Source organism: Canis lupus, chromosome 17 (assembly GCF_003254725.2).
Source record: "Canis lupus dingo isolate Sandy chromosome 17, ASM325472v2, whole genome shotgun sequence".
In the NCBI taxonomy this organism is placed as follows: Eukaryota; Metazoa; Chordata; class Mammalia; order Carnivora; family Canidae; genus Canis; species Canis lupus.
The window spans coordinates 4912948-5201305 of record NC_064259.1 but is presented as its reverse complement, the minus strand read 5'-3'; the positions used below and the strand labels follow the sequence as shown (position 1 = coordinate 5201305).

Genomic DNA, 288358 nt, shown 5'->3' with positions numbered 1-288358 from the left:
ATCACTAGTTCCTTTCCTGTCCTGTCTCACCTCCCACCAGTGTTCAGACATGCTCAAATCGTAAGTTGAACAGTAACCCAGTGGATATTTTGTATATGTTGCTCTGAAGTGCACAAACCTACAGTTTCTTCACTGTTCATTCTTGGGGTTTCGTTTCTGGGCGGTCTCCTCAGACCCTCAGGATCCTTTGATTTGGTCTCCTTTAAGCTCTCATGACTCCATGTATGACTCACTGTACCCTCTCTTCTACTGAACTATCTGACACATCTTTCCTCACTTGGGAAGAAGCTTGAGGCAACCGGCTCATCATTGCTGCACGCCATGTCCTCACAGTGTGGAACCCACAGGAGATGCCTGTTAGTACTTGTTGAACCAGTAAACCTGGCTTCCTTCTTGACCTCACGAGCTTAATAACCGCAATGCATGTTTAGTGCCTACTATGTGCCATGTGCTGTTCTAAATGCTTGGGGTATGTGAGGGAGCAAAAAAAAGGGCAAGACACCCCAACCTCTGGAGCTTACATTCCAGCAGAATTGTGACTAGGCTCCTTCCACTTCTCTTTCTGTCAAAAGAGATTTTATTCACATATTCCTTCCCCTCCCCCTTCCTTCTTTCATCTTTCCTTCACACACATATCAGAAATGAACATGCCTTTACCATGCATCAGGTGTTTTAAGGGAGGATTCCTGGTGTGCAATGTAATGTGGTTTTTACAAAATAATTTACAAAAATTCTATGAGGCAGCCATCATTTTGTTTCTCCTTATGGAAAAACTGAGACTCAAGTTAGTTAACTACTCTGCTAGGATCCTTTTGACTGTGGGCAATAAAACACTGGCTTATCATGGATTAAACAACAGGCAATTTTTAAAATCTCAAATAACTAACTTCGGAGAGAGGAGAAACTTCAGGGTTGGTTGTTGGTGTTTTCAGCTTACAGATAAGGCTCGAGTTCTTTCTAGGTCTCTGCTCTTCTGTCCATGTTACTGACTTTTGTCTTCCCCTCACCAACCTTTCTTATTCTAAACACAGCTGCCAGAAACCAGGGCCCTGCTGCCTCGTTCAGATCCAGTGGAAGAGGGAGAGTGATACACACACACACACACACACACACACACACACACACACACAAGCACACACAGTGTGAAAGAGAGACTGTAGACTTTCTTAAGAACCCTCTCAATTTTTTCCTTGCAATTTGCCTGAAATTTGTCACATGCCCATTATGCATCAGCTAATTGGCAAAAGAGATGGCACTACTCTTAACACTAATTATTCCCACAGCTCGATCTGAGCTCAGTTCTCCAACTTGCATTGTGTCCAGGAAACACAAGAATAGATGTCGGGGAGTCAACCACAGTATCCCCCCCGCCCCCACAGACGGCAGCAGGAGTGGGAAGAACCAGAATGTTGCTACATGTCTGAGGGGCACCACGAGTCAAAGCTGGCGAGGTGGATCTTGTCATCGCTGGAAGAAACAAAACAGCTCAGATGTGAGTGAAGAAGCCAAATTTTCAGGATCTGGAAAGAGGAAATAATGTGGAAGAGCAAGGAGCACGGAAAAGCCCAAGAGCTGAGGATGACTGGTAGGGCACAGACAGAAGAGCCGCCGAGCCTCTTGCTTAGAGACCTGGAGGGACCCGGAGTGGGGATGCGGTCAGACTGCTGGAGGGAAGGGAGCTGTGCCACAAATGTCCAGTTTTTATCATAGGCTAAATTTTTGACGGGGAGCGGAATGTTTTTGCTAGGCTCACTCGTGCTGGGGATAGGGCACACAGGCATTTGGACGTAGAAACTATAAATGGTATTTTTTCACTTTGAAAATAGAATATGCTAAAAAAATAGAAAGATATTTTTTGATTCTCTTCTTTTATTCACTTTCAAAATTTTGGTTCTCAACTGAATATGCATATTTTTCAAACATTTTAAGCCACTAAAATACTATGGTGAAAAGGTTGATACATTAGGCTTCAGTGGGAGCATAACAGGTACAATTTTTTAGGCGTTTTATGATATTGACAATTAAAGCTGAACACTTGCAGCCCTGTCACCAAGTATACACCTAGCATAGCCAACAGGAAGGTATGCAACCGTTTACAGATGACATGTGCAAGGATGGTTGCAAAAGCCCTATTTCATAACAGTGCCAAACCTGAAATTACCCAAATATCCACCAATAATAGAGGAGAGAAGGTGAGACTTCCAGAATGACCAGGCAAGGAGCTCGGAGCTCAGCAGGACATCTCTCCAGCAATGTAACAACTAACTGGCTAAAATCATGTCAGAAAATAATCATGTGAACTTTCTGGAAGTTGTCCTAAGCACACACACATACAGCAAATAGGGAAAAATTAATTCAAGAAAATCTACTAAATCTCTATGTAAACAGTGAGAGCCTGTGGCATTTAAGCCACTACCTACTTCACTAACCTCCTTCCCCCAGCTCTGTGCTACAGAAGCTCTCCTGTGGGCCAGTGTGAGAAGGGGGTTCCCTCTCCCCCAGCTCCTAGTCTGGGCTATGGTTTCCTTCCAAGAGGGGCAGGCAGCAGTGTTTCTCATCATCCCCAACCCCTGTGTTGCAGAAGCTCTGTTCCAGACAAACGGGGCAAAGATGACCCATCTGTCTTCCCCTACTCACTGAGGTAGATGAGACTACTGGAACTTCTTTGGCCCTTGCCCCAGCCTCCTCATAGGGAAAGGGCTTCACATCTGGAAGGGCAAGCCAAGAAAACCAGAGCTTGCCCTTCCCAAGTGCCCAATGTAGAGAGAGCCTTCACTCTGAGAGAAGTGAATTCCTGTGCAGAATGTTGGTTCAGTGATGCAGGGGCTCTGCCTTTGGGGAAAGGCAGGTTGTAAGGAAGAAGAGCTGTGTAGCTCTACCTCAGGAAGCTAATTAGAACAGGATGAGATAAATCCATTCCTTTTTTTTTTTTTTTTTTTTTTTGAGAAATCCATTCCTAAGGGTATTGTTGTTGAAAAGAATGGAGATCCTGGTGGAGAGTAATGAAAAGTAGGCTAGTAGTTCCAAGATACATGGAAAATGGCAGAACAGTCAGTTTAGTAGGAAGAACCAGGAAATGAGATGGTTAAGAAGAGCTCTCTCAGTATCAGAGGCAACGCTGAGGTCAGGAAAGCTTGGGAGCATGTGCTAGATTACCTCCAGTCAGAAGCGATCAAAGTAGGACATGGTGTAGACTTGCAGGCATCCCCCTCAAGGCATTAGAGACCCTTCAACAAACAGCAGAGAAGCCTCATTGGCAAAGTGGCTTAAACACAAGCTCTGCCCAAATACTGATGGAACTAGAGTCTGACCAGGGACTACAGCTAGAAAGCCAGGCTTAAAATTAAAATCTCAGTCCTGGCAGCCTACAAGGTTATGCATAAGTCCAAAGCTGCATTATCTCAGGGATTATCATAGAAGGAATCTCCAAGCGACCAGCCCTCGGAAGAGCATAGGGCAAAAAATCCAAACTCCCTAAATTCATAGTCACCTCAAAGCATACACTTATCCAATGATCAAGGGTGAAAATATAACTGGCTGGGGGACTTAAACCAACCTTTGACCAATAAGGAGTTTATGCAGACCTAGAAGTGAAGTTGCTAGATAGCAAGGCTAAAGGAATTTTAAAAATGGGGGAAAAAAATCTGAGTAGGAACAAGAGAAACTGCTTTGCAAAGGAAGTGGATGTAATAGATTTAGTTTCAACCAAGTCCATAAAGAAATAAACAAATGACCAGGCAAAGAGCATCCACCCCTGAGAGGGAAGATTAGTATTGAGAATGACTGCAATATGTTACATAGAATAATCAGTTCCCAACCAAAATTATAAGACATACAAATAAATAGGAATGTGTGATCCACACACAGATCCACACACAGGAGAAAAGGCAGGCATTTCAAAACTGCCTTTGAAGGTGAACTTGACAGAGAAAGACTTCAAAGCAGCTATTATAAATATCTTCAGGAATCTATGCTTTAAAAATTAAAGGGGGATCCCTGGGTGGCGCAGCGGTTTGGCGCCTGCCTTTGGCCCAGGGCGCGGTCCTGGAGACCCGGGATCGAATCCCACATCGGGCTCCCGGTGCATGGAGCCTGCTTCTCCCTCTGCCTGTGTCTCTGCCTCTCTCTCTCTCTCTCTCTCTCTCTCTGTGACTATCATAAATAAATAAAAAAAAATTTAAAAATTAAAGGAAAGTAAGATGACACTGATATTGGATATCAATAAAAAGAAATTATAGAAAGACCAAGAGTTGAAAAGTATAATGAAATAAATAAAAAATTTCACTAATGATCAAGAATAAGACAAGGCTGCCCACTCTTGCAATTTCTATTTTACATTTTACTGGAGGTTCTAGTCAGGGCAATTAGACAATTAAAAAAAAAAGACACCCTGATTGGAAAAGAAAAAGTCAAACTCTTTCTTGTCTCAGATGACATGATATTGTAAATAGAAAATCCTAAAGAATCCACTAAAAATCTATTAATAAACTAATAAAAATTCAGCAATACTGCAGGATACAAAATCAATATGCAAAACTCAGTTTCACTTCTGTACACTAGCAATGAATGTTCCTAAAATAAAATTAAGATAATGATACCATTTATGATAGCATCAATAGGAATAAAATAAAACTTAACAAAAGGAGTGTAAGTCCTGTATACTAGCACTATAAAACAGTAAGGGACTAAATTAAAGATCCAATAAGAGGAAAACATCCACATTAGAAAACTTAATATTGTCAATATGGCAAGACTCCCAAAATAGATCTACAGATTCAATGGAACCTTTCAAAATCCCAGCTGCCATATTTGCAAAAATTGACAAGCTTTTCCTAAAATTTATATGGAAATGTGCAGGACCCAGAATAGCCAAAACAATCTTGAAAAAGAACAAAGTTGGAAGACTCAAAATTACTGATTTCAAAACTCAGAACAAAAACAGAGTAGTCAAGATAGTGTGGTACTGGCATAAGGACAGACACGTAATCAAGGAGACAGAACTGAGAATCAAGAAATAAACCTCTATTTCTATGGTCAAGTGATTTAGCATAAGGATTCTCAGACCATTTATTTGGGAAAAATCATCTCTTCAACAAATAAAATCAGGAAAACTGGGTATCTACACATAAAGAATGACTTTGGACTCTCACCTCACATCATTCGAAAAATTATGAACTTAAAATAGATCACAAATGTAAAAACTAAAACTATAAAATTCTTATAAAATATAACTAAACACTAGTGACCTTGGATTACATAATGATTTCTTAAGTGTGACACCAAGGCAAGAGTGATGAAAGTGAAAATAGTTAAATTAGGTTACATAAAAACTAAAAGTTTTTGTGATCGAGATAATCCATCAAGAAGATGAGAAAACAACCCATAAAATGGGAGAAAATATTTGAAAATCATTTAACTGCTAAGGGATTTGTAAACAGAATACATAAAGGACTCACAGTAACAAGTGAATTTTTAAAAGACAACCCAGTCTTTACAATGAGTAAAGGATTTGAATAGATGTCTCTCCAAAGAGTGTATACAAATGGCCAATGAATATATTAAAGATATTCCACACCATTAGTTATTGTAGGAAAAGGCGAATCAGTAGCACAAAGAAAGACCCCTTCACACCCACCAGAAGGGCTATAATTCAAAGGAAAGAGAATAACAGGTGTTGGTTGGGAGATGGACAAATCAAAAACCCACGTACATCACCGGCGGTTTGGAAGATTGTTCAGCCACTTTGGAAAACAGTTTAGCAGTTCCTCAGAGTTTGTCACAGGGTCACCACTTCTCATTAGTTCTACTTCGAGATATATCCTTGAGAGATGAAAATACACATCCATACATGTCTGCACATGCCTATTACAGCATCCTTCATAATAGCCAAGACGTGGAAACAACCCAAATGTTCATCAACTGATGAACAAATCAATAAGAAATGGCCCATCTGTATAATGGAATATATTCAGTGATTAAAATAAATGAAGCACTGATCCATGCTACAGTAGACTGAAATCATCATGTTATGTGAGAAAAGCCGCTCACAAAACACCACATGTTGTACAATTCTATTTACACATAATCCAGAATAGGTGAGTATATGGCTTATAGAAAGCAGGTAAGTGGTTGCTTAGGGCTAAAGGGGAGAAGAGTGCATGGGGAAATGGACATCAAGTCTCTGGGTTTCTTTTAGGGAGAACAAAAACAGTTCCAAAATGATTATTAGATTATGGTGATGGTGGCACACAGCCTGTTAATACACTAAAAATCATCGAATTGTACGCTTTAAATGGGTGAATCATATGCTATGTGATTTCTCAGTAACATCATTTTTAAAGGACTAAAACAGATAAATTGTGATTGATTTGTATGTTAATTACAGAAATGAGGACGAACAAATTTATACACGAAACACAGGTGTATCTTACAAAGATAGTTGAGCAAAAGAAGCCAGACACAAAAGAGCACGGGCTGTTTGATTCTGTCTCCATAAAAGCACTAATGTGTGCAATGGAATGAGAGATGGGGTTGCCTTTGGGAAGGGGGAGCGGATGGGGGAGGGTGCTGGACAAGGTGGGCCTCTGACCCACTACTAGTAATTCACATTTCCTCCATCTGGGTGCTGGTTTCGTGGTTGCATTCCCTTTGTGAAGTTCATGGAGCTGAGCCCTGTTAGTTTTGTGTGGCTTTTCTACATGCATGTTCTATTTCAGTGAAAAAAAAAAAAAAAAAAGATTTTTAAACACTCTATACATCTTGTCTTTTTTTTTTTTTTTGTACACCCAAGTTCAGAGTTCTGGTGAAGAAGCAGCCAAGTGCACAAGATTCTCAGTTTGGCAACCGGTTCTCTGTTGGTTCAGCGTGATATCTAAGAACCACACGCAGAGCCTTTGAAAAGGGCCTAGGTTTCTGGATCACGAAAGTGGACTGAACATTGCAACTGCTTTCTTGTTCCCCAGGTTCCCATGGAATTATCAGAAAACACGTTGCTTTGCTTAAAAATAAGAAGAGGAGCCAGCAGTGGGCCAGATATTTTGAGATATCTTGGGAAACAAAACACAGATTAGATTGAATCAATGGAAAAGAAGAAAGGAACCATAGAGGTAGGGTGTGGATGTCATCCAAGGCCACCCCAGAAGAGTCTCAGATTTATAGCCACATAGAGCTGAGTGATCACAGACTGACTTTGATGTGGAAAAGAATGGAGAGGTGCATTCGGCGCAGCTGGGCTAAGGAAACACAGGACAGCGAGCTCCTGCTACCGTGGCCCTCCACACCACGTGCTGAGGGCCTGCAAGGAAGGCAGCTCCCCCGCAGCGAGAGCAACACTACGGATTCTTCATCCTTGTCCCTCCATTGGCCTTGAGAGATACTCTAAGAGCTCACTACTCAAGCTGTGGGCTGAGGAGCAGCAGGGGCAGGGGGGTGGGCGGGTGTTGGGTGGGGGGAAGGCGCTGGTTGGAAATGCAGAGCCTCAGCCCTGCCCAGCACCTACCAGATGAGTCTTCATTTTAATCACCTTGGGCTGGGGAAGAGGGGTTAAATGCACATGAAACATTGAGAAACTTACCTGCTGATACTTTCGAATCTACTATAACAGCATCGTTAGCATACATTTCAGTAATTACTGTGTGTTCTAGACTCGCTAGAGAAATTTCCCTCAAACCTCAGTGCTAAAAAGCGAATTCACTCATTGTGTCAGTGGCTGTTCCCCAGAGATGCAGAACTGATAGGATGCACATGTATCTACACATAGAGAGAGATTTATTATAAGGAATTTGCTCATAGGGTTTACGAAGGAGAGTCCTGAGTTCTGCAGGGTGAGACTTCACTGGGTATTTATTGAGTTATGTGTCAAGGACTGTGAAAAGTGTTGGGAGGTGAGGGGACAGCAGTGAGCAGAGTAAATCCTCAAAGAGTCTGTAGTTGATCCCATAAATAATCCAAACCTTGTAAGGGGCATATCTTCCCATTGCTTTAGTTGTGAGGGACTTAGAATGATGGAGGCTACTATCCGTAATTATGTAAAATCCCTCAGCGTTACTTTTTCTGTACTACAGTCATTCATTTCACAGTCTTATTTTACTATTTTCCTTTCTTTTCACTTCACTCAGATTTTTAAAAATATTTTATTTATTTATTCATGAGAGACACAGAGAGAGAGAGAGGAGAGAGAGAGAGAGAGAGAGAGAGAGAGAGAGAGAGGCAGAGACACAGGCAGAGGTAGAGGGAGAGGGAGAAGAAGGCTCCATGCAGGGAGATCAATCCCGGGTCTCCAGGATCAGCCCTGGGCTGAAGGTGGCACTAAACTGCTGAGCCACCCAGGCTGCCCTTCACTCAGATTTTTCATACTTCTTTTTGGTTGTTCCATATATATATGTTTTTGTTATCTTCTTGCTCTCTCCCCAGTACAGTGTGGCACAGTTGCCCAATGAGGATGTGCGAACGCCTCCTGCTGACCACGGGGACTTGGGATGCCTCTGCCAGCACTCAGGCTAGCCCTGAGAGGAGGGATTTAGGGTACAGTGCCTGAGTGGACTAGGACTCCCCTCCTATCCCATCTCACCTCATGTGGTGCTTTGTTAGCTAGTGCCTTTTCAGGGCGTCTGCCATTTACTCACTGACATCGCCTTCTGGTTTGGAAAGAATTATGTCTCCCCCCACCCCCCACCGACTGCAAAGGTCATGTATTGAAGCCCTAACCCCTAAGGTAACAATATTTGGAGATAGGGTTTTTAAGGAGGTAATTAAGGTTGAATGAGGTCCCGAGGGTAGAATGGATCTGGTTCTGTATACAACAGATTTCTTATTTTAACTCCGATTAATTAAAAAAAAAATTAAGAACCAGATCTTAATCCAAGATAGCCAATGTCCCTCTAAGAAGAGGAAGAGATACCTGTTAGGTACGTACGCAGAGTAAAGGCCATGTCAGAACACAGGGAGAAGGCAGCACTGCTGGTACCTTGATCTTGGATGTCCAGCCTCCAGAACTGTGAGCGATAAATTACATTTATTACACCACACAGTCTGGTATTTTATATAACAATGCTCTAGATCAATATACCTTTGTTTGGCTTGGGCCAGATGGATGCCTAATCTCTTCCCTGCAGCCCAGGACTAAAGCGCATCCTCCAGCGCCCTTCAGCTGCTCACCTCTTGGTCTGGCTGAGCTTATCTATTTTCCTTGAGTAGCAGAGAGAGGCATTGCTCATGCACTAATTCAAGGGCAAAAGAAGAGGGGGCAGAGAGGATTGAGGGATGATGTCTGTTGTCCATTCTGAATTTCCTTGAGGCCTAACAACATGGTCCACCCAACTTCTAGCTATCATGTATTTCTTCTCACATCCCCACATCATCGGCATGATGATGAGTACAGAAGTTGGGGAAGTTCCCTTGGAATTAGCTGGGGAAGGTAAAGTCTTCTGCAAAGTCCTCCCTGCCTTTCTCACCACAGAATATACAGGATGAGCTCTGGATCCCGTGGGTCCACATATTATTGATGGACCAATATCCTATATGTATACTATACCTGTCAAGTGCCACTGTTATGCATAGTTGAGACAAGACTGGGACAGAACCAGACAACAGGAACATCAATCTCTTTTCCTCCACATGAACCTGCCCGGTGATGTCTCATGAGTCATGCTAGTTCATTTTGTTTGGCTCTTTTGTCCAATTTCCTTTTTCCTATTGCAGTGGTTTTCAAGCCCAACGAGCTTCAGATTCCCCTATAGCACTTGTTAAAGGACAGCTCCTGAATCTTTCTGGGATCCCAACCCCAGAGTTTCTGGTTCAGCAGGTCTAGGATGGGAGCTGGGAACTTGCATGTCTGACAGATTCCTGAGTGATGCTCCTGCAGCTGGTCAGGGGGACCTCTTTGAGAACCACTGCTATACTGTGACCCAGAGGGGAGGAGAGGGGCTTCTGGGTGATTACTGACTTTGGATCTGAAACATCCACACCTTGAGAGGATGGCAGGCTGCAGACCCAATGGTTAGAGGAAGCTACTGCCAAGTGAAACTTCAGAGCCAGCCACACCTCTGCCAACTATTTAGGCTCTGAGTCAAAGTTCAGGACAGCCATGGGAAATGTGGTTTTTAGCAGCATCGCTGAAACCTAAAACTGCCCAATTTTAAATGTCAAAAGCCTACATCAAGCACTGGCTCTGCTTCTTTTCTTCTGGAGGAGTCTCTGCTATTCTGTATGTGAAAGTTTCAGCTGCTATAGTACATGGGGCTTGGCAGGGAGGGACATTCCACAATAATGAGATGACTGTGTCCTAGAGGGCTTGACAATGCTGAATCTGTGTATGTGGTGATTCCTTCCATCAGCCAAGCTCCATGGAGTCTCCCTCCCCGAGACTGACATGCCTCCCTTCCGAGGTTCTGAGTCAGGAAGCCCCTTATAGAAGCATCTTAAATGATGTCATGCCCTCATATGGCCACATCTAGCCAAGATATGCCACTGAATCCATCAAAAGAAAGTCTTATGGGAAACATATTACTGTCACAAAGCTCATGCATTTTACTGTATTAGTGTAAGAGAATCTTTTTTTTTTAAGATTTTATGTATTTATTCATGAGAGAGAGGCAGAAACACAGGCAGAGGGAGAAGCAGGCTCCATGCAGGGAGCCTGATGTGCGACTCGATCTCGGGACTCCAGGATCACACCCTGAGCCAAAGGCAGGCACTAAACTGCTGAGCCACCCAGGGATCCCCAGTGTAAGAGAATCTTGCAGGGGGATACATAGCCAGATAATTATTATAATATAAAGTCATGAATAGTGTCTATTAATATATTAATAGCCATCGTTAGTGACCGAAGGTAGCAGAAGGAGTACATAGAAGAGCTGTACAAATATGAAAGAACTCCATGAGAACAACAGTCCGGGCCAGATGAGGTGAAATTTATTCCTTTCAGTTTACTATCTCTGAGGGCACTAGAGGGCACGACCTAGTGGATGTAACATTCTAAGCTCACCTAGATGGCTGAGAACTATATGAAGCCTCAGCCAGGTTCAATGTTCTCAATTTAGGAAGGTTAAGATGTGTATACCGTATGTTATTAAGATTTCCACAGAATGATAGAGGGACCATCAAGCAGTGTTCAAAAGTCCAGACTTTGGGCTGAATTTGAATACTGAATCCTCCACTTATAAGTGGTGCAATCTTAGATAATTTACTGGATGTCTCTGGGCTTCAGTGTCCTCATCAGTAGAATAAGAATAATGATAGTAACTATATGATGTGGTTATTAAAATTCAATGTATGTAATGTGCTTGGAATAGTCCATAGCAGAATATATTGCTTATGACATAAGTAATCTTCATAAGTTCATGAAGTGATTGGTATTGTTTATTAAATGAAAATGGGATTTTAGACATGTTGTGCTTGTAATCATAAAGTTTGGTCACGAACAGAATTTCTATGGTGGAGAAGCTCCTTATTTTCTGATTCTGGTGGGTAAGTGAGATGCCTTGGCTATCCAAGTCTTAGAAAAAGGCATTCTGGAAGTGGAGAAAGGCTGGACTTCAGAGTACAACAGATTTAGGTACAAATCCTGGATGTGTCAGTTCTCATCGATGACCTTGGGCAAGACCATCAACCTCTCTGAATTCCAGTCTCTTCTTCTATGAATAAATGTCCATGACTTATCCAAAGCACCTCATAAAAGCTGAACCACTGAGTAGGCCCTCCTTCAAAGGTGGAAGCCCGTGATTGTGGGTGCGTGCGGCAGGGAGAACATGGCACAGCAACACACTCCAACAGAACTTGGGAGTGCATGGGCTACAAAGGCAGATGACAGCAAGTTAGCCACGCTGCCACTGCCCCCCTACCTCATCCACCTGGCAGCCTGTTACCATGTCTTCATGGTGTTCCATGAAATCAGGAGCAGAGAAAACACTCGTGAGAAGTACCAAGACACTCTTGTCCCATCTCTTTTATTAACTGAATACAAACTCGAGTCCCTCTCCCTTTCCGAGACTCAGGTCTTCTGTCTGTAAAATACAGAGCCTGAAGCACCTCATTGCTCCGAATCCATTGCAATCAACAGTGACATTCTGCAGGGTCCTGACTGAGCCCAAACGATGATGCGGTCAGCTGTCCTGTTCTTACTGTTTGTTCTGTTTGCTGGCTCACGGATCTTCACCCGCAGCCTGTTGGTTCTCTAGCCATGCTGTCTTCATAAGCCCTTGCCTTCAGAGACCGGCACCCGACGATATTGTCCTCTCTCTATGCCAACCGCAACTCCTCTTGCCAGTTTCCAGAATGTTTATATCAACGGGGAGTTGAAAAACTGCAAATACTTGAGAGAACAAAGGAAAATTCGGGTATGGCAAATCGTATCTGACAAACATACTTCAAAAGGACATGTCAAAAGGCAGCCACGTGGTAGATAGAGAACGCCTGGGCTTCGGACCTTTAGGCATGACTTCACCCATTCCCTGCACCTCACCCTCACCATCAGTGAAACGGAGACAAGTGAGAGCCAGGCTGCAGAAGCCATGTGAAGCTGAAGGTACCAAGTTTCTAGTGCAATGCTTGGCACCAGAGTTAACAAATGTTATTATCTGCTCTCTATAAGTTTTTGCTTTGCTTAAATATCAGTATAAATTAAAAGATGAAATCGAGTGTGGAAGAGGAACTCATAAAGCGCTTCATAGTGAGGAGGCTGTGCCGTGGTAGGACACCAGGGACAGGTCTTTATGTGCCTGTAGTGGGGACCAGCTGGGCCGGTCCCTCCCCTCCCCAGGGAAGGTTCTGGGGCCTGGGGAGAGCACTGGGCCTGGGCTGGGGAGAGGTGGCTGGAGTCCTGGTCCCGCACTTGTCACCTGTGGGGCCTCCACCAGCTCTCCTGACACTGGGGAAGCCGTCTCTGAGGAAGGCTGGCCCCTCACGGGTGCTCATTCACCCCCTCCTGGGTGACAATGAACAGGTCACCGCGAGCGCCCTGCCATGTGATTCCCACACAGAGTATGGGTTTTCCTTGGCATGTTGAGGTGTCTGCTCTTTCCATTATTTTCAGTATTTGGGAGAAAAAGCACAAGTCCTTAGGGGAGTTGTCAGTGCTTCTGGCAGTCTTTGCCATAGCTCTTATTTTTGCGTTTAAAATGTGTTGCTGACATAATTTAATTTTCCCTCACCAGCAGAGTTCAAGCAACGCCTAGGTGCAAAATGTTTAAGTGCAGTCCCCCTCACTGGCAACTGCAGAGCTGCGGCTAGTGAAGGGAAAGGACGACCTCACCTGAGGTTTTTTTTTTTAATTATTATTATTTTTTTTTTATGATAGTCACAGAGAGAGAGAGAGGCAGAGACACAGGCAGAGGGAGAAGCAGGCTCCATGCACCGGGAGCCCGATGTGGGATTCGATCCCGGGTCTCCAGGATCGCGCCCTGGGCCAAAGACAGGCGCTAAACCGCTGCGCCACCCAGGGATCCCTCACCTGAGGTTTTAACTCTTTGTCATCTCGTGAATTTTTTTTCAGGACTTCACAATGGGTCTTCTATTTCTCCATCTTTGAGCAAACAGAACAGTTGGCAGATGTGAGGCTCCACCTCACTGAGTCACAGCCAAGTTCCCTTTTCATCCGTTTCTGCCCAAGTGTCTTAGCTTTGGCCTTGAACATTGACACATCACGGGTGATGTGCTTTTCGGGGAATTAATTCGAGGTCTCCATGTCTCCTGCATAGGATAGTTTGCAGGGTTATGCAGCTCTCTGCTTGGACCAAATAAAAACAGTGACATGCAGGCCGATCGAAGCTCTGTGTTCCCCTTAGCTCTCTGCCCTGTGAAGTAGGAATTCAGTCATTTGCTCATCCGGGTATCGGTTGATCCTTCCAGTTAATAACCCCAAGTGATGGCCATATATGCAAGGCGCAGTGCGGAGCAGTGCATCAGGTGCAGAGTTAGCAGGGAAGGTCGCAGCGGGGCTACGTGCAGTTATGTGTGTGTCAGAATTAACCAAGCACTTTGGCTGCTTGGGCTCCCCTTGACCGAGGGATAATGTAGGTGAGGTGCACTCCTTCCTCCGGCTTTGGACTCGGCACTTGTCATAGACCAGTTCTCAGCCCTTGGCAGGCCCAGGCGGGGTGAGCGACAGATGAAGATGCAGCCACACATGCTTCTGTGCGTGTGTGTAGCAGGAGTGTGTGTATGGTCTGTGTGCAGCATGAGCATGGGTGTGGAGTGCATGTGTGGTATGGTGGGCATATGGGGATATATGTGAATATGTGTCTGTGATGTGTGTGTGGTGTGCGTGTGGTATGTATGTGTGTGTAGTCTCTGCATCCGTACTGTGACTGCGGTGTGCCCATATATGGCATGAATGTGGGGCATGTGTTACATGTATCTGTGTGTATGTATGTGCCCATGGACACATGAGCTGTGTATGCATGTATGTGGTGTGTGTGGTATATATATGTATATGTGTGTGGCATGTGTGTGGTGTATGTATGTTTATGTAGTGTGTGTGGCACTGTGTGTATGTATGTGGTGTGTGTAGGCATGTGGTATGTGTGTGCCTGTGGTGTGTGGCAGTATGTGGCGTGTATATGTGTGCGGCCTGCACGTGTATACACGTGGTGTGCATGTGACGTGTGCAGTGGAGGGGAGCGCATGTTCTTGGTTTGGTCACCGTGGACGACTGCCGTACACCCCGAGCAGAGAGGGCTCCCCGACTGCGGATCCGGGAGGACGAGGGGTGAACCCCGGGGCGCCGGGGAGCTGCCCCCAGGCGGGGGTGAGGGCGGCAGGTGCAGCGGCCCCGGGGGCTGCCACGTGAGTCCTGCGCTGGGGTCCCGAGGCCTGGGTAGGACTGGCCGCACGCACCCCTCGCACGCACCCCCGCCCACCCCTCGCCGGCACCCCCCCTGCATCACGCCGCACCCCGCCCACCCCAGCCCGCACCCATGCACCCTCGCCCACCCCCCCACCGCATGCCGCCCGCACCCCCGCACTCCTGCTCCCACCCCCCGCCCGCACCCCCCTGCACCTCCCCCCCCTCACCCCGCCCCCGCACCCCGGCGCCCACGGCCCAGGCGCCCCGCACGCAGCGGACCCGAGGCCTGTCGCCAGCGGCCTTATTTGGTGGCGAGCGCGGCTTGGCGGGGCGAATCCCGGGTCCGCGTCCTCAGAAGCCCCCGCCGCGCTGCTCCCCGTCCCGGCTCCGCGGCCCCGAGGGCGAGGGACCGCCCCGCGCAGCCGCCGACCCCGAGGCTAACTCGGTCCTGGGGCCCCGCGGGGGGACATTCACCGGATCGCCCCGGAGCTGACCCAGCGCAGCCTGCGGACCCGGGGAGGGGGCTGCGGACCCGGGGAGGGGGCTGGGGACCGGGGGAGGGGGCCTGGGGATCCGGGGACGGGGCTGGGGACCCGGAGAGGGGTTTTGGGGACCCGGGGAGAGGCCTGGGGACCCAGGGAGGGGGATGGGGATCCGGGGAGGGGGCTGGGGACCCGGGGAGGGGGCTGGGGACCCGGAGAGGGGTTTTGGGGACCCGGGGACGGGGCTGGGGACCCGGGGAGGGGGGCTGCGGACCCGGGGAGGGGGCCTGGGTACCCGGGGAGGGGGGCTGGGGACCCGGGGAGGGGGCTGGGGATCCGGGGAGGGGCCTGGGGACCCGGAGAGGGGGGCTGCGAACCCGGGGAGGGGGCCTGGGTACCCAGGGAGGGGGCTGGGGACCCGGGGAGGGGGCTGGGGATCCGGGGAGGGGGCCTGGGGACCCGGGGAGGGGGCTGCGGACCCGGAGAGGGGTTTTGGGGACCCAGGGAGGGGGGCTGCGGACCCGGGGAGGGGCCTGGGGACCCGGGGAGGGGACCTGGGGAGGGGGAGCAAAAGGGGCCCGTTCCTTGGGGGAGCAGGAGACCTGCCTGGCCCTGGAAGCTTCTCCATCTCGGGGTGTCTGGGATTTCCCCCCCTTCCCCTGTCCTCCCTCGGTCCCTGGTCACCAGGCAGCAGCCCACGGAGACGCGGTGCTGTTTGCGAGGCAACATGGAGAAAAGTGACGGGGCCCTTGACCTGAGCAGGGAAGCTGCGCATCCTTGGGGGAAAGAAAGCAGGTCCTGCCACCTCTGATTACATCGGAAGCTAAACACATAATTTTCCCAGATTGCGACTAAATTTGATGCCAATGGCCTGTTAGGCAGAAAAATCTCGTTTTCAGACGTCTGTCCTTCAGTGGGCTTTTTCTGTCCATGGAGAGAGAGTCCCTGTTTTAGGTTTCGGAGCCACAGGATTTCTGAAGCTGTCATCGACTTCGCCCAGCAGTGAAAGGCAACCACAGAAAATGTGCAAGGCAGTGGGAGAAGCGGGGTTCCCCTAAGACTTCATTTACAAAATGAGGTCTCCTCGCTGGATTTAGCTTGTGACTCTAATTTGTCCACTTTTGCTTTAATTCATCACCAGATATTGAGTCAATGCCTACATTTTCTAGGCCCTGCAGAGACAGCAAAGACCTCAAACACGGAATCATTGCCCCAGTCGTGTGCATATTTATGGGGAGAGAAACCAAAACTCCTAAATAATTATGCAATAAATGGCGGGTTGTGAGGTGGGCTATACAGAAAAGCAAAGCTGGGTAAGTGACAGTCTTAACATTTATTCAGACTCTTTATGTTCCAATCCTGCATTCAACCCTGTGAGGACAGGGACCTAGAACTGGTTTATTTTTATTTTTTTCCTGTACCCTACATCTCACTTCTTGAAACTGGCCAGTCCATCTAAATAAGAGAAAGAAACCAATGACATAACACTTTGAAAACAAGCAATGCAAGTGACTATTTGTGGATGATGTGATTATATTTCTGTATGAAAAATAGTAGCAACAGTAAGAAAATTTAGTTAATGTAGGGAGTATATGCAATATATAATTAAAGGGGGTTTGGTATGGCTTCCATTTGTGAATATATCTATTTACATGTATATATGTATATTTACACACACACACACAGTGGAAGAAATAAAGTGCATGAACAAAAACAACAAAACAAACCACTTAAGAATAAACTTAGGATATATGTGACCTACAACAGGAACATTTAAAAATATTTCTAAGCATCAGAAAAATGCAAGAATGTGACAAATGGAAATGAATATTATATTTTTTATTAAGAAGGCTCATCTTTATAAAGATATTAAAATTCCCAAGGACAAATGGTATATGTAATATAAATCCCTTTTTATTTGTATTTTTTTAAGGAAGGTAATTCTTGTTTGGAGAGGGACTTCTGTTTTGTGTTTTTCATTAGAGCTGGCTGATAATAAAACGGTTTCCTAACAAAGATACAGAACCTACTTTCACTCAGTACTGTCAATTTGATAGAAAAGTAGGAGAACAGAGAAGTTCCTAGCTCTGTCTGTGATTGATTAGGTTAGTTTTATTATTATTGTTGTTGTTGTTGTTATTGTTGTTTTCATTAGTAAAGAATGTAACTAGCTTCATCTATGGAGAATGGTATAGAAATTCTAAATAAAATTTCATTAAATTCAATCTGCACTTCATTAAAATGATCAAGTAGGGTGTATCTGAGTAACACATTGATGGCTTAATATCAAAATATCTACCAGCATGATATGACATGGATTTGAAGGGAAAAATATCATTTTAATAGATGAAGAAATGATTTAGAAAATTTACTAAGCATTCTAGACTTTAAATTCTTTAGATATTGGATACAAAATGCAAGTGTCTTGTTTTTGTTTTTACTACAGAATGGCATCTATCACAAATCTGTAGTAAACATCATACTTACTGGTAAAGATAGAAAAATTTGCATTAAATTTAGGAAAAGGTAAAAATTCTCATTATCACCAAAGTTTATTTTTCAACATTTTCTTCAGGTACCAGAAAATGCACTACAATGACAACAACAAAAAGAAATAAAATATCATATAAGAATTAGTAATATGGTAAGAAAAAAAATTTTAAGATTTTTAAAAGATTTTATTTATTTTAGAGAGAGAGCAGAGGGAGAGGCTAAGGGAGAAGGAAAGAGAATCTCAAGCAGGCTCCAGACTCAACACGGAGCCCAATGTGGGGCTCAGTCTCAGGACTCTGACATCATGACCTGAACCCAAATCAAGAGTCAGATGCCCAAGTGACTAAGCCATCAAGGTGTCCCATAACAAAATCCTTATTTGCGGATAAAGTTGTCTACATACAAAATTTACGAAACTCTAAAAACAAACAAACTATCACTTAGTGATAATTTAGCAAAGTTACTAGGTAAGTTAGTATCATATGAAAAATGATATGGTTTTCTTGCCCTCAAAGACAAATAAGATATAAAACAAATACACTAATTATAATAGTGACAAAACCATAAGATACATGGGACTCAGTCTATTTGATTCATTCTTTCTTTCTTTCTTTCTTCCTTCCTTCCTTCCTTCCTTCCTTCCTTCCTTCCTTCCTTCCTTCCTAAATTCATTCCTTCCTTCCTTCCTTCCTTCCTTTCTTTCTTTCTTTCTTTCTTTCTTTCTTTCTTTCTTTCTTTCTTTCTTTCTTTTCTTTTCTTTTTTTGAAATTTTTTTTAAGCGAAACTCCACACTGGTGTGGAGCCCAACATAGAGCTTGAACTCATGATCCTGAGATCAAGACCTGAGCTGAAATCAAGAGCCAACACTTAAAGGATTGAGCCCCCCAGGCTCAATACTTTTCTTATGAAAAGTATTTTTATAAAAATTATGGATAAAGAGACTTTCAGTTCTAGAAATGGCAAGTTAGGGAATTAAATCCTTTCACAGAGGACAGCAGTCACAAAAATGCTGGATTAAATGTAAGAAAATTCTGAACACATCAAAGAGCTAGTAACATAATAAGAAATAACTGAGCTAAAAGCTAAGGGTAGACGATACTCTGACGAGGTAAGCCTTATACTCACATAGGCTTTTTCGTGTGGGCAACAGCTAATCAAGAAGGAACATCTGCAATAGCAACATTATGGGATGGAAAAATTAATGCTAAGTGTCTACCCAATGCCCAGCCATGCTTGAAGCTGGTATTCAGAGGGCTTCAACCACAAATTAAGTAGGAATCTGAAGTTAATCAGCCCTCGTGTGAGTGCCAGCCTGTGCTTGCAACTCTTGGGTCTTCAGGAAATCTCAAACCTTGAATTTGGGATTAACGCATTCCTAGCAATATGGAATATGAAATACGGCTATTTCTCCCATAGCCATAGAAAGGAAAGGAAGATCTTCAGTTAAGAAATATTTGATTTTCATATACCTCAACTTTTTCTTAGAAATAGTCTTAAATATTACAATCAGCACACAAAAGTAAACAGGCACCCCACAAAACAAGGTGTGAGGAACGAGACTGTGATAAATCAACAGACAACAGAAATGCAGTTACACGGATAGGTAATGGACACAGCTTGAAGTAGTTATGTGTCCTATACTTAAAGGTCTAAGAGCAAAGGGAATGGTGACAATAGACTGATAAATTAGAGAACATCTTATAGGTTGCAAACTGTTAAAGAGGCAAGAAAAAAAAGTGGAACGATAAAAATAAAAATTCTCCATCAAACCAAAGAAGGCAAGAAAGGAGACAGAGGAGCAGAGAACAATTAGGTCACATAGCAAGGACAAAATAAAATGGTTAAGTTGACCCAAAATACAAAAGCAGAAAGAAGGTACTAAATTCTTCAATTAAAACAACAAAGATGATCTGAATGGATTTGAAAAAGAGGAAGTGACGAGCTTATACCTAAGGGCATTAGTTATTTGTGGCTGCAGAAAAATTACCCCAAACTCAGGAACTTAAAGCCACACGCTTTTGTCTTCTCATAGTTTCTGTGGATCCAGACATGGTTCTGCTGGGTCCTTTGCCTAGGATCTCGAAAGTGTGCCAACAAGATATTAACAGAGGCTGCACACTCTCTCTTCTGAAGGCCTGGCTGAGGAGGGGTCTGCGCCCAAGCTCACGTATGTGGTGACTGCTGCTATTCAGCTCCTTGGGGGAAATTTATCTGATGGCCTCTGTCCCTCGACGGCCGCCCTCAGGTTCTCGCCTAACCATAGGGCAACTCAGACGTGACAGCTTGCTCCGTCAGAGCAAACACATGCAAAGGGCCCGAGAGAGTTTGAGTAAGGGAGAAGTCAGATTCTTTTATAAACTCATAACAGAAGCGATGTTCTATCACTTTTGCCCTATGTAATTTCTAACAATGAGTGACTAGTCAACACTCAAGGACTGAGGACTACATGGGATGTGAATTCCAGGGGCCAAGGACCTCAGAGGCCACACTGGAAGGCTGCCAGGCAAAGCTTGCTCTCTCTATCACAGCTCTGCAATTTTACCTCCCCACGTAACACTCAATGGGTTGCTTGTGTGTCTATCTGTTCGTTATGTGCGTCCACCCCCTTGAATAATATGCCCATGGGAGCAGACGCTGCACTTGTTACACACTAGGTGATCAATAATGCTTGTTGAATATGGGAATAAACACAATGCCTGACCTGAAAATACTTGAGAAGTTGGCTGACCTTCGTGGAGAACAGGAGGGCTGTTCTCCCTGGAGGAGATTCCAGAAACCAGGGCTCCTGGTGGATGCAGGAGGGGTGGACCAGGGTGTCTCTGATTTATTTTCTAGCAGACGTTCTTTCTGTTCTCTGACCTCTGTCTTGGGGACAGCAGTTTAGAAAATGAAAGGGTGGCAGCACATGATTATGCCACACACACATATTTAATTGAAGTGATCTCATTTGTAGCGGACGTTGTAAACTGAGCGAGAGCCCTGAGAGGAAGCCCCTGCTGTCCTCCATGGGCTGTTCACCTGGACCCTGGGTTTCCCGGATCATCCTCTGTAAATCTCTCCCCTGCCTCCCTGGCTTTTCCTCTCATCATTTTCCCCCTGTGCCTTCAAGATGACTTGTCTCCCTCCTCCAGCAGTTGAAATTTGATCATCCCTTGTTTCAGGATCTCATGGTATTCCATTTCTTCAACTTACACAAATTCTGGTTAAGGCTCTGATTTCAGTCATCCTCTGAAAAGACCGTGGAAGGATGGCCTATGCCCCTACCTCAGAGTCTACTTCTCCCCCTTGCTCACTTATATTCTTTAGCTCTAGATGGTCACGAAACTTGTACTGACATGCCTGTGCCCTGCAGTGGGTTCTCCTCAGCCTGGACACACAACAAACAAATTGGTAAAGGTAAAGATAATGCTCACTACCCTTTCTAGAATTTCTGTTTTCCGGACCCTGTGCTACTCTTTCATTAGCTATTTCTTATCCCTCTCCCCAAAGCATCCCTTGGACTATCAGCTAATCCAGGAAAAAAAAAAAAAAGAAGAAGAACTCATAACTTCGATAGTGGTTGTGAATTTCAATCACAGACACACAGAGATAATAAGTTTTTCTTTTAATGTAGTCAAAGATGTGCAAAGCACATCATTTTAGAATCCAGTAGCACAATGATGTTTGTAACAGATATGGGAGACCGGGTTCCACCACTGTCATTTCTATTCCTACCTCAAAGAGGTGGCCGTTTCAGCCCTTTTAGGTGATTTTTCCTGTGGGAGTGACCCACAGAGTTCTATAAAGCAACCATATGCTTCTATGTCTTGATTTTTTTTCCATCTTAGCTGTTACCTATTGACTTCCTATTATGGGGAATAGGCCACTGATAACTACCCTGACCAGTGTAGACATGTACAGTCATAGATATGTCCACAACCTCCTTCCCCCCAAAATGATGACTTATGTGCATTATGATGATCATTCTCCTTCTTGTACATTTTGATTCATTTTGTTTTAATACTTTATTTCTTTACTCATTCATATTTCTAAGTATCCATAAATAATGCATTCTACACCTCCTTAACCAGAAGGTAAATCTTAGCACATTGAATTTTTCTTTTTTTCCAGGAAGACATTCATTAGGAGTCTTCTGTTGTTCCCTAACAAGCTAGATCTATGCCTAGCTATACCCATGAGAATTCCCCTTATAATTATCCTGGGAATTTGCCTATTTACTCTTTTTCCCCCCTTTGGGATTAAGTTTTTCTCTCTTAAAATCCATCTTTCCTCTTTCATGGTTTAATTCTTCATTTATTTGAGTTCATCTTCCAACAAAAAGCACATGGAAAGTAAAATGTTGATTTATCATAAGACATTCTATACTTTTGCTTAATGGATGGTTTGAATACAAATAGGATCCTAGGTGAAAAATAACCTTTTCCATGATAATTTTAAACATATTGCTCATTTTCTTCTAGCTTCTTCTCTTGCTGTTGAAAAGTTCTATTTCAGGGATGTCTTGCTGAGTAGGAAACTGTCCCAGATCTCAGTGCTTATAATAATCATTTATCATTTATCATGATTCTCTGGTTTGGCTAGTGTTTCTCTTGCTGGACTTACATGGGCTACCTCATATGACAGCATCCAGCTGGGTCATAGCTTAGGACTGAGCTTAACTGGGATTTCCTCTCTTTGCAGTGTTTCATCTTTAAGGGGGCTGGGCTGTACTGGGCTGGGCTTCCTCACACGTGGCAGCAGTATTCCAGAAAAGCAAGACCCCCAACAAAGTGGCAACTTATTAAGCATTTGATTGCAACATATTCACTAATGCCTACCCATTGGAGGGAGTAAGTTTCATGGTCAAGTCCAGAGTGATTATACAAGGGTGTAGGTTTTGGGAGGTTTAACTCATTGGGCACCATTGGTGTATCAGCCTACAGCAGTCCATCCTCTTGCTCCAATGATTCACTTCTCTCCATATGCAAAACACACTCATTCCCTAATAAGACCTTCACCCAAACATTATCAGGTCACAACAATGAGTTGGAAGCTCATGATCTCATGATCTACATCCAGATGTGGAGTAGGCTGTGTGGATTCTTTTGTCTTTCACTCAGAGATTTGTGAATTAAAAATATATAATCTGCCTTTCACACATCTACACACAATGGTGATATGGGGACAAGATCACTGCAACAAAACTCTGAAGAGGAAGAGTAGGGATAGGAAGCATATAGAGGTCACTGGCCCATAGCAATTCTGAAATCCAGCCGATCATGTCAGAGCCTGTGTCTGGCAGCAGGCTCCTTAATTGGGGCCAATTCTGCCTCTCAGAAGTAGTTCCCTCATTCATGATTTTTCACAGGATTCCATGGAAAATCCTCTGGGATTTCTTTCCTAGAAGAAATAGCCCATGGGTTGAAGTTTCTTAGCCTCCTTCTTGCCTGTGAAAAGGTGAGAATCCCAGAGGTGTCTTTCTTTTTTCTTTTAATACAAACTTGTACAACCCTTGAAAAATTTTGATTCAAAATTTTACTGAATCTGGTTGTGATTCACTTCATGTCCCAGAAGACATGCCCTTAATTCTGTTTGAGTGAACACTCTCTACTTTGGTCTAAGTGTATGGCTGCAGTGAAGCAACACTTTTAAGATTCTTACAAGTGCTTAATCCTACTTTAAGATGCCCTACTACACTAGGGTCTTAAAAAGGGTCTTGTGATCACATCCTTGATTTACTCTTTACCCCAAGGCCATTTCTTATTTTGAGAGTTTGTGTGAGCTGGTGAGCCTGAAAATGTGAAACAATTTTATTTTTCAACCTACTAAGTCTAGATTGGAAATTCTATTTGCATTGAATAGTTCTCTCTAGCTCATCTTCATCATTCTGTATCTTTTTTTTCTTAAGATTTTATTTATTTATTCATGAGAGACACACAGAGAGAGGCACAGACACAGGCAGAGGGAGAAACAGACTCCTTGCGGGTAACCCAAGGCAGGACTCAATCCCAGGACCCGAAGATCACGACCTGAGCCAAAGTCAGATGCTCAACCACTGAGCCACCCAGGCATCTCCATCATTCTGTATCTTATCATATACAACAGAAGCCATTTGGCACTTTTGTTATTCTACCTAGGCATTGTATCTGCATGCGTAGGTTAATTTGGTACATTTTTTTTTAATTTTTCGAATTACTGGGAATGGTAGTTTTGCCACTTATTTCATTATAGTAAAGCATGGTTTATCATCTTTTAAGCCTGTACTATCTATACTATCCATTTATCACTGCATGTCCAGTTTCTGCTATACCCCCAGCATCTCCAGCAACTACCCCATGACAAAGTGAACACTCCATGTTGTCTTTCTTACAGCAGGGCTCTGTTTCCAGACCACTTCCATTTTAGTTATCTATTGCTGCAAAACTAAGCATCCTAAAATGAGATGATGTAGTCTTTATGTCAGGCACCATATACACTTGGGAAATAATATTTTCATTATTATGTAAGAAGATATTCAACCTAAAGATATAACAGCTTCTGTGTTCTATGTGAATGGTAGAAAAGAGAGTGAACACCAAACCGATAACATTATTCACTGATTTTTAGAAATGTGACACCTGAAGTTCCAATAAGGGGCTTTCCATGTCTTTCATCTCAACAAAAGGTATGCTACACCAGAACTGAGGGGAAGAAAAAAACAACAGAGCATTTTATTTTAAGATGTGTTTTTAATTAGAGAGCCAACTGAAAATGCATTTATCTGGAACTTGGGAAAGGTGGCTTGGTTTGCCTTTGCTCCTATGAGTGGATTTCAATAACAAATAACAAGCAGAGATTTAGAAGAACAGGTTCCCAGTGTCATCTCTCAGACCAAGTGTGTGACCTTGGGCAGGCTACCTCATTGCTCTAGCCTGTGTTCTCATTTGCAATGTGGCAAGGTTAGGCCATCTGCTCTTCATCTTCTCCCCTAAACTTAACAGTCAATGACAGAATAATTTGAGCCTTTAAACAAATCTTCCCCATCTGGAAATTGGACTTAACATAAAAAGAAGACAGTGTTGGTATTTCGGAAAACTCCTAAAGCAATTTTCATTAAAAAATCTTGAGTTATTATTTTTGTGTGTGTGAGGTACCAATAACAATTTCAAGCTTTTATTTACTAAGAAGCTTGATCCCAAGGTAAACTAATGGTGGTAAATCACTTCTTTAAAACATGGTGATTGCCCCCCAGAGATTAATGTCATTCAGGTGATTAATCCAGCTTCTATTTAATTGCAGGAAGGAGAAAGTATTAAAGGATGAGGAAACCATTCACCTGAGGAGGGTGGGCACAGTTTGCACAAGACAGTCTGTGTCTTGATCTCTAACAATTTTATTTTCTTCTTGGAGCAGTTGTGTGTGGACAAACTAAAAGACATTCTCAAGAGCTTGTCCTGTAGGGATTAATTGAAAATCTCTCCAAAGATGTGAAAGTGCAAAGAATCTTTTCTGCCATAAAATGAATTCAACTTTCCAAATTGACAGCGTAATTTCTTTTTTAGATTAATTATTTACCAGGTAATTATAATTTATCACACAGAAGACTCAAATTCAGAAATGGAAAGACTCACACCACCTCTGAGACCTTATTAAACTTATTATCAGTTTAAACAAAAACAAATACATCAGTTAAAGTCTCTTTTGGGCTACTCTACTTGAAAAATGTGTAATTTTGGCCAAATAACTTAGTTCCACTGAGCTTTATCTATATAAGAAGAAATAATAAATGTGAAGGTACTTTGTAAAGTATAAATTGCTATTAACATTTGAGGACTTATTTCATGGTATTATTTTAAATTCTTTTATTGAAGTCTTCTTAAATTGGCAATTTAAAAGTTAGAAACAAACAAATAAATAAATAATAAAATAATAAAGAAAATAAAAGAATCAATGTTAACCAATGACATTAACAATGTCAATGTTTTATTGTACCATATACTCTAAGTTGTTTTAAAAAGAAACTGATAGTTACATATATTTGTTTAATTTGTGGGATAGAGAAAGAGGAGTTGCAAGGGGGAAGACAGGGACAGGGGATTGTATCTTTTTATAAAATATGCTCTAATTGTAAATGTTTTGCTGTTTAATGATTCATGCCCCTAGACTTGACTTAATGTGCATGTGAAATAGTTAATCTTCTCCAAGTACCCACATTTCCCTTGGTTGCTCATTTATTCATAATTATTCCCATTGCTTGTATTTCAACTATAAAAGAGTTATAAATTATAAGATACTAATAATTTTCATATGCAAACTAGCATCAGTATCTCTGACTACTTTAGTAGGATTGATTCCTAGAATCTTCTGAAGTCACTTGGCCCCTGGGCCAAAGTTATGAATTTGATACAAATTGACAAATTATTTTAAGAAAACTTTGCACCGACTTGTGTTCTAATAGATAGATTGAGAGAATTATTTTCATAGCCCATGCTCCCCATCATTACCATGTTTCTTTTTGTTTAAAGATGTTATTTATTTATTAGTGAAAGACACACACACACAGAGGCAGAAACGCAGGCAGAGGGAGAAGCAGGGTCCATGTAGGGAGCTCGATGCAGGACTCGATCCCAGGACCCTGGGAACACACCCTGAGCTGAAGGCAGATGCTCAACCACTGAGCCACCCAGGCATTCCTATTACCATGTTTCCAAATGTATTTCTCATTTGTAATAAGAAAACAGTCTTTTATTGTTTTAATTCACATAAGTTTTGTCACTTTAGAGCTGCACTATCCAAAAGAGAAGTCGCTAGCCACAGATAAATTAAGATGGACGAACATTAAATACAAAAAAGATCAGCTCTTTAGCTGCATTATTTCAAGGGTTCAGTAGCCACATCATACTGGACCTTGTAGACCCATAGCCAACATTTCTGCTGCTCAAGAGGCTAGACTTTATTTTCATATATTAAATAGTTATTATTCAGATTCTCAATTGCAAATGACAAAGAGAGACCACTCAAGCCTGCTTAAAAAAATACAGATAAATTCAAGAATGTCTTAGTACATGATTTTTAACAAATATTTCCCTCTCTCTGTGTCCTGTGCAGACCAGTCACTTCTGTTGTGAATCTCTCCCTCACTTTCTGCCATTCCCTATGTTTGGTGGCAGCACTGACAGCTTGTGGTGTACCCTGTCCTCACAGCTAGTCCTCCCATTAGAGATTTGGCTTGAGTCATTTTACCCTGTGAATTAATTGTGGATCAATTTTTAAAGATTGATTTGTTTAAATGTAGTAGTACTCAATTTTCTCACCTGGAACATAATAACACACCGATATTCACTTCTCTTTCATAGATTGCTAAAAAACTTTTATGTTTATTAGTTTTCAGGCAGTTTACACAGAAATCTTGCAAAGCCTACATGTAGATACTTCATATTTCTACTCTTAGTCTCAATGTGGCCCCCTTTTTTAAAAAAATTTATTTCCAAAAGCTTCTTGCTAATTTCTAAGACAATTTCTGAATTTTCGGTATCTATTTTTCATCTGGCTATTTTGCTTAGCTAGCATTTTGAGTCTAATAGTTTTTTCAATTGCTTTTCTTGCGATATTTAAAGTATAATCTAAGCATACTAGTTGAATTGCATTTTAGTATAATTGGGTATATCCTAATCATTTGGTATATCTAAGTATACTTCTTTAAATTATAAATGTACTGTTTTTCTTTTATATTTCAAATAGTTCTTAGTATCATTGTTCTTGCCTTTACTCATTCTCTAGAACATTCTAAGCCATTTAAAAATTTTTTTATTTAAAATTCTTATTAATAGTTCTGACAGTGTTTTACTTTGAAAAAAAATCACATTGAAAAGATTTCATACAAATTTTAAATGCATTTTGAGAAATCTTGGTCACATATGAGACATTTTAAAAATAGCGAAGGTGTTTTTTAAATAAACAGTATTTTTAAAGCATTTTTGATTACCAAAAATGTTCTTTAGAAGGGAAAATTGCCAATAAAAACACATAAGACAAATCATTTATCATAGCAAATGATGATTTTAGTGATCTGGTGAGAAGGGACAAAATAGAAGGATGGAAGGTCTTCAGCGCCATTTATAAAATTTCTTATTGCCACATTTGCACCTTTTACCTTCTGGTTGGATGACTACACAAAGGGGGCCGAGTTGGTGTGCGGTTACTCATCAGCATCTGGTGGTGATGATGCTGGAGCATCATCGGTGGCAGGAGCACAGGTGAGCTTGGTGGGGACCAGCTGCCATGTCCCTGGGCCTTCTCTTGAGTGTGGGTTTTCCTGACTCTGGAGCTACAGCACTGAGGAGACAGCTGCCCCCGCTGATTGTCTTTGTCACCCTTGTCATGCTGGAGGTGTCCCGCTGCCTGAGTGGGGAGAGGCCGTGAAGGTGCACCCCATGTCCATTGCACAGAGGGGTTGAGTGCTTTGGGGGCCTCCACCTGAGCCCTGAGCTTGAGTTGGAATTGTCAAATGGGTCAGCTTCTCTGGCCATGGTAGAAAGAAGCAATCAGCAATTTTGGGGGTGGGCTGAGTTTTATAGAAAAGGCAACACAAGCTACAAGAGCTCTTCCTGCCTCTACCTAGTTACTTAAATTAATAAAAAACAATTGTGTTGTTGTTGTTGCTGTTGTTGTCTTAAAGGGCCAGCCTCCTAAGATATAAAGCTGTTGCTCCACGTTTGCTCTTTTGCTTTGTACCATTCTGTGGGCCCGGAGTCCCTGAGCTGGAACAGAAGTGAACAGGAATGAAATGCTGCAGATATTTATCATGTTCCAGGCCATGTACAGGTGAAACAAGTGCATAATTCCCGGTTTCTCAGCTAGTGTATCTACTGAGTAAGAGGATTAGGGTCTCTGTTTCTCACAATTTGTGCATTTATTTTCATTTTCTTGATTATCTCTTGGCTTATTTTTTAGCCTGCAGAAGTCCTGGGATCTCTGAGAATCCAGGGCAATGTAAATGCTCAGAAGTCTTTTTCCACCATTTTTGAAACCATCTGAACTTGTTTTAATACACAACGTAGAAAGTTAAATAGTTAAGCATGTAGTTCTCAATTGAATGTAGAGTTAGGAGAAATGTTGTCTCTTTTTGGATCTACTGTCCATTGTTATCTTTAATGTATCATGCTGGTAGATTCTGCATTAATATTATACTTAATATATTTACTTAATATATATATATTATATATTACACTTAATATATTTTATTGAAGTGGGAGAAACATTTAGCCATGTTAAATAAAAGTCTTCTTTAATTTGCTATGTGACATGAAGCCTTGGTAGAAACTTCTGTTAGACAGAACGTAAAGACTGCTAACTCTGGGAAACGAACTAGGGGTGGTAGAAGGGGAGGAGGGCGGGGGGTGGGAGTGAATGGGTGACGGGCACTGGGTGTTATTCTGTATGTTAGTAAATTGAACACCAATAAAAAAAAAAAAAAAAAAAAGAAACTTCTGTTGATTTTAAGTATCTGCTTTGTCAGTATGTGACTCACTTCAGTCTTACAGATAACCTCTAAATCCAAGATGGGGAGCAAGGAGGAAGAGAAAAGGAAATCATAATCTTTTTTTGTAGCACCTAAATTCAATGCATTTCCAAGTTTTAAAACTGTAGCAAACTGTACTTTGATTGGCACAGATGGTAACACTGGAGCAACCCCTTGGCCTTAGGCCATGCTCCTAGGTTTCATTTCTTCAACAAATATTTATTGTGTCCCCAGGCATGTACTCATCATTGAGGATAAAATCATGAAAAACAGATGTAGCTTCTGCCCTTTTAGGGTATATGTCCTGGTAAAGAGAGGAAGGAAACTGTTTAGTGCAATAACAACATTAGTAAAGAATAGCCCATTGAATAAAAGCATTGGCAAGTTGCACTAACTACAGTGAATTTTTAAAAGTAGCTAAGTTTTGGAGTCTTTTAAAAAATATACTTATTTATTCATGAGAGAGAGAGAGGAAGAGAGGCAGAGACATAGGCAGAGGGAGAAGTAGGCTCCCTATGAGGAACTCAGTACAGGACTTCATCCCAGGACCCCAGGATCACAACCTGAGCCAAAAGCAGTTGCTCAACCACTGAGCCCCCCACCCCCCCAGGTGCCCCATATGTAAGTTTTAAAAGAGTAATGAACAGGGACCTATTTTAGGTAAGCTGGTTGGGAAAATCTCCCTCAAGAAAGCAATATTTAAGCTGAGAGCCAAACTATGAGAAGTAAAGGTAATTTAATGAAAGGTAGACAGAAACCATTAAACATGTACATAACAGCATTTATAAAGGCCCAAAGGAAGGCAATTTAAAAAACAATAGCTTAATTATAGTTGAGCATCAGAAAGATAAGCAGTGTAGCTGGAGAGTTGTGACCAGATAAGAGTATGGCAGGAGATGGGGCAGCGAAATGGGTGGAGGTCAGGTGATGCCAAGCATTGTCAGGCCATGATAAGGAGGGCAGTGAGAAGGGCATTGTCAGAAGGGCAAAGAAACATTGGAGGGATGTAATCAGAACTGTGCATGAAAGAAAAAAAAAAGAACTGTTCATGATCTTATTTATAATTTAAGAACATTACTTGTACTGCTGTCTGAAGAACATTAGAGAAAAAGTATGTTAGGACCCCTGTAGGGGTCTGTTAACAATAATCCAAGGGAGGACTAATGATAGCTTGAATTACAATGGTAGAAATTGGGATAGAGAACACAGAACAGATTCAGAATGTATTATGGACACATGACTGAGGAACCTGTGATTGTATTGGTTAAGAAAATACAAGAGGTGATGCAGGAAAGATGTAAGGAAAGAAGAGAAGATGGTTTGAGATTAGAGAAGCTCCAATCCCCAGGGGCTTGGTAGAATGAAAGTATCTGGCAAAGAGGATGTAAAAGAATGTCCAGAAGACATGAAGTTCACTGGTGGCTGAAAAGAGAAGACTGAAAAGAACAATTGAGCAACAAGTCCAATATTGGATTCAAAATTCATGGAAGTAGAAGAAATGAATACTGCATCAAGAAACATACAACAAGAGTAGAGAAATGATCCATTAGCTAAGAAATACTATAAGGTCCAAGGATGATTCTTTTTTTTTTTTTTTTAAGATGGGAAATTCTAAGACAGTGTCTCTCTACCAATAAGTGTGATGCCATAGAGATTAATGAGGTATGAAAGAGAAGGAAGCCACTGGAGGCTGAAGACTTTGGGATGGGGAATGGAGACAGAATTCAAGGGCAGGTACAACCATGAACATGACTTCCTTTTTAATCGTTGGGCAGAGAGAAAAAAACTGGAGCATGTATAGATGGGTCATTGGTTTAGAGGTGGAAATATAATGGTTTATGAGCCTGATAATTTCTATTTTTAGTGAGTGTGAGGCTGCATGTGGGAAGAATGTGGAGATTTCAGTAACAAGAAAACGTGAAACTATAATACTGGGAAAACATAATTTTATTGCCAGGATTTCATATCAACTGAGGTTTGTGATTATGAATTTGAAGTGATTCTACTCCTGTTGTTTGAATCCTGCTGGTTTGGATTAAAAATCAAACTAACCAATTGTGATGAGGAAAGCAAACCTAGTAATTAGTGATCCTTACCATATGTTGACACGAGGCTCGTTTGGTTGCCATGCCCACTGCCAAGCCTCTTGAGTTAGTTATTACTTTTCTGGCACTCCTTTCATGCCCTGGGAAACCTCGGTTTGGCTACTTGGCATGCTGCTTTTGGAAGCATGCCAATCCTTACTTTAAAAGTTCCCCAATAAATTTTCATCTAAAAAACATAATCCTACTTCTCCAAGAAATCTTCAAAAATCCTGAAATCTTAATATTTTCACCCCCTACCAATAATAGTCTTGTATGTTTCTATTAGAGCACTTATGACATTGGCCCATGGCAACAAACCCCTATCTCATTCTCATCTCATTCTATGTTGGCTTTCTCTTTGAGGCTGGCCATATTTCTGGCATAGAGCAAATGCTAACACCGACTTGGTTTTCTGATGGAAATAGTATATCCATGAAAAGGTCTTCCTGAGCCCTCCCTACTGGTTTTTCCCCTTCTATGTTTAAAAACATCTGTATCTATAACTTTCCCCTAGAGAGCACTGTCTTCCTTTACCCCATTGGTATCTCATGGCTCTGTCATGGGACTTGTTTTGAGCAATGACATGTGAGTGGAAGAAACACTTGTCACTTCCAAGTAGGAGCCTCAGGAGCTGGCACTTTAGTCACCATACCCTCTTTTCCACCTTGAGATCTTGAAAACATGTGCCAAAGGTGGAAGACCTATCAGTCCGGGCACCTGATTGAGTGTGATGAGCAAAACATTCGACCCTGGCTACTGACCTGGCCAGTGAGTAGTAAGAAAACTCTCAGCATGGTTTGTAAGTGTGTGATCCCCACTAGGTTGCTGTGAAACACTTAGTGAAAACACTTAGTGAAACCACCACCCACAGTAATTTAGAAGGCAAATATATTCCTAATAAGATCAAACATAGAATTGGTCAAGTAAGTGGGAATTCAGTCTTGGGCTGGCGTAAGTCTGTTGTGAATGATTACATTTGATGAAAGTTGATGAGAAAGAGATGGATTCAGGGAAAAATTGTCCAGTTTACAAGTAGGAAAAAAAAATAAAAGAAAGAAATAGAAGGTCCATAAATCAACAATTCAAAGGGTTGGAAGATGCAGCTGGTTCTTAGTCTTTCAACTTTAAACAGCGCAGACTGATTAAAACTCAGCCTTGTGACAAGGACCAAATCCAGGGGGGTCTTTGTACTCTTTGTTAAACCATGTACAATTTTACTGAATTACTTTCGGTTGTATAAAACAGTTCATGTAGAGAGAAGAATTGTTTTTTCTCTCCCATGGAAATCTACCAGACTCAAAGCAAAAGCAGCTAGATCTAGAAGGGGAAAACAACAACAACAACAAAAAACCCATGTTTAAAAAAGCAATTTTGAATATGGCTATTGAAATAAAGTAGCTAAGAGACTGACATTTTTGAGAGAGTTGACTCCAAAAGAACCACTAGTCTAAACTAAAGCAGAGGGATCCTTAAGACATAGATGGAAGCTTGGGCCTACCACACTGCAGGAAGCATGCTAAGACATTGCTGAATCCCGAAGAGAAATATCAGCTACTGACCTCTTCAAGTGTGGCCCAGTAAGATCATCAAAAGAAGGATAGGACCAAGAAACAATTTGTTGAGTGGATTAAGGAGCCGAGTAGGGTCTTGTAAAGGAGTGGCTGTCAGGGGTTTTGGAGTTTCTGTTGAAACTAGGCAATCCCTCTTCCATAGTGGTTGTATGGGTTTTAGGGAGGGAAGATTCTTTTCCTCCCCTCCCCTCCCCTCGCCTCCCCTCCTCTCCCCTCCCCTCACCTCTCTTCCCTTCCCTTTATTCAATATATAGATCTTCAGAGCAAAGGGAGTTTTGCCATGAGTGGAGTGTTGGCAAGCAAAAAAGGGAGTAAAAGTCATATTTGTGAAAAGAATGGCAGACTGTAGGAAACTGTATTGTCATTTATAGCTACCCGCTGTCCCTCCCAAGTGTAGGACACTTCCTTCCACTTTGACAAAAGTCCTGGCCAAGTGAAAATGAGCATTGTCTTGGTCCATGGTAACGATCAGAAATGACTTTAAGAACCAGTGTATGGTCAGCCATGCTCTCCTCTGTATCCCAGCTCTTAAGATGATAGGTTGAGATATAGCCTCATCCACCAGCTGGATCCTAGTAAGAGCAGCCCCCTCCAGCACCAGCAATGAATTGTGAAGCAAAGGAGAGATAAACTCCTATTTTGAGCCGGGTTACTGAGTCTATTTGCATGTTTTCCCTGTAAACTTTGCCTCTTCTAACTCATTCCTCCTGGTATAGCTCTCATAGCTTCCTGCTCCTTTTCTATCACCATCCAACATATCATTAGTCATGTAACTTTTTATGAATTGAAGTAACAAATAGTATTACTTCTTCAGCTAGATATGCTTAATGAAGGATACTTTTTGTTGAGGAATTTTGATCAGATGCCCAGGAATCCCAGGTAGTACACTAAGCACATGAGTTAGAGGGACAAGAAAGAGATAATTTGGACTCTCATAAATCATGAACTGGAATTTGAGGCTAGATAGGAGAGCAGAGAAAGAGAGAGGAGCAGAATTCCTGAGTACTTTATGGGACCAAGCTGGAGATGACAAACAACGAAGAATATTCCAGCTGCGGGGAAGTCTAATGCTAAAGCCGGATGACTCTGTTCTCCTGGGAGCCTTGCATGCCTGCTTGTAGGGCAGCCCCAGGAGAGTTCTGGAAGAGACACTGTTCTTCTGCAAGGGATCAAGCCTGTGTTGTATGCTCCTGTTTGCTTTTCAGGACACATAAAAGAATAAGCCCTTAAATGAAAAATAGAAGCCAAAGTTGATTAGAATTATGAATTCCCAGGGATTTATAGAGATCTTGGGAAGAACAGAGTGATTTGGGCAGCATCTCTGGAAATTAAGGGCCCTGTTGACTCTAGTTGACATCTGCCTTATGTTTGTTTAATATAGATCTCTACCTTTTCACAAATTCCTTGGGTGCTGGGACTGGCCCTGACTCCTACAACGTGCTTATTTCAGTGCTTGCCTTAGTCCCAGGCATAGAAATAAGTGATGCATGCATGCATGAATGAATGAATGAACACTGATTAAATGAATTGAGTGGAGTTATTTATGTATATATTGGTTTTCTCCACCTGAGTGGGAGTTTCAAAAGCCATATTGCATGTCTCTCAACATTCTTACTAAATAACTAACATAACAATGTTTGGGGAGGTTAGGTATTAAAGTAAATTATTATTTTTTGGTTATTTATTTGTTGTAGTCATCATTGTTGTTGTTTTAATTAACTCCATCTTCTGATTGACACCCCTGAGTCCTTGGAGTTAACCATCTTTGTCTGGAAATGTGGGCTGCTATCTCTGAGCCTGCAGGAAAAAAAAATCAAGTGGAAAATTATGACTTTTGAGGCCAAAGGTATATAGGACCAAATCCTAGCTCACTCAGATAAAATCTTGGGCAAGTTCCCTAGCTCTCTGAGCCTCTGCTCCTCCTTCTTTAAAAAAAAAATTAATGAGGTGCTTGGGTGGCTCAGTTGATTGGGGGTTCAACTCTTGATTCTGCCTCAGGTCATGGTCTCAGGGTCATGAAATCCAGCCCTGCATTGGGCTCCACATTCAGTGGGAAATCTTCCGGACAGTCTCTCTCCCTCTCCCTCTGTCCCTCACCCTGCTTTTTCTCTCAAAAAAAAGAGAGGGAGGCATTAATGCCCATGCTATAGTTTTTATGATAGCTAAATTAGAAATCATGCTTAATGCCCCCTGCATTAATGCCCCTTAATGCCCCTGAACTGATGGTAGAGGTTCAGTCTGTCTTGGCTCCCTGGTACAGGTCTAATGCTACAGCAGCAAGGAAGAAAGCCCATCCTATTTCCACACAACAGATCAACATAGCAAGTTCTGGCATTTTCACATCCTACTTGAAGCTGTATGGTTTTCATTGCCCCTGGGAGATCATTTCTAACTTTTTACTATTGCCAGTTAGTGCTTGGTATAAGTAGTTGAGGTTACCTGATTTTAATATCCTCCTTTATGTAAATCATGGTTTCTCCAAACAAGCAGATAGACACAAAATGAATGGACAGAAAATTAATTGTACCAAATTACTGGGATTTCTTTTCTTTGAAACTTGGGCTCTTCACAGATTAAAATAAAGAAAAATGTCCTATCCGTTCAAATTTTTCTTTCTTTCCCTGAGTTCTGGAATGAGGGAGGTGACATGGAGGGAGAATGTAAATGGGATGACATTTTCATTCTGAAATGTTTTTCAGACTTCACAATAGTTTAAAGTATACGTTTATGACATTTCAGTTAAAAGTAAGTTAGACACTAGACATAATAGTTAGCATGTGGAGGTCATCACCATCCTGGACTAGGATAGAGCCACAAGATGTGCAGTCACAGGGTCAGTAACATTAATCCCCCAGAGACTCAGTGTTCTAAGAACATATGCAGCATGATGCTATGGAAATGTTGAGGGCCTTCCCAGAGGAAGTCTGGTTGTGGGTCTGATATCACTAACTACAGGCTGCAAAGATTCGTCTGTGTCTGGGATCTGGGAACCAAGTCAAAGTCAAGATGACACCACCCAGGTTGTGGGGAAAGCACAGAGAAGTAGGGAATTGGCTGTAGCCTGTGAAGGTTGGATGCATCACCGATGCAGGTGGGAGGCCATTACCCCTGACACCTGTGGTATGAGCAGGAAATGACTGGTTCTTAAGAAGAGACAGAATTATATTCCTCATGGCTATTAGCATAGGTCAACAATGGGGCTTTGTGCCAATTAAAGAAATTGTGCCCCTCTTTCCTTGTCAGATCTCCCAAGATCTAAAAAGTCAGATCCCTAATAAAATGGGTTCCATTTTCTTTTTCTTTTTTTAGTTCTCTTTTCTGTAGTTTTTGACCTAACTCAGAGATACTGAAATGGTAAATGAATTTTAATTTTTAAAAATGAGTTTGAGTTTAAGAAAGAGCACCACTGGTGCTCGTATGACACGTTTGGTTTTGTTTCATCAGCACTGATCACAATCTTGCCCCCCTAAAACCTTTCACTGGCTCTTCATTGTCTGCAAAATGAGTCAATTTCATTTCAGCAAATACTCTAGATCCTCCATGAACTGACATCTGGCACCTTCTCAGACTATTTCTCTCTGTGCTGTCAGATTCCACACACAGGTCATGCTGAACTACGCGTGCCATGGGTCAGGCTGTTTTTCCACAGACTGGTACGTTTTCATTTTCATCACTTACAACTGAACTCAGGATTTTCCTTCTCTATGCACCCTCCCTGACTTGTGCACGTAGAACCCATCCCTCCCTCTTATGTACTAAAATTATATCTGGTACTATGCCCATAACTAAACATTTGTGTTGTATCATAGTTAATATGTCAACTTCCTTCATACCTTGTAATTTGTTTGAGGAGAGAGAATCAGTCCAACTGATGACTAATCCTAAGGTTGGCACATAGAAGGCACAAAGTTTTGATGAATTGAGATACAAAGTTCCTCTTAAGTAAAATATGTTTAATCGTTAACAAAAGTTGGAGTTTTAAACAAACAAACAAAAAACAATGAAGCCAGAAAATAGCAAAAGGACCAAGGAGGAGATCATTTTGGCTGATTTACCTCATGTAACCTTCCAATTCTTTATTCCTGTTATCAAACACCGTGCATATCTCATAAAGAAGCATGATTTCAAAAGTCATTAATTATTTTCTCTTTACGTCACAAAATAGAGAACAAAATCAGCACATCAAGGGGAAGTGTGAGGCTTGACACACTCTTGGATAGGCCACGGCCTGTCTCTAGCCACCAAGGAGAATAAGAACCAGGAGGGCTAAAACCCTAAACTATAGCCACTGTGACTCAGGTCTCAAGTACAAGGGATGGAGGAGGCTCTGGTTACGTTAGAGTCATGATGGATATTTGGGACACAAGTGACAGACAACAGTCTGACAAAAGGCTGTTTCCTTCCATCTGGGTGCAAAGCTGAAGTCCATCCTCGAAGACAGGAAATTCAGCCGTTGTACAGCTTCATAGAGCTCTTCCAGACCATTCCTAAGCAAAAGCTAGATTGTTTTCCTTTTTTTGTTTGTTTTCTTCTTTGCTTTTAAAATATGTTGAGGGATCCCTGGGTGGCGCAGTGGTTTAGCGCCTGCCTTTGGCCCAGGGCCCAACCCAGGATCGAATCCCACGTGGGGCTCCCGGTGCATGGAGCCTGCTTCTCCCTCTGCCTATGTCTCTGCCTCTCTCTCTCTCTCTCTCTCTCTCTGTGTGACTATTATAAATAAATAAAAATTTAAAAAAATATATGTTGAATTGATCATGTGAACATAATTCTCCACGATGGCCCCAGCAGCTCAGATCCGCACAATATCGTCATTGTGCACCCATTCTACTTCCTCTCCTTGGGTTCTGAACTGAGAGGAAGCTCTCTCAGCTTTATTGCATGCCTGTCTCCCCCTCTCTCTCCTGAGGAAGTTTCCAGATGAGTCCTTGCTCAATGATGGCAAACTCGCTTTTTCATTTATCAAATATCTATTCTGTGTCAGGCATGAGGCATATGTGGTCCTTCATTGTTTTATTTAATCCTCATGACAAAGGGAATGGTAGTCACTGTTGTCCCCATTTTAAGGATAAAGGAATGCAAGAGCAGAGGGGTATACAAATACGACTTCACTCACAGAGCTAGCTTATGGGAAAGCAGAGATTCCCTGGTTTGGGGCTCTAGAGCCCTTTCTCCTTAGAGATGATACCTCCTCGCCCTCTTCCCTCTGCCAGAGCATTGCCATTATTCCCTTGCTTTCACAGGTTATAGCCACTGAAGTGGGGCCAGCCAAGGTCATTTGTGATTTTTCTTAGGAAATGCACAGCCCCAAATGTACCCAAGTACCACTTTTATTTATTTATTTTTTTATAAATTTGTTTTTTATTGGTGTTCAATTTACCAACATATAGAATAACACCTAGTGCTCATCCCGTCAAGCACCCACCTCAGTGCCCGTCACCCACTCACCCCCACCCTCCTCTCACCTCCCCTTCCACCACCCCTAGTTCGTTTCCCAGAGTTAGGAGTCTCTCATATTCTGTCTCCCTGTCTGATATTTCCCAAGTACCACTTTTAAAAAATACGTAATATCTCACAAATCTCACTGGCTTACCTCCTTAAAACCATACTGCACTCTTAATATGGCAACATAACCACTTTACCATTAACCAAGACCTACTCTATTTTTGCCAAAATTAATGATTACCCAAATTCGAGGGGGAAAAAATGAAAATGCATAAAAGTAGAAAAAAGTCATCTCTAGTACCCCAGTGCAAGGATACCAGTATTCAGAATGGATGGCTTGTTGTCCTAGTCCCAACAGACTCAGGTCCCTGCTACATGGTGGATCCAGCCTGGTGGCCCATGTGACACCAAAGGCTCCAACCCCCCAGAAGCAGCCACCAGTTCACTGAGAACATTGTGTCTCACTCCCCTTTTGGCCTTTCTTAGGCCAAGTGTGCATCTAGAGCACACACATAGTTTGAAAGATCACTTGAATATTGCAACTTCCTTCTACTGAAAGCATGTTTCCTCTGTCCTCCTCAGGAAAGGCTTGTTATTCCTGTTACCCCCACGTCAAGAATAGGGGTCAGGCCACAGACTGGAGGTGGGACTTTATTTGGAGGGTCTCTGAGAATGAGCAAAATATGTAAACTTATTTATTTATTTTTTTTGTAAACTTATTTTTAATGCCTACCCCCTGCTGAGTACTTTGACGAGAGATTTTTAAGCTCTGTGAGAAGCAGGATTTGATCTTATTCTCTGTCTTTTCCCTGAGACATAGGACTGCTTCAAACATAGCACAGCATTTAAAAGTACTGCAATTTGTTATATATTTACAACAACAGAGTTGTAAGGTAAACATTCCTCCAAGCAGGGAAGGACCCTAAAAGCAAGGCTTAGCCAAATCCAGGGAGGTGTGCAAGGCCGGCAGTGGATAACACAGCCGCCCTGGGAGGAGCTGCTCCCTTGCAAAGCCCATCTTTTTTGTTCAGGGCTGTTTGGCCTTTTCCCTGAAGGTGCATTTGATACCCTGCTGAGGGCTTCCCACAGTCCCGGTTTCAGTCCTGACAAGAAAAATGTATCATCGACAAAGGCCTTATTTTAATGGATCCACCCCTTCCCATTTGAGCCCAGTCTTCTCACACACTGGATCTCCTAACCAAAGCATTTTGTGTAGGTAGACTCTGTTGTGCAAGAATCTCAAACTACAATGAACCAGAGGATATAAAATGGAAAATCTCACCCAACGTGCCCTCAAGAAAATAAAACTGAAGGACCGAGAGAGACTGATTTCCCATAAATGCCGGAATTACAAAAAGACTGATAATGTTGGAATTTTCTTAAATGATAGGGAATTCATCCAGGGTTGCCTCATATCAGCTTTGGGAAGTTTTGCTTTTGGTTTCTAGAGATGTGGAACAAAAAAAAAACAAAAACAAAAACAAAAACAAAAAACAAAAAACAAAAAACAAACAAACAAACAAACAAACAAAAAAACCCCAGGTCAGGTTGATCTCATAAAATCAGCGGAATTGAGATTTGTTTGTGTGGCTGGATAGGTTTTTGTCAGCTCAGGGAATTTTTAAAGATGGTCTTCATTTGTTTTGATTTTAACAGACTAAATGAACTCTGCTCTTTACATCCCTGCTCATTTTTTTAATTTTTTTTTTTTTTTTTAATGATAGTCACAGAGAGAGAGAGAGGGGCAGAGACATAGGCAGAGGGAGAAGCAGGCTCCATGCACCAGGAGCCCGACGTGGGATTCAATCCCGGGTCTCCAGGATCACGCCCTGGGCCAAAGGCAGGCGCCAAACCGCTGCGCCACCCAGGGATCCCCCATCCCTGCTCATTAATACAGCCCACCCCAAACCCTCAACAGATTTGCCTATAACTTGCCACAGTTTGCTTGTCCTGAATTGCAACTCCTCAGCTATTCCCCAAAATACTCTTTTTGACAATTATGAGCTTGCCTTGCTTTACCTCTTTTTATTTAGGTTGACACTGGGTGCTAGAATGTTCAAGATAATGCTCTTTACTTAACAGTAGATACAGTATCAAGTAGTTTCTAATTCCTTCATCTTAATCAGGTACACTGACTTCTCTCCTCTCTCCCTTAAGCCCTTTGGCTACATTCAGGAGTTTGAACTTTATTCTAAGAATATTGAGGAATCCCTCAGCAAACAGGTGAGCCGCCTAATCACATTTGCCCTTTAGAATTACCGATGTATCAAATGAAGAATGGATGGGAGAGAGGCAAGCCTGTAGTCAAGGAAACTGGTTCAAGAATAGTACAGGAGTCTAAGTGAGATATGAAGCTGATGTGCAGTAAGGAACTGAACCCTTCCCAAAGAGAATTCTGGCATCTGCCCTTTGAATCCTGGGAGGTGACCCCTGAACCCTGGAATGTCATGTCTGAGGAGTGGCTTTTTGTGCCTGCAGGCCTTGACTCACACCCAGAATGATATAGGGTGGAGACTTTGGATCATGTTATGTCAGCTCAACCTCTGAAGGGACTACAGACCAAGGTCATCCATGTGGGCAGCCAACCAGATTTCCATGATTTCCAATACATTGGACAAGTGAGCTTCTCTGGCTGGCAGTGCTCTGTGCATATTATCACACATCGTTGCTGAAACTATAATGCTGCCCACAACCGCACCAGGCCAGGAAAACTGGAACTGCCATGTTTGGAACCCGTCTAGACACTGGCCTATCCACCCTTCTTTCCTTGGCCAATGTTAATATGTGTCCTCTAGCTGCACTAACCTATAACCATAAGCATAACCACTTTGAGTTCCATGAGTCCTTCTCATGGATTTTATAAATTAAAGTCCTAATTTACAACTGGTGTTGGAAGTGAGGATGGTCTTGGGATTGTTCCCTCAAGAACAATCTGTGTCCGGACCAAAGAGTAGAGGTGGGAATGGAAGTGAGCAGAGGCTTACAAGAGACATTTAGGAAACAGCACTGGTGAGGCTTGTTGACTAGACATGGTGAGGGGAAGATGAGAAGGATTCATCAGGGTGGCTTTCAAATTTCTGACTTGGCCACTAGTGAAGTGCTTTGTGGTACTTACCCAAATGTGATTCTGACTTCCAAGATATCTTATTTTTAATCCCTAGGATAGAAACATTTTAGATACAAAATAGATGTCGAATGAAGAACGGTCTGGTATGGTGGGTAAGTTCTGATTAATTTATTAACCAGAATAGGAAATGATCATTAATTTATAATGGAATGTTCATTGGAAGATAAACTCCACTTTAGTTTTTAAATCAATCTAGGAGGCCAGATTTTGGGTTGAATGGATGCTTGCAGTTAAAGGTATCTTATTTATTTATTTATTTATTTATTTATTTATTTATCTATCTATCTATCTATCTATTTATTTTTTATTTATTTTTATTTATTTATTTTTTTTAAAGGTAACTTATTTATTTGTTGCTTGCTTATAAAAAGAGTTTAAGACAGGGGTACCTGGGTGGCTCAATCAGTGAAGTGTCTACCTTCTGCTCAGGTCATGATATCAGTGTCCTGGGATGGAGCCCCCCCATCTGGCTCCCTACCTAGTGAGGGGTCTGCTTCTCCCTCTTCCTCTGCAACTCCCTCTACTCAAGTGTGTGCTCTCTTTCTCAAATAAATAAAGTATTTTTTTAAATAAAGTAATTTTTTTAAAAATTTAAAAAGAGTTTAAGACAGCTTTTAATGAAGAAGTTAAATATTCTGAAAGATTAATTCCATCAAGCTAGGTTAATGTACATTGTCTCATTTCAATTCAGGTTATTTCTGCCCAAATAATAGGTATTGCTCCTATAGTGTCTGAACATCTGGAACCCCTGAGAGTCATGAACAAAGCCTGCTTATGAGATCTCTTTTTGTTATGTTCTGTATAGACCACTGACTTTTTTTTTTTTTAAATCCATACTTGGGTATGGATGCTTGGTAACCCAAGTAACCACAAAATTGAGTTTACAAAATCGTCTTTCTCTTTATGACACTGCTGTCTTATGGTTAAGGATAGATGCTAGTCATGGCTTTCTTGCTGCCTTATATTTTTCTCACTTTTGTACTCTCTTTTCTTTAGTAGATTTAGGTTTCTTAAAAAGTTTTATTAGCTTTATTTCTGTAACCTTATTTAAATCATACCTTACAATTTAGATTTTGTCACAACTGGATTTAGTAGAAGCAGAGGAAGCAAGTTCACTCTTTTCTGAAACATTGACACACAAAACAGAAGGGAACAATGAATTAGCAAAGGTTATTCATAGAAGACCATCAGAATGGTCATTTAACCAGAACCATCCCTGGTTAAGCTTTTAGAATCACTCTTGTCTCATTAGTATCACATGTATGTAAAGTTATTACATTGAAAGAAATCAGAAGACTAGGTAACATTTCCTCCCACTCACTGCCCAAGGCGTGATACATGATAGTCACCATGTAATCAAGAGCAAGAATCCTTATAACAACCATAATACATAGGCTGCTTAATTTTTAGGATTTTTTGGAAGAATAGATGTGCCACCGTAAGTCAAACTACTGAGTCAAATATAAAGTTCTACGCAACTGTTAGCTATATATGTTTTAATTAGCTGAATTCTTAGTGAATGACTAAGATCTATTTTTGTGTGTGTGTGTGTGAATTCTGTGAAGTCCAATTTTAAGGACTCTTTTCTTTACAAAATAACTTCACAACTTTTATCCTAGTTATTCATAACAAGAATCTTGTAAGGTGGCTGTTATGACAAGTTCTGTAAATAGGAACCTGAACTGTGGTGACAGACCAAGTGACTTGCATAAGACTGCACAGTGAGTTAAGATAGTCCCACTCGCCTCTACAACCATGCCACTCCCCCTTGCTATGCCATATTTCCTTCCAGGTGGGACACATCCATAAAGCAGGAAAATCACATTTAGTTCTTTTCTGAAGCACTCTGCCTTCCTTAAAATAGGGGTATGTCTTGATCATTCATGTGACAAGAAGAATCCAGAAGAATCAAGAAATCTCAATCCCAGAATAATATCTTGGTGGAAAATTGAAATGTTTGCAACCAGAAGTCCGGAGTGAAAATGGCTTCCTAACTTAAGAGAGAGGCTGCTGTTATCATGATGTTAATGATTTAAAAACAAACAACAGGAGACAAAAAGCTCATACTAAGTTTGCGTTCATGCGTGGCACAGAAACGGAGGGGGTCCCCATGCACAAAGCAGCCAGCTGTCTACTCTGGTCACAGCCAGCTGACAGAAGGGTCTGGGACAGTGTGGGGCAGACACCGGTAGACTGCCTGGGCTTGGGGTTCTCTTTCCAGCAGTTGCTAACTGTAGACCTTTAGCTTCTCCAGACCTCAACATGCTCATCCAGGGATTCAGCAGTGGCCATACCGCGCATTCTTGCACAGGGGCCAGCTGTGCTGCAGCTTTGCTGGTTCTCTTTGGAGGCGAAGCCCCTGCACTGACAGTTACTGAGAAAAAGAGCTTGGGCTGTTTCTTGATGTTCCTGGTGAAATGCTGCGTGGTGGCCATCCCATTTATGTAAGGCACATGAAATCATTTGTCTTCTTTGTCTCTTAGAAGCAAAAAGTTCTAAAGACCTGGTTGCATTTAGTGATAAACAAGGAATACAGGCAAGCAGTGAGAAATGTTTGAATCCAAGCAAAACTAGCACACTCATTTCTGGCTTTTATTTCCTGAAGTATTCCCAAAAGTCATGGACATTATTCCATCTAATTTGGAGATACTTAAAACCATTCATTGAGCAAATAGTAAAACCCATCTTCAGTGGGTTCATTATGTTTACACCAATCCTATTTAGCTAATGTTGCATTTTCTTAACTTGTACTTTCCATGAAGTAATTGTGAGTCAAAGAGAAAAAAGAAAAACACGTAAATTAATCAGCTCTTAAATAGTAAACAATATACCTAAATAGACAATTAGCAGGAGGAACATTGGCAAAGGCAGGGTGCTTTAACATGTATACTTCTGAGTAAACGTAACTTTCGATGACTGATCCTTTCTTTCTTTCTTTCTTTCTTTCTTTCTTTCTTTCTTTCTTTCTTTCTTTCAAGATTTTATTTATTTATTCATGAGAGACACAGGCAGAAAGAGAAGCAGGCTCCATGCAGGGAGCGATGCGGGACTCGATCCCAGGACTCCAGGATCATGCCCTGGGCCAAAGGCAGGCACTAAACCACTGAGCCACCCAGGGATCCCCTAACTGTTCCTTCCTTATTGTCATCTCAGTTTGCTGGATGGATGTTAGAAAAATACTGATGCATTTATCCATCTTGGGTCTGTATCCTTGGCAGGGCTGTAGATTGATGCAATGTGCATTTCTGAGAGACAGCAGCAGCTCCTCATCCTCTTCATTCGTTACCAGTGGGGGCTCAGCTGTGGGGACTTAGTGGTCTGGAACAGCTAGGCTCCTCTTGCCTCTGGAGGGTCACACGGTGCACTCACACATAAGCCACTCTCAGTCATTTTAATGGGAGCTGTGTGTGGTTCTGGAGTGATTTAGCCTTTACACGATTCCACTTTGGGGACCCAAAACTTTTACACTGCCCTCCTGATTGGCAGTTTCTTGGATTCGGGCCACTAGGGCATCACCCATTTCTCAAAGTCATACACGAAACCGGGTTACTCACATTGGCCAAACGGTATTCTCTAATGGTGTTTTCCAAATACAGAAGGAATGCCCAGTGGCTGCCTTTTTCTGCCTGCCAAGCACTGCTGGTTGCCTGACATGTAGTACCTGCGGTCCTTGATAGCACCCTGTAGAGCAGGTGCTGTTGTGCCGTGGAGGTTAAGAGAGTAAGACCCAGCCAAGTGTCTAGCAGCAAATCACAAGGCTGCATCTCCCCTCTGTGCCCCTGGACAAGTCAGGCAATTTCTCTGAGCCTCAATGTTCTCATCTGTAAAAGGAGAATATTATTGTCTACTTCTTAGGTTGTTAAAGAGACAGCCACATAGAACACATCACCAGGCAAGAGGAAAGAACCCCTCATTGTGCAAATCAGGTTGGGTTCAAAAGGTAAAAACAGTCATATCACTTACAGCATCCACAGCTTTCCTAGACAAGAATAAAATTGTGTAACTCTTCAATCTGAAGGGCAAAATACGCTTCTCTCAGGACCCCATTTTAATAGAAATTAGATGAAGTCCTTCATCAGCCCCCTCAGAGCAAGTCTCATGGGTGGCACCTACCTAGTGGTTAAAAAATTCCTTTTTAAAGCCCATCTTCACAACGGACTTTGACTCTCTTCTACTTATAAAGGTCCATGGTGAACCCTCAACCCCATCCTCATCATGTCTGTCTTTGTTTTGTCCTTGGGGAAACCTGTCAAAACCAAAGACTAATAATCTTTAAAGCAGTTATGCTGAAGTCCCCCCATCCTTGTTCTTCAGATAAAGCTGAGAGAAATGGACATGAGGACTCCAGAGTGGAAAGTGTCTAGTGGGCTAGTCATCACTGGAAGAAATGAGTATTGTACTAAATCATAATAAACATATTTATAGTTTTACTGATCCCCTGTATGTGACTGCCACCCTATAGGACAAAGTCCTATCTCTGCCTCGGAATGCACCAGCGCTTTTGCTGGAAAAAAATTCTGTCTCCATATAGGGCATGCAGAGTCCTCAGACTGGGATCTCATCTCCAATGGCTATGTCTCTAGTTGTAAGCACACATATTTCAGAAACAATGAGTGCAGAGGGACTGAATCTCTGTTACTCCCTGTTGAAGTTGGGTTCCGGGGAAACTGAGTCTGATAATTTAGCATGAAGAGAGTTTATCAAGGAGTGTCTTGGGATCCACACCTGTGGAGGGAAGAGAAAGGGAGCAGAGGGAGGACCAAGCTTCAGTGAAGACCCGGGGCAGCCTCACGTCTCTTATGGGAACCTTGCGAGCCAAAACGGCCCTTCTGAAGACTCTCTGACTTGGGTTGAGATGGCTAATGTCTTACTACTCATCCCCATCCCCAGCTCCTACTAGGGACAAGTCAGGCATGTGGATCTTACCAGAGGAGGCACCATCTGGGGCCAGCTATCTGAAGCCAAGGCAATCTCTGAAAGGCTGCCCGCCAATGCCTCTTCCCCCAGGGTCAACCAGTCCTTCAGTGAAAGACAGTCTTGCTGGTGCATCATAATGTCCATGAGTGTCCCCCCGATACACACACATTCTGCATGAGCTTCAGTGACCCAGTCTCTTCCCCTGTGACCACTCCCATATTCAGACCCACGGTGGAGAACACAGTGAGGATAGTTTCTCCAGGTCTTTGGCTTTGGATGTTCCAGGATTATGAGAGGACGGAGGGGAGGGAAATTGGATAGAAGGAAAAGGTAAGAGGAGAATGGAGGGTGAGAAGGAAGGCAACATTTAGGAAGCAGCAGGTTGTGTAGGGCACTGAAGTAGGTGGTTTATATCCTCCATTCAATGCAATTTCCAGCACTTTCTCTTAGAAAGCACCATGTGGCTAACTGCCATCTTGTAGATAAAGAATCTGGGGCTCAGTGAGTAAGTAGCAAGTACAAGTGTTTTGTCTCAAGTTTCTTTTGCTTTAAAATCCGTGTCTGGAGCGGTGGTGTTCCTGGTTCTGAATACAACCATGTGATGGCAGCGCCACAGCCATATGCACCTGACATCAGCTTCCGGGGTCTCCACACGCCCACCTCCTCCCTGTCCTCCAAGCCACTGTATCTGCTCCCATATCTGGAGCTAGACTTACCTCTTCTACCTTTCTTATCACCTCTTGCCTACAAGCATGTCATTCTCTAGCTTCAATAAATACATGTGCAAAGGATCTTGGGGGGTAGCTCAAGACTCACAGCTGTACAGTAGCCATCACCTCATTTCCTCCCCACTCCAGTTCACCCCACCTGTATTGACCAAACTCCCTGCTATAAGAATGTTAGAGAAGGACTCTTGAGAGATCACAAGGGACAGCCAGATGGCTGACGAATTCAAGACAATGTACATTGGAAAGTACTTTCCCCAAAGTACATTTACATCACACGGTGCACGCTTACACGCCTGTGGGAACGGCTCTACCATTTTATACATAGGATCTCAATCCACACAGAAAAACTTCAAGAGGCAGATTTTCCCCTTGTTTCAGCTCTGAGGAAACTGAGTACCCAAGGGCGCCCGAGTTGGGAGGTGGTGCAGCCCTGCTTCAGATCTGACTCTCTCAGATTCTAAGTCTTAACTTTGAACTTGCCCCAGTGAGACACAGACATCGACTATCACACCCCATCCTACCACCTTAGCTGGGAGACCAGCCTTGCAGGGGAGGTCCCTGTGAAGTGAGGTGCAGGTTCTATTTTATTCTCTGCTCTAGGACCCATGAGAGATGTAATCCTGTAGTTCATGTATGTGTACGCATAATTACAAACACATTTCAGGGTGTGTGTTCCTATAAAATGGTCAATATGTGTTGAATGTATTGGGGAGCATCTATCTTGATTTAGATACCTATGAACAATCAATTAGTATATCCTATTCACATCACCCACAAATAAGCACACACTCACACTCTCACACACACAGACACACACAGTCATGATGATCTTCCCTCTTGGGGATGTTTGTTCAGAGGCTGGCTCTCGCCTGCCTCCTTAGGGCGGGGGCGGGGGGGGGGCTTGCACAGGTGTGAGTGTGGGTGGAATTTATTTTCTAAACAAGTGAGAAAATGACAAAATGAACAGAAAAACCACAAAGGCAGCTATGGCTGTTGATCTTGATTTTTTTATTTTATTATTTTTAATGCGGACAGAAGATGGAGAGAGGGAGGGAGGGAGGTGATAGGGTGGTTTAAGGAGTGGGTGGGGAGAGAGGGACAGAATGGAGGACAAAAGAGAAAATGGGATAAAAGTAACTTGGCCACACGCCCCTCTTAGAACAAATGAGCCTAGCTGCTGCTGCATGCTGTTGAGCCCATCTTATGAATTACCACCCATTAGCAGATGGGAGATACACCGCAGGGAGGTGTGAGGAGGCTGGTTTTCATATCGTCAAAGTACTGATGACTTTGCTCAAACCAGGTCCAAAGGCTATAACCACAGAGCTTGTGTGTGAGCACCTAGTCTCTTAGTTGCTTTAAATTGCATGACTCAGAGTGTAATGGCAATTCTTTTGGTTTTTGTGCTTCCATTTCTGTGAGACGCATGATTAAAAATCCGATTTGCTTTTTTGCTCGTCAAGCCTTAATCAGCTACCCTGCTGGGCTGGAGTGAGAGCCTCAGTAATCAGCCTGCTTTATAGGGAAGGCAGGGGTAGCGATGGGACGTGGGAACACTGCCTTCTTAGGGTTTTCCTTAAACTCTGAAAGCATCCCCTTCCTGCAACATTTCAGTCACAATCTGTGATCAATTAGCTAACTAGCTCCCCCTCTTGAAACTTTTCTTTCAGATAAAAACTGCTTAATGCTATCAAGAGAAGATTTAGCATCAGACTAATTTTTGTTTATGGCCATCCTTGGAATCGATCATGTCGGGGGGTGGGGGTGGGGGATGTGGTTGTGTTAAAAATCTGTCCAAAGCAAAAGCAGCAACTGTGCCGTTATTTTAATTACGTCTAACAGCTTTCAAGTCATCTTTTTGACTTAAAGGTGTTTCGACACAGCCTGAAAAGGATAGGAATCAGAAACACTTACCTGCAGAGTTAGCTGAAAGCTGTCACGGGCTTAAGGAGTTAAGACAGTGAAAATGTTTGTCACCCAAAAATACGAGTTTGTGCTACTGTCTGGAATTTGGACTCTTGACAAAATGCCGTGTCATGCCTTATTTACTTTGTACTGTTAATTATTTTATTTTTGTTTTGATCTAGACATTTTCTCTTTTCACCTTGTCATTGAAAGCGAGAAAAAGTCTTGACTATCTTTATAATCCAAGCAACGAATTTATTATGTGATATATAAGTTTCGGAGCAAGGTAACGGGGCCGCAGTGTGATATACAGGTTTCAGAAGGTAAGACCAATAGCAGAGAGATACATTGAGCAATAATCGGTGCTCAGGTACTGTAACAAACTTCTATCTCTTTAAACCAGCTATTCTCAGACACAGCTGCGTATGTATTCGAATCCTGTGGAGAACTAACTCATTATTTATGCCTGGCTCTCAACCTCCAGAGATTCTGATTTCTTTGGTCTGGAAGGTAACCTGGGTGTCAGGCATGTAAAAAGTTCTCCAGGTGATTCAAATGTGTAGGTATGGCCGGGGCCCCTGTTTTAAGCAAACCATACCACCCACACGCAATTTTATTGAGGAAAAATTGGCAAATATAATTGTATTTATGCGCTTGTGATATAAGGGCAGCCAGACACCCAGGATCTTCTCATTCGTCCCTGTCCTGGTTTTGCTCCAATGTGTCCTTCCAGGGCCCCAGACGGCATCGCCAGAGGTGGCTCTGGTGCTGCTTCTGGGGCTACCAACCCAAGCCAGCCCCTGGACATGCCAGTTTGAAAGAGCTTCCCTCAACAACATGCCACAGATTTTGTGGGTTGAACATCAGAAGTGTATTTCCTCAATTCTAGAGGCTAAAGTCTGAGGTCAACTATCGGCAAGGTTGTTTTCTCTGAGGCCTCTGTCCTTGGTGTGCAGACAGCCACCTTCTCCCTGTGTCCTCATGTGGCGCCCCCTCTATGTCCTAATCTCTTCTTATAAGGACATCTATCATATTGGATTACAGCCTATCCTCATGACCTCATTTGACCTTAATTACCTCTGCAAAGGACCCATCTCCAACTATGCTCACACTCTGAGATACTGGAGGTCTGGGCTTCAGTTTAGGAACTGAGTTGGTGAGTGGGGAGGGGATTCATCTCATAACAGCTAACCAAGAGGGGTGTTTGCACTGCCGACATGAACGCCTTTGTCATCGCTCTTCAGTACCTGTGACTAGGAAAAAATAGTGTCAGAGAAATTAGGATGCACCAACATTTCTGAACAGTCCTCCTGAGCTCATTTTATCAGTAAAATTAAGAGTCAAGGTACCAGCCAGGGGGACTCTGTGGCCATATCAAAGGGCAGAATTAGCCTGAGGAATGGACTGGGAAATCTATCTTCCACTCCAAGGACCATCCAAAGGGCCTGAGAGCCTTTCCCAGGGTCCTGGGAAGTAGGGAGCCCCCACCCTCACACCCCTGGTAGGTTGAAGGAGGGTGGGCTGTTTCCTCTGATGCTGCTGGTTCACGGCACCTGGACACTCTAGTCCCAAACACAAGCACCTGGCCATCACCGTGACCATGATGACTTGGACACTAGAGGCCATGAGGCGGCTGGAAAGGCCGCGTTGGTTTTCCTCATTAACGGCAGAGCGGTACTTATAGTCTTTCAGTGATTGGATCTTTGGACATTTAGCTTGTTGTTGGTTTTTCTTAAGCTTGAGCCTCACACACCCCTTCGCATTTCTGGATTGGAGTTATTCTTTCTTTCTGTTCCCTACCTCTTGAGGTTGGATATATGTCCCCTTTCATTCCTGTAAGAGAAGGTTCAGTGGGCTCTGTTCTCAGATTTCTTCAAGTTCTCTGACTCTTTCCACCCCCTTTGAGTCTCCCTTCTCCCACAGCCAGTCAGCCATAGCCTCGGTGTGAAACTCAGGGTTTACTTCACAGGATTGCACTGTGTTCTAGAGATTTCTATACGTAGTGATTGGGTCCTCTGTTTAGTGCTTTGGCATATCTGCATTATTTCAGGTCCTCTTCTTTGGCTTCATGGATGCTTTTGAAAACAACTCAGGGTCAAGACTAAATAGTAAAATTAATTGAATAAAGTGTTATTTTGAGCTCCCTGAGAACATGGGCCACCTACCCGTGAGTTTCTGACACTGTGTAGATACATATTTGAAATATAGTGAATTGAATAGAATCGGACTTAATTTAATTAGACAAATCCATTTCTGTGAAAGCTGGGAGGGACCTATGACTCTGTCTCCAGAGATGAGCAAACTCCAGGCAGGGGCGCCAGTCTCAGGCCATGCAGGGAGTCAGATCAGACCTGGGTTTAGCTCTCCATTGATCAATGCCTACATTAATTAATAGATCACATGCCTCAAGATTCATGAGCACTTTGCTTTAGGAAGATGTCAAAACAGGATATTATTCACGGTTTCCCATTTAGCACATTTCCAAATGGCACATGAGTTTTAAAAATGAACCGAGGTGTGGATGTTAGAAATTGAAAAACACCCATTACATTCAAAACACACAGTCCCTTAGACAAGACCATGTGGCTTGCAGGCCACAGGGAGAAGGTCGCCCGTAATAAAGGAGCTGGATTGAGTTTGCTGATGGCCAGCCCCGCTCAGCTACTAACAGCCATCTGGATTGTCGATGTGGAGGCCAGATTGCTTGTTATGTCCACCAAGTGAGTTGTCTTGCCCTGGAAAAACAAAATACAAAACATCAACAAAAGAAACCTGTCATCTCCCTGTCTTCCTCCATGGAAATGAGCTTTCTTCCAACTTGTGCTGGTGGCACAGCCACTGAGCTCATCTCTGCAAATCTGGAGGGTGACAGCTGCCAGCGGGGCGTTTGGACAAGAATCCGATGGGCAGACAGAGGGTTCCAGATGAGGAAGCCACAAGAAGGCATTTGGTGTATTGTTCCCTCATGCAGTCAGCAGGAGTTCAAGAACACAATACCTATTTATTAGCTGAATGACAATCTTTTCCCTCGCTCACTTTGCTATATAGAAAATGAAGTTTGGGGCTGTTTGTCTGCAGAGCCCTCACACTCTGCAGCTCCCTTTCCTTTGTTTCTAAGAATACGCAAATCACCGAAAGGCTGAAAATCTCTCCTAAAAAAAAAAAAAAAAAAAAAAAAGAAGCTGGTCTGATTTGGTATTTAATTAAGGCTTTTGTCTCTGTTTTGGATTAGTGAATCTTCTGCTTAGAAGGTGGTTGTTCTGACTTTCCTTTCAAGTTTCTTCTTAAGTTGTATTAATTTTGCTGTAAATTGTTTTGAGATGCTGACCCAGAGGAGCAGAGCTCGTGGCTTTCTTGAAGAGTGTTCTCCTATCAGTGGAGTACAGCAACGCCAATATTTTCCCAAGTAAAATGGCAGCCATTTATCAAATCAATTGCAGCAATTTTACACTGCAGTCCTGCGAATTTTGTACCTATTCATAAAATGTCTGTCTCGAAAAGCACAATACATTTTGCAAACTGTTGCACAGGGGAAGCATCTACCAAATCACTTTATTTGGTGCAAAAAAAATTATTAATTTGTAATTGTGATAACACATCTTACACTGACCACTGCACCAAAGACGGCGGGTGGGGGGTAGGGGGCAGGGGGAGGCAAGGCATATAATCAAGGGCTCAGATAAAACAGCGTTCAGAAATCCTGAACCACCTTTAGGATTTACCTTGAGATTTGCAGGTAGAGTATGGTGATGCCATGCTGTTTCATTGAAACAGAAAAACATTTATGGATAGTTTGGATAAAATTTTCTTTCTCACGAGAAGCAGAATTTATCAACTTTAGTTTCCTCAAGCAAAGATTTCAGAGGTGTGCTCAAGGTGTCTGCATGAAGAGAACAAAAGCTCATTTACAAAATGTAAGTTCAGGTCACCTGGATGGCTCAGTTGGTTGAGCATCCTACCCTTAGTTTCGGCTCAGGTCATGATCTCAGGGTCGTAATATCGAGCCCCACGTCAGGCTCGGCCCTGAGCAGGGAGTCTGCATGAGATTCTTTCTTCATCTCCCTCTGCCTGTCAGGTCGTGCTCTCTCACTCTCTTGCTCTCTCTTTATAAAATAAAGAAATCTTTTTAAAAAAAGGATGCTAAGTTCCCAAACCTGTGCATATGGAGCAAGAGGCAGGGCTGAGGGAGGTATGGAAATAAAAGCAGGAAGACCCAGGCTTTTATTGAGCAGGTGCTAAGCAGCCGTCACCATGCCAGGACACATACACACACATACATGTTACGCATATGCACATATACAGGTGCATGTAACAAACCCAAGCGACATGTAGTTGCCTACATACTTGCTTCTGCTTTGTGCTTTAGCAAAAGACTGCTTTCTCCACCTGCAGTGACTTCTCATACAGACAGCCTACCCTCACCTCTGTTTTTTTTTTTTTTTTTTTTTGGCAAATTCCTTTTCTGTCTTCAAAATGTTGCCCAGGTAACACTTCTTCTAGGAAGTCTTCCCAGGTTGTGCTCTGCCTCTACCAGCCTGTTGGCTATTCATTCATTTGTGCCCCATAAATCCCCAAGGCATTCCCTCCTAGATGTTTGTTTGTTGTGATACACTGTGATGACACTTGGGTTAATCTCCAAAGGTAGACCTGCAAGGAGTCTTATGAAACCTAGTCTGAACCTTCATCTAATTCAGTTTCCATCATCAATGCTCCTCTTGGCACCCTGGGCTCCACCAGCATCAAAGATGTATGATACTCAGAGGACCAAAATGGAAGGGGGGCCTCCAACCTGCAATCATCAATGTCACTGCCAAGGAATGAGCAACCCTTCAAAGACTGGTAGCTCTGTCTCTGGGTGGCAGCTGGCTTTGGGAAGTTTTTGATAGCGCTAGGAAACGTGGTACACAGGGCCCAGATGGCCAAGGTGTTGAATAGAAACAGGGGACATTACAGAAAGCAAAAGCCAGATGGACAAGTTCATGGAGCTGGAAAGACTTGTCTGGGGAGCAGTGGGTTTTCTACTTAGCCAGAGATGCAGAATCATGGGAAATGAGGTTTGCAAAGTTGCACACAGTCAAATGGTGGTGGTACTTGAATATGAAAGCTAGGGATTTATTTTTAAAGATTTTTTTATTTATTTGAGAGAGAGAGAGATAGGTACTTCTCCCCTGAGAGAGCACAAGAAAGGGGGAGAGGCAGAGGGAGAGAGAGAAGCAGACTTCCTGCAGAGCTGGGAGCCCAACACAGGGCTTGATCCCAGGATCCAGGGATCATGACCTGCATCAAAGGCAGACGCTTAACCCACTGAGCTACCCAGGTACCCCCGAGAACTAGGGATTTTTTTTTTTATTGGGCAATCTAGCATAGTTATTAGAAGTGTAAATTCTAGAGCAACATTGTGTTAGGGACTCCAAACTTATTTTTTCCGTGGTTGTATGAACCTAAGATACATTTCCCAACCCTCAATTTCCTTCTCTACAAAATGGGACTAAATTATTATCAACTTCATAGGGCTGCTGTAAGGATAAACAGTTAAAATATATAAAGCATATAGAACAGTGCTTGGGATGTAACGAACACTATATAAGCATTGTTGTCGTTATGTACTCTTCAGTTCTGAAGGAAACGGGAAGCAAATGATATTTGGGGGAGCATTGTGATGAAAAGTTCAATGCATTTCCCAAAGTATTTATCTACTTACTATTTTATTAGACCTTCAGGCTCCAGAGACTATGCACATGCATAAAACAAATAAAGGAAAGTGCTGGATTCCTTTACCTCGGCGGCACCTTTATTCTGGCAGAAGCATGTGGTGTGTCAAAACCTGGGTCTACCTGTGATAGAAACAGACACGATTTGTTTTTTAAGAGAAGTAAATTTGATGTTTAACTAACATTTATTTGGATTAGTAATAGGTACCTAAAATGTGTGGGAGAATGGCTAGTCCTGAATGTTACTAACATAGATTTACTATGCAAAAGCCACAAAAGGATTACTTAGCATGTGGAAAACCCATGATATCATTGGCTATAGATTCTTACTGCTAAAATAACAGCAAGGTACATATTCGATACAGATGTGAAAGTGAAAAACAAGTTTTATTCTGATAAAGCCCACAAAAATAAAATAACCCCATTAACAGCTAAAAGGATGGTGAGCTATTGACATTCATTTTGCCTGCTAGCACCGCAAACACCACAGCTGAGGAATAAGTAGGGCAGTCGTTGTAATAACTGAGTCTTGTTCAGGATAAGCATGTGGCTTCATTTCCGTGAGCAGGACCCAGATTTGGGAGATAAAGTTTGAAACCTAAAAATGATGATTTATCAAGTATTTCAACAAGGTTCTCTACCATCCCTTGCAATATTATGGCAGAGAAGACAAGCTTACAGAGTCAGGTGGATGAAATGGGTTGGCTTTTGACAGATTTCTACAGAACTTTCATATTCTTTCTTAATATGTAGCAAGAAACCGGTCAAAGCAGATTCTTTCCTAAGGGAAATATGTTTTTAAGCTATATTTTCTTTTAACATGACTTAAATAGCATTGAAATTGTATTTAAATATGTTATTTATTTATTCATGAGAGACACAAAGAGAGAGGCAGAGACACAGGCAGAGGGAGAAGCAGGTTCCCTGCAGGGGCTCTGATGTGGGACTCGATCCCAGGACCCTGGGATCACGACCTGAGTCAAAGACTGATGCTAAATCACTGAGCCACCCAGGTGCCCGAAACTGTATTTAAATATTGTGGAAAATATAGTATAAAACATTCAAGTATAGTTTTAAAGGGAGGAAAGGCCACAACCCCAGCATTATAACAAAACCAGGGTCATTTTCTCCAGTCTTCTACATGAAGAAACAACTTGAGATTGCAGCATTTACATCTTGAATATTATTTTTTAGTGCTTTATTTTGAAATAATTATGACACAATTTAAAATAATCTGAAATATTTATAAAATCGGTACAGAGAGATCTCCTCTACCTTTTTCCCTGCTCTTCCCGGTGGAAACACCTGACATAACTATAGCACAATATCGAACCCAGGGGATCAATACTGATATAATCTACAGACTTTATTCAGATATCACCAGATTTCACAGACACTTATGTGTGTTTGTGTGTGTGTGTGTGTGTGTGTGTGTGTGTATCATTTAAATCGGTTTATATTTTCTCTTACTCAAGAGTCTTTAATGCTCTATGGGTCAGCATATGATCCATAATTACCAAGCTTTTCAATATAAAAACTATATAATCACCTTACAGAAGAAAATAGATAATATTTTTTAAAACCCCTCCAGCTTTGATTTCACTACTTTGAAGTCATCAAGTTGTGAGTTTCCATACAGCTAAAGGCAGAATTTGTATTTATTCTTACTTCTAAAGTTCGGTCGTTAACCCATAGTTAGTTACTTCTTTAATGTCTGCTCTTCCAGAGGACAGTACATTTCATGAGAGGAGGGGATGCTTCTCTTTATTTGCCACTTTATCCTCACTCTTTCTGATATTTTTAGCTGGCACTTTAATTAGTATCCCTACTCTATCTTTTTATAGATACTTTTGAGTTAAATAATCAGTGAGTAAACAAAATATGTACCATCAAATTTTTAACATGGCAACAATTCCAGATTTACTGTTTAGAATATGTGAAGTCAACAACAACAACAAGAATGGCTCATAACCCCCCCCAGGTAGACTTGAGAGGTGAGGGAAAATAAAGCCCTCTGTTTGGCTATGAAAATCCCATGTCTTGTCTAATATTTCAATATCTCAGTGGTTCTCAGTAGAGTGTGATTAAGTGGGGGTTAGATACCACCTTGGAAATTTAAGAAAGGCCTAGAAATAAATTCTTGCTTTTTGCCAGAGTGTTGACTGGTCATTCATTGAAACAATGATTAGGTAAGCATCTACAGACAGACTTGAATGTGTCGGGAATTTGACAGGCTAAAAGACATGGATTTTATGATTTACTCAGAAATAAACAGGAAAAGCCATGATTACAGTGAGAAGGATAATTGGTAGAGAGACATAAACCCAAGGAATCTCAGGAAGCCTTCTGATATTGGAGGGTAATGCTGAGTAGATTCTTTAGAAATATCTAATATTCCAAACTTGCACATGAGTGGCTCTATTTCACTTGTCATTTCTACTGGAGCTCATGCCCCTGCCACAAGAGGGTGGACATTTAGAGCCTTTAAGAACTTTTGTGTACTACTGAAGATAGGGAAACATAAACCTCAAAGCACCTATCTGAGACTTCTCCTTGGTGAATTTGGTTTGTCTACAAAACTAATTACATGTCCCAAATACCTCCACTCTTCCAAAAATAAAAATATGTTTATTTTACAGAGAAAGCTGGTATCTTGTTAAATGTTAGGTCAATACTAGTCTCTTTAAGATGAAAATGGTTGGAAGTAAGATTAAGGACTTCTACTCACTCGTTTTTGTTTTTGTTTTTGTTTTTGTTTTTTTTCTTAGTGAACTACTATACTTATTTTTCTCTTACTGGTTAGCAGAATGAAGTGGGGCTAAAGGAATGATCTTTGAAAATTTTTAATGGGGAATGAGTTGAGATAGTGATTTCATTACCTAGAACTTCTTGGGAAGTGAGGCCTATTTAAACAGCAATGAGTGGACCATGGGACCATGGAGGAGGGGGTTCATAGGAGGATACCATACTCAGCAACATTTGGGGAAACTCCTTTGTTGTTCCCTCTCTCCCTTGCTTCTCAAATCTTATACCAACAAGTTCATCGTGGATTAGTAGGATTTAGAGGACTGGCCTGAGAACCTAAGAATCCTTTATAACCCTGACTTGACAAACAAATGTGGCCTAGCTTCTCAGTCACCAAATTTCAATTTGTTTTTTGGGCCACGGTCAGTATAGAAAGAGAGACTCTTTACCATACTCACAGCTTCTTTTAGAACATCCTGGGATATAAGGGCCCTAAGTAACCCCCTGGTCATGTCATCACTAACCTTTAATGAAAGAAAAAAAAAAAAAGAACAGAGAAGGTAAGTGACTTATAAGGCATACTGCTAGTTAGTGTAAGGAACCTAGACTTGACCAGTGTCTTTCACTTTTGTCTCCTTTAACTAACATCACTCATTGTCTATAATAGCCAGTGCTCTCCAGAAAAGAGCCAACAGGAGAGAGGAAGAGAGAGAGAAGTTAGTCATCAGGAATTGGCTCATGTGAAAATGGAGACTGACAAGTCCCAGGACCTGCAGTCAGCAACCTGGAGACCCAGGAGAGCCAGTGGAGTAGTCACAGTTCTAGTCTAGAGGTCAAGAACCAGGCTGCTAGCTGATGGTGTAAGTTCCAGCCCAAGTTCAGATGCTTGAGACCCAGGAGAGACAACAGTGTAATTCCAATCTGACTCTGAGGGCCTGAGAACCAGGAGAGCCAATGATATAAGTTTCAGTCCAAAAGTAGGAGAAGATCAATGTTTTCTCAGGCAAGCAAAGTTCCTTCTTACTCAGCCTTTTTTGTTCTATTTAGGTCATCAGTTGATTAGATGAGGCCCACCCCCCACTAAAAAGGGTGATCTTATTTATTCAGTCAACTGATTCAAATATTAATCTCATCCAGAAATATCTTCGAAGATAAACCCAGTATGTTTGACCAAATGTCTGGGCACCCCAACACTCAGTCAAGTTGACACATAAGATTAACCATCCCACTGTCCTCCCTTCGTGCCCCTAGTACTACCCCCAGTCCCATCCCCACTCCTGCCTCTAGATCCTCCCTCTCTACACTTGTTTCTGATCCAAATGGAAGCAGCTCTCAGGTCTCCCTAGTTATACTCATCTCTTCTTAGTCAAGACATGTTGACTTTAATAAGGTAAAGAACTTTCAGGGTTGTCTACAGTGGAAATGAGATGCCAGTGGAAAGCTTAGAGCATTAATTCCTAAGTCTGCCTTGGTTCAGACAGACTCTGAGGAGAAGGGAAGTCAAGGGGCTTATAGATTCACTGCTTAGAAAAGCATTATGATGAAGGATATATATCTGTGACAGACCCACAGAGTATATAGGAATTAGAAAAATTGGTTTTATGTTTTAGAAAAAGCAGATTTGTCCTTGACTGGAAAATTGAAATGGTAATAGTCAGTAGGAAAGAATTCTCCATTCAGCTATGAATATATATATATATATATATATCCCTCCTGTAATAAATTGAAAACAGTTTGCATTGGGGGAATTTTTAGAAAAATATGTATCCCTAAGTAGTGAGTGATTGTTTAATTAGCCAGTGCCCTCTTCACTTCGCTGTGCCCTGCCATTCTTCTGGAGTTGGAAGATACATTGATTTGAGGATGGCTGGGCCATGGGAGCACCAGAGCCAAATCTCAAGTGGTCACGGTAGATGAACCTCCAGCCTAGAATCCACAATCCAGGTGAGGAGACAATTAGGCTTCAGAGGACATGAAGAAGCTGATGATGAGAAATCTAGGCAGACAAAATGGAAAGCACTAGGAGCAGCTCTACTATATTGAGGAGAGCACGATATTAGAGTCAAGCTACTATGGATTTGAATCTCGTCTTTACACCATACACGTTGCGTGACTTTGATGAGGACTTGTCTTTATTTCTAAAAACTTGGATAGTAACAACTTCCTCTACACAAATGCATTTGGCACTAAAAGCTAACACGTGGAAATCATTGGCACAATGTCTGGCATGAAGTAGGTGACTGATAAATGCTAACTAAAACTGAATATTAAAGAAGTGTGCATGGAGCAGAGGTCAGCAAGCCAAGGCTGAGGGTGTCAGGTTACTTGTGCATTATGTTGATGTGGGAAGGGCAGCCAAGACTCAGTGGTCTGAAGTATGGAAAGGACCAAGACTCTAGGTAAAGGCAGTGTGCATTCGCCTTATATAAATTCTCATGGAAGGGCCAGAAATAGGACTTTTGGTCTCATTTTGTTACAGCTATTTTTGAGAAAGTAAGACTTCTAAGAGCTTTCCCAAGGACACAGAGTTTGTTAAGCAGAGTGGAAGAATTCAAGACAATTTGCCCCCAGAGCCTAGGATCTTGCCACAACACCTACTTCTCTTAAACTGAAGCTCTGGAGTCCCAGTTCTGGTGGGATGGAGCAGACTCACCCCATCCTGTGTCTTCCCTCTGAATGCAACTTAGAAGGAAACTGTAGCACTAAATACTTGAATTAGAAGAAAGCAAGACTGCAAGTCAATGATCAAGATTCCACCTTAAGAACTTAGAAATAGGGGCACCTGGGTGGCTCAGCAGTTGAGCATCTGCCTTCGGCTCAAGGTGTGATCCCAGGATCCTGGGATCAGTTCCACATCGGGCTCCCTGCTCGGTGGGGAGCCTGTTTCACCCTCTGCCTATGTCTCTGCCTATGTCTCTGCCTCTCTCTCTCTCTGTGTGTCTCTCATGAATAAAAGAATAAAATCTTTTTTTAAAAAAAAAAAGGGAATTAGAAATAAAAGAACAAAATAAACATAAGGCAAACATAATAAAGGAAATAATAAAGAGCAGACATCACAGAAATTAAGAAAACCAATAGAGAAAAATCAGAGATACCAAAAGCTTGTTCTTTGCAAAGGCCAATGAAATTGAGATACTTCTAGTGAGAATGAGTAAGAAGAATATGGAAATGACATAAACTTACCAATATCAGGATTGATAAAAGAGACATCAGCACATACCCTAGACATTAAATGGAAAATCAGGAAATTCCATGAACAATCTTTAGGATCTTGAGAAAATGACACAACATTAATTTTCACATCTATAAACTGATATTATCATAAACATGAGAAGATTGTTGCAAGGATTAAATTAACATACATAGACAGAAAGAGAGAGAGAGAGACAGAGCCTAATGAGGCACCTGATGTCTGAGAGGTGTTCCACAAATATTTTCACAATTTACAACTGCCATGGTGCTGCCCATGCCATTGAGGTCAGAGGAGGCCTAGGAGCTCCATGGATGGGGGAGATGAGGGAGACAGTTGGGCATCAATTCTTCATTGAATAACTGGGGCCTGAAAAGAGGCGTCCAAACCATGACTACACAAATAAGAAGCAGAGGGGACAGATGATCCTGGAACAGAGAAGGACTGAAACAGGGGCACACAGGGAGCACTTGTGGCAGGAGCGGAAGGAGGTAAGTGCCCTCCGCAGAGAGGATTACAAATGCAGAAGGGTCGGGGCTTGAGTAGAAGTGTCAGATGAAGCAGAAGTCACTGGGGGCCATGTTTACATGTCCTGAATCCCTGGATAAGGAGTCTGGACTCGAACCTACAGGCAATGGGAGGACAAGGTACACACCAGGGATAAGGGTGCATTTCCCTGCTCATCTGGAATTTCTTTGTGCATTTTGCATTTGGAATCGCATACCTATGGCATGCAGCTTCAAGATTACGTTCATGTTTACTTCTTCCTCCACATTTCACAGATATCCTTTATTTTTTGTTGGTGGATAAATACCTGCAGGTTTTCACACCTGTTTCCCTTTCAGGAGAATGCAAATATAAAAAAAAATAATCAGTTTCTTTACTGACAGGTGGATGTTTAGTGAAGTTTCATGGCAATTAAAACCATATTCTAAATATTTAAATAAGCAACATAAAATATGAAAATAAGTTTATATTCAATAATTTGGTGCACTTTATTCAAAAATATCAAATGTTTCTTTAAAGCCTTTTGTTTGATTAGAGAATTTATGAGCCTTCAAAGCACTGACTTACAAATTAACAAATTTGCAGCTCAAGCTGCTCCTGAGTAACCTGAATTGGCATCACATGACAATAAACAAGAGAAACATTTTGATGGGAAAAGAAGTTGACAAGTTTATAAGATACCGGTTTTCTATTAGAATTGCCCAAATCATACCGAAAACATAAATAATAGGATAATGTCAACTATTTGTAATGGGCAGAGAGCATGATTTAAAAAAAAATGATAGGGCTACTGATTCATTATTTGTAAGTTTTATGTTAAACCAAGGAGTTTTGAATATGTGGCCATTCTGTTCCAGAGCATATCAAAAAATAAACATGAGTGGAATACAGAGAGTTGAGGTAAAGTAGGGAGCGGCCACCACCCCATATAACAAAACTGTGCTCTCTCCTGCAAATACCACATGCTGCCTCGCGGTCTTCATCACCTACTGTTTGCCCCCCAAGTTCTACTACAGAGAGATGTGAAAAGTCCACCTCTCTGGATCCAGGGTACATGGCACAGTTCGGGCTTTCAGAGATTTGAGATTTCTTTTCTCCCCCTTTCCTCTCTGGAAGTGACAATCAGATGTCCTTTGCAGGGAATCACCTTAACCAATCAAAGCACAGAATAACACCTCTTATTTCTTTCTCTATCCCTCATTAGCAGTGTATGCCCTATGCCAGGTAGGTTCTTGGCTCTGTGCGTGTACGCATGTACACATATATGTATAATAGCACAGACACGTAATCCCTTCTAAGTTGTTAGGACACTCAGTTCCACTCACATAAGATGTGAAACAGAGATTCTTTCAGAATAGGGTGTGCAGCGCATCACATCATCCAAAGTCCCAGAGCAAGGGCACTATGTAGCAAGGCAGTAATTCCTGTTGACAGACTCTGGCCACACCATTCTTGACATTGGGTAAATTAGCCAGGCCAGGAGCAAATAAAAAAGAAGAAACAGGTGTGAAATCACCTTCCTGCCTCCCGGGATGAATGCGTTGTACACTAGAGGCAATGCACCTGCACTATTGTTTCAGAGGAAAAAATAGCTTTTAAGAGCAAATACTCCTGAGCCTTGATAGAGACAAGCGACTCCTGTGTAATTTGAGTATAAATGGGTCCCTGGGTTTTTTTTTTCCCCTTTTATGATGGTTTATATTATGTTAACTCTTTAAGGAGATGGCTCTAAAGCTCAAACACTTAAAGGCTTCTTGCTTTAAATAATGAGGGGAGAGGAGGCTGAGGAGGGATCTAATTTCTAGAACGGCTGCAGAGGACCCCACACTGCTGTCTGTCCTGATTTCTTTGGGACCATGAGGTCCTTGGCTTGGTCTGTGCTCGCTGATAGCTCCTGGCTGCTCTGGATCACGCCCCTCAGAGGATCAGTATAGACAATATTTTGGTGAACGCCTGCAGCCCCATCCTCAATATGTAATTCAAAATAGAAATGTTAAAGGCATTGGCAGGAAATCACAGGAATTCCTTCTTTTTTCTATGCTAACTACTTTAGTGCCTTTTAATATATGCATTTTTATAGAGTTTTTTTTTTTTTTCCCCTCGTGGCTTTTTTTTCTTTTTTTTTCTTTTCTTTTTGCCACAAACAGATAGGGTTAATGCCCACTGGGTAATGGAGGGCTACCGCAATCTTAGATCTCCCACTCCTGGGCTGACCTGAGCACTCCACAGTGAGGCCTCCTGGCACCGATTGCCTCCTGTTCCCTTGGCTCTGCCCTGCTCTCAGCTGAAACAGGATGGGCGGGGGGATAGAGAGGTGAGGACAATGCAACCATAAATTCACATTTATTAAGTCAGACTAGTTCCACAAGACAAATAATAGTCTAAAATTGCTTTGAAAAACCTCTTTACCAGCCTCATTTGCTGGATCTTAGTTCCTCCCTGGGGCGAGTTGCTTTGTTCTCTGTTTCTTCCTGAGCCAAGGTCCTGCCTTCCTCTGGTAAATTCCTAATCTAGAAACTGGAACTTTGCTCCTAAAAACTCCCAGCTTCCTGAGAGAAATAAGAGCTGTTTCTACTGGTCCAAGCTCCTGACTGTGACCTTTCCCACTGGGTCGGCTTCCCAACAGACATTCCGATAGGAATTCTAGAATCTCATTGCCAACTGCTTTGCCTAGATTTCTGTTGTTCTCGTGAGTCCTTTGAATGTGTGTCATGTTGGTCAGAATGAACTCTCTGTTGGCTATCACAGGTGCTGTCAACACCTGCCCAGGTGGACATACCCAGCACCTGTTCACAGGCTGCCCATATCTGCTCCGGGAAACCAGATGTAGCCTGGCTGTGACTTAAGTGACATTCTAGACTCTTTGCCAATACGTACCCAGCCTATGTCTAATATTCTCTGAACCCTACTACTGTGATTAATGGATTAGAAATTAGGTCCCAATGTTCTTTTTGATATTCCCAGATCAATCAAACATCTCCTGGATCTCCACTGTGTGCTCGGTGTGGCTTTAGACACGAGGGATGGACAAAGGAAAAGCAATTGCCTTTGTCCTTGAGAATCTTACAAAGTATGATCTGCTTGGTCCAGATCCTTGCTCTTTCCGCTCCTGCCTGTGGGTCTTTGGGCAGGCTTAAAATAATCACCCTCTTTGTTTTCCTATTTGTGAAAAAGAGATAATAATTCTTACCTGTGCGGGTCGTTGAGAAAACAAAACCAAATAGTGTGTGTGTGAGAATAAGTGCACCTCGTGACATGATGATTTTCCTCTAGCATCTTTCTGGGACAGCCTTACTTACTAGAAAAGTCACTAGGCTTTTGTTTTTGTTTTTCTTTTATGTAAAATGAATTGTTGAGCTCCATGTGGACCAAAGTCTTTTAAGTTTAAAAACTTCATGATTCTAGGTGTCAATACAGTTAGTTTCAAAAAATGAGTACGCTCAGCATTTAGCACAGCACTATCCAATAGAACTTTCTACAGTGATGGAAATGTTCAGTATCTATTCTATCCAATATGGCAGTCACTCATCCCATGTGACTATTGAGCACTAGAAATATGGCTAGTGCAACTCAAGAAACTAACTTCTACCCATTTTGATTAATTGAAATTTAGGTAGACTAGCCAAGGAACAGACTTACTTTATTCTCCTGTGTTTACAAACTGAAGCGGAGCAGAAGAGTCTTAGCGTAAGTCACTTTGGATGTCCTCTCTTTCAGAAGTCAAAATGGCACCCTCAGCTAAAAATATGCACCCCTCCTTTTGTTCACGCTGCTAGGGAAATGAGAGAAAATTGAATAAAGATACACAGGACAGTTTCCATACTTCTGTAATTTCCCCTGAATTGCTCACAAAGTGACGATTATTCTCCTCCCATTAAACATGGGGCCATCTGGGGCATAGATATGCAGGAAGATGAAAATGTGACTGCACAGAACCTATTCTTTAAACATGGATTTGTTCTTTTGTGTTGTGTGGAGGACAGAAGGATTTTCTGAACTTCTATGGGAGCATCCCGGCATCTTTATCTCTTTCACATCTGCCGCTGCGTGGAATTGATGGTAATCGGGGTTATTATTATGGTGTCTTCCTCCACTTAATACAAGGCCATCTGGGGTTTGTGTGGTAGGGGATGGATTAGCATTTTTTTTTCAAGTGCTCTTCTTCTTTAGTAAAAATATTTTACGGAAATTATTTCAGAGAAAGGATTATGATAATAATGATGATAATACTAATAATAGGGTTATTATGTGAGATCTCCTTTTTAAAAAGCCTCCAGTAAGCATAATCCAGAGCAGGCAAGGCCAGGAGTTGAACACCTGGCCTGGCCTCTGGAAGCGATCGTGAGTGGTTCGCTCGGCCTCGCGGGCTTCTCAGCAAACCAAGATTGGGACTCCGAATTGAAAAAGTGTCAGCGAGGATGGAGGAAAGACCCTCAGTCACAGAGTCAGATGGCTGGTCCAGACTCCGGATCTGTCTGCCCAGCCTGTGGGTTTGTGGGCAGGCTTAAAATAATCACCCTCTTTGTTTTCCTCTTTGTGAGAGAGGGATCACAGTACTCACTTTTGGGGGTCGTTGAGAGAACGAAACCAAACAGTGTCACGAGGCCTCTTTGCACAGTGCTTGCTATGTGGTCTTAACAAATTTTCAAGTAAAAACAAAAATAACATTAGAATGCAAATGCCCAACTTAAGTGGCTTTTCAGGTTCCTTATTTCTTGACAGATTATCCCAAGAGCGGTTAATATTAGAATCAGTGTAGCATTTCTACTTTGTGGTGTATAATTAGCTTAAGTTATAGATAAATGCCAAGAGGTTGGGTGAATCTAAAACTTTATTTAAATCGGTTCCTAATGTATGCCTATAACATAGTGATGTACAGTGATAAGAACAGAATTTGGAGTCCTACAAAAATGTCTTCGAATTATTGGCAGAGTGCCCTTGAAGAAGCCATTTGTCTCTCTTAGCTAAGTGTTATTTACAGTAATAGTTGTATGAGGAAGGTATGTCACATGGTTATGGAGAAATTATTCAAGTTACATAATTTAATGTGGAATCTATTATGCAGAGGCACATAATAAGTGCTGGTTTTAATATATGGTATATGATAAATTATATATATATTTCCATTGGCAGTGTGTGTGTGTGTGTGTGTGTGTGTGTGTGTGTGTGTGTTTGTGATTCAGTTCTCTTTCCTTCCACTCTGGTACAGCCTTGTCCTTCTGTCCTGTATAAATGATGTGAATCTAACTGGCTTGACTTTCTAATGGCTTGACTCCTCCAATACGATATAACCTTTCATTTCATGTTAAGTATCTTGCTTTCCATTTATGGACTTTTGTGTCCTTTGCCATCTACTCTGTTACTTTGGATGCCTGTCAGAAAGGTCTTCTCCTTCCTGAGATCCTGCCCAGCTCTGTCATGCTATCTTTGGCAGGTGGATTTACAATGGTTGCATACATGAGAAAGCAGACTTTGTTTGGAAGACACTGAACTAAATAAAGGTACATTGTTTTCTAATAACATATGTTAGCCTATATTTTAACTTGATGAGAAAATCTCCTTTTAAGATTAGAAACCCAAATCTGTTTCCTTACACAAATATTTATTTTACTCCATTGTGTAGGCACGCGCCTCTGATATTACAGCACTGTCTAGGATAGCATATTTGCATCTGTTTAGCAAATTAGGAAAAAAAATGAGTCTGGAATCCTATATTCTTGGCATCTTTTCTGAGATGAAAAGAACGTCTACCGAAACCATGTGCCATGCTCTGAATCATGGGTCTGACCAATGCTTGTTCAGAGACTTTGAGATGTTAGAACTGGAAGGCAGCATGAGATTTATGTGAGTCTTGGGACTCTTCTTGCAGATCATTTCCTTTGTCTTGCTGTTCTTTGAATCCCAGAAGTTGACCCCTGTGGGCTGCGTTTCCCAGGCCCTCAATGCAGGTGGCATTCAGGTGGGTCTGGTCAATAGGAAGCCCTCCTGGGAAATGGAAAGCTGGGATGAAGGGAGGAGCCGGCTATCTTTGTATCTTTCTCTCAGCAGGTGATGGCCCCCATAGTGGTCGTGTCTTCCATCCTAGAGGTCCTCATTAGCTGAATCTTCCCCGGGTGACATTGGCCCCTGTACTCCTCCGATGTCACTCTTTTATTTTACTTCTCCGTCCTACGCCAGTTAGTGCCTCTGTTAGCCACCATGCTGGGGTTGGATTTGCAGCTCTCTCATTACCTAAGTAATAGAGCTTTTACACTAATTGTCTCTGTTTGAAATACTTAATGTCTTTCTTTTCTTATTTGAACCCTGACTGATATATACAGTTTTTCCTAAGGGTTTGCAAGCTCCTTTTAAGACCACAAGTTTTTCAGAGCTTCTCAGGGCCCACTGTTGACTTAGGAGAGAGAAGGACAAGAAACAATTGGCCGTAGTACCCCAGTAGCTGTGGAGAAATGGTAGGCATTGACACGTGGTTCCTGCATGCGTGATGCTCAGAGCCTAGTAAGAATAACATTGATGTGTTTCTGTGACTTTTAAATCGGAGTAATATGTAACCTCTGCTCTCACTCTCTGCAAAGGTGTTTTGTTTGCTAAAAATATGACTGAATGAAAGAATTAGTCAACCAGTTGATTAGTGGGGAAGGACATTACATCAGTGGCTGTGAGGTTTGCCTATGCACCAGTAGGGATGAAAAATGAATGGAGAACAAGCATTACATGGATGAATGAATGAATGAATGAATGAGAAATCAACACAGGAGGAAAGAACACTATACCATGTGTTCTTCACAGCCATGGGTTCATGCTACAAGTTGTCACCCACTGGTAGCTGTCTGTGGGTTTTTGTCTAAACTGTGGTATCGATTGGCAAGGTCACTTTGAGGAAGTCTTTCCTTCTGCCTGGATTTGTCTTCTCACCTGCAAAATGTGAAGTGTCCACCAGGCAAATAGACTTTATTGTGAATGTGAAATGTGACCTAGTACAGTGGCTGCATGTTTTACTCTAATGAGAAGGAAGCTGAATGAGCCCGTGAGCTTCGGAGGACAAGAGTGCTGTGGTCTATTAGTGGTGCCAGCCATGGGGACACCGGCTACATGGGCACCCGGATGGTGCTGTTCATCCGGGCAGCACCGGCTACATGGGCAGACCTGGTCCAGTGCTCTGTTTCTCTATTACATCTGACTCATTACAAACAGACTTGCCTCAATCTTTCTCTGCACATGGAGGCAGCTGGAAGTTACTGCTGCTTGAGATAAAAAAACATGATCTTTGCTGAATTATAAAAGCAGTTTTCCATTGTAATCGCCTTTACACTTGCCTGTGTTCCACACTAAGTGAGGGCACTGCAGGGACAAGGATGTTTTGTTTGCACTGTTGGAACCTCAATATGAGATACAGGTTGTAACATAGGCTAAATAGGAGAATTGTTGGCTGAATTTGATTCTATGTGACCTGTGGGATCCATCAGCAGATGAGAACCAGGGGCCAGGATATAAATATAAATATAAACTGTGAAGGTCAGTATGGAGCAATCTCTCTGTCTTAGCCACTGGACCCTCAAAGCAGAGCTTCAGACAGGGGCATGGATGCAGAGAGTTTATTTTAGGAAGTGGAATCAGGACAGAGTGAAACAAGGAAGGAGAGAGAGCTAATTCCCACTCGGGACAATTGGGAACTTCAGAGGAACCTGTACAATGTAGGGGCAGAGGAGGCTGTAGTTATGGACCATCTTCCATCCACTGTCTGATGTTGGAGGGTTGCTCTATGCCTATGAAATTGCTTAGACCTCTGGGCTCGTGCAGGCATGGGAAAGCTCAGTAGTGGCCTTGGTAGGGACAGAGGAGCCCAGGGCAGAAAGCAAGAAGTGGCAAAAGGTGCACTTAAGTACACCTAGTTGGAGTGACCACGCCAAAGAAACAAGATGGGCAGAGAGGATGAAGAGTCATGGGACGGGGCAGATGCGAAAGCTGAAGACAGCGCTTTCCTTAGCTCCTTGGAGGTGACCTGAGGGGCCTGAGACACCCGTGTGCATCTCTGCTCTGCATTTCCTAATGGCAGAGTTGCCACATCCCAGTGACAAAGCAGGAGTACAGCCCCACAGAGGCCTCGCTTGTGCCCTTGGCCTTTGGCCAGCAGCTTACCTGGACTTGAACTGTGCCAACCGAGGACCAATTTTTGTAGAATTTTGGTAGGGCACAGTGGGCACAGGATTGTAGCAATTCCTTCCTTATGATTCATATGGACTCAACTCTCAAGGATTTGAGGCTACCTCAGTTGTACTGCTCAGCTCTTCAGCTCTTCACAAATGCTCCCCATCACAAGGCAGCCATTCAGACATCCCACAGACCCCTAGCACAGTTGGGGAGGAGGCAGGATCAGAGAGATAGGAGGAAGGCATCAAAGGTGTGAAAGGGGTCGGGGACCAGGACTGGCACACGGAGCCATGTGTTGCGCAGCTTAAGTATCAATGATAAAACCACAACATTAATTTTAAAATGTAAGATAATCTCTTCTCTGTTTTTAAGAGAAGCTAAGGACTTTTAACAACTTCCAGAGCATTAAATATGAGGGAAGAATTGAAGAAGATTTGGTTACCTCAAAATTAAAATACTCTGTTCCAAAAAGGAATGGGGGGAAAATGATTTTGATGTTTAAATAGGAGAGTGATTAATATCCAAATTGTAAAAGGAATACCTAACAGTCACACGAGGAGATCTTCTAGTCTTTAGTGGCCAGAGAAATAAGAAATACAGAAAACTATTACTACAAGCGTATTAGCTTCCCTCCTCCCACTAAAAAAAAAAAAAAAAAAAGGCTATAAAAGTAGGTGGATACCAAAGGTTGACAAACATTGGGGAATACAGGAACAAGTTTTCTAGTAGGGATGTGGATGGCACAGCCATTCTGAAGACCAACATGCTCATAATCAGTCAACTAGAGTGTAGATACAGACTGTGACTCCAGCAATCCTTCCCCTGGGACTGTCCCAGGAAAGAAATTCTCTCACATATCCATAAGAAGACAGGGACAAAGATGCTCATTGGTTACTGGTCCTCATAGCAGAAACCGGAAGCCACGTGTCCTCCTAGGGGAGGGCACCACCACGGTGGCAGACACACATTGTAGGGTAGTAGCGGCAGTTAGGGCATAGTTCAGATGCTTAGCTATACGTGTAGTACCATAGACACATCTCAAAGATATAGTATTTAATGGAAATGCAAGAAAAAGACTAGAGGTACAACACAGAGGTAGTCCTGTCGATAACAACCATTTTGAAAAAAATCTCAGAAAAATACTCACTATATCACACTAAAACGGTTGTATGGGGAATGGAAATGTGTTAGGATGATAAAAGATGATAGGTTATAAAACAAGAGAAACAGGAACCAATGTTAATCATGCACAGTGAACTGAAGAGTGTGTTCAGGTCCATCTTCTGCATTCCTGTGCTTGAAGTTAAAACTCAGTATAATACTATATGTAACCCTATATTTCTCCCTACTATAATATGATGAAGAGATAATAAAGGAAAATAATGAAGTTGGCAGGAACTCACAACCCTAAACAGAACAGCTTGGCTGTTACACCTACAGCTGAGGGCTAACACAGTCGTGGTGGTCACTCAAGTATCACCAGTAGTGTCATCAGAATGTTAGGGTTTTTCAGACATGAACTTTACTATTGGTAAAGTTCCCATAAGAGAAAAATATAATCTCCCCTTGGCTTGCAAAGTAGGTGTGTTCTCAGAAAGTTCAGTGAGTGAGAAAGCTATACAGAAAGAGCTGTGTGTTTCTATCTGTAAAATGAAATTAGGTTCTAGGTTCAAATAATTTCCAAAAAGCTTTTCACCTGCATGAATTTCAGGTGAGGGTTTTGAAAGTTCCACAACATAGAGGTTGGTTTTTTGTTTGTTTTTGTTTTGTTTTGTTTCGTTAATCTCTAAATCATTGTTCCATGAATTAGAATGCATCCAGCATCCATGGCCCTTGCCTACCAAATGCCCTCACATCACCCCCTAAACACTGTGACCGGAAGGGCACCCAAATTTGAAGGTTCTGCCTAAGGTAAAATGCTGCCTTCATTGATACCTGTTGAGGCAGTGGAATTTCAAATGACTGTATAATGGAAGGCCAACTTCTTTTTCTCCATATTGGAAGACTTTTTAACCTTTGATCTAGGAATTTGACTTTATAGGGCATCTTGAAAGCGAAGGTTAAAAAGGTGGCAACGTCCCCTCTGAACTGGCTTATAGGAGATGAGAATTTTGTTCAAATTTGCCTTGGTCGGGCAGGTCTTGGTGGTAACTGTCATGCTTAATCACCAGTCTTATGAATAACAATAGAAGCAATGAGCAAATGGTTATTTCCCAGGGAAAATCCAAAATCCTGGTTCAATTTGAAATAACTCATGCAGCTTGGAAAAAGCTGAAAATAATCAATGATTAACCAGAACATGAATTCTGGGAAACTATGAAAACTTACAGTATAAGCAAGTTCTGCTTTTAGAAGCAGAATTAGTATGGTATTGGCCTACTTTAATGTTTTTCAAACTTTTAAAAAGGAAAATATCATTTTCAAACAAGCTATTAGGTAGATCCCTAAATATAAAGCAAGTGAAATCGGTATTTTCTTATGACAAATGTATTTTCTAAAAAAAAAAAAAATGTATTTTCTAATCTCAAATTTATAATACCTCATTATTATATCAAGCAGCTACAAAATGAAGCTGTTTTATTGCATAAGCATTTGAAATCAAGGGTAATGACAACTCAGTCTCATCTGAGAAAGGATCTACTTTAGCATCTACTTTATTCTGGTAATTTCTTATGGTTGTGCAGGGTTTAAATATCTTAATCCTTACAGATAGAACCACACAAGTAGCATTTTTTTTTAATTTTCTTTGTACTTTCAGAATAATCTGTTGCAAAAGTTTAAGATATAAATGAGAAATCTTTTTTGTTTAAAATTCGAACGAGTATCTAACTTCGCTTATAACCAAACCACAGTATCTAAGTGTTCTCATAGTCAAATCATAAATTCAAAGCTAGAGGAATAGCAAAACTAAACAAACCAAAGCAAACTAAAGCAAATAAAACAAAAAAGGAATCACTTAAGCCCGTGAACTACCCACAGTAAGACATAATCCCACAGAGACATGTCATATGTTCTCCTATTATCACACAGATGGTAGCAAAACCGAGATGGGAGCGTGAACCTCGCAGGGGCACCTGACCCTTGCCTGGCATCTACTGAGCAAAGCATGTTGGGCTACAATAGTGCACAGTACACATTTGGACTTGACACGAGCACAAATCTTTGCATAGGCCTGAATCATCTGAGGGCCAAGGTAGAGCTATGGTCTGCATCGTTAATGATATATCTGACATGAATTTAAATATATTCACAGGATACATGCGAAATATTTTCAGAGATAGGCCAAAACAGGTTGGGCCAGTAGTACAGATGAATATGTTGGTCACCTCCAGTGTGTTAAAATTTGGTAAAGAACCACACCATTTAAAAAAGTGCTAAATATGTATAGTAAAAATGAAATTCTGTACTACCATTTATACTACTGGAAAAATCACTTATAGAAACTGTCCTACTTGAAATTGGCCTGCATTTTTAGGCAAAAACTTAGAAATATATTCTTAGCACCTCAGTACAGAAGAAACTAGAAGAAAGCTGACCTCATGGTCTGCATTGACTTGCCGCTCCGTGACTACCAGCCCTCAGATTCTCTTGATCCTGAGTCTTCTTACACCCTATTTTAATATTAATCACTACTCTATTTACTGAACAAGGTGGCTTTGAGAATAAAATAATTGAGTTTTGTGAGAATGCTTTGAACATTCGAATTCCCCATGAATATTAAAGACGTATAGCTTGCCTCATGAACAAGATCTAAGTCTTCACATGCTTGTTGTGAGAGGGGAGATGACTTTCTAACACAGACTCTTCAGTCCAAATAGAAGCTTAATTATAAGGTAATCACACTTAAGAAACTTTGAGTTATTTTAAAATGTTATTATTTATTCCACTATGAAGTATTATGTACTTAGAAGAAAAAATGAGAAGAAAAAAAATCACTCTTAGCACCATGGCTGGAAGACAACCAATGTGAACAACTTGGTTCACTTCCTTCCTGTCTTTTATTTCTTGTTTATAGTTTTATATTTAAGCATGGCCATGTTTGCATACAATTTTTATTTCACTATTTTGTCTTAATGTTAAAACAAATATTTCCTCATGTCAGACCATAGATTTTTATAACTGCAACTTCAAGAGAACACAGCAAGCTGTTTTATTTTCCCCAGAGGCAACGTATCTGACTTCTATTTCTACCTTTGCCCTCGGCCAACTGTCTCGATCTGTTCACATAATTTTTTTAAGTTCATAAAGAAGAAATGGTGACTTTTAGGAAAAGAACACTTTTAAGATCAGTCAGTAGGTACTTAATTCTATCTAAAGCATGGGGTGAGAATTTATAAGGGGAGTTAAGTCTCATTGTCTGATAAATTCAGTATCCATCAATATAATGTATATCACACCATCCCACCACAGGGTCAAGACCATGGGAAAAGAAAGGACAAAAAAGCAAAGCACCAAGACTCTAACTGGAGAGAGTACAACTGGAAAGAGACTGTCTGGTACAGTGGTTGTTGCAGGCTGAATTGTGTCCTCCCAAAATTTATATGTTGAAGTCCTGATCCCTGATACCTCAGAATGTGACCCTATTTGGAAACAGGGTCTTTAGAGAGGTAATTAAGGTCAAATAGACATCATTTGGTGAGCTAAATCCAATATGGCTGGTGCCCTTATAAGAAGAGATTAGGATACAGGCACACACAGAAAAAAGACTCTATGACATAAGGAGTGAAGACATAAGGAGAAAAAAGCCATCTGTAAGTCAGGGAGAGAGGTTTCAGAAGGAACCAATCCTGCCCAACACCTTGATCTTAGACTTCTAGCCGCCAGAACTATGAGGAGATAAATGTCTGGTGTTTAAGCCCCGCTGTCTGGTGCTTGCTTATGGCAGCCCCGGCAACCTAATCCAATGTTGATGTACTAGGGGGCAGATCACCTGGGATGAAATCCCAGCTCCATCCTTACTAACTGTGCTTGACTCATGCCATCCATTGCTCTGGTTCCACATCTATGAGTTAGTGACAACAGCACCTACCCTCACCCACTGTACAGAGTTATATAAAGACTGAGTAAAGGTATCTAAACCATACCTGACATACAGGAAATTCTATGTAAGTGTTAAGTTTTTGTTATTTTATTAATGTAAATATAATGTAAGGAGCATGGGCATTGGCTTAGACAGCATGAAGTTTAAATCTGCTACTAACTAACTACGTCTCTACAGGCAAGCTCCTTGGAGAGACTCCTCTCATTTGAAAAATGGGGAAATTATGGCTCATGTGGATGCCTCTTAAGTGCAGGCTATACAGGAGGAGGGAATTGTGAACTAGTAAACATCATTCCCTGTACCCAGCCCTCAGCCCCCTCATCTACCAGGTGGGGAATGAAAGATAGAAATGTTGCCGCTCCGTTCTGCTCGAATCTTTATTAACTCCCTTCTTCTCTTGGGTGTAGGATCTATTTGCTGTTTTTTCTCTAGCTCCTTTATGTGTAAGGTTAGCTTTTGTATTTGAGTTCTTTCCAGTTTTTGAATGGATGCTTGTATTGCGATGTATTTCCCCCTTAGGACTGCTTTTGCTACATCCCAAAGATTTTGGATGATTCCATCAAAATCCTAGAGAAGAACACAGGCAACACCCTTTTTGAACTCGGCCATAGTAACTTCTTGCAAGATACATCCACGAAGGCAAAAGAAACAAAAGCAAAAACGAACTATTGGGACTTCATCAAGATAAGAAGCTTTTGCACAGCAAAGGATACAGTCAACAAAACTCAAAGACAACCTACAGAATGGGAGAAGATATTTGCAAATGACATATCAGATAAAGGGCTAGTTTCCAAGATCTATAAAGAACTTATTAAACTCAACACCAAAGAAACAAACAATCCAATCATGAAATGGGCAAAAGACATGAAGAGAAATCTCACAGAGGAAGACATAGACATGGACAACATGCATATGAGAAAATGCTCTGCATCACTTGCCATCAGGGAAATACAAATCAAAACCACAATGAGATACCACCTCACACCAGTGAGAATGGGGAAAATTAACAAGGCAGGAAACAACAAATGTTGGAGAGGATGCGGAGAAAAGGGAACCCTCTTGCACTGTTGGTGGGAATGTGAACTGGTGCAGCCACTCTGGAAAACTGTGTGGAGGTTCCTCAAACAGTTAAAAATAGACCTGCCCTACGACCCAGCAATTGCACTGCTGGGGATTTACCCCAAAGATACAGATGCATTGAAACGCCGGGACACCTGCACCCCGATGTTTCTAGCAGCAATGGCCACGATAGCCAAACTGGAAGGAGCCTCGGTGTCCAACGAAAGATGAATGGATAAAGAAGATGTGGTTTATGTATACAATGGAATATTACTCATCTATTAGAAATGACAAATACCCACCATTTGCTTCAACGTGGATGGAACTGGAAGGTATTATGCTGAGTGAAGTAAGTCAGTCGGTGAAGGACAAACATTATATGTTCTCATTCATTTGGGGAATATAAATAATAGTGAAAGGGAATATAAGGGAAGGGAGAAGAAATGTGTGGGAAATATCAGAAAGGGAGACAGAACGTAAAGACTGCTAACTCTGGGAAACGAACTAGGGGTGGTGGAAGGGGAGAAGGGTGGGGGGTGGGAGTGAATGGGTGACGGGCACTGGGGGTTATTCTGTATGTTAGTAAATTGAACACCAATAAAAAATAAATTAAAAAAAAAAAAAAAGAAATGTTGCTGTTCCCAGAGGCATTTTTGAAGGAAAAAGAAACGGAGTGGGAAATGATGCCCAAAGTGATCCAAGTAATGTCCCATGTTAGGAGTGAATGAAAGTCACAACCACCAAGATCTCACATTTCATTTTCCACCTCAATGATATAAAGGACTCACAATTTTTCCTACAGGAGGTCAGGATTATTTCCCAATAATACAATAGCTGATTGTCCATGTGAACCACTGGTCTCATTTGAACTCTGCTCTGCAAGATTTTTTCTTACAGTGTTATGATTTTGGAAGGGTTGTTTCTCTATCTCATGACATAGCCTCTTCTTTGGATATCTTTTGAGATGAGTATGCACTTCTCTGTGTCCCAGAAAGGAGACGGAATTACACACAGGAGCCCTGTTCCCCAAGTCTCTCTGCCTTACTATGCAATTAATCTTATTATTCAAAAATATTTGTGGAGCACCTCATAAGTGCAAAGCTCACCCCAGCACTTTCACATGCTCTATTTCCTCGAATCACCACAACTCATTAGGATACCATCACGGTGCACATGTATTACGATATGGAGACCAACACCCAAAGAGTTAATTCACTTTTCCAGGGCCTCAGAACTGGAAAACCCATAATTGCAGGGTGTAAACCCAGCCCTGCTAGCTCTGGCTGCCTTATGTACAGGAGGTCACACTCCTCCCATGAGTCATATCTTGGTTCACCTGTCCACTTCACCTGGCCTAAAATTCCCAATGAAATTCATATGAAAATGTTTCACAAAGATATAATTTACACTCAGGACTAATTACACTGAAATCTTTGAAAAAAAAAAAAAAGATGCTAATAACCACACATTTTGCATTAGTGGATCTGATTGACTTTCAGTTCTCTGTTTTCTTCCTAACCTGCAAACTTGGCTCTTATCCTTTTCCTCCATTTTATCACTTGCAAGTATTTCAGCCTAAGCCTCTCTCACTGGCTTCCACTCCTTGCTCCCTCAGTCTTTCTCCCTTCCTAGGATATAGTCATTTTCTCTTGGAGGAATTTTTTGTCAGATGGAATCCCTTGTCTAGTGAATGATGTATAGTAGTGGTCATTTGTCCTCTCCCCCACCCCCTGCCCAGTTAAACACTGAACATTCATTCTCTTGGCTTCTTAGCAGGTTGTGCTCAGCTTTCTATTCTGACAGTAATGATGAGGCAATGGCTGAGACTCAGAACATCAGTCAACACCTGGGCCCACCAGAATCAGGAGGCAGCTCAGAGGCTCCAGGACACTGCAGAGTGGGACTCTGGCTACCTGGCTGGACAGTCAGAAATCTGCTCCTTGTTTTCTTCAGGGAAAAGAGACTCCTAAATGGAGTCATCTAGGAGAGATGTTTCCATGTTCCTGTTTCCAGGAACTGGTCAGAGACCTTTTCTATTAGCCTGATCTGGGCCTTACTTACACAGCAGCAAACATAGCATCTTTTTTTTTTTTTTTTTTTCAAACACAGTATCTTGAGGAGGCTTTTCATTTGATCCAGTGGCTTCTTACGAGTTCTCCTCCCTCCTGGCCTTTGTGAGCATGAGCTCATTACTTTGTGTGAGCCTGGGTACCTCACCTCCAGGATGGCAGTTATAACAATCATACTTGCCTGTTATGGGTGGAATTATACCCTCACAAAATTCATATGTTCGTGTTGTCACCCCAAGTACCTTAGAATGTGGCCTTTTTAGGAGATAAGGCCTTTACAGAGGTGATCAAGTCAAAATGAAGTCTTTAGGGTGGGTCCTAAATTTATATGACTGGTTTCCTTACAAGAAAGGGAAATTTTAACACACATGCATAAAGGGAAGAGGATGTGAAGACACAGGAAGAAGATGGGCATCTATAAGCCAAGACAACAAACCTAGAACCTTCCCTCATATCCTTCAGAAGGAACAAACCCAGGGATCCCTGGGTGGCGCAGCGGTTTGGCGCCTGCCTTTGGCCCAGGGCGCGATCCTGGAGACCCGGGATCGAATCCCACATTGGCCTTCCAGTGCATGGAGCCTGCTTCTCCCTCTGCCTATGTCTCTGCCTCTCTCTCTCTCTGTGTGACTATCATGAATAAATAAATAAAATCTTTAAAAAAAAAAAAAAGAAGGAACAAACCCTGGGACACCTTGAACTTGGACTTCTGGTCTCTGGAACTATGAACTAATAGGTTTCTGTTGTCTTTCAGTATGTGGTGCTTTGTTACAGCAACCCTAGCAAACTAATGCACAGCCTTAGAATTTTTTGTAGGATTAAATGAAATCATATATGTAAAGTGCTCAATAGTTATACAATGAGGCTTCAAAAATGCACTATCATAATTATTGTATTTATTGTATCACCAATGGCATGACATTGTTGATATTGAAAAGGAAAGTTGTACCCTACGACCGTGCCAAGACCCGCAACTGCCTCCATTTAAGAGCAGGATGTCTCTGTGTGCATATGTGTGTGTGTATGTGTGCATGTATGTGTGTGTGTGCATGAGAGAGAGAGAGAGAGAGAGAGGAAGAGAGAAACAGAGAGTAAGAAATGCATGTTTCCATTTCATAGTTTTGCAGCAGAGTGAATAGTGATTCTTTACCTCTCGTACCCATAGTTACATTGCTCATAACTTGAGGATTTAGGACTCAACATCTAGAAACTTGCGAAGGTCTCTTTTTGCTCTAGCATCGAGGTAGCCATGATTGGGTGTGATTGGGAAGTATTTTCCTATCAGCATAGAACTCTGAGGCTGTGTAAGGGCATTGCATCCAGAGTGGATTCTGGATCTCTCACTAAATATTTTTGGGCTTTTTGACAGGTTAATCGCCTTCTCTAGACCACCTGCCAACATGGAGGCAGAGCAGAGTCTCAGACCATCAATAAGGCTTCTAAGAACCCATGACTCACACTTTGATACTGACGGTCACCTAATTTAGGTAATAACATTCCTTCCATCTGTGGGCAACCCAATCTCGTTGAACAATGCAGTGCATCACCGAAAAAGTGTTGTGTTTTTTTTTTTAATGTAGTTTAATCATCCTACTGCCATACGATTAGCATTTTCAAGTGGATCTGAGTTAGTTGAAGCAGATGGTTTATCTTCTCTTATAGTGTTTCGACTTGGACATTATATCATTTCTACATCTAACTCCGTCCTTGCAGTGCTCAAGGAATCATTCCAAATTTTGCGCACTGTGTTTTGACTTATTTAATGCAGACGTACTTTACCCGCGGTAAACATGATTACCAAAATACTTTAACTTGAGAGCGTCTGCTTTCCTCTCTGGTGTAATTAGTCACAGTGCACTCTTTCTGCGTTTAGGGGAAAGGGAGGGGAGGGAAGGAAAGCACCACACGCAGCATCTTGCAAATGTGTCTTTACTTCTCTCCAGCTGCTTGCCTCACTCTTTGGAGTTTTCAGAGTGTCAAACTCTTGAAACAAGGGCAGAAAACTGGAAAGTTCCTGGAGTTGTCACCTAATCACACACCTTCAGAGACAGGGCTGAAAGACCCCACCAATGGGAAAGCTTTGGAAACTGAAAAGATGCTTGGCCTTTGTTGCCTTAGTCTCTGCCCTGGGTTTCTCAACATGGGGGTGAATATTTCCTCTTTGTGATCAAGAATCAGCCAAGTCCCTGTGAGTAGTAACAGTAACTTAGAGCCTCAGAACATTTCATCAAGTCATAGAACACATTAAATCCATCTCCCCAGAGATTTTATACTGAGGGAGATAGCCACTGTAATAATGCCTGTGTGAACCGTGCAATCAGGCTGAGCTTGGTCAAGTCAAGTAATTAAACTTTCCTTACAGAACTATCGTGAGGTTCAGAGTTGATATTTGTTTAGCTGCTAAGAGTGTGACACAAGGCAAGCTTTCAATTAATAGTGTCCATTTTGTTTTTTGAGTAAACTAAGGCTCAGAGAGACCATCTGTCATCTAATAACAAATAGATCTAGATTTAAATCTTAACCTTTTTATTTTTGATCGAGGAATAATGTGCAAATAGTGAGATGCACAGATTTCTAGTATATATTTGATTTCTAACCTGTCTGGCAGCACCAAACTCCCTTCTTCAGACACCTGGAGACACAAAGACTGCAACTGTGTGCCCGAGTCCTGGCACCAGTCGTAGACACCCTGGGAGCATCCTGGGCAGGACACTGTTCTGGGGGGTAGGGGAGCAATGACTAATCCTTCTCCATAGATTCTCACCCAGTTCACTTCCTTCCTTTCAAGGGGTAAAAGCTTCCATTTCTGCCTGCTTTGGTTTACTCTTCAGTGCCTTCAAAGATATATCTATGTCTCTATCCATGAATCTATGTACTCATCAAGTTTATTAGTTTGATAACAAACTATTCCCAATGACCACACCACTGAAACCCAGTCTAATTTTGTTCATGTGTCTTTCTCCTTTAAATATTCTTTTCACTCACATCATACCATTTTTTCCAAAGACTTACAAAATCAAGAGAAATATGTCCACACGATATCTGCGCATAGACGTATGAATACGTGCATACACACTGACTGGGTTCTATGAAGACATTGTAGTTATCCCCAACCATAACCATATAATTTCCTGTCTCCTAATTTCCTTCTTTTCTTTTGGGAAAGATGACATTTCAAAAGGAAGGAGAGGGTACCTCGGAAGGGCCATGAGATCCAGGTTAAGTGAACAGAGAACATGCAGGACATGTTTTATGTGAGTTTAAGGGAATGAACACATTCACCAGTATAAAAACCGAAGTAAGACACTCTAAGGAATAGAGAACATTGAAGAGGCAGGTGCAGATGAGCAGGATTGGACAGAGCTTCCTTGTCTTCTCATTTATAAATTTTCAAAGGAAGGAAAAGTTGAGTTCTGATTGTATCAATCAAGAAGTGAGTCCATGAGTCTTGGTGAAAGTAGGAGGTGGTTGATAAACTGATTGTTTGGAAGCACAGAGAAAACCAAGTGGCACTCCTCAGTCAGTGAGACATTGGCTTTACTGAGACCTTGCTCTTCCCCCAGCTAGAGCCACCTTATCCTACCTCCACACTCAGTTTCAAACCCACACTGATTTTGGCTGCTGCAATCAGTGGCTGGGTGATCTAAACTAAGGCCTGCTCCCCTTCAGAGGGGCTGGGCTTGGGGTGAAGATAAGATCCTGAAGAGCTCCATCCAAAGCCCTATGGGAGCCTCAGGCAGTAGGAAAAAATCTATAGTACTAATCCTATCTTTATTAAACATTTTGATGTTTCGTTCATTATGGACTTTATTTTGCATTGACTTTTATTTTATATTTATTGCATTAAAACAGTGTTTCTCTTGACTATGGAGAGTCTTTGGTGGTCTGCAAGTTTGGACTCAAAGTGGGCGGATCATCCCTCTCATGGTGCTGCCTACCATCCCCATTGGATCAGTATCCTGTACCTGGGCTACAATCTTGTTCCCTGAATTAGTCCCTGTTCTGTTTCCTGGTCCTGGGCGTGAGCCCTTGCCTCAGGATTATATCTGGGCCAGTTTTCCTAAGACCGGAGTCCTGATGCTCCTGCCAGCCCCCATCCAGGTATGAGTTTCTGATGGTGGGTTTCCATCCAGCACATCTCCTTCCCACAAACTATATAATTATCAATGTCTTTTTTAAATTTCCAACCATATCTAACTTCCCTCACCTGTTTGATAGACATGTTCAGGCCTTGTGTGATTTTAGCTATAACTTTACATCAGAGAAGGTAAAGCCTTAAAGTAAACATGCTGACCTTCCAGGACTTTCTGTCACATTTGGTTCTCAATGAATGTTGTTACTTAATTGAATATGAGTTTAATAACTGATTATTTTTATATAAGAGGAAATAATAATCTCATTATTAATATTTTCTCTTGAAAGGTATCTGCTACCTATTATGATGCAAAAAATCCACTATTTTTGGAGGTAATTTTTATAACTCTAAAATTATATTTATCTTCCACACCTTCACCCTTGCTGCCAAATGAAGAAAATATCTTTTTATTTTTTGACTCTCCTTTGGGGTAAGAAGTCAGCATATCTGTGATCAGTTAGCTCAGCCACCTCATCTTACAAACCAAGTAAGCATCCAGAATAGTGCCTGTCAATTTGCTGACCTTCAGTGTTCATTGAATGAATGAGTGAGTGAGTGAGTGAATTAACAGATGAATAAGAGCAATGATCTGAGAAGATGGACTAATACTCCCTACTGAAAAGACACCCAAAATGAAATTTTGAAAAACTATTTGAATTTAGAAACTTAGCAAGACAAACGATGATTACTGAGGATAATCAGGAATTCCTTCTCCCTCCCCTTTTCTTTTCTTTCTTTTCTTTTCTTTTCTTTTCTTTTCTTTTCTTTTCTTTTCTTTTCTTTTCTTTTTTTTTTCCTTTTCTTTTCTTTTCTTCTTTTCTTTCTTTTCTTTTCTTTTCTTTCTTTTCTTTTCTTTTTTTCTTTCTTTCTTTCTTTCTTTCTTTCTTTCTTTCTTTCTTTCTTTCTCATTTTTTTGTTACTTCCATTCTTTCCTTCTCTTGGCTGTGGATCCTTTAAGTCTTCACAAAGTTAACATTTCTGATAGAAAAATGTTTTGTGAAGGAGAGATGTGCTAAGCTAAAGTGCAAAGGATATGTAAGATGCTTCCAAAATGATGATAGGGTGTAGGGGAGGGTCAGAACAAAGGATTCTGGAGCCCAATTTTTGCAGCTTTGAATTTTTATTAAAGCCTTCTATCCAACTTAGTAAGTTGCATGACCCACGTTTTGCTCTCTATTTGTCTTAATGCCAAATAAGCTCAGAAGCATATGTGCAGGTAGTTGAAGAAGTCAGAATGATTCAAGAAAGACAATATTGCAAATACTTGCTTACATTCAGTGTCTAGTGCCTTAAGTTCAAGATACTTTAGATGTCTCCAAGTTCGAGATGGAAATGTGCATTTGCTTCTACTCCATCTCACTGAATATTAGAGGAAGGAAAAGTGAAGGCCTCTCATCTAATTGTGTTTGAATAGTTACATCAGTCCTTTAACTCTTCTGTTGATGAGTAATTGTCTGAGTTCTTTGCTTTAGATTAGAGGGATTCAGTCAAAAAAGGAAATTTATGAAATGACTACTGTTTGCCAGATGCTGAGGTCAGCACATTAAATTATTATATATATATATATATATACACTTATACATGATTTATATATAATTTATATACAATTTCATTGAGATCTCATAGCCTTATCAGTAAAACAACAAAAACAAAAATAAAACTCACAAAACATGGAGGCCCAGAGAGATGGAATATTTTGCCCAAAGTCAGTGCCAGAGCCAGGATTCAAAGGTAAACATCTCTAACTCCAAAATCTGTGTTCTTTCCACTCCGGCCCATTGAAATATCATCAGCACACACTAAACTTCGGAGTCATTACATTTCCTACTTGCAAAAAACTATCTGCCGTTGATGCTCTGACAAGCCCAGAAGGATCAGGTAATTTTCATTTTCAATGCATCTGTCCAGCTGGGCACTTCAACTTCCTACATAAGGACTAGATGGGTAGGAATTTTAAGGAGAGACTGCCAAAAGGGCCGATTACCCACCTTCCAGAGTCTGTGATTGTGTAGGTCTGGAAAAGAACTTATTATTATGACTTTTGCAAATGATTCAAATAACTCAATTTGAGAAATACTGTCCTAACAGACTCATCAAAAGTAGACTCATCCAAAATTCTTCCTTATTGATAACCTAATCAAATTGTGGATTTGCTCTTACAAAACAAAACAAAACAAAACAAAAAAACAGAACAAAAAAATAAAAACACTTTCTTTGGTTTGAAAGTATTCCCATCCAAAAATGAAGGGTGCTGTATGAGATAAGAGTAAGTCAGGCCCTGATATCCCAGTTGAGGCTGAGAAGGTGAGATGTTATCAGGGCAGTGATTAGCCATAGAAGCAGATAAATGAGGGATACTGTAAAACTACACGTGAGCCTGGCAGGGTGTATTCCATGCTTATTTATTTTAACATTAATACCATTGTGTATTAAACACTGCAATAAAAATTAACGTTATGGAGATGGACAAGATAAAACCTCTGTCTGCCAGGAGTCCACAGCCCTGTGAGATAGAAGTGAGAACACGTGGTTTGTACTCAGGAGGATGGAAGTGCCATGACAGAAGAAGACACAGAGGCAACGGGGAACCAGCATTGGAGGAGTGGCAAAGTCTCCAGTGAAGGAAGCATCTAACCTGAATCACACAAGAACTGGAATTCTGTTTCAGTGTGACCTAAGTAGTCATTCTTTGAGAATATGCAAATTTGAGAGAACAAGGAGTGATAAGAGACAAGCCAGAAAAAGCCAGGAGGACCACGTCAAGGGCTTTGTAGTCTGGCTAAGACCATTGGTCACATCCTGTCATAGAAAGTAAACCCAAGAACATCATGTGTGAGGATGACAGGAGGACATCTCTCATTCTGGAAAGTCTCAGAAGACTTTTAAGAGGATCCTGAATTTAAGACCTGACAAATGTTTGGGACCTTGTAGGAGGATGGGGACCAAAGAATATGCTAGCCAAATATTATAGTACATGTAAGGTCTTGTGTTGGAAAAAAACAAATTATGACACTTTGGAAAAAGAAAAGAAAAAAAGCTGAAGCAAGAGGAAAGGGGGGGTAAGACTCTTCCAGTTCTTAATCCTTATGAAAATTCTATGAGGTAGATTAATTTTATGTGTCAACTAACTGGGTGAAGAGCTGCCCATATAGCTGGTAAACATTATTTCTGAGTTTCTGAAGGTGTCTCCAAAAGAGATTAGTATTTGAATCAGATTGAATTTTAAAAAAATGACCCTTGTCACTCTGAGTGGGCACCATTCAATGCTTAAGGAGTCTAGCAGAACTGGAACATATATCTTTTCTTTTAAACTCAAAATGAGACTTACACCATCGGCCTCCTGATTCTCAGGCCTTGAGCTCAGACTGAATTACACTCCTGACTTTCTTGGTTCTCAGCTTATAAGTGGTAGAGGTGGGACTTCTTGGCCTCCATCATTGTATAAGCCAACTTCTTTGATGAGGCTTCTCTTATATATATACATCTACATATACCCTACTGATTCTGTTTCTCTAGAGAACCCTGACTAATATGGGTAGGTATTTTTATTCCCATTTGGCCAATGAGAAAATCCGGACTCAAAAGAATAAATAACTGGAAATGTAGAGATGGAATTTGGACATGAATACCTTTGACCCCAGAGTCTGGATTCTTTCTTTGATGCCATAAAGTTTACAATGTCTGGGAGGATCTGCATGTCTTTGCTTCTTCTGTGGACATGATGTCTGCCACTTTCAAAGATTTGCAGAGCTTTTCATTCTATTTGAACATAATGGTTTGGGTAACATTGAAAGAACATGTTCCATCCATCCTGTCATTGTAAAAAGGAAACAGGCAAATGATTTTGGCATGAATCCAAGAAAAGAAGACAGCAAGAGGGAGAAAAGAGAAAAACAGGTAGAGTTCCAGTTTCCATTACAAGTCCTCCATTAGGCCAGTTTGAAACCCCCTTTCCCCACAAGAAGTTGTCCAGCAAACTCCATGGGAAAAGGAGCTTGGGGCAGCCTGGCCTGGATGGGAGAGCTCACATTTTCCCACTTCCCTCTCCAAGCTCAAGGCAGGAGACTAATTAAAGCCAACAGGACTGGCAGCACTTGACCTTTTGCAGCTGAAGACACACTTTGAAATTTATAGGGAACCATGAAAGAGCTCAGCCTGTTTCCAGGACCTAAATGGAGGTGACAGGATGGGTTCAGTAGCCAGAACGGGCCATCTCAGCCCACAGAAGACTGGTGTGGGAGTTGACTCATTCCAAGGAGAGACACACCACCTGGTGCATCTGTGGCAAAGCTGACGTGTGGTTCCCTGGACCATGTTGGAAAATCAGATGCCTTTAATGTTTCTGCCACCTACATGTCTGTCATTCTGGTAAAGTCTGGGTTTGTGTTTAAAGAATTGTCTTTTCCAGAAAAACCACCTTAGAAAAAAAATCCTCTTCAGCCTCAGGATTTTGTAGGTTTAACAGAAGAAGAAAAAAGGAATCGAGGAAGGAGACTGTGGAGCTGCTGCATCCCGAGGGCCAACACTGGAGTTCAGGGTGAGTGGAGGGGTCCAGGGACAGCATCCTTCCATTGACATCTTCAAACACCAGTTTAGTGCCCCCCTCTGAAACTTTCTTTCCTGGAGTCTTACTCTAAAGAAGACTCTTTTTAAGGAACAAATTAAGAAGAAGGAGTGGAGGCAGAGAGGTTGGAGTTGAGACGTTACAGGGAGCAAAGAACTGAGGGGAGAAGAGGAGAAGGGAAGCCAAGGAAGGCTGAGCTCCGGCCCCTGGTCCCAGCCCTGCAGACCCTGGTGCCCAGGGACACAGTGACCATCTCCTCTGTGTGGTTCACATCCTCACTTTTGATCTGAGGATGCCAAGATGGCCGTCTGGTAGCCTGAACCTGCAAGTCAATCTAGGCCCCACACTGGCCAGCACATCTACGAGTGGGAACGCCAAGGTCAGCTTTGCCTTCTAAACAGCTCTTGAACCTGCCTTCCTCCAGACTGTTCCTCGGTGGCTCCACACCCATAGGCCTCCTTGGCCTGTGGAGCCATAGCATCCAAAACTGTTCCTCTCCTCCTGCAACGTGAGTGATCTCTCCAGCAGGTTTATGTGCTTCTGTCAGGTGGCCTCTCCTCCCCTGCTTCAAATTCCCCATCAGAACTCCAGGTTTTCAGGGTAAAATTCAAAGCTGCCAACTAATTTCTCACAATCTGATCCTTTGCAATCTTGCTAAACTTATCTCTACACCCCCCCACCCCCCGCTTTCCGTATGTGGAATAGTCACTCCACCATTTCCCCAGACATCTTTCTGCTTTACTCTCTCTCTGCCTATTGATCCTTCTATCTGAAATGTCTCCCACGCCACTTCCCCCAAGAACGCCCTTCTCTGTCTACACATCCTCGGGTATCACCTGGATGTCCATCACCTGCACCCCCTGCATCGCTCCTGGCCCCTGGTGGGACATCTGGTTCTCCCTGCAGTCTCTCTTGCCCGCCAGCTGTCCCTGTGTCCTGCCATCATCTGTGTGTCCCAAACACACCACACGGGCAGCGACACAAGAGAATGGTGGCCAACACCTGTTGAACAAAGACGGGCGTGGGAAGGAATAAAATGGAAGTGGGAGAGAGAAAATGGGGAAGTAAGGCCTGCTGTGGATGAGCAAAGGTGCCATCTTGGGAAGGTTTGGAAACTATGAGTTTTCGAATGTCATAAAGAGCGGGGAACAGAAGCAATCAGACTTCTCTCCTGGGCTGCGTGGGAATGGCTAACCTCAGCCCGGCGGGGAGGTAGATCTTCCTGGACTAACCCGCTCCTCTCCTCGGTGGCCACGCGGTCTCTTGCCCACACCCTGGGTGCTGGTGTTTGCTTCCCCTGTTTCCTGCCTGCCCACTCACATGTGGTTCGGCCTCCTTCTCATCAGGGAAGCTATTTTCTCCCACAACATATGCTTACTTTTTATTCTACCCATCTTTCTGAAATGCTCACATCCCTCTTTGACATTTGTCAAGATGGCTTCACCTCCTGAGGATTTTGCAAAGTCACTTATTTAGGGGCTTCCTGAGAGCTGGAACTGCTCTTGCAATTTAGGGATCCGGCCACCAGGTGGCAGGACGGTGATCAAACTGCGAGGCCCTGGCCCAGCCTGCATTTCCCTGGATGCCTCCCTGAGCTCCTGGGCCCCCAGATGCCTCCCTGAGCTCCTGGGCCCCCAGATGCCTCCCTGAGCTCCTGGCCCCCCAGATGCCTCCCTGAGCTCCTGGGCCTCCAAATGCCTCCCTGAGCTCCTGGCCCCCAGATGCCTCCCTGAGCTCCTGGCCCCCCAGATGCCTCCCTGAGCTCCTGGGCCCCCAAATGCGTCCCTGAGCTCCTGGCCCCCCAGAAGCCTCCCTGAGTTCCTGGGCCCCCAGATGCCTCCCTGAGTTCCTGGGCCCCCAGATGCCTCCCTGAGCTCATGGTCCCCCAGATGCTTCCCTGAGCTCCTGGCCCCCCAGTGCAAGCAGCCCTTCTGCCCCCCATTCCGGGGTCAGCCTGCAACCTCTGCTTGGGCGCTTCCAGGGTCAGGAGACTATGTGGCAACCCACTCTGTACTCAGGGGAGTCTCAGAAGTAGAGGCAGGAGGTAACAAACCAACAGTCTTTGCTGGGCAAACACTAGTGGTTCAGCATTTTCACAGGAGCTGGAGATACAAAGTGCACATCACCTGACAAATTTTCCTTTCACAAAAGTCGAATTGTCTTGAAAAACCCGCAGACCCCTGACTGGCTCTCAAGGAGGCAGTATGTCACTAATCCACATTCCACAGCCCCCAGAGCTCCTTGCCCCCGGTCCCTAAAGGGGTGTGCCAGAAGAAACTAAGAGAAAACAAATAGGCCTCTGTGACTCAGTTCCCTGGGTGTTCTCTTCTTTCCCCACCCATAAGGGAAAGACTCAAATGTCCCTCCACCTGGGTCCCCTCGGTCTGCCTGAGTTAATTCACTCACCAGCTGCTAAGGCTGTTCTGTCCTTGGGTGAAACTTGGCCGCTCACCCGCTCTTCTGAGCTGCAACTGAGCCTGGCCTCATTAGAAGCCATGTGGCCTCCAAAGCTGGCACCATGGCTGTCCCCGGAGTCAGCCTGGATTACATCAGCTTCCTCCGAGGGCCAGAAGCAGATTGCACTCGTTTTCCTCTTTCAAATTGATGCTGTCTTTTTGCTGCCTTTGGATTTTGCTTTCTGTCTCCGAGACCCATCATCAGGTCCTACCTCATTGTCAGGTAGGGGTGTTGTCCTGCTTTCAAAGGATGCACTCTTATTTTCCCTCTAAGCTCCAGGTCTCAAACCAGGATCTGTCGGGGTTATGGTTCTGAGGAACGGTTGTCCAAAGTATTATCTTTCTTTCTTAAGGTTTGCCCACACGTCTTGAGCAGCCGGTATGAACGATACAATTTTTGGCAAACGTGAGAGTATGATCCTTCCTGACAGATGCTTAGGAGAGGAGCAAAAGCTCACGCAGGATGGTTTTGTGTTCGGGAGGCTTATTAGCATTCCACCGGCCTGACCCTCACTAGGTTGAGAGGATGCAGAGGAGGCCTTTTGATAGAATTCACAAGACTGGAAAAAGTCTTATTTTGATCTTCCGATTTCATTAGTTCTGTCTTTCAGAAGTGTGTTGAATTCAGGCAAGAAAACTAGCGCATACTGAGCACCTGCCGTATATATGTCGAGTGCTCTATGAGTACGCTATGAAATCCACACTGTGACTCTCTAAGAATCCTATTATTATCCCTTTTAAAAAGCTTAAAGGTACCTGGGTGACTCAGGAGGTTAAACATCTGTCTTTGGCTGAAGTCGTGATCCCAGGGTACCCGGATCTAGCCCTGCTTTGGGCTCCCTGCTCAGCAGGGATTCTGTTTCACTCTCTCCCTCTGCCCCTCCCCGTGCTTGTGCTCTCTCTCTCTCTCTCTCTCTGAAATAAATAAATAAAATCTTTAAAAAAAAAGGTGAAACCTGGGAACCAAGAGTGTGTATATTTAACCGATGTTGCACAGATAATAGAGATTCAAATCAGGGAACAATGCTAAGTCCACTTGGATTCAAACATTGCTCTCCTCCAAAGTAGTGTATTTCCCTTCTAAATTAACTTTGACTTCTTTTTCTGGTTATATAAGCAAAACATGCTTACTGTAAACAATTTGAAAACCATAAACAAAATCCCCCAAATCACCCTTAATCTATTATTTAGTAACAGCCATTATTTACATTTAGGTATATTTCCTTCCTTGGTTAATTTCCCTGGATAATCAGTTTGTTCATTAGATACATAGAGGCAGGCAGGCAGACAGACAGACAGATCAATCAAAACACATTTTAATTATTTTTCTTTTAGAAATTTAGGGACTAATTTTCTTCTACAATTAACAATTCTTCGATTACAGTTGTGATTTTTTTCTTCAGGATCTGGAAATACTGCCTCGGAGTGTGAGTGCATTCATGATTCTAGATGCCTATGTCAGATTAACTTCTAGAAACAAGTTAATAGCAATTCACAGCCATGTGTATCTCTCTCATGTTGGAAGATGCAACAATATAGTGACTTCTATGGTCTTTGCTTACTTTTTCAGAAGAAAGTGGCATCTCCGTTTAATCACATCTCCTTCTTTTAATTTTTACTACCACGATTAACTTATTTTCAGTTGTGATCATTTTTGGTCATTTTTTAAAAATTTACTATTCTATGAATTAATTGTATCTTTCATTAATTTTCTCTGTCAGAAGTTTAGATATTTCTATATTCCAAATTATAGCCCTCTTTTCTCATTTTTTCCCCTCTAGGTCTATAATTTCTTCCTTCACATTGTTGGAAATGAAAGAGCTAGCTTCCCTGTTCATAGTCACCCTTGGAACCAGTGCCAAACTCTTTCTTTGGGGACAGGCTGGTTAAGCTGGAAATGTCCCCAAGTCCTAATTATGGCCAAAGCTCTTACGTTGTTGATCTGTCATTACATACCTATTCCTCCCCCCTTCCACTCTGAAAACCAAATTCAGACTGTCCATATATTGACCAAATCTTGCAAGCAAATTTTGGTTTACTGATGAGTTTTTATTGTTGATACTTAGCATGGAAGATTCAAAGATATTCTCGATATAAAGAAGACTTTTTTTTTTTTCCCTTTAGATACAATAGTTAATTTTTAGGAGGCATTTTAGATTAACTTGATTACTTAAAAAACTTAATTTTTGAGGTTTATTTTGGGTCCTTCCAGCTGCTTAGAAGATGAAACATTCTTTAAAATAATCTTGTGTTGGGGTGCCTGGGTGACTCCGTTCATTAAGCGTCTTACTCTTGATCTCAGCTCAGGTCTTGATCTCAGGGTCATGAGTTCAAGCCCCATGTTGGGCTCCATGCTGGGTGTGGAGCCTACTTAAAAAAATGATAATAATTTTGTGTTTTTTGAGGATTGGTTATAGTATAAATATAGTATTTATAGTAACTGCTAATAAGTATTCCTGGGATCAACTGATGAAATAAGCCTTCCCTTGTCTCCAGCAATCCAAATCTAAACTATACTAAGCCCCTTGCCAGCCCTGACCAGACTACACAGAAAGTTGTTGCCTTCTCTGAAGTTGTATTTACCTGTCCAGTCTCCCTTGGCACAAAGCAAAAACCAGCCAAATGTCATTAAACTTCCCATGTGTTTGCATTTTATCTTTTCAACTAGCTTCATTAAGTGTGCATCCATTCAATTCAATTTATTCAATGATTTATTAAGCTCCTCCTAAGAAAGACTTCACAAATTTATGTAATTTTACACATTTATAAACACACACACTTGCGATATGACACTATTCCAGGGAAAGATGAAGAACACCGAGACTGAAACACAAAGCAGAGTGTGAGCCGACTCATGACTAGCCTGCAGGAGCCTATTGCTGAATTTTGGGGGAAATTGTAAGTTAGTTGTTAAACATGGCCATTATTAAAAAATCAGGTGTGCTTACTATATATCTCTCCCCAAATTTTCATTTACTGACACCTTTTTGGTAGCTTGGTATTGGCCATGGTTGGAGTATTTATACCATAGAAATTGGCAAACAGTATAAATCAAAGCTTGGTTATTGCTTTATTGATGGACTAGCCTTAAGAAAATGATGGAGACAATGTCGATGATGCAGATTTAACTTAAAAGTATGTTGTGCATGTGGTCACTACCTCGTGAAGAACACAGAAAATTTGAAGAAATATTCTTCCAGTATTTGAATCCTGTTACCGGTTAGGCAAAGAAACCACTCGCATCATTGAACAATGGGTGACATTCTGACATACGTAGTGAATATGGTTTATGTGAGAGTGAGAAATAGTTTAACAATAGGCCACATAATCATATTTAATGATAATAAACTTAATGGGAAAAGAACTTTCAGAAAGGGATACAACTCAATTTTCACATCATGGTTGAATTGCAACTGTAGATCGGATATACAGATATGTAAGAGTTTGGCAAAAATTGGTGAAAGCATTCTTTAAGAATGAGCTGAACGATGAAGAGCATTGTATATTTTATCATTATATGTAAATTATGTCCTTTAGTCATCATCCTTTATGAGTAAAATTTATAATGAAGCTATGTACATCTGTATATATACCAGCATTATTATTATTATTGTTATTATTATTATATTATTACTATTATTATCATTATTATGATTATTTGGAGCTTGTTAAAGATTTATCTGCACACTACCGTGTATTCTTCTTTGGAAGATGCAGTCATAGTGAATTTTGAACCAGAAAATGGAGGGCTCTGGCTATACTGCTGGCATCATCTCTATACCCACCCTGGAGATGCATCCTTTCCTACAATGAAATATGGAATTTATGAAATATTTATAGTATAAGTTTTATTCAGGGGCCCCCTTCAGAATAATCTCATTTCTGTTCTGCCTGTAAAATACCTAAACATGCTTTCTTCTTCTTCTAAGCATGAAAAGCATATAAATCAAATCTTCTTCTTAAAAAGGAACCCAGAAAGAAGACTTGAGCTTCCTAAGTATCACTGGGAGCCTCTAGATAGTATCTTCTGACCTACCCTATGACATGCGATTCTCTAGTTCAGAAGTTTTCTTCCCTCCTGTACTCACTCTAGCAGCTCTCCTCCCCATGAGAAATCCCATAGGGTGGAGCCTCATTCCAGAACAAGAGCCACCTAACAAAAATGAAATCACATTTTGTAAAAAAAGAAATAAATCCTTCGGGACTCATGAAAGCTGCCTCGGACCCTTACACGCCGATCACGTGGCTCATTTGTCCTCCTGGTGTGTAACTGATGGTGTCTATAGGAAGATGATTCTCTTCAGCTTGACGCTCTTTTGCCTATGAGTGGGGTGTTTAATGTAGGTTTCTCTGGGTTAAATCACGGAGAGGAAGGCCTCCTGGGAGGACACAGTGCGGAGCTTCGGCGATGTCCCGCATCACCCTGCATGAGTTCACCTGTAACACAGCATCAGCTGAGGAAGTCTCACCTGAATCACCTGCACTAAAATGCTTGGTTCGGGCCTCCTCTCCCTTTCCCTACTCTCAAAACCTTAGCCCTAACTTTTCCTATAAAAACGTACTCATTTTTGATTCCTGAAAAGGTTGTTTTTTTTTTAATAGTCAGTTTTTTTATTCTTTATAGAATAAAATCATTCGATTTAATGAACAAGGAGTGGCTCCTGAAATCCATCTATGTGCATTTAGGAGGTTTAAACACCAGGAAAGACTGAGGTTTTCATATTTAGTTACGTATGTGCAGATGAGATAATCATGGTTTAATGAAAACCCTCAGTTATGAGCTAATCAGTTCGGCTTGGTGACTATTGGTCTGCTATGGCAGGACAAGAATAATTAAGTGACACTTAAAGGTATGGGAAGAACGTTAGGCAGAAATTGATGTGCCTACAGAAGGCTCCAAATGGCCGACGTTTAATGGTCCTCTCGACGTTGCCATGGCAACTCACTTTGGTACCTCACATATCCTCAGTGTAAGAAAACAAGGGGCAGAGTGTTCCTCGGAAGGTGCAACCCCCTTTAAGCAGATCTATAAGCATCGCAGATGAACAGAACTTTAAACATTCCGCCATGAATATTCATGAAGTAAGTTGTTTTTTGTTGCCTGCCTAGTCAGCAGTCACAAAACACATGGTGTGTGTTGGCAGCATCTTGCCTAGGTAGAGGGCTATGGACTGAGGCAATGGCAGGAACCAGGACCTGTGAGGCTGACTGACATTTCCATCTGTAGCGAAGGCTGGTAATTAACAGGAAGGAGTATGCCTGCAGCATTGCACCATCTGCTAGGGAAACGGCTCAATAAGAAAGGAGCTGGATAGCATCTCAGCGGTGGCGCGATCTGGTTCCGACATGAGGCCGGGCATCTGTTAGCTGAGGAGACGGACTATTAGGGAATTCGACTGGGAATGAACAACATGGAAAGAGCACTCTGACCTAGCCCATAAAAGCAACTCTTTAGAACTGGTGTCTTTTTATCTTACTTACCCAAGCCTTCTGAAAATGGTTTGCTGGGGGACCATTACGGATCTGTTTGAAGTAACACAATGGTTTCAAAAAGGCTGTTTTATTCCAACATGAAATTCTTGAAATCAGGATACAGCTGTCATCTTTTGACAATAGAGCTAATTTCAGAGCGAGGATATGAGGTTAAATTCCTTCTTTTGTCGTTTAGATTGGGGAGCAGTGGGGGTGGGGAAACAAAATGATCCTTTAAATGCCACGCTATTCAAAATCAAGGAGACAAAAAAGCTCTGGGATGCCCTGGCAGAAAGTGAGCAGAGCAGAAATCACCCCAAAGTTCTTGTAATGTCTTCACATTCTGGTTTTTTTGTTTTTTGTTTTTTTTTTTTTTTCATCCTGTTTCCTAATGCAAATCTTCGTCGTCATGAAAAACCACACTTCAGGACTTGGGGCATTGACCGTCCTTGAGTAGCCTCAGGACCTCAGCTGAAGAGGGTGTTGGTGTGTTAGGTACCAAATCTAGAAATGGGAGTCCAGTTCTTCATAGGGTCAGTGTGTATCGGGGCAGGATGAATGGGCAGATTGTCTTTCACACCTCCTCCCCCATATTCTAGGAGGTACATAAACTTCTTTTGCAGGAGCACTCATCTTTCAGAGGGGTCAGCAGACAGAAACCTGGGTGTCCCCATCATCTTATAGGTTAATGCCACCTTTAAGAATATAAATGTGGCATTAATCTCTCAACCATTGGGGAGAAACTATTGACTCAACCATCTCTGTCAGGTTGGAGCTCGGAATCTACTAACACCATTCCTCTGACTGGGACTACTGACTCATGTACAAAGTCCCCCAGATGGCAGATGACTTGAATTTGTGTGTGTGTTACTGTTACTAAATCAGAGTCATTGAATGATATTTACTGAGACCTCATGGTACCATATGGAATCAAAAAATATATAGACCTTCGAATTTAAATTCATCTGAGAAAAGTGGACACAGGATTCTTATTTAGAGCATTTTTTTCCTCCCTCCCTCTCTTGTGAATGCTGATTATTTTGCTAATCCATAGGAATGCTGGTGTCTGAAGTGGTCGGTACAAAACAGATTGAAAAATCTCATCTTTACTAGATAGAAGAAAAATAAAAATGACATTGACTGCGAAAAAATAACACATATCTTATCCAGTTGTGCGCCAGTAAAGGTTTAATAACTGTCTCTCAGGGGAGGTGATAAAGAGGCCCTGATTTGTAGCTTTTGCCAAATTCCATGGTGTAAATACTCCCACCGCGGCTGATTTCAAATTAGCCACGTTGAGACTTGAGAATAGATTCATATCAGCTTTTGGAAGCCAGTGGGGATCGATTCCAACACACCACTGATTTTATTCCTTTTATGCCTCACGTATAAAGAATTGGTACCACCAGTTTCTGTTATGCGGGTGAAAGTGGTCTGTTTGATGCGGTGCAGTCACTCTCTTCACATACCAAAAGCAGAGTATCTCATACTTGTGTAGTGTATCATAACCTGTGAAATCAATCCCTATTCCTGAATCCACCCAGTCTCCTTCATAACCTTGCTGTCTAGGCAGAAATTGAGGCTCAGTGGCATGCCGTAGGCTTATCATTTAGCAAGTGGGAGATATGAACTAAGTAAATGTTAATGTAAGAGTTTACTTCTAAATAGATAGTTGCTTATCTGAGACATGGCCACTCTTTCTCCATTTCTGTTTTGTGCTGTCTTGCTTTGCTGCATTTTGGCCTCAACCCTCCCCTGTTACCTCATCACAAAGACACTATTTGAAGTTGCCTTGGAATATTCATAGCAGTGCCCTGGAGGTGGAGGGCATTCAGTACTTTTTACCCATTGAGCTGCTCAAAATGTGGCTCTCACTTCTAGCCCCCTAGTCCAGTCCAGCAGACTTGGGTTGTATCAAAAATCATCACTCCAGGAACCTGGGCCTCAGCCTATGTTCCAGGAGCTCATTTAATATTACTCATGGCTCGTAAGTTTTACCCATTAAGCAATTGAAAGAGTCATTATGAAGAAATCTGGAGTAGGACACCATCCTGGCCAAGTGGAAAGCTGGAGAGCATCACAACACTGCAGATTTAAGAGACAAACCTCATGGCTAGAACCCTCGTTCAGTCATTCAGTCATTTAACAGAGTAGCCGATCTTATTGAGTGGAATCCTATGTGGTAAGTAAGTACTTTGCTACATATGGGGGATGCAGAGATTAATGAAACGGTTTCTACTCGTAGGGGTCTCACCCTAAATATTGTTTTTCCAGAGGAAATAATTCTGGCTGTGAGGTCTGCAAACTCTCTAAACAGGCATACCACTCAAAGTCACATAATAAATCAATAAGACCATAACTTCTCTGGAGAGAGTCAATTACAGGATACTTATTGGAAAGTGAATGACTCAAATTCAACATGAAGATCCTCATAATTCAAAGGTCTATATCATGCATGATATAGTATATTTGGTGAGATGAAAGACTTAAGACTAGAAAGAGCCTTTTCAGGGCCAGGGCTGCTGGCTGGATGGCTAAAACCAGTGATCCCATATGGCCACCCCCAGCCCATGTATGAAGATGATAACTCTGATTCACTAAGAGATGAATTTAAATTATTTTGATGATTGACTTTTTTTGGTCACTCAAACTCTCCCACATTTTCCGCTTATCACTTGAGCCTACTGGCAAATATGCCGGTGCTGATGTGGGAAGTAGAGAGCAGCATTCACTTAGAAGACGTTGGGAATAGCACCTCCGGGAGTTCTGCACAAAATATGCAGAGGCCCTGGGTCTGCAGTACACAGAATAGATCCAGGCTCGCCTTAAATATGACTGTGTCAAATGAGAATTACACTTACATAGCACTAGCTTAGTGAACACAGTGCATTAACTTACCTGGTCAACTGCTCTGTTAAAGTCAAAAGAGATTCCACCCGCGTCAGGGATGGAGTTGGGATTCTTCATGGTTTTTATGGAGAGTTTTCTGCATGCCTTCCTCAACACTATAAATATGAACCTAAAATAATATTGCCGTTAGGATATATGCTTCACTTTACCTTTGGGGAATCATAATTATTTACTAATTCGCTAAAAGTTGACATAAGTGCCTATCGCATGGCAACCACTGTTGTAGACACCTGAGCTATAACAAACACAAAACAGACAAAGCCTTTACACACACACACACACACACACACACGCACACACGCACACATGCAAACGTGCACCACATCAGATGATGTGTGGCTGGAGTGGGTTGCAGCTCTTCTAGGCAGAGTGGTCAGGGAGAGTTCTCTAATAAGAGATATTTGATCTGAGACCAATGTGAGGGGTTGTGGGAGCCAGCTACAGACTGCCGGGAGAAGGAAAGGAGGCACTGGCAGAAGGATCCAAAAACCCATGGCCGGGATGTCTGGAAGGACCTTAGTGGATCCTTGGGAAGATAAACTACCATCCTAAAACTGTCTTTCTCAGTATGTAGATGACAGCTGGTGAAGTTTTACCTTGATATATTCTGAAACTATTAAGCACAGAGAAAATGGCACAAGGGCCCAGAGACATCACCACAATGTCACCTTAAGAAAACTGATGCTCTCAGGGAATTTGGTATCCCACCCTTTGCATCCTTATCCTGCCCTCTAGACTGTCAGTCCTTGGAGAACAGAACTGGCTTCTTCTCCTCTGTTTCCATGCAGGGCCTGGTAGGCAGTAGCGATGTGGCTTCTCTTTACCAAGTTGTATTTAATTCATGCCAGACCTTCTTTTTTATTAAAATTTCTCATTACTTTTGTATTACATGAGTAATCTTGTGTTCATTTTAGAATAGTTCAAAATTTAAATGAGAGTAAATTAGAAAATAAAAACACCTCTTGTCTTATTAAAAAAAAAAAAACTGCTGTTAGAGTGTTTTAAATATTTGCCATACTTCCAGGATGCTGTGTATATTTTAACTACCTAAAATGGATTCTCTTGCATGTTCAATTTAGAAATTTGTTTTACTTTTCTCACCAAATATTTCTAAATATCTTTCATATGGGTAAATTCTCTTTTATACAGATAAAACGTCACTTTTTACATCTCTGTAGGGTTGTGCTATAGAGTTGATCAAAATTTATTTAACTAAGCTTTTATTACTAGGCATTCAGGTTGTTTAATTTTTTTTCTTGTGAAAAACGTTGCGTCAAACGTAATTAACTAAATCTAAACATCTTAAAAATTAGCTAACATTTCATACGATCTATTTCTCAAAGCAGAGTTAGTTAATAGGTCAAAAGACTTTGACCTAGTAATTTCCCCTCCAGTCTTCAGGATCCTTCAGTAAAACAACAGGATATATGTAAGCAGATGTTTTGCCTCTCTGGCCTCAAAGCTGGAAAATGCTCTCCATACTTCTGTCCAATATAGCTTCTTAGCATCCCTGAGATGTGTCCCCTCCCATGAGTGCCTACTTGGTATCAAAGGATGAACATCATTTTGATTTGGGATGTGCTTGATGCTCTCCTTGCCTCCTGCGACCATATTTTGTGATTCTATGAAAATGAGCACAGTTGTTCAAGTATGTAGCCGGGAATTCTGGTGAGGAGTGCAGTTGTGCTGGATGGTGATTATGAGTCATCCTAGATAAAAATTATCTCTTGCTCAGATCACAGTATAGCTTCCCACAACCATAAATCCAGAACTTTCCTCAGAAATATATCCTCTCTAGGCATTGATAACCAGTCAGTGAGTGAACTTTGGGAAGTGGAATCCACAGAAGAGTCACATTTAAACCACTGGCCAAACAACTAGTGGAAAGGAAGAGAAAGCTTCGTTGTGTGCTGGTAGCGAGCCAGATCCCCTACAGGGATAAATAATGAAATAGCTGCTAGTGGTTCTGAGAATATAACCAAATTACATCTTTGGAGGTCAATGGATGATAAAGCCCCAAAGTCTGGCTCCAAAGGCTGTAAATATACATCCTCTTTCTGCCCCACCCTCCTAGGGCCTGCTAGACAAAGTAGCAAGAATGGGATATAATGGGGACCCATTATATAGGTATTTTCAGAAGAGATGTGAAGTGTTCATAGCTTGGGAAAATCCTAAAGCATAATTTGACAAGATCTCCATAGATTCCTAGGATTGGGTTTCTAGTACACAACACAAAAATCTCACTCTCAATCATGTTTGCTGTGGATTGACAAATAGACCTTTCTCTATAGCTGGTGGGATTTTTTTCTTGCTCCTTCCTCTCTCTTCAACTCTCTCTTCCTAATATATAAATATAAATATAAACATATAGATATAGATGTAGATATAGATACATTTTTTTCCTGCCAGCAGGTTTCCTTTAGCATTCAATCAAGGGCAATATGTCCTCAATCAACATTTTTTATTTTTTATGCCACACTGTCCTTTAAAGCTTTCCACAGCTGGTTGGCAACTGAATGCTGCCAATATCCTCTGAGAGCCTCCCCTGTTGTTTGCACATCGGTTTCCTACCCAGAGCTCCCCAAGTGCCCTGGAGGCAACTTGACTTGGAGTGTGTCTGCTTCCCAGGCTGTGGCAGCATTCAGGGTTTACAAGTGCCTGGAGCCCAGCCCTTGGGTCACCAGGAGGAGGACGGGGAGGTCAGCAAGTTAGTAGGATGCAGTTGTTGTAAAATGGGGGAGCATTTTGTACAAAAAAAAGAGAGAGAAATCTGGTATTTAATCTGGGGAATGGTAAATATGTCATGAAAACAACAGAAACACATTCTGATGGAGGAACAGAGCTGAACAGGAATCAGAGACCTCGTGTTCTTGGCACTGCAATAAGTTACTCGTTCTCAATTCTTACAGTTGGTGAACTTATTTCACAATGCAGTTTTAAAAAGGAAAATATCGGACTAGTCTCCATCAACACTATCTACCCTAATATCCTCAAGTCTCTTCCTCTGGCCTAGGACCTGTACTAAGTATGAAGATCCATGAAGTGGCTGCTGTCAGAGATGTTTTGAGTGGACAGAGCCCTAAATAATGAGCTGTTAACTTGCTTGCCTGGGAAGTGCTCCTGGCTACTCTAGATGGGAAGCACTCTTAAAGTCCTTTTTTCCTGCTCACATGTTGAGTGAGAGTTCCTCTGGGAAATCAGTGCAGATAGGAGCTGGTCCCCATACACCTGTGTGTTTTATCGGTAGAATGATTACTCTGCAACAGTGTCCATGAATCTTCCAACTGTTCTTTATAAGGGACTAACTCGCGTCAACAATCACACTGAACTGCACCATTTCACCCTGCACGACTGTCTGCTGTGTCTGCATCGCGGCCTGGACATTTGAAGAGGAGGGAGGTACGCATCAGGATGAGAGACTGCCAAAAACCAGGGTTTCTCGGACCTAGGTTCGACCCTCAGCTAGACCTTTACTGATCTTGTGATCTTGGAAAGTTATGCGCCCTCTCCAGGCCTCACTGAACATTCAGTGAAATAGAGGCAAGTTCTTTTCATCTCAAAGACTTGTGGCAGAGGTTTAGTAAATATTGTCTTATCTTTACTAGGATATTCTAGAGGTGTCTCACATTTCATGGGGCAGAAATCTCCCCCAAAAAACTCAACCCTTGACCCTATCTCTCCCCTACTCCATACGTCTCCTCGTACTGATATCTAATATATCCCTATCTCAGTGAATAACACAAATATCCAACTGGCCAAGCACAACTTTAAAAGAAATCAGATCCCAGTCTTCCCCCAAATCCAATCTATCAGTAAGGTCTATTCACTAAAGAAAAGTATTTTCCTAATCCATTCACTTCTCTCTCTCCTCATTTCTACCACTTTGGTCCAAGATATCATATCTTGCTCAAATTAGTGGTACATGCAGCATACAAGTCTTTCTGCATCCGTGTGTAGCACTCTATAGTCTAGACTCCATCCTGCCTGCAAACTGATATTTTTAAATCCAAAATTATACTTTGCACATACTTCCTACTTCAAGCCTTTTTTTAAATTTATTTTTTATTGGTGTTCAATTTGCCAACATATAGAATAACACCCAGTGCTCATCCCATCAAGTGCCTCCCTCAGTGTCCGCCACCCAGTCACCCCCACCCCCTGCCCTACTTCAAGCCTTTTAAAACCTTCCTATTAAAATAAATTCTGAGTTCCTGACCATGGCTGAAGGAGTCTGCATAAACTCCAACTGTCTCTCTGCCCTCCATACCCACTCACTGTATAGTTTCTTCTCTGGATTCCAGCTAACTGGGTGCCATGGTTTCCTTCATTGTCACCAGTCTCAGGTGATCCATCATTGGATTTCAACACATGCTATTCTGTGTTTCTTTGTCCTCAGATCTTTACATAGCCGACTGCTTTGTATCATTCTGCTCCCAGCCTAAATGTCACAACTGCAGTCGCTCACTAGCTAGCATGTCACCGTGCTTTATATGAATAGCAGTTATCACTATCTGAAAGTCTTAATTATTTATTTATTTTTCCATCTCTCCTTCACTAAAAGATAACCTGCACTAGAGCAGAAGTCTAAGCGACCTGAGGGCTCTGGATTGTCACATGTTGAAGTAGAATATAAAAATATTGTTAGAAGGTTGGAATATGGGGGATTATTTTACATGCACACACAACGCAATCTTTTATACACGTATACGAAATACAGGCTTCAGAATCAGCCAGTCTTAGGTTGGAATCCACCCCCACTACTGGTGGCTGTGCAACCTTGGAAAAATTACTGAACTTCTCAAGCTCAGTTTTCTCATTTGTAGAATGGAGATAAAATCAGTACTTTCCTCATAAAGTTAAGTAGAGATTCAATAATAAATATGTGTACAACTTTTAGCAAAGTTCCCAACACATTATGAATAGCTGAATTTCAGATACTTGTACTTTTTCTGGTTGTACTTCTTCTGGTTGTTTCAGCTATTTGTACTTCTGGTTGTTCAATCAGCTCACTATTGAGTGTGGTGTGCAAAGAGTAGAATTTGGGGGAAGCTTCTGATATGTTTGTTATTTATTAAAGACTTCTTTTAAAAACCTCTGTGCTGGGCAGCAAGGTGGCTCAGCAGTTTAGCGCCACCTTCAGTCCAGGGCGTGATCCTGAAGACCCGGGATCGAGTCCCACATCGGGCTCCCTGCAAGCATTATCCTGCTTCTCCCTCTGCCTGTGTCTCTGCCTCTCTTTCTCTCTCTCTCTGTGTGTGTCTCATGAATAAATAAATAAAATCTTTAAAAATAAAAATAAAAACCTCTGCTGCATTTTGGCACACAAATATGAGAAAAACATAATCCAAATATAGTGTCAACGTGTCTAGATATTACATCATTGGTCTACTATTCTTTAAACATTTGGCCCTCATCTGTAAAATGAAGATAGCATGAGCTGCCATGTAAGGCTGGTGGGTGAGTTAGTCTAATGTGTATAAAGCGCCTGACCACTCATGAATATCAACTTTCATCCCTTCTCCAGTCATGCTTTCAATCTGCTCTCACATGTATAAAATCCATTTGAAGAAAAGAACTGATAACCTGAAGGGGCTACAAATAATTGATTGCATCAAAGCCATCAAGAATCTACTGAAACAAAAACATTTAGAGAATCTTCTACATCTTTTGTGCTGGTTGAGTAGGTAGGTAACCAGGTAGGACAAAACACAGTGTTCCATTTGAAAGACCATCAGGCCGCGTTCGATTGTATCCAGGGAGTTTGCAGATGTTACAGCTTGGAAACTAGAAATGTGTTTCAGAAAACCCTATGTTCAGTGTCAGCTTCTTATTGTCTGTGACCTCGTGCCTTGCTCAGTAGAATAGATTGAAATAATCTAAACTTGGTGTTGATGGAAATAACACTGAATTTAGGGCCAAAGGTCCAACTTAGTAGCTGTGAAAACGGGAACATTTATTTCACTCTTGGACACCTGGAGGTTGTCCATCCATAAATGGGGCAAATAATATCAATTTTCTTTCTGTCCAGATCATTTAATGAAGATCAATTGTCCAACAGTTAAAAAGGTTGTAAAAGTGATTTTCAAATGGTAGAAACTAAGTAATATTGTTAGAGGTTAGATTTATCTATTCTATCTAAAATCAGAGAGTAAAATTAGGACATGGAATTGTATGAAGGATAATTTCCATTCATCATAAGGAAAAACTTAATGACAAGGTTAGTTGCTTAATAATAAAATCAGCTACAGTGAGTTCTCTGTCAGTGACAGCATTAAATAGAATTAAGAGAACTATTTAGGGACAGTTGAGTTGATCTTTCCACGTATCATTAAACCATATAAAAGCCTATTAAATATTAGATGTGTTATAATGATAATGCAAACATATTAAAAAAATTAGAAATGAGATGTAGATATAAGAAGAATTAACCGGAATCTAAATAAGTAGAGATATATACCAGAGTTAATCTTTTGAAAATGCCATTATCTCCAAATTGTTTGATAGATTCAATACTATTCTAATGAAGATGCCAAATGTGCTTTCACGGCACTTGGGGTAACATTATGCTAAATTTTATATAGAAGAGAGAAGAAGGGTCATGGCCAGAAGGATATTCCAAGGTAGTTTAATAGGTCCTGGAATTGCTCTCTCTTTATAAAGAACTGTAACACTGCACAAACTTTTTGAAGCAAACAATACAATATTGTTTCCAAGCACTAAATAATAGGAGGGTCCTGGCTCCACATTCATCAGGTGCTCTGATCGTTCCCCAAGACGCGGTGTGGGCATGTGGGTCCCGCAGGAGCGGTAGTCTCACTAAGTTGAAGAGGCAGACATTGGAGTTCCAGAGTGCCAAGGCGATTAGAACTTGTGGACTAAGATCAAAGGAAAGGGAAATGCATGTGGTGTTGGAAACAGGGGTGGAATGTTGCGTGCAGATTCCCCACAGGTCTGATCAAGGCTGGCTTGAGCACGTGTACAGGCATGACAAACACAAGATTTTTTTTTTTTGCAATATATTATTTATATTGTATGTAAGAATTTGTATAATAATGTTTTCATTTAATGTCATGTCAGAAGATTATAGTGTGTTTTTGTCTTTTCTGAGTTTTGTTGTTTTTGTTTTTATTTTAACTGGTTTTAATGCTCCTATGGCAGAAAGTAGATTAGGAAGGTTTCAGGTGCCTGATGCTGGCAGGTGCCTTCAGCTGCCTGGCTCTTGTGACCAAGCATTGCTCTACGGCCTCATAGGGCACCACGAATGCCCGGATTCAACAAGGTGAATGAGCCCTGCTGACATACATTGCTGATTCTCTCTCCTTCTTCTTATACTTGTAGTGTTTTTCATATTCTGAATTGCATCAGACTCTTGGGGAATCTGTATATGCATTTTCTCCCGCAGGAAATAACCCCACTGTCCCCACCATGATAGTTTTGCATAACAATCTCTTCCTCAAACCTTTGTTTCTGCCAAAATGCCAACCTCAGAGTTGCTGACTCTGCTGACCCTCTCTCAACAGGTTCCATTCCCTATTTCTGGCTCTCACATTGCCTGTTGAGTTCCTATAAAATATTTCTAACATATAATCCTATTAATCGTTTGCTTATCATCTGCCCCTTTTGACTTGCAGCCCCCTGAGGGCAGAGCCATATGCACCTCATTCTGTCTCGCATTCCCTGACTAGCAGATCTCACTCACTTGCACACTGTAGGCACTCCATAATAATTATTCAATTACTGTCCGGGGACTACTCCAAAGAACATGTCAGCTGGTTTGAAAAAAATTGTCTGACACCAATTTGATAATTGTGGTCATCTGTAACCTGACTATAATGACTCTCCTCTGATTTCTGTTAGTAAGAAGAGTAAATCTGAGTTGCCACAGCTTGCCCTCATGACTTTGCTCTCAGAAGTTTTTCTGAGAGCAAAGAAATTGAAATTCACAAGAAAAACTATGTTTTCCAATCTGATCTCATAGCAATATTTCTCTTTTAAGCTTTTATTTGTGTAGTGATTGTTTAAAGTAACATCCAGGTTACAGTTCATCTTTATATAGGTGGTAGATTCTGAATTTTCGGTTAATTTTCATTGCCAAAAAAAGCATTTAGGAACTATTGACCATTTTTCCTGTATTTATGTTAAGAGAGCAGAGATCACATTTCTCCTTGTGGTGAAGGGCTTCATTCTTTAGGGGACTTAAGCAAATGTGGTTTCATTGAGAAATTGTGGCTGCTCATCATCCACATGGCTCTGATCTCTGTCACATTCTTCTTTCCTCCTTGACCACATATATTCCTAATCTTGCCTGTATCCTAAGGGCATCCTTTCAACAGGGATTATTCAAACTCAGCTGTGCTGATTGCATTATTCTTCCTGGTTATAAGCATTTTATGGATTTCTCTGAGAGCTTATTTATTTTCTTAGCTCTTGGGTAGATGTTGTTAGATCAGATTCTAGAGTTGATTCTGAGGACTACATTTAAACTACAATGGAGGAAATCAAGTTTGTCTGGCTCACTGTTACAACACCAACAACTTGCTTGGTGACTGTCTTTTACTGGGAGATGCTAAACATGCCTGACTAAGTGAGGATTAAGAAAATCTTTCCTGCTCACCCTTGAGAGAAGGCAGATGAAACCATGAAGAGGGACTTGAGTGCTTAATCTTAGCAGAATCTCAACCAGGTATGGACCTCAGATTGGTGGTTGGGACATTGTAACCATGAAAGAATGGGATTCCATCTGTGACCTACATTTCAATGTTTTCATTTTTTTGGCAAACAAATCTGACTAGCAATGATAACTTTTCCTATTTTCTTCCTTGGTCCATGTCTCTAAGAGCTGCCATCTGAGGACTGTTATTGAGTCCTGCACTTAAGGTTTCAAATCTGAAAGTCACAAGCTCATTATAGACATATTTATTCCCTACCAATGTTTTCTGGACCTAAACAGATGGTTTGGACACCACCCAGCCTAGTTTAGTCTGATCTTTTTTATATCGAAACAATATTTTATTATCATGATTAAATTGTACAGCCCAACAAATAATGTAAATGCTGGATTTTGGCACTCAGAAAATTTCCATTTTAAAAAGTCACCAGAATAAACTCTTATACATAGCACGTGTCTATCAACTGCTTTTTTGTTTGTCTCAACAGATACAAAAATGAATACCTTGCTGAAATATATCAAAGATAATGGGTTATGCCTTTTTATTCACTGATGACATCATTGATACCATTATTTTATTTATTCAATCTAAAATAATTTTTGAATATCCACTATGTAAAAGGCACTATGTTACACATGTTGGGGATACAGACACAGAATCGACACAACACAAAAATCCTGCCATCAAAGATCACTAAGTAGAGTGGAAAAAGGAAGACATGATCGCAGCAACTCCTACTCCCCTACAAGACAATTGAAGAGCCCTTAGATTTCACTTTGAATAAACCATATCATCAAAGGTTAATACTAATGGAAAGATGTAAATAAGGAAGTGTAGACAATACAAAGCACCTGTTCAAACATTTAACATTTCTTCCTCCCAAATGTTACAGTTCAACTCAATTCCAAGTCATAATATAAGACTGTTTTCTAAGATGTTTTTGAAAGCATACACTTTACCACTGGAGATGGAGAATATTTTAAGTCGAAAATGCCATATTTCATTTCCCTTCCTTAGATAAACTCAGTATGAGGTTTTCAAGGGCGTAGAGAATTTATTTTTTCCAGAGGAGAAAGGAGCCCTAGAGGTTACCATGGTGATGTGGGTCCCCCACCATTGACCATCAGGGGATGTTGACTTCTACATCAAGAGAACAGAACACCTCCAGGAATGAGAGCAAAAGCAGCACAGGCCCCATTTAAAGTAAACACTTTTCTAGTCTTCAAAATGTTAAGAAGCAATCGACTGAACTGTTTCCAGAAAGTTGCCTTGGTGAATGTCAAACGTCACCCTCTCTCCTTGTGTGGATCTCGATAAGGCTGTGCCATCCTGTGGTCCGTGTGCTATGGATGTCTTCCCGTGTTCCACTGCACTTCACATATAACCCCAGTATCAGTACAACCTTCTCCTGATTCTAGCTGTTGTTATCTCAGTGTGTGGAGATAGTCTGTTTAAAAATACACAGGTTCAGCCTCCACCCACTTCATGAATGGTATCATTTTTCACTAGATCTCCCCAGACCTTATTTGGATCTTATTATTTCCTTATGATGTATCTCTGGATATGCACAATACTAGAAGGATTTTTTCGCTTTGCCCTTTCAAGAAAGACCTCCCTGAAAACCAAACAAAATCAGAAATGAGCAAAAGCTTCATTTCTCTGCAGTCCTACGCCTTAATTTCCTGTCTACTATATTTTCATTTAAAGTATTTGTGAACCTGGGGCAATGTTTATTTTCATGACAAACATAGTTTGGGGTTCAGAGTAAAAGGACAATGTTCAAATTCTGTAATATTTCTTAGATTTACATACTTCTTTTCAAGGGGAATAAAATAAAATTGACTTTCTTTTTTTAAGATTCATTTATTTAGTTGAGAGAGAAAGAGAATGTACATGTGTGAGTTGGGGGAAGGGCAGAAGGAGAGAGAATCTTTAAGCAGACTCCTTGCTGAACTTGGAACTCAGACACAGGGCTCAACATAAGATCATGACCTGAGCCGAAACAAATAGTCATAAGCCAAACTGGCTGAGCCATCCAGGAGTCCCATACGCATTTCTTCTCTTTAAAAATCATCTTTAAGATTGTTAGTTCAGCCATTTGGTGCCTTCCTTTATCATGTTACACATCTCATTTATTTTTAAAGATCACTGTAAAATGATTGTAAAAGTTCATTCTGAAATGTAAACTTCAAAAAACTAGATTGAGGTGTCACCAACCCATGAAATGCACTGCTTTGTGAAAAGAAAATGAGATGTACGTTTCCCTTCACAAAGTGCAGGGAGAAAAAAAGAAAGAAAGAAAGAAAGAAAGAAAGAAAGAAAGAAAGAAAGAAAGAAAGAAAGAAAGAAAGAAAGACTGATTAGCAAGAATGATTTGATTTTCCAATGATTTTAATATCTATCTTTCCTAAGAAAAACCTCTTAGTTCTATGAAATTGGCAGCTTTTTTTGTGGCTATTAAGGAAAACAAAACAAAACAAAACAAAAAACTAATAGGAGTATGTCAGTAGCCCAATTTATCTTCCGAGCATGTGAACATTAATCTACTCCTGAGCAAATGCCCTTGACGAGATTGTACTATTACAAGGGCATTAATAGTAAAAGAAAAATGACTTGACCTCTGTATTTCTCTGTATTTCCTTGAAATGGAGCAACAATGATAGTACTAACACACAATTAAGCACTTGATTATACACTCAGCATTTTCTTCTGGTTTTTCTGTAGAATGTCCCCCTCACCTCGCCTCCCGTTTAAGAAGCATAATTATAAAGTCCTTAATAGGAGCAGCTGGTATTTGACCCTGCTCGTAGCATGGCAGGCTGTGGCTGGCACATGTAGATCCTCTGGCTTTCTCAACCTATATGTGTCCAAATAGCACTGTGTTGAGGGTCCCCAAGACTACCCTCCAGTTCAATGACTTGCTAGAAATGTTTACAGAATTCAGAAAAGGCGTTATTCTTATGGTAATGGTTTATTCAGTGATAAGATACAGATTAATATTGACAAAGGGAAAAGACACACACAGTCCAGTTGTGCTCTCCCAGTGGAGTCGTATGGGCAGCATTTAATTCTCCAGCAATTGTGTAAGACAGTACTTGCCAAGTGTTGCCAAATTGGGAAGATTACCCAAGCCTTGGTGTCCAGAGTTTTTATTGGGGATCAATCATTTAGGTCTGCAGTGTCATATAACTGGCATCTCTACTCAGTCCCCAGTTTCATCAGAGATCAGAGTGATACAGCATGGTCTCAGACCCCAGGCATACAAAAATAGATACCCAATGTGAATCTCCCTGTTGGCATAAACTATTTGTCATGGTCCAAATCTCAGGTATACAAAGACACTCTTATCGGGCAAGATATTCCAAGGGCTTGGAACTGTCTCCTAGGATCTAGTCAGGATCAGTCCTTTTTTTTTTTTTTTTTTTTGTTTGGTCAGGATCAGTCCTGAAGATCTTTGGAATGTGCAGAGTTTGGGCAACCGAGGTCTGCCAAAGTTACCCATGTTACACATGTTAGATAATTCTCTTCTCTACACACAAATTCTGGCTTTCAAGATAAAAATATAAACTAAAAAAAATGTATATAATAACAATTTAAAAATAAATAAATAATATTTATTATTTTAATAATAATAATAAATAATAATAAATAAATAATATTTATTTAGTCCAGAGAAACCACATCTCTTTCAGATCAATGTCAGTTTGCTCGATTTGGTTTGACCGTGAAAATGATAGCAAGGCAAACTTAGATGTGATGTGGCAGTTATTATTTTTTTTTTAAGATTTTATTTATTTATTCATGAGAGACACAGAGAGAGAGGCAGAGACACAGGCAGAGGGAGAAGCAGGCTCCATGAAGGGAGCCTGACATGAGACTCGATCCCGGGTCTCCAGGATCACGCCCTGGGCCAAAGGCAGGTGCTAAACCACTGAGCCACCCCGGCATCCCCAGAGATGTGGTAGTTAATAAACAAACAAAACCAGGCAATTTTTAATGGCATTCCTACCTTCCTAATTGTGAAATTTAGAGCAAATACTCAAGTTCTCTGGTCTTCTCTTTTGTAATCTATAGCCTAAATCCAATAGGACTGCTTTGAGAATTAACTAATGTAAGTGAAAACACCATTTTTGGCTCTTGGGAGGATATATTCTCCAGAAAGTATTGATACCAGGAGGGCAATATTGCTGGCAGGAAGAGAAAGACTGATACAAGAAGAGATTAAGAGCATTTCAGTGTATTGCAAATCTCTTCACATCATGGTGTGTGCAGAAAGTGATCAGCTTTATTCAGCATGCCGGAGGAAGGAGAGCCTGTGGGTGGAACTGGACGGAAGGCGGCGAGCTACCTGGCCTACGGGAGGGGTAAAGGAATCCATATCTTGGCCTCTCTGGGACCCGTCATGGCAGAGGCAGTGAGAAGTTCTGTCTGTTGTTACCCACAGACATATTGGGCCTGAATGGTGACCACACTCCCTGGTAACAATAGAGCTATGACAGGGAACTAAAGAGAGACCCTGTCATAGCACAAACAACCCTCTTGACTCAATGATTTTCAGTTATCCTGTTGTCCCTGACAAGCCAACCCTGCTCCCTGGCACCTCCTAGTTTGTATAGAGCATTTAAACAAGAGGAAGTAGAAAGGGAAACTGAGCCACAGTCCAGACATGATGGAAATGGATGGATGGATGGTTGGAACTATTTAGAAACTGGGATGAAAGATTAAGGGAGTAGATATTTTATTTCATAATTTCCTTCTCTTCTAAAAATTGCTGTTTGTAAAAACCCAACGTGAGATAGCTAACTTTTGTTAAAATTTGTCTGTCGTTTTTAATAAGAGACCTGAGCTATATTAGTAATTCTCAACTCTAGCTACACAGCAGAATCACCGGCAAAGCTTATAACAAAACAACACACAACAACATCAAAACAATGAAGTCAGGGTCCAGCTGTATCCCCAGAGATCCTGATTTGATTGATGGAGATGAGCCTCCAAGATGAATACTTCTTGAAGTTAACCAGGAGATTCTGATGTCTAGCCACAGAGCTAATAATTCTGAATCCTCTTATTCTATTATCACTAAGGAGTTTTTTATCAATAATGATAAGTGGTACCAAAGAAAGAATAAAGTAGAAAGTAAACACTAGCCTTTGGATGAAGTACTTTAAGCGTTTTTATTCCATTCAGAGGACAAACCCATTTTAATTTTGAGATATGGTCACGGGAAGGATGTCCTCACGGAAGAGGACTTGTATGTGCTTTACACTAGACATAAAGATTCAGTGATCCAGCTAAGAAAAATATGCCCATAAAAAAAGCTGTGTGTCAACAGGTTGACCAAGGATCCTGTATGCCTGGGACCTAACCTGGTTTTATCATGGGAAGTCTCAAATTCCAAGAAAACCTTCAGTCCTCGGAAAAATGGCATAGCCAATCATTCTATACATACAATTTAACCTTTTAAAAACTGGGTATCACTCTTGGCTGAACTGCTGCGTGTATAGAAGCAAAAAGAAACACCCTTATAACTAGTTGCCCTTTTGTTCACAAGTCTCTATGGTTATTTTAAAACGAACCAACTAATTCCTCACACATAAATAAATGCATAGATAAATAGATAAGAAAGAACACATGCTGTTTGTGAAGTAAGTATTTAAAGTCTGACTTGATTACAGCCTTTACACCGGAGATTAATTAGTGCCAATATCTTCCCTGTGATGGTACCTGTCTATTTAAGAAAGCGACCACATATTTATTTGATCTCTTAAGATCATGTCCATGCCTCTTTCTCACACTGAGGTTAAGATGAATCTATTTTCTCAGTAAATCTTTTTTTACGCCTTGTATGCAGATCAAGGTGTTATCCCCCATGTGATCTAACAATCCTTATCCCTCATTTTGCACTCCTTATTTTAATTTGCTGCCAATGCCTGGCGCTATGTGTGTATAGAATCATGGGCCAATCAGAACTTAATGTATGTTTGGGATGGCATCAGTGCAGAAGCAGCCACTGCCTTGATGGTGCGCAAGTGTGCCAGCCAGCTTTCACCAGATCTGGGGGCGGTAACAGAGATAACCAATACATCTGTGGCTTACCAAAAACTAAATAATTATTTTGTGCTCATGTTGCTCCATGACTTCTGTGGTTTGCCTGCAGTTCTGCTCATCACATCTTTTGGTTAGGGACCCAGGCTCCAAGAACAGTTGCTTGGGGACCACTCCATCTCTTGGCAGAGAGAAAGCACAAGGAGACCAGGGGAAGTGCAAAATAGGTTTAAAGAGCTCACTGTCCACCAGGCAGAGGAAATCATAGGGCCGTGTGCAACATTACTGGGGCACTGATATGTCTTCCCCACACAGGAGGTGCTGCAAGTCACGTGAAAATGAGCGGGGACCTCAACTCTTCTCATAGGAAGGGCAGGTGAACAGCCAGAAATGACAATCCCATCCATCACAGAAAACTGTTTAACCTACTTCAGCCCCGGGACTCTGCTAATAAAAGATGGAGTGTAAAACCCACTTTCTATGGCTGCTGGGAGAATTGAGTTACATAATGCATGCGTGGCATCTAGGAGCATGTGGGCTCCTAGAAGGGTGTTCAAAACATGTATTCTCTCTCTTCCAGCAGATCTTATGAAATATTTAGGGGCCCATAGGTTTTAATGAATGTTGAGACACACTCGTTGGCAGGACAACTCAGCCTTGGTGAGCTAAACACCAATGACACAGAAGACAAGTGAATGTGAGCAGAGGGTGGGGGGCGGTGTCTTCCTAGCCCTAGGAATTGGGGCAGACCAACTGGCACTACCCTAGAACCCAGCTAGAGTGATTCCCACAGAGCTCCTGAAACACTACTCCTACAGTGGAACCCAAGGAAACTGCTGGAGTTCTCCCTCCTACACACTTGGGCGCAGTGTTGAAGTGAGCTGAGCTTCAGTTTCTTCAATCATAAAAGGGGAATAGGCGTGCCACCTTGAGAGTGATACAGAAGATAGGAAGTAATATAAGTACACCACCTACCGATACCGTAGTAGGCAACAAATAATTATTGCTAAAAACAAGAACCAGGTCTGAGGGCAAATTAGCCCTTTATTCTTGCTGTTTCTGATGTCTGGGACCAAAAACCTCTGCCCAGGGTTGTACTGAAAAAACCTTTCAGCTGATTTCTGGATGGTTCTCAGGAATCCTGCTCAGTGTTCTAGAACCCTGGCGCTCTAAAAGATTTCAGGAGCCGTAACTTTCACCCACTCGTTTTGCAGAATGAGGAAATTAGGCTCAACCAGGGGGAAGTCATTTTCCAAACTTCATGTGGCTACAAAGTGAAAAATTTGGGGAAAAAAAAAAAACTAAAATATCTGCATAGTTAGCTGAGGATTTTCTACTTTCTTGTGGTTCTTCAGAGGGTTTGTGTCCCCCCTTCACCCCGTTCTAAAGGTGCCTGGGATCTAGGAAGGGGTAAAGTAATCTGTCAAGTGAGCTCAAGATGGTTAAAGCATCTTCACTCGTGGCATGCACAGACATCACAACAAAGCATCTGAAAAAAAATTATATCTTACTTCTGACTAACGTAAAGTATCTGGAGACATCAAACCTACTTGCCTGGGGACTGTTGAATATTCTCGTGTGGGCAAAAGAAGCAAAGCAAAACACAGACTATGGTTTATAAAGGCTGTAATGATTTCCAACATTTAGGGTACACGAAAGTCAGTATGATTTCCGATTTTCTTCTGTAGAACGAAAAAGAGGGATTTCTTTTTTTTTCCTTTTTTTTTTTTTTTGCTTGCCTCAGTCATACCACTAATTATTTAGTGGTCTTTCAAACCTTTTGTAATCTCTACTCGAGAAAGCCCTGAAAGATATTAATTCTTAGCCATGTGCCTCATAAATGAAGGCCATTCTGCTATACTTAATGACAAGGCTGAGGCAGCAAGATGTCATTTGCTTTTTTCTCGGTTTTTAAATTGCTTTCTAAATGAACTACAGCTGTGAGGGCCAGGTGCTGTGATCCCTTTAGAAAGATCAGGAAATGATGAAATCCAAAATTTCAAAGTGTGATGGATGTCAGCTCCCGATTTGGTGTGTGTGAGGTCACCCCGTGCACCTGGTGCCATCTCCACAACAGAATTACTTTTCTGTGGAAGGAAAAAAAAAAAAAAAAGGAAAGAGGGAGAGGGAGAGAGAGAGAGATGCACATGTCTAATACGGGTGCAACAATAAGAGAAACAGTTTATAATTATCTCTTTGTTTGCTCCTCATCTAGATGGAAATGGTGAAACGTACAGTGGCTCCCCACCCCCACCCCATTCCAATTGTAGGTGTCGCTGCTGTATTAAACACAAGATTTTTGTGAATCACACACTTGGTGTGGTGGCGACTCAAAGCCACTAGGAAGCAAATGGCATGTTACAGTGATGGGAGGGGGGAGGGAAGAGGGGAAAGTGGGGAGAGTTTATTAAGACTCCTTTTCACTTAATTAACTAACACGAGTACCTTTAGTCCTAGGGACACGGCTTGCTCCAGGAGTTGGCAGCCAGATCTGGGGCTGAGTGGAGGCTGCCTCTGAAGGCGGTGAGAGGAGGGCAGACCTGGGCACCCCTGCCCTGAGGGAGTGCAGGCCATTATGGGGGCACCCCTGCAGGCATTACCAGTCATTGCCCAGCTTGGGGCTCTAGGTGAAACCTGTTTCATCCAACAGAGGAAATAAAGAGTGATTGTGCTTTTTATCTCCCACACCGACCCCCCAGGATACGTATTTGTCAGAGCTGGCTGGCTGCCAGGGTCAACCTCATTTTCTCTGGGATGTCTGCCCAGCCTGCCCCCGGGAGGGGTGAGGATTCTCGGAGTCCGCAGCCCTTCCACTTGGAACCACTCTCTGGGGCATTGAAGTTGACGGACTCGGAGACAGGTGGTACATGCCTGGTGTGAGGCGGGGCTGGAGCTCGGTCTTGGCCCTAAACCTACAATGAATGAGCCCTTGGAAGAGTCTCTGGACTCTTGATGCCCTACATCTGTAAAATGGGGATAGATTACCTTGTGTTGGTGAGGGCTGATGGATCCTGCAGAGGTGAAGCGCCAGGAGAGTGTTTTGCACAAAGCTGGCAATGTAGAAATATTAACCTCCCCAACCTCGTTGTCCCTTAGACTGTGAAGTGGAACTAAAAGGGCCAGAGAATGAGACCCCAGAGAACATGTGACATCCAAGCCTGGTGCTTCCTAGGCATCTAGGCCTAGGAATGACCTTGGCCTCTTTGAGCTTTAGCTTCCTCATCTGTACAATGGGAACAATAGAATATTCTATCTCACTGGTCCTTAGAAGGATAAAATGTGAAGCTAGATGTCAAAGTGCTTTATATTATGTCGCAAGAGGATTGAGGGGCTGAAGGGAGCTCCCCTCCCCAAATGGTGCCTATTCCTTTTGTTTCCCAGCACACTGTTGACTTCTGGATCCCTTTCTCCTTCAGGACTCATCATCCCCACATACGCAGTTATGAGAATCTGGCAGGTGCTAAGTGAATCCTGGAGCAAGTGATGGTGAAGAGAATGAAGGACAGGGGCATCCCTGGGTGGCTCAGCGGTTTAGCGCCTGCCTTCGGCCCAGGGTATGATCCTGGAGTCCCAGGATCAAGTCTCACATTGGGCTCCCTGCATGGAGCCTGCTTCTCCCTCTGCCTGTGTCTCTGCCTCTCTCTCTCTCTGTCTCTCATGAATAAATAAATAAAATATTTATAAATAAATAAATAAATAAATAAATAATAAATAAATAATAAATAAATAATAAATAAAATCTTTAAAAAAGAGAGAGAGAATGAAGGACAGGATACTGAGCTCATATTTATCAAAGACACAAAACATAGCCTGACCCCAGCCAAAAGGAAAGGCTCTCCAAACCAAGTAGAAGAACCCAATAGCAATCCCTCATTTGAGAAGTTTTAGAAAGAAAAAAAAAAAAAATGTTACACAGCCAAAGCCCAAATGAGAGGAAATCAAAGTCTAAGAGAATAGCAGAGGCCTAAATGGCTTAACTGTTGGTTGCTGCTTTGGAAGATTTTGCCTTCGGCAGCCATAAATGTGGGATTGTCTCCTGTTCCATAACCAGAGCTATCCTTGTGGGAATCCAGAAGGGAGGCCTAAAGATCCTGATGCTGGCAGGCCCGGTCTGGACCCAGAGTAATCCCATACAACCAACTTAAAGGGTCTTTGTCTTCAAGTAGAATGGAAATCAAATGCGAGGCAGCAGGAAGTGAGAGCAGAGATTATTGAAGACCTAGAGCAGATGCAGATGGAGCATCTAGGAGACCCAGAAAAAAAAAAAAATGGAGGATGAGCCTCATCAATACTTGGAGTTGAGTTTTTTATTAAGAATTGTGGTCTGATACATGTGTCCTCTCAGGCATCGAGGAACTGGTCAGAACAAGGGCAGGGGCCAGGTGCCCATCCATAAGTCACTTATTCCCTGGAGCCAAGAGGGTCTTGCTGTCAAGATGTCTAGTGCCAGTGGTCTAGAATATGTACATAATGGCCTCACCCAGAAATTCCTCATAGATTATCTATTCTGCTAGAAGACTCCAAAGAAATCATTAACTCCCTGTCCCTTACAAGGAGGACACATATTAAGGTATATATAAGGAAGGGGTGCAGGTCTTAGTAAGAAGAGTAACAGGAAAGGGAGCAAAAAGCAGATTTTTATGGAATCCTTCAGTTTCCCTATCTCAACACAGGAGTCCCCTCTATTCCCCAGAAGGATGACTTCATATGGTTGTTACCAGTTATGTCATCAGGAAAGTGGGCTACTCTGAGCCAGGGCTAACCTGGGAGCAGCCTGGTGCTAAGGAGGCCAGCTGTGCTGCGCATCATTCGCTCCAAACCTTGAACCAGGATGTGTGAGTTATCAAGAGCAATGATTCCACGAGTGGGAGCAAGACCAGGGTCCTGAGCTCTACCCTGCATTTCTACCTGGGTGTTTACTCTCCCCTCAGCATTTCCCCATCTTCTATCCCAGATGCTCTCCTCTCCAAATCTCTCCAGGTTACTTTCGCTTCTGGCCATTCTCAACTTGAATGGGTGTCTCCCTCTCTTCCACTTGTTCACCTCCTTTTATTCATAGGCCTGATGGTCAGACTGAGACCTTAAGTGAGAGTAGAGGTTGCTGCTGTAATGAAGAGACATGGCCACTAAGTCACCTACTTGCAGAGTGCTGAGTTGGCCACCTTTGTGACTACACACTCTTTCTTCCACATTGTTTTCAGATGACAAGGTGACCCTGGCTGGGAATGGACCTCAAGATTTTTGAACCCTAGATGAAAAGACAGAGAGAAACTCTTTAATTTGCAAGTCTTCTGTGCTTCCTACCAGGTGGAGGTCAGTATTTACCTTTGATGTAGACTGTTCTTTTCTTCTGGGAAAACCACCCTAAGGACTTTTAGATATGCAAATGTAGATCAAAGATCCTCTTCTGGAATGGATCTAAACTGCTATGAATAACAATGTGAAAGATTCTGTTTACAGGGAACAGAGTTACATTTCAGAGGGTTATCTTCTTTTTAAAATAAGACTTCTTTCCCTGATTAAAACAACAGACATTAGATTGAAAATTATTGTTAATTTTTAGAGAAGATGGTGTGTGTATGTGTATGGAGACAGTGGTTTTGCGTGTGTGCTCACGTCCAAACATTTGCCCTTAGAAAATCAAGAGTAGTGACCCCCAAAGACTGCTTAAAAGATATACAGAGCTTAAGGGAACAATTTGGAAGGAGCCTGAGTAAGGATGGGCACTGTTCCATCTAGACTTGGAGACAGTTCTACAGTGTCCAGGCAACTTCTAAGCCTACAATACTTTGGGGTAAACATTTTCCCCAACCCTTCCTTTATGCACTTGTTTTCAGGTTTATATCATGTTCTGTTCTCAATGTGTCCTCCTGTTGGTCAAAAATCTTTTAAATTGAGCTGTCCAGAAGTGAATGGGCAGTCCAACCAATACAAAGTAGGACACAACTATGGCCTCTTTAATAGTTTTAGAAATTATACTTTTTCTAATGTAGTTGAAGGATACATTATCTTTCTTGGGTACCGCATTTCAGTGTTGACTCAAACTCAACTGATTAAATTTATGATAGAGGAAACTTTTTTTTTTTTTTTTTTTGAGGGGGAGAGCATGCTCACACAAGATGGGGTGGGGATGGGCAAAGGAGAGAGAATCTTAAGCAGGCTCAGTGTTTAGTGCTGAGCCCAACACAGGGTTCAATCTCACAACCCTGAGATCATGACCTGAGCTGAAATCAAGACACTTAACCAACTGAGCTACCCAAACATTCCACAGAGAAAACTCTTAAATATAATCCCCATCTTGTTGAGATTAAGGTGCTTTTTTAGTTATCAAGTATAAGATATCCCTCCCATTAAACTTAATTTTGTTGTATTTACATCCATCTATTTTGATCTTTTTATGACCTAGAGCAGGGCTTGAAGACACAGCCCTCTCATTAAACAATTTTAGGTTGACATTGACTTTTTAATCCACTTCTTTTGGGGCAGAGCCTCTCATCTAGTGAAAAATCCTTTTAAATTTACCATCATTCAGATGAGCCCCTCATCTGGTATCTAGACCAAAATACCACTAGAGATGTTACAGAATACCTTGCTGAAGTTCTGATCTATGCCTTTTCTTCTGAAATACCTGTCCAAAACTCTGGCAAAATTAGAAACCAGTCATTATTATGCACATATGTAAGACAGTCTCTGTGTATTATGTTTACTCTGTTAAGATTCATACACACATATGATCCTACCTGGAATTCACACCAAAGCACCCGTCCTGCTTTTTACAAATGCGAAGGTTGAGAGTCCTGTGGATCAGTCACAACCACAATCAGAACCATGCTAGGCAGGCAGCCTGGCTCCATCTCACTGCATTTCAGAGTTTCTTCTTTGACCCACTGCCTGCGTCTCCAGCTCCAAACTTTCACCAAATCTAGTTATCAATTTGGCTTGTTCTTAACAGTCCCAATAAAATACCCAGAATTATAACATTTCAGAATTGGGGGAAATCCCATGGATTCACCTGACCTGCGATCCCCCACACTGCAGAAATCTCCCTGCAGCTCACCACCAACAGGGCAGCCCCCTCTGAGTCTGTAGTGGGGGCTCCTGTGGAGGGGCTCTTGTTTTCACAAGGCTGCCCATTTCATGAAAGATTGGTGGTTTCTCTATAAGGCGATGGAGAGCCACTTCTTCTACCATCTTCTCTAGGGCTCTAGATCATTCCCTGGCACCTGCCCAGAGTAAGTCTTTTTCTACTTTGGGTATTTGAAAAATTGCCTTTGCCTTTCTTCTCTAGACAATGCTTTCCTAAATATTTAACCACTTGCCTGTGGCCCAGTTCTCAAACCACCTCACAGGGCCTCCTCCTCTCTGTGCTCCAGTTTTTCAACATCTTAAAATGCGACACCCATAATTAAACAGAATGCTCCAGATGTGGCTTGATTGGCACAAAATTACTTCCTCTTTTGTTCTGGACTATGTTGTTTCCTAATGTTGTTTACTGCTTTTTCTGTAATTATTATTTCATACTGGAGATACTTCTGATCCTGAAATTCCCTAAAGCCAAGGACCTTTTTCCCTGCATGGAGTGAACAGCCTATTTCCCAATATCCCTGTACTACTGGTTGCTTGAACTTAAGTGTGGGATTTCAAATTTGTCCTTGTTAGATTTCATCTCTAGTTTTACTCCATAATTCAATCTATTGAACCTTCTGAACTTCCATAAATACTGTTTAATATTTGCATAAATGCTGTTTAATATTTGCATGTCTAATGAACATGTCTTCCACATTTTTAACAAAATCCTGCATAAAAATACTAAATAACATTCAAAGATGAGTCCTTCAGGCTATATTAACTTATCCATTGCCTCTTTTTAGTATTCTAACCTATTGCAATACCTTTTGATGCAAGATATAAAAGAGATTTGTACTAGTTATCACTGTTCAAGACACCGTGGAGATACAGAAACACACAAAGAGCTTAGCTGCTGATTTATGAAATAAGTCTAGCACAACTGGAAATGACCCATTGAGGAAAATAGATGATTAGGTAAGATACTGATTTAAATAGGCATCAAACATTTTTAAGGATTTAGGGGATTTAAGGATTAAGGAATTGCAAGAGCCAGGGGGATTTCTTTCTTTCTTTCTTTCTTTCTTTCTTTCTTTCTTTCTTTCTTTCTTTCTTTCTTTCTTTCTTTCTTTCTTTCTCTTTCTTTCTTTCTTTCTTTCTTTCTTTTTTTTAGCATGTAGAATTCGAATCTGGAGTTGCCTATAATTACAATACAGTGTGTTATGTTATTAGAAGAAAATTATGTTCCAAGTGCTTATACTGCACAGTTGGAAATATACTGTGCAGTTGCAGTACAGAGGATGAAAGTTAAAATACCAGGTACAGGTGTATGGGAATTTGGGAGAGGGGACAGGTAAGAAGCAAGAGCCAGACAGAAGAGGAAGGGCATTTGAGTCCTAATGATTCACCTTCACACATTTATCCTTTAAAACTTAAAACTTAAAAACTGTTTTTGGAGTTTACACTATATGCCAGGCACTGTTTTAGGGTGTAGCAGTAAAGAAACAGACAGCACTTTCTGCCCTACCAAAGCTGACAGGAATGTACCAAGAGGGATGGTCAGAAATGTGTTTGACAGGACAGTGTAAGTGCTAGGAAACAGTGAAGCAGGGAAAGGGGAAGAGACAGGGACGTGGAGAAGGTAGAGCTCCGGTGGAAGATTGGAACGTGAAGACATAAGGTTGAGCCATCCTCTACTGGGGAGGCTGGGACTACTGGATTCTCTTCCAGCAGACTGGCGAGGGCTCATTCACGTGGGAATGCCAAGATTTCAAAAGAAAATGCAGAACGAAGTTTAGGTTCGGAGCTGGCATTTAGGACACATTTCAAGCAAGTCATGAGCTGAATTCAAGTATGAGTGTGGAAAGATCTTTACCTCTTCGCTGGAGCAAACGACAAGACATACGGCAAATGTCATGGATATGGGGAGGGTTGAAGATTGTGGCCAGCTTTGTAATCCTTCTAAAGTGGAGTCTATTGCAGCATCTAGGTGAGAGATGAGAGTGGTTTCCCAAGGGCAGCACTGTAGGTGCTAGAAGTTACTGAATTCTGGATAGAATTTAAAGGTAATGATTCAAAGGTGAGCATGAGAGTGCAATGGAAGAAAGTCTCAGTGATGACGAAAGCTTTCGGCCTCCACAATTCGAAAGTTAGAGTTACCAATTACTCAAAACAGGGAAGATGGCAAAGAGGAGTGGTTTGGAAGGGACAATTAGAAGCTCAGTTTTGTGCTTGTTAACGTTGAGATGCTTACTACAAATCCTAGAAGAATGTTCAATAAGAAGTACTGTGAGAGTATGGGCTTTAGGAGAGATTTCTGAATCTGTTGGTATATTTGGGAGGCATTGTGTGGGGATGGCACTCAACTCTATGGTAGAGATCCCAAGACAAGGAATGCTAATAAAACTGAGAGAACCGAGGGTGGAGCTATGGCATTCCATCAGGAATGTCCTTTACTTATTGGTAAAGGACATAAGAATTAGTGACCAGAGAGCAGAACAACCATAGGCAGGACTAATAGAACATGCTCAATGGGGCAGGAACACAGTTAGAAATGAGGCAGAAGACAAAGCCAATGCAAGAGATTGAGGCCAATTTAGGAAAATCTTGTATTCAATGCTGAGGACATGGATTTGGTTGGAGGCAAAACTGTCATTATGGTGTTTTAAGTACAACAGATTTTTCTTCCCCATCCCCATGGCCTGGAGACAGTCCAAAACCCCCAATTATTCTGCCAAAGTCTCCTGAGAAGACCTGTTCAGGACAGCAAGGATGTCATAATATGTCAAAGACCTGAATGTGACAACCCCAAGGATTCTCTGATTCTAGATTTAAAAAGATCTCAGATCATCAACATAAAAGTGATCAGCCCTAGAGTTACTTTGCTCAAACTTCTGTTCCTGTAGGTCTCCTAGCATTGCCATAGTTGAACAGCACATGATTGCATATGGAAGTAGGTTGGGGCGGGGGATCCAGGGACAAGTCTTCTGCAGGGAGGCAGCTTTCTATTCTCTCCTTGGAAGCACTGGCAAGTGATATTTTGAGTTCCTTGGTAGAACAGCTAAGGAATGGAGAAACAAATTTGCTGAAAAGGACCGGTGATTTAATTTTATTCATCCTGTATCAAATTTCTGCATCTTGCAGTTTGGGCACAACAGGAGGTGACACTGTTAACTGTTACTCTTTTCACTTCCCTTTTTTCCCCCTCACTGAACATAAACATATCATTACACAGTTACACTCCACTATATTTAGAGTTGATTTTTAACTATCTATTAAATCAAACAGGGAATCTGGGCTATTTTACCTGGAATCAATGGGACTGCCTGGGAAGATGGACATGTTCAATGGGGGAGGATAAGACAAGAGTGAGAGCCACATTACCAACAATCATATACCCCCAGGAGCCTTCATCCTGCTCTTTGGGGGAGGTACAAGTAAGACACTCTAACTGGGATAGGGCCAGCATCCTACCCACAAACTACCCTGCAAAACTCTTGTCCACCAGTGACACAGGCTTCATCTCCCTCACACGGGAGAGATGGAAGGGACTCCAGAGTGTCCATAGCATCTATTCAAAGTAGTGCACTCATCAAAAACACATGACTTAAAGTAGCCCAAGAAGCCAGGGCCATGATGTGCAGTAGAGAACAGAAGTTTGTATTGTTAAACAAATTTGGAAAGTTCCATTTATTTATCACCTTCTTGGAATCTTGCAGTGCATATCAGCATTGTAGGCAGTCAGGAGCACTGTTCTAAAGGAACTTTCCTGATGTCATTCATCCCAAGATTTTCCCATTCTATTTTACCATGGAATCTTCTATTGCTGATGATGCCTGTTAATGTTTATAGAACTAACAATTGTAGAACACACTGTAGAAGATGTTCCTGCAACTCATACCAGCATGGTAGTTTACAATGTGCCAACTGGACATTACGTGTGGCCTTATTACAACAACGTATATGAAGAGGCGGAGATATTTTCTCCATCTAATGATCTGAGAAATGGAGAGGTTGAGTGGCATTCAGATCCACAGAGATAAATGACGGTGGAATCCTGAATAAGAATGATATTCTCATGATGCTTATCCAGTCTTGCTTCCTTTATGCAAAACAGTACATGCTTAATGGAAGATTGAGTGAGTATCAGGAATTGGAAATGGGTGGACTGGGTAGTACTGACAATGAGTGTAGTGAGGAACAGGAAAATTGGGGGGGAAAGATTGGGAGGGCACAGGGTTCATGTTACTAAGCTGCCCTTGTCTATATCTTTAATTCTTCTTTATGTCCTTTAATCAAGTCTATTACAACAAGGTTAAAATAAATATGGCCATGCGGCCAAACAGGTCCCACTCTTCCAGTTGGCCACATCATTAATCATTAATTATCTGCCAGCCTTGTCATGAGATGTATTGTTATTTACTGTCTGGACATGTATTCATTTTCCTGATTGTAACTGAATATTCTTTCCATCATCTCACTCTGTCATATTTTTTGCCTTTTCTAAGATAAAAATGAATGATGGGAATCTCAGATAATAAGAGAGATCTAAGAAAATCTTCAGAAATAAAGAACACTACTACTTATTTGGAAAGATGCATTTAATATGTACACCAACCTTTTTGTGAAATTTTCCAGTTGAGAGTAAAATCACGCCAAGTTGGTAAATTAGATAGTCATAGGTTACAGATTCTCCATACTTTCTTAATAAAGGGAAAATGCCACATCTAGTATGGGCAAAGAGAAACAGGATAACATTAAGGGATTCTACAATGTGTTGAAGCCCTGGGTCAAAATGGCATCGCTATAAATAGGTGAAGCCACAATCCCATTTTAGTGCGATGGTTTGCATGCCAAAATTTGCATGTTTTTTGTACAATTTAAATACATAATGACTTCATTCTATTACTCCACACATATCATTGAGTATCCATTTGGTGCCAGCTGTGGAGGATTCAGAAATGAATCCTTTCCTTCTTATTGCTCGCAGTCTACTGGAAGTGCTCAATCTCTTTTTCACATCTAAGAACAATGAAACTAAATGTGTGCCCCAATCAATAAAACATAAAACAAAATGACGGTAATATAACTTTAACAAGTTATAGTTAATCAATAAAACTTCCCAATACCTATGTATAACCCGACTCCATTAGATACTTTGCAGAATCCATCAACAGTATGTAGGCTCACTGCAGTCCTAAGGTTCTCAATCTCCTTGGGGAGAGAACCATAAATTCATAAAACCAATACACCAAAAAAACAAAAAAAACCTATATTAAATAAAATGACAGTAGATGTGAAAGTCACAAAAGTTTGAAATTTGTTGCATAATGTTCTAGAAGATGAAACTTATAAGTTTGTTATGAAAGAGCTTCCTTTGCTATAGTTTATATTAGAAGTTTCTGTGAAAGAAGAAGTGAGTCCTGAAGGATAAATATTTTGTGAGTGGCAAGAAAGAAAAGAGATTTTCCAGACAACATTGTTCACAGAGGCTTAGGGTGAAGAATTGTCAGACTGTTGAGGAATAGTAAGTAACTAGGGAGTGCCTGTTCTTTACAAAGTTCTGAAACTGTAGATGTCACTTAGTACCTCTCTTGTTTGTGTGTTCTGCACAGCAAAACTGCCATGCTGTCTCTTATTCCAATATATCAAATTCATTCTTGACTTGCACTATGCCCTTTGTCCTGAATATTCTTCTCTCTGCTGTTTGCCTAAGCAACTCTACCTTATCAATTATATGCCAGCTCATCAGAAGGACATTCTCTGACTCAACAATATGAAATAGCTATCCCCTCAATAGCATTTCCATTTCAACCTGTCTTCTATTACCAGTTTAATTCTATTTATAGGATTCATCAGATTCTGATAGTTTTACCTTCTTTTCCTTGTTTGATTGATTGACTGAACAGCTGTTTCCTCCCTGTAGAGCCACACTGCCCAACCCAGTAGACAGTAGCCAAACCTGGCTATTTATAGTTACATTTAAATGAATTAGAATAATTAAATAAAATTTAAAATTCTATTCCTCAGTTCCAAAAGCCATATTTCACATACACAGGAGTCACATTTGTTTAGTGATTATGATCTTGGAAAATGAAGATATAAAACACTTTCATCGCTGTGGAAGGTTCTATTGGATACTACTGCTCTTGCGGGTAAGTTCTCAGAGATCTAGGGACCTTGTTCTGTATACCACTGTATCTCTAGTACTCTAAAGAAAGACAGTAAAGTGGATATTTGTTGATTGAAAGAATGGACAAGATTCCTAGAGGAAATAGATCATTTAGAGTAGAAAAATGGGATGAATCTATGACTTGATCCAGATATTGAAAGGACTCACATAGTGAAATAAAGATTTTATACTCATGCTTATAATCAAATGAGAGTCACTGAAAGTTTTCAAAATGCAAAATATCACGATTGAATATGTAGCTTAAAATGATTCTTACATAAGCATGAGCAGAGAAATTTGGGATAGGAGAGACTGATAGCAAGACCAGCTGGGAGGTTTTGGTCACTGTAAAGACACGAGATGACAAGAGACTGAGCTGACTTTGACAAGGGAGAATCAATAAAATTTGGTGCCCATGTTAGCCAGAAGACATTATATAATATCGAGATCACGACTTCAGCATCTCTGTGGTTTTGCACAAAAACAGAACTTTTTTCTTTTTAAATATATGAAACATTGAATATAGACTGGCAGATAGTTCTGCTCCACACAGTCACTCAGGAACCCAGGTTGCTGGTGGCTCCACTATCTATATCTACACGGTCTAGAACATATGACTTCCTTAGTCACTATGGCAGGAAAAGAGATGCTGGCAATCCCAGGTGGCTTTGCAATCCCTCACTGCTAACACGACACATGTTATTTCTATGGAATATAATTAGCCAAAACTAATCACATGACTGATTGCAAGTATCTAGGAAATGTAGATGAGCAAAGAGATTCATCTATATATTTATTTTATGAATCAATCTGTCCACCATATTAGTAACAGGATGAGAGGAAATAGGGAAAGAGAGAGGAGTCACATACATCTCTGAACTTCCCCACTCATATACAATTTAAATCTGTATAAAAACATAAAATTAATCTGTATATAGTAGAATTCTTAAAGATTTTTGACTATCCATTATTCAACATAATGTAAGTGGCACCAGCATACCATCCTAGCAGATGACAGATAATGAAGTGATGAATAATAATATACAAGTATACTGATTATGTGTCAAGCACTGCAAAGTCCGGGGTGAACACAGCCAACATTATCCCTGCTCTGACTGAGCTTAGACTCCAGTGTATAAGACATGTAACAAATAACCAATCTCACAATTTGTTAATTATAATTTTATGTGCTACAAAGAGAACATATAGGATTATACCATAAGAATAGTTTATTTGTAATGTTAACCTTTTTTAAATTTCTGCCTTTGTTCCTTTAATATTTCTTTAATTCATATTCTTTCAAGAATTTACAACATTCATCAACTGAAAATAATGAGAAAAGAGAATTCATGGTAAGTAGGACTTTAGTGATCAACTCAAATAATCTATTTATTAAGAAATTCTTCACTGAGATTTCCCTGGGTTATTGTACCACTGAGTTTTGCTAAATCACATAGTTTTTCTTTATATAAATATCTAGCTATTGTGTAGGGATCAGTACTTTGTTTTTGCATAGTGCTTAATGTAATGTTGATATCCCAAAATATGTTATAAGTTGAGAGAAAACACATCATAAAGTATATGCTAAAAAATAAATAGAGGGATAGCATATCAGCTCGAATTTTCCAGGCCTACCACCTTATTACTTTGTGGTGCTTTCTAAGTGTCCAATGTTTGACTACTGAATGAAAGCTGGTATGTAGAGATAATCGTCAACTATGTATCTGACTTTAAGAATTAGGCAATGGTGCTTCTCAATGACTGAGTTGAGTTACTCTTCAAAGGCCAGAATTGTCCCAGTAAAGGTGCTTTGTGGCATGGTTAACACGGGGATGGCTCTATTGCAATAATATTTCTGTTATGCTATTTGAGAAATAAGGATATGGGATAGGTATCATCAGTCCCCAAAGCGCTCCATCCATCTGAGACTGAGCACATTTTCTGTTTTCTTCTTTTCCTTTTTAGTGCAGATATTTTCTGATCAACTCATTTCTGGCAAGCGTCATTGGAGTTCCAAAAATGGTCTTCTACTACTTAGTAGGTTCACGAATAAGAGGGTTGATGCCATAACTCACCTCCCAAAGAATATAAACCCAAATGATATTCCCATCTTTGCAAATGTTTCCCTTGTAAGATACAATAACCTCAACGACCCTGATTCCTGTCTTTAAGCCCAGTGCCCTCTGAGTCCTCTCCTGTTCTTTGCTAGAAAATTCCTCAGTCTTGTGTGACCCACAGCAATTGGAAGGGCATAACGTGCACATTTCCCTTCTCTGACTGCAGAGGGGTAATAGACCCTCACAGCACCACTGGCATTCCTGTTTCCCATTCAGCATTGTCTCCTTTCCAGAAACAGACACATTCAAACTCCGTGCTGGATTCAGCTTTCAAGCATTCATGAAAGGGGGCAGTGCAGCCAACATATTGCTGAAGCTGCAACATCAGTTTGATGATACAGAATGCATTACACAGCAGTGGGGCCATGTTTTGCTTTAACTGAAGTGCCAATGACTCAGAGATGAGCTTTCTTTCTTTTTTCCTCCCCCCTCCCCATTTTAAAGGCCTAAAGTATTGTGCATATAACATTTTCTGGCCATGCTGTAACTGTGGTTTCCCCACCAGCGATTGCCCACATGATAATGGAACTCTGCAATAATATTAGGGGTGTGTGGAAAATCTATGGCCAATGTAGTCACTCAAGCAGTGCTCAAAATCTCTGGGTTAGGGCTGCAATGGGAGATAACTCGCCATAAGATGAGCTGCCTGGAACTCTGCAAAATACATGCTTCAGTGCTTCCTGGAACAGTCCAGAGCTGTGCATGCTCTCGCAGGGGAGAAGGAAATGGGCAACGCAGATGCCAGGAGCCACAGATTTTTGGTTTTCAGTATAATGACTGATTTGATGGCTGTTTTACTTATTTTTCAAAGGTAATTTGGATACTGTGCTCTCAAAATGTCACCACCAAATACTCCTTTCATATGGTAGAAAGCCGTTCTTGGCTCTATTGTGCTGAATACTCCTTCTCTATGTTGTCACAGAAAAGTTAAAAAGTAAAAAACTTAATATTTTTTTAAAAACAAAAAATTGAGAGCATAAAATTTCATCAGGCACAAACTTAAAAATGATCAAATTTTGATTTTCGGGGGTAATATGGACTAGCCACTGTGGAGCTGCTATGTAATCAATGGTTTCTGGCATTAAGTTTGCATATAGGAACACCTGGGTTTGTGTAAATTAACCTATGGTGCCTGGTCAGAAGGAAAAATGGCCATCTCATCACTAAGCCAAATCAGTTTGATAACAGCCACTAAACAGCAAAGACAAAAATCACAGACTTTCGATCCCGGAGGACAGACATTTGAATTAATCTAAAATTCTTCCATAGCAATGATTATACGGTTTACCTCCCATGTCAGAGAGTGACAACTTCAGAGCATGATAAGACTTCCAGATGATTAAAAATGCTGCTAGAATTTGTATAAAATTCATTTCTTCATTCACTTGTTAATGACATACAAGTCAACGCTACATCCACCTGCAATAGTAAACAAGACAGGTGCGCCCACCTCTCAGGAAGCATATGATTTAAGGCGAAAGCCAAACAAGCAATTACACTAAAGAGTGATGGATGGTATGTTTGGGGAAGTACACAGCGCGGTGGGAGCAAAGGCAGGCGCACCTCACGGGGCCTGGAGGGCAAAGCAGAGGCACGAGTAAAGTCATAGGTGGAGGGTAGTTGGACTGGAGCTTCTTATCCCTCCCCTGGCAGAGTGTCCTCAATGTCAGGTACAGGTGAGTTTGAATGATGGGAGAGGCTACTGGCTTCTCTGAGGAACTGCTTTATTGCGCCTCCATCCTTTTGGCCCTCTGTGTGCAAGAGCAAATGCAAAGCTGAAAGAAAGGACTCCATGGCCACAGTGTGGGGCTTGCACACCCCTCGTTGGCTGCAGAGAAAGCAAGGACTCCCTTCAGGCAGCAAGACTGTCCCAGGCTGCTCTGTGGCCCAGTGTTGAAATCCTGTGGTAGGAGTGTCCATCCTGGGATTCCGTGCAAGGAAGGAGCTGCTGTGTCCTCCTGGACCTTTCCCCCTGTCCACTCAGCTGTGTGTCATCTCAGTGTGGGATGGACCCGCAGAAGCCTGGACCACCACCTGGCCTAGGATCCCTCAGCCTAGGGGGAGGGTCTGGTTCTAGCAGGTTCATCTGCCATCAGTGAAGACACATCACTCATTTTCTTTTGAAAAATCTTGACAGACAATTCACCTGTAGTAATAAAGAGGATTTTCCTCCAAGCAAAAAGTCCACATCTAACCTAACAATTTTAAGCCAACACTTTGCCCTGATTATGTGTTTAATCAAAGTGAGCTTCTCCTGCTTATATATGCTAACCATACATAAAAGATGCTGCTTCCAAATCTTCCTTCAGACTCTGTGTGCTCCTAAACATGAATCCCACAGGACTCCCTGGGGCAGAAGCAGGGCCACTGGCTCTGCTGCAGCTGATGGGGGATCAGGGGGAAGAAGGAAACCCCTGGGAACAAATCCTGCCCCCAAACCATCGGACCACAAACAGCATGAGCACAAAGACTCAAGAGAGCTTAGAGACTAAAGTAGGAAGGGAGAGAGGCAAGGTGCTGTGGAGGCCCTGGCAGGGGGCCTACCAGGGAGAGCCGGTTATGTCCCCTATGATAAGGACAATGGAGAGACAATTAGCATATTTTAACAAGGGGGTAAAACCAATTCGATTTCTGTTTTGGAGAGATCTGTTCTCATGCAACAGATATATATATACAACAGCCATACACGTATAAGGAGTTTTTTTTTTTTATTCCCACTTTCCAGATCTCTGCCCCAGACCACAGAGCTAGGGGGTGACCGCTGCGAGCACTCCATCGGCTTCACACGCACACCACCAAACCAACTATTTCCAATTCATAAACCTTTCATAACCAATTTGGAAAGTGCTGTACGAAGAACGTCATTCCTCAGCTGTTAATAATGGTGACATCCTATAAAACAATACCGACGTTTTCCCTTTGTGACAGTGCTACCGTTTATTTAGGCTGAAAACAGCTTAGCCACTTTCTAATCTTTTCTTACATCAATTAGATACATTTTTCATGGTAAGACAATGATGATAATATAGCAGATGAACCCCATCTTTTCCTCTTTTTGAAGTTTGATCACAAAAGTAACTTAGGGTAAAGAGTTAATAGACATTCCTTTTTGGAGTAACTTTATTTTGTTGAGGAAAAATCGGTTAAATTTAAAATTCTGTGGAGAAAATTCACTTATTATGGAAAGAAGAAATCTGCTGAACCACCCAAAAATAACTCAGGCGGCGAACATTCCTCAGCTTGCTTACAGTATTGATATATTTCGTTTACTACTTTGATTCCATCTGCCAGATATACCTGGTTTCAGATGGGGTGGTATTTGCTAGCTGAATTAATGAAGAATACAGGATCTTTAGAAAGAAAAAAATAACCCATTTGATGCATTATTTAGGCCAAGTTATATATGTGTGTGTGTGTGTGTGCCCTTAATGTCACTTTAAATCATAAAATACATAATTAAAATACATCCATCAATGCAGAATTCTTAGCATAGATCAATCCCATATTGCTTAACATGATCTGATGAAATAAAATATGGATTTTTCAGGATGATTTTTTTACAAGCTAAACAAAATTAAAGGACAAATTTGGACTTGAAAAAAAAAACAAAAAAAAATTGCTAGTAAATAATCTAGGCCAGTTCTTAATTCTTTTATTCAGACTATGTGGTTATAAGAAGTAGATAATGCTTTTGAGTGCTTTTATGGATTTTAGGAGCTCTTCTCATACAAAATCTCTGTTAAGCCTTTAAGTGTTGTTTTAATCTCCTTGGGAGACAGGGACCTGAATTAGACAGTCTCTTTGTTGGAAGATGGTAAGGACTGGGTTAGGCATTGAGACCCAAATCTGAAGGGTACAGTTGGTGACCTCAGGTGAGTGAATGAATTCCAGCATGAGTCCTGTGGTCTGTACATTGGAGACGGCAATACCTGTCTCATAGGATCACTGCCGGAGTTAATTTTATTAAATGTATATAATATTCCCGACCCATTTTACTCACTCTCAGCATGACCCATAGAGATGTACAGAGAGTCGAGGGCTGAGCTCCTAGGGATAGGAACCAGCTGGGACAGGACGTTATCTTCAATTTGTGAAAATGCAGATACTCTGATGTTATGCAATTGTGTGCATGGGTATGGGTGGGAGAGCGTTTGGGAAAGGGTCTACTATAGCCTTTTCTGGCCTCTTCCAGACTCTGAATTATGTGGCTCCTGAACCCAAAGAGTTACAATAGAATAGAATGATCATCTTTACACAAACTTAAATTTCTCTTGGATGGCTCTGTTGCCGCAGATAGGTTAGCTCTTTCTTTCTTTTTTTTTTTTTTTAATTTTATTTATTTATTCCTGAGAGACACAGAGAGAGAGGCAGAGACACAGGCAGAGGGAGAAGCAGGCTCTCTGCAGTGAGCCTAATGACCCTGAGCCAAAGGCAGGGAGCTCAGAGTTCAACCTCTGAGCCATCCAGGCATCCCAAGGTCAGTTCTTTTTGTGTCACCGCTTTGGACTGGTTGATAAGGATATGGTTTTGAGGTGAGCAACTTTGATTCATGGAGTTTACGTAGAACAAACCAGGGTGGGAGCATCCTGTACTTGATGGGAGATCCAGAGATTCTGAGCATGATATAGAGGAAGATCACAAAGCATTTGACAACTGTAAAAACGTGTAAGATCTCTCATGACACAGTTCATGGCAACTCTCAACTCGAATGCTTCAAAGGCGGGAAAAAGAGCCTAGCTCTCCTCAGGACAGAGGAAGCAGCAATTACGGCAGGGAAAATTGGGAGTTAAAATCTTATTCACATTTATTTTCAACAAATAACAACATGAATACTAATATTCCTAGTATACTGTTAGATCCTATCAATGGGGGGAGTTGGGACAGACACAGTAGAGCCACATCTGAGAGGCCGTTACTCAGAGAAGGAGTGGAATGGAGTGCCGAAACTGTCTTCTTCGAACAAAGGATGGAAGTGTTTCCTGTCTGCAACAGCTCTAAAACTTTTGTGTACTTAAGATATGTCTGGGTCCCGGCCCAGAGCTTGACCACTAGAATCTGCTTACCTTGCCAACTCGACGAGGCTGCTCAGGCACTGAGAAAATCCATCATGGGAGCAGATGTAAAACATCATGTCAATTCCAATAGGACACAAACAGAAGCCAATGGTACTTTGCCTCTTTGGAATCAAGCAAAATAAACTGAATCAGTAGGACTGAGAGGGCATTGAAATTGGGAACACACCTGGATCCATCCACTCATCCCTCTATGTATTCATTGACTTTTTCTTCAGTAAATATATCCTGAGTGTATAGCTGTTGCTTCATAAACTGGCCCTGAAGAAGAGACTGAGGAGGTAGGAGGTAGGCCACTGCAGACAGGTCACTGGTGAGTTTAATAAGCAAGGGAACTTACTTTCAGGCTTGTCCTGGGCATCACAAGACAAGACCTCTGTACTTGCCAGGATCTTAAAAGTTTACAGAGAGGCCTCCACATGGTTCAGGCACGACTACTATCCAGATTGTCTTGATACCACATAGCTCTCTCAAGGCTGCGTCCTTGAAAATGCCTACATGCTGTGGGAATGGTGGGTAGAGTGCACATGTGAGGACAGCGGAGAGGGTGAGGAGCATCCTAGTGCCAGTGCCCTTGACTGGCAGTCATGTCCTCTTGATGAGGACCCTGGATTTTAGGTGAGGGAGGAAGCCACTGGAAGGTCTTCAATGGAAGAATGAGGGGATCTAATTACATTATAAGAGATTCCTCTGGTTGCTGGCTCACTGTCACTGGAAGGAGGAGGAGGCCAGATGTCAGCAAGGAGCTCCTTACATCACTCCCACAAGTCTGATGATGGTATTGGAGGTGGGGTGAGGGCAGCCCAGGTGGTAAGAACCTACGGAGTCTAGGGTGTCTTTTGAAAGAGTTGGTGACCCTAGCCTTTGGATCTGCTTTGAAGGCATTCACTCTCACTCACATCAACACATGGGTATTGTGTGTGCAAGGCTCTATGCACTACACTCTTGGGACATCCAGAGGGGCCACTGAGATTTACACATCAGATGGGAAGCAAAGAGCCCTGGGAATATCTCATGATGTAGCACACGAACTTCAGATGTAGAATGTGCTCATTTGGACACTGAGTTTTGCTCAAATATCACTGATATTTCGAGAGAGAGAGAAAGTGCTCACACAGGTGTGATAATGGTGCATTCTACCGATGAACAAGGTGTATCTCATGACCACTGATTTTCAAAGATGGGCTTTATTATCTCTTTTCAGAGGTGAGAAAACTGGAAGCCCAATGTCTTTAACACTTTGCCCAAGGTCTTAAAGCCAAAATCTAAAATTGCAGGCATTGCATTAACAGGCCGGTCTTAAAATAAACTTCCTGGTCTTTGAACAATATTGTGCCACCTTAATACCCTTGATTGTCATCTAACTGGTACTTCAAGGCTTTTTTTTTTTAATAATGTGGGGTTTTTTTTGTTGTTATTTTTATGAGAAAAATCTTAGATGAAAACTTTAAGCAAAATTGTTAGCAGATACTATAGGGTGACTCCCTCAACATTCATTTTTATTCATTAGCTCCCCACCTCCCTTTTCTAGAAACAGAGGGAAGACTGCTATAATTTTTATGTTCAGTTTTGAGCTAATGGTAGCTATAGAAGACAATTGTGTCTAGTGAACTATATGTGGATATCTGCTGGTAAAGTCTCCCCTTCCTAAATAAAATGCAAAGTCTTGCAAAAAGAAGGCATTTTATCTATCATCTATCTATCTATCTATCTATCTATCTATCTATCTATCATCTATCTATCTAGGGAGTGAGCTGGGGTGAAGGAGGGGCAGAAGAAGAAGGAGAGAGAATCTTAAGCAGGCTCCACCCCCAGGGTGCAGCCTGATAGGGGCTCAATCTCCTGACCCAAGATCATGACCTGATCCCAAATCAAGAAACAGATGCTTACCCAGCTGAGTCACCCAGGTGCCCCTCGTGCAAAAAGAAGATTTTTAAAACCTTGTTTTACCTTCTGATGCCTAGAGATTCAGCAGCTGTCTGGCAACCATGAGAACAAAAGGCACAGTAGTCATGATAGCAAAGCAAGAAGCTAGGGATCTGTTATTTTGTTGTTTTATTGTTCATTGTGAGATCTTTAATATCACGAATCTTATCTACCTTTAGACTTTGTGCTAAGTGAGGAAGTTGAGCCCTTTTTACATATTTTAGACAGTTTGTCAGGAGTGATCACACATTTAACTGATTTATTCTACAACCTGCTAAGCTGATGTGTTTCTTCCATTTTTCTGTGTTTTATAGTCTTAAAAATAACCTTAGCACTCAAGGGATGCTTGAGATCCCATAATTTGACAGTTGAGGAGACTGGGGCTCAGAGGGGAGAGGCCTGAACAAGCAAACACAAAAGTTTTGGTGGCAGATTTTCTGACACCAGGCTCGGTGTTCTTGTCACCAAATCCAATCATTACATCCATCTGAGAATTCAGTACTGCACTTCCTCTTCCCTTTCTCTTTCTAGAGCAGCAGCCTGCCTATGGAATTGTTAGTAATGCCTTGTTGTTGTTGGAGACTCAGAAGTTGGAGCTGGAACCAAGGGGGGCAGGTTGCTGCTGGTGACCCCAGATGCCCACAGTACATCTCCGCCGGGGCACCATGACCAGGGTGAACTGCAGGGCAGTGCAGCGAGCTGACTGTGGGAAACAGGTGAAGAAAGGTACATTTCTGGTAGCTTTGATTTCATATGATTAAAAAAAAAAGAATATTGAGATTTTCTTAAAGTGGTATTTGCAAGTGGGGCGGTTCACTTTGCTAGGAACAATGTAAAAACTACAACATAAGAATCTCTAAAGGAGATAAAAGCCAAGAAAGCACTGGATTCAGAAGGGTGGGGGGATGCTGTGTGTGCACGAGTGTGCAGCTTGGAGTTGACACACACAAGAAGTCACCATGAGGAAAAGAGGAACAACAGACTTGGTACAAAGAATAATAATTCAAAGAGACCGATCAAGGAAGCGCGGGGTAGAGTGTCATTGTTGCCCGCTATTATTTGGTGTTGGTCCTGAGAAAGGGTATGCATCCTGCCAGTGCTGTTTGGCTCTCACAGTGCTTTCCTGGGGGAACGATGTACATCCCCATCCCTGACTGGGGTTGAAGCAGGAGGGGAACTGGTGTCCCCCAGTCCCCAGTAGGTGCATGAGCCCTGGCTCTTTTCCCTCTTCCATGAGCATAGCAGACACTGCTCCTCACCCAGGGGTGGGTTTGGGAGCATGACACAGAGCAGGGCTGTGGAGCCCAGAACTGCCCTGGAGGGAAGAGCCAGTCTGGAACCTGCGTGAGAGAGGAGCCTGGTTGGTATGAGTAGCTGAGGCTCCGGGGAGAGGGTTGCCTGCTATTGAAACTCACCAAACCACAACATACCGAGATCTTTCAAATCCTCTTATTAATATTGTCTAATAATAATAGTAGAATTAGAGGCCCACAAACACATGCCAGTTATAATAAATGATATATATTTTTTAAGATTTTATTTATTTAGTCATGAGAGACACAAAGAGGCAGCGACACAGGCAGAGGGAGAAGCAGGCTTTATGCAGGGAACCCGATGCAGGACTCGATCCCAGGACCCCAGGATCTCACCCTGAGCCGAAGGCAGACACTCAACCACTGAGCCACCCAGGTGCCCCATAAATGTGTTTAGTATTCATAACCATGCCTGAACATCACAGACAACAACACTGCCTTGGAGTCGATGACGCCAGAGGTAAGAGATGGTCTGGGATCATGGAGCCAGAGGCCCACTTCCCAATAAATATCTTTTCCTTGTATTTTTCTATTTTCACCATGTTTCCTTGCCTTCTCTCTCCCAATGTCCCTAAATATAAAGTGGAATCATACCCCTGAAGCAGCAATGCAGAGAGGATAAAGTAAATCACTCCTGCAATTCACAGGAGCTGCTCAGAAGAAAGTCTGTATAAATACTGGCTCTAATTATAACACTAATATGGCTGGGACCATGAAGGCAGAGACAACCGACATATGGCAAAAGTTGCAGGCCCCAGAACTGCAAAGGAGAAGTGCGTGCTGAAAGAGAAAGCAGGTTGCCTAGGGAAACAAGGCCATCCTGCAAAGCCTGCACCCGGGAAGTTTCTTCTGAGCTGCAGGGCGCCAGCTCCCTGAAGACAGTGAGTGGGACAAACCTCTGGGGGTTGAGGCCACCCGGGTGCGACTCAGAAAACTCTAGCCCCGTTCTCTGATTGACTGGACACCATGTGCCAGACACCGAGTCCCCGCAACGGGGAAATAAGTGAGACATGGTTTCCCCTCAAGGCATGTAGAGACAGTTGAAAGGGAGGGATAATTTAGCCAGGGCCTCAGCACAATGTGACAGGGTGGGGGGGGGCTCCCAGAGGGAGTGTCTACTCAGCCAGGGGGAGCTCAGAGAGGGCATCCCAAGGCGTGATCATAGTATGACACAGAGAGGGGAGGGGGAAGCTCTGAGTCAAGCCTCCCTTCCTCTCTCAAGTCTCCCACAGGCCAGAATCTAGCTGGGGCTGCTGGGACCGGAGGGGAAGCACCCCACACACAGTCAGACCCCCTGGCCCAAGGCCCCTTCTCTACCTAACTAGTGTGTGGCTTTCCTGGTCTCAACGGGCACCTGCAGCTTTTCCGGAGCCTAGACTAGGGCTGAGCAAGAGAGCCTCTGGACTCTTCCCTAAAGCCACATGGCTTCCCTTTATCTGAGGTTCTGGAAAACTTTAGGAGGCCTCTTCCTGGGAAAGCACGTAGCTCCAGGGCCGCTCTGCTCCCCAGCAGAGAGCCTGTGGCAGGTGTGACGGAGCGCTGGCATGGAGGTGACTAGGCTGCTCCTTGGTGGTTTGTCTCCTCTGAGATACCTTGTTTCACCATTTGGTCCTGGTTCGTTATCCAGGCCAAGACGTGCACACAAGAAATAAAGGTTCACATTTAAGCAATTAAATACCATTTTGCGTCTTCGAAGAGAGAAAATTGTCTTTGAATTATCCTGTTCAAGGTTGGTGAAGTGGAATGATATGAGCACTTTCATACACATCGGAAGGGAATAAAAGTTGCACGTGTGTTTTGGAGAAACCAGTGGAGCGAGTGTGTGTGCACACACGTGAGTGTGCATATTTTCAGGAGTTACGTACTCTAGCCAAGTAATTCCACTTGTGGTGATCGATGACGATGAAATGCAACATTGGCAAACGTGGGCATTCTGGGTTCAAAGCGAGTCACTAGACGGTGCGTGAGGGGAAAGAGCAGAGCCTGCCAATGCCCATCAACAGAGGGACTAGAAACGTCATGGTACATCCAGAGCAGCACAGACAACTTAAACTTTATTTTTAAGTAATTCAGTGGAAATTTGAGAAATTGCTACCCCATCACATGGAGGGAAAGGCAAACAGCTAAACCTCTAGGGCTGTGTATCCAGGATAACTATGCCACGGTGGTAATAAGGATGTCTTCGGATTGTAAGACTCTATGCTATTTCCAGTCTCTTCTTTGTATATTTTTCAACTTTCAGCTCACTTACAATGAGCCTGGATGGCTCATAAATCATTTTAAAAGGCATTATGGAGAAAACTGGAATGGAAACCCTCCAAAGGTTGTGGGGTTGGTCTCAGGAGGGGATGGATGGTGGCCACCTGGGATGGCATTGAGCTGGGCCCAGGGTGAGGGTTCGCTCTGTCTCTCGCAATCACTGTGGCCCCAGTGGTGGCCAGTGAGCAGACTCTGTTCAGTCCTTCAATGCACATGGCAGGTTGTTCCTAGCAGCGGGTCACTATCGTGTCTAGAGATAGGACCGGCAGAGGACCATGCCATGCCTTTCGTGATCACTTTGGTCAGGAAATAACATCACACCTTCCTTTTCCCTCTTCACTTGGCTCACTTTCTTGAAACCCAGAGCCACCTCTGGGGCAAGCTGCTTCTGGAGCGCTGCTTATGCCACTTGTACTGTGAGAGGCTCATTTGTCTCCAGGCCTGTCTGTTCACCCTTCCCCGCACCCCCCAGCCCTGCACACACACTTGTGTGTGCACACACACGCACAGGCGTCCTGAGCTGAAGGGCTCTCTGGCTAAGCTCCCTCAGCCATCAGCTGCTGTTTATTTCTTCGCCTCCTCATTTGGCTCCTGGGAGGATGTTTCAGCAGACTTTTTAGAGAAAGAGAAAAAAATACAATAGCTCATTAAGCTAATGACCCTTAGCCAGGCGGGCTGCAAGCGAACAGTGGCAGGGACAATTGCGAAGAAGCTTTCCACTGCACAATTTCCTACATCAAGTATTCTTTTTTCCCTCTGCTTTTATCTCTCTAACTAAGGAGCATGTCAGAAGCTGCTGCTACCTGCCTTTTGGGGAGGGGTTTTCGGTTCTGCTTATATTCAGATGGGAAGGGACTGTGCCCTGGAACACAACTGCAATGAAGAGACTAATGGCAGTAATGACACCTAATAATGCATGAATGCTTTTGAATTTAGGAATCAGGTTTGTGCCCTGGACTCACTTAGTCCTCAATCTGTCTTTGAATGGCCGGCACTGTGTTATTTCTAGAAAATGAGGAGTTTGCAAAAGTTAAGTCATTAGATGAAGATCTGGCTTCTGGTTAAAGACTTAGGTTGATACCAAGCGTTGGGATTTGCCCAAATGTGTTTTCCCCTGTGTCTTTTCAGCCTTACCCGGCAACTTTCCCATGAGCATTTTATTTTGTCTATTTTGCTGTAGGTTTATGGAGAGAGCCACTTCTGATCTCCCCCGCTCTTCACCAGTGTTCCCCAGTGTCTTGTCCAACTGAGCCTTGGTCTCTGGACTGCCTTTTCTCATTCTAACAAGATAGTTATGGGCTGACAAGAAGACATTGCTTTTGAGCACAATCAGGTGTTCATGTGTCCAAAGGCATTGATCTGCTGCCCTCGCTTGAATTTTCTTGTTCACTTTTGTGAAGTAAAGAGGAAGTGGTAATATTGGTCTCCTAGCCTTCATTTGAAAACTTTCCAGCACACAGATCAACATACACGCACACACACACACACACACACACACACACCGTTTGACTCTTCGTTCTTCAAACAATTTGAGGTGAACTAATAAGGATTTATACCCCCAAAAATAATAAGCAAGAGGCTATAAGCAAAGCCTTAGAAAATACAAAATGGAAGGGGAGTCCAGCACATAAATATTCAGGCTGTGAAGCCCATACAATCATTTCTGTTGAACGGCAAGTTTAGTTCTGAGCTTCCTCTTAGCCAAACCAAAAATAGGAAATATGTTCATTATATTAATCACTTTCTGTCTAATAATGATGGCTATTTATTGAATGCATCTTACAGGCGAGGTTCTGTTCTGGGAGCTTCACATGACCTAACTCATCCGATCCCTCACAATCCCCACAATATGCTCTGTGATGCCATTGTACAGAAATGAGCAAACTGAGGCAGAGTGAGGACACAGAGCGAGGAAGAGCTGATGGCACTCCGACTCCTGTACTTGGATGCCAGAGATGAACCCTCATTTCTGAACAAACAGTAGAAAGAGAAAACAAAAATGTCACTTCGTCAGGAAAAACAACACATTTTCTGGCATCGGAATTTGAAAGAACTATTCTAACTTGCTTCTTTATGTGGAGCAAACAAAATCTCACAGTGATGTGTCCTCACTAACATCTACCCCGTACTGCAGGTCCTGCACCGTCCCTTACTGAAAGCTGAGGACACTTCGGTGTTAACCTATTTTATTCTATGGGCAGAATTCGACATAGCTCAATGTTTCAAGTAATGTTGGATTTGAAGGCCAAAGCATAAACTCCAGAAACAAGTAGATTTTTAAAAATTTCAACAAATTAAAAACTACCCAATTCTCCAACTTGGAATGTGTTGTTCAAAGTCCCTGAAAAAGCAAGCGAAGCAAGCAGATGGACTTTTGAAGGGAGAAGAACCCCCCCTTTCTCACCCATGGACTGATGTGATTGACAGTGCTGACCGGATCTATGCTTCAGATTAAAAAGTTCTGCATCAAAATTGAACATTACACCTTACCTGTCAAAGTCATCAAATGGCATCTACTACACTGCCCTAAAAGGGAGTGTTTGAGACAAATCAAATTTCTAAGCTACTCACCATCTGTTTTGGCTGAAAGTCAAGAATATTTATTTCTTGTGAGGTATGGCACAAACCCGGCTATCAGTAAATACTGAGAATTAGATTAGCAACTCTGAACTCTTTGTGTAATTCAGACAGCTTGGCCCCTCCCAGATATTTTCGATAGTCATTTCAAAGATACTTAATTTTTTTCTGTGTTTAGGAGCATTTGGAATGAGACATTGTCTTCTTTAGAAATGAAGAAGCTGCTTATTTTAGTATAAGATAAAATCACTAATATACTATATGTGCAAAATCTCCTATACTCTACTCCCAAACCACCCATCTTAACCTTGCTTTGATGAAAACAAGGCACTAGTGTCAGTTCCATATCCAGCATTGGAAAGTCTCAGAATAGACTTTTGTGGGGAACCTTTCACCTAACATGTGAGAAGACAAGCCAGCCTGTCCCTTCAAGCACAAGCTTAGCTTCCTGCATCCACTCAGCTGGGTGGCTGCCTTCCTGGTTGAGCTCGTCGGGTCTCAGTGGAGACTCAAACCCTGTCCTCAGCCTCTCCATATTTCCATAGAGCCCTGAATTCTACAATTCTACAGCCCCTGATCTCCCACTACTGACTGCTTCTTTCCCTGTGTTTAATATATATATATATATATATATGGAAAATGATGGGACGCTTGGGTGGCTCAGTCAGTTAAGCGTCTGCCTTCAGTTCAGGTCATGATCCTGGGGTCCTGGGATTGAGCCCCACATTGGGAACCCTCCTAGCAACAACTCTGCTTCTCTCTCTCCCTCTGCTTCCTTTATCCCCTGGCTTGTGGTCTCTCTCTCTGTCTCTTTCAAATAAATAAATAAATAAAATCTTTAAAAAAATATATGGAAAACACTATAATGAAGCCTTATATATTCAACACAGAAATAATAAATGCTAACTTTGGCTTTAACAATTTTAATTAAAAGTAGAATTTTACAGATAAATTGAATCACTTTTATACTTGAAATGAGTGCCCTCATTTGATGCTCCCTCTCCCTAGAAGCAATTTCTATTTTAGATTTGATGTATATCTCTCCAGCTTGTGTTTCAGACTTCTCCACATCTTTTTCTGTCATCAAAAACATTGTAATGCTTTGCTTATTTTTGGATTTTGCACACATGAAATCATACTGCATGCATCACTCTGCTATTATAAAAACTACTTCTACTCTATTACAACTCCTAATTAATTATGAATTGTGAGTTGAAGCCACCACTGGTTTTTAGATATTGATTATTACCCAATAAGCATAGTAAGCTCTTTAAGTTTCAGTAGTTGATAGATTATCTTGGATTTTCTATGTAGAAAATAATTTTATCTTCAAACTATTATTTTGCCTCTTTTCATATTTCCTATTTGTTTTTCTTGTTTTATTGCATTGGATAAGATTATTGAATAGTAGTTATGATATCAGGATCTTTTTCTTGCTCCTGATTTAAATGAGAATGCTTTTAATATTTTGCCAATATGTGTAGATTTTGATAAATATTTTGAGAAAGCATACTGTATCTGATTAAGAAGATTCTTTTCTACTTCTATATTGCTATCAATGTTTCTTTAAATAAATTAGTTTTCTTTCAAATGTTTTTTCTTCTACTAAGATGATCATATTCCTTTTTTTCTTTTTTCTATCTTTATTTTTTATTTTATTTAAATTCAATTTGCCAGCATATAGTATACCATATTTCTTATATAATTTACTGTATAATATGGTAAAACACATTGGTAGTTATTCTTATGATGAATGATAATTGTATTTCTGGTATAAAAATTTGGTAAAGAAATAAAATATGTGTATGTACTACTTGTCTTGGTTTAAGCTGTTGTATCAAAAAATACCATAGACCAGATGGGTTAAACAACAAGTTTTTTTTTTTTTTTTTTTTTTTTTTTCCCCTCACAATTCTGGAGATTGGGAAGTCCAGGTTCAAGGCACTGGCAGATTTGGTGTCTGGTAAGGGCCTAAATCCAATTTGCAGATGGCCATCTTCTTACATGGTGAAAAAAAAAAAGGGAGAAAGAGAGAGAGAAAGAAAAGAAGGGGAGATCTATTGTCTCATTTTTTTCATAAGTGAATTAGCCCATTCATAAAGACTTCACCTCATAATCTAATTGCTTGCTAAAGGCCCACCTCCAAATGTCATCACACTGGAGATTATATTTTGGGGATACATAAATATTCAGTCCATAACACTGCTGAACCATACTTCCTAGGATTTTATATAGCAACTTCTTGTCTAACTTTTATTTATTAATTTACTTATTCATTCACCCATTACTTAGGACCCAACTAAATAACCAACATCGTGGATAGAGAGATGAGGAAGGGAGATGTTCTCCATTGAGGTATATTCTAGCATAGAAACATAAATAAAGAGGACATATAAAAAATAATGAGATAAATACAATAGGAACACAAAGGGATACATATAATCTTTATATATGTGTGTACATATGTCTGCATATAGTCTAGGTATGCTTATATAAAAAGATAGAGAGAGAGAGATAGATGATAGATGAAAGATAAACAATTTCATATCTCCCTCCATTCCCCTCAAATACTAAATGTTGGAACACTTTAGAACTCCTCACTAAGTATTTTTTTTCCCCTCTGTTTACTAGCTTCTGTTGCATCCCTTACAGATATGATCTCACACACATATTCCTTGGATTCTAAGTATCAGAGCGAGACTACTGACTCCAATTAATAATTTCTATTTTTATGTTCCTAAGTCAGCTGCCTCCTTGATATTGCAGCTTGGGTGTCTAACAGGGATCTCAAAATTTAAATGTCTAAAACAGAATCCGTGACCCCACACCTCCATCTCAAACCTACTTACACAAGGCTTCCCCATCTTAGTAAATGACTTTACCATTCGGCTAGTTACTCAGGATAGAAACTTAGGAGTTTTGTTTCTCAGGATATTTGTTTCCAGCTTTTTATCACCTCTAAACTATCAGAACTATCAAATCCTGTAGACTCTATCTCCAAAATATGTCTCAACTTAGTTCACTATTGCTGCTTTTCTCTGACAGCACTGAGGTTGACAATCTTAGCAAAATATTCCCATTATAATCAGAAGATGCATTAGATACTCTCTATCCTCCAAATCATATCACATCATTGTCAGTATCTGGCCAGCAATACATGTTAAATAGAAGTAAGATACATTACTTTTTAAAATCCAAGAGACATAATTATTTTTTGCAGAGGAACTTATCCAGAAAAAGCCTAGGAAAGAAACTTAAACTATTTTAAGTATTGTGAAATTTATTAAAGTAATCAAAATATGTAGAGAAATCCAGTAGCTTTCCTCAAAACCGCTTGGAAAATGTGATGACAAAATGTAAAATGTTCCTCTTTGTTCATAAGAGGAACAAAATTTCATAATATTTAGGAACCTATCATCTAGATTATGGATATCATATTTTGATGCCTCATTCATCATAGATTTCAATAAATCTGTGCCTGAATACGAGGATAAGTAAAGGGATAAAAAAATGAGTTTATTGGTATAAAATCAGTTCAGCTCCTATGCCAGTCCAGCGAGGATTTTAAAGACATTTTCAATAGCTACATGCATAATATTTTATCACACACAGTTGGATATTTTGATTATTTCAATTTTATTTGTTATTGGGTAGTAGTGAAATAAATGCAGATATTATTTGGTATTTCTCAGTCCATTATTAAGAGTTATGGCTGGTACCAAAGTTACTGGTTAGAAAGGAGGGTAATATTTCAAGGACCCCTGATTCAGAGAGTCATGCTGCCCCTGTCTCACTGTCCTTGCAGGACACACCTCCTCTTCCTTGTCCCATTAGTGCTCATCAGTGACTCTTACTATCAGGTCATCAGCAAATATCTAGAAACAAAAAGAAGAAAAGCAAACAGCTTTGGCCAAAATGACCCCAGTTCCTTGTTCTGGACCATTTCAAGCATGGGAGAAACCCAAGAACCTCCCCTGGAGAAGTTATAGAATAGCAAAGGCTCAGGCTGAAGGACTGAAGTGCATGAACTGGGTGGCAGTTTGTGGACTAGAAAACAGGCTCTTATGTGCATCCATGGACATTCCTTTGTGAGGAAAATGTAGATATAAACCTCTCCCTGCTTTTTCTTAATTGATTACAATCTGATTAATCAAAACGTGCCTGTGAGTAAGTTATCATTAACCACCTCAATAATTTTCCATTCTGGCAATTTAGAATCACTTTGGAGTATGAAAGAATGGCCAGGTCCCACCCGAAGCCAATTAAATCAGAATTGCTGGAGGCAAGGCCCGGGCCAGCAGTGTTTTTCAAAGTTCTCCAATGCTTCGGGCATGCAACCAGGGTTCAGTATGCCCACTTCCTGCCTCAGATGGTTAGCTGAGCACCGAAATGCTCATTCACCAAATGCCTTGTTCAGCAAGGGCACCTGTGACCTTGGCTGGCCTCGGCGGCTCAGGAAGGCTGCACGGCGGTGGTGTGACTTGACATAGGTCTTGAAAGACATTGAAGTTGGCCTGGGTATGAGAGAGATGTTATATGTAACAGGCAAAAAGAATGGCAGGAACAGAAGTAGGTCAGAGAGATAGGAGCAGATGTTGCTCCAGGCAGGAGGGCTGGAAAAGGAAAGACTTCAAACTAAGTGAACTGAGAAAAAAATGAGAAAAGTCAGTGTGGGGCACAACTTCACTTGAAACGGTGGAGTTTTCAAACTGGTGGCCCATGGCCCCCATCAGACCGATAAACATGTTTGTTTATCTCACACAATCATTTTTCATTTGAGGCAACATCTAAAAATTGGGAGTTTTCACATAAAAAAAAAGTAAGATCTGCCAACACTAGACCTGGGCTTTCACATGGCACTAATTGGCCAGAGCTGCTTACTTTAGGTGGACAAACATTCTTGGTTGCCCTCGCAGCCCTGAAATGCTCCCATGTGCTTACGTCACCTACTTGCTTCTGGAAGCAACTGTCCCTCACTCTTCCCTGATGGACATGGCCTGTGTCTAGAGAGGTGGCATGATGAAGGAAAAGTTCTCGAGAATTGAACTGGATTTCCCATCCAGATGACCTTGGGCAAGTTCCCTCACCTTTTAGTCTTCAGGATGGCAATCTGAACAATGAGGATGTGATCTCTGAGGCCCTTTAAACATTGATATGCTTTGGTTCTGACTGGAGATGGATCAATCCCACCAGAAACTTGCATGTACGTAGTAAGTAGGGTCAGCTGCCAATGGCAGGGGGCCCAGAGGTCAGGAGGGAGAGCCGCAGAGGTCCTTTGACTTTAGTCCTTTCTATGAAAAGAAAAGCTTTGGGTCAGTGTTCAGCCCCACTTGTCTCAGCCATGGCTCAAAGAGCTATTGACCTCACATTGCACAAAAATACAACCATCTCCTACGGATCCAGTAGTTGATTTAAAAGGATAAAACTGCAGAGTTTAAATGTCCCACATATTCTGAAATGAATCTGTGTGTCACATCTGCCTGGGTCTCTGAAACCCTTCCCTAGCCCCACAGTACTTAGAGTTTGGGGCTGTCATGAGCTCTGCAGGGAAACTGTGGGACTGATGGCTTTCTTGAAGGAGCCTAATTTGCAGTGATGTGTGATTTTGTAAATCAAAGCAGCAGAGAGATAATCAATAAGATTAAGTGCCAAAAGTTCCCTTAAAAAAGTTCTTTATGAAAGGCACACAAAAGACTAGATAATCCAGCCCCTAACTTTTTAGCAGGAAGAAAGGTCAAGATGGGGAAGGTCTACCAACCTGAAAGAAAACGTCATTATTATTGTTCACGCTGTGATTCTCAACCATTAGAAAGCACCAGAAATACCTGGTGGCCTAGTTAAAAACCAGATTGCAAGGGCCCATGTCTTGAGTTTCTGATGCAGTACAGTTGAGGTGGGGTCAAAAAATTTGTATTTCTAAAAATTTCCAAGTCCTATTGGTGCTTCTTGTCTAAGAATTCTACTCTAAGAACCACTGCTTTATACAGTGTTTAATTCAAAACAAAACAAAACTCCGCACAGCAAGGAATCTGGTGGATCTCAGCCCATAGTGAAGCTCCAGTCATGCTGCGTCTCCTCTGCATCTTTATTTTTCTAACAGTCAGCTGTGAAAAGTCACGAATATCATAAGAGATCTTGAAATCCAGGCAAGAAGACAGAACAATTTTTAGATCTTATTTACATTGTCCTCTTCACCTACAGGTCCAAACTTATCTACCATGCATATCTCAAATAGAATGGTACTTTTCCCAGGGAAGACTTCCTTCCAAAATGCTACCTCTCTCATAGGAAGATTTCCCAATCCTCCAGCTGGGAATAATCTTTCCCTCCATGAACTACCATTGCATGCACCTGCATTTCTCATGTTGTCCATCTTTTCTATGTTGGTGTATGTGTGTGTGTGTGTGCGCAGACATTTATGTGTCATACCTCCCACCTTCCATACTCTGGAAGATGCTGGGTAATCAAGTCTTGGACAGTTACTAAGCATACATTTTTTTTTTTTTATAAAAGCACCAAAAAAACTGTGATTTAAGTGCCTGAAAAAAGAAACACCTCATTAAACTGTGACTAGATATTGACATTACACACTCAGAAACGCACACAGACACACATGCACATGCATCCATTTAATGAAAAAATAGACTTTCCTAAAGGACTACATCCCCCATAGACATGTATTTTTGTATGTATATGAGGCTGTGGCTTGTGTGCGTGTGTGCGTGTGTGTGTGTGTGTGTGTGTGTGTGTGAACCCTGTTTCTCTCTTTGGCTCTAAGTTCTGTTTTGTATTATGTTCATCTGCATTAAGTCTGTTTGGTGTGATTCTTACAGATGGCATAAAAGGGTATTATTGAAATGACGTTTCTAATAGTCTGGACATCTTCCAACACATAGAATCATAGGACCAAATTCTTTCATCTAATTAAGTTTGAAGATAATTTAGCTGATTGATAGTTGGGGTAGGAAGAACTTGTCTAGACCAGGGAGCCAAAAATGGCACATGCTTTAAGTAATCCCACCTCCTGCCACTTTCAGAACTTTCCATAAATTAATTCTGCTAATGTATTTCCTAAAATGTACTTGAATTATCTGCAGCAGAAATCATACTGGGAAATTTGATCCATTTCCTCTGCGATGCTTGTTATTATAAACCCAACTCCGTATAACCATTGTAATTTCTTTTTGTCTTTTCATGTCTTTATGAGTAAACAATTTGCAAAGTTCAGGAGCGTCAATTAAGAATGGAACATTTTTATTAGCAGTTCTTATTTTACATTCTATTAGTGCGTCAATTAAATAATGCAAAACCCTACAACCCATTTAATAAACAGATTATTCGAATCACCTGCAGCCCATTACAGGTCATTCACTACTTACTCTGGTTTGCAAATCAAGACTGTTGACCACAAGGGAATAAAAGGGAAATGGGTGGATACCGATCAGGTTGATGGCTGGACAAACCACTCAGAGTTTGTTCCACGTTGAGACATGTCTGCAACAGCATCTTGAGAACACAGAGGAAGCCGCTCCAGTTACAAGGCACTCCGTCCCTTCCTAGTGGGGAGCCCCCCCTGCAGAGAACCACTTCCCATTCACCCGGGAACTCCCTCCCTTTACATGTAATAGGTACTTAATCTCTGTTTATAGGAATGAATATGAAACCCATACTGCTCTTAAACTTCCACTTAGTGTTCTACGGAAATTAAAATGATGTAATCTTAAATGTAAGTTTATAGAATTTGAATTCTGACATTATTCTGTTTGTTTAATTATTTAACCAGTTAGTTATCTGGTTAATTTTGTGGGTTCTCAGATGCTTTGAATAGAGAAAAGTCCAAATATGTCTATTAATAGAGGAAAAGGAACATGTGGGGTTTTTTTTGCAAACCAGAGAAATCTTACATTATCTTAGATTTCAGCCAGATAGTGCCATATTTGCTAAATTCAAAAGGAATTCTCAAGCAAGACAAGGAATCTCTCCACTCTCTCACTTGTGTTGTCAAGACTCAGTTATGTTACAGAATACGTTCCATCCCAAAAATATAGCTGACAGCATTTTTTAGGCAAATCCTTCATCTCTGCATCAAAGCCACTCAATTTTCATTATCTAGTATTTTAAGACCAATTATCTTTTAATATGAATCCAAAATTATTCTCAAAGCTGAAGTAAATGTTGGCTGCCGTATCCATTTGATTTCTTTATAGAGTTATTTAACTAATAGCTATAAAGCCACACACAAAAACTGGGGAAAATGGATGCAAAAAATGTTACAAAGCTATGCTTTTCCTTAGTAGTTTCAGTCACCTGCACCTAAACGTATTAAAATTATGAGCTACTCATAGAAATGCAATAGAATATTTCACTGAAGCTTTGTTTCTCTTATAACTTCTACTCCAGTTTTTATTTTTTAAGCAATTAATTCTACAACTAACACTCGGTGATGGATGTCATTCAAACTGCAGAAGCTTATCGGGGAGTTAAAAGGATAAAATCAAGTAGTCATTCTACTAATCCCTTTACAAGGAAACAGCTTTCTGCATAAAAAGTGGAACTTATGTGGCCATTAGCAGATGCTACATCAAGCGACCAAAAATATACACATTTAAATTCTTAAGCACAATCTATGAACACTACACAGATGGTTTCCAAGAAACTGTACCTAAATTGATTACGATAAAAATGATCTGCTGCAATTGTTTCTGTCAAAAGGGAGAACAGAATTTGTCCCAATGTGTCGCTCTGCCCACTCATGCAGAGAACCCAGCTGCTGGGACAGATGTTGCTCTAAGCACTTTATTTTAGGGTCATTAAAATGGTTACAGGGGTTAGTCATTCACTGTTTTATAAATTGTGCTTACTAGCTGAGCTCAACAGATGCTGGAAAACTTCTTTGTAGTTGATCACAAAAAAAGTTTCACGTCAGATCCCATCTACCTTGTGTTTAGATGCAGAAATTAGGAACAAATAGGAGTGAATAGTCAAACAAAGAAGTGCATGCAAATTCCGGCACATTTCATCTAGGAAGGCATCTTAACATGCCTGTATTAATAATGCTGATGCTCACCTTAGAGCCCTCTAGGGCTGGTGACACGAAACAGTCTAGAAGGCTTGCATGAGTTCATTTTACTTAAGAAGTTTGGGGTCTCATATTAATATTGTGTAAATGCATTTTAAAAATTGACTCAAGAGGTCTATGTCATTGTTCTTAGCAAGATGTCCCACAAAATTTGTCAGACAATCATACAGATCTTCCTACTACTTTTCTGAGCAGTCTTCTTTAAAAGATTATTTCTAAGCCTTTCTGGGAATGTTGTTTTGGCTCTTGCCATTAGACACATCGGTATTCCCATTGACTCTGATTTTATATTATGGTGTATTGAGATGGCACCTAGAATGTAAGCAAAAGCCAAGGAATATCAACAGAATTCATAAGAAATGATAGGCATATGTGTGATCCTGGGAGGTGGCTGTCATATTTAACTCCATCCGTGTGATCCATGCTGATGGTGATTTCAACTATTACCATTATTGACTTTGAGGAAGCCAGGCTGTAGAATGGATAAACAATAGTGGCAAAATTAATGGTGGCCAAAGAATACCACACTCCCTTATTGTGTAGGAAATTCAGAAATTGAGGGCACATCTTGCTCGAGAGCCAGGGCTGTAGAGAGAGATGAGATGAAAGGAGGGGAAGAGAGTCACAGGGCCACACTGGGAGCCATTCTAGAGGGAAGTGTGGTCTAGATGCCTGGAGCTGCAGGTATTGTAAGGTTAATCTGACTTTCAGGAAGGAAAGGCAGAGACTTCGGCTACTCAATGAGCTGTAAGGCTCAGAAGAGAGTTAAAATCAAGAAATGAATGTGGAGAAATAAGAATTCTAGTTTTGGAGTTCAAAGCTTGTAGGAGTAATTTGAGAGCAAGAATCTATGAGAAAAATAATACAATTCTCCATTGATGTTTCCCATTGGCCAAGGTTTGTCTGAGTGTGTCAAGGCAGTGGAAGGGAGAATAACTTAGCTGTAGGTACTTTCCAGAACAGGCATTTCATGATCATATAGCTTGAGACATGGATTTGAACCTTGCTGAGCAGCTGGCCCAGCTTCCTAATTCTTTAAATTTTTTTTTAATTTTTATTTATTTATGATAGTCACAGAGAGAGAGAGAGAGAGGCAGAGACACAGGCAGAGGGAGAAGCAGGCTCCATGCACCGGGAGCCTGATGTGGGATTCGATCCTGGGTCTCCAGGATCGCGCCCTGGGCCAAAGGCGGGCGCCAAAGCGCTGTGCCACCCAGGGATCCCTAGCTTCCTAATTCTTATGGAAAAAGAAATCTAAGTACAGAGAGGTCAAATCCAATTGTTTTCCACCTCTTATGTCTTGAGACAGCATACCATCCCCAAAAATATGTATTTTATTGGAATGAGGTTGTCATTGTCCAGGAGATTTTTCTTCACCTTACAGTGATCTCAACTAGGCTTTACTGCTATGTCTTGTCCACATTTCTCAGCCATACACTTATTTTTTTAAGGTTTTATTTAAATTCCAGTTAGTTAACACACAATATAATATTAGTTTCAGGTGTACAATACAGTGATTCAACAATTCCATGCAATACCTGGTGCTCATCACAAGTGCCTCCTTAATCCCCATCACCTATTTCAGTCATCCTCCTACTCACCTTCCCTCTGGTGACCATCAGTGTGTTCTCTATGGCTAAGAGTCATTTCTTGGTTTGCCTCTTTTTCTTTTTTTCCCTTTGCTCATTTGATATGAGTAAAATCATATGCTATTTTGTCTTTCTCTTATTTTACTTAGCATAATACTCTCTAGCTCCATCCATGTCTCACAAATGGCATGATTTCATTCATTTTGATGGCTGAGAAATATTCCATTTTACATACATAGATTGATCTATCTATCTATCATCTAACTATCCACACATATACATACCATATACACATACATAATATTCCATTATATATATACATATACATACATATATATACTTGTATATACATATATACCACTTCTTTATCCATTCATCAGCCGATAGACACTTGGCTGTTTACATATTTAGACTCTATAGACAATTTATTATAAATGGTACATGCTGGGGTTGATAAAACACATAGTTGAAGTCTTCCTTCTATTCATCTACTTTCTACCCCCATATAAAGTTTCACATTTTCCCATTTTGTAAACACATTGTAAGGGCTGAAATGGTATTAAATAAACTTAGTTTGCAAGAGGAAAATATTAGCAAAAAATTCCAAAAATACAATATCAACAATGTCTTTGCTATTGGGACATTGGGAAGACTCTTTTGTTATTTGCTTATTTTAAATAATTGCTTCTGTGCATTATAATCCTGTTGAATCACAGACTCTTCACACAGTTGATTTGGTTCTTCACAGTTTATGCTACACCTTCATATGTATTAAATTGCGATATTTGCATCATATTTTTAAAATAAATTTGGAGGTGGGAAGATGTAAAAACCCTTGATAATAGTATTTTAAGAAAAAATATTCTTCAAATAATTTCTTCTCTCTGGTATTATTTGGGCACGAAGGACTAAATTTACACTCTTCCACCTTGAGTGTCTTTATACAATGAGAAAGCTGGACTCGCTAATGAGTAGTTCAGTTTTGCATTGAGCAGTTACTATTATGATCTTTAGAAGATGGAGCTTTCACAAGATGAAATATCCCAAGGAAACTTTTGGACTGGGGACGTATGCTGGGCTATTTTATAAGCATTTATAAAATAAAGAATTTATGGAAATAAGCCATTAGTGAAACTAGAATATGTGATCAATATTATGTCATAGAGTTCCCAGCTCCCATTCATAACTACTTTAGTAGTTATGAACACCAGTTCAGCTTGGCACATAATGTGCATAAGACACATATGCATGTCCTAGCTCCACCAAAGTCTAAATCCTCTGAAGGCACTAACTTTACTTCTCTCTGAATCTGCTAAGTGTACAATGAGCAGTTTGTCTTACCCAGTAGATGCTCAATCAATGATGAGTGAATGGTAATCAAAAGAGATAATTGTAGCTTTTACTTTGGAGGAAATGATAAGACCATGATGAAGAAGATCATGCTAACAAATTGGCATATAGAGATAACATATGGCAATGAAGTTTAGCTTAAGTGTATGACCCATATTCCAGGAAATATGGTGGCATAAAGGCATACATCAGACTGTTCATGCTCTGAAACTGTACAAAACAAACTTTAAAAGTATGTAGTCCAATTTATCAGGCAGTGTGCTATATAAGGTATTTCTAAAATGCAAGTTCTTGAAAAAGTGGCCTGTTATCAAGAAGTGGGTGAACAAAGAAGTATTTGAGAAGCATTTCCGCATAATCATGCCCTTCTTCCTTTCACACCAGGAAGGGTGCACTCTATCAACTTAAGTGATGTGAGACTTAGTGCAGTTATTAAGAGAAATGATATTTAAAATCTTAATTTGAACCTTTTAATTGATCTGGTTTTATGTGTAAAACTTATGGGAATAGCTCAAGAATGGGTTCAACAGGACTAGATGGGGAGCTGTTATATGCAAAATAGATTGATGATTTGGACTGGGTTCGTGGTAGTGGGTATTAGAAAGATTTGGAGATTGAGCTAATAGAACTTGATAAAGTATTGGATGTGGGCATGAGGAAGGAGATGTTGATGACCCCTTGGTCTGAGGAACTGAATGCATGCAGGTACTGTTTCTTCAGATGAAGAGGATCAGAGGGGAGATTTTGAGGAGCAAGATCAATAATTCAGTTCTGTGCATGTTTTTGAAATGTCTATGAGGTCTGTCCAAATGGATACACCCAACAAGAAGCTGTGGTTCTAGAGTTCAAAAGATAATTCTGAGCTGGAGATAGACATTTGGATGCCTTCAGCCTATATATAATATTTTTAAAATAAAAAATATGCCTTTGAATTTGCCAGATGGTAAAAACTTGAAACTTGAAAATATACAACAAAAGATCAACAAAGGGAATAGCAAGTAATATAGCAAAATAAGAACAAAGAAAATGAAATGATGGAAGACAAAGCAAATCACTTGTAAGAATAAATGTAAATAACAAAAAATAAACTACAGGAAGAAGGGAGACTTTACATTGGGCCAAAAAACTACAACCCTGAATTAAGAGAGATAGGCCTGCAATAGAAGACCTAGAAAATATGAAGATGAAGGATGAGCCCAGGCCAACCAAGCAAATTCAAACACATGGGGAACAAGGAATGGAAGTGAGACCTACTGAGATTTTAGCATCAGAGAAGCAGGAAATCCCATAAGCCTGGAGGACAGAACAGAGATGGGCTGTATGAGACTGCTGCTCTAAGACATATTCTGAAGACCAGAGAGCCATTTGTTGCATATGATTTGTGAGGCCCATCAGAGAGTTCGCAATGGGGGCATCATGGAAGGATCTGGGTGGTTTGTCCCTGTGTTCAGATGAGAAATCAATGCAAGGGAGCATAAATCTTCAGATTATACCACTGCAACCTTGGGACTGCACCTAAGACTTATCCTTTCCCCCCTCCCATCAGTCTGTACCCAATCACTGGGATGAGCTTTAAAAAAGATCAAATCTGATTACCCCAGGGTCCTGGTTCAGCCCTCCTGCTCATAGGACTCCAAACCTGAATTGTGAACCCAGCTTCCATTTGATGGGCTCTGCTGATCTTTCTCACTCTCTGCAATTTCTTCACACAGTCTTTCATTTTCTTAAAAGATCTTTGTTGTTGCAGTGCTGTTACATAGGCTTATGGAAGACCATCTCCCCTCCAGTTGAAGTAATGTTCATCCTTTCTTCAGATACCAGGTGAGAGAGTGTGCTGAGGGGACCTTTCCTGATTCCAGCCAGCATTTCTCATTACTACCTGTTCTTCCCCTTAAACCACTTAGCAATTTGCAATTAATTATGTATTTGTAATACTGTCACATTGTCCAGTAATTCTTAAACTACCTGTAATCTTCCCTAAGCCACACACCTCATGAGGGTTGTTATGTCTTATCCATTTTACTCAGATTTTTATTCTGTGTTTAGTTCTAAGACAGGCACAGAAGCAAAACGTTTCCTCTGCACCTTTTTAGTGACTATAATGATAGATGTATGGTGCTATGGGAGACATGGGGATATGCAAAATTGATGGATGAATGTATATTGGGTGGATTAATTCACCCTGAGACATTCTTTCTCGCCAATCTGATAGTTGCTAGAAATAAGTGAAAGAAAGAGAAGAGGGGAAAAGAGCACTTAACTAATTCTCTCTTTGACTTATTTCTATGGGACAGTTTCTGTGCATTTGTTTCTGTACTTAGGTGATAAGAGCTAGGAGTAGAGATCTCATTTGCTTCAAAGGGGATGTTGGCTCATTTTTTTCCATCAGAGAAGTAGAAGAAGAACAGAAAGGACTGATAACTAAAAATAGTGAAATATGTTTAGCCTCATCCCTCCCAATCTCTTTACAATGTAATCCATATAAACACAGAGGATGTTCAAATGAAATTTCAGTCCTGTGTTGTGGCCAGAATCACCAAAATCAGTGACAGAGAGCACTGGCAATGGTAGCCATACTGGCCTGCTGCTTCTTGTTCTCCTCCCCATTCATCCTTGGGGAACCTTGCGGAGTTGGTTCTGTTGGAGGAAACTTCTGTCCATCTCATTAAGCGGGTGGAAAGATGGCTCCCCTGGTCTTCCTTAATGATGAGGATGGTGATATTTTGTTGATGGACAAAATTTATAACTTTAGGTGGCATTGATTACTGAAGCGATTTTGAAGATGAGGCAGCTTTGGAAAAGATGAACCACACAGATTAACTAGATTAGAAAAAAATTTAAAAGACATCTCTCTTTATTCCTAGGATACTATACAGATTAATTACTTATTGTTTGTCATCTACTTCAGGCTGGAGACAAAAAGCAACAAATGAACAGGCTGTGAATTAATCAATGCTTGAAATTTCTTTATCATTCATTACCCTGTGGGTCTTGTCTTATCTTTTCTTCCTCTTTTTTTTCTCTTTCCTTTCCTTTCCTTTCCTTTCCTTCTTTTCCCTTTTTTTCTTTTCCTTCCTTTCTTTTCTTCTTTTCGCCTTCCTTCTTCCCTTGTCTCCTCCTCCCTTCCTCCCTCCTTTCTGCTCCCCTTCCCTCCACAATCCCATCTTTATTTTTAGAAATCTGTCTGGGCAGTTAAGCATGTAACAAGAGCAGGGAAGTCAGTTCAAATATGTAGCTTTATTATTACCTCTGTAAAAATCCTACTGTCATACAATGAGATGGATTTTGTTTCAAACCTATTGAGGGAAAATACTTAAGGTGGATTTTTTTTTGTTTGTGAAACAAAAACAAAAAATAAGAACTACAAAGATTAATGTAACAAATTCACCAAAATAGGGACAAATATGTAAATGATTAGATTTTTCTCACAACCTAGTTGGGTTGCATATAATTTTATATAAATTGTTCTTTTTTTTGGGGGGGGGACTAGTGTGCTGCTTATTATATTTCTTATAAAATTAATTATGCATTTCTTACAGACAGAAAGTGTATTTTTTAATATTTTAGTATAGGGCTGGTCATAGAATTATTGCCAAAGTTATTTTTAAATGGAATATTATAATAAAACATACATCTAGAGTGTCTAAAATCATGTTTTTTTTTTCTCAGTCACTACCCTGTAAGGTCTAGCACCTGGGCATTCCTGCCATGCACAGCAGAGGAGAAAACAGTCCCCTTAATATAATTTCATTGTTCATGGATATGAAGTACTGTGGACTATTGGTTGGCAAATAAGCTTTTCCTTTATAGCATATATATTTAGAAGCTTTTTTAATGTAACAAAAACAGACATATGAAAATGTCCCCTAACAAGATCACTGACTTAAAAGATTTATTTATTATTTGAGAGAGAGAGAGAGAGACAGAGAGCGAGAGAGAGCTCAAGCAGTGGGGGAGGGGAAAAGGGAGAGACAATCTCCAGCAGACTTCCCATAAGCACAGAGCCTGACATGGGGCTTGATCTCGTGACTCCAGGATCACAACCTGAGCCAAAATCAAAAGTCAGATGCTTAACAGATTGAGCTACCCAGGAACCCCAAGATCACAGACTTTAAAAGTAATATGGATGGTATTGAATTCTCCAGAGTCTAGTCACATAATTTCCTTCTGTTATTTTAAAATAAAATCCTGGAGAGAAAAAAAAATGTTTAAATTTTAATAAAGTAATACATAAATGTATATATACCAAATATTAAAATAAATACAAAGGAAGAACAGAAAGATACTATATTCATAGTTTAAAATAGATTTTTTTTTCTAATTGTAGATAATACCTCATAAAAACTTTAGAAGATACAGAAAATAATCAGGAAAATAAAATACACCAAAGCCCATTGCCAAGAGTGTTCCATTGTTAATATTATACTGTGTTGTTTGTTTTTTTTTCTGGTCTCACAAACAGGAGGCATATTAGCATAAGACTCAGAATGGAACAGCCCATTTCTCTGATCCCTGAAGATCCTAGGGATTGACAACTTGAGACAGATGGCCTGTTGTAAAGGCTCCAGTTCAAGGCCAGAGCCTCTATGTGGGTAAAAATCTTCCCTGCCAGGACTTCTCTGCATTTTCTCCTGATGGTGCCCTAAGAGACTCTCCAATGGAGGAGTTTTGATAGTCCTTCTTGGTGTTGTGGGTGGAGGACACACATGAGGCTGGCATACCTTGAGGTGAGGCTTGGGGGCAGACCAGGGTGGAACAGTAATATTCCAGTAGGCTGTGTGTTGGCTGGCTCTGGTAGGCATGGCTGGGGGCAGTGCAGCTTCTGTTTCTTTGGCACAAACACATGCTAGTCTTATTTTCTGCTTCAGCATTTCTTTTCCCATTAATCATAGAAGATCTAAGAGGCTTTATTTGCTTTTTTATTTTGTTTTTTTAATTTGATGGCTGCTATATCAGGAGGGCCCATGTCACAAGATATTAAAATGACAAAGTAAAATCAGAAATATGATCAAATTCCTAGGGCTTTCGATTACTTATGCAATTCCCTCTCCATAATATAAAATAAGAATCTATGAATGTTCTATATATCAATATGTGATATGGTAAGAAAGATCCCAGCATGTTTTAAGGAAATATAATAAAGAATTTTTGAGAATTGACATTCGTCCCCAGACTTTCTTATGGGTTGCTTCAGGTGGGGAGATGATGAAGTAATAACCTAGAAATAAATGTGTTTTCTGTGTTTAGCAGAAGTGATATATGTGAGTACCTTATTAAGTGCTCAGCCATAGGAATATCAAAGCAACTGTTTGAATAATCACACACTACAGCACAAAGAAATCACCGAGCAATACAGTATCCCTGTACTTTTGCATTTGGTGTTTGCTATACTTGGAATGCCTTTCTTTTCTTTTCTTTTCTTTTCTTTTCCTTTCTTTTCTTTTCTTTTCTTTTCATTTCTTTTCTTTTCTTTCTTTTCTTTTTTCTTTTTTTTTTTAAGATTTCATTTATTTGTTCATGAGAGAGACAGAGAGAAAGAGAGTGGCAGAGACATAGGTAGAGGGAGAAGCAGGCTCCCCGTGGGGATCCTGATGCAGGACTTGATCCCAGGGCCCTGGGATCATGACCTGAGCCAAAGGCAGATGCAAACCACTGAGATACACACATGCCCCATCTTTCTCTTCCATTATCCACCTGGCTAATTCCTACATTATTCAAAACCCCTTCTAGAAAGACCCTTGACTTCTGTAGGCCTAGTCTCCAGGATGCACAGACGTTCCCAACTTACATGCTTCTCTTGATTCTAGTGGTGAAAACGTTGCTTCTATTTGATTCCTAGCTGTTTGTCACCCCATCATACTATAATAAGTCAATTCATCTTGAATAAAAATTTAAATAATTTAATGGAATTCACCCAGAATTTGATATCAAAAGAAGTGAGATCAATGTAACCCTTGAATACATTATCCAATTTAAATTAATTTTTGTATATGGTTCAAGTTAGGGGTGAAATTTCTATTTTTTTCTCCCATATCAATATTCAGTGGTTGCAGCACCATTTGTTAAAATACAATTTTATTATAAAAAATAATATATTCATTCTATAAAAACCTGAAAGGAAAGCGAAAAAAATATGTGAAAACTCAACATTCTACACTATTTGCTATTGTCCTTGGGTTTGTTTTATGTTTACAAATATAACTCCATCTTTCTTGTTTTTATGCTCTCCTCTATTGCTATATCTTATAATAATCCCACTTCTTCAATTATAAAATGCAAAATTTTTACATTTTAACATTTGCAAAATGGCAATAAATCTTACATTTTTTTTTTTTTTAAGAATAAACAAAACTTCTTTGAAAGACACATAGAACTAGCCATGATTTGTCCTGGCTGAAGCATTGTGAACTTACTCATGTGTAAGATTTTCTATTTATTTTACTGCCACCTCAGCTGAGTTATTCTCATTGTAGTTTCCAAATATGACTAAAATATAACTTGAATTTAGTTAACTTGAATTTCTGTTTGTTTAAAAATATTTTTTAAAGCATTAGAACAAAATATCTGAGAACTCCCATCTCAACAAATAAGGAGTACTTGGTACTGATCTTTCCTTTCCACTAAAAACAAGTAGAAAAATAGACACAACACATGGAATAACATTATCAGATATTGGCCAGTGGACAAAGTATAACTGTGATTCCTGAGATGAGGAAAACAATGAGTTGAGCCCTATTATTATCCTTATTTTCTCTCTGGGGGCATCTTATGGATCTTGTTTCAGGAAGAAAGAACTCACACTGAGAATGGCAAAACTATCAAGTTGATGAAGAAGAGATGATAGTTTATGGAGACAAAAGTAAATAAAATTTAAATGACAATGTATCAGACAGAAGGGAACTACATAGATAAGGAATTCCAAAACAATATAGAATTAATTGCCCCATTGAGTCTGTTGTTGGAATCTAAGTTTTACATGTATAAAGTGAAATATCACAAGGTTGGACAAAGAAAAACAGTCACTATAAGCTGATCAGTTTCCAGAACCTAGTATGGTTGGATGGCCAATCTAAGTAAAAAGACCATATTTAGCACCTAGAATGTTTAGTAAATATTCCAAAAGAATTATGTCACATAGATTGGATTAAATTAGCCCTTGATAAAAGGTTTTTCTAGATATGGGCTAACAAAACTTCAAGCTCAAGCTTGAAGATCAAGCTCAAAATAATCATGATCATCTATGAATAAATTAAATTAAATTAAATTAGCCCTTGATAAAAGGTTTTTCTAGATATGGGCTAACAAAACTTCAAGCTCAAGCTTGAAGATCAAGCTCAAAATAATCATGATCATCTATGAATAACTTAAGTCCTTGCCAAACAAAGTTAAAGAATCTTTAAAGGAAATAATGAAGTATAACAATCAAAATTCAATAACATAATGTCACAATGCCTATTTTCCAATAAAAAACATCACTAGCATATAAAGAAGCAGGAAACTGTGATATATAACCAGATCCCCCAAAAAAGAGGGAGGGCAATTCGAATGAATTCAGAAACAACAGAAATTATATAATTCCTGACCAAAACTATAAAACTGGTAGCATAAATATATTCAAATATTTAAAGGAGAACATGAACATGATAATGGAGAAATTACAGATTTGTAGAACCAAATGGAATTTTTAGATCTGAAAATTACCTGAAATGAAAAATTCACTGGCTGATCTTAATTAAAATTAAAAAACCTAAATATTTAACAGAAGCTTACTGCCCTGTGTGATAATATCAAATGACCTTATATATAGGAATTCTGTGCTCCAGAATGGGGACAGGAAAATATTTTTAAAAAAAGATATACATTTTCAAAATGTTATGAAGATTATAAACCTGTATTGCATATACTTTAAGCTATAAGATGGACTCCAATTAAAATTTTTGTTAAAAAAAAATAAATAAATAAAAAAAATAAAAAAAAAAAAAATTTTTGTTAAAAAATAAATAAAAAAATAAAAAAAAATTTTGTTAAAAATATTTTTTTTCTTCAGATGTTGAGACTTACAGCATACACACACACACCAAGAGGATATCAAACAGCATACTAGTCACATAATTAGACTTCAAGCTGGTCTGACAATGCTTGAGAGAGTAGGCAAGGGGATGAGAATGGCTGGATTTTTTATTATGGTTAAGAATAGAGCAGGGTGAAAATTCACCGAAGGAGAGAGCACTTGGGTTTTCTCTCCAGCTTTTCCGGATTAGGAAAGAAGGGGAAAAAGGAAGAGGGGGGTTTAGAAGCTGTCACTCCTCAACACTCACAAAAAATGGAGTCAGATGCTAATACAACCCACAAAGGCAAGAAACTTAAGAAAACCCAAGCAGAATAAACACAAAAATCACACCAAAGCACATCATGATCAAATTGCTATAGTACAATTTGAGAAAGAAAAATTTTAAGGAACAAGAAAGACACATTACCTGTACAAGAACAAAGATAAGAATGACTACAGACTTCTTGTCAGAAACAATGCAATGTGGTGTATAGTGGATCAAGATCCTTAAAGAGATAAACAAAAGAGGCAACCTCCCTTTCTATTCCCCACTTAAAACCTTAATTCTCTTTACAGCAAAAACTCCTTTAAAAATGAAGGCAGAGAAAAATGTATATCTATTTTGGGAAATAGCTAAGTTAGATCATGCATGACCCATTTTCTTGCAAATAACAAGTATAAACTCTTTAGGTAATGCAAAATGCAGCTACCTGAAGGCATTGGAGAGTCAACAGAACTTTCAGATTTAGAAGGTAGAACACAGCTATTGGAGAAAATGATACACAGTAGAGTTACTAATATCAGAGCTTTTAGCATGGACCCAGGTGAAATCAAATGCAAATGGAGAAGAAAAAAAAGAAAGAAGAGAAGAGAAGAGAAGAGAAGAGAAGAGAAGAGAAGAGAAGAGAAGAGAAGAGAAAAGAAAACTCAGAAGGAAAATAGTAAATTTGGGAACCCCCAAAATTTTCTGTCCACATCTATAGCTGGAGCAGACTTAGTGGAGCTCAACCGAACAAAAAAGCATATCAACTGGGTTCAGAGCTAAAAACAAAACAAACAAACAAACAAACAAACAAAAACACTAATAATAAACAGAATATTAACCTTGAGTCCAACCAAGCCAATTGCCTGCCAAAAAAAAAAAAGACACACTTATTAAAAAGAACAGAAACCAGAATTCCCACAACTCATAATTCATGATATTTAGAATAGATCCCCTACTGTCATTTTTATTAAGATTTTATATATTAATTCATGAGAGACACGGGCAGAGGGAGAAGCAGGCTCCATGCAGGAGCCTGATGTGGGACACGATCCTGGGACCCAAGGATCACATCCTGAGCCAAAGGCAGATGCTCAACCGCTGAGCCACGGCGTCCCAGATCCCTTACTATCTGATCAATAAGCATAAGACATAAATTATTAATATCAAAAGTGAAAGAGAGGGCATTACCAAAGATACTGCAGAAATTTAAAAAAGGATGATAGGAAAATAGTATAGGCAATTTTGTGCCAATAAATTTAACAGATTAGATAAAATGGAAAACTCCTTAAAGGACAGTAATTAAAAAAAAAAAAACTGGCCTAAGAAGAAATAGAAAAAAAATGAATAGATTTCTATCCAATAAAGCAGTTGTGTTAATAATTTAAAGCCATCTGAAAATGAAAACTGCTCACCTAGATGGTATCATTGGTGAATTCTGTCCAAGATTGAAGGAAAAAATAGCGGCTATGTTACAAAATTCCTTCAGAAAATATAGGAAGAAGTAACATTTCCCAACTAATGTTGTGAATCCAGAATTACCCTTCATAAAAACTAGACTAGGGCATTACAGGAACTGGAATAGTCATCATGTCCAGATACCACACACTTAGTAAAGTATTAGCAAATTGAATCAAGAAATATATATATGTATGTAATATATATCATATGTCATGCCTTGAGGGGGGGTTACCAAAGAAATGCAGGTTTGTCTTAACATCCAAAAATCAATTAGCACAATTGATCATATTATCAGAACAAAGAAAAAGAAACATGATCATCTTAATAGATGCAAAAAAAGCATTTGACACCATCCAACACTATGGAAAGCTAACAACAGAGCAGTAGTGAGATTAGCTCTGTAAGATGGGGGCTGTGATGATAGAAGGAGGGATAAATTTAGAAAACAGATGGGAAAATGAGGCAACACGAGTGGGGAGTGGGTTAGGGGCAAGGCAAGGGATAGAACAAAGGGGAAAGAGAAACAAGAATTGAGCAAGTGACAAGGACAAAAGAGAGATAAAAATGTGAGAATCTGAGACAAAAGCAAAAAGAGAAACAGTGAGGGAATGTAAGAGACACCTAAAAAATCTGAAGACTGATTTGAATATCCGTGAGGATTTTTGTTTTAATTTCATGAAATATTTATTTTATATGGTTCTTACACTGTGATAAAATGTAGGTGCTATTTATAGGTTCTAATATACAATTTCCTTGGTGTCATTATCCTGTATAACTGTCAGCGATTCACGTGTCCCAGAGCTATCTTTGTCACGCGTGGTCTTCACGTGTTTGAAGCAGAGCTATTCGGTTGCTGTTGTTAAAAGGTCATGTCTTCATGACCCACCCCACATATCCTGACTCACCATCTCTGTGGGATAACCTAGGGATTTAAATCTTAACATACATCCCCAGGTGATTCCAAATACAGGAATGTCTAGAGAAGCAGTTGAAACATTTACACACAGAAAACATAAAATAGCAAATCACTTAAATAGCCCCCTTCATGGATTTCTGCAGTGTGAGCAGAACCTATCATTTGGTCTCTACGTCACACAAAAAATCTATGTGGAAGGTAGACTTAAGGCATCACTGCAGGAACCACTGACTGCGGGGCTGTTGCTATGCGTGCTCACATACTGTCCCATCTTCTAAACTCAGGGCCCTTCTCCAGAACCATCTGCTGCACAAATCTAGCCCATGGTGACCATTTCTCCTCTGAGCTCGCGTGGTACCTACTGCCTGTCACCGCCTCCGCAGCTGCATCGTGGACGTGCGCCAGGTCAGGTTATAGCGTGGTTTGGGTTGGTTTTCTCTCCTAACCTCTCTGGAGGCTCCTGCAACACAGGAAGTTAGCCCTGTTCTTTTGTTCGTGCAATGTCAGTACTCAGAAACAGTTTGTCGATGACGGGGACAGAGGGCAGAGCATCAAAGGCCGATGTGAGCTGCTCTGTTCACGGGATCTTGGTCATGGGCAATGACAGTCACCATGGCTCTCAGCGCAGACACTTGGCCATTTCTCTGCAGCCTCTCTCCTCTGCTCAACTCACGTAGGTTTTTAATTCCCAAACATCTTGCAAATCCATCCTCAGCACACCATCTCCAAGCAGCTGCCTCTCTTCAGCACTTGTTTCTGTCCTCGGGATTGCACATTTCCACCTCTTCTCAGCCTCCAGATCCTCTGAGCTCCCCGCTCCCCCTCTGCCCACCCTGTCTGTGCAATAATGCAAAAGATATCTTTAAAAAAATATCCATATGGTGAAGTCCCCTCCCCCATTGAAAGTGCCACCGACACTTCCACCTGTCTGGATGATGATGAATGACCACCGCCCGATGTTGATCGTGTCTGTCCTGACTCCCCAGCTGCAGGTCACGTACTGTGTTCCTGGCAGTGTGGCTTCAGGGGCTCCGCTTCTGGAGTGAAAAGGAAACCTAAGTTTGAATGCCACCTCTATTACTTGTCAGCTCTTTGACTTGAATAAGTTCTTCTCTTCCTAAGCCTCAGTTTTATCATATGAAACAAGAGAACAATAATAGTACTGTCTCATCACGTTGTCACAAGGAGTCATGGAACTAGTGTGTGCCCAGCTAAAACCAGCACCTGCGATATAGCTCGAGCTGAATGAAGTACTAGTCATTACTGTTATCTCAGGCCTTTGTGTCTCCAAGCAATTCCTTCTGATTAGATTAATTCTGATTAATCCTTTCTAGCAAACTCTCACTCTTTTGTTTTTGTTCATACACCACCTACTCAAGTCCTGCTTTCTCTGCAAAACTTACCAATCATCCAGTCCTCTTGGTTTCCTAATTTCCATTACACGTTTGACCTTATATTCTCAGTCATCTAATTCACTGCAGTGTAAGAATTAAAAATATATGCCTTCCTTGATGGACAGGGGGGAAGGACCCTGCTCTTTTTTTTTTTTTTGTACCCCCAGAAGCTATGACAGTAATGCTATGACTTTTAGTCATCAATCAGTTGGTTGAAAGAATGAATGGCCATGCAATTTCAATATATATCTTCCAAGGGTCGTTGTCATCTCTTTAAACATAATAAAAGTAGCATGAAAGCATGTAGGATTTTCAGAGCAAAAGAGAAATAATCATTTATTTCCTTCAAAATATAGCTGAACTGGAGGGATGGGTGAGTGTAGAGAGAAACAATACTCTTAGTGAAATTCCTCCATGGTCCCTAGTCCATCTAGATCCCAACCATCTTCCCAGAGGGCCCGATATTGGGAAGCAGCCTATTCCCGTGTACGTGGTGATGATGATGTTCTTGCTTCAAGGATACAGGGGTACAAGTGAGACCCCCAGCACAATTCCAGATTGGACGATGCTGCCGTCCAGAGTGTGAAAGCAGCTCTTCTATAAGGCTCTTCTTTGTCATCCGAGCACAGAAAACTGTGCTGAGCTTTTCTTATTGTAGCTTTTTTGACACGTTGGCCCATGACAATTTCAGGAAGTGTGCTTGCCACCGGGTTTGGGGCGATGTGTTAGGTTAAAAGACCCATTGTCTGTGACTTGGAAGCCCGGGTTTCCCAGGCCTCTGCAAGCAGGCAATCCTCTGAAAACAGCTTTTGTCTATTGCCACAGTGCAATCACTTGCCTCATTGTTGAATTCAGTTTGAGAAGAAAAAAAAGAAGAAGAAAGAAAAGGAATTGTCATCTGCAGCTGCAAACTCCAAAACCTTCTGGGGCTCAAGATACATCAGAATTGCCGAAGCTCTTAGAAGAATCTTTTCTCATTGTTACCAGACTTGTCCACCTTCAGTTCACTTCTCAAATCTTCTCCAATCCAGCAAGGATTATGCTTTCTGTTATCTAAAACATATCACAGACTCTATGATGATTAGCCAAGAAGCAGATTTGTTCTTCAGTAAGTAAAAGCCTATCAAATTACTCTGCTACTCTACCTTCAAATGGTCTCACATTTTAGCAAATAAGTAGATTTCTTATACATTTTTGAAAGCTATTAACTGATATCTCAGCAAAATAAGCATCAGCCAAAGTATTTTAATTGCACACCAGACCCTTCCCTTGCTGTCATGTTAATTGTAGATTTCCCTAATTGAGAATCTGTGGGTGGGTATCTGCCCCGGAAGCCTGGTATGTGTCAAGACATCTGGTTTGCTAATCATCATAGTTAGGCGACTAACTGCGAACACCACTTCTCCCTGGGACCCAGGACTCCAATGCAGAGTCGCTTAGATCTGGAGCTGGCTGGCGAGGAGGCTAGGGAAATGGACCAAGATGGGGGTGAGGTGGCTAGCTCCTATGTTTGCCATCCGTTCTGGCTGGTACGGACTAACTGTTCTCGTGGTACAACCTGCAAGCTTTGCCAATCCATTGGTAATTTTTAAAATAATACTGTTTAAGAATGAAATGCTTTGTTGCATAGAAGGTGTCTGTCACATTCCAGAAAAACAGAGCTTGGATAACCGTGTTCAAAAGCACACGAAGTTATTGTATATCCCCCCTTTGCAGCTTGCCAGGGTGGGCTATGACCTCGGACCACTCTAGGACAATATTCGATGAAAAAAATTATTCTTATATAACTAAAATATTGACTTTATCGAGCTAAAACTATAATTTTAGACTCAGATAAAATAGTACTTATTTTCCGTTGTTTTCTCTGTGTGACGTTGGACAGATGAGCTCTAATCTCCTTTCTTTTCACTTCTTCCACCTCTGCTTTGTCTCCCTTGAGCCATTAGATGGAGTGAGCAGGGAGGTGAGAACACCCTGCCTAGTGTCCACCGCACAGCATTCCTGGGGAGTCGTGCTTCCACTCTGTTGCTAGAAGTCCTACCTCATAAAGTAAAGAGATCCATACCCTCAGAAGTAAAGTGATATCAGTTTAGGTTCGAGTCCTCTGACATGGCCTAGAGTAAGCCCAGGCAGAGAGCTGGGAAAGTTGAAAGTGGTGAATTCAACACAGATGCAATAAATATTTTCCAGCCTCCATCACCCTTCCAGTGCAGATTTGAACACGTCTCTGAGGATAATCTTAAAAAATATTTCAGACAGAAATGACTGTGAAGTGTACCTGGAGAAAGCCACAGAAATCAAGTCACAAACACCAGAAAAACAGAAATCCCAGCACATAAACCTAATACCCTAACAGAATTCAGCCCTAATGGAAATACTGCAAAAGTCTTCAGTGGAAACATTGAACAAGTGTGTTTTCCTGATCTCTGTGGGTATTCAAGGAAACCACTTAGCATGCTCTTGTAGAGAGAAATGTAAGCAGTTGATCACAAGATGGGACAGGGGATCGGTGGAAGTCTATGTCTTGGTGTCAGCACACTATTGCATACGATTTTTATCTTCTGGTTCTCTGGCCTTGACATTAAGTTCTACACAGTTGCACTTTTCCTTGTCAACTCCCTCCAAAAAACAATGTCCCTCAACGGATGAATCAGAAAATTGTGATCCAATACTATTCAACAGTTAAAATCCCCATAGAAGTACAGTATGAATCAGTAGAAAAAATCTTTAAACAGAGATTTAGCAAATATAATATAATATAGATAGATAGATAGATAGATAGATATAGATAGATAGATAGATAGATAGATGATAGATGAAGAAAACACACATGCAGTGTGATATCATTTATAAAAAAGCATTCAGACCTACAAATGTATTTGAGAACGTCTCGTGATAAATAGTAACTCTTTAAATACTTGCCGAGGAGTATGCAGGCCGCTGGCCTGACGGGGATCATCTCTGTGGAAGAATCCGGGTTCGGCGATTAGTGCACGGGCGCCTAGTCCTCTGCCTACTGTTTATAAATTCACTAAATCATCCTCTGTGGCAAACACGGCACAGGTGGCCATCGGATCAAGTTGGGAGTGGTACGTAGGTGCTCAGTATTTTATTCTCTATTTTTGTCAAAGCGTTTGCAGTAGTTCACAAAACAAGAGATGGTAAACAAATAATGTTGGTTTTAAGGAATGAAAACTAAGAGTTTACTCTGGCTGCTGCAAGGATTATAAGAAACTCTTCTAGCTCAGTCCCTCAGCTGCCAGCTGCCCCGTGATTGGAACACACAGATCTGTGTGGTGCATTGAGTTGGAGGCTGCCTTTTGCCTCCAGAGAGCATGCTAGCCACTCAGAGGAACCGGGTAAATGTTTCTGCTGGAGTCAAAGCTATCTTTCAGTCTGGCATTCAAGATCCTCTATGATCCTGCCCAGATGTCCTCGTAGAACACCAAGTCCTGGCAGGTCTCCACATCTCACCCACTCAGCCGACCTGGGGCCCGTCACTGGCATCACACACTCGCCCTGGCACCTCGGTGTCTGAGGCTGTGTGCAGTCCCTGCTCTTCTGTCTCTGGCACCCGGGCACCTCGCCAGTGGCTGGGCCAGATTACCTATTTGCCCTTCGAAAGAGACAAGATAATTAGGCTCTTCCATCTCAGCGCATCTTGTCCTAAGGCAGTCACAGGGTACTTAGCCCTGTACCGCACTCTAGGTATCCGATGGCGACCCCATCAGATCTTCTACTCTCCGTGCTGTGAGACCCTCACTGACAGTGCCCTGACTTACCTATTTGGCCACATGCAGGCCATATCTTTTTTTTTTTTTTTTTTTATGCAGGCCATATCTTAGACGATTATAAAATGCTGAACAAAGTAACGTTTACGTGAGATATTGATGAGGATTCGATGACTAGAAGGTGATGATTCTGGAGACCTACCGTCTCATAGATCACCAACAGATTTACTTATTTTTTTTTTAAATGTGTGTGTGTTTGAATGAGTTAAAGCAGTGGGAGCAACAGCTGGTACATAGAAAGTCCTGAGCTGGGGAAGGGTGTCGTTACTGGTGGCCCAGAGCTACATTGTCCTTTGCACACATCTGAGAGGTGTGGAACACCTGTCTGGGGCCTTGGAAAGCTCTAAAAGTCCTCGCCCTTTGGTACCACCCCTGAATTCCCGATCTAGCAGTGGGCTGTGTGAGGGGACACAGTGAGTGTGAGAGCAGGCTGTGCAAGCAGAGCAGGGCAAGGCTGGGAGATGACTGATCCTCCCCACAACTCAGCCTGGATCCATCCAGCTGTGAGGATGCTTTGCACTTCCCAGTGTTATTTTGAAGAACGAGACAATCCAGCTAGAGACCCTAGTTTCAACACCACTCCCAAGTGGGGCATGGAGCAACCAGGCCCCAACTCATTGCAATTCCAGGAGCCAGGGGACAAGGGAACAACCCAGAAGCAGGGGCCAAGTTTGTATTTCTCATCATTTAGGGAACAGTGGCCTGGTAGGAGTGATACTGAGCTTAGACTTTGGGGTCCCAGTTCAAAATCTGGCCTTAACACAAACAGGGAGACTTTTGTAGAGTCATTAAACTCTTGGCCTCTGTCTCTTCCATCGTTAAATGAGTATGAAACCGCCCCCTCACCCCGTGGTTATGGGGCGAAGGAGGGCATGGGAAGAACCTGTGTTGTGCCAGCTATGGGTTAGAGCAGAGACTGCGCATTAGGGCACGACGAGAGCATCTTCTTTCTCCGTCACCCCTGCTGCAGATTAGTGAACAGATATGTAGTAACCGTGTTTTATGTGCCTGGCACCGAGCGGGTTACTAATGACGCAGAGGCTCACGATACAGATGTGCTTCCTGCCTCGTTGGCTTCTAATATGTTTACTATGTACTCAATGTACTCAATGTCTCAATCCAACCTACTTTTACTTAATCAGTAAAATACACTTAAGAGTGAGACATCTCAACTATTTATGGTCAGGGAGCCAGAAATCTGAAAACGTTAAGTAGGACAAACAATGGTGCAGCCCATTCTGATGTCAGAGTGCCCGCAACGTGAGAGGTACAACATAAAATAGATGTCAAAACATCTATATGGAGTATTCAAAGACCAGAGAGTGTTTTGGAAATGGGAGTCTACTAAGGAGAAACCCATAAAAGTGTCCCCACACCTGATTTAGGCACACACTGTCCGTCCCATCTGTCCTTTGTTTCTTAGATCCGGGACCCCATGGGTAGGATAAGGTGTGTAGTCTCTTGGCCCAGGTGAGATAATGCTGGGAACGGCCCCGGGAAACGGGGATCTTGCCCACCTTGCGGCAAAGGTGTGTGGGCTTCTGCTGCAGCACCCAGGGCTGGCAAATGGGACTCCTTACTGCCCAGCTGTGGGGCTGGCTAAGCAAGGAGGGTGAATCCTTAGTACTTAGTACTTGGGCTAGTGCTTTTGGGCTGGAGGTGATGGGCAGGAAATTCTAGATTGGGAAGAAAAGTGCAACTCTATGGTGGGCGAACAGAGACAAGCACCCCCTTGCCGCCCCCTGAGCTCACAGCTGGAGGAGGCTGGGTCCGTCACACAGCTAGTGCAGGAGGAGATGTCTGAGCCACAGGTCCCAGCGAGCTCCTCTCAAGCCGGAGGAACAGACACCCTGCACTCAGGGCGCCCCGCAGTCGGCTGCACCTGGGACTGTGTAGGTGTATTTTTCTCCTCTTGTTGATTTGGTTACCGAAAAGAGCTTTTGATGGCGACCACATCCTTTTACTGAGTATCAGGAAAGTTTATTAAAAGTGGCTCAGAGAACACAATAAAACCCCCAACTATCTGATTCAACGCGGCGTACCTCACTTTCCTTTCTCTGTCACCCAGGTAGGAACACGCGTGCCTCCATCAGCTGTATTTTCCTATTTGAAAGGAGGTTTCAGAAAGCGAGATAAGATAAACAGCAATGGTGGATAATAAATCAGAACATATATAGGATTCTTTCTCAAAAGATAGGCTGAATTTTCACTCATCGTATAAGAACGCCTGCATGCCCGAGTGACAAATACTGATAGGTTTTAACCCATTCTGTGGTGGGTGCTGTTTGAAGAGGCCTTCCCTCCGGCTCGCACTTTACTGTCCACAGCGGGTCCTGTAGCCCAGGGAAGGTGGCTTCGGCTTCATGTGTCACCTCCTTAATCACATCTCCTCTTCTTGGAGATGTGAGTTTGGGTGTCGCTTTCCCTCGGATGGCTTTCCCTACTACCCGAATCTAATCGAGGTGGCCCCCTCTGAGCCTCGGGGATCCACTGTGTCCCTTACCTTTGTAATTCCCCGGTTCCACATCCATAATGCCCAGGGAGGTAAGCCTGGTGAGGACAGAGACCATTTTGCTTTGACTCATCAGGATGTGTGAGTGTGTCCCCAGCACCGGGCCCACCATGGGACTCTAGATCACTGTTTGTTAAATGAATGATACACAGATAATTTCATGAAGCAAAAATCCTCCTTGGTCCAGAAAACAGAGTCTGGGGGGTGAGGAGGGTGAGGTTAGAAGGAAATGAGACAGGTATCCAAACAATAATTTTCATCTACAAGCTGTGAATCACCATCACTGTGGACACTTGGAGGAAGACGCCGGCCTTTACCAAGTGGAGAAGACCAAGGCTTGGCAGGGGATGGGATGGGGCATGGCAGCAGGAGTGTGTGTGTGTGTAGGGGGTGCACAGCAAGAGCATAGAAGAGCATCCTAAGCAGAGAGAATGGTACCTGCAACAGCAGGAAGGAGTGAAGAGTGTAGGAATGCTACAGCTGTGGCCTTGTACCGATCCACTGTCCATTTTACCCTTGTTCCAGCCAAGTGGGGTGATAAGAGATATTTATACAAGATACATTAATGGCTCTCCAAGACCACTGGGTAAGTGGAAGAGGCTGAGCCAGAGCCCGCAGCTCTGGCACTTACAAACTGTGAGGTGTGGACGAAGTTGCAAGCTTCAATATCCTCATCTTTATAATGTGCATGCTAAGTGCCTACTTCATGAGACTCCCCTGAAAGGTTAAATCAGGAAATAGATGTGAGTCCGAGAATCTTGTGGTAGGTGCTCAGCAGATGTGTTTTCTTCTTTTTCCCTCCCTTCCCCCTTTCCCTTCTGTATTACTGCCACATGCCCTCCGTCTACCATGCTCGGTGCCATATATTCTCTTTTTTCCTCCATCTTAAGGTCCAGACAGCCTGTTTGTGCAGTGGGTCAGATTCCTGCTCCTCTGGAGGCTGTTCAGTGCCCGGGCCCTGAGAAATCTCCCTCTCCATCCCTGTCCCCTTGGAGCCAGCACGGCAGCCTCACTGCGTTGCTGCTCCCCTCTGCCTTCCTGGGCTCCCACATTTCACACTCAGGGTCTGAGTTACACACATCTTTACTGTTTCAGAGCCCAGCACTTATTAGAGGCTTAACACATGCTTGATGCTGATGAAACTCTCTTTCAAGTCAGAATTACAGAACCATCACAGTGTCGGGGCAAAGGTCAGCTGTCCTTTCTATGATGGTTAATTGTGAATAGAGGCAGCAGAGAGCATCGTGTGTTGAGGTCACCAAGTCATCAGGGCAAAAAAGTCATGGGAGCATAAATATTTCTGCTTTTTAAAAAAATATTTGTAAGAGAGAAGACTTTTGGAAAATGTCATTCTTTGGAATGAGCTAAGATGTTAAATACATACAGCTGAGTCACTTCAAATTAATAAAGAGCAGACACGGGCAGGGCCACCAGCCTTGGTAAATCGTCTACTTCGCATTCAGCACATGGCCTTCTATGTATTACCCATATATTAGTGCATTTAATCAATACTCATTAGATGTTCTACAGAAGAGATATATGCCACAAACCCGATGACAGTTTACCCTGAGGTAATATCAACTGCTTCAAATTCAGTTTTTTATAAGGAATTGAATAACCTACAGAATGAACTGCACTGTACTAATTAATTCTGTTACATATTTTTGAGTAAGAAATAACCTCTGAATCTCAGTGACTTAAACAACAAAGATTTATTTTTTGCTCATGCTCTTTATTGGCTGAGGCCATTTGCCATTTCTTCATTGCAGGACTCTGGCTGAAGGAGCAGCTCCAATGTGGGACATGCCCTACTCCAGGCAAAGGGAAATTCCACGACCACACCACACCACAGCTCTCACAGCTGCTGCTTGGACATGGCCCAAGCCACTTCTGTCCATGTTTCATCCAAAGCAAGTCATGGAGGCAAGCCTACATGAATGGGACAGTGAGAATACTCTTCCTAGATGGACAGGGGAGAGGGGAGTCACTGCAAGCCACAGGGCAGTGGATATGGGCTCTTCTTTGATAGGGAAGGTGAGTGAAAATTTGGAATAATATTAAATTTTAGGGCTGAAGTTGGAAGCAATGATGTCTCCTTCCTGCTGATGAAAATCAGATACCATTAATATCTACAAACTATGACTTTCTCTGCTCTTACCTCTTTGGCATTCCACAATGGGACCAGTTAAGCAAGACAAAGTTATAGAGAACTTGAATTAAAGAAGTGACACAGAAAAGACAAAAGGATGAATTTGAGAAATATTTAAGATCTGTAATAACCAATAATAATTCATAGTTATGAAATTCTCAAAGAATACTAAAAAGGAAAAGAGGATATCTTCAAGGTTTTGGACTTATTTCCTGACCATCTGGATAGAGATGGTTTTGTGGTATTATGAGTCATTGAGTTTACACTTTAGGGCAACCAGGTCATTGATTATTCTTTGCAGGTTGATTTGATTTCAGACTGCCATCACTATTTACCAATCTTCCCACAAGAATGGAAGACTTCAATAAAGATACATATGGTAGTCACTTTGCATTTATATTCTCAGAAAAGCTGTTACCACTGGCTTTACTCAGGAAAGAGTGGTCGCTAACAGATACAAACAGGTGAGAAGCTCCCTGCACCTAGTGTCATGCCTGCAGACCTGAAGGGGACTCCTGGAAAGTCCAGTACCAATGGACAGCAGTCTAAAAGCTGCATAAAAATGGCAAATCTCTTCTAAGAGAGCAATAATTAAACGTCACCAGAGATACTAATATTTCAAAGTTAAAACAACGGACGGGAATTAGGAGTTTTAACTGGTACAGAAACAGGTTTTCTAATTTCACTTCCAACAGAAATTAAATTTAGATAAAAATTAGATCAAAAAGTAAAACCATAGCATAGATTTGAATTTCAGGATTTGTCAAGGCAATTTCTTTCCCCTTATTGGCCCTTTAACTTTTCCCTCTAATTATAATTTGCTAACGTTTTTTATAAGAATGAAACCATTTGGGATCTAAGCATTTGTTTGAGTGCAAGCTGAGTTTTAAATTAATTTCCCCAGAGAAAATAAAGTCTCCAAATGGGTCATATTAGCCACAAAGGTTGAGTTATCTGGAGGTATTGTAAAACCCTAGAGCTGAAACAGTCCTGAAAAAAAAATGGGGGCAATTATTTCAATTATTTTCAGAAGAGCGGGAAAGCATCAACCTACCTAATGGAGTGATGAGACATTGTTTTACAAAACTAAGCAGGAGGAATGAAGTCCATTCTAAAAGCTAAAAGAAATGGATAATTTACTTTTAAAAAATCTGTCCGAGTGTCCCACATCGGACAAGGCTCTGTGTTAGGTGCTGTGAGCATTACAGAAGTTAAAAACATAAGTTCTACTCTCTAGAGACAAAAAATTTAGTTTAGAAGACAAAACATGTGTAACAAAAGATCTTCATATCTGGTAGAGCTACATAAGTCCCAAAGGATGTCTTTGGGGGGATTTGTGCATTAATTTATGTGATTATTCCTCAGATATTTGGGGAGATCTACTAGATCTGAGCACTGTGCTCAATACCTATGATACAGCATAAAGAAGGCAGAGCCCTTACCTTCACGTGGAGGCACAACTGGAGTTCAACAAGATACTTGCTAACATAGAGGCATAGATGGAACGCTAGTGACGAGTATGGCATGTGCTTTGAGACCAGAATGAGCAAAATTTCATTGCTCCCTCAGCAATTATTTTTGTGGTAATCACGAACTTACATTTCCTGTGATTTATTTTTCTTGTTTATAAAATTAGGAATATTTTACTTACTTCAAAGAACTAGACTACCAGTGTAATGGGGTTGCATATGTGAAATTCAGACACAAATCAGCACACCTGGGAGAAATTGCATATGGCAGTAGTAGTAGTAGTAGTAGTAGTAGTAGTACCATGAGAACCAAAGGAGTGAGCAATCCTCCCTTCTTGCCAGGCAAAGGCAAAGTATCATGAAAAGAAAAACAGCTTCACATGCGCACGCACACACATACACACACACACGCAAAAGATAAAATTGGAGGGGATTTCTCCCCTTCAACTTCCTTGTGAAGTCTAATTTTATCCTTTAAAACTCATGTGTTTCCTTCCCTGGGAAGACTTCCTTCCAGGAAGAGTCAATCACCCCCTTCGTTTCTCCTTCTACTCTACAGAAGTCTACTGCAGCATTTATCACACCCCATTGCTAAGTGCCTGACCATGTTCTTATCCTATTAACCTGTAATATTTTTGATGGGGGGATCTTTGCCTTTATCATCATCTGTGTGCCTCTCACTTCTGACTCAACTTAGTATAATATGATGCTTGTTGAATACGCAACTAACGAGCAAGACTGCCACTGAACTTTCTGGTACCAGAGGGAAGACGAGACCACAGGAGGAATAAGCACTGACAACATTTATCTTTGTGCTTTAGGAGCCGGGTTGTGTCAGCACTGAAAAAATAGGCATGCTCTCAGCCCATGGTAGATGCTCCCCTGCAAAAATTGCATATTGAATCAAGTATTAGTTCATTGATTCTTACTGCTGTCAGCATATTAGTCTTACAAACACAGATTTGATTGGGCCACTGTTCTTGAAATGGTCTATTTTAGATTAAACACAAACTACTCATCATCTTTTCTGAAGTTTTTCTGAAACTTGTGCTATTTTCACCCCGGTCACCTGAAACTCCTTCCACATGCCTCCTGCCCCTGTCTATACAAAGCTTCTGCACATTCATGAACCCTTAACACGCTTAAATTTTATTGATAATGATTTATTTATATTTGGTTTAAAATTATCCTTTTCTAGTGAGATAGACAATAATTATACCTCATTGTATTTTTTTTCACTTGTGAGATGAACAATGTTTATGTCTGTTGATTCTTTGTATTTGCCTTTGTGAGTTATTTTTATATGCCCTGTCCATGTTTATATTATTGTATTTCTGTTTTCTTGTATATAGATAGATTATGAATTCTTTAATGTGTACTTTGTAATTTTTTTAACTACTTGCTTTTAACTTTGTCTATGACATTTTTGACATGTAGAAGGCTTTTATAAATATAATCCAATCTATCACTCTGCCTTTGGTGTTATGCTTACGAATGATAACTAAATTTAATCTTAGATCCAATGATGTAGAAAGCTATACCAGGAAAGAATTATGAAATATTTCATTTTGAGATGAAATCTTTAGCTATTTACCAATGTCAGACTGTAACAAGGTATGATGATTTGAGGGTTTCCGTGAGGAGAATGGGAATATAAACCATCCTGAGTATTCCAGATCACTCTCAAATGCCAGGTTGAACAGGGATGAAGCAAGTGACTGAGAATTGAAATGGCCATCGACCGTGCTGATACACCTTGCTTTTTGTTTAGGAAAACACCAGATTTGAGCATATTGAAACTGACATTTTCAAAGAATGCAATTTACTTAGAAAAAAAATGTTTTCTGTCTGTAACTTAAAGAAGAGATGGTATTAGAACTAGAAGTTTGGAAACCTGGCAGTGGTTTTTATTTTGCTTGACTTTGGGCCTCAGATTATCTTATTTCCCAACAAAGAGTTAAACCCGAAACATCCCTGGGATCTTAAACTGTGAATTTGCCAAAATTTACATTTTGAATAACCTTAAATACACACATAGTGCAATAACACCTTTTTTTTGTGACTTCAGACAGTGAATAAAATTGGTGTTGGGTCATCCCTGTGCACAACTCTGCCTCTGCTAGAAGATACTGTTCTATGTTGAGTGCAAGGCTACAGAAAAAGAGAGTGGGTCTTAGAGCAGGAATCATTTGAAACTTCTGCCTCTTATAACCTGGGGAACTTTCTTTAAAGCTTTCTTTTGTCAGAGGCAAAGATGTTGCATGGTATGTTCAATGGAAAGTTCCAGATGCTTGGCACTTGCTAGACCCTAAGTAATACATCTTAGGGTGCAGTCTTGCCAGAAAGGAAGTAGCATGGAGAGACATGGGATCTACAACAGATGACAGCCGTACTCCTTCAGACTCAGGCTTTGCACCTATACATTTGGGTTAAAAAAAAAAAAGTGCCTAACTTTAGGAGTGCAATCATGAGTAAGGGGCATAAGGTACATTTCTCATAAATCCCAAATAGATTCTAAGTCTCTCTGGATATTCCCATCGATATTCAAACTATGATATCATCCTCTAGCTAAAATGCAGCTTTCATTCTCCACTTACCTGTGAAACTCCTAGAAAGAGCTGTCTCTAGCCTTTGTCTGTATTTGTTACCCACACCAAAACCTTTCTAGTCAAGGCTACTAGTGACATACTAGGCCAGCTATCTGGACTGGCGATGTACTATCAGACTTCCATGCTTTTATATTTGCCTACTTTTATTTTATGGTCTTTACAAAAAAGGGCAGAAAATGGTTTAACTTCTTTAAATTTTTAGTTGTAGCAAAATATACACAATACATAAAATTTAACATCCTATCCATTTTTAAGTGTACAGTGTAGTGTTAACTATTTTTACATTGTTGTACAACCATCTGCAGAACGTTTTCACCATCCCAAACAGAAACTCTACCTCCATTAGCTTTCCTTCTTTCCCCAGCCGCTGTCTACTTTTTGTTTTTATAAGTGTGACTACTCTGGGTACCTCATATAAATGGAGATAGAGTGTTTGTCTTTCTGTGACATGCTTACTTCACTTAGCATTATGTCCTCAAGGTTCATCTCATCTATGCTGTAGTGTGTATCAGAATTCCCTTCCTTTTTAAGGGTGAATAATATTCCTTTTTGTAGAATTTATTCAGTTTATTCATTTATCTATTGATGGACAGTTGAGTTACTTCCAGGTTTTGGTTATTGTGAATATTACTGCTATGAACATGGGTGCACAAATATCTCTTTGAGATTTTGCTTTCAATTCTTTTGGGTATATACCCAGAAGTGCAATTGCTAGATCATATGGTGATTCTATTTTTAATTTTTTTGAGAAACCATCATACTGTTTTCCATAGCAGCTGCACCATTTTACATTCCCACCAACAGTGCACGGAGGTTCCAAGTGCTCCACATCCTCACCAACAGCAAACTATCTTATAAAAAGATAAATTAGATCAGAGCACTCTCCTGTTAAGAAATTGCTAGCAGTTTCTCATATACCAATGTGTATGTGTGTGTGTGTGTGTGTGTGTTCATGTGTGTGTGTAATCCTTACTATGTTCTGCAAGGACTTATATGGTATGCCCTTTGCTTACATATTCATCCTCAGTTCCAAGCATTCCCTCTCTCCCCTATTTAACCATACTCAAACCTTATTGATCTTGCTTATAATCTTTAAATACTTCTATTCCTGTCCCACTCAGGCTCTGTACACTTGTTATGAAGAGCATCCAGCTCTTCCACAAAATCTTTAATTACTCAGATTTCAGTTCACATGTTTCACTTCTATCTAAAATTCTAGCCCTTACCCTTGTCATGCTTTATTTGCTTCCTAGCAATTACTAGTATCAGAAATTACTTTTTTAATGGAAGTTTCAGAATTGTCTGTCTTCCTCACTAGAATAAAAGCTTCAGGAGGAGAGGAACATCTTCTGTTTTGTCTCCAGTGTGTTTTCTACTCCTGGAACAATGCCTGGCCTAGAGTAGACATTCAATAAATAGATGTTATATGTTGAAAAATACACATAAACAATATGCACAACCATTTTTTAAAAAGAGGGGAAGTGATGATGATAATGATGGTTTTACAATAAAGATAATGGTTTGAACTATTTACATCCTTTCATTTCTTTGGACAATCAAGAGAGGTGCAATTATCATGGAATGATTGTCATGCTTCTATCTTTATTTTGAATTTATGGGAGGAAAAAAGCCAAATGCAAAGATAATAAAAGTAGGAACAAATTTCCCTGGAATTATGTAACTCCTATTAAGTAAAATCTGAGGTAAGCACAGACTTGAAATAGAAAAGGATTTACAGTCTTGACACTGAAGAAATCATAGCAGCTTCTGAATGGCTATTAGCAAGGAAAAAGACATCATCTCAGCAGTGTGCCAAGGCTATGCATTGCAAGGCTGATTCCGCAGCCCTGGGGTCCAATGCACAGGCTGGCTACCTGATAAAGCCCAGTTGAGGTGATATTTGCCAGAACACAGGGCTCATCCAAAAGAACAGCCTGATAGTGGTGATGTCATAAATCACTTCCAGGCCCAGGCAGGTGCACAAGCTAGGCAATTTGATTTTGATTGCTTTTTCACTCTAATCATCAGTAAATAAAGTCATAGAATTAAGGAACAGAAATAACCTGAAATATCAATGCAGAATTAAGCTTCAATGTTCTCCTGTCCAGATCCAACTCCATTTTCTACTCAAAATCAACTTAAGGGCATCTTGACCACATAACAAAAATATAAAGGTGATCCAAGAATACATCACATTGGTTAAAGAAAGCTCCAGAGGAAGAGGAAAGTATCAACTCACCATATCTCCTTAACAAATAAGCATGAGCTGTGTATTATTGACAGAAGTGGTTACAACCACGTCTGTCCTACTTACATTTCTATCAACTTTTAAATTTCTAATTTATACAGAAAAGGTAAGACAGTTCAGTGAAATAACAAAATTCTGTATCTCAATGGAGAACATAATTTCTTAAAGCATGCTTATTTCACACTTAACTTTAAAAAAAGATTTATTTATTTATTTTAGAGGGAGAACACACACTTCTGAATAAGTTGGGGGGACACAAAGGGAGAGAAAGAATCTCAGGCTAACTCCCCACTGTGCACGGAGCCTGACATGGCACGGGACCTGATCCCAGCACCCTGAGATCATGACCTGGGTCAAAACCAAGAGTCAGACACTTAACTGATTGAACTACTCAGGCTCAGGCACCCCTCACATTTAATTAACTTTTAATATCACATTTTATGTACATGAGCTGTTGACATAAGGCCCTTCTAACCCTTCTGCAGTGTCTCTACTGGATGCGTGTTGCCCCACAATTCTAGCAGGAATTTAATTGAACAAGCATCCCTTGAACCCCTACTAATGTATGAGACAGCTTTTTGGGTTTTAAGGTCATGTAAAGACCCCTAAAGCCCTTTAATGACCTTACACAATTAAATACTGGAGAGAAACATGTGACATATGTCAGAAAGGGTCTGAAAAAATTTAATGAATATGTATGCATATTTTTCCTCTCCTATAGAAGCCTGTACACCTGGTAACTGAGATTTCTGTAGTGATAAAGGGAAGTCTCTTTGCCAGCAGAAAACCAAAGGAGTTGGTAAGACTAGACTGATTTAAAATAAAATAGAGGTTCATTCAACTTGACATTCTGGTTCACCCCTTGAGGCTTCCCCTCTGCTTGAAAGACAAAATCTTAAAGAAGAAACAGAAAGTGAAACTCTGAGGAAGCAGAGCTGATGCAGGGGCAGAAGAATATCTATATATTATCTATAAATACTATAATATTATCAGAGGAAATAAAGAATGTATTGCACCCATGAGAAGTAATATACTGCATCCACAAATTTAGAAGTGGATAACATTTAAACTTTGAATGAGGAAGAATACGAAACATACACATTTAAATATTAGTGGAAAATATTATAGAGGAAATTTCCTAGAAAGTAAGACAACCAATGTAAATAGACACAACAGGGAGGAAAGAAGAAAATGTTAGAAATTCTCTACAAAGACAAAGATGAGGGGTTGAATTCAATGTTGTAGCTTGGAGGAGACAAATATTTCATTGAGAAACACTAGAGAAATATGAGTTTTCAAAAAGTAAACTATTTAAATGCATCAAAGAACTGTGTAAGAAAAAAAAAGGAAAAGAAAGAAAAAGACTGAGAGAAGGCAAAAGATTATAGAGGAGATAAAACTAGGGAGGAAAACTGACATTCTAATGACATTTCCTTTCTGGAGACATGTATTTGCTGATTCTGGGCAAGGGCAGAAGCTGAGAGTCTTCTCAGGGGATCACAGGGGATCATGCTACCCCAGGACATAGGATTAAGAGTATCTGGTGGACTTGCGAGGCCGGAGAGCAAAAATGAAGGCAGAAGGAATAAGATCTTAATGAGCAGAAAGTGGTCCAGGAATGAGAAAGTCATGCAACCACATTCTCCCAGAAGATACTCACTAAATCATGAAGTTACTTGGAGTCAAAAGCCAAAACATCTAAGCTGGAAGCCTCTAAAAATCTCTAGATGCTGACGAAGCAATATTTAGAGTCCAAGATCACCCAGTGGTCAGGGAGCTGGAGAATACACCAAGCTCTGGGTTAAAATTCCCAGAAGACTTTGGGAATTGCACTTTGTATTAGGAGCAACAGTAAACCAGAGAAAAATAGATCCTTACCCAATTGGAAACTGAATCTAGACCCAACCTAGTCCCTAATTAAATTAAGATAATCAGCCTCCACTTTTTCTGTGCAATGGAAAAAAAATGGTGATTCTTTTTGTGGATGAAAAGTTATGTTATCCAAGCCTCTATCATTATACACAGTGTCTAGTATTCAATAAAAAGGTACTAGACATTCCAGGTGATAGGATCCAATGATAAAAGCCAAACAAAGAAAGAAAGAGAAGAAACAAACACAAAATTGTTTCTGATGTTACAGCGACTGTAGATCCACAGGCAAAACAAAGACTATAGAGGTTGACCCATATGCTCAGGACATAAGCAACCCAATCTCAAATGAATTGGAGTAAATAAAGGTAAAACTCACATCATAAAACATCACAAAAAGACAGGAGAAAATTTCTGTGGCCTTGAGCTAGGCAAAATTTTCTTATTTTAGACATCAAAGCCATCCTCCAGAAAATAAAAAAAATTGACAATTTGAGCTTCACCAAAATTAAGAACTGCACAGACTGAGAGAAAATGTGTGTAAATCACATTTCAGATATAAGAAATATATCCAGAATATGTAAAGAAATGTTATAATTCATTAAGAAGAAATAATAGAACAAAAAAATAAAAAGGCAAAAGATTTGAACAGCTACTTCACCAAAGATAGATAAGTGTATTAAAGAATGCTAAAAATAATTACTCATTAGGAAAATACAAATTAAAATCATAATATTCCTATACATCTTAATGTATCTACTCTTAAAAAGACTGATTATTCCACTTGTTGATAAAAATGTAGATGGTTGAAACTTTCATATGCAGCTATTATCATGAAATGGTATAAAAACTCCAGAAAAGATCTTAGTCATTTAGTTTTTTAAAGACAAACATACACTTACTGTACAACTGAACTATTCACTTCTAATTATTTACCCAAGACAAGTGACTGTGAACATTCACACAAAGACTTGTACGTAGATATTACATAATAGGGTTTTTTTTTTTGTAAAAGCACCCAAAATGCAGGACTCCCAAATTATGATTTTAAGACTTAATACAAGATACAGTATAATCAAAACAATCTGGTCCTGGCATAAAGATGGACAGACAAATGAAATAGAATTGAGAGTCCATATTAAATTCATATGTCTATGGTCAATTGATTCAACAAGGATACCAAGTCCATTCATTGGGGAAAAAAAAACAGTCTTTTCAGCAAATGGCTCTGAAACAACTGGAATTCCAAATACAAAGAATTAAGTTGGACATTTCTTTCACACCATGTCCCAAAAAATAACTCAAAACGGACCACTGACTTAAATATAAGAGCTAAAACTACACAATTCATAGGAATGAGTCTTCATAACTTGGATTTGGTTTTAGATTCTCAGATATGATACCAAAAGCACAAATAAAAAAAAAAGGAAAACTAGATAACTTGAACCGCATTAAAATTAAAAACTCTTGTGCATCAGAGATGTTGTTAAGGAAGCAAAAAGGATATCATAGCTGTCAGTCCATGGAAAGACATAGAGGATACTTGGACGCATATCACTAAGTGAAAGAAGCCAATCTGAGAAGGCTGCATGCTATACAATTCCAACTTTAGGACATCATGGAAGAGGCAAAACGAAAGGCAATAAAAAGACAGGTGGTTTGTCTGCAGCAGGAGGGAACGAGATGAGCTGGTGAAGAACAAGATATTTTTAGTGTGGTGAAACTCTTCTGTATGATAATCCTATGATGGCTACATGATATACAATTTGGCAACCCACAGAATTTAAAACACAAAGAGGGAACCCGAGTGTAAACTGTTGACTTTAATAATAATAATACATCAATATTATCTCATTGAGTGTAACAAATGTGCCATACCAATGCAAGATGTTAATAAACAGGAGAAACTGTAGGCAGGGAGTGTGGGGGGTATATGAGAACTCTGTTCTTCCTATTCAGTTTTTCTATAAATCTAACATTTCTCCAAGAAATAATGCTCCGTTCATGGGGGGTGGGGGGGGAGATCTAGTAAGTGTGACCTGAAGAACTACTAGCTTGATAGAAATAATCCTTTCTTTTAGGTTTTTTGAAGTGAGCCCTTGAAGTGCAGTTTGGGGGCTGGGAAGATGGGTCTCTGTTCATCTTCTTTATTTGCTAAGAAAGCATAGTAATTTGAGTTTTGTCTTTTTTAAAATATCTGGCATTAGACACAATCATGAGCTATCTGTGACTTTTTACTGTGCCTTTTTGTTTCTTCAAAGTATACCACTACTCTGGTAAGAATGTCAAGATGAGATAAAAGCAATTAAATACAGCCAGTCAAATAAGAATGATCTTCATCCAAACTATCCACATTTTTGTTTCTTAGATGTAATCATGTCATTGACTCTTATGTGGCATATGTCTTACTATAAAACTGATTTTGATCAAATATTTTGTTTTGGTCTGGTTTTGATGTGGTGGCTTGATCCCTGATTCTGTTTACTCTTTCCACTGAAGTGATCCAAGCCTCTGCTTCTGATTACACTATGCAATTGTAGCCCAGCAAGTTATTTGGTCAATAAGGGATTTTTACTTCAACAAAATATATGTTTTTTTTCCAGTAAAAGTCATTATAATGGAGAAGTTATGTTGTTCTTGGGTATCCATGTGAATTTGTTGGAGTGAGGGTAGAGTTATGGAATAATGATTCCTTTTGTGAACTGATTGCTTACAATTGTTTAAACATTTCATGCTATAAGAAATGTTCCACATTTTGGCCAAACCGTCTTTAATAAAACCACCTCCTTCTGCTGTAAGTTAAATGTTACTGAATTTGCGTATCTGCCGCACAAGATGTTCATCTATCTGATATAGTCCTTGCATGGTTTGATAAGACAGAAAAGGGAGAAGATATGAAATCTTTGTCTTATCAATCCCTAAAGAAAGCCAAATAAGTTCAACAAATATTTATTGAAAGCCTACTTAGTGCCGGACACTATTCTAGCATGTAAAGCCCAGAGTTCCTGCCCCGCCACAGAGCATACATTCCCTGGAGGAAGATAGACAATACACACACACACACACACACACACACACACACACACACACAGGTATGTAACTGCTAGTATGTAACCACTAGTGCAAGAAAGCAATAAGGCTGCGATGAGAAGACCGGGTGTTTATGGGTTAGAGGGAAGAGGTACTATTACTTCTCTCAGGAGATAGCATTTGAGTAGAGGCCTGATTTTCTAGAAAAAGTCTGGAAATAACCTTATTTGCAAACAAATGTATCAACTTCCCACCATTTCATGGATGCTACAAGAAGACACACGACACCAAGTTCAGAGAGGGAAGACAGTTTGTTGTTTGCAGAGTTGTAGATACCAAAGAGTCAACATTTTGAGCCCAGCCCCAAGCCACAATTGCCACAGGGAGACGCAAAGAAAACAAAATGGCCCCTGAAATTCTGAGCTTAAGGAAGCTAAGTCTTAGGCAGTACTCATGCCTGACCTTACTATTTCTATCTTTTGAATGTTCATTATTCAAATACCCCTGAAAAGATATTCTGGAACGAAGCACAATCAGTTTCCCACTCGTGGGATGTATAGAAATGTAAGAGATAAATGGAGAATTGATCCCTAACAGTAACCACCCCCCTCCAATTCCACACAGTCTCAAATTCTGACCAGTCGTCCCATGAGTGTACGCCACTATATCATCCATCCTGTTTAATCTTATTTGACAGACTATGGGAATCCATTAAACTTTGTAATATATAATTTAATGAAGACTACTAGCAACAGGACTTCAAGTAATGGGATGAGTCCAATCTACAGAACTGAGCTCAAATTCAAGGATTTAAAGAGCCTCAAATCCAACCAGCTGAGCAAATTGTATAAACTATCAAAGTCTACCTTAGAAAATCAGGTTCTTAAAAAGAGTTTTTAGAAACCTTTCTTAAGTTTCTTGACTGACTTTCCTACTCAATCTGAGGCATTCATATAGGTACAGTAGAATGTCTGAGTGATTGCACAAACTCTGGTTTGGTCTTCAAGAAAGAAGGCACTGGAAATCCTGTCATCCCAACAACTCTGGCCAGTGAGTCAGGCTGACTTCACAGCATTCCAGGGCTGAAGTAATGTCACTGACCTTTGCAACCACAGTGAGGGACACATTTTGTAACACTTTTTTAATAGAATGACTCCCATCCTAGGATGACTACCTGCAGGGTACATACACATAAATAAAGAGTCCATTATCCCTCCATGAGGTTTCTTGCCTGCAGTCACCCGAATGATATCAATCTATGAGGACTTTCTCAAGGTCTCTTATGACCACCCTAAGCCACCACGTTTCCACAATGATGATAAGGTAATGCCTGGGCCCTACACAAGTGTAGCTTGGGGTGCTCCTGGACAGAAAGTGTTATTTAAAATTGTTAGGAACCCCATCAATTAGAGGGCATAGGATGAATCCAAAATGACCTCCCCACCAGATTGGAAGCATCAGGTTGCCCAGCTCAGTTTAAATAACTGGATTTAATGCTAGTTTGGGGAGTGACTGAATGATGGAAGCTTAATCCGTCCTGTTTGCCCATATTATCAGAAGGGTGGCATGTGTTTGCCCTTGGATCAACAGAGCAATTGCCAAGACATTGCGAGTGGGAAGATATTCCAGCGGAGGTGTCAGCAGATGTTTTATATGAGAGGTGAAGGATGTGGGGCCACACTCGGCTGTTTGCAGTAGAATTCCCAGTAAGGTGAAGGGGAATGGAAATCAAACATAGTCAGAGTTTCCTAGCGGAAGATGACAGAGCCAGAAGTCATGGAAGGCACAGGCAAGTTTGGGAGAGCTATGTCAAGGCCTTTTCCCTTGCAATGAAAGTTCCAAGGATAATTGTGAGATACAGGTCACTTTTGTCCTTTTCTCCCCCATTCTGCCCTAGATTTGGAATGTTCCCACTTCAGGTGCTAGTGTTGTTCTCACACCCCCACACAAAATCTGTGTGTCCTATTCCAGTGACTAAAACACTCCATCAATCCCAGCAGAGAACAGGCCCTTAGCATAGACATCTACATGAGGAGTGGAGATTAATGTTTCTCACAACTGGGTAGCTGTCACCCCTTGATTTGCAGATGGGGCCAGCTCAGTCGTGTGCTTCAATATACCATTTCCATTTGACCTACAAAATCTGTTGGGTTCCATCTTTTCTTTTCCAGAATATTGTGTATCTGTCCTATACTTGTAACTGTCACTATCACGGCCTATGAAGGATTTGAGATTCTACTTGCCTGCGAGAGTTCCACTGATCATGGGGAGTAAACACTAGGCTTCTGAGTCCTAGAGGAAGGGTAGTCTTACCCACATCTATAGCAACACCAGGGTATCAGCATTTAGTGCCCATTGCTCATTCTCAATTCCCATGGGCGGTGTGAAGAGGAGTGAGTGGCATTGCAAATTCAGTGTCTTGTCATACAGAGGAGAAATTCTGGGCTTAGAGAACCCAATTTTTTACTAATGGGTAGTAAGCATGCCTGCCCTTGGCTCCAGAGAGAGACACTCTCCTACATTTCAGGCTTGCTTGCTACACAGACATTCTTGAAATGATGGTCTAAAACAGGGAATCAATGTCTCCCTCATAAAATATGCATAACACAAAAGACTTGTGGAGAACTATCTTCCATGAAAACTTTGTGTCTAAAAGCACACCAAGTACAAATACCTGGAGGCTAAAAGATGGAAAAAACTTGGCATGTTGCAGGGATAGAAAGAAGCAAATCTTTCTGGAACTGAATGAAGGGCAAGTAGTAGGACAAAAGGCATGGGCACACGGTGGACTATCTTTGTAAGGCCCCATAGTAATCATCCGGAAAACCAGAAATCTGATTTTCTGCCTTTCATTTTGTAAGGTGTGGGCACTGAGAAAAATTTGCTCTATCATACAAAACATCATTAATTTAACTGTAGGTTGAGTTCCCTTTTTGCCTATTCTACTCAAATCAAAACCGGGATCAGCATCAGGAAAAATGGTAGAGCACAAATTGCAACCAAAATGGACATTCCAGGGCTTGAGTTCAATGACATGCTGAGAGAATGACCCACACTTTCATTCCACTTTCAATGATCCACACTCAATTTCAGAAGATTAATCAGTTATAGGATTCTACTACCTCAAGGAGAAGGGTGGGAGGAAGGTTCTATACCTCATAGTGTAGATCATGAATGTTAGTTCTGATGAAAAAACGCAGTTATTTAGTTAGGGAGACAATTTAAATAAAAGTAATCACTACCACTGGGACTTTTAAAAATAATAATTACGGTAATCTTTTAGGTCAATAATTCATGATATAACAACCTTGCATAAATTATCTTGCAGTTGAGTCCACTTCATCCATAATTTTCAATTTTCTAGTCATAGTCTGATTTTCTTTTTAACATTTTTAATGTACATACATATTTGATATCGAAGGCACAAATTCCTGTATGTATGAATTTTTCCAGATAGAAAAGTTGGTCTTATTTAAATGTGGCTGCCTGCCTAAGCTGCCAATGGAGTCCCAGCTCTAACGAAGATTTAGAAGGGCAACCAACCTTTAGAGCAGAAGTGAGGACTATTTTTGTATCGCAAAAGCCTTGGTTTTATGTTTATTTGTAAGATTTTGGCAGCTATTTTGGGATGTTTCTGAGTTGCAATAAGAAACATTATGTCCATGAATTTGAAAAAAGAGGGAAAAATTAAAAATAAAAATGATTTTAGCGTATGGATTTTTTTTTAATTTAAATTCATTATCAAACAGATTTTGATATTCTTGTGTGGGTTTTGTGTAGGGGGATGTGTCTCTTCTAGCTGGCTGCTTCAGGAAGATGCTTGAGGGGGAAAATAAAGATCTTTTAAAAAGATTCTATGTTCTAGTTTTCCAAAGTACATTTTTAAACTTGTAAGAAAGTTTATGACTATGGAGATGGTGATTTCACCCTGACAGCAGAGGTACAGGCCACGGGCCAGTGGGGCTCCTCCGTTGACTGGGTATTAAAGTAAAGAGGAAAAAGTCCACTTGGGCTTGGTTCTGAATTCAGATGGGCCACTGATACATGGCCTTGACAAAGTCACTTTTTCTGTCTGAGCCTTAGACTTTGGGTTGGATAATTCAGAGATAGTTAATGAATTTGCATTAAAAATCAGCGTCCTGAGACTCCTGGGTTGGCTCAGCGGTTGAGCATCTGCCTTTGGCTCAGGGTGTGATCCTGGAGTTCCGGGATTGAGTCCCACATCAGGCTCCCTGCGTAGAGCCTGCTTCTCCCTCTCCCTATGTCTCTGCCTTCTCTCTGTGTCTCTCATGAATAAATAAATAAAATCTTAAGAAAAAAATCAGCATCTTATTCTAGGAAGCATCGAAGCAACTAAATTGGAACATGCCTAGACTTTACCTCTATTGCAAATACTATTATTGATATCATTTGAAATGAAACCTGCTATTTAACCAGAATACAGTCAAGCTTACAAAGTTTATATCTACTCCACACAATAACACTGTTGATAGGCACAAGTAGCCATATTTTTTTTTCACACAAAGAAACAAAATTCGTCATGCAAGAATAGAAAATTAATACAATCTACCTACGTCTTTGACTATTAAAGAGTGTTATCAGATTAGCCTTTGTTGAGTGTCTGTATAGAGCCAGGCATCATTCTAGACTCTTCTCCTTGTAATATGCGATTTTTATATTTAATTCCTGGCAATGTTGTGAGGTTAGTATTTCTACTTCCATTTTACAGAACGGGAAATGGAGATTCCTATGTTTAGAGACTTTCCAACATTCAGTTATAATAAGGGATGAGTTGGAGTTTAAACCAGTCTGACCTGATCTTTGTCTCCTGTCTCTTCACAATTCCACTTTGTCTTCTCAAATGCTGCGGTCAGTGCTATTTCTCTGTACTGTAGGGAATATCTGCTCTAGAGCAATAAACTCTTACATGTGTGGAAAACATAAGCATGAATACCCACACATCTCTGCAAGAAGAATTTGGCTAAAATAAGTTACGTTTAGAAATAAGAATACATTCTGTATGAACACATTCTTTTCTTTCTCTGTTGCCCTTTATACTTGACAGACTCCTTTATCAGCATTATAATGTATAGCAGCTATTATAATTAGGACCATTTCACAGATGAGAAAATTGAGGTTTAGGCACAGAATGCCCAGTCCTTCCACCTCATTTTGTTAGTTCCCTCATTTGTTAGGTTATCAATGATAGATCTTTTTTTTTTTCCTAGTTTGCTCAAATGTTAGTTTCACATGGTGAAGTCTTCGGTGAAGCATCGGTGATCCCACGGAGGGTCACAAAGAAAATGAGAGTTAATATCTCACATTATTGTCATAATAAAACACTTCACATCACCATGAGAGCCCTTTATTATTCTTAGTCTCAAAAAATTTGAATTTCAGATATTTTTAAATATTCTTTTTTAGTCAAAGTATGTCTTGTGTAATATTTTGGACATACTTACACTAAAATTTATCCTTTATTTATCTGAAATTCAAACTGACATGGGCATCCTGCACTTTATCTGGTGGCCCTAACACCAACTTTATAACTAGCCCCATCCCATGAGCTAGAGAAGGAAAGAAAAATAAGGCACAGTTCCTCCCTTAGAAAACACACAACCCAATGAGGAAAAAGACACATTAAGCACACACAATATGACATAAAACTATGATAATAGAAATACACAATAATGATGAGGTCTGTTTGTTGGGGACCTGCACTGTGCCAGGCAACTTAGCCAAGGGGTTATCTCAGATTCAGTCTCATTGCTCCATAACCCTGCTTTGTAGGTGAGGGGACTGAGGCCAGAAGAAGATAAATGAATTGCCAAGATCATCTGAGTAGTGGCTGAGTTGGGACTAAAACTAGGTCTGTTAGACGGTGCTGCCTGTCCTTAACCACCACCCTCGGCTGCTCCCTCTGACCCTGCAGATAGTCCAGCTAACTGGACACAGGCTGCCACAGAAGGGAAAAGGGACATTTGTCTCTTGATGATTGGGTCTTGAAAGATAAATAATTATTCACTAAATGGATAAACGACAAGTGCCTGAGTTTAGGGGGGAGAGAAAACAGCAGGCAGAAAACATAACAAAGACAAAGACATAAAGGTGTGAAATACATGATGGTTTGCGGAACAATGAGGAGGTTTTTGGAGGTCAATGTATGCATAGAAAGCTAGTGAAGTAAAGCTCTGCATAAGTTTAGAGGAGCCTTATGAGCCACTCCAGAGTCAGAACTTCACCCCAGGGACACTGAGTGATATAATAAAATCTTTATTTTATAAAATTACTTAGGCTATCAGAGAGGAGGAGGGGGTGGAGAAAGGGGCTCCAGAAAGGAGACTTGCCGTGAGTCAGGTACGTGTTGGAAGATGTCCAGCCCGTGGGGATGAGCACAGAGACGAGGGCAGGCAGCGGGGAATGAGTGGAAGAAACAGGCTATTTGCCATGGAGCATCAATAAGGCCCAATTTCTCTAGAGACAAGAAGAGAGAGCTGAAGAACTATCTGCAGATTCTTGCTGGGCCCATTGGATGAATGGCAGAGAATCTACCCAACCTCGACAAACCCGCTCTGCTCCCACTCCCCCCACCTGGACACAGCATCTGTGTTTCCAACATGCTGCAAGTTTTGAAAAGGCCATTTTGGCACCTTCTTGCAACTTCAGAAGAAATCACCATTGACCTTTTTTTTTAATTATCAAGGAAATCTAAGGAAGAAGGAAGCTGGCAAAAATGAGAACTTGGGTGACTCAAGCCAAATTCTAGAGAAAGCTGACTTTGTGCTAGCCTTTTTGTTTGCAAAAGCTAAGAGCCAAAACACGACGACTAGTATTGTCCCTATAATAAATTACAAATCGGCGATAAATAAAATAAAACGTTATGGACAGAATCCAAGAGAATATGGCTCAAATTAAAATAGCCACAAACCATTCTCTGTGCGGCACCTTATTCGTCATTATCTTCAGCCATGGATCAACCAAATGCAGTTTCTGTCCCAGCTCTTCTCCCCAGTGCTACCCCACCAAGGTCGCTAAGTGTCGTGGGAAAGCATCAAAAACTCAGCGGCGTCTTTCCTTGACATGTGCATTTACTTCTTGCCCAAACTCTGGAGACGAGTCCATGGTGTAAACCAGTTGAGTGCTTTTCAATCAGTACTATGTGGAGTTAAAAATACACAGCCGTTGCCCACTCTCCATTCCTCAGAACAGTCCTGGCAACAAGATGTTGCTTTTGCATGACTTTTTTTTTCCTCCAGGGAAGGGATTTAAAATAATTTATTCTTAATATTATGCCTGCCTAGTATCTGAGAGTGAAGATAAGCTTGACTGCAGTACTCCAAATAAATTGCTTAGGCAGTAAGAAGCTGGCTGGTGGGGATTTGGGATTACAGTGTATCTTGCAGATTTCACTTTATGCTTCCAACCCTGAATTAGGTTGAATTCCTAGGTTCACTTGGGGTGCCATGTGGGCCTTGAAAATGTAATGGTAGATGCAAGGGAGGAAGTATGACAGCGACAGTGACTTAACTTCACTATCAGGTCAAAAGCGCAAGGTGTACATTTCTCAACACCAAACACAATGGCCAAGGTCCAGGTGACCATGATTTTTGGTGTAGGCTCAGAGATGGAAGCATCTTGTACTCTATTTCTACTGACCCTCCAAATCAATGACGGCTCTTCATTGACTCGGAGCTGACCTCACCTCTCAATGGGTCTCCCAGAGCAGAGTTGGAGGAAGACATGTGAAAATGAAATGTAGGGTTTTGGGGCGTGGGACTCAGGGCCAGGGAGCACCATCTGGGATGCTGCCGGTAGATCTCTTTAAAAGAAGTCACTCGTCTTTGCTTCTCACATCTATTTGGTTAAATACCTGCAGATGAGATCTGATTCACATTTCATATTTGAAACATCAATTTTGAATACTATATTTATCGTCCTATGATGTTGTTTCTGACCCAAACATGTACCTCCCATTTCATCCCTGGGAGACTGTAGGTTTCTGTAGGGTTTTTGTTCTTATTATTTATGGTTTTTCTTTAGCGGGAGAGAGGTGCATGGGGATAGATGGCAAGCATCTATATATATTAATAGAAGAAATTTCATGTCTTGCACACGTGTACTTATGTCTGCACTATGCATTCCCTGGTTTTTAAAGGACTATCCTTTAGTCAAAGATTCATAACAGCACAGGTTTTCCTCTTAGTGTTGTTTTGAAAAGAAAAAGTTTTTAGTGGATAATACCTACACCACGGCTAACAGACTAAAACAAAGGGTAAGTGAAATTTTGAAGTCAGTCTATTGACCATATCAATTTAACTTAAATATTTTGTCTTCCATGAGTTTCCATGAGCTATGGACTGATCCATGTCAGAGAACACAAAGAGATGAAGAGCAATTAGCAGTTAAGTACATTTTTCAAATCTACACAGGATGTGCAATAGATTTGTGTTTCTGTGAAAGTGAGCTCAAGAAATTAATTTTCACAAGAAAAAGGGTGGGACGGCAGCCTTCTTCTGGACACAGAAAAGCTGCTGGTCAGGGAACACAGACAATAATTTCCAAGTGGAACATGCTGTATATTGTAAAAACTTAAATTGTGCAGGCATAAAAGGATATACCAGTTAAAGGTACGTCACATATCTTTGACCTGATTCTCTGATTGTTGGTGCGAGAGATTTGGCTTAAATTATTTTTGAAGTACCTGTGAATTGACAACCATGGGACTCTAAGCCTTGGAATACACCAAAGTGACCATCTGAAGAAGCAATGAGAGCAAGCTCATATTATTTACACAGTGAGAAGATCAGAACTAAACTTTACATATCTAACCTCCATCACATTTGGCCTGGGCTTTCCAAATTTCCTAAATCACAAAGCTAATGGTATCAACTTCTCTGCTTAAAACATGTCAAAAAATCGTATCGTTCTCCAGAAACGATCTCAACTTCCCAGCACTGCCTTTACCTTCCACCACGTCAATACTCAGTGTCTAGCAGCTGCATGAGGCAGGCTGGTGAGCCCTGGACACACCCTGGGCCTTCCTGCCCCTCTGCCTTCGCATTACTTTAGTTAGAGCTGTCCCCCCACAAGACACCTCCTTCCTTCTGCCCAACTGGGCACTTTGCCCATCTTTGCTATTTTACCCATCCTTCAAGATGCATTTCAAGTACCATTCATCCCTGAAGAAATTCCCGACTCTCCAACCAAATGCAGTTTTCCACTCTCTTAAAGCCCTAGAGAGTTTGAAGTGTGCCTTCTAGAACTTTCTGTGGCCTCCACCCTGCAATCTACCTGTCCTTTAGTAGTGTCCTTTCCTAACTGCTGGCTTATAAATTATTCTTTCAGGGAAGGGACTGGGGAGTCCTCCTGTCGGCACTCTCCACACCCTGTAGTGCGGTTTCTTGTTCTTAGTAGCTGTTAATACATATTTATTAATGAAAATGAATCTGTGGTAACAGATTTGATGAGATTCTGTGAGCAGAGTGGTATATGATGGAAGGCCACCTGGCGCAATGGAAGGAGACCCAGCCCCCATCCCTGGCTCCTGGGTTGTGCTGACATCATCTGCAGTCACTTCTGTTGCCTCGCCTGCCCTGGAAACTCTGAAGAGAGCCAATGAGACTTTGCATCAGTCTATGCCCAGGAGTCGTGTCCAGGACATTGCGTGGATAGTATTCAGATGTCTGTGGTGCCAAATTGTCACTTACTGAGATTTTATCTGAGAAGATCTCTCCGATCTGTAAGCCTCAATTCCTCCCTGGTAAGATGATGGTCATTGATTGAATGACTTCAAATTGTTTTCACTTTTTTAGTTTGAGGGTTGTGTTGTGTTTCTTGTTGTTGTTGTTGTTTGTTTGTTTTTTTCTCCAATGTACATAACTACTAGTTTCTCCAGTAATGTTCTTCAGTCATAGTCTCCAGCAATAATTAAATTACCCTTTACTGGTGGGTCTGGCTTGTTGTTTTGTGTTTTGTGTTGTTTGTTAAATTAAACCCTCAGGTGTAAGCATGCTGAAACAGTATTACGTGATTATAGTTTCAGAGGAAATGAAAGCAATGGCAAAGCAGAGGTACACCTCAGGTGTCCAACAAATCCCACATCCTGCATGTGAACCTGGACACCACAGCACTCTCCACGCTCTCACACTGTCTTCGTCACCCAAAATAGTGCTGTGATGGATACGCTGAGGAAAAGATGAACACTCCAGACCCAGCTTTGTGATTTCAAAGTCGGCAACAAATTCCCTCTCCAGCAAATTAGCAACCATTATGCATCCGTAAGATAAGAACCCATAATTCTTGGTAGCCGTATCTTTGACCTGTCAGACTGAGCATCCTTTCTCTGATGATGATGAGGTGGAAAATGCATTGTCCAGGTGGTAGTTTCTGCGTGCTGCTTAAAAAAAAAAAAAAAAAAAAAAAAGGAAAAAAGGAAAAAAGGAAAAAAGGCAAATCACTACACTATGGCTACTATTGTGGTTTAATCACTAGTTTTCTATGGTAAATGACAAGCCCGCATCCGTTAAGTGGCAGTCGCAGTGGTCTTGCTGCTGCCCCTCTGCACTTGCACAAAGCTAATTGCTTTTCATAGTCCCACAAGAGTGGGAGACTCACAGAGCCCAGTCCTGGACTTGAAAAGTTGAGGCTGTCTTTGCATTGACAATTCTGCTTTAATGTGCTTTGCTACAAAATTAGGTAATGTGAAGCTCTCCAGGTAGCACAGAACTAAGACCTGGGCTCTCAGTCACATAGGGGGAAGCATTTGTACCAAAGCATCTTCAGAGAGGAAGAAGAGGTTTTGTAGGAAGTCTGTTTGGAATCTCTCAAGGGACGTGGTGCCGCATGTTCCAGACTTGGAACAAAGGGAAGGCCTGCTTCACCCAAACTGAAGGTTTCTCTGCGACCGCCTGTCCTCTGGCCCTGCCGTATTTAGTGCAATGCCACTTATGCTTGAAGCCTCTTCTTTGCTATGAAGAAGTAACAAAGAATAAACAGGAAAAAAAAATAGAAATACCCTGTCTTCCCAGGAATGATATTAAATTCTTGTCCATTCTAAGCAAAAAATAACATTTTTCAGGAAAGTTTTTCTTAACCATTTTTAACAGACTAAAATTTTAGACATTATAGGATATAAAATGTCATATGGGAATAATACTTTTTTGGGGCTTCTGCTGAAGAATTTGAAAAAAAAAAAACAAAAACAAAAAAAACAGCATTCTATGGGAAAAAAAAATGCCCAAAGGACTTAAGTTACCATATAATAATGTCTCTATAAATTACAGTAGAGAATTGATTTCAGATTCATTTGTGGTATTTTGAAAATAATGGTTTGTAAACCTTATAATCCTCCTCTTAAAAAATTTCTCCCTCTGAGCATGCATCCTTTTGTTGGTTTTACAACTATTTTCCACAAACCCTACCTGAAGATAACCGTGCCCTTGGCTCTCTCTGCCCTCCTATGTCTATCACACTCTTGGGCCTATCATCACATGTTCTCTCTGCCTCTGTGTATTACTTTTAATGGCTCCAACCTTCATTCTTTATTTCTCCCCTTTTTAAAAAAAAGTCTGGACCCAAAATACGTATGTATTCTTACTTCCTATTATGCCCCAGTGTAAGCTCCAAACCAACTCTTATGTAGCAAGATCAGAGGCAGAAGGAACACCAGACACAACTGGTCTTCATCCCTTCATTTTTAATGAGCTCCCAGGGATACCAGTGGGGCCTGTCCATGAACTGCATTTTGAGCTGCAAACAGGGTTTGAAGGCCCAACTCTGTGACTCAGCACTGGTTGTCCTGGATTCTAGAAGTGAAAAAATGGATCTTTTCTGCTTTATCCTGAAATCCAATGCCTAATACGTGTTAGATTGGGCTCCTGACTGTATTGTTTCTTGTACCTGAGAATTGAATGCTGTTCCTTTTCTGGGGCTGATATTCTGCTTTCATCCTGCACAACTTGTCTCAAAATCAAGAATAATGTCCTGAAATCCCAAATGCAGTGTTTGGGACTTTGATACCACCTGATAACATCTGTCCTGAGGCTGAATGTCTGCAGAGTTGCTAGGTCTCCCAACCACGCTTGCTGCTGGATTTATCAGCTTCCTGTCATTCACCTGTCATGAGGCTCCTGACCCTGAATGCTTTCCTATGCTTCAAGTATTACTCCTTGTGATTTCTTGAGTCTTCCTATTCCCACAGGCTCCCCTGGGAATGGACTTTTAAAAGGTAAAGTACCTTTGTCATGTTCTATAATTATGAAATTCCCCTTCTCAAAGAAGTATCATTTTACTGAGTCAGTGTTAAGAATTAGTGATTCTAAGCAGAGTTAAAATAGAAATCACTTCCCCAAAAGGGATAAAATTTAGGAAGATGCTTTCTCTGTATTGGAGCTCCCTGGTTGTGTCTAGAAGACCAGGGTTTGAGTCCTAATGCTTTCAATGCTATTCAAATTTTTAAAAATTGAAGATGTGTTTTGGTGAACCTCCAAATTATCTGTTTACCCTCAACCTACCCCCTGAGTCCTGTCCCTATGCATGTCCCAGATATGGTCACCGAGGCATGTTCCTCATCTTCCCCACATATCTTAGCTGCCTGCTTTGGCCAGTGGCCATAACATTCTTCTAGTCACTTGGGCTAACAATCTGCTCATCTTTGATTCTTTTCTTTTTACCAGCCACACTACAACGGCAACCACATCTTGCTGTTCCTTCCCCAGCTTAGCTCCAATCCACCTGTCTTTTCTATTTCTTTTGTCATTACCCAAGGGTAGGAATTATTATGCCTAATTTGTACTGGTGTAATAATCTTAAATTGGTTCCCGGGCCTCTGTTCTCAGCTTACTACACTTTTTGTTTTACACCTTACTTCCGCATTCATTATCCATCTTCAAAACGTCCATCCTACAAAATAAAGACCATCTACGTGACGAGGCACATATTTCTCAGGTGGTATGAAAGGTTCCCCAAATTTGTCATTAACCTGTCTTCCCCATCTAAAGCTCTGCAAGTTTATAGAGTTTATAAAACATTCTCTTGAACATTATTTCCTTTGATAATTGCATCAGCCCTGTGAATCAAGCTAGCATCTGTGACCTTGGTTTTATTATTACATTTTAAACAAATGAGGAAGCAAACTTACACACAATTGCATGCCAGTCCAGGAGTTTGCCTTACTTACTCAAAGTCACCTGCGGAGTCAGAGGGCAAGCAAACCTGCAAAGCACACCCCATTGGTTCTTCTACCTACTTGTGAATTTTCCTTGACATGTCAGTTCTGAAAATGCCTTGCTCTTTCTCCAGGCAGAACTAATTCCTTCTGCCTTAGGTCCCCAAAGGACTTTCTACATATATCTACTACGGCATGTATCACCTGCAAAGTGATTCTTCATTTTCATGTTAGTCAACAGTGGGATTCTTGCAGGCAGGAGCCATGCTTTTGTTCTTGCTTTGCGTTTTGTCATTTAGCAGTATCTGGCACACAGCAACAGGAAATGCCATATAATGAATAATTACATCTTGTTATTAAGTACTTTGAGACATGTACTGATTCTAGCGAAGGGCTGCATTCTTGTGCACTTACAGAAATCACAATCATTTTCATTGTGATAGAAAAGACTGTTTGTTAGTTCTGTGGCATAGAGAAACATGAATCTTGATAAACTTGAGGCCAGAATTCATTCTGGAAAATCAACTAGCCATTCTAGTTGTATAACAGAAAATAAATTTTGTATGACTAACCTCAACTTCTGCCATGAGTCACAACATATAAGGCCTAAGGTCATGTCTAGTTTTGAAAGAACACTGTCTTATACAAATGCCTTTATTAAGAATTTGGCTATTACAGAGCGTGAGCTCTTCAAATATTTAACAGAAATTAAACCAAACTGATAAGCTTATCCAACCTCTGGATAGTTCCATAAAATGATTAATCTTGAGCATATTAATATTGTATGAGTGCTAATTAACATCTTGAATATGTGTGCTGATGGCAAATATCTTTAACTGAGAATTACAATCTGAAAGCTTTTCATTTTACAAACGGGCTAATATGTTCAATTTCTAAATTTTGAGAAGATGATAAATAGTGTGAAGCAAATGAGTAAAAGATTATATTATAAACTGGATGTAGTGAAAGAACCAAGAACTAGTGGTGAGATGGCAAATTACAAAACAGTTATATAGTTGGAGACCTGCTAATGTCCTTGAAATTCATGAGACTGAGCAAAATATGAGATAGATCATAATTGATTGGAATGGTGGTTTCTGATTATTCTCAGGCAACATCTCGGTTATTTAGAAGAGCCTCAGGAAGTAGGAATGATCTTAAAATGTCATGTTTTTATGAAGAGTAAGTGTCTGGCCCTTGTTCTCAATAACTTTATTTTACTGCCTTCCTCATTGTCTGTGTGTAATTAGCTCATTGAGTTAGAACCAAGTGTTAACGTGGCCCAGGCTATAGGTTCAGCCACGTATTCCATCTGCATGGGACAGTGAACTTGAAACACTTTTAATTCTGAGATTTAAGCTTTCACACTTTCAGAGCCAGGGGCCAACACATCATGTGTGTCCACAGCCTCACTGAACAATTGTTCTGGGAAAAACTGCCACATTTCTTTCTAAAAAAAGTATACACAAGGCAAGTATACACCATATTGAATGCCTAGCTCCCAACTTCAATATTCTGATCACAACCTCACAATTTCAAATCAGCACAACATTGGCACAAATGCCTATTCTTTTTTCTTTTATGTTTTATTCTTTCTTTTCATGTTTTTAAAAATTCTTAAGGCTATTGCTAATTTTGAATTGTTAAGCAACTTAAAGTACTTCTGCAGAAATATGGCAATACATATTCCAGACTCAGTAAACTAAATTTGAAAAAAACCTGGAGGTAAGTTATTTGATATTAAAGATACATTTCTCCCAATCTCTCTGCAAGCTTCCTTTTACAACCTATACCATATATTAGCTTGATCTCTGTTCTAAAATTAGCCCATATCTACACCCATGGTCTTAGATTCTTTTCTTACCCTCTGCTTGTAATTGAGGTCTTCAGTGCTTGTAACTGAAGTACCTTACTAAGGGCTAGTTCTAACTCTGAAAACCAAATGAGACCTGCAAATAGAAGTCAACATATGTGGTTTTTACACTTGAGAAGCTCACAGTCCAATGGAGGAAATAGAAACAAACAAACAAAAAAATCAAAAAAAAGAAAAAAAAAAAGAAAGAAATACAATGAAAAAAAGTTCCAGCAGAGGTTTTTGATGCATAATGACAGTACCAAGGAAAGAGAATTTATCTGGGATTTTGGAAAAAGAAAGGAGAATGGCCTCATAGAGAAGAGCAGGTGTTAAACAAGGATTCTCAAGTTTAACATCCCACGTTCTTCCCTAAAGCACACCATTTTATGAACTAAGAAACTCCAGCTGCCATTGAGAATACCAGTTTTCATGAAATTCTTCCTTACATGTATTGTCTGAGCAAATATCATTAAGGCACTGGCTTAATTGCCAAGTAATAATTCCAATGCTTGGTCGTAGAAGAAATTGGAGTTTCAGTGTCATGTAGATATTTATAACAAACAATGGGGCTTGATGTAATAGACTTCAAATTACTCTCAATTGTCCTATTGTGTGAATTATTTATGAACTTTTACACATCTGTAAAGTCTTAGAATAACCCACTTTAAATCATTCCATACATAGAAAAAAACAAACATCTTTTCACGATTTACTTATAATTCACAGATTTATTTCAGAATAATATTTTACATGTACAAATTATGATTTTTTTTTGCCCATGTACTTAGCTATTGGATATTTCATTTGTGTATATTTATCGGTGTCCACAGGTAGATTCAAAACCCATGGCAGTCACTAGGTGAAAATTGAGTAGCAGACAGTATAGACATCTATATTACTTTTTCCTGTTTTTTAAATTTTAATTTCATGGAAAAAAATAATTACTAGAATTTTACCATTATTTTTCCATTTTATTACCAGAATTTTACCATTATTTTTCATTATTTTACTGAAAAAATAAAATCGAAGGGCATAACAAAGGTACTAATGTTTGTTAAGCATCCTCTGTGTACAAGGTTTTTCCATGAATTATTGCATTTAATCACTATGAGAATCAGAAAAGTATGTTATTGCCCTTAGGCTTTCACTCATTGGATTTTATGACCCCGGTTTATCAAAAAAGAATATGTTACGCATTTTCCCAAGACCCACACTTCCAAGGTTGGGCCCACATGTATGTCTACACATAGCCAGTGTGTAGCCATACCAGAAGCTGAACCTGATCCTGATTTTAACCAAAAGATAAACAGCATGGTTTGGGCTAAACTTTTGTATCTCCTGTTAGAGAGAAAATACTATCACCCTTGCCTCCGTCTCAATACAGAAAGTAGTTAAATCATGCTGAACACATTTGAAAATCTGTGCTAGTGTGACCACTGCTTTCTTGATTGTCCACCTGTGGAGCAGAATAATGGCCCCCAAATATGTCATGCCCCAGTCTCAGCATATGTTACATTGTATGGCAGGGTGGAAAAAAAAAAAAAAAAAGACTTTGCAGATGGAAGTAGTTTATAAACTTTATGATTGGGAGACCATCTTAGATTATCTAAGTGAGTCCACTGTCATCACATTAAGCCTTCAAAGTGGAGAGTGTTCTCTGGCTGGAGTCAGAAAGATATGGCAGGAGGAGAAGCCAGAGAGATTTCAAGCATGAGAAGGTTTGGATGCACCACTGTTGACTTTGAGATATAGAGGCCCATGTACAAGGACCAGAGAGAAGCCTCTAGGAGCTAAGGATGGCCTCCAGCTGACAGCCAGCAGCGAAACAGGGACCTCAGTCTGAAACTCAAAAGGAAATGGATCCTGCCAACAATGTGAATGAACTTGGAGCAGGTTCTTGCCACCGCCCCTTAATAGTCCAGCCAACTGACACCTTGGTGGCAGCCTGGTGAAACTGGATGCAAAAAATGTGAGGCACTGGCCAGACTCTTCAACACAACTATGAGATAATAAATATATGTTTGCTTGTTTGTTTGTTTTTAAGACTCTAATATGGTAATTTGTCATGGCAGCAAGGAAGACTATACAGCCCCTGCCACCCATGGTTAGTAACCCAGCCTTGGTTGGCCTGCCAGATATTCCCTTTTCTCCTCCTTTTCCCCATATTTGTTCACCTCATCACCACATCTGCCACAGTTATGGCATTATATATTCTAATCACAAAATCAACTCTGAAATGGTCAGCTCACAAGATGCCACTATTCCCTCCTTCTCCATTTTTAACAAATTATTTTATCACAAAATACTGCTCTTGAGCCAAATTCAACCCACAAAATTAATTCACAAACTGGCATTCACCATACATTTACTTATATACAGTAATAATAAACCAAATCTAGTTATTTATTTTTCAGTAATCACTTATTTCTTACCATAAAAGTAATATATTCTCATTTAAAACATGCCTGGCATATAATAAGTACTTAGTGAAAGTTAGTAAGCAGCAGGACACATAGAGGCCACAGGGCAGGTATGACTAGAGCATCACGGTCCTGTTCTGTGGGGTTCTGTTACTTTCGGGATAAGCATACTGTGGCAATGGACCAGGCGGTCTCATTCTGAAAAGCCACAGGGTATCTGATTTTAGCAAACATTTTGCTTTTTTTTTTTCTTCCCTCCAAAGAGCTGTTGAAAAATCAGTTTCATGATTTTACTACAGCTTATATTTCTCTAATAGTTTTTTATTGCTATGTACTATATGATTACAAAGGTTAGAAGGTAAAAACAACATACATTTATTATCTCATAGTTTCTCTGGGTTGGGAGTCCAGGCACAGCTTTGTAAGCTTTTACCAGGGAGGAACCCAGGTGTTGGTTGGGGCTGAGTTCTCATCAGAGACGGGGTGGGGGAGGGAAGATCCAATTAATGTTTATGCAGCCTTGTGACTAAGGACCCGCTATCTCGCTAGCTCTCAGCTGGGAGCTGCACGCAGCTAGGAGAGGCTGCTTGCTGTTTCCTGTCATTTGAGCCTCTCACAACATGGCTGCTTATTTCTTCAAGGCCAGGGGCAAAGTCTCTCTTGGCTTCAAATCTCTCTTTTGTAAAGGGCTCATGTGCTTCTTCCCACTCAGGATAATCTCCTGTGATGAACTCAAAGTCAACGGACTAGGAGCCTTAGTTACTTCACAAAATCCTTTCACCTAATCAATCTCATATTCAGAGGGCCCACCCACACTGAAAGGGAGGTGATTATAAGGGTGAATATAGTATAGGCAGGGTCTACGGGCTATCTGAGAACTTGCCTACCACACCTCTCCTAACCCATAGCTAGGGGTAACTTCTAGAAAGACGCAATGCCTTCCGAGTAATAAAACCCCCTACAGAATACAATGGACGAGGGTTAAAAATAAGAAATTCTGGTTTCAGCAGGTTTACTGGCCATAGATCAGTGATGTCACTGTACCAGACCTCTTGCTCCTGAGGGAAAAATCAGAGAGTCCAAAGGGGAGAAAAGAGTATAATTGCAGTTGTGCATTAAGCACGGGGTGATTTCCTTTAGTGGTTTTCAACATGGACTCTGGATTCAGACATGTGACATTAGAATGCCAGCTCTACTACTGACCTTGACACTTTGGCCAAGTATGTTAATCTCTCCAGTAGTGCAAAAAGATTTATTGAGCATTTTCCAAGTCATTGGTACTAAGCTTAGCTCTTCACCTGAATTGCTTAAATTATCAGTTACAGCAGCTGTCTGTGGTAATTATTTTACTTCCATATTCTCAATGTAGATACTGAGGCTTGAAGCTCAATCGTATAGCTCAACAGAACAAATTAAAGAAGTAGAGGCAGAATTTGAATGCTGCCAGTATAACTTCTTAGCTGTATGGTTTTACTATCATCTCTATAATCTCTTCTCTATTTTTCCTTCCCTAAAAATTGCATCTTTATGAAGAAAGTATTCCTTGGGATTGTGGCACATGGGTGTAATCCAGTGAATTCTTATTTCATTGAAATTATTTTACCAACTGAATAATGATTATAATAATACACTGTTACTATTTTTATTAATCATGAAAACAACAGTTGTCCTTTGAATGTCCCAATCCTCCCATTAGAGGAGGATGTACTCCACTTTAGAAATTCATTTCAAAGGTCTGGAGTTTTATTTTCAATGCTAACAAGATAATACATTGTTTTATTTAGTGCTAGATGTTTTGCAAATTTTTGATCATTGCTCTAAGAGTTTAAAAAATGATCTGTTATATTTTCAGTTAATGTGAAGATGACATTGCCACACGCCAATGTGGGAGATCTCTTAATGCTATTGGGTAACCTTGGAAGAGGATTTCAAAGCTCATCTCAAAATCTACACTTGCTAGTGAATGATTCAACATCCACCTCAAAGCTCTTGCTCATATGAGAGTCATAATTGGAAAGTGTCTGGGAGATTACAGGGTCCATTCTCATAGGGTCCTCTCTTCAACCCCTAAAAGCCTTTGTCACTCCAAGCAACGGAAAAAGAACCCAAATATTTTTAAAATGAAAAATCACATATAAGGGCTATAGACAAGATTTCTTTTGTACTCTTCAGCCATCTACGTTGCACAGCACAATTAATCAATTAAACATTTCTGAAATAAAATTTTTGGCATGCACAGTATGTGGAATGACATGTTTGAATAACTCGGATCCATAAATCATCCTATGTAATGTAAGCCACTGGCCTTGTTTTTACCTACCCTTTTAAAGGATTAACAAGGAACTGGCAAGAAACACAGAAATGTTGATATGGGCTTCCAGCTGGGATTGATTACAGGCTACAGTCTAATGCTGTAATGTTCTGTGCTAGTACAATTTAACTAGCTATGGCTCACCTTCTGCCTCCAGACACTCGCCAGTGAAAAACTATTTGATATCATTTTGCTTTTAATCTTCGAACACATACATTCTCAAATTACTTTTGCTAGCAAAACGTTGTCCTTTGTGACATTGCTTGGTGTATATTGGTGTGCAGTTGAAAAATACTACTTAACTCTGTTTAAACACTTCTCTCCATCCTCTTATTCACAAACATTTATTGAGCACTTATGTGTGCCAAGAATATGCTGACCTGTGAGATTACAAAGAATAAAAATATTCTATCTGTGCAGCCTCCTAGAACCTGCAGTCTCATAGAGGAGCACAGCATAAAAGGATCCAAAAGTAAGACACTGATGGAGACCACCCCCAAGGCTAAGAATAAAAGGACTCAAAACTACTTGCTATCTGAAACAAGACACTATTGGTAAAGGATTTTTTGAAAGTTTTTATTTTATACAGTGTAATATTAGCTTTAGGTGTACAGTATAGTGACCCACCACTTCCATACATCCCCCGGCACTCATCACAAATGCTCTCCTTCATCCCCATCACATGTTTTCCCCATCCCCTTATTCACCTCCTCTCTGGTAACCCTCAATTTGTTCTGTATAGTTAAGAGTCTGTTTCTTTCTTTTTTTTTTAATTTTTATTTATTTATGATAGTCATACAGAGAGAGAGAGAGGCAGAGACCTAGGCAGAGGGAGAAGCAGGCTCCATGCACCGGGAGCCCGACGTGGGATTCGATCCCAGGTCTCCAGGATCGCGCCCTGGGCCAAAGGCAGGCGCCAAACCGCTGAGCCACCCAGGGATCCCAAGAGTCTGTTTCTTGATTTGCCTGTCTCTCTCTCTCTCTTTCTCTCTCTTTTTAGTTTGTCCCTTTGCTTGTTTGATTTGTTTCTTAAATTTCACATAGGAGTGAAATTATATGATTATTTGCCTTTCCCTGATGAAGGATTTTAAAGGTAGTCATTACAAATTGGTTTTTTTCCCCATTAATTCTGAGAAGGATGATATTGGAAGGACTAAATATTACATTAAATTCAGGTATCTTTCAAACCTGAAAATGACTTTTAATTGATGTCGGCAGAGAACCTGTGATATTTGCCAGAGATGTACCTAAAGATTGGAGATAATGACAAAGTGAGTTTGTAAAGGACTGGAGGGGCAGTGTGGGTTTCTGCTTCCTGCAGAGTCCAGCTAACTGTCTGAGCCTATCCCACCAGTTTGTGGAGAGATGCCTCTCCCAGCAGCAATATGAGGTAGGTGCTATCATCATTCTTGTTTTGCACATATGAAGAAACTGAAGCACAGGCTTCTGTGTAGCAAGCCTGAAGTCACGCAGCAAATCCTGACTCAGAATTAACCTGAGACAATTTGACCCCAAAACCCTTAACTACAAGGCTGTGATGCATCACAAGATGGGCATCCCAGAAGAGGACCAAATGATCACTTTAGGGCAACTGAGGCAGTGGTGACTCATTGTAAGTGGGCAAGTGTGAAAGATTCCTGTCACCCAGATGAGGACTTGGTGGAAGGAACTTGGACTTGCAACTTAACATAAGGGGCCCCTCTTAGGAGCACCCGCAGAGGTTTACAATGTTCACAAAGTACATGATGCACCGCATGCCTCATTGTTGTGATGAGCTATCAGGCAAACCCAGGGAACTGCTGGTTGGCCTATGAGCTCTCTTCTCTTTTCTAATAGGAGCTGTGGTCAGGTCACAGCCACAAAGCTAGAGACTGTATGTTTTTGCCAGGTTCTCTTGGATCTAGCCATGCTGCACAATTAATTCTCATCAAAGGAATGGGAATGGAATTATATGTGCACTTCAGCATTGTTTGCTTGAAAGGAAATTGCTCTCCTACTTCACTCCTGTTTCTTTTCTAAAAGCTGGAACGTGCATGGGGCAATAAGCAGCCTCTACCCAAATGGATGACAACAAAATCTCAGAGTAATACCACGGCAAAAAGACACAGGAACTGAGGTCCCTGAATGGTCTCATTTTTTTGAGCCACTCTACCAGCCTGGGCTCCCTGCTTACCTCTGGTCTTTCACAGGATACAGAAATAAACCTCCATGTTATTTAAGCCCCTGAAAGTTGGGTCTCATTGAAGAAACTTATCATGTACCCTTCAGTCCTATAGAAACTAAATGCAAAGTGATCGATACATAAAAGTTAATGTCACCGGCTGGTGGCTGGCTAATCTCTGACCAAACAAATGAGGAGATAGAGAGAAGTCAGGAATATGGTGGAAAAGTAACATAAATACTTAACGAGCCAGTGATAGTTCTATAAAGGGGGGGGGGCTCTTTATAGTATGGAAACCTGTCAATTTTATTTGCTTTTCACTTCCCACTGGGAGACTGATTGAAATCTATTTGTGAGTGGAAGTGAAATCCATAGAACTGAAAGTATTATCCATAGACATGTGCATGAGTTTCAGATTCTTGGACAATAGTGATGGACTCATCTTGGTTGTTAGGAATGTTCTTGAAGGAGTTTTCCACAAGGGACACTGAACTTAAAATCTTATTTCTCAATCTTTTACATGATGGATATCTGGATGGTGACCAGTTTGCTGGGTAGATTTTGAGTCCAAAGGGGATTGGCCAAAGAGCAAAATCACTAACAGTCAAAAGGATAAATCCAGCCAGAGTAGTAATGAGGATTGTGTGCGTGTTTTCTAACAGTAGGACACAAAATATACTGAAACCCGACCATTACAAAGCCATTAAATGCAATGGATTAAACATTCAAAAAAGTTTTTGAATGCATGGATGAGTTTACAAGAAATAATAAAAATCCAACTCACAGAGGTAACTAACTAGAAAACTCTCTGGCTTTGCCTCAGAAAACGAGAAGGATGTCTCTACTAAGAATTCACGTACAGCTGCCAAATAGCATCAGGATTTGAATCTTGAATTCATATCATTTGCATCTTCTGAAAAGTACCAAGCTGAGACTCTTACCTCAAAACTCACCAAGATAACAACGTGCCCCAGGAGCTGAGCAGAGTAAACACACGTCCACTCTGTGAAAATGCACCCTTAACAGAAAGAACGGGAACCAGACTTCCGAAACCTCAGAAGTGAAATATGTGAGCTCACAAATAAAGAGAAGACATGCAGAATGAAACAGAACCCAGATAGAAATGAGTGCCTAGCATTTCAACTAAGAGAAGGAAGGGTTAGTTCACTGGCCTGGGAAGAAGCTGTAAGCGTGAGCATGAGGAGAGGCCTGCAGGAACGGTATCAAATGTAGCACAATGTGACGAAAGCGGTAAACAATGGAAAAGGACAGGCAAGTGGCGTATTATAACCTGCATCCGCAGCTAATGGAGAGGTGAGGACCAACACTGGAAGTGATGATGAATGGCAATTTTCAGACTTAAGAATCACATTAATTCTCAAATGTCCGAAGTCCAGCGTGTACTAAGCAGGATCCGAGGGGAAGACAAAATCTACACGTTATGTCTTAGTCAAACACCAAAACACCAGAGATAAAGAGATTTTGAAAATAATCAGGTAAAAAAGACAACTGAGAAGACTAACGGAACTGTGATAGTTGTCTTTTCAATACTGACAGGTGAATGTCACAGAGACATCTTCAGAATATCTGGTCCTGGTGAAACCGATAAAAGTGATTGCGTATGGCTGTAACGTCTAGGAAAGGGTTCTCCTCGGTTAATTAGTACCTGAAAGGCAAACAGTCACTAACCTGCACATGTGCAGATAAAGCTAGTGAACATCGGGGAGACCTGTGAGAGGGGAAGACCCCCGAACTGGTGAGAAATCACAGTGGCCCAGTTTCTTCAGGCGCTGCTCTAGGAAGTTGGTAACAATGCTACCTAGAACTTCATCACTCAAGATGCTTTAGCGGCTATATAGAGATTCCTTTGGAGAATCCGGGCTCAAATATAACAAGAAACACAAAGTCAGTTAGCAACCAAACGCCTTTAGCAAGGCTAAATGTGCAACACATCTGCCCTCTAAACTGGTTTGATGTCTAGTAGTGGCAGTTGTCATGAAAGACTTCTTTTATCGGAGTATATTCTTTGCACTAAATATATCAATGTTAATTTGTAATGCAGCCACCTTCTCAACTGAAATGCAAAATGTTCCAAAAGAACATATGTCCATATAAACTTCTTTAGCTTTAGCTTAAGAAACAGTTTGTGTTTTCCTTTTTTCTATTCTTTTCTTTTCCCCCCTTTTCTTTTCTCCTGTTTTTTTTTCCTCTTTAATCGAGATGGCAAATGCCTGCTTTATGCCCATGAAACAGCCATCTTTCTCCTGAGCTCCAGAATCCTAAATCCGACAGCCTACGGAACACATTACAAGACACACCAAGTCAAGTGCCTAATGTTTGCCACTCTGAAGAGATAAGCAACTCTTTGAGATAAAGAATTAAAGATGACTAATGATAAAGAGTTGTTAAACTCACCGGTGAAATGAGTGGACAGTAAAAGGAGAGATTCATATTGCTCTGTAGTTTTCGGGAAAGGCCCCAGCAGCAGATTATAAGGAAGAGTCTCTCTCTTCAGGAGAGTCATGGTTTTCCTTACGGCAGTGAGCAAAGAGAAAATGAAGAAGGAAGATGGGAAAAGCAGTCTAGTTAGAGACTGAGCAGGCAAGGAGCCAGTGACCAGAGGCGGCTGGCTCGCTTGCATCGGGGATTGTTAGGAGTTGAATTGCATTCCTCCCAAATTCATTCATTCATCTGAATTCCTATTCCCTGTACCTCAGACTGTGATCTTATTTAGGGATAGGGTTGTTGCACCTTTAATTAGTTAAGATGGGGTAATGTTGGAGCAGAGTGGACCATCAACCCAATACAACTGGTGTCCTTATAAAAAGGGGAAATCTGAACATGAGTATGCACACCGGGTGAATATCATATATAGGTGAAGACAGAGATTGGGGGGGGATGCGTCTGCAAACAAAGGAGCCACCAGAAGCTGGGAGAAAGGGACAAAAAGGACGTTCCATCACACCACCTTGATCTCTGACTCCCAGCGTCCAGAGCCATACGACACTACCTTTCTGTTCTTTAAGCCATAGGGTTGGTCCCACTTTGGTACAGCAGCCCCAGCAAATGGACACAGGGATGTCCCAGGTCATACCCTTACCTGTAATACATCATGTTTCTGTGAGGGGGCTGGTGTTGGAAAGAGCCCTGCCTGGAGTCATCCACACTGATGACCGTCTCTTTCACTTCAAGTCACGCTTTTGCAGACATTGGGAGGCATGACACATTCCAAAATAGTCTTTAAATATGTACTGTATGTTATTAGAGTGCCAATAAAGGCTAACCCAGAAGTCTCTGCACCTCATTAACGGGCCCTCGAAGAGAACATTAATTAAATCCTGGAAACTACAGGGTTTTGAACAGTTGGAATTTATATTTTAAAAATAGGCAACTTTGTTTCCTCCCAGCTCTAAAATCTATAATTCTGGTTGTGACACACTTATCACCCACCAGCTCTTATGTTCGTTTGGATCTTTCCAGATTTCTTAGAAAGTGCCAAGAAAACATTTGCATCCCGGCATACATACTGAACTGGACATCGTCCTGAGAATTTCAATAAAATGAAAGAAGCACATGGTTCCCAAATATCTATCAAATCCTGCCACTCCTTACTGTTTGAGAGGAAAGGGGTACTACTTCTTAAAATAATTAATTTCAAAGCGTTTTTTAAGTTTTGTGCATAGAGCTTGTGAGATTTTCTGTAATAAGTGATAAATTATGTGATCTGAATAGGGTACAAGGATTAACAGAAGTAGGACCTCAAGAAATCTCTTAGATGGAGAGCAGTGTTTACTATATCTGTGCACACTTTCTCTAACAACCACAATCCCAGGGCAGTTACTGCTCATCGGTTCTCTCCTGCTCCTTCCTACCTTGTTTCCTCTGTAGTAGAGAAAACAGGACACTTATGAGCCTGAGATAAAAATCTGCATTAGGAAACATGAACAGGTCAGATGCATCATCATCAAAGATATTGACCTTAAACTTAATTTTGTTTTGGATTAGAAGGGTTATTTCTGCCTCTTTTTTCTATTTTAGTTACTTACTACTTGTTTTTTTGCCTGACCTTTCAAATCCCAGACAATTTGCTATTTTGTGACTTTCTCTATTATCTTTCCACTGCAAGATAAATATACTTCATAATGTTTAACAAATTATATGTGCCAGATGAGTGACTTAGACAAGTAATTTGTTGGCTCCCTGCTTCTTTATCTTCATGTGCAAATGAGAATATTAATACCCACCTTACGGTCTTGTTGCAGTGACAAAGTGATATAAGTGAAAGAGATTCTCCATCAGCAAGCTGATTTGAAGAGGACGAGGGGTTTATTGAATGGATAAAGAGTGGCTAGCAAAATCACTAGACGCCTAAAGAAACAAGTTGGGGAAGGGAGAAGGAATGAAAGGAAGACAAGGCAACCAGAACCTCAGCAAAAACTACTCTACAAAATGAGTTAGCTGAGGCTTTTGTGAGCAGAGATGCCAGTAGTGGACAATGACTCCTATAGCACCCAATGTCGTCGTCACCGCTGATGGTTATCATTGCCAGAGGGAGACCTTCCCTCTCTTGACTTTGTCCTGACTCAAATTCCCGCCTGGCTGTGTCTGATTGGCTAAGCCTGATCACAAGCTCCTACCGCCCTGCCACCAGAGAGTTGCAAAACTGAGTACCTGACACTATCATTTTCAATAAAGAGAGGCAAACTCCTCGTCCTAAATAGATTGATATGGTACAGAATTCTGGCACTAAGAAGGAATGATGAAATAAATCGAAAAACAGACAAAACCTGCCGATGTCCACATGTGTTCGTAACTTCCTGCCGTATATTATTTAAATACCTTGTTATAAAAAGTACAAGAAGAGAATAAATAGAAATGATTCCGGGGGGGGGGGGGTAGATCAAATACAAGTTTATTTGGAAATTGAGGTTTATGTGAGATTGGGGGTAAGTAACATTTAGACACGCATGCAGGTAAGGAGGAATTTGGGGATTTCCAGGTGAAGGCATCTGTAGGGACAATGGTTTGACCTTCAAAAATATAAAAATACATACTGAAAATGAGCAAAACCATATCTCTGAAATAGACTACTCAGGAGATAATGGGAAAAAAAGTGGAAATTATGTCTAGGAAGGTAATTTGTACCCTGACTTCAGGATATATTTAATTCTCTATTAAGGACTAAATGGATATTCAAAGATTTTAATTGGGTGATAATATGGTAGGAAAAGTTATTTTAAAATATGGAGCACAGGGCACTTGGGTTGCTCAGTGGTTAAGTGTCTGCCTTCAGCTCAGGTTGTGACCCCAGGGTCCTGGGATCGAGTCCTGCTTCGGGCTCCCCACAAGGGGCCTGCTTCTCCCTCTGCCTATGTCTCTGTCTCTCTCTCTCTCTCTCTGTGTCGCTCATGAATAAATAAATAAAATTATATATATATTAGAGAGAGAGAGAGAACATCCTGAGAAAGATCGGCAGGTTCTTTAATGACTCACATATAACTTGGGAAGAAGAGACAGCAATGGAGACATTTGAACAACTGAATTTGAAAATGGCTTTACAGCAGGACCTAAAGGATTCACAGTCCAAAGTAATTTGTTACTTATGGCAATGGCAACCTGGTTGGAAGTAATCATCAGAGATAATATTCCTCTGAAAGATCTCTCGAGTTGGCTTCTGTTCTTCATGGCATAAACTGCCAGAATATCTTTATTGTGATTTTACTTCTTTTTAGCTATAGAATACAGATTACAGGCAGGCTGCATTGTAAACCAGCATTTCTATTATTATTAGTCCTATAGCAATGAGGACATAAACATATTTAGGATGGTAATTTCTGTGTCAGTCATGGAATCTAAAATCTACCAACAGGTGAAGGGTGAACAAATTGTGGGTTATCTATAAAATGGAATACTACTTAGCAAGAAAAATGGAAGGAAAAACATTTACATGCAATAACATGTATGAATTTCAAAAAATTGCCAAGAGAAAGGCTCCAGAAGCTACGACTATCTAGTTTGATTCCAATCATATGACTCCTTGTCAAAGGCAGGCCTGAGCGATTTAGTATTTCTGCTTTTGGTATCAGAGCAATCACATAATATGTTTTATTATTTTATTTTATTTTACATAATATTTTTTAGAATCTCCTCCCATCTCTTAGAGATTCGGGAAGTGCTTGTTTAGAATTGATATTATTTCTTCCTTAAACATTGGGTAGAATTTTCTAGTGAAGCCATACAGCCCTAGAGATTTCTTTGTAGAAAGTTTTCTTAATATTACTTCAGATTCTTATTAGATGTGAGATTAGTTAGGTTATTTGTGAGGACCCTTCATAATTTTTGCCTGTTAAATCTAACTTATTTTCATAAATTCCTTTATCACTTAATAGCTGTAGAATTTGCAGTACTGTTCACTTTTCTCATTCGTGATACTGGTAAACTGTGTCTTCTATCCTATTTTTTTTCATTAGTTGAGGACAAACCAAACAATTTTATTAATACTTCTAAATAAACAGCTTTTGGGCACACCTGCATGGCTCAGCAGTAGAGCACCTGTCTTCAGCCTAGGGCGTGATCCTGGGTCCTGGGATCGAGTCCTACAACTAGCTCCCTGCATGGAGCCTGCTTCTCCCTCTGCCTGTGTCTCTGCCTCTCTCTGTGTCTCTCATAAATAAATAAATAAATAAATAAATAAATAAATAAATAAATAGCTTTTGGTGCCATGGATTTCTCTGTCCTGTTTTCTATCTCAATGATTTCTGCTCTTATCCTTATGACATTATTTCTTTTGTTTGATTCGGGCTTACTTTTCTCTTGCTTTTCTAATTTTTAATATGGAAGATAGATAACTTATTTGAGACCTGTCTTCTGTTTTATATGAGCATCTGATGCTATATATTTTCCTCAAAGTGCTGCATCAGCTGCATCCTGAGCATACTTTTTTGGTATAATTATCAAAATATTTGATATACTACAAGATTTTTGCTCTTATAAGTTCATGTTTGTTTTTGTTTTTTTTTCAATCGGATATTCTAAGGGAGCTTGATGTATGTTTACGTAATTGTTTTGCAGACTGTACTCTCCAGGGATATTTGTAACTATAATTTCCTTCCCATCTGCTTTTCTACAATGTACAATGGCTTCATCTATTAATAGATGGATTCATATTACCCTCCTCAAGAAAAAGGATGATTAGCTATTGTTTGATCCACACAGTACCACAAAAATGACTTTTTATGACTTCTGAAGCTGGGTACAAAATATTATGCAGCTTCTGCCTTATTTGCTGAAATATTACAATTTTCTAAGATTAAAAAAAAAACTGAGTATTTAAAACCATGAGATATTACATAAGATGTTCAATTACTCTGAGGCTGCCATGTTGTGAGAATTAAAGAATCATGGTGTAGCTACATGAAGGCATTTACTCTTTGGATCTTTTTGGTCCAGAAGCCATTTTGTGAGTATATAAGCTTTCAGATTAATTCTCCTCCAGCCATCAGGTCACCATTGGTATCTGAATTTTTCCAGCTGAGGCCCAGATATTGTGGAAGAGAGAGAAATCATTATTCCTGTGCTCAACCCTGACTCGCAAAATCTAGGAACAGAGTAAAATTATTTTAACCTTCAAATCTGGGGGTAATTTCTATGAAACACTAGTGGACAGAACAATCATATACTTGACTTTATGCTTCAAAGCCAATGTTTTCATAGACTTTACTTTTTAGAGCAGTTTTAGGCTCACAGCAAAATTGACCAGAAAGTGATGAGGCTTCCTATACAGTCCTTTCCACCACACACACACAGCCTCCCCCATTGTCAACATTTGAAACGGAGTAGTACATTTGTTACTGTCAGTGAACCTACACTGACACATCACAATCGCCAAAGTCCAAAGTCCATCATTTACATTAGGGTTTACTCTTCATGTTCTATATTCCATGGCTTTTGACTAGTGTATAATGACATGCATCCATCATTATAATATCACATGGAGCATTTTCACTGCCCTAAAAATCCTCTCCACTCTGCCAATTTATCCTTCCCTCCTCTCTCCCCACCACTGGCAGTCACTGATCTTTTTACTGTCTCCATAGTTTTTGCCTTTTCTAGACTGTCGTATAGTTGGAATCATACAGTATGTAGACTTTTCAGATTGGCTTCTTTCCCTTAGTAACATGCCTTTAAGTTTCCTTCATGTCTTTTCATGGCTTGATGGCTCATTTCTTTTTAGTGATAAATAATATTCCATTGTCGAGATATGTCACAGTTTATTTATCCAGTCACCTACTAAAGAATATCCTGGTTGCCGCCAAATTTTGACAATTATGAGTAAAGTTGCTATAAACACTCACATGTAGGGGTTTTGTGGACTTAAGTTTTCAACTCATTTGGATAAATACCAAAGAGTACAATTGCTGGCTCATACGGTAGGAGTATGTTAAGTTTTGTAAGAAACTGCCAAGCTGTCTTCCAAAGTGGCTGTGCCATTTGTATTCCCATCAGCAATAAATAAAAATTCCTCTTGTTCTAACACCCTCACCAGCATTTAATGTTGTCAGTATTCTGGGTTATGGCCATTATAATCATGTGCGATGATATCACATTATTGTTTTAATTTGTACTTCCCTGATAACATCATGTGGAGTATCTTTTCATGTGCTCATTTTCCACCTGTGTATCTTCCTTAGTGAGGTGTCTCTTCAGTTCTTTTGCCTGCTTTTTAATCCAGTTGTTTATTTTCTTGTTGTTGAGTTTTAAGAGTTCTTCGTATATTTTGGATAATGGTCCTTTGTCAGATTTGCCTTTTGCAGATAATGTCTCCCAGTCTATGGCTTGTATTTTTATTCTCTTGACTGTATTTCTCAGAGTAGAATTTTTTATTTTTAATAAAGTCCCTCTTATTCCTTTTTTCTCTCATGGGTCAAGCCCTTGGTGTTGTATCTAAAAGCTCATGGACATTCCCAAGGTCATCTAGGTTTTCTCCTATGTTGTCTTCTAGGAGTTTTATAGTTTTGTGTTTTATATTCAGGTTGATAATCCATTTTGAGTCCATTTTGTGTCAAAGGAAATTTGTGAAAATACTTTACCAAATGCACAGTCAAGCCCACATTTTCTTACGGGCTCCAAAGTTATGGAAACCTCTAAAATAAAGAGGAACTTCCCATTAATTATACTAAGTTTAGTAACTAGCGTCGATGCAAATGCTAGTTAACCCTGGGTGATTCTGACCTTAGAGATAAGAGCATTTCATTCAATCATTCTTCTATACAATATTCATTCAGAAACATTTACTAAAATGTCTCCTTGTGTGAGGCACTTCTCTAGGGGATATACTATATCTGAAGATGTAGTATGAAACCAAACAACCACAAATTTTTGTATTTATGGAGTTGATATTCTAGTGACAGAATGGATACAATAGACAAAATAAATAAGGGAACGATAATGTATGTTAGCTATTGGTAAGTGCTGTAGAGTTTTATATGACATAGGAAAGAAGAATTGGCAATTTGGGGTGGAGTTTGCAATATGGCCATATAAAGGTCATGGATATGATGACCTTTTGAGGAAACATCTGAAGGAGATAAGGAAGAAAGTTGTGCAGTTATCTGCGGAAGGAAAAGAAGAGAGAAACTAGGCTGAAATTAAATCAGAGAAGTAACAACTGGGGAAAATTAGGTGGGAATTTATAGGCTTTTAGTCTCAATGAGATGGAAAGTCATGGAGAATAAACAGAAGGGATTAAGTATGGATGCTCTTCTCCTTATAGTTGGAGAATTCCACCACCAGCCTCTCTAGGTCTCCAGCTTAGAGACAGTAGATCATAGGACTTCCCAGCTTCCAAATTGTGGGAGTCAATTCATCATAATCAATCCATGAATCTCTCTCTCATATCTATATTATATATTATATAAAATTATATATAATAGATATTCTATGGTAATATATAATATATTCTATGTCTTATATACATATTCTATGTTATATACATTACATAATTTTATTACCTATTGATATATAAATATATAAATGTATTTTTAATATGTATGTGTATGTGTGTAGATAGATAGCTATGACATTGGTTCTGTTTCTCTGGAGAACCCTGACTAATACAGGATTTAAGTTCAGATTTTTCCGATATAATATGTCAAATAAAATGATTCTTGTTTGGAAAACTGTGTGGAGGTTCCTCAGAGTTAAAAATAGATCTGCCCTACACCCCAGCAATTGCACTGCTGAGGATTTACCCCAAAGATACAGATGCAGTGAAACACTGGGACACCTGCACCCCAATGTTTACAGCAGCAATGTCCACAATAGCCAAACTGTGGAAGGAGCCTCGGTGTCCATCGAGAGATGAATGGATAAAGAAGCTGTGGTCTATGTATACAATGGAATATTCCTCAGCCATTAGGAATGACAAATACCCACCATTTGCTTCGATGTGGATGGAACTGGAGGGTATTATGCTGAGTGAAATAAGTCAATTGGAGAAGGACAAACATTATATGGTCTCATTCATTTGGAGAATATAAAAATAGTGAAAGGGAATAAAGGGGAAAGGAGAAAAAATGAGTGGGAAATATCAGAAAGGGAGACAGAACATGAGAGAGTCCTAACTCTAAGAAACAAACAAGAGGTGGTGGAAAGGGAGGTAGGCAGGGGGTTGGGGTGACTGCGTGATGGGCACTGAGGGGAGCACTTGATGGGATGAGCACTGGGTATTATGCTATATGTTGGCAAATTGAACTCTAAATCAATCAATCAATCAATCAATCAATCAATCATACTTAAGTGATTCTTGTTTGATTGCCTCTGCTGTGACTATTAGAGCCATAGGCTGGTGTGTGTGTGTGTGTGTGTGTGTGTGTGTGTGTGTGTGTGTTTTGGAGATTTGGTACTGAGGATGAACACTCTTCTGGAGCATAGCTAAGCAAATTACCTAGGAAAATATATTGTAAAATCTGACTGCTAAGAGGGGCACCCTCTTGAGACCTTTGAAAGCATGTCAGTGGAGTAATTAGAATGATGGACATTAGATTCTAAGGAAGGAAGGATGTATATAAGGGTAAGATCAATAGTGAAAATTTGGTGAAGTCATGTATTGGAAAGTAGCACTGAAGTCAGTGTGCTGGAAGGAGAGCGGAATGCATCAAAAATGCATGTGTGTGTGTCTGTGTGTGTATATCTGTGTGTGTGTCTGTGTGCATATATATACACATATATACACATATATATACACAATATATGTCTGTGTATATATATATATATATATATATACACATCTGTGTGTGCGTGTGTACATCTATGTGTGTGTCTCTGTATGCATTTCTATGTGTGTGTGTCTGTGTGTGTTTCATCCAGCAAAATCCAATGACTCAGGAACAGCCACAGAGAAGGCAGAGATTGGATTTAATGAAGTTCGGGTTAGATTTTTGGCATACTGAAGGTGGAGGCTCAGGACAGCTGAAGCTGTTCAGTGGAGTCATTACTATAAAAGATTCTGGACTCTAAGTTGGGTAGGAGGAAAGTGGGAATATGAAGATATTTACATTCCCATCCACAGTGTATGAAAATGTTGATTCTTCATATATCTATGAGATGGTACCAATCATTTTAAAACCATGTAACACTCTAAGGAGCAAACAGTGGCATTGAATCTATCACTTACCTTGCATCTCCCTAGTCAAAATTGAGCCACCTTGAACTACTTACTGACCTTGCTTCATTTTCTTGTCAAATGCCTTCCATATCTCCCCAACATTCTTCCAGTTATATTTTGTCTTTTTTTAAATCTTTTTATACTTTATCTTGTAAAATCAATTTTAGGAATTTATATACATTAGGGATATTGATTCTTTGTCACCTGTTTTAACATTTTCTCTGTAGATTATTTGACTAAGTTTTTTTTTTTTTTTTTTTTAATTTATGATAGTCACACAGAGAGAGGGAGAGAGAGGCAGAGACACAGGCAGAGGGAGAAGCAGGCTCCATGCACCGGGAGCCTGACGTGGGATTCGATCCCAGGTCTCCAGGATCGCGCCCTGGGCCAAAGGCAGGCGCTAAACCGCTGCGCCACCCAGGGATCCCCGATTATTTGACTAAGTTTTTATTATGTTTTTGCTTATAGAAGTTTTAAATGTTAAAATATTAAATTGATCATAATTTGTCCAATAGCTTTTGGTTTTCCCATTTGTGTTTAGGACAGCTTCCCTCATGAATACTTCAAAGTAATCTCATATATTAATTTTAATACTTGACTTCTTTTTTTTTTTTTTTTTAATTTTTATTTATTTATGATAGTCACAGAGAGAGAGAGAGAGAGAGAGAGAGAGAGAGGCAGAGACATAGGCAGAGGGAGAAGCAGGCTCCATGCACCGGGAGCCCGACGTGGGATTCGATCCTGGGTCTCCAGGATCGCGCCCTGGGCCAAAGGCAGGCGCCAAACCGCTGCGCCACCCAGGGATCCCAATACTTGACTTCTTTAAATATTTTAATTTTGGAATTTATTTCTGTATGGTGTAAAATAGGGATAAACCTTATTTTTTCCCCAAACATGTAGCCTATTTTCTCAACATCATTTATAGAAAAATTTCATTTTTTTCTCATCTTTTTGCAATACCAAATGTGCTATAGATTAAATTCCATGCATTCTTGGATATCTTTATCAGTCCTCTGTTCTGTTCTTCTGGGATTGCCATATTTTGTTATAATTTAGCTTCTTAGAATATTTTAATATCTGATAGGACAAATCCACCTAATTTATGCATATATTTCACATTGTTCTTGGCAATCCTCATACATTTATTCTTCCATATAAATTTCATATTCAATTTGTCCAGTTCCCAAATATACCCCGTTAAGACGATGACTAAAATTTTATTAGATTGAATTATTTGTTTTGGAGAATTAGAATTTTAATTAGGAATAAAGCCTGTCAAAAAAAAAAAAAAAAAGGAATAAAGCCTGTCATTCCTAAGTCTTCTTTATATCTTTCAATAAAATATGGTTATTTCAAATAGGACTTACATGTTTATTGTTGCATTTAATATTATTTTTGTTATTTTTCCATAACATGTTCTGTTAAAAGAAATGTATTATATGTGTTCCATATCCTGCTGCTTAGGGCAATTATATTATCAGTTATAATTACTTTGAGTGATGCTCTTTTATTTTCTAAACATATAACAACATCGGTGAGTAAGGAAAGTTTGTCTCCATTTCTGGTATTTTTATTACCAATTTCATTTTTTTTAATTTCTTCACGTAACCCCTCTGACACAATTTTGAATAATAGGTATTCTCAGGTTTCATCTTGATTTTAATGGGACTTCTCTTAGCAGTTCTCCATTTATAGCACATTTGCTGTTGGTTTCTGATAAATACTCTTGCCTTAGGCATTTGTTTTCCCCCTTTTTAAATTAGACTTTTCATTTAAAAAAAACAACAGTGTCTGCTTTTACCTTTATTGCCTTGACTTTTTGGTTGGCTTTGTTTCCTCGCTGAATAATCTATTTTCATATTCATTAATTATATGCACTGTCTTTAGGTTTATTTTCCTCATCTTGCATTTCATGGGTGACAGGATCTTCATTTGCACCACCTTTAACGTAGGTGCTTTGTTGAAGTGGAGGGGGGGGTGTCCTGACAGCTGCTCCTGTCTGGCCCTGCCTGCAGACACCCTCATTTCTTTCCACAGACCTGGGGAAATCTTCCATCAAGTAAGACTCTATGTCAGAATCTTTCATTTTTCACAAAAAAGAATGAATTGTTTTCTCTCAGCTTGGTAGAGCATATTGATCTTCCTTCAGTCAATAACACAAAATGCCTGCCCTTCTGGTCCTGCCTAATGACAGCCATTTGGGTAGTCTGGCATGCTGTTCTTGTCACAAGCCCATCTGAGACAACTGCTATCTGAAAGGAATAATCTAAGAATTATGTTGACTACTCGCTTTTCAAGATTCTCCAGGCTTTACTCATAACTCAAATTAGAAAAACAACTGTACACTCAAGACAACACCTTTTGCTAGATCACAGTCCTTGTCCCAGCATGCACTGCCATTAACCACAGCACCAGAACTTTCTTTACAGGATCACTATGAGTTTATAATGTCCACTGGTTTTTATCAGAGGCCAGTGTCAGAAACAGACCCATGGAGTTTCTCTGTGTTCTTAAACAATGATTAGTGACAAAGATTATTTTAAATCTCATGTATGTAAAGATTTTACATGACATATTTCTCTCAGGCCTTTGGGACTGGATATTATTTCTCTTATAAAATGGGATGCACTTTTTCACTAAATAATGAATATTATATAATCTATGAGATTGGATTATTTACTGTGGTTGATAGGAATCTTTGCTTCTTTCTTCACCTCTTTGTTGTTCTCACTCTCTCCTTTTACTTTGTGTGTCTCCTTGAAGAGTTTTAATCTTTACCTATTCTTTTATTGTAAGCTGCCTTTGTGAAAATATATTAGATATAATCAAGTCAGGTCATGTATAAATGAGGAATAAAAGTAAAGAAAAGCAATTTCAAGATTCATAAAGCAAAGGAAAGGAAACTGGTACATTTGGTTTTTGGTACTTATGGTAATTGTGTGGGATTCCAATACTTGGCATACATCTGAAAAAAAGTTGCAAGGACTTCCTGTAAACAATTTTTTTTTAACCTTGTTCTCCATCTCTGTCCATGTATGGGAAGCTCAGGGGTTGATATAACTCCTGAATTCTTGGTCAGAATTATATACCAGAAAGAAGTCTAGAAGAAGGTTATGATATTTTTTTACCTGTTATGATATTATGATGTGGAGAGATTCAAGAGCAATCTGGAGATCTAATCTAAAATGCTAGAGGGGAAGCCATGCTTCACTCAGGAAAGAAGGAAAAAGGAAGTAGCCTGTGTGGCCTGAGATCCATGTCACAGTGTCATTTCATATTGGCCATCCTCTGGGCTCACTCACTCTAGGCCCTGCAACAGGTCACAGGTTGAACCACCATGACCGGGTGCCAGTAGAGCTCCAGACTGACTAAAAGGCCCCTCATGGGTTGTGCATTTCTGTGCCTCTCCCCCAGGGAGGCTCAGGCATTGGGGTAAGAGTACCTTACCTTGGGCTCATCACTTTGAAAACAGAATGCTTAATTCAAACAAATAACCACAGAAACAACTTATCATACATGTCTCTAACTGAGTTTGGCAGCATTTCCAGGGATAGGGTTTCAGGGCAACCCTGTATCCACCCCCTTCTATTTGCCTCTGCAAAATCAAAACAAGATGTAATGGGATAATATTTTTGAACTCTTTTCTGAGGTACTTTTTATTGATATAAATCTTTCTGTGTCCTGAGATTCATAACTCATGGAATGAAAGGTGCTCATTAATTTAGTAAAAGGAGGGAAACAGCCTAGAACAAAGGATACATTGGAAGATAGTCTTTGTTCCCCCAAAAAGTGGGGGAAGCAGTAGTTCTAAATTGCAAAAACTTTTCTTAGTACAGCAAGGACAGAGCTACAAATTATGAGCAAAGGAAAGCTTTGCCCTCAAAGGGGGAAAGTTAAAAGTATATGCAGTAGGTAAAGATGATAGGATGTGCAATAGGTAATTTACACTCCATAAGAATGGGGAGACCCCCCACTGAAGGAAGGAGGTTTGTGAGACCAGTATTTATTAGTTTCATGGTTGGAATGTAAAGAACTCTAGAAACAATCTCATTTTGTGGGGGAAGGAGACCTGGGTCATTCAGGCAAAAATGGAAGAAGAATGAATGGAAACATACTGAAGAAAGGTATGGTCTATTTCTCTGTGTTTCTTCACAACTGGCAGCCATTTTGCTATTGAACCTTCCATCTTCTTACCTTTGCCTTGAAGCTAAAGTAAGGATGCTGGCTTGAAGTTTTGCATTTCTTATCTCTTCTGCACAACCCCATGAATTGTGAAAAGCCCTCTCATGGCTGCAGGTTTTTATTCTGTTCGCTGTATGAGATGACCAGAATATGGTTGTGGGATACCTCCATGATCCTGTCTTCTCGTGAGTTTTTTTTTGGTCTTGTTTTGTTAGTTTGTTTTGATTTTGTAACTAAGCCACAGAGTCGAAAATAATCCAAAACAGTGAAAAACATTTTAAGAGTTGTATTAGTTTCCTAAGGCTGCTGTAACAAAACACAAACTGTGTGTTGTAAACAAAAGACAGCTACTGTCTCACAGTTTGGGGAGCCAGGGGTCTGGGCAGGGCTGCTTCCTTTGGAGTCTATGAGGGAGACTTTGTCCCTCGTCTCTCCTCCAGGGTCTGGAGGTTTTGGTGATCCTTGCTGTTCCTTGATTTATAGAAGCATCACCCCAATCTCTGCCTAATATTCACATGGCAGGGTTGTTTTTTTGTTTTTCTGTGTGTATACTTACCTTGAAAATCTCTCCTTTTTAAGGATGTCAGTCATATTGGATTAGAGATCCAGTATGACCTCATTTTAACTAATTCATCTGCAAAAACCCTACTACCTAATAAGGTCACAATCAAAAGTCAATGGGGATTAAGACTTCAACACATGGATTTGTAGAAGGGAGACACAATTCAAATCATAATAGTTCTTTTGACTTATTTTAAACTTTAATACAGAAAATTATAAGAAAAACAGTTTTTTTTGGTCCTCATCTTGAAGAAACTATGGGAAGTCTGTGCAATTTAGAAAGAAGGTTTTGTTTTGTTTTTTCGTGTTTTTTTTTTTGTTTGTTTTGTTTTTGTTTTTGTTTTTAGCTCATCGTCTGTAAGGAAGATAAGTTCATTCTACTCCTGACTTTCTGTGGCTCACTAAAATCAGACTTGCTTAGGGCCCATATCATCAGATTCCCACTCAGCCTTGAGGACACACTAACCCCAAAGGAATTCCAGTGAAAAATCTCTTTGTTTTTCTTGTTTTTATTCCCGGAGTTAACATTTTTCACATGCAAATATGAGAACACGTGAAAGAACAGGTATTTTCTCCTCTCTGCAGCAAAATCTCAAAAAGAAGATTTATTTTGCATCTTTGATAGACAAATGCATTGAAATATATCTTTCAAAAAAGGGATACTTCCTTTTTTTCTGTACTGGGGGCAGGGACCTTAATTTACATGAAAAAAAATTAGAAACTTTATTTGAGGCATAGATACTCTTATTGCCTTTCTTAACATGTCACAAAAGCCAGAGTAGAAGCAGCCAGTGCCACAAATTCAAGAGCACTTTTAATTCATAAAATATTAGGACCTCCAAAGTCTTCTGGGAAAATCGTTAAAAGTCTGTTCACTTTCAGTAGCTATATTTTCAAATGTATGTTTTAAAAATCACTCAGAAGGCAATTCTCTTTTAATCATCAAAGCAGTTCTTCTGTCCCCATCAGAGGAGATGCAAATAATATTTATTACATGCTCCTCTACAGATGGTAAAATCCCATACAACATAGATAAATATCCCCTATCCTGTAGAAGTGTACATTTTTTGTGTTCAAACTTTGATAGATAATGTTCATGCTAGAACTTAACTACCTAAAATGGGCTTGATAGAACTAAGCGGTCACTCTTACTGTGACCACTGTCATACACTGAGGATTCCCCTGATTGTACTTAAAGCAAAACAGAACAAAAAAACCACTCAAGCAGTTTCCAGGTTTGAAGTCTACAGAGGAAGTGGATCTAGGGAGGAGGAGACAAGGTGCTGATCCTACCTTCAAGGCTTCCAGCTGGGAGCATCCCATCTTCCCACCTCTCTTCTCTGAGCCGCTTCTCCAAAAGGGAAACAGACACGCTGGGCCATGTCTAAGGCCAGTCCAGGGTTACAGTTAGTTGCATGGTGAGGCTGGCTCTAATTTTTAACTTGTGTTCAGATTTTTCCATAACAGCACACTGTTTTCTTATACGTGTCATATATAAACCCAAAATGTTAAGAATAGATTCAACAGTGTGCTGTTTAGCTTGCTGATTCAAAGGAAACAGACCAAAGGTGTTTCTCATACTTAAGACATTAGAGTTTATGAGGAGATACATTTTCAAAGTGACTCTTCAGTTTTATTTTTCTCCTTAATATGTGAATGGCAGTTTTAGATTGTTAGTGAACACCATGCCCAGTCAAGTTTGTCTAGGGGCAAAATCCCTTAGGATGTCTCCTCCTGGAAACATCTCAGAAAGCAAATCTCATTGCAAGTCAAAAGTAATGTGTCCGAAGGGTGCTGTGATTTCCTTAAATTCTTGGTCAGCAGCATTCTCCTCTCTGACTCCTTTCCCTCCAGCCATCTGGAATTACACTCGATGGGAAAGAGGCTGGCAGTTCTTCTCTCTCAGTATTACCAAATAAGTAGCTTTGGAAATAGTTTCCTCACTGGAGTATCACAAAAACCTCCTGAACTGATAAATCTTCCAAGTTCATCTCCGAACAGGTAGCTCGATGCTTGCATCAGCACTTAGCTTGGCATTTGAACTCCTCGTTAATGACTTAAAAATAGGAAGATCAGAGAAAAGGGAAACAGATTCAGAAGTCGGACCCTGATAAAACAGCATGGGGTCCACAATAGCCAAACTGTGGAAGGAGCCTCGGTGTCTATCGAAAGATGATGGATAAAGAAGCTGTGGTCTATGTATACAATGGAATATTCCTCAGCCATTAGAAATGATAAATACCCACCATTTGCTTTGACGTGGATGACCTGGAGGGTATAATGATGAGTGAAATAAATCAGTTGGAAAAGGACAAACATTATATGGTCTTATTCATTTGGGGAATATAAAAATTAGTGAAAGAGTATAAAGGGAATGGAGAGAAAATGAGTGAAAATATCAGTGAGGGTGACAAAACATGAGAGACCCCTAACTCTGGGAAACAAACTAGGGTTGGTGGAAGGGGAGGAGGGTGGGGGTGGGGGTGACTGGGTGGTGGGCACTAAGAAGGGCACTTGATGGGATGAGCACTCGGTGTTATTCTGTATGTTGGCAAATTGAACACCAATAAAAAATAAATTTATTATTAAAAAAAACAGCATGGGGTAGGGTGTGGATTGAAGCAGAAAGGGAGAGAACAGTAGCCACGGTGCCCTGCATCACCTGGCCACAACCCCAGGAGCAAAACACAAGTGTTTCTCAGGGAAACCATCCCCTGGGGCAATCCCCGTTGGACCCAGCCTGGGCATCCCAAAGGGACGGTAAGTCCAATCAGCATCCCTGCCCCATTGTCATGTTCTGTCTGACCTTAACAGTCTTTATTTTACTACTATTTGTAGGTTCTAAATAAATGCTGGATGAAGGGATGTGTGAATGGAAAATCTATATATGAATTAATGTTTCAGATGATCTCTGAGGTTGATTTCTAGTAATTTTGCACAAGCGTGCGGAAAGAATAGACTTAGAATCCTCTTTAAAATGTATTTGAAAGAAATTAAAACAACAGTGAATATAAAGGAAGCTAAACTACTCTGTGGATTACATGTGTCTTTTAATCCACTTTGCCCTCTGTATGAAATGTGACATAAAGACATCTGCCAATATTTTAAAGGCTTCTGCTGGTGCCTGAATTATATTTTTAAATTAGACCCTAAAGCTGCATTCTAATTCATTACTTTCATTTGCTAAAGTATACATAGAGTCTCACTCTACTCCCAGGGCGTCCTTTATTTAATCAGTCTGAGAGCAGCACAGAGCATCTCCATCTCCACGTGAATCGTTGCCAGAGCCTGCCAACTTGTACATCTCACCTCTCTGGCAATACATGACCTCCTTGAAGGAAAAGAAAACAGATACATAACTGAAGAGGATATAGGGAGTAGGGGACGAAATCCCTTTTGATAATCAGTGAAATGTATGCAAATCTGACTCTGCATCTGATGTGATTTGATGCATGTCATAGGAAATGCCCACAATAAACAATGTTACCCTTCCCTTGTAAAAGTCAACACAGCATTAATGTTTGACCAAAAGAAATGGAAGGTTGAGGTTAAGGAAACCAAGCTACTATTAGTTATTTTTATAAAGGGGAAGGTATTGTGTGGACTCTAATGGCAGTAGGGGTAGTGACAGTGGAGTTTCCCCTTGAACCTGCTTTAAATAAAAAATAGTTGGTTCAGATCCTGGCTTTAATATATAGATAGAAGACAAGTTGGAGATCTAGAAAGAGATTGGAATCTCCCAAAGGGAGAAATGCAGAGCTTCAGGGAGGGAATGTCATGGAGTAGTGGATGTGAACTGGGGAGGACTCTGCTAGGATCGCAGTAGTCACTAATTGTTCATCCTAGGGACATGGACAGGAAAGTGCATGGACTCTAGCAGAACTGGATTCAAGTCTGAAAGCAGATATTTGTTGACTGTAGGATGCTGGAAATGAGTGGATGCTCACTGAGTCTCAGTTCCCCCATCTATACACTCTATAAAAGTGGAGACTCCATCTCCATTCTAGGCTTTTTTAAGGATTAAATGAAATAGTGATTCAAAGTCTATGACAGGAAACATGGGTGCTCCATCAATGTTAGATGCGGACTTGGGATATTCTTTGGTATGCTGAACAAGCAGCTACCCCAGTTCTCTGGGGTTTAGTACCATAGGTGTCTGCTTCTTTCTCCTGCCATATGTGCTAAAAGTTGGTGGGGATTGGGGGATCCCTGGGTGGCGCAGCGGTTTGGAGCCTGCCTTTGGCCCAGGGCGCGATCCTGGAGTCCTGGGATCGAATCCCACGTCGGGCTCCCGGTGCATGGAGCCTGCTTCTCCCTCTGCCTGTGTCTCTGCCTCTCTCTCTCTCTCTCTCTCTCTCTCTCTGTGACTATCATAAATAAAAATTAAAAAAAAAAGTTGGTGGGGATTATGGAAGGAAAAATGAGACTCTGCCATTTGGACCCTCCTTAGTCATTGCAACAGAGGGAAGAAACATGAGAGGGATGCCTTGGAGCTTTTACTACCTCAGACCAGAAATGATGCACATCACCCTTGCTGCTCACAGTTTATGGATAACATATGATCATTTGACCCTGCCTAACAGGCAGTCAGGGAATGTTGAAGAGGAAGATGGAATATTGGTGAGCAGCATTCTCCCAGCTACCGTGACTTTCTTCCACCAAAACCTCCTATGCATACACTTCACACATACAAAAATTAAAGGTTGCCTTAAAACCAAACACAAAGTACATTTAGTATAATATATAAAAATGTTCATAACCTGGGTATCACTAGCACATTACCACCTGCCAGTTCTTCATCAAATAATGAATTTGACTAAATTGTGTTGTCCTGATTTCAGCCAAAGGAAAGGAAATACCAGCTCTCCCAACCCACCTACAACATACCTTACTTTTTAGTTATTTTGGCAGCTCGATGGGTAGCACAAATCTGATTTCCATTACGTTTTCTGAAAATATAAAAATCACCCTCATACCTCCTTTGCCAATTTTTGGTATTCCAAAGGTAGAAGGGATGTAGGTTGGGAGCATGACACTAATCATGAGTAACCCCAGCTGTCTGACATGGTGGACTCACTTCTCTGACTTGGTTTTACCTCTACATCTGTAAAATAAAGCACTGGGATATATTCTCCAGGGACTCTTCAGCCTCTAATATCAAACTATTCTACAGCAATTTTCAATAAGGATTCCTGCCTGGGATATATAATGCTGATGGAATTTCCTCTGCATTCTACCAAATGGGTTCAATTACGTAGGGACCCAGGAGATCTATTGCCTACTTCCTGCCGGATTAACCACCTCTCTTGGTATCCACAATGGGTCAAGCAGAGAACATTTTGATGCAATGATGTTCACAAATTCTTTCACAAACAGTATTTAATACTACTGACAGTAAACACTGCTATTCATGCCCTTAATGTACTTGAATATTTGAAGTCAGGCTTTGATTTCTCTTTAGGACACTCTTCTCTCCTTTAAATAAAAGTTCATGCTTTAAATGTTGTCTGATTATCTTACGAGGACATCATTCATTTTGCCCAAGGAATGTGGAGCATGCATTTATTCAACCAACATCTCATAAGAGTTTACTGTCATAGGCCTACTGTTAACACCAGTATACAGAGGTAAAGAATATAAATCCTTTCCTCGAGGAGCACTCTGAGGAAGAAAAATTGGTAAAATATAATTACCATATAGCATGATAAATATAAAGATAGGGGGAAGAAAGGAGTGATATGTGTTCTTTGAAAACAGGAAATTTTCTGATACCCTGGAGCATAGAAGCTGTGGTTTATCAGCTTTCACAGTGAGGGAATATGTGATGACAATTAATTCGCCATTATCCCATTCCACTATACCAATCATGTCATTGGCATTTGATCACATTTCAAGACATGAAAAGGGATCTCACAGTGGTTAACCCATTCCCCTTAAAATCACTAGAAAGCAGATATGTGGGATATTTAGAGTAAATATGTATCACTAATGCTAATTTTGTCAAGAATAACTCAGAGATTCTTGGTGGGGGGGGGCGGGGGTGGGTGGAGAAAATTTCTTGACTTTCAAATTGTCTTCTTTTCTCCCTGTGATAACTTACACATTTTTCTTCCTGGTGTCACCATTCTTGACTCCACAGATTCCTTTCTTCATTCTACTACTCTTGCTTTCCCTGCATATTCTTAAAGTCCCTCTTCTTCCTCAGATGACTTTTCTCTGAAAGGCCCTTCTTAAATCACCTTGTGTTCTAAACATCACTTACATATTCTAAATGAATTTTACGCTAATATTTCAAAGCATCATGAGTAAAAGTTAGCAGGAATTTCTCTGCTTGCTATAAGCTTTCTAAAACACAAATTCAGTTATTAGGGGCAGGGACTATTGCACCAGACATAATATGTATCCCTGGAATGTCGATCCAGGTGCCAGAAAATTGCAGGCCAGTAGGAAAATGGTGTAATCTGTGATTCCATCTGGCCCATGAATTTCCAGTGGCCTTGCTTATAGATTGTCAGAACTGTTCATTAAGTTTGTTGTGAAACCAAAGGCTTAATATCTGTAATTTAGAGGGTTCAATAGGCAGTTAAATTGAGTGAAACTATTTTTGAATGACTACTCTAGTTTCAGAGAAATAGCCGACATTGCAGCTCAGAAGAGCTACATTTGAGGCAGCACCAGGAATTTAAAATTATTTATAGGCCCTTTAGAAAAGGGCTTTGCTCTGCTAACTTGAGAAACTTTTTTTCTCCTTTTTATTTTATTTTTTTTAACAAAAGCTTAAGTGCTGACAAAAGGAAACATTTCTAATGCAGATAGGTTATCAGTCACAACCACATAACTTTAACAGACTCAAAGGGGGCAAAGGTTGATTGTGTTTTCTGTTTTTGTCTTTGTCTGATCTGTGGTTATCTTCAAATGCACGCACCATTGTGAAAATGTGTTTGCATGTAATGTATGTGCTGAAGGGGGACTGTGATGTACTAAATGAGAGGCAAAAATGAATTCTTTATGGAGGCCCTTCTATGCCAGCCATTCATAAGCAATCCCTGAGACACTTTACTAATAATGGGGATGGTTATCCATTCCTCAAATATGAGACGGTTCCCGAACTCAAAATATAGCACAGATAGCTGTTGAAAATATGAAATGTTCTGTGCTTGGCACAAAAAGCTGATGCAGATGTCCAAGTGATGACTAAGAACAAGTGGGTATCAACATGTGCCATCCAGAAGTGCAAGCTTGAAGAGCAATGGAGCCTCATGGTTGCTGGCATCACCAACCACCTAATTTTAAAAGATTTCCAGAGAAGTTCGAGAGCTCATTCCTACATTATGTACAGGGGCACTGGAAACTCATTTTTTAAGGGCTAGATAAATTGTTATCTACTAATACAGGATGATTCTGAGGTTGTATGGCAGAAATTGCTAGTTGCCTCCCCAAAATCCATTTCCCTTTTCGCCCCCCAGATACAACACTGATTTTCTTCAGAATAGCCAGGTTAAGAACATCCAAAGTATGCCGGGATAAAAGTGTAAAAAAATACATTTTACTTCTCTTACAGTTTGGGTGATACACTTAATGCAAAGGAGATATAAGTCAGCTGGGAATTTCTGAGAAAGTTTTGCTTTACCGGAATAGATGCCACCCCTTTTTTCTGTCATTCATTTCCATCATCTTCCTTCCTGGAACGAGGACATGAGCTTGAGATGGAGTATTTCTTTTGTGATCAAGAGGCAATAAGCAAGGTAAAAAAAAAACATACACATGATGATAGAGCAGAAAGCAAGAAGGAGCCTAGGACTTTAATGATGTTGCAGACTTCCTATTTTGAAAGAAAAATGTAAACCCTCACCACTAATTGCACTGTTGAGAGCTTCAGTTAGGTCTCAGATGCAAATGCATGCTTGGGAATTATAAGAATATGCAGTTTCTATGGAGCATTTCCAGCACATAATGCAAGTAAACAAGCAAATAAATAAAATGAAAGCAAAACACAACCTTAACCAAAACTGTTCAATATGTCGAGGAGTAAGTAATCATTTTTGATAAGAGATATAAATTAGTGTTTAAACTATAATTACCAAGGAATACTGTTCCATGATTTTCTTTATTCTGACATATTAAATTTTGACCACACATTGCTATTTGGTAAATAATAATGGAAATGATGAAATGAGTGTAAAGGCTATTCTGTAGTGAATGCTTCTTTGCAGTTGTACAAGAAAATGGACTTTGAGACATTTATATACTTATACAATTTTCCCTTTGCATTCTTTTCACTGATACTTGCAGTTTTAGAAATCATTGTAAAAAATTATCTGGATCATTTATTATGTCCCAATTCATCACCTCCTCATTGGGTTTTTTTCAATTCCTGACCATCACTCAAATAAAAGACTTGCTTAAAATAACACAAATAGAGTCCTTAAAAATGCTTTTCCTAAGCAAGGTACTCTCCCAACATTTCTGGGAAGGTTTCACAAAATGGTTGAGGTAACGAGACACTTACAAAACCAAGCTCATAATTCATCATAGTCCATGCTAAAAGCATACTATTAATGACAGAATTTGAAAGCAATGAAAAATTTCTGTAGTGGAGCAACCCTTTTTGTTAAAAGGATATTTAAACAAGGCTTTTAGGGGGTGAAGGGTATGACCAAGTAGAAGAGACAGTTTTGTAGGCAGAAGGAAACAGTGTAAACAAAGAGAGGACTAGAGGGCACATGTCAGACAGAAGTGAATCTTCACAAATCACCTTTTTGGCTGGAGTACAACATGAATGGCAGGGGCAAGTGAGGGAGTAGAAGAGATTTTTTTTGGAGATAGATTATGACGGGCCTTAGTTAATATATTTAGGAGAAGGGACTGTGTCCTATAAACGGTGAGAAGCCTAAGTCTGTAGAAGGTTACTCCAGACTTGACAAACACTTATTTTTCATCCTCAAGGGCAGCAATTTATGTTTACCTAAAATAAACACCGTCCTAATGATATCACCATCTTAATAGACACCTAGGGAAGGTTTCAGGGGAGACCATGTAGGAAATAGGGAAGGGCAATGGTGTGCTCCTCTTCCTTCCAGCCAGGGTGGTATCACAGAGAATTAATTTGAAAAAATGAAATCTCATTCTCATTGGTAACAAGGAGGCCCTCCCCACTGGGTGTCAACCAAGACTGAGTGGACAACCCGAACTTCCATGTTCACCTGACAGTGATAGGGCAGGGCCCCCTTCACCAAGCAGAATTCTATAAAAAGACACCTGCTAAAGCCTAAGATTTAATTAAGATCCAGAGTCTTAAACTATAATGCCCCCAAATGGCCAGGCTTCAACAGAAAATCATTTGTCACACTAAGAGCCAGGACGATCTCAAACTGAATGAGAAAAGACAATCATTAAGATACAAAAACCAAGATGACACAGATATTAGAATTATCTGAAAAACATTTTAAAGCAACTATGATAAAAATGCTTCACTGAGCAATTATGAACCCACTTGAAACAAATTCAAATATATAAAATCTCAACAAAGAAAAAGATATAAATAAGAGCCAAATAGAAATTATATAACAAAAAAAAATCAATAGCCAAAATAAAAAAACCCGGTAGATGGGGGTTCCATAGCACATCAAGGAGGGCAGAAGAATCAGTGAACCTGAAGATGAACAACACAAATTATCCCAATCTATACCAGAAGATCAATTATTTATAGAACTGAGAGTATTCAAAGAAATGGTGGTAAATCCCCAGATATAGAAATAAACATAAACCTACAGTGGCAAGAAGCTCAGTAAATCACAAATAGGATAAACCTAAAGAAATGTACAAAAAAAAAATACAAAGTCATTAAACTAAAGACAAAGGAAGAAAAAATCTTTAAAAGCCACAAGAGAGAAATCACACATGACCTGTAGAATAAACAATTCCAGGGAGGGTAGATTTCTCAGCATAAACTACGGAGGCTAAGAGGAAATGGCATAGCATTTTTCAAGTGCTAAAAGAAAAGAACTGTCAGCTCAGAATTCCATATCCAAAGAAAATATCCTTCAAAAAATGAAGAGAAAATGAAGACATTCTCGATAGAGGAAACTCAGAGGACTTATTACCAGCTGACCAACTCCAAAAAGAATGGCTCCAGGAAATTCTCTAACAAATAGAAAGCATGTGATAAGAGAAATTATCTTTGAGCATCAGGAAGAACATAGAAAAACCAAAAATATGGGCATATGTAATAGAAATCTCTTCTCCCCTGGAATTTTCTAAATTACATGTGAAACCTAAAGTAATGCATATAAATATTTAAGATAATTATTTAAAAAGGGAGATGAGGGGATCCCTGGGTGGCTCAGTGGTTTGGCGCCTGACTTTGGCCCAGGGCGCGATCCTGGAGTCCCGGGATTGAGTCCCGTGTGGGGCTCCCGGCATGGAGCCTGCTTCTCCCTCCTCCTGTGTCTCTGCCTCTCTCTCTCTCTGTGTCTATCATAAGTAAATAAATAAATAATAAATAAATAAATAAATAAATAAATAAATATTTAAAAAGGAAGATGATAAATTTAGTATAAGGGAGGTAACAGTTCTACATTTTGCTCAACTGGTAAAATGTTAGCACTAGTAGACTGTGATAAGTGAGATATATGATTGTACTTAAAGTGACCATTAAAAACACTATACAAATTTATGTATACTCAAAAACACTATGGACAAATCAAAATGGCATTCTAAAATATGTCCAAGTAACTCAGTGGAAAGCAAATAAATAAATAAATAAATAAATAAATAAATAAGAACAAACAACAGAACAAAAAAAAATTCTAAAATCAATCACTGTTAAATGTAAATAGTTTGAATGCACTAATCAAAAGACAGAGATGGCAAAGTGGGCTAAAAAGAAAAAAAATCAAAGAAACATCACAACAAAAAACACAACTCAACTATATCCTGTCTATAAAAACTCACTTCAAAAGTAACGATGTGGATATATTGAATGTAAAAGGATGAGAAAACATATACCAGGCAAACACTAATTGTAAGAAATGAAGAGTGGATATATTAATATCAGATAAAATAGGCATTAAAGCAAATTATCAGATATAGAGGGGGACATTCTGAAATGAATTCAGAGTGGTACAGAATGCATGTTCATGTTCACCGCATATCCGTATGTTGAAATCCTGATCTCCAGTGTAATGGTATTAGGGGGTAGGGTTTTTGAGAGTTAATTAGGTCTTGAAGGTGAAGTCTTCATAATGGGATTAGTGCCCTTATATAAAGAGATGACAGAGCTTGCCTCTCTCTGTGCTCTCCACCATATAAAGACACAGAGAAAAGATGTCTGCAGATCAGTACAAGGGTTTTCACCAGAACTGGCCACACCTTTATCTTGGACTTTCAGCCTCCAGAACCATGAGAAATAAATTTCTGTTGTTTATACCATCCAGTCTGTGGTAATTTATCATAGCAGCTTGAGCAGGCTGAGACAAAGTGTCAATCCACTAAAAAGACATAGAGCCTAAATGTATATGCAACACATACACAAACTAAAAAATAATGTGATATAATTGAAAAAAGAAATAGACAAATCAACTATTATAGTAGGAGAATTCAACATTCTTCACTCAATAATAGATGAAAAAACTAAACAGGAAATTTGGCAAACATAAGAACAGCTCAAAATGATCAACCATCAGAATTAAACAGATTTGTGAACACTCCACCCAACTATAACAGAACACACATTTTTTGCAAGTTTCCACAGAGTATATACAAAGATAGAAAATATTCTCAGCCATGAAATAAACCTCAAGAAGTTTAAAAAAATTGAAATCACAGAGTGTGTTCTTTGACTATAATGGAACCAAACTAAAAACCAATAACAGAAAGAAAACAAGAGACTCTCCATAGGCTCATAAATTAAACAACGCTTTTCTAAATAATCTATATGCCAAAGGAAATGTCAAATGAAATAAAATAATACCATCAGCTGAATGGAAATGAAAATTTGTGGGATGCAGGTAAAGCAGGGCTGAGAGTGAAATTTATAGTACTAAAAGCTTATGTTAGCATAGAGAATGTCTTAAATCAATAATCTAAGCTCCCACATCTTGAAACAAAACAAAACTAAAAGGATAAAATAAACTCTCAGCAAGCAGAGGAATGAAGTAATTAAAATAAGAATAGAAGCAATGCAAATGAAAACAGAAACATACAAAAAAAAAAAAAGACCCATATACACAAAACTGAAATAGAAAATTTATGAAAGAAAACTCTGGTTCTTTAAAAAGATAAATAAAATGGCATACTTCCAGTTAGGCTAACAAAGAAAAACAAGAGAGAAGATAAAATTACTATTATCAGAAATAATAGTTATAAAAGGGACATCACTAGAGACCCTATATACATCAAAAAGATGATAAAAGAATATTACTGTCAACTCTACACACATGAATTTGATAAATTAGATGAAATATACCAATTATGAAAAATAAGAACTACCCAAACTTTTCTTTTTTAAAAAAAGGATTTATTTATTTATGTTTTAGGTAGACTAAACACAGGTGTTCCTGTGAGGTGGGGGCAGAAAGAAAGAGAGGGAAGGAACCTCTAGCAGACTCCCCACTGAGCACGGAGCCTGATGTAGGGCTCAGTCTCACAACCCTGAGACCATGACCTGAGCCAAAATCAAGAGTCAGCTGTTCAACTGACTGAGCCACCCAGGAACCCCCCTCAAACTTTTCTAATGTGAAACTAAAAATTTGAATGGCTTTATGACTATTAAGGAAATTTAATACATAGGCTAAAGACTTCTACAAATTTTTCTAGGCTTAGATGATGTCATTGGAGACTTCTGGAAGTTTAAAGCCTTAACACCAATTCTACACAAAATAGAAGAGGAGGGAATACTTCTCACTTGTTCTAAAAAAGTATTATTCCAATATCAAAACCAGACTCAGACAGTATAGAAAACTACAGAATTATATCTTGCATTAACACACATGCAAATTTTTTAAACAAAATATTAACAAATATGTTCCAAAATATAGAAAAAGAATTAAATACATAACCAAGTGGGACTCAATTCAGGAAGGGAAAGCTACACAATATTTGAAAATTAATCAGTATCATCCATCATATTAACCAACTAAAAATGAAAAATCAGATGATTATATCAAATAGCAAAGAAAAAGCATTTGACAAATTAATATGCCCATTCATGACTAAAACAAACAAACAAACAAAAAACAAAAAAATTCAGAAAACTGCAATAGAGGAGACTTTCTCAGCTTATTAAAAAGCACCAATGAGAAATTTACAACAAACATGTAATGCTGAAAGACTGAATATTCTGCCCAGAAGATTGCAAATAAGGCAAAATGTTCATTCTCATCAGTACTGTGCAAAATGTAACTGGAAACTCTAGCTAGTGAAATAAGGCAAGAAAAGGAAATAAAAGTCATACAGATCAGAAAGATTGTAATAAAACTGCCCCTATTTACATATTTACATATGATAATATGTATAAAAAATGTCAAGTAATCTACAAAAACCTTTAGAACTAATAAGTAATTTTAGCAATGCCACCTAATAACAAAAATCAATTGTATTCCTATATACTAGCAATTAAAATGTGAAAATTAAAATATAATATCATTTACAACAGTTCAAAGAGAATCAAATACTTAGGTGTTTGTATAATAAAGGGAGAGACATACTATGCTCATGGATTGGAAGACTTACAATAAAGTTTTCAATTTTCTCCAAATTGACAGAAGTCTTAATTAAATTCCTATTATAATCCCAGCAATATTTCTTGTAGATACAGAGATGACTATTCTAAAATTTATATAGGAAAACAAAGGAATTAGTACACTTAAAATAATTTGAGAAAGAAGAATAAATTGGGAGAAAGCACTACCCAATTTTAAGACTCATTATATAGTTACACTAATCAAGACTGTGGGGTTAAAAAAAAAAAAAAAAGACTGTGGGGTTTTGCTGGAGGGTAGACATAAAGATCAATGGACTACAATACAGTTGCTAAAAATAGCTCCATATGGGTACAGACAACTTGTTTTTGACAAAGGCACAAAAGCAATTTGATGAAGGAAGGATATTCTTCCAATAAGCAGTGTTGGAGCAATTAGATATCTAATTAAGAAAAAAAGAGAGAGAGAGGAAAGTAAAAGAAACCTGTTTTAAACCTTGCTATACAAAATGGATGAAAGATTGAAATGTTAAATGTGAAACTATAGATCTTTTAGCAGGTAACATTAGAGAAAAGTCTTTAAGACTTAGGGCCTAGCAGAGTACTCTTGGACATGACACCAAACACACAGTCCATGAAAAAAGGGAGAGAGAGAGAGAGAGAGAGAGAGAGAGAGAGAGAGAGAGAGAGAAGTTGACTTTGAGGAAAAAAAAAATAAGTTGACTTTATGAAAAATCCTATAAGGAGGGTCAAAAGGCAAGACACAGACTGAGTTAAAATATGTGCTAACCATATATGTGACAAAGGCATCATCTTTGGACCATATTAACTCTCAAAACTCAACAGAAGAAGAAAAAAAGAGCAATTTAAATTTTATAATTAGAAAACGGGCAAGTCATGAATCCACCTATCACTGATGGCAAAGCATCATGTTAAAAGATGATCAACATCTTTTGAACATTAGTGTTAGGGAAATGAAAACTAATACTGTGAGGCTATATCACTACACATCTATTAGAACACATAAAATAAAAAATATTGGCAATATAAAATTCTGGCAAAGGTATAGAGAAATTGAATCTCTCATATCACTGATGGGTATACAAAATGATAGTCGCTCTAGAAAACAATTTGCCTTTTTATTTTTTATTTATAAAACTCAACATGTAATTACTATTTGAACTAGTAATTTCAATCATGGATATTTATTCCAGAGAAGTAAAAATATGTCAGTACAAAAGCCTGAGCATGGTTATTCATAGAGGCTTTATATCTGAGAGCCCAAAACAGGAAACAACCCTAAGTCCTTTAATAATAGGTGAATGGTTAAACAATTGCAGTATGTCTATACAGTGGAATACTACTCCGCAATAAAAAGGAAGTGATTATAATCACATTCAGTTTCATGGATCTCAAGGGCATTATGCTCAGTGAAAAAAGTCAACCTCAGAAGTTCACACACAGTGTGATTCCATCTAGAGACTCAACATCACAAAAGTGTAGAGATGGGAAACAGTGTAGTGGTTGCCAGGATTTAGAGATTGTGCCCATGGTAGAGGGGGCTAACAGGACAGGATTATAAAAGGGTAGCACAAGGGAAATCTCTGGTGATGGGATAGTTCTGTATCTCTGTGTCTTGACTGTAGTGGTGGTTATACAAACCCACATCTATGAATAAAATGGTGTAGAACTATATATACACATTGTGCCCGTGTCAGATCCTGTGTACTGGGTTTATGTAAGATGTAACCATTGGGGAAAAAAAAAAAATCCCTGGGTGAAGGGTACACAGGATCTCTGTGTTCTAAGTTTGCCACTTCCTGTGAATCTATAATTATTTCAAAAGAAAAAGCTTGGAAAAGGAGGGGGTGCTATTAACTCATGAACAATGTAGATACATTGATGAGCTCTAATGCGGGGGAAATAGATTAACCGCTGCTACGCTCTTACAGACTGTCTGCCATAGATGCGCAGATTTGTGAGCTCATTGTGACTTGACTTGAGTGGAGCCTGGGCCTTCATGCTTGGGTGAATTAGAACCATGGCCAGATGCACAGCTCTGATCGCTGAGTCTCTCTGACTACCCCAAAGGTTATCTGTGGCAGCAGGGATGCTGCCAAAAAATAACTCCAAACTGCCAGGTCTGATGCCCCTAGAACTGCTGTGGCTTCCATCACCTTTTTGTTTTAGCTTAGGTTTGACCCAGATTTCTTGTTTCTCTTCCATTTAATTCAGTACATAGTCGTTGAGCACCGACTACTCCGGGATAAGCACTGCATCAGGCACCAGGTTCTCTATGGTCACTTACAGAAGAAATATGCTGATTAATGGGAAATGCTGAATCTGGTCCCACTATCTCAAAATCAATGGCCTCCTATTCTGAAGAGCATTTGGCCAGGGACCAATCCGTTCCTCATCAAACCAAACCAAACTAAATCAAACCAAACCAAACCAAACCAAACCAAACCAAACCAAACCAAGCTGAACGGAACCGAACAGTTAAGTAAATCTGCTGAGGGATTTGAAATAAGCCACAACTCATAACATATTTGTGTAGGCTCTCGACATTTAGCACAAGTGGCATTCCTCATGAAAAGATAAAAATTTTAAAACACAAAAATACACATAGGTTTTGACCTCATAGTAGTTCAGGAAGTCCATCCTAAGGAAATTCTTCAAAATATGGGATCAAACTATATGCAAGATGTTCATCACTAATATTAAAATATATAATACAAACTAAACACAAAGAATATTTCTATGTGAATCACATCACATTCTCAATCATGGAAACTATGTAACAGTATATGAAAACATTGAATGAAAAATTAGAAAAAAAATTGTATGCACTAGAATTGTATCTATATATTGCAAGACTTGCAACATCCTCTACTCTTTTCTATAATCTTTTATCTGTCATTAGTCATACAACTAATATACAATATCACAATATAGTGTTTTTGAAGATTTATTTATTTTTGAGAGCGAGCGCATAATGGCACATGCCGATGGGGGGAGGGACAGAGGGCGAAGGAGAGAGAGAATCTCAAGCAGACTTCCCACTGAATATATGACCCTAAGGTCATGACCTGAGCCAAAATCAAGAGTTGGACTCTTAACCGATTGAGCCACCCAGGTGCCCACACAATTTTTAAAAATAACAGATAAAATTAAATTTCTTTTAATTATTGTTCCTGGATCTATTCTTACCCCTTGCCAAATGCACAAACACACATAAGCACACATCCTAGGAATAACTTCTCTTATCAGTTTGGGGTGCTTCATCTTGAAGCCCCTTTTCTATACATTTACAACACTTATTGCTATGTTATGGCATCATGATCTATGGGTTATCCTGTTACTTGATGTTTATAGTCAATACTGATTTAGAGGTCATTCTATGCCAATACATATCTTTATGCCCATACCTACATCATTATTTAATTGCCAGGTTGTATCCCACACTGGACTTTTGAACTGTCTTTCCATCAATGGACATTTAGCTGCTTCCACTGTTTTGCTGTTTCAAAATTCTGCAATGGACATTAAAGTCTAAGTCCCTGCAGTTCACAAATGTCCTGTAATGTGATTATATTAATTTTATAATGAAAAACACATTTCAAAACAAAATGATTTGATTATATTAGCAATCATCTTATTGGGAAACCAATCATGCATTTTATAAAGCATTAAGGGAAAAAATGTACTTTGGACGGGAAATTCTAATTATCATGTATTAAATGCAAACCCAAATGACTCTCAAGTGTTTTCAATATTCTTTAAATATATTTTAATTTAAATTTTAAACACGATGTTCATGCAAAGGCAATGCATTATTTTCAGGAACTTCTAGGAGTAAAATTAACCCAGTGATATGGCTTTGTTGAGACATTTTTTTAAATTATATTATTTTTCTGTTGAGACCTTAGTAACAGTGATTTTTAAAATTTTGTTTGTCAGGTATTTTTGATCTCAGCTACTCTGTTGTATTTGCAGGGACAGAAAAATTCATTAGGCTTCAGAAGGGATACATTTCCACCTTCTAAGCTCCAGACATCCTAGGTTTTCTAGAGCTGAAATAATCTTATAATTAACCTTGCCTCTCCCTCTACTCATCAAGCTGTAGGAGTCACTCCCCAATCAAGATTAATAATCATTTGAGGAAATTTTTAATTATTCTTTTATTCAACTGACACAAACACTAATCTAGTGATAAATGTGTTTATTTAATGTAAAAGAGGAAAATTGGAAAATAAGCATCATGTTCTATCAGGAATAAATCAGCACACACACACACACACACACACAGTGCCTTCCAGGTTAGTGCATTTATGAGACAGTCTATTGCATGAGTAAACAGGCATTTAATAAACAGTTCTAAACAGAAATAGCTAACTAATGAAGAAGGAAAATGTTAACCTAAACTTACAGATAACAATGCTGTTCGGCTTATAATCTAAGCCAAGTAAAAAGGTCAAACTGAAGGACAAGTTATGAACAAAATCTGTATTAGGTTCTTCTCCATCCCACGTTCCATTGCCTTGGTTTATGGGATCGTCAGATATTGTGTGGACAGTGACAATGACCTCTTAGCGGGTCTCGCTGGCCTTCTCCCAGCCATTCAGAACTGACACAAACAGCACATTTGTTCGTACGAGCACCTAAAATGCAGTTCTGATCATCACCTCAAATCCAACAGAGGTGCGCCAAGGCTTTGGCAGACACTCACTGCCTTTTAAGAGGACCACCAGGTCTTTCAGGATCCACATCACCCAGCTGCCTAGCCACACTGCTTCCTCCTGCCTGTTCCCTTGCACCTTGGAGGTGCCACAAACCAGCCCAAGCATGGATCTGCTGGTAGCTTTCCACACTGCCTGCTTCCTCCCCTCTTTATTTCACTCAAACATTCTCTGGTTGGACTGCCCTTCTCTCACCTGCCTTGACCGGGTGAGAGCTCTTCAGTCTTTAAACCCAGTCAACAGCCTCCAGGAAGCCTTCTCTGACCTTGCCTTCCTGTCTGGGTTAAGTGCCCCCAGCAGTAATCACATGCGTAGAGGTCTAGCACTGTGTCCACACCTTATTTTAGTATATATCTCTGACTCCCTGTCCTTTCAGCAGTTGCAATTACTTGTATTTAAACCTCATAATGAATGTCTGGCATCATCCAGTTATAATTCACAAATATTTAAGTAAATAAATAGAATGAATGCATAACAAAGGAATGAGCTGCCTACACGTAGACACCAGAGCTTTTTCACTTGTTATTGTTTTTTTTCCAAAGGTTTTCAGTCTTTTCAGACCTAGGTCAGGTTATCTGTGTTCCCTGAGACCTCCCCAGCTGTTTAGGTCCACAGACATGAGGCTTCTCTTTTCTGAATTTAGTTCCCCCTTTCATTCCATTCCAATTTAGGATCTACCTGCTGGAGCTGGTTCAGGCCACAGGAATTTCTCTTAAACTATTGGTAGCTTGAATTAGCCACTGTCCGAGTATTTACACCATGGAAAATGACAAGCCCTACAAAAAAAGAGAGTTTTTCATTTTTGGAAAGCTAGCTGTTATATTTACCAGTACATACTTTGTGTGTGTGTGTGTGTGTGTGTGTGTGTGTGTGTGTGTGCATATATTATATATTACTTTTACTTTATGTATATTTTCCTACCCTAACAGTATTTTAAGACCTAAATGATAAGAAGACTATATTTTGTTTATACAAATAAAAAAAATTATGTGCTTACTTACTTCTAGAATATGTCTCATCTACTTCTAAAATGTGTTGTCTGGATGAAATATTGTCTTCAAGATCTAAGTGTAAAATAAAAACAAAAATAATGTGAGAGAAAGAGAAAAATCCATGCCACTAACATTCAGATTCACATAGCTACTATGACTAAAGATTAAATATTAGCTCTGGGGCTTCCTGGGTGGCTCACTGGTTTGGCGCCTGCCTTTGGCCCAGGGCGCGATCCTGGAGTCCCGGGATTGAGTCCTGCGTTGGCCTCCAGGCATGGAGCCTGCTTCTCCCTCCTCCTGTGTCTCTGCCTCTCTCTCTCTCTCTCTCTCTCTATCATGGATAAAAATAAATAAATAAATCTTTAAAAAATAAAAAATAAATATTAGTTCTGTGTTTCATTACAGCTAAAAGAAAGAAAACTGGTATTTTTTATTTTACTTTATTGTCTGCTACTAAATAGTGGCTAAAAAGATAATGTACATTGGCACCAAACAAAAGCATAATGAAAAGTTATTTTTAACTCATGCTGGCCATACACAGTGTCATACCTTATTTTCACTTGGTCTCCACATCAACGGAGATCATTCTTATTACCATCTTGCAACAAAAAAGACACTGAAGCTTCGAGAGGTTACGTGTCAGCCTCAAGTTCATTCAGGGCTGGTCAATGTGTGCATGACCATGAAGGGTCATCACAATGCTGATCCATTGTCCCGAGTCATTATGTTATTCCGCTCACTGTGGCTACCAGGGTAACATCTATCATGAAAATTTCATACAACAGAACAAAACGTCTTTTCTGTGCTGATTATTTCTAGAAATATACTAAATAAGTAGAGGTCATGAATTTCAGAGGTAACTCAGGCAAGACAGTTTTGCTAGGGCTCATGAATACTGACCCTACCATAGCTGTCCAAGGATCTAACCGAACAGGACATGGATTTCCGAGCCCTGGAGGCATCATGCATGATTTTATTTTAACACTAATTTCCTCAAATGCTGCCCACCCATTTACCCAGCCCAAGAGCTGGATTTTCTATACCAGAAGGACAGTTCAAAGTTAAAGCCTAGATGTCATAGGTTTGGGTGAAAAAACAAAAATGAAGTCCATGTATAGGCCACATCTACTCACAGGTAAGAATGTTGCAGTGTGATGTATAATTTGAACTTTTATTAAGGTTTCAGTTGGATATGATTGCTTTGGAGTCTCTCACTGCTTTCCTGTAATAACATAAACAGTGGAATGACACAAACTCACAAGCAAAGAAGTTTGGCTCCTCAGAACTCTTGCCCAAATTATTAACAGATATCACGGGCAGTGAAGTTCCACACAAAAGCTACGTTTCTCTGATTTACCCAGTCCCATGTAAGGTGCTGAGTAAGCAAGATGCAATCCCTGTTCGTTAGGACAGACATCTCATCGGAGAGAGAACCACAAGAACATAAGCTGTAGTGGGAAAGGGCTACCACCGGTGCATCTTCAGGATGCTGTGGCAGCACGGGGTGGGGGGGGGGAGGTGTTAACACGGAGTGGGGTGGAGGAAGGGCCCATGGGATATGGAAGTGTTGAAAAGCTTTCAATCTCACTGGAGATGGATGCAAGCACTCACTTCTACTCATCCGTCATTTTTCCGGATGTAGATATTCTTCGATGATCGACTGTACTATGAACTGGATGAAACGGTCTGTGCAACAATAAACCTGAGTCCTGTAACCTAACAAAATATACAGTCATGTGTGGGTTAAAAAGGTGCAATTAAGGGGCTCCCGGGTCGCCCAGTCAGTTAAGAGTTGACTTTTGATTGAGCTCTGGTCATGATATCAGGGTCATGAGATTGAGCCCAATGTCAGGCTCTACACTCAACACGGAGTCTGCTTGTCCCTCTCCCTCTGCTCCTCCCCCGACCCTTGCTCTCTCTCTGTCTCTCTCTCTCTATCAATCAATCAATCAAACTTTTTTTTTTTTTTAAGGGTGCAAGTAAGACTGTGTGGTCTTTCTGTGTAGACTGCATGATCCTGGCAGGTGCAGGAGGACACTTCCAGGAGGAAATGGCCCTTGAGCTTGGTCTAAAGAATATCATATAGGGACGCCTGCATGGCTCAGTGGTTGAGTGTCTGCCTTCGGCTAGGGTTGTGATCCTAGGGTCCTGGGATCAAGTCCCACATCAGGCTCCCCATGGGGAGCTTGCCTCTCCCTCTGCCTGTGTCTCTGCCTCTCTCTGTCTTTCATGAATAAATAAATACAATCTCTAAAAAAAATAAATAAATAAAGGATCCAATAAGGGGTGGTGACAGGCAGAGGATTCTGTATCATGGCTTTTATGATCATTGGTCATTTAAACATCTTTCCTATGGTTGATCTGCTTTTAAACATAGTATGAATAAATGAATAGATAAATAAATGAATAAATGAACAAACAAATAAATAAATATCATCTCAGTGCATGTGGGGAATTCAAGTGCCAGGGTGATGTTGTGACTCAGAAGCTGGAAAAAAATGAATCATCAGAATGATAAACAGAATTAAGATAAAGACATGGTTGCAAAGCCTAGGAATGGAGGTGATAAGCACAATGTTTACAAAATGTTCCACACCAAGAACACCTGTTTGCTAGTCAGAGACTTAAAGTTTTTAAGCTGTGCACAACCTGTGGTTCGCATTCTCTGCTACCAACTCCAAATCTGTCCCAAATTTTCAGTGATGGACACTCTTCCTCTCTTAAAGCAGATCTATCTTTAATTCTTAAAGATGATTCATCATCTTATTATTATGTGCAACTGGTTATTTCCTCTTAACAACTATGTTTTAAGATTTTATTTATTTGTGACAGACACAGAGAGAGAGGGAGAGACATAGGCAGAGGGGGAAGCAGGCTCCCTGTGGGGAACCCAATGTGGGACTCAATCCCAGGACCCTGGGATCATGACCTGAGCCAAAGGCAGACACTCAACTGCTGAGCCACGCAGGCACCCTCTTCTGAGCATCTTGAGCTCAAGAATGATGCCCATCCTCAGAGCATCCCCAGATCCACACACAGTACTTGGTACATCATGGGCATTTGGTGGTGTTGGTCTTTGGGATGCCTTAGAAGGGCTCTTGTTAGGTTTATTAACATTCATAAAATTACCAGCCGGTGCCCATCCCCACACGCTGGCATCCTTAATGAACCACTAGAGATGGCAGAGTGTGGCCCAGAAGCACATATGAAGGTTCCTTGAGTGACCTACGTGATGGCATGAATGAAGCCGCCCTTCATAATTAGCAATGATTGGACGGGCCAACAGATACACAGGATGACGGCATCCAAGAAGAACCAGTGAGGGCTGCTGAGATGCTCTCTCGTCTTCACAGCAGATGTGGAGAAACTTGCCTGCCAAGCTAGACGGCTAACATGGTAGACTAGGTGTTCCTCCCCCAGAGGCTATAGGAGAAGGGACACTGCTCTGCACAGAGCATCAGGCATAAATCACCCACTGATTCAGAGCCATGAGAGCCTCCTGCCTGAGACCTCCTCCCACGCCATTTACACCTGGATGCCACCAAGCCCAGCTCCGCTTCTCACGAGCTTTTCCTGCCCTCCTCGCTCCTGGAACTTGCCAGGGTGAAATGGCATCGGGCCTGCCTTTGCGAATCCTTAGTGGGGCCGTTGAGGACCTAAATTAGCTGGGATGGGTCCATTTGACAATCAGCAGGCCAAACTGGCACCTGCGGTCTGAGTCACTGCCTTTTAACTGTTTATTAAGTGGTGACAGTGACAGCTAAATCGTGAAGAGGAAGGGCCCTTTCTCTGTGTGTTCCGGTAACGTAATGCTCCATGAAAAGGCAAGAGCATTATTACCATGTGTGATGCTGACAGAGGAGGGGGCCGCGTCACTGCAGACCACAGGATGAGCACACAACCAGATCTCTCTTCTTTTGTCTCCTGGGGAGATGGTTTGTAGAAGTCATTCTAAGAGGTAGACCTCTCCTCTGTGGCCCTGGCTTTGGGCAGCTGAGACAAGCCTGCATCTGGAGGAGCTCTGGAGGCACTTTCAGCAAAATGAAGACCCCCTCCTCATTATTATAACATTATTATTACTTGAAGAGGCCCAGGAAGTGATCCCACGAGCTCATGAGCATGTGCCCTTGTCTGAGAGGCTTCCTGATTAACTGAGGTGGAGACCGGGCCTCTATTTTCCATTGCCTGGTGGGCAGGACTAAGTAACCTGGCCAGGAAAGGGGCCATTAGGGGGTGGACTCTTTCTTTCGGGGGCTACCTCACTGGGGGTCTTGGGAGGGCAGGGCCGGAGATGGACATGGCTTTCTTCAGTTTCACCTTTACTCAGACCTGTCTGCCCTCCTTGGGAGCAATCTCTGAATGTCAGTAAAATACACACGTGTGCACACATGAGTATGTACATGTGCGCGCGCGCACACACACACACATTTGTAACAGCACATATATTGTCTGCTGCAACCAATGCTAAGTTCTCAATGTAAGCAGAACCCATGAATCAAGAGGCCAGAGGCAAGTGCCAGGAACTCAGATCTGAAGATCTGGGTTCAACACCCCAGAGCCCTTTATTCCGTGCTGTGCAGTTTTACCTTGGATGACTCTCTTGGTTCAACCATGCCCAGGTTTTTTTTATCTCAAAATGAGATTAAGAATCCCTACTGTAGAGGATAGTTTTAAACATCAACGAGTTCATACAAGATTTCTCAACCTCAGCACCATGGACATTTTGAGCCAAATAATTCTTTGTGGTGGAGGCTGTCCTGGGCATTGGACACTGTCTAGGAGGGTGGGAGGCATGGAGATGAACGATAACAATGAAGAAGCAACAATATTTACAAACCGTCTAAGCGGGCATACTGTATGTTAAGAAACCCGCCCAGTTGCAAAGTTATGGGGTCGGAAATCAGGTTAATGTAGCATGATAACATTTCGGCTCTATACTACCGTGAAAATGCTGTATTAAATTAAACAAATTCTGTTTCTTTCTTCCTAGTAAAGGGGAGGGGAAAAAAGAAAATGAGTAACACATTAAATTGCCAGGATATTAATTATACAGAGCTACATATTAAATGTTATGCATCTAAGGAGCTAATTTTCTTCACAATGTTATTATTACTTGTTACTTGTATAGCACCATTGATGTAAACATACTGTTTTATAAATACTCCCATAAAGTTTATTGCTCTTATATGAGTGTGCCATATAATTATGCATTTACCTTCTAATAAGCGATGTGAGAAGCACAACTCACTCACGGCAAAACTCTGCTGCATTCGCATCCATCTGACTTTCTAAAAATCTCTGGGTAGCAACTACAGTCATGTTGTGCTAGAAAAAGAATGGGTATCATCTGAGTAAACAAGAGTCTCAAGAAAAATCTATTTTTGTTATTTTTTTTTTCTACTTTAAGGAAACAGGCCACTCTTTCTCAGAAAGAGTTTCACACCGTGGGGTATTTTTTGGAGGAGGGTATTTTTGGTTTTTTGTTTGCTCCTCCACCGGGCTGATCTATCCCTGTCAAGTCTGCAAGGCGAGTTGTACGTGGGTGGAAAGATAAACCACACCGAATGTTCTCGTTGAGAGTTAGGTCACCTTAAATACCGCATGGCAAGTTTCTTCAGAAGGGAGAAAAATGCAGCAAAAAGAAAACACACACAGAGAAATGATTGACATGCCAATATGGACTCTGTTCTAGAAGGCAGCTTAGCTTTTTCAGCCAAGATCACTCAAAGAGCAAAGGCCCTTCCTGCCCTTTGTTGGCCATGGGCAGGGAAGATGGTGGACGGAACACCTTCCCTCTGAGACCCCGTGGCCAGGCTCTCTCTGATGAAATAGCCATTGCTGGGCCCTGTGTGATTAGCCATAGAGTAATCCTCGCTCAGATGCATTTGCAGACAGCCCCTCAGAGAATGGAGTGTAGTCACTCTATTGGTCAAAAACACTCACAACTCTGTGGCTTTTTTCCTTGGTAATCCTCTCAGGGTTGGTAGCATTAAATATCTAAGACCTGGGAAATATTTATTTTGTGCATACCAGGCAGGACTCTGCATAAGAGCAGGTGACAATCTTCCATTTCCACCAGTGGGATTGTGGTCTCAGACTCTAACAAATACTTACTTCTTTTTTAAGAAAACGGGTTCGAAGTGAAAACTATGCATCTTTGGGTTTGCCTGGTCCGGGGATGTTGTGTAGCAGATGTTGTGTTGTCTGTTGGATGGATTATAAGGCCTGAAAACCTCCCAGTTGAGTCCCTTGCAAATTTCAAGGAATAGGAGTCCATGGTAAGGGGTAATATTGATCTTAAAAAAAAATAGTGATTTGAAATAACAAATAAATAGATATTTTAAAAATTTCCATCACAAAGGCACCTGGGTGGCTCAGTCTGTTGAGTGTCCAACTCTTAGTTTTGGCTTATGTAGTGATCTCAGGATCCTGAGATGTAGGCACCCCTGCCAACAGTCCCCCGCCCCCGCCCCATCGCACCTTCCCCATCCCCCCATCCCTGTTAGACTTTGCGCTCAACAGGAAGTCTGCTTGGGACTCTTTCCCCCTCCTTGTTTCCCTGCCCCCTTAAATAAATAGATAAATCTTTTAAAAGATCTCTATCACAGAAGTTTTTAAAAGTATCTATCTTTTTTTCCCTAATCTCAGATATCTCTACAGATATTTTAGTCTGGAGAAAAACTTTAGAAAATCTTTATTGATATAAGAGAATTCATCTAAAATATGTTTTAAACCCTCTATCAATGATTTCACCTAACTCTGTATTTCAAAATAGACTTCTATCATACCTGTTCACTTCAGTTTATCTGTAAAATATGCTGTATTCCCAACGGGAAGTGTCAGAAATCCTCAGCCAAGTGAAGGAGGAAGTCAGGATATGGGAAGAGTCATGACACTTTGATAAGAAAGCAAGTGTTTCCTGCCTTCCCACCCTGTAGGCAGTGAATCACCCATGCAGGAGAAGTTCTGGAATACTGTAACCAACCATTCACTCAGGGAATTCATTCATTCTGTTCACTCAGAGTGGTAACTTCAGGGTGTTTTATTTTTGTTTTCGTTTTAAGATTTATTTATTTATTTGAGAGAGAGAGAGAGCACACCAACAGGAGAGCAGGGGAGGGACAGAGGAAGATGGAGGAGCAGACTCCCCGCTGAGCAGGGAGCCCGAGGCAGGGCCAGGACCCTGAGATCACCACCTGAGCCGAAGAAAGGTGCTTAACTGATGGAACCACCGAGCACCCCAGGGTGGATTTTTTTAGTAGTTTGAGATAAATACTTGAGGAATTTGCCAAAACCCTGATCACCTCAGCTAGAAGTTGAATTAATTTAACACTTGATATTGCCAGAGATAAATTTCTAAAAAAAAAAAGTAAAACAAGAAAGTTTACATGAGTAGCATGAGACAATAACTTAGATTGGAAATCGAAACACATTACAGTAAAGTCATTTAAATAGAAAGGAAAGCAAGGGCATAGCTAGTCATCGTATGTTGCATGTTAAGAAAGAAGTGATCTAATTCCTTTCATATGGGAACCACCAGATGCATCTTTGATTTATACTATTCCCTTACCCCTGAAAACTCCATGTGTGAGCATTCTGTCCTCATGCTTTGGGGGCTCTGCACACAACCTGCTCAGTGTGAAGTCCATCTGACAATGCAGCATCCAAGATCAATTCTTTTCTTAGAATAAATTTTACATAGGAAACAAACAGGGTTTCGATTAAATCACAAAACAATAGAAGCCAGATCCTCAAACCGCCTTCCCTAGTTTCAACAATTTGAAGTGATGTATGGTTGCTAATTGTTACCTCTCGAGTCAAATTCTGGCATTTTCCAGGATAGTCCACAATTACAATCTCCAGGCCTCTTGAAAGCATTTGTCAGCACACAGAGGGTGGGGAGTGCTCAACCAACCCAGCAGGGTACCTGATCCAGACTTAGGGGCTGCTGTAGGCTTCTTAGGGAAAAGGATTTCAATCATTAGTAGGACTAGTTTGGTGAAAGTAGGTTGGGAGGGTAGAGCTTCAAGCAAACCAGATATCAGGTGGGAAGGTCTGGAGTTAGAGAGCCTAGAACGTTCTAGGAGTTTAAAGAATCCCAGTCAGTCCAGGTCAGAGTATGAAGCAGTAATGGGACTGGAAGAAAGTAGGAAGTACTCAATGGTGGGTGGGTCCAGAAAGTGGAGTAGGAGCCAATCTTAATGTCTAAGGACCTCGACATATTTGTAAGCATTAAAGTTTTATCTTTGGAGGGTTCTTCTAGATTAAGGGAGGAATCCTTAAGAATTCCAAGAATCCAAAGAAAGAGAAGTTGAGCCCTGTCCCATGAAGAGTGTCTCCACTCAACAGTGGAGAGTGGTCTGTTCTAGGACCGCCTTTCACAGGTCGAGATGCCATTCATGCTTAGGAGACAAATGGTCTTAAGAAAGAGATTCTAATTAATAAACTTACCAATGAAAGGACCTAACATTAAAAAGAATAAAAATGTTTGATTGCTTCTGATTTAAATCTAGAGATTAATATTTAATTGATTATATTAACACATCATTATACTATCTTTTTAAATTTATTTTCCATTTAAAAACTCTAACCATGTGGCTGAAATTTTTGGAGAATAGTGAAGAGAAAAAACAAAAATCAAAACAAAATATCATTTTTGCTTCCATTAGTCTAATTCCACAAGTGCTTAGCACATCTTCAGTGTATTTTCTTCTAGCTCTTTTACCTGATGAGTGGGCATTTCACCACATTTGTACTCATATTATGTACACAGTTTTAACCTTAATTTTCCCAAAGCATCATGTCATAGATATTTTTTTCTTATTAGCAGAATTATATAATCATCATTTTAAATAAAAAGATAATATTTAATCCAAAAATGCAGCATGATTTATCTATTCTCCTATTCCTTAGATTATGATCACAATTTTGTTATTATAAATAATTTATGTAAAGTTTCCAAGTGTTTTTGGATTATTCGTTTGGGATTGATTCCTAGATCTGGAATTTCTACTCAGTGTGTATCAATACACTTCTGTCTCTTTGTTCATATTACAAAATATTTTCCAAATGGATTATAACAATTTTCACTCAGACCAGATGCCCCAGAAGACAAGCCTTCTGGAGGACTTGTGGGTACTTAACCTCCACACTCATGCTCCACACTGTATCATCATTCCTGGTGGAGGAGGAAAGCTTGCTTGATCCATGCAGATGCTTATGGCAGCCCAGCAGAGGGACACAAATATGAGAATATTGTGCTTCTGGGCACAGTTTCACCTTTAAATTATCAGGAATCAGTTCTACATGGAATCTCCATGCATCTCAGACTGCATCTCCAAAAACATTTACTTAGCAGTCATGGAAGCAAATGTCTGTTTTTGCAGGGCAAAGAGCAGGGCAAAGGGCAGACGTGTTTTCTAAGCAGGATAATACAGCTAATATGTCCCTCAGGGGCAAAGTTGGGCAGGTTTGCTAGAAGGCCCTTTCCATGACTGAGATTTCCTGCACTCAGTGTTTCTTAGCTGTGACACAGACCCAGGTGTGCACAGCATGCTCCTGGACCCACCTCCGCATGACCTCACGAGCCTTGGGGACAAGCAGAATGGATGCAGACGTAAGGCTCCTGCTGCCTGTTGTGTGTGGATAATAAGCTAAATCCACGTAGGATCACACTTGCCTCATCAACTGAATCTTCAGAAGGGTGATGAGTCAGGCGGTCAGCTACAGAGGTCGTTGATGCTTAGGGACTGCTAGACCAAGGACAAGTCATATAAGAAGAGACCACCAATGCCTGTACAAGGGAGACTCCAAAAAGGGCAGAAAACATGACCTGGCTTCTGATGAGAATTGTTAATTTTATCAATTTCCCAAGGGCCTATGTAATGGCCAGAATATAACAGCTTACAGCCAAGTATAATGGTTAAGTGCTGAGGCTCTGGAATCAAATATACTTAGTTTCAACTGTCTGCTTCATTGCTTATTCTCTGAATGACCTTGAACATGCTACTCTCCACTCCAAGCCTCAGTTCCCCATGTATGAAACGAGATACTAAGAAAATGTGCTTAATGAGGTGATGTATTAAGGTGCATGGCATGTAGAGCAGGTCGTAGTATATACTGAATGTATGTTAACTATTAATTTTTTGGTATTAATTACAAGATTTGAATAGATTTCCAATCCCCAGGAGCTATAAATATTGATTAAAGCCAGATAATTTGGTATACAGAGAAATCTTAGTTGGTAATCAACTTAGTTCTCTAATTTTACTAAAGAAGAAAATGGAGTCCAGATCATGACCTGCCTTCTGCTGAACTGGGCATGGGATTATCAGTAGGTAGGACTGGGATGCAGGATCCTCAACATCAACTCAGTTACATGTTTTTTTGTTTTTTGTCTTTTTCCCAGTTACATGTTTGTTGGAATTTTAATTTCCCTATGGTCATCACTTAACAGAGTTAAGTGCTCTGTAGATAGAAAGTGAGGAAAAGAAAGACAGATTAAGTCAAAGAAAACCTAAAGAAGCCAAGGGTTGCCACAGAACCACTCTTAAAACTAAGAGGATGGGAAGTAGTCTCAATTACCCTGGAAGGAATATTTCTGATGGAAAATAAAGACTGCACATTCTGTGTGTTAAGAGTTAAATATTAAATAGCTTACACAGAAGGGAGATTCTGGGGTTCTCATTCTGAGAGAATATTACTTTGACAAATAAAACCAAATTTAGATCTTGCCTCCTAAAATCACATAAGAGGGCATGAAAAGCACCAATAGGGTAAAACAAAGGCACAGGCATGAACATCCGACAAAGAGATGTGCTAACTCAGAAAGTAAAGTGCCATTAATTCATAAATGTTGAGTAAAATTGTAGAACTCATCTCAAAAGTATCTGCATCCACAATTATATTGTCGTACAGGTTACATAAGCTAACGATTAGGAAAGCCTTAAGCAAGCTCTAAGACTCTATAGAAATGTAAACTAATATTAGCTAAAAATGTAAAGTAATATAATTAACATTTTAAATAATATTGCAGGGACATTTGATTAGTTAGGATAGAAAATGCTATAGTAACAACCCCTGTCTCTTAAGAGGTTAGCTAAAGGTTCATACTTCCCAGTCATGAATATTCTGTTGCAGGTTGGCAGTTTCCCAGGGCAATTTTCCTCCACAAGGTCATTCAACAATTCTTATTGCATTTATCTAGAGTTTCTGGGACTGCAGTGTGATGCCTTCTTGGTCACCATGATGGGGAGGGGTGCTTCAAGTCTGCATCCAACATTTTGCATTTTGGCCCAGAATTTGTGTTCATTCTTATATCTACAGCCCAGAGGCAAGAACTAACTCATCAAGCAGATAGGGATATGGGAAACAAACTTAGTGCTTGAGAAGATCCCCATTCTCTGCCACAGTCAAAAAAAAAAAGGCCCATTCTATTCCATGGATAATTTATAAGAGGATATCTAAGTGTGTAATGCATTTAGAAAGAGCTTCATGCCAAAGTCACTTAGAATCTTGACCAAAAAAATGGTGGTTAGTATGATAAAAGGCTCAGTTACCTACAAAACTCAAAGATTGAGAATATGTTATTATATAGAATGAATAAGCAAGATTTCACTGATTTTGAAAGTTGGATGAGACCATACAGACTGGTTAAATAAAACAGCATTCTTCCATTAGAGCACTGTGCAGTCAATACAAATAATGATCTTCATGGACAAATGTGGAAAGGGGAATTTGCAGGAAAATATGTATACAATATGACTCCCTTTACACACATACATACACACACTCTCAGACTACATTTACCAGGATCCCTTACACTTCAGTGTGTCCATGGAGTTGAGCTGAAAGTTTGCTGAAAGGAAATGTCCCAGTACCTACCCTTCAGTCTACCTTCAGCCCCTCTCCTCACCGATGATTGTACCAATAATCCCTTGTCCAGAAGAGCTTTCATTCCAGGGAAAAAGCACAAGAGGAGTGCTGTGACATATATATCCCCATGTATATCTCTCTCTAATATCTAGATCCCCGCAGCATGTTTTCTCAATCCTGATCCTACCTGAAACTTACTCCCTTTACTTTCAGATTTTTTTCCTCCTCTTTCCCTCACCTATTATTTTGTGTCAAGGTGGATGGATGATAGAGCTTACATTAATACAACTTACTACAGACTAAAAGCCAACTAGTAAAAAAAGGGGCTAAGTATGGTCCTTGTATTATCCCTGCTCCTCAAGTACTAGTACTAGTATAGAAATGGGCATCTCTGCCTATTTCCTAGCTGCTCCCTCATGCCTATGAGTGCATCTGGCACATAGCAGAATCTCAAAAATAATGTGTAATAAAAGAATAAATGAATAAAGGTTGTTGTTGGAAAATACCACTCATTGTGAAACCCTTTCTACTGTCATGAAGTAGAGAGTATTTCCTTTGGCACCAACATCGTTATCTTAGTGTTCAGCAACACTGACGTAGAGATGGGACAAGGCATGTTTCACAGGAAGTGGATATTTCAGAGTATGGTTCATTTCTCTAGAGCTGTTGACTAAATCACTCATGGACGTTAAAAGAAATATGAATGCTATAAACAAGGGTTCGTGGCTGGCTTGTTGGCCTCCTGGGACTAAGGCAACACACAAATCGAATCTCTTCCTCTCACTGCCAGAGAATTCAATAAATTGATTTGACATTTGATTCCTGATAATCCATGACTTTGGAATGGGGAGAAGTGAGAAAACACTGAGATTGTGCAAAGCACAATTACCTATATTTAGCTTTAGGGTAGGCCTTTTGACATTCTTTACTTTGAATATGCTTGTGTCTGTCATTGGAGAAAGTCACCCTAAAACCGCATTCTGAAACCATTTGATGAAAAAGAGACTCAGAAATGATTGTGTCTTCGCCAATCTATCCTTTCCTTATCATTGCACATTTATGCTACCCAGGATGACTTAAACTATTAGAAAGATAGGTCATTGCCATGGTCACCATCATCATCATCACCATCACCATCATCATCATCATCATCATCATGTCCCTTCATTTTCTGAGCAACTACTATGTGCTGGGGCCTAAGCACATTACCCATATTGCTTGACTACTCCACAACAATCTTGAGCTATGTGCTAATATTTCCATGTTTTAGAAGAGGAAGCCAAGACTTAAACATTTACTTAATTTTCAAAAATCATATATTCAGTAAGTGACAAAACTCGATTAAAACCCAAGTTTACACAACTCTGGATCCTCTGGCTTACACATTACTCTGTGCACCAAACCATAGCTTCCTTTCATTTAATTTTGCACTTCTACCACTTAACTGAGAGGATGAAAGGATTTAATTATAAAAAACAACTTTTCTCTGAATATAAATATCCCTCAACTTCTGTTTGTTAAAAACAACCAGAAGAGAAAACATAAATGAAAATTGCCATGATGCAAACAGAAGTGACAACAAGGAGCCAAGGGCAAGAAATACAGCTGAGAGTGTCCTGCAAAGGCCTGCTTGCTTGCTCAGGACAATATCCAAAAGTCTGGTCTGGTCTATTCACAGATCCCACCATTTCATGTTGTAGCTTCAATTTTTGCTCTACTTCTCACATATGGAGGTTAATGAGTCAGTGGCTGGCTGCCCCCAAATCCTCAAATGTAGGTAGTATATTTTGGAGCAATCCTTTTCATCCCTTGAACATTGCATTTCATGTGGGATGCTTCCTGATAATTCCCTGTGGGTGGTTCTGGCTCTTTACTCCTTTGCCTTTCAATGTTGGCCCTTGATTGGTAGAAATAAAAGTAGTCATTTTAGTGATTGCTGGATTGCAGTGGAAAGTCATAACAGGATTCCAAGACTACCTTTTCCTATTCCTAAAGAGCCCTGTATAGCCCTGAGATGCTCTTAGAAATTAGATAGGCATCTTGAAGCTGAAGGAATGGCAAGAGGAAGGCATTTCCTTTCCTTCCAACATCTTAGAGTAACCCTCAGAACACACCAAGAATTCTCTTTATTCTAACAACTACTTCCCTAGGTTTGTTCGAAGACCTAATTCAAGCAAGGCCAGGCTTTCATAAGTGGCAGTGGTTGGGGCTGAAACCGAAAGCTATGGTTCAGATGATGCAGGTCTATTGAAAGTTTTATGCATGTATGTTCTGTAATGAAGCAATCATAAAATTGAAATCGTGAAATGACTGGTGTTCACCTGCCTTTCCATTTTCCAAGTAATTATTTGACTGTTCTGGAATTTAGCAGCCTACTTCTGCTATTTTTTTTTAAACTTTCATGAAGATGAAAAAGAGAAACATTTATAAATTGCACTAAAGGTAGAATGTGCTCAAAAGATGCAAAGGTACTTAAAAGGTACTGGAACAAACACCGTGTTTCTTATTCCTGGGGTCTTACAAAATTTTGAATATGTGAGTACAATATTAAAATAACATTGGAGAATTTTTTCCTAATTTCAGAAACCCTCCATGATCTAAGAAATGTTTTTTAATTATATTTTGGCTTTCGTAAGAGTTGGACCATCACCAGACATTATCTCTTTCAATCTGATACTTTAGAGGTTGGTGGTGAGCCAACTCAGCCCACCCTTGTTTTTCTAAATAAACTTTTATTGGAACACAACCACGCCCTCCTCTTTATGTCTCGTCTATGGAAGTTCTTTATGCTACAAAGGGAAAGTTGAGTAGATACAACACAGACATCAATAAAACATGTATTATCTGCCCTTCACAGAAAAAGTTTGATGACCCTGCTTTAAATAAAGCAGAGGTTATAGTAACTGGAATTAGGCTTATATGTATAGTGTATTTCTGAAATAGAGCTAAATACAAACCTTAAAATTCTGAACCGCCATTATTTTCAAATGCATCCCATTTGTAGCTGCTAAAAATAGTGCCTTATCACTTTCTTTACTTCTTAACAAAATGCACTAAAGAAGAAACGAACCTAATGATGTGGACAAAAAGCTTATGACTGAATCTCCCATGGACCCCAGAAAGGTTTGAAAAGCAAACTCTACTCAATGGGTTCCCGACCCATCCCTTTCCTCTTGACAAAATGAGAAGCATGGCCTCAGTCACAGCTTCCTGGGCAGCAAGATCAAAGATGTGTGTACATGAGAGCATGCCAGGGGAAGGAAGCGTAAACGCAGGGGTTCTCAACCTCGGCTTCACATCAGAAATACCTGGGGAGATTAAGCACCAGCCAATGCCAAGTCCCACCACAGACCAATTGAATCAGAAGGTTGGCTCTGTGGCCAGGACGGCAGAAGTGTTTAAAGTTGACCAGCTGATTCCGCTGAGCCAATGGAGTCAGGATGGCCTGGGCTCCTGTAATGGAGGAAGCTACTCCTTATGAGGAAGCCTCTTAACATCTTTGGCCTCTTCTTTTCAGTTTATAAATTGAGGGGATTGAAATGAATTTCTCAGAAGTCATTCCCATCTGTGGCTTTAAATTCAGTTCAATGGAATTAAATTAGTTTCCCCAGAAGAGGAAGCATGAGAATTGTGACACCCTCTGTTACCAAGATATATGCATCATGGGAAGAGCAGACAGGAATGGATTCATCACCCTGGGGACTTGGGATAGAAGATCTGATGATGTTCGTATTACCACTGTGGGCTCAACGCCCCGGACGGGAGAGAAGCAAGATGGGTACCAGATAAGCGCTGTTCTTACTGGCTTCTCTACGCCTGCTGGGTCTGGCTCACTTCTATCTATAGGCAGTAACTGAACGTGTGCACTGAGGCTCACACTGGGCAGGGAAAATGGTGGAGCATTGCATGTGAGGATATTTAATCTGGAGTCAAATTAAGATGGGTCGGATTCTGGTCTGTGACTTCTTAGCTGTGAGACAGGATTTCTTCATTCTCTCCGGGCATCAGTTTCCTCATCTGAAAGAGAGCAGTAATAATGGTCTCTGTTCTAGATTCATGGTGAGGATGGAATAGAATAATGCATTAGAAAAGCCTCGGAAAGTTCTAGTCACAGTGGAAGCCAAAACATAATTCTTGTCATTATCATCATTGCTAGCATTGTGGTGATACCTGCGCAATAGCCAAATGCATCGAAGTTCCCAACTATCGATGGCTTTACATCCATTGTTACAAAAGACACTTTAAAAACTTGATTTTATTAATATTTTATGTGCTTTATAACAGCAAGATGGGAAGGTATCTTTTCATATAAAATGTTTCAGGCAGTCACAGTAATAGCAGAGGATGGCATACATATCAGTGTGCAAACCCATTCTGTCCCCCACTGCAGAAGGCACAGCTGCCCACATGCATGGCACGCTGTGACTGTACAGGTGTGTGTCCATTAGCAATATATGGCATTATTTGGAAGTGTTTTCAAACATTGTATAAATCATTTCATATTGTATGTATGATAATGAAACCTGCTGTTTTTGCTTGACATTATGTTTTTGAGATTTAGTTATATTAATGCATGCAACTCGGTTCCCATCCATTCTAATTGCTATATTCTATACTATTTTATGATTTTGCCACAATTTTTTTGTCCTTTCCTGTGTCAATGGATATTTGGGTTGTTTCCATTATTCCATAGTAAAAAAGAAATGGTTCAATGTCCATTTGGAAACATATTTCCTTGTGTACAGCGTGAGAATTTTTGAGGAGTAATTAAGGCATAGCATAGGCATATCTTTAACTTCTCTGTCTCCTTTCCTGGTTCTTCCTCATCAACTAGATTTCCAAATGTTCATGTGCCCAGAGCTTAGTCATCACACCTCTGCTCTTTTCTGTCTGCCCTAATTATTAGGGGCTGTTACCTGGTATTAGTCTTTAAACATCACCCAAGATTACTCTCTCCAGTCTGGACGTAAGCCTTGAAAGTCTACCTTCTACATACCCACTTGTTCACTTACTACCTCTTCTTAGATGTCTAAAAGGAATGTATGATGGACACTGTGAGTATTCACCAATGGTGTCTCTCTTCCAGGCACGCGCACTGTATGTCTCATAATGCATTTTTTAAAGAATCTTTGAGAATAGTTGACACACCATGTTACATGAGTTTCAGGTATACACCATTGTATTTTGACAAGTTTGTACGTTATGCTATGCACACCACGTAACACTTCCATTGAGGTGGGTGAATGTGACTACTCATCCAGAAAATAAGGACTATGTTACATGTACTAGGTTTTCCTGGGAAGTTGAGTTGCAGAGATCTCATGCAGGAGATTATTGGAGCCAGACCTTTAGGGAGGTCTGTAAGAGAGTGAGAGGAAGAGCATTGAGAGAAGTTCACTGCAATGCAATTACAACAGAGCCTGAGCTGATCCTGTGAGGGCTGTGGAGCTGGGATGGACCATAGAGTTGTTCCAGATTGAGTCGAGAGCTGCCTGTGTTCCCAGGTCGAATGTCACTGGAAATGGCCCCTTTAGGGAGAGGACATTACACTGGGCTGGATGGTTCTCTTTATAGGAGACAATCTTAGAGGAGGCACAGAGGGTGATCCATGAATACCTGGCTCTCCAACAGCAGACATAATGAATGCTTCAGACCCCGTGGGGAATTCTGGGCACTGCACCACTGTACCCACTGCACATCCCCTAGCAGAGACAGTACAGGGACCTTGTCCACATTTCCAATCTCACCGTTCTCTTTAGCAATGAGTGTAAAGACTGTGAGTAGCAAAGGCAGAGCCACATCACTAAGTCATTGCATAAAAAGCAATTGGCCAGGAGGATTGTCCAATCTACGATGGGCATGGCCTCGGTGAGAAACAAACGTGATTTCTAACACTGAGATTTGTCTTTGTCACCACAGCATAAGCCTGGCCCAAACGGACCACTTTAGTACCTCCGAATGAATATGTGCAAAACCAAGTTCCTGATTTGCCACCTCCTACAGTCTTCAGGATCTTAGTTAATGGAAATTCCATTCTTCCAGGCTATAAATTAAAAACTCGGGTACCACGCTGAGTCTATTACAAAGCCAGTTAGCTCTTCCTTTAGAATGATCAAGAGTTATTCACATCTCACATCTCCAGCATTACATCTGGTCCAAGCCACAGGCATTTTTCTCCTTGATTAATGCAGTAACCCCCTAACTGATGTCCTCTTTCTGCACTCACTGCCCTCTAATTTAGCAAAGAAAACAGGTTGATTCTATAAGACATACTCAGCCTCAAACCCTCCAGGAGCCCCATCTTACTCAGAGTAAAAGCCAAATCTTCCAAGGAGCTACAGGCATTATGTCATCTGGCACTCATCTGGCATTGTACTTCCAGTGGTTCTTGTAGTTTCATTGACTTCCTTGCACTTTCAGCACACCCAGCATGCTTCTCACTTAAAACATTTGTGCTCTCTGTCCCCCTAGCCTGGAATGATCTCCTCCAGATATCCACTAGATCTCTTACTTCCTTCAGGGCTCTACTCAGATGTCCTCTCAATACTGAGGCCTTCCCTAACCACCACATACTTTTAAAAGAACACATAAATCAATGAGGCTTGGGATCCCTGGGTGGTGCAGCGGTTTGGCGCCTGCCTTTGGCCCAGGGCGCGATCCTGGAGACCCGGGATCGAGTCCCACGTCGGGCTCCCTGCATGGAGCCTGCTTCTCCCTTTGCCTGTGTCTCTGCCTCTCTCTCTCTCTCTCTCTCTCTCTCTCTCTGACTATCATGAATAAATAAATAAAATCTTAAAAAAAAAATAAATCAATGATGCTTTATTGTTCTCTAGACCATGTGTCATCGTGAGATACAGTAAATATTTTTAAATAATAAGATTAGCTCCGCAAGGGCAGGACTTTCTGTATTACTCACTGCTGTATCCGCTATACCTAGAATAGCCACTCTCACACTGAATATATATTTATTGAATAAATGATTTGAGTATACAAAGCTGCCCATTACTACTAATGCTTTATAGAGTATATTGAATTTTCTATGAAAAACACTCTACATGCATTTAAGAGCAATTTTATCTCTTAAATCTTTTAAAAAAATATGCAACACTTTGTGAATTTGCATGTCATCCTTGCTCAGGGGCTATGTTAATCTTCTCTGTATTGTTCTGATTCTAGTCTATGTGCTGTCAAAGTAGGCAGTTAAGTCTTAGTAACTTTCTTTTCTTTTCTTTTTCTTCTCATATTGCAATGTCTAAGACCTTCGGTTCAACTCCTGGTGATCTTTTTGCATGAAAGAGCTGAATTTTATCTCGTTATTTTTCTGTATCTAAGGAAAGTATTATGTGGTTTTTTTCTAATAAGTAATTGATTTTTGTTGTTTAACCATTCTTAGGTCCCTGCAATAACCTGCTTGATCTTGGAAATCTAGGTCAGAATGCAGACCTTGAGAGACATGGGCCACAGATTCTGACTGAATGAGGCCTTGTTACCATCCCTTAAAGACAACTGTTTCCATATCACAGACTGTTCACTGACCGGAAGGAATGGTGTTTCTTGAAGCTATTTGAGGCAAAGTCAGTATTTTCATGAGCCTCCCAGATATTATGAATCAATAAACCAGGGTGGAGATGAAGTTTGATAAACAGAAGAGCTCACCTTAAAATATAGTGGTCAGGAATTAACTAGTATCAAGAGACTGTTGCCGTGTATAAATGGAGCCCCAGTGTTGCTAGATCACCTGAAACTGGGTCAGGGAGATAGGCATCTGGATTCTTAAAGTATAAACTAATTTTTAAATGCTTTTAATTAATTTAAATGTGTGAAAGAAGATATCACATGGTCCAACCATAACATGTCACTAGGCCAAGTTGGGCCTTTGCTGTTTGAGACCTCCAGTGTACCAGAATCCATTTGTTTCCTTCTTCGGTTTTAACAGACATTTTAATTCTTTTATCTTGATTCCTCATTTGTAAATTGTGGGTGACAATAATCATCTCACGGTGCTGTGATAAGTAGATACCTTTCAGAAGCCTAAAAGTGATGTTGAAATAAAAGAAAGTCCAGTATGGTTTCCAGCCTGGGGGTGCATCATTCTAGATGAAAAGGGGAAGGAGCCAACTTAGTTGCTGTCCATTGTCCCTTGAAGAAACCAACTTTGAGGGCAGCCCATGAAATAGATCAATGTAAGGAGCAAGAAGTGAGGGATAGAAGCTTTATTTTTAAAAAATAATTTATTTAACAGAGAGAAAGAGAGAGGGCACAAGCAGGCAGAGCAGCTGGCGGAGGGCGAGGAAGATGCAGGCTCGGCGCTGAGCAGAGCCCCACACCCGGCTCAATCCCAGGACCCTGAGGTCACGACCTGCTCTGCAGGCAGGTGCTTAATGTCAGGGCCACCCAGGTGCCCCTAATAATTTTCCTTCTTGCTGCCAACACACCCCAAATATGACCATTTACAAAAAAAAAAAAAAAAAAAAAAAAGGAAGTATTAAAAACTCTCCTTGCTAGATGTCCGGGCGGGTCACATCAACTATTCTCCCAGGAAGCTTGGAGTACAGTCCCCGCCCGATAAGGTGGGGGTGCTCGGCCCATTTCCAGTCGTTCCCTTTCTATCCCTTTTATCCTTTCGTGTCTGCAAGGCCAGGCGCTGCAGGACCCACGGGCAGCTGTGACCAGCTGGGTCCAGTCCTCAGGGAGATGGGAGACTGGAGAGGGCGATCGGCCAAACGACGGACAAGGGCACTAGATAGTGGGGGGCGGGGGGCGCCCCCAGGCACCCGTCGGGGCCCTGCCAGTGCCCTGCCCTCGTTCTGCGACTTTGTGCCAGTCCTGATGCTGGGGGCCAGGTGCGATGCAGGCGCGGCGAGGCCGGGCAGGTGCCCTGAGGACCCAGCGGCGGGCATCCTGGGTGTCCTGGCCCCAGAGAAGCAGAGACCTTTGCAGACGCAGAAGCCTCCGGAGGGCAGGGCCGCGGGCGCCCCAGGACCCCGAGAGGGGCCCAGACCGGGGGAGCCCCCCTCCCCGCAGCCCTCCAGCTGGGGGCGACGGCGGGGCGCGGGGGGGGGGGGGGCGCGCACCTGCGCTGACGTCAGGCCGGCTCACCTGCCCGCGCGGGCGGAAGGGCGCTGCGGGCGGCGCGGGGTCCGGGGGCGGGGGCGGGGGCGGGGGCGCACCTGCGGAGCCCCACAAACGAGGCAGTGACGGCCGCTGATTAAAATGCGGAGCCCGCGGGAGGGCGAGGCCGCAGCTGGACCGCAGCGTCTCCGGCCCGCGGAAAAGCCCGGCTCGCAGCTGGAGGGAGCCGCCGCCGGCCTTTGTGCCCGCCGAGGCCCGTCCCCGGGCGGAAGCGCGGGCCGCCAGCTGTCGGGCATCGGAGACGCGAGAGCCCCGGGGCTCTGGGGGGGCCGCGCACAGGCCACGTCAGAGGAAACGCGGGCCGCCGGGGGCTGAGGAAACCGTGGGCCGCCGCTCCCCGAGCATCAATAAGGCTTTCAGAGGGCGCCGGAAAGCGGCCCCGGGGAGGGCGGCGCCCCCCGCTGCACCCGCCGCCGCCCTGCACGCGCGCAGACCCCCGACCCCCCCCCGGGCTCCCCACGGCCCCGGGACCCCGCCCCGGCCCAGCATCCCCCCCCCGGGACCACCCCCCTGGGCTCCCCGCGGCCCCGGGACCCCGCCCCAGCCCAGCATACCCCCCACCCCCCGGGACCACCCCCCCGGGCTCCCCGCGGCCCCGGGACCCCGCCCCGGGCCCAGCATCCCCCCCCGGACCCCCCCCGGGCTCCCCGCGGCCCCGGGACCCCGCCCCGGCCCAGCATCCCCCCCCCCGGGACCACCCCCCCCCCGGGCTCCCCGCGGCCCCGGGACCCCGCCCCGGCCCAGCATCCCCCCCCCGGGACCACTCCCCTGGGCTCCCCGCGGCCCCGGGACCCCGCCCCGGCCCAGCATCCCCCCCCCCCCGGGACCACCCCCCCCCCGGGCTCCCCACGGCCCCCGGGACCCCGCCCCGGCCCAGCATCCACCCCCCCGACACCCCCCCCGGTCTCCCCGCGGCCCCGGGACCCCGCCCCGGCCCAGCATCCCCCCCCCGGGCCCACCCCCCCGGGCTCCCACAGCCCCGGGACTCCGCCCCGGCCCAGCATCCCCCCCACCCCCCGGGACCAACCCCCGGGCTCCCCGCGGCCCCGGGACCCCGCCCCGGCCCAGCATCCACCCTCCGGACCACCCCCCCCACCCCCGGAACCCGCCTCAGTCCCAGCATCCCGCCCCCCCCCCCCCCGGACCACCTCCCGCGGCCCCGGGACCCCGCCTCGGGCCCAGCATCCCCCCGACCATCCCCCCACCCCGCGGCCCCGGGAACCCGCCCCGGCCGAGCATTCCCCCACCCCCGGGACCACCTCCCGCGGCCCCGGGAGCCCACCCCAGGCCCAGCATCCCCGCCCCCCCCCCGAGACCACCCCCCGCGGCCCCGGGACCCCGCCTCGGGCCCAGCATCCCCCCCCCGACCATCCCCCCACCTCGCGGCCCCGGGAACCCGCCCCGGACCCAGCTTCCCCTGCCCCCCCCCCCCCCCGCCCCGACCATCCCCTCCCACGGCCCCAGGGAGCCCTCCCCAGGCCCAGCATCCCCCCCCACCTCCCCCCCGCAGCCCCCGGAGCCTTCCCCGGGCCCAGCTCCCCCCGCCGGCCCCCTGCAGCCCCGGGAGCCCGCCCCAAGCCCAGCACCCCCCTCCCCGGGGCACCGCCTCCCCCCAGTCCCTCCCCGGCAGCCCCAGGAGCCCGCCCCAGGCCCAGCACCCCTCCCAGCCCCCAGAGCCCGCCCCAGGTCTAGCCCCCAGCCCAGGCTCCCCCCGCCCCCACAACCCCACCGCCCTCCCCAGGCCTGGGGGGGCATCTCCTTCGCCCCCCTGGCCGGCCTCCAAGGTCAGCTCCCTGTCTCTCCCAGCCCCACCTCTGGGCCCCCCACGTGGAATCGGGAAGTCCTCTTCGGTCTTGCACCCCAGGAACCTCTGCTCCGGTTCTTCCCGCTGAGCAGCTATGACCTGGCGTTTGTCAGGCCTTGTGCCACCTGCTAGGAATAAAGGGTGAGCTCAGGGGGCTCTGGCCTGGGGGGGTTCCAGTCCCTGAGTGTAGACAGGCAGGTGAGTGATGAAGGCAATGTTGTGTGGATCCTCCAAGAGAGAATGTGATTGGGCTAAGGGGGAAGAGAGGAAGCCATCTGCCACCCTCCTTCCCGGGCCCTGGGTCGGTGCCCCTACGGGGCCCTGGGACACCGTGGGCTTGAGGGGACTGGGCCACCCACCCTGTTGCGGCCCCTCCTTTACCCACCTGTCCGGATTCCCGCTGCAGCCTCGGGCTTGCCAGTTTCGCGTCCTAGGATTCCCCTAAACCGTCCAGTGCGCTGGTTCTTCCGCTTGTTCCTACATGAAATTGAAGACCATCCTCATTACCCTTTCGGGTCACTCTTAAGTAAGAACAACAGCAAATCACTTTACTTGATATCACAAAATACATAGTGGTTAAATCACAGCCGCCCCGCGTGGTTGCCGGCCCTGAGAGTGAGCAAACGTAGGGCATCATCCCCAGCTAGACCTGCAGCCCTGGTGGGCTTCTTAGCCCTTCTTCACCGGGCCCCTCCTTGCAGGCTCCGAGGCCAGGACGCTACACCTGGCCCTTCAGGGTTAGGGAGTTCGGGAAGGGAGAGGGAGGCGATGAAAGTTCCTACTCCTCAAATTCACGCTGGCACAGCAGGTGTATAAAGCTGACCCTCTCTCCCCGGAGGTGCTTTTGTGGGGTCCTCACAATGTCCCCTTACCTTGGGGGCTCCTTACCTGCAGTGCTCTGGATGTGGAAAATGTGGTACCCCCCCCCCTTTTTTTTTCTTTTTTAATAAATCAGGCACCAGGCAGGAAAGCAGAAGCTCCCTGGTTATCTTAGCAGAGAGTACTATCTAGGGAAAGGGCGAGACAAGCATCAACTTAAAGACAGACAAGGCCCTTGGAATCCCAGAGCTACAGTTGGTGTAAGGGTTACCTGCCCTGGGTCCAGGGCAACAGAGGGAAGAGATCAGGTCATGAGAACGTGGAGGTTTGGAGGAGGACCCTGCCGGGAGCTGGATCCCAGCCTGGGAGGAGGGTGCGGCCCGCTGGTGCTGACTGCGTGGGAGCTTGAAGGCAGGAGCCCAGGCAGCTGGGACTCCGACTTCTGAAGAAGGAGTGTTGCTTAGGGAGAGAGTGCTGGGCTGCTTTGAGAAACATGGACAGCACCAGAAACCGAGATAAGGCCCTGCCCAACTGACACTGCAGAGAGAAGCAGGGCTGCCATGCAGGCTGCTGCCAGGAGCAGTTGTGCAAGAGGGACGATGGGGCCCCTCCTTCCTCCAGCCTGTCATCCCACCCCAGCACCTGTGCGGGACGGTTCGGGAGCCCTGCCTGGCAACGGAGAAAGGTGGTTTTCAGCCCAACCCTGGCATCACAGAGCATAGCGAGGTGGATACGAAGCAGAGGGCTGCTTAAGAATCTGTGCGCCATCCCTGGTGGCCACTTTATTTTGGTCCTCAGCATCTAGGCATCAGGGTACTCTTGGGTCAAGTCTTCTTTCCAGAACCTCGAAGGGACCGTCTAGGACAGCACTGAGTCTAACCCATCTGCTGTCCTGCTCACAGCCCATGGCTTGTGAGGAATAATCGCACATCCTTTGCCCAGAGGGCCAACCTCCCCTTCACCCAGCTTTCACAGTGGCACGCCCACCCCAGAGTCTCTCAGGAGGGAGTCAGGGGCTAGGGTCGTGTGTCAGCCAAAATACAAGCCACAGATATCCAGGCTTCTGAGCGATTTCCCGTAAGTAAATACCTTGTCTTTGACTTGAGATACGAGGGAATGTCCCTCATTCCTGTAGCACATCAAGACTCACACTAGAGAAATCTTACCTCCACTCCAGCTTCTTCTAAACTCCTCAGATCATGGGATGGAGGAGGGCTGATGCATCATGCGGATTGGTTTTCTCCTCTTCTTTCTGAAATCCAGCCTCAAGATCTTGCATCTTGTCCTAGAAAATGACATCTGTCCATCTGTTAGGGCCTCAACTGAAATCTCTACTTCTACATGCGGTTAAATTTTAATTAACAAATTCAAAATTAGAGGGAAAGTATTACATGTTCTATAAAAAATGTAATGTATAGATTCACTTCCCTACCATATAGGGAGCACTGGCAAGGTAACAAAGAGGAAGAGACATCAGTCTTTCCTATGGCATATGCATGAGCTAAAGGGAAGATAGAAATATAAGGAAATAATTAGAATGTGGGATGCAAAAATTAAAGGGGGGGGGGCTTTGATGAAGAATGCAGAGATGAAGGAACTGAGTTTTGCTCAATAGACCAACAGAACAGGTGCCTAGCATGTGTGACCTGGCCAGCTGGAGAAAGAACTCAAGACTTTGTGGACAGGGACAGCAGTACCTGCAAAGGCTTAGGGGCATAAGATAGAAGTCCTCAGAGACAATCAGGAAACCGGCTAGTGAGGGGGTTGCCACCAGGCTGGCCAGGTCACACATGCTAGGCACCTGGATCTGCTGCCATCACCCACGGAGAGGACACCCAAGCTTAGATCGAGGATGTTGTTGTTTTATTTCCTTAAATGAAGACAGAAAAACTTGAATTTGAGAAACTCGTTAGGAGGTAGATGTTGCAAGAATGCACATTCTCGAAAAATATGCATTTCTGAACTAAGACAGGGAGAGGGTCTTGTTAGGATTTTAGAGGGAAAGTTGGGTGGGCGACTCACTGGATTTAACAACTCAGGGGCAGAAAGGCAAAATTCATCCAGAAATTTTACATCATGAAGCTGGTTTTATGGCCCTGCCGTTGACAAGAGTTTGGGGAGCTGGGGAAGCAAGTGATGAGAAGACACGAGTGGTAATGAGTCTGCGGTGAGAATGGGGGAGTCAGGAGACAGCTTGGGGTTGACAGCAGAGCCCAGGAATCACTGCCTTACAGATTTCAGTCTACACTGTTCTCAACCCTATGGCACAAAGCCATGGGAAAAAACGGATATTAGAACATAATCATTGAAGTTGCTGATATGTCAAGTATACATATATTTTACGCATGTGCTTATTTGAAATCAATCTTTGTAGATGTTAAATAAACCTTCTACTTTGTCCAAATGACTGTTTAAGAGACCAAGGAGAAAGACTGGTCCTTTCGAAAGACAGGTCACTTTTTTTTTTTTTTTCCCTCCTAAGGAACACCTTATTTACAGCCACATAAAAATGCATTCAAAATCCAAATTTTGTTGCAACACAGTGACATCTAGTGTTCAGTTTGACTAACACCAAGAGGCTGTTCCCCAGGGAAGCGTGGAAGAGCATTTGGACTTAAAAGTCTGACCTGGGTTTTAAAGGAAAAGTTGTAGAGGAAGAGCAAAGTCTCATTATCTGGTCTTGTTTCTATTAGGTCTAAAGCTCCACCGGGCCACAGACACACAATCGCATGTGCGCCTCCGGGTTCGAGGTTACGCTTTTAAACTAGAACCATGGATCCTCCTCACCTGATGGAGGTCTTCCCTGGCATATTTGGTTTGGATTAGGAGTTTTAGTTGATTGTAATATAATTATTAGATCTTGGAGTGTCAGTATGCTTTAATGATACTCATTAACAATTTTTATGTCAATATAATTGTGCCCAAATATTATTTTGTCCTGAAATTGCAAACGTGGTTTGCAGATACATTCTGAACGATTAGCTTCATGACAGAGACAAGGAAGGTACCTGCCGGTCTTGCTGGTTTTCCATGGGTAGAACGGTATTTCTGGGGGAGCCAGAGTGGGACTCAGTCAGTTAAGGATCTGCCTTGGGCTCAGGTCATGATCTCGGGGTCCTGGGATCGAGTCCCGCATCAGGCTCTCTGCTCAGTGGGGAGTCTGCTTCTCCCTCTCCCGCTCTCCCTCCCCCTGCTTGTGCTCTCTCTCTATTTCTCTGTCCAATAAATAATTTTTTTTTAAAGCATAGCATTTCTGAGTGCGTGTAGCTTGATGGTAGGAGCACTTCCCCAGAAGTTAGATGTCCCGTGTTTTCCTTGATCGGTGACATGACCTAGAGAAATACACCAAACCCTGAGCTCCATCTGTGACTGAGGGTGTAGCACTGAGTGATGCTCCTCCCTTGTTGGTCCTGAGACTCAGCAAGGTGCTTGCTTCTTTCATTTCGTCGATTTGCACAACTCCACTTTGAGATGTGTGCTCTTTCCCTTGTTTTATAAATGAGGAAAGTACAACTCGGAGAGATGAAAGTGAATGTTCAGCTGGTCAGCTTGTCCCCAGCAGACCTGGAGGGGTGAGCCCACGCAGCCGGGCTCTGAGTCGGTCAGTCCTCGGTGCACACTGTCCAGCTGTCCGTCACACTGGGAGCCCCGAAGCACCGGATGCGGTAAATCGCCCATAACTAGACCCCAGGAGCTTTTGCATAGGAAGGGGAGTCAATGATATTTTATATATCTAATTCTATCTTTCTGTCCTCAAGAAGCAATTGGCTCAATATTATAATTACTGTCAAGAAAAGATATCACTGATAGCGATGCCAACACTAAAAGCATTGGGTTTGGCAGTCTCCAAAACAGAAATGCTAATCCTGAGAACTTTATTAAACAGGGTTGTTTTTCTCATGCATTTGGATACAATCTTGTGGCTTATTCATCTCAGCAGCATGCTGGGAGGTTACTAGACTCAAAACTACATGTTGGGGGTAAGGTTCAAGTTGAATGAAAGGAAACAAAATGAACTGGTTCCTAGTATGTATCTAATACTGTCATCCCTGGGACTTGGCCACAGCCCACATCATGCCTCACATCTGGCAATCCTGGGGGTCAGGGGGAGGCCCTTCTCACTGCCACTCAGAAGGCTGCGCCTGAGCTCCAACTTGTCTAGGCAGAGGTCTTTCTGAGGCCTTCTCTTATACCTCACATTGGGACAGATTTTATTTCAAAGCTTGCCAGATCCAGCATGTAATTGGGAAGGGAATAGGTCCTTTCACGCCCTGCTGCTGAGGGGGAAGACGGGGACGGCCTTGGAGTGGACATTTGTCATTATCTCTCATGTCTGAAAATCTGCAGACCCCTTCAACAATTCAAAGTTTTTCTTCTACAAAAGTTTCCCTGTCTATGCAAATAAGTGCATCTTTTTCATTATGTATTGCAGTATTTGAAACACACCAGTTCTTGAAGATGACACAATTGGCTATCGAAGGATATTATTAAATAAGTCTAAGTCCATCCATATAATACTCTGTGGTTGTTACACTATTATGGTATATTTGTGTGTACTAGCATAGAAAAAGCTCCAAGACATAAAAGCGTCAATTATATGAAAAACTGCAAATTGTAAGCCTGGGATCTATAGCATATTGAAAGTATAGGGGCATGTTTGCTGGTCAGACACAGTTACATAGTGCTTACTGTCTTCCAGAGCTTTACAAATATGAACTCATTTAATTCTCCTCACAGCTGAGTCATAAAGCTGCTGCTATTCATCCTCTGGATGAGGAAACTAAGACATGGAAACACTGATCAACTTGCCATGGTTACACACATCTCTCTCTCTCTCTCTCTGTCTCCCTACATATGTATGCAGTGGGGCCTACCAGCATAGAAACGTTAGTAAATTACCTGGTTTAAGTTAGGGAGTAACCAGGGTTGCCAAGTGGAAAGGGCTGTTTACCGACTCCTCTATATATCTGGGCATTGCTATTTTTAACAAGTATATTTTCACATAATTCTTGGATAATAATCAAAGATACACGTTCAGATGGGTGTGGGATACAGGGTTTCAGCCGAAGAGTGCTGCAGGCCTTTCAGGCAGGTCTGCAGTGGCTTTCAGAGGTGGGAGATTGTATGCTACTAGAAACCGAGTCAGTGTTTGAGGTCTTCAGAATAACCCGCCAACTTTGCCATCTGCTCACCGAGCAGGTATTGAGGTCTTCCTTCTAATGGTTGGTCAGAGGCTCTTCCCAGCACTGCCCTTCGGTTGTACTCACAGCTAGGCTTAAGGAGATTCTAAAGATGGTGATCCCAGTTACTAGCTCCCCAACCTGACTGAATATAAGGTTCACTTGGAAAATCTTTCTAAAATGTGCACATCCCCCTACTCCATCTTTCATTCAGCTTCAGCAGAACTGAGACAGGGTCATAGAATCTATTTTTGGAAAGTTCCCCAGGTGTTGCTTCTGATTAACCACATTTAGGAACTAGATGACGCTGTGGGCCACTTGTGAGTGAGAAGGCAGTAGTACACAGAAGCAGGCGTTTTTCAAAGACATATGAGGGGCAAGTTCATGGCCCATGAGACCAATCAGCCAGAAGGAATACAACTGTGATAGGAGCATACACAGGACCCCCAAAGGAATGGCCTAGCAAAAGCGAGCAGGACATCAGGGGCCCAACAGCAAGGCTGGGGACTGAGAGAGAATCAGGACATTAAGGCATAAGCATAATTTAATCATTCATCTCAAAGATGTTGGTGAGCATGAGGGCTTCAGCCACCTGCAGTGAAGTTACCTGGTTTCTATCCCCAGCTCCCCCCCCACACACACACACTCATACTCTTCTGGGTTATCTTAAGTGTGCTACCTCCTTGTCCTTGAGGAGATCATAGACTTTGGGAAGAAAGCCATGGAAGGAAATGGTAGTACCAGAGGGTGGTAGGGGTGGCAGACAGTGACGCAAGTTGTCCCCTGACTGTCAAACCCTAGGCTCCCAAAGGAAGAGTCGCTGTGATACATCTGGCTCTGTTAAAACTCTGCTACAAAGTCAATCCTCCTTAGCAAGACAGCTCCAGTCTTCTCAACATCATTGGTCCATGGGAAATGGCCCTATTTGTGAGCATCTGATTGCCGAGAGAGGTTCTCATTTACAGACCACTAACAAGATTAAAGTGCTAATTTAAAAAGTGCTTAGCCTAGATGTTTGAGCAGCACCCGCCTTGTGAGTTTATAACTGCTGTTTCTGTATTGGTTGCTAACAGGAGCCATTTCATTTCCCTGCATTGAAATGGATCAGATAAATCACATTAGGTAGGTTTACAGAGGCAAGCAATGACAGGTTCCTCAGAATTGAAAGCTAAATAACCTGGTAGGGTCTGGCTTTCTTTCATCACACGCTCTATCTTCAAACCCAATACCTATTTAAAGCTGCTGATAACACTCCAAATGCTCCTAGGCCTTGTCCTCAGACATAATGTACAGTTCCACCAATGCTATGGCATTTAAACATTTTTGATACAGTCTATTAAAAAGAGGGATTGTAGCTCATTCAAATTCAGTAACTTCTAATACAAAAATAAAATAAAATAAAAAGTCCATGAAATCACATGCTGCATTTGCAAAGGAAACCGGGTAGAAATCACACAAGGACGCTCTCTGTTCTGCTACTAAATTATCTCTCCTGGGCAGGCTGAACTGATAAGAGAATTCATTTTACACACACCTCAGGAAGGGAACAGGAGAAGATTTCATGATCTCCCAAAATAGAAGGGAAGTTCACATTTCTGAGGAATAAAAGCTCCCTCATACTTTACGAGCAACCATTTGAATTTCTCCTTTACATAGAGGCAAAGGCCTCCTTTGCGACTCTGGGTGCAGGTTACCCTGTTGGTATATAGCCTGTCTCTCTTGTTGAGGTAAGCGCCACACCCCGCTGAGCACCATCTTTGGACAACAAAAATAAAATGAAATTGTGCAAGAAATCGAAATAAAGATGGTTTTATGGAGTGCAATGTTTTGCAACATGGGGCTTCAGAGTATTCTTCTATAGTTTTAAAAGTAAATGACATAAGAGCGTTACCTTAGTCATCTCTGGAGGTTGACGCCGCATTTGATGATGAACAAGTGAAAAAAACTGCTATTTTTTATACCTAGTTTCCATAATTTGTTACCTAATGAGACCTGAACAAGGGAAATAGTAGGAAGGAGAAAAAAAAGGATAAAGAAAATTATCAGAGGACGTTGAAAAATAGGAAAATAAAAATAGGTAACGGAAGTGGACCGAACGGAAAACATCACTGTCCACAGGTTACAGAAAGTCAGAAGTTTAAGGAATAGAGGTTAGAAAGTGTTTGTGGAAAAACAGAAAGTTGAATAAAGACAATGGAAGGCTAAGCAGAAAGGTCCCATAACATGAAGCAAATGTATGCAGCCCATGGGGATGGGGTAACGAGTTCTGTTTTTGACTGTGTCACTCACTGGCTCTGTGACTGCAAAGACCTTTGAATCTTCTGATCTTCACTCATCTTGTTTATAGAGTTGTGGTCCTAAAATCTACCTCAAGAGCTTGTTACATGACATATGAACAGCATCACGTTCAGTGTCTCAAATAGTGTGATCCGAACGGCAGCAAGAGATGCCAGGAGTGGAAGTGATGTGTCAGGTGGGACGGCGACAATAATAGCTGTAACTTTTGGGCAGTATTGATTATTTGTACATGAGTCAACTGATACCTCCATTATATTGCCAGTGCAATTGTGCAATATCATGATTATAAAATGATTAAGAGAGAAATGATACCAACAATGATAATATCCATTAAATAAGAGAAAATACAGAAAATAAAATGTCTGAGTGATTTCTAACGGCTTATGAAAAGATCCAACTTAAAAATCAGGGAAAGGGTTTTGGAGACAAAAGAAATCCAACCTCTTATGTTCAATCGCTGATTTTTCCATTTGTTCATTCAAGAGAATTAGTTAGAGACACTGCATTTTGGAAAGCATAGCCTGCTGGGAGAAGGAGAATGTAGATACTTAAAATGGTGTAAGCACTCTAATCAAATGATACAAGGTAACAAGGGAGGAGCCTTTAACTAGGGCATGGTTTGTAGGGGAAAAAAGAGCTGTTTTGTTTTTTGTTTTTAACAACATTTTAAAGGTTGAATATATTCTCAATAAGGAGAAGAGTGGGGAAAGGTCATTTAGATTTAGGGAATGGCTCCTGCTAAGGCAGAGAATAAGAGACAGGACCCCGTGTTTGTGGAGGGTCTGGAAGTCTGCTGTGGCTGTGGTGTGAATACAGTGGAAGAACAGGAAGCTGGAAAAGTAGGGAGAGATTAAGCTTGAAGCTGTGAATGTGTGCCTTGCTCCGGCAGGTGAAGATAACCAAGAACCAAGGACTGACTCAACATGTATGAAGAATGGAGCAGCCTAATTTTGTGTTGCCCTGTGAGGATCTTAGAAGTTCAGCACTCCACCCTAATAACAAGTAAGAAGCTGAGCAAACTGAAAAACCAACAAGTCTTCCTAGATCCATACGGGAAGGGAGGTCACGGGGTAAACTGCTGCCCCCCAAAGTTGGAGAAACAGGTGAATGTGGAGAATTACAGCCCAACGGAGCAGAAACTCTTGCACGGAAACCTCCATGGGAAAATGTTAGAGCAGGAAAACCTAAACTGTACTTGACAAATGTGGGCATGTCTGAGAGTTAAAAACTCCAGGGGGACCCAGTCACACAGAGGTCTCCCATGTTTGTGTTTTATTCCAGAATCTCAGCCAGGCTCTCAGAGTGAATATTGGACTTTTGGCTGAGAGAGAAGAAAAATAATCATTTTGAGCTACAATATTCCAGAGCATTTTGTTCTTGTTTACCAGGTCTGCTCTCAGGAGATAATAGGTAACCAGAACCTAACCTGCTGGGGTTTTGTCAGAGCCTAAGAAATACCCAATATGAGCCCCCTCTAAGCTCCCTGTCCTACCTAGAGGAGTGAGGGCAGAAAACAGAAAAAAACTGAGAAGCTAGTGTGAAGTTCTTTATCCAGAGGCCCCGGCTTACCGAGACTGAGACCTTACAGAGGACCAGAGAATGCTGTCCCAGCCCCTCATCTTACCACCAGGCCTGAAGGCCTGTTTATAGCAGTTCTTACTCAGGACGTCAAGGCTCTCTCTCCAGAAAAAGTGACAAGGCATACTAACAAGCAAAACACAGTTTGAAGAGACAGAGCAAACATCATAAACACACTCAACATGTCGGGGAAGTTGGAATTGTCAGACAGGGGACTTAAAATAACTTTGATTAATCTAAGTAGATAAAGAAAATAGTGTAAGCAGAGAAGTGGATTTTCCAAGAAAGGAGTCAGAAAGAAATACCCTAAATCAAAATGCTATAACAGATATGAAAAACCTCTTGATAAGTTTATTAGTAGTTTGGACATGGCTCAGGAAAGAATCTCAACAGAAACATCCAAAACTAAAAAACAAAGAGAAAAAAGACTGAAAAAAGGCAAACAGAAGATCTAACTCTGCTGGGACAATTACAAAAGGCAGACGTAAGCATAAGGGGAAAATCAGAAACAGAAGAAAGAGAAAATAACAGAAGAAACATTTGAAATAATAATAACTGGAAATTTCCACCAAATTAATATCATCAAACTAGAGATCCAGGAGGATCAGAGAATATCAAGCAGGATAAGTGCTAAAACAACAACAACAACAACAACAGAAAAAGAAAAAAAACAACAACAACAACAACCCTACAGTTAGGCACATCATTTTCAAATGACATAAAATCAAACTCACATGGAAGATTTACCAAGATTTACTAAGCCACATCTGGGCCATAAAACACCTCTTAATAAATGTAAAAGAATAGAGATAGTACAATGTCTGCTTTCAGACCACAATGGAATTGTGGTAATAGAAAGATAGCTGGAAAATCCCCAAATACTTAGAGATTAAACAAAACTCTTCTAAATAACACATAGGCCAAAGAAGAAATCCCAAAATTTATTGGGTACAGTAAAAGCAGTGTTTATAGAGAAACTTATAGTATTGAATACATATATTAGAAAACATATATATGTGCATATATATGTGTGTATATATATATATATATATATATATATATATATATATAGTAATTCATAATCTAAGCTTCTCCTTTAGAGAAACTAGGGGGGAAAATAGCAAATTAAATCCAAAATAAGCAGAAAGGAAAAAAGTAATAAAAATTAAAGCAGAAAGAAAAAAAAAAGAAAGAAAGGAAAATAGGAAACCAATAAAGAAAATCAACAAAACCCAAACCAAAAGATGACTCTGAAAAGATCAGTAAAACTGATACAACTCTACCCAAGCTAACTAAGGGGGAAAAAAAAAAAAAAGAGGGCACAAATAATGAGCAAGAGGATATGAAAGAGAGGATGTGAGTCCAGAGCCCATGGACATTAGGAGGGTGAGAAAGGAGTACTGGTAACAAATTTGCGCTGCAAATTTGATAATCTAAGTGTACAAGATGTGTGTGAGGAAAATTTTGAAACTCTGATGAACAAAATGAGATAACTAAGTAAAATGAGGGATATTTCATGTTCAAGGAAAGAAGACTCATATGGTTAAAATGTTAATTCTTCCCAACTTGATCTATAGATTCACCACAGTCCCAGCCTAAATCCCAGTAAGCTATTCTGTGCATATCAACAAACTGACCCTGACGTAAATAGGGAAAGGCACGAGACCCAGAATTGCCAGTACAATATTGCAGGAGAAGGACAAAGCTGAAAGACTGATAGGACCTGACTTTAGGCCATATTTTAAAGCTACAGGGACCAAGACAGTGGGTGGTAAAAGAACACAGAAGTAGATAGATCCCTGAAACAGAATAAAGCATCCAGAAAGAGACCTACATAAACATAGTCAACTTATCTTTGGCAAAAGATAAGCAAAGACAATATAACAAAGAAAAACAGTCTTTTTAACAAATGGTGCTAGAGCAACTGGACATCCAAATGCAAGAAAACAAATCTAGACACAGACCTTGTATCCTTCACAAAAGAATTTACTCAAAGTGGATCACACACCTATACATAAAACACAAGAGCATAAAGCTCCTGGAAGATAACACAGGAGAAAATGTAGATAACCTTGGGAATGGCAGTGACCTTGTAGATATAACATCAAAAGTATGACCCATGAAAGAGTCAATTCACAACAGGGACTTCATTAAAACTAAAAACATCTGCTCTGTGAAAGACATTGTCAAGAGGAAGAAAATATAAACCACAGACTGGGAGAAAATATTTGCAAAAGATTTATCTGATAAAGGACCATTATCCAAAATATACAAAGAACTCTTAACATTCAATAATAAGAAAGCAAACAACGGGATCAAAAAAAATGGGCCAAAGGGGATATAAAAATGAGCCAAAGACCTGTAAAGACACCTCAGTGAAGAAGATACACAGATGACAAATAAGCATCTGAAACAATGCTCCACCTCATTTGTCGTTAGGGAAATGCAAATTAAAGCAATGGGATAGCACTGCATAGGATTAGAATGGCCTTAATCTGGAATACTGACAACATCAAATGCTGACAAAGATGTGGAGTAAAAGAAACTCTCAGTCATTGGTGGCAGGGATGCAAAAATGGTGCAGCCACTTTGAAAGATAGTTTGGTGGCTTCTTACGAAACTAAACATATTCTTACCATATGATCCAGTAATTGGGCTCCTTGGTATTTACCCAACTAAATCGAAAATTTAGGCCCACACAAAAAGCTACATGTGAATGTTTATAGCAACTTTATTCATAATTGCCGAAGCTGGGAAGCCACCAAGATTTCTTTCAGTAGGTGGACGGATAAATAAATTGTGGCACATTCAGATAATGGAATATTATTCAGCCCTAAAAATAAATGAGCCATCGAGCCATGAAAAAAACATGGAGAAACTTTAAATGTGTATACTAAGTAAAAAAAAAAAAAAAAAAAAAAACAATCTGAGAAGGCTGCATATGGTATGGTTCCAACTATATGACATTCTGGAAAAGGCAAAACGATGGCCATAAAAAAAAAAAAAAAAAAAAAAAGCTCCGTGGTTTCCAGGAGTTGCAGGACAGGGGAGAGGAGAGATGAATATGCAGAGCACAGAGGACTTTTTTGGAAAATGAAACTACTCTGTGTGATACAATAATGGTAGATAACATGTCACTATACGTTTGTCTAAACCTGCACAATGTCACGTAGAGGGAACCCCAGTGTAAACACTGGGTGGTGATCATGCATCTGTGTGGTTTTTATCAATTGGAACAAATGTACCCAAGGTGGAAAAACTGGAAATGACCTGGAGGCTCTGTATGCTCAGCGGCAGGAGGTGTATGGGAAATCTTTGTATCTTCTGTTCCATTTTGCTGTGAACCTGAAACTGCTCTAAAAAATAATTTTTTATTGTTAAAAAAATAAACAATAATATGTTTGTTTTAAGAAAAACAAACATAACAAGAAAGAACCAGAGTAGGAGGAAATTGATGGCAGTTGTAACTGGGTGGACATGAGATAATGCTTGGGCTTGAGATAACCTAGGTCCTAAAACTCGATAGGGAAGCTGATAGTGGGGATGGAGACCCTGGAAGATACGAGATCTCTCTGAACTAGAACCCACAGGATTTAGGCATAGAGTATAGGTGTGGAGTATGGAAACAGGGATGATTCCTGGGATTCTGGGGCTCTTGTTGAGAAGGGTACAAAGTTCTGACCCACATTGATGTAGAAGAGAAATATGAACAAGGAGTAGGACGGGGCCAGTGGAGGAAGACAATATAACCTCTTAGCTCTCCATGGTGCTGGCGAGCATACTGGCATTTTTGAGTACATTAACTTATATAACTCTCAAAAGAACTTGGCACATTAAGCATGCTCATATTCATTTTTTTAGTAAAAGAAATATGGTTAGTGGGGTAAATAACGTTCCAAAATCCACCCTGTGCTTTTCCACCACACTCCAGCTACCAGCCAGTAATAGGCTGGATGTTACCATTTGAAAGTTCATGTTTTGATTTATGTTTTATTTATGTTCATTTGTTGACTTATGTTTTATTGGGCAAGAGCTAGTCTTTCTTGTTTCAAAATCTGGGAGAACTAATTCTGCCCACGGAGGGACTAAAGGGTCAATCAGCATAGTTCATTCCTTGCCTTCCAGGGGACAGGGTGTAAGGAAGTGTAAGGAAGAGGCTGCTCATTGACTCCAGGGTCTGCCTGTATAAACGGTCCTGGCATCTGACTCCACCCCCCCCCCATGCCTCTGCTGAATTCCCCTAGGGGAATACGGAGTCCAGTAATCAGTCCAACGATCACTCTGCATGAGTGCAACACCAGAGTGGAAGCCAATGGGACTCGGACTGGAAAAAGGATTGAGAAAGAAGGGCAAAGGGAAAGGAGAGCTGGAGCCCTGATCCAGAAGTGAGAGCATCCAAAGGTGCTGGCAACACAAACGGATGCAAGCTGCAGCCCTCCGTGGGTCTCCGTAAAAAGGGAGAACAAGGAGAACAAGCATTAACATGGGATCCATGTGGAGAACCTTGCAGGTTCCAAGCAGCGTGCACAGCAACAATAATGCGCACAGGGATCACTGCCACCATACTACGATTCCGCACCCAGAATTCGGCCTCCGCCTGTTCCCGGTGGCTTTTCTTCAATCCTCACTCTCAGTTAAGGGATAAACATTGCAGAAAGGCTTCCTTGACGCCAACACGTTAAAGCCCTTGCTGCCCAGGAAGCGAGGAGCTACTGGGTGGGACGTTGCATTGCTAATTGCCAAATACCAGTTGTGTAGGAGGCAAACCATCACCTCACTTAGCATAGCCATGATTGTGACAAGTAAATCTCACTTTAAAAGGAGCGGCTTTACACTGATGCTTTCCTAAGGAGCAGCAGAGTCTGAGCTGGTGAGATGTTCTCAGCCACGTTTTCAGGCAGTAGAGAGAATCTTCCTCTCCCTGCAGTAGAAATGTGGCAAACGGGGAGGAGGGGGGAACAAAAGCAATATGGAACCTCTGCTTCCATAATTAAAAACAGATCGGTCCCCAAACACTGACGCTGAGCATGAGTTATGAGCACATGAAGAAAGTATTAAAACAGTAATGCTCAGATATCTGCTTGGCAGTGACTGAATGTACAACCACTCTTCGTTTGACAAATACCGTACAGATCGAGCCTAGTGTACTCACGACTACCTTTTAGGCTGAGCTAATTTCACATTGCATTACTGCATAGAGAATACCAACCCATCTCCCAGGTCCGTTCTACTCGAGCATCCTTTTGTGATAGCTGCCTGCCATTCTGCAGTGGGAGAGACTCAAAAATATCCCCGGCTTTCTATCCTGGTACTAGGGAAGATATAGAAAGTTGTGATTCGAGTGAACTCTCCAGGATACGCAGACACTGGACTGTGAGTGAGAACGTATCTCCCGATGAGTAATCCACAGGAGATCCTCTGGGCTCGGAAGCTCGGTATTTGAATATTGTGTCTGAGGTGTACAAAAATATCTGAAGAACGGTTTGAGAAATCCAGTAGACAATGTCTCAATAGTAATGCAAGGCCAACGTTTGGTACCAGATTTCCCCACAGATATGAAAGGAGGCTCAAAAGATATCCAACCCACTTGGCATTTGTTTATGAGGGAAAGGCTAAGTCTGATTCATTATTGCTCTTCAACACTCACATTTACAATAACCATAACATCATATATTTTAGTTGTATGTAATTTGTAAAAGCTTTCACATGCATTATCGCAAATGTTAATGTTGGCCACCTCTTACATATGATGTGTCTGCTTTAAGGAAGTCTTAGGAATTAATGTTTAATGAACTAATCAATGGCTTACGTTATGGGAGGGACACAGTGTGTCTTTGAGTTTAGATTATGGGAAGTGCATGCTGGGCACAGGTTCAAGAAGCTCCGCATCATGCACTTGCCGCCACTAGCCGGGCTTCGGGTAGGCCATGAGCCTCTCTCTGGGGCTCACTCTCCTCGCTGTATTGAACGAAGAGGCTAACAATGACCCAAAAGTTCTGCCCACGTGGGGAGCCTCCACCATGCCCGTGGACCCTAAGGGAGAGACATCTTCCTGCTGCGGTGTGAGCCACACAGGATGGCGTCTATCCTGGGTCCAGCAAGTGCAAAGGCATTTACGCTCCTGGAGCCCGCGCAGCAAGGTGGGCATGCACACGTTCAGCGGCATGGTGGGTAGCGTAGCCGCGTGCCCTTGAGCTGCTCAGGCTCCCAGCTCCCCGAGCCTTCATCTGCCATCTGCCCCGTGGAGATAAGAGGCTGTGTGTTGTGTGCAGTAAGTGAGATAATGCGTGTAAATCCAGGGCACGGGAGTTGGCCCCTAGCACAAGCTCGACGCATGAAAATTCTTCCATTCAGGGTCCCAGGGGGTAGAAAGCAAGAAAATATAACAATAAAGAAGTGGAGGGGGGGAGAAAAAAGGAAAGATGGATTGCCATTCTTTAAATAAAATCGGCGAGCGAGGTGTGAGAAAAATAGAGAAATGCAGAGAGTATGAGAGAGAGGAATAGCTACAGGCACTTGGAATAGTGCGGAAAGATTCTCATAAGTAAAAGCTTCTTTTAAAATATTGGAGTTCCTCCATATGGGAAGCTTGGGGAGAGAAGGGAAAAAAAATTAAATTAAAGCGTTTGAAAGTATATTATAGTTTTATCTCTTTGGCTCTGCGATTTCAGAAATAATATAATCCTATGGAAAACATGCTGCCAGAAGATTTTGTATAGTGGCACCCCGACAGAACGGGACTGAATGATGTCAAAAAAGCTTATATAACAGTTTTGTTTTATTCATTTACATAAATCACATTTACCGTAGGTGTTTTATTCAAAATAAAGTTTGGGAAAAATAAATTGAACAGATGAACCTAGGCAAACCTGGTGATTTTTTCATGAGTAGTGTTTGATGATAAAGGCATAAAAGCATAATGTGGCATCATTTCACCAAGGCACAATATGGATCATCCATATGGAGCAGAAGTTGATAATACTGCAAAGAAGCAAAAATAAACAGAACAGATGTACTTGTAAAATCAAGTCTGCACCCACCCCTGAGTACCTGCGTTGCACTGGAGAAGTTTCTACAAAAACTCTGAACGGGCGTCAAGTCACCTTCCCACGGGGACTCTTGGAAAGCCAGAGATGAAGTCGTACGTGACCAAGCAGAGATGGGAAGAGGTTTCCTAAAGCAGCATGCGTTCCCACGGTGGGGGCTGGACGGGAGAACGCGCTGGCGCCTACGGCAGAGCCACCTAACAAAGCCTCACGTGTCGGGGTCAGAAGGCCTGGGTTGACATCCCGGGTCCCACCTCCGCCCCCGTTACCAGAAGGATCCATGCAAAATCCCCCTAGGTCCCGAAGCACTGGTGCCTCGAAGGCAACGTAGAGGTGATGTGACCGACTTCGCAGGGACACTGGCCGCACGGTATCACTGACAAAATGACAGCAGGGGAAGAGATGCAAAGTGGGAAGCACAGGTAGGGACAGAGCTCTGTCCACAGCGGTTTTGTTTGGGGCCTAGTCTCAGGGATGCGCCGAAGGACGTGTGAGATACAGTGACCTCGTTTTCACGAGGAGGTAAGATGCTTGCGAAGTCTGGGCTTATGATTTGTCAAAGACTCAGCGTCTTTGACATCATCATACCTGGCCCGAGAGCAACTCAGGGCTAGGCCACTCTGCCCGTAGTGGGAGCAGCGTGCGCACGAAGCTCCATCCCACGCCAGGCAGCTGCCCACAGAGTTGCACCAGATCCAGCCAAACTGGTGAGATCCACAAGCAAGACAATAGTCCCCACGTCACAGATGGATAGACGTGGCTCAGGTCAGGTACCTGGGGCAGCTAGGACCGGGACCCCTGCGCCATCACCCGCACGTTGGCAGACACCCATTGCAGGAGACTTTGTATCTCGCCAACCGTGAGCTGTTGGGCCCGTGTCTGAGGACAAGCAGACTTGAGGGCAAGCAGGGTCCCAGAACCTAGCATTTAGCTGAGAGTATATGGAAGCCTGTGCCATGTGTAAAGCGCAGCGCTCTTTGCAAAATGTAAAGCGCTGGCGTGCATGTCAAGTGCTGTCTTTTCATCCTGTCTCTAAAGAGACAGCAGAGAGGCATGGACCGCTAGCAGGAAGGAGTCTTCCCCGGCCTCGCTCCCTGGCTGCAAAAGCATGATGCCACTGCCCCCGCTGTGGGCCACGCTCACCTGAACCTGGGCTCTGTGTTACCTGCCAACCGGGAAAAGCCCAGATCCTGCTCAGGTTACCCTGAGCGTTGCAAAGTCCCTTTGCACATTTTGCAAAAGGTGCCTGGAAATTCTTTTCCCTTAGAGAATCCACGGCTGCATATTTCAGAGAGAAGTAGGCAGATGTGCTTTCAGCAGCCCAGAACACAATTTAAGGAGGCTGAGGACCAAAGGGAAAATGGAAAGCAGAAGGGAAATTCTTCCCTCTACCCACAGTAAACGCGGTCACGTGGCCAACAGCTGGAAGGCACCATACATGGCCCCTGATATAATCAAGTGGCCACCCATCTGCTTGGTTCCCAAAGCAGCGAGGAAAAAATAGCGTCCCACGTCCCACGCACTCCAGCTGTCCTCGGCATCCAGCGCTCGGTGATTTTTTTTTTTTCTAAAAATAAAATGAAATAAAATCATCACTTTTCCAATCAGGAGAGCACTTGTTCAAGGAGCAGTTACATGAGACAGGAGCCATTGTCCCGAGTCTACCTGCAGGTTCACTGAAATAAGGGTGAGCGTCACCCCTTTCTTTGAGAGGGGCGCCCTCCGAGCGGGAGCCTCAAAGCCTCCTGGAAGCGAGGCCCCCGCTGCCAAGCGCGCGTCTGGAGGAGGAACTAGGTGTCTGAGTCCCACCGGGTGGCCGCACTTAAGTCCCAGGCCCCGTGAGCCCCTGGGGACTAGCCCACCCTGGGTCACATGTAGACTCTGTTATTTCTGATCGGATCCCTGCAGCATCCCTCTGTAGAATGTGGGCATATGTCAATAGTCAAGAATAGAACCGGCAGATATTTGCGGACACACAGCCTTTGGGTGTGCCAGCATTATCTTCAGTCAGATTCCCTTTTAGAGGAAACACAGACCAAGCAAATGCTTCCCCGTGGACTTCAAGTTTTAGAGCAGAAATTGCAAAAGAGAGGCTGCCATTAAAAGAGGAAGAAGGAGTCTGATTCCCCGGGATGGCAGGAAGAGCCTGCCCTCCCTCCTCCCCGCCACCCCGGCAGGCCCCCGGCGTTGAGACCCCTGACCCGTCCCAGGGACACTCCTTGCCGTGATTCCAGCCAGTCAGTTGCTCCCTGCTTGGATTTCCAGCGTGCCTACACACACACACACACACACACACACTCCTCTCCCGGCTGTTGTCACGTCGCCCTGCAATCGCATGAAATGCATTTGCCTTCTTTACTACATCATGTTTGTCATTTATTGGAGGAACCTGTACGTAGCACTCATCACGTTCTCGTCACCGTCAGAGAGGTTCACATGAATCAGTGGGTCTCGTCCCCCTAAGAGCCCTGCCATGTAGTCGTGGTTGCTGTGGCAGTTCTACTGATGCGGTAACTGAGGCACCTTTCCTCAGAGTCACCCAGCATGTGGGAGGCAGACCAGCACCTGCACCCAGGCCTCCGGGATCTGGAGTTCATACTCTCCGCTGCTGCCCTACAAGCATCTCCCGGGCAGGAGGATCATCCCACGTCTTTTAATGTACATATTACCTACGCCTTGCCAATTCCACACGTTCTTATGGATAAAATGCTGATGGCAATGGCATCATTTTATTATGTATTTACTTTTAAAGATATTTTATTTATTTATTCATGAAAGACACAGAGAAAGAGAGAGAGAAGCAGAGACACAGGCAGAGGGAGAAGCAGGCTCCATGCAGGGAGCCTGATGTAGGACTCAAACCCAGTACCCTGGGATCACGCCCTGAGCCACCCACATACATGCAATGATATAATTTAAAAGATATAATTGGTGATATATACACCTGTTTCCATAGGAGCTCTGTATGAGGGCAGTTCAAGGAAAGGACACTTCATGCCAATCTGCAATTCAGGCATAGCAGGAAATGGTACAAAAACACTGTAGAATCTGTCAGGCAGACATTATTAAGCCCATTTTACAGATGAACAAACGAAGGTCTATGAAATAGGCTTATTAAAGGACTGGTTACCTGAATGTTGCACCAAGTTGTATTTTAGGAAGATAAAATTTCACATGCAATGTCCTAGTTTAAGAGGTAACAGGTGACTGTAAAAGCAGCCCATACCAAGTTCACTCCTGAAGGCCTGAACAAGTGTAGGGAGCTCTGCCTAGAAAGTTCCTGAGAATAGAAAAATTCAGAAGAAACAGAAACAAACCACCAATTTAAGGAGAGCTCATAGCATTGTGGCCGCCGCTTAGACCCTAGAAGGATGAACTAACGCAGCAGTTCTGTATAATTCCAATAGTTCTTGGAGTCGCAAAAGTCGGACATCCTGTCAATAGCTGAGTTTATGGAATATTTGCTGCAGTGGCAATAATTTCTATCATTCGTGTCTTTCTAGCCCTTCCAGATGCTTCCACAGGCAGGTTGATCTGAGAGTCTCCCAAGAAACGGGTGTGGCAGGGCAGGTGCCTCATCCTGATGGGAAGCTAAGCCCCGGGGGGATACCTGCTGTGCTCCCAATGCCCTCACCCACTGGGGGTTGCCACCCAGAGTGACTGGGGTAGGGGGCAGTCACTCTCCAGGAAGCCCTAACTGCACTTACAATGTGGGTTTAGTTGCAAATATTCCAATTCCTTGATTTAGACGAGTGATAAAGTTCATGATGTCAGGGTGGGGGGGGGTGCAGTTTCTGCAGGGCTTCCAGGAGGGCTGGACACAGTGGGGATGAAGAGAGGCCAAGTTCAGCCTGGCTGTTCCTTCAGGAGCACACGGTTCTCTTTGGGGAGTGGGCTTCTCCCAGGACAGGGGGGATTTGAACCAGGTTCCCCTTATCCACCATCCTCTGCTCCTTCCTACTCCAGCCCCAGGACAGATGCCGGAGCCGGGCCCCCGCATTCCCTGCACTCAGGTGAATACTGCCCCTCTTTCTTGTCAACCACCCCCCTCTGTCTCTGTCTCTGCCTCTGTCTCTGTCTCTGTTTCCCTCTCTCTGTAACGCTGCCTTTTAGATCCATCTCGAGACATGGGGATAAGGATCACTCCGGACGCCCGAGTCCATCTAAAAGGCTCCTGTGACATTTTCAGATGCAGTATTTGTTACTCTGTGATTTTATTTTTCCCTTGCAAATGTTTTCACAAACATTCGAATCTAAAATTACTCAAATCTCAAGTATCGCAAGAGTGCTAAAAAAATTCAGCATGGGCCTTAAACACTAGTTCCTTTGAAAACGTTTAAGAATAAATGAAGGCTCCACAAAATCCTTGACAGGATGAGTCTTCTTTCTTCTCATACTTATTAATCCGGAAGAGGGGGTGCATCGTGTCGTTTCCAAGTTTGCAGACAATGCTAAAAATGCTGTTGAACAGAAAGACGTCAAGCTGACAGGGATAGACGGCAGCAAAAAGATCCCCCGAGGCTGGCCGTGTGGGCGGCAAGTGGCAAACGAGCTCCGGAGTGGGCCAGTGTGAGGAGACGCATCTTGGGGAAAGTCAATGACAACAAGACTCTCCGCTAGCTATCGGGGGCATGACACAGGGATGACGATGCCAAATCATCAGAAACCATTATCTGCATAAATAAATATTAGATCTCATATAATAATGTCTTGTAATTTATAAGACAGCTGTGTGTGTGTGTGTGTGTGTGTGTGTGTGTGTGTGTGTGTACACGTCTGTGTTGCAGCAATTCAGAATCTTGAAGGATGTCACACATGTAACCCGGGTGATGTAGCGCTACCTGTCCTGTTTTACACAAAAATGCTGACTACCTCCTCCAGGGCATCAGAAATTCCTCAGAAAGCAAACAAAGAGCAGAAGAATGACACCCAGGACGACAGGCCCTCCGAATTCAACATTGCATTTACCTTAAGAATGTGGCCAAAAATGTTAAATATTCTATTACACGATGCCCTCTTTACGATTTTAGTACACCCTACGTGGTTTGCTTCTTCTGGATAGACGAGAGAGCACTTTGCTTTATTTATTTTTATCAATCTGCGAATTTTGTAACTGTTCTTTTTTTCCTCTCTGTGTTGATTTCTAAGAAGCGAAAAGTCAATTTTGCAGCCCACGTGCAGTAAATTTAGGCAAAACTTACAGAAAAAAAGGGAGAGAGAATTTACCATTGACTCTATTAGTTTCATCTGAAGCAAACACACACCATCGGGCTGACAGCCAATTTCCCAGGCCACGGGGCACTTCAGCTCCACGGAAGTGGTCACGAATAATCCTCTGTACTCAGCGCAGAACCATCGTGTGATTGATTCCATCCTGCTCTTGAGCATCGTCTCTGAATTTTCAGTTTGATCCTCTCCAGCCTCTGGTCCTCCTTTGCCTTGGGTTTTCCCAAGGCTTGCATCTGTAACAGTCTACAACACAGGGCCCCTCTCACCTTGCGGCATTTCTCGTTCCCAGCTCCAGGCCTGGCTCAGCCACGTAGGAGGGGATGTTTGCCCAGGTGAGACCAGCAGCAGATTCTTGAAGCTCCTCAAGTCATCCTTGTACATTGAATCATGTAACATCATTTATGTCTCATTGGAGGCCGATTTAATTTCTTAAAAATAATGATGTGCCATAATTTATGATAGAATTAAAAAAAAAAACTGTCACTGAGATATGGAGCCAAGCAATTTGGGAGCAAATATTCATTTCTGTACCAAGTATGGACTGGCTATTATTTACATTATCCATCAGTCATCATTAAGGCTCTGCTTGAGCTGGTGGTGTTTGCTGGAGAGAATGTGTCAGTCCAAAGCAGAGATCTTTACCAGAAATGATAGAGTCAAGGTTACAATCAATAACTTTTCTTATAACTTTTTTTTATAACTTTTTTATCAGTAAACATTTTTTTATAACTTTCCCTCTATTTGGTCATTCATCACTAATATTTTTCCCATTTAACATTAGATATTCAAATGACCTTTTTCCAGTGAGCTCTGTATATATCCTTATTTTGTATTTATCCCTATTCCTTTACTGAAATGAAGAGTTCTTTTACCAGTGCACAATTCAATGTCTGGCACACTTTATCTGCACATCGAATGTTTGTTTAAAAAACGAATTTGAATTCAATCACCTTGAACGTTTTGCTTGATTACCTCCAGTTTTCTGGAGGCAGGCAATTCTATTATCTATATTTGATGAGTAGAGAAGATAAAAGGGACATTTTCGGTCTAAAATATGTGAAGCGAAAAATTTGCAATAAAATGATCAATATCTAAATATGTATTATTGGACAATGTAATCCAATGACAAGAAGAGTCCTTGGATTTTACCTAATCAAAGCACTTTAGTGTCAAGGAAACAAAGTCACACAGGTAGTTCATCACAAAATTGGGGCCACCGGGTCAGAAGTGTTTTGGTGGCTCCTGGCACAGAACACTCTTCCTGAGACAAACCAGGAAATGTGACACATTTTCAAATGTGGCATTTGAAAATGTGATCAAGTGGCCTTGAGTGGCATCTCCTGAAGCAAAAGTAAGGCTGTGCTTTTCCCCTAGGTGCAGACCATCTTCCAAATAAAATGCACTTTTGTAAAGATAGAGAGGCCCTGAAAGCTTCCTTTTCTTAACAGCTGAAATAAGGATCCTTTCTCTGGCATCTGCCCACCCTGCAGAGTGGATGTATTTTCATGCTTAAAATAAAAACGATATACAGTATGTCCCATGCCTTTTCCTAATGACTGGCTCCTCCATTTCTTCATCTTTTCCTTTAGGAAATCACTTCCTCCATAGGATGCTATGTCATCCTTAAGGAAGTTACTT

The 288358-nt window shown here is 41.1% G+C and overlaps 1 long non-coding RNA gene and 1 other non-coding gene across 2 annotated transcripts; both read right to left on the bottom strand.

Moving 5' to 3' along the window:
• Window positions 1-51222: 51222 nt before the first annotated feature.
• LOC125752775 (uncharacterized) lies at window positions 51223-208465 on the bottom strand. Its single transcript, XR_007403027.1, has 3 exons — window positions 208338-208465; window positions 54789-54844; window positions 51223-51745 (listed from the first exon to the last, which is right to left on the bottom strand). It is a non-coding gene; the product is annotated as an uncharacterized LOC125752775 (long non-coding RNA).
• Window positions 208466-260727: 52262 nt separating this feature from the next.
• Window positions 260728-260830, bottom strand: LOC112665176 (U6 spliceosomal RNA). Its single transcript, XR_003140267.1, has one exon. It is a non-coding gene; the product is annotated as a U6 spliceosomal RNA (small nuclear RNA).
• Between the last annotated feature and the right edge of the window lie 27528 nt (window positions 260831-288358).